The 288,358-nt window shown below is 40.3% G+C and overlaps 12 protein-coding genes and 1 long non-coding RNA gene across 17 annotated transcripts; 5 read left to right on the forward strand and 8 right to left on the reverse strand.

The window, feature by feature from the left end:
* The first annotated feature begins 1,923 nt into the window (after positions 1-1,923).
* On the forward strand, positions 1,924-111,716 carry LOC145442210 (uncharacterized). 3 transcript variants are annotated; one of them, XM_080320111.1, is made up of 5 exons: positions 1,924-2,096; positions 96,518-96,688; positions 97,784-97,951; positions 102,566-102,761; positions 110,705-111,716. In XM_080320111.1, the coding sequence occupies exons 1-5, from the start codon at positions 1,939-1,941 to the stop codon at positions 111,086-111,088; spliced, it is 1,077 nt and encodes a 358-aa protein (XP_080176237.1). In that variant the 5' UTR covers positions 1,924-1,938; the 3' UTR covers positions 111,089-111,716. The 3 variants fall into 3 exon arrangements, with proteins under 3 accessions (XP_080176237.1, XP_080176239.1, XP_080176238.1); XM_080320112.1 differs by lacking the exon at positions 1,924-2,096 and adding an exon at positions 87,816-88,118; XM_080320113.1 differs by lacking the exon at positions 97,784-97,951.
* On the forward strand, positions 32,598-37,642 carry LOC145443408 (uncharacterized). Its single transcript, XM_080321377.1, has 2 exons — positions 32,598-32,769; positions 37,360-37,642. Exons 1-2 carry the CDS (start codon positions 32,606-32,608, stop codon positions 37,640-37,642), a joined length of 447 nt encoding a protein of 148 aa, XP_080177503.1. The 5' UTR covers positions 32,598-32,605.
* LOC145443591 (uncharacterized) lies at positions 72,838-76,716 on the reverse strand. The gene is made up of 3 exons (XR_013916480.1): positions 76,473-76,716; positions 75,865-76,020; positions 72,838-73,898 (listed from the first exon to the last, which is right to left on the reverse strand). It is a non-coding gene; the product is annotated as an uncharacterized LOC145443591 (long non-coding RNA).
* A 1,852-nt stretch (positions 111,717-113,568) lies between the features above and the next one.
* Positions 113,569-123,399, forward strand: LOC145442209 (uncharacterized). Its single transcript, XM_080320110.1, has 6 exons — positions 113,569-115,207; positions 117,732-117,917; positions 120,635-120,805; positions 121,502-121,672; positions 122,188-122,386; positions 122,449-123,399. The coding sequence occupies exons 2-6, from the start codon at positions 117,790-117,792 to the stop codon at positions 122,857-122,859; spliced, it is 1,080 nt and encodes a 359-aa protein (XP_080176236.1). The 5' UTR covers positions 113,569-115,207; positions 117,732-117,789; the 3' UTR covers positions 122,860-123,399.
* A 2,236-nt stretch (positions 123,400-125,635) lies between these two features.
* LOC145442201 (uncharacterized) lies at positions 125,636-155,770 on the reverse strand. 2 transcript variants are annotated; one of them, XM_080320100.1, is made up of 17 exons: positions 155,493-155,770; positions 150,773-151,037; positions 148,662-149,545; positions 146,826-146,902; positions 144,297-144,425; positions 143,734-143,970; positions 139,344-140,747; positions 137,856-138,046; positions 137,021-137,204; positions 135,301-135,459; positions 134,830-134,997; positions 133,789-133,956; positions 133,120-133,194; positions 132,139-132,213; positions 129,249-129,377; positions 129,100-129,180; positions 125,636-126,262 (listed from the first exon to the last, which is right to left on the reverse strand). In XM_080320100.1, exons 1-17 carry the CDS (start codon positions 155,668-155,670, stop codon positions 126,062-126,064), a joined length of 4,605 nt encoding a protein of 1,534 aa, XP_080176226.1. In that variant the 5' UTR covers positions 155,671-155,770; the 3' UTR covers positions 125,636-126,061. The 2 variants fall into 2 exon arrangements, with proteins under 2 accessions (XP_080176226.1, XP_080176227.1); XM_080320101.1 differs by lacking the exon at positions 133,120-133,194 and having other exon boundaries at positions 155,493-155,769.
* A 5,201-nt stretch (positions 155,771-160,971) lies between these two features.
* LOC145443192 (alpha-tocopherol transfer protein-like) lies at positions 160,972-171,233 on the reverse strand. Its single transcript, XM_080321181.1, has 7 exons — positions 170,423-171,233; positions 165,250-165,346; positions 165,077-165,182; positions 164,889-164,980; positions 163,797-163,895; positions 163,494-163,604; positions 160,972-161,597 (listed from the first exon to the last, which is right to left on the reverse strand). The coding sequence occupies exons 1-7, from the start codon at positions 170,599-170,601 to the stop codon at positions 161,439-161,441; spliced, it is 843 nt and encodes a 280-aa protein (XP_080177307.1). The 5' UTR covers positions 170,602-171,233; the 3' UTR covers positions 160,972-161,438.
* A 3,681-nt stretch (positions 171,234-174,914) lies between these two features.
* Positions 174,915-180,301, reverse strand: LOC145442306 (alpha-tocopherol transfer protein-like). Its single transcript, XM_080320199.1, has 7 exons — positions 180,051-180,301; positions 179,683-179,779; positions 179,508-179,613; positions 177,444-177,535; positions 176,510-176,608; positions 176,235-176,345; positions 174,915-175,608 (listed from the first exon to the last, which is right to left on the reverse strand). Exons 1-7 carry the CDS (start codon positions 180,227-180,229, stop codon positions 175,450-175,452), a joined length of 843 nt encoding a protein of 280 aa, XP_080176325.1. The 5' UTR covers positions 180,230-180,301; the 3' UTR covers positions 174,915-175,449.
* Positions 180,302-184,776: 4,475 nt separating this feature from the next.
* On the forward strand, positions 184,777-186,377 carry LOC145443488 (uncharacterized). Its single transcript, XM_080321448.1, has 5 exons — positions 184,777-185,284; positions 185,339-185,410; positions 185,446-185,551; positions 185,608-185,786; positions 185,841-186,377. Exons 1-5 carry the CDS (start codon positions 185,111-185,113, stop codon positions 186,375-186,377), a joined length of 1,068 nt encoding a protein of 355 aa, XP_080177574.1. The 5' UTR covers positions 184,777-185,110.
* A 3,415-nt stretch (positions 186,378-189,792) lies between these two features.
* On the reverse strand, positions 189,793-197,365 carry LOC145442303 (retinaldehyde-binding protein 1-like). Its single transcript, XM_080320196.1, has 8 exons — positions 197,072-197,365; positions 194,335-194,513; positions 193,923-194,019; positions 193,750-193,855; positions 193,553-193,644; positions 192,862-192,960; positions 192,580-192,690; positions 189,793-190,072 (listed from the first exon to the last, which is right to left on the reverse strand). The coding sequence occupies exons 1-8, from the start codon at positions 197,117-197,119 to the stop codon at positions 189,914-189,916; spliced, it is 891 nt and encodes a 296-aa protein (XP_080176322.1). The 5' UTR covers positions 197,120-197,365; the 3' UTR covers positions 189,793-189,913.
* A 4,542-nt stretch (positions 197,366-201,907) lies between these two features.
* LOC145442305 (alpha-tocopherol transfer protein-like) lies at positions 201,908-206,509 on the reverse strand. 2 transcript variants are annotated; one of them, XM_080320198.1, is made up of 8 exons: positions 206,382-206,509; positions 206,142-206,320; positions 204,850-204,946; positions 204,677-204,782; positions 204,478-204,569; positions 203,135-203,233; positions 202,860-202,970; positions 201,908-202,163 (listed from the first exon to the last, which is right to left on the reverse strand). In XM_080320198.1, exons 2-8 carry the CDS (start codon positions 206,318-206,320, stop codon positions 202,005-202,007), a joined length of 843 nt encoding a protein of 280 aa, XP_080176324.1. In that variant the 5' UTR covers positions 206,382-206,509; the 3' UTR covers positions 201,908-202,004. The 2 variants fall into 2 exon arrangements, with proteins under 2 accessions (XP_080176324.1, XP_080176323.1); XM_080320197.1 differs by having other exon boundaries at positions 206,142-206,405.
* Positions 206,510-231,173: 24,664 nt separating this feature from the next.
* LOC145443033 (alpha-tocopherol transfer protein-like) lies at positions 231,174-234,764 on the reverse strand. Its single transcript, XM_080321014.1, has 7 exons — positions 234,580-234,764; positions 233,591-233,690; positions 233,420-233,525; positions 233,272-233,363; positions 233,065-233,163; positions 232,881-232,991; positions 231,174-231,523 (listed from the first exon to the last, which is right to left on the reverse strand). Exons 1-7 carry the CDS (start codon positions 234,756-234,758, stop codon positions 231,371-231,373), a joined length of 840 nt encoding a protein of 279 aa, XP_080177140.1. The 5' UTR covers positions 234,759-234,764; the 3' UTR covers positions 231,174-231,370.
* A 54-nt stretch (positions 234,765-234,818) lies between these two features.
* On the reverse strand, positions 234,819-239,556 carry LOC145443032 (alpha-tocopherol transfer protein-like). Its single transcript, XM_080321013.1, has 7 exons — positions 239,280-239,556; positions 239,102-239,198; positions 237,788-237,893; positions 236,960-237,051; positions 236,609-236,707; positions 236,192-236,302; positions 234,819-235,532 (listed from the first exon to the last, which is right to left on the reverse strand). Exons 1-7 carry the CDS (start codon positions 239,456-239,458, stop codon positions 235,374-235,376), a joined length of 843 nt encoding a protein of 280 aa, XP_080177139.1. The 5' UTR covers positions 239,459-239,556; the 3' UTR covers positions 234,819-235,373.
* Positions 239,557-254,560: 15,004 nt separating this feature from the next.
* On the forward strand, positions 254,561-279,674 carry LOC145442214 (carbohydrate sulfotransferase 9-like). Its single transcript, XM_080320118.1, has 6 exons — positions 254,561-256,033; positions 257,096-257,311; positions 266,503-266,630; positions 268,991-269,184; positions 270,464-270,685; positions 278,281-279,674. Exons 1-6 carry the CDS (start codon positions 255,944-255,946, stop codon positions 278,454-278,456), a joined length of 1,026 nt encoding a protein of 341 aa, XP_080176244.1. The 5' UTR covers positions 254,561-255,943; the 3' UTR covers positions 278,457-279,674.
* Positions 279,675-288,358: the final 8,684 nt, after the last annotated feature.

Consider the following 288,358-nt stretch of genomic DNA (forward strand, 5'->3'; position numbering starts at 1 on the left):
CCAGTCAACAGCAAACGATCAATAATCTAAATCTGGCTCGATGTGACGTTTGTATATTCGTGATATCAAAATTGCTGTCATTTCCGCAATCAATATCCCCCGCGAATTCGGACATATCGCGTGCCTCGATGACTGAATTAACTTTTGCACACTACGTTGATTGATCGCAAAGAGCAGGCATGGTTTGTTAAATCTATAATTGAACTGTGGGAGGCTGTCAGTAGAACTATTAAGGTAATGCTATCCTCGCGCGTGCTTTACACGATTTGCGTGGAAATGCGTTTGACATCCATGTTTATCGTCAAACAAACCTCATGAAATAGTATCGAAGCGCAGCCCGAAATTTCAACGAAATCGCAGCAGGTCAATTATGTGGTAACAGAGGTAGTAGCTAAGATTTCAAAATCTCACTCGGCAGCGGAGAAAGTTATTCTTCCGGCTTGCACTAGAATTGTAATGTAAATGTTTGGGACCAAAGCCAAATTTAAAACGATTCCCATGTCAAATGATACCATTCGTGGACGTATTTGTGAAATGTCCGCAGGTATAGAAGATGCAGTAATTGTAAATTGTAATGGTAAAACTAGAATTATCTGGTTGCTCAAGTCTGCTCTGTACCTTCCTTGTTGTTGTTGGTTTTATTAACGCATATAATTGGCGCTTGCAACTCGTGGTTATTTGCGCCCACACAGTAAATTTCATAATCGCATAATGGCATGTCTTCATGAACTTCAGTCTTTTTTCGGCTCATTTGCTGCCTCCTTTCACGAGTTCGGCTCTCTCTTCGTCTGGGCTTTTCAATGCGCTGTATTACAGCGGGATCGGCGATGAGGAGCCCAGATAAACCTCCGACACATAGAAACATGGCAGAGCCGAGACTCGGACCATCAACCATCGATGTCGTGACTACAGTGTTTAACCAACTGCGCCAACCGATGCTTTCGTGAACCATATTTGTGAGCTAATCTTTGCATTTCGCACGAACCACGACAGAAATTCTGGACGTTACTCGACTAATGTGAAAATTTACTTCTTGAAAACAGCCCTTCATTTCTTCTTCTCATCTCTCTCACTCTCATTAGCAGAACGTACTACTTCTACTTGACAAACTGCAAATGGCGAAAAGTAAGTAAGTTGATCACAAAATATTCTGAAGTAGAAGTAGCGCGAGATTGGATTTACTTGAGTAAGCACTGAAAGTAGAAGTAGAGTAGAAGTAGAAGTAATTCGTTACTGACCACCTCTGCCAAGCAGTGAAAATATCAATCGTGTAATTTCAAACTAAAATGTAATATGAAAGCATCCTTCATTTTCCGGAGAAAATAAGGAATGTGTACCTGATTGTTTTGTTTTATTCACAACATTGGCGCTTATCACATATAAGGTCATTTGCGCCCAACACGGTAATTTCATTAACGTCAGTGTCTTTTGCGATCTTTTTGTCATATTACGGACGACTTACATGCTCGCGCTCTCCCACCCTTGGTCACTCTCGTTTTTCGTGCGTCAGTATCTTGAGTCGTCTTGCTGCAGAATTTTCTGGCTCGAATTTTCGCCGTACTCTGGGCTTTTTCACATACTGCAATCGCAGCGAGGTAAGCGATGAGGAGCCCAGACAATCTTCTGACACATAGAAGTTGGTTGGCATGTTCCTTGGGGTCGAATGACCCGTGTTAGACTGCCATTCACATCGAACTGTTCTCCCCTTCGATCTTTAAAACTATAATTTGAATATTTGCTTCTGCCACCATGGGTGACACGTTTTGTCCGTACGGGCGACCTGTCGACCGTGAGCACCACGTTAGTGACCCCTGATCTACATGTTGGGAAAGTGGTGTTACTTAAGATCTGCTTCAACCCCCTTGATTAAAAGTATAGGAGAAGCTATTTCCGTCGCCTTCTAGTTTTGCATCTCATCGGTGAACATCTTTAGGAGATATGAATCTAGATACAGTCATCGCCATGGATAACGACAAAGTAGCAGATAACCACTGTGCGGTATGTTATGAACCAATGAAGGACCCGAGAATGCTGCCGTGTTGGCATCGGGCCTGTTACATGTGTATTCTTGGAATGACACAAACTGGCCAGGGCAGGTGAGAGTGCGTTCTTTTGATTCCACGTTTTAGTCGGGCACTGTATTCATGTATTGGGTTGCCACATGTCGGCTGGGCACGGAGTACCCCTAGTTAATGTCGGATTTGGTGCGAGGAAAGAAACGTTGATGTCCCAATTAAGGATATTACATGACGTGCATTGAGAATTCAGCGTGTCCAAATTTACGATGAACGCAGTCAAAATCTTAAATATCATTTGTCTCGATGGACCAGGTCGAACGATTTTAAACTCATACAAGACTTTGCTTTATTTTTCCGGGCGGGCCAAATGTAAAGGAGAAAATACTTTGGCGGGCCGAGATAAAAGTTCAGTTTAGTGCTTTTCACCCGCACAAACAAACAGAAATATTTTTGAGAAAAAGAAAATGAGAATATCCCTAACAATATTTTGTTGTGCGAAAAGCAGGCTACCGGTTTAAGCTATACAATGTCACAATAAAATGACAATAATCCTTTCTCTCGTTTTGATTTCAATTATAGTGTTGGGTTTTGTACAAGATCTTCTAGTGCAGAGGTCTCAAACACGCGGCCCGCGGGCCGCATGCGGCCCGCTAGAGCATTTTGTGCGGCCCGCGACGACATTTTGGAATTTCAAGTACTCAACAATATATTCAAGTGGGATATATTTTTTATAGGTATAAGAACTTACATTTCACCCTAAAACTACTATGAAAATCACTGACATCTCAACAAACTTCAGTATCACATCACTTTTAGAAGCTATACTATGTGTTAGAATATCAGCTTACGTCACATATCTAGTTCATGACGATAAAACATGACCCGTTGATGATTCGTGACTGAAAATTGTGATTTGGTTTGGTGTGACCTTCTAGTATATAGAATTACTCGATTTGAATTGATTGGGTATAATTGACTCGAGTTGAGTCGGGCGAAAATCAGAAAAGGACTTCCGACTCGGAACGGCGACTTGTTGATCCGGCGGACGCAACAATCTATGAAACTGTCATGGGAATAGTAATATATCAGAAGGTCGTAGCTTGCGTTGCGTAGGGTATATAGCTATCTAATCAGGTCAGTATGGCAACCTGTGGCATTCTATGACCCCCGTAACGTATAGTTGGTTACATGCTGGGTGTTGTTTGTTCTCTTTATCGATGTTATTATCGGTGGCGAGCAGGGTAGTAATACGCTCTACAGCTGAAACACCAATGAATTATTCGCCGATCGGACATTTCTATTCCAGGGGTTCTTAACCAGGGTCCGTAGACCCCATCCGGGTACGAAGCACCACATCAGGGTGTGCGAGATGAATTGTGGAATGAGGCCTATATACTGTGGAATATGTTCTTGGTCAATTTAATTCAACTGGAAAATAGTGTTCGCGCTACGCGCGATTTTATGTTAATACGCTTTTTGATTTTAATATTGGTACCATCAGAAATTGTGCTGAAAATGGACCGTGGCTACGAGCAATCTCATTGGAAGTACAAGGGGTTCGATTGCTAAAAAGATTAATATGGCTCAATAATGATTATATTGAAGTTGTTATTGATGTGTTCCAATAATAATCGAAGGCAAAATCTAACGCTGATTTAATTTGAAGTTGGCAATGACAATAACAATAGCCTATACTTATGACAACTTTATCAAAACCAGGATTAGGCTACACCGCTCAAATGTCTGATATCAGATCAATCTTCAGTAGATTTTAAAATATTCTACATAAAATTGTGGCACGTCAAAGGTTCACTAGTTACAATATTATAACCCGAAAGTTTTACGATGTCATGATGCAAACTCATTAATTAAAAAAATATGCCCGGCACATAAACAATTTTATTCAAATATTTGAAACTGTGATTTTTTTCGTGTCAAGCGTGAATAATGCAATCCTAAATTAAATTTCCACGATATTTGTGGAATGCATGTCTGCGAGGTCCCGTCAAATAAGGCCTACTTGGAAATTATACATTGAATATCCCTATTATTGATGCTGCGGCCCGCGGCTTCATTAAAAACTAGAAAATGGCCCGCGAGCACATTTGAGTTTGAGACCTCTGTTCTAGTGCTTGGATGGCGAGATCTTTATAATAACCACCCAGCACTCCTATCCAAAATATATCGAATGCTCCGTTACTAAAAAATGCTTGCTGACATAAATCGTTTCTAAAGTATGACAAAAGGTCGCAGAGTCTCCAGTTCGTCGAATTGGTGCAAAACTCGCATGTTCGTTTTAATGCTTCTGCCTGATGGCTAGGGGAAAAGCTCCAAAACTATAAGGAGAGCAGGTAAATTAAAGCTCTCTACCTTATGATACACTGATTCAACTTTTCTGTTTCAATTTCTGGTTTTCTGTCTCGCGAGTAAATGGGAAGAGCAAAGATGGTCACGATACCGTGTGTTTGGCTCAAAACCTCGGTCGATAACTTTAAATTTCATAGTGGCTCGATAGTCGAAAGCTCGATAGCAGTAAATCCGAAACTAAAACTAAACTAAAATACAAGGTTTAGTGTAGGCCCGTTGCCCGTGGCCACATAAGGATCACGAGAAGATTTTGAGTGGCCAGCGAAGTAATTTGCGAAATTGGTTGTATTATAAAATAATTACACAGGTAATATACTATGAAGTTGCAAGGCCATTAAAAAAAATTGATTAGGCTGGGTGCAAAAGTTGAGATGTGGAGGACTAAAATATCAGCTCCAACGCATTTGCGTAGCCGGGGGGCAGCCACATTTTCGTAGATCTTCGTATATGACCATAAAGTAAGATTTAGGACTGTTGACTTGAAAATTTTATTAGCACTGCTTGCAACTTATTGTCAATCAATTTCTTGCTTTCAGTATTGGTATACCCCTCCTGAAAATTGAAAATAAAAAATACGCCTAATTTACAGAAATGAGTCAATCTATATTCGCAATTATGAGAAAAAGTGTCATCCAACATGCAACTTTGGGTCAGCAATCTCGGAAATATCGTCGGCGATGAAAACTTTGCACAAAACGATAGAGGCATGTTCGCCGAAGTCAGGGATATCTAGAACTTCTGGATATCCCGGGCCGAAGTCTTAAATATTGATATGTCCAAGCGACGAATTGGCCTATCCTTTCTAAGGGAACACAGCCATATACAGAAGCGAGCCGCAATATATGCAAGTAGCAACATTATGGAGCAAACTCATTCATTGCCTTTGAATTTTCACGCTTATCGCGGCTAGGAGTTTTCATGACATCATTGTTAATGATTTTGATGCGTAGGCTACTAAGATACAGAGTTGTATCCAAGTCACAAGGCTCCGAGTCACAAGTCAATCTTACTTTTATAGTTTTGACTGGAGTCAAGTCGAGTCATTTTTAGTTCACTACCGAGTTAAGTCCGAGTCCAAGTCATCGAGCAGAGGGTCGAGACCGAGTCATGATAATATAAATCGAGTTCGAGTCCAAGTCATTGCGTTGACTGCTCAGTTTCGAGTTGAAGTCTTGTTAAAACCACTTTTTTTTAACACTATCTTTGGTGATATCGAATTGTTCGCATTTAAAATATACTAATTCTTCTCACTTTTAACAGTTTCTAATCGCATTTTCAATTATCACTACCAATAGGATTAACTATTCTTCGAAATTACAATGAAATGTCGGTCTTGGCCTTCTGGGACTTGAGTCATATGACTTGGTCCGAGTCATGCGTAATGACTCGAGTCCAAGTCGAGTCAATACACAGATTGAGTCGAGTCGAGTCGACTCATTTCTGTATTTTGAGAAAATGACTCGAGTCAAGTCGAGGCATCGAAAAATCGCGACTCGAGTCGAGTCATGACTCGAGTCATTACAACCCTGCTAAGATAAGTCTTGTTTTCACAGTTACCTAATACAGTTCACTCCTATCTGACGACTAAAGAAAGGTCATCAACATTCAAGTGACCGCGCAATGGTTTGTAAATCTCATGTGGCTCTTGGGCAGAAAAGGTTGACCATTCCTGATTTAATGGCATCTCGCTACGCTTACACATCAAAAAGAATGCATTTTTAATATTATAATAGTGTGCCACAATTTTACGGGCATGTATGACATACAGAACGTGCAGACAAAAATTGTACGCAACACGTACGAAACATGTCTGAGGCACACGATTTGAAATCGGCGTGAATCATTTTCCTCTGCGCGTCGCTTTGTACTATTATAGGGTTACTATACGTCCTCCAATTCCAGGTTTTTGAAAATGTCCTACGAGGACGCATTAATGTCCTCCTTTGGGGAAATTCGCTCTCCTTTGCAGCTGTCACAGCTAAGGCAACGGACAGATTCGACTGAAAATAGACATAAATGACGCTAAATAGCACATACTGATGTTTGAGCGGGTAATTCGGGAGTCGATCGACAGTGATTAACTTTTTTTAGTCAACACCACTGAATTCAAGTAACAAGTGTGTAAAAGGGGATTCGAACGAAAGTGATGGCTTTGATTTTAGTCAACTTCACAACTTTTCTAGCAAAAATAGAAAATAGTCTTGATCAACTAACTTTTCTGATTGGGTTAAAGTGTCTTCCTTTCCCGATTCCAAAATATGGTAACCCTTACTACTGTCTAAGCAGATTGCAAGGACGGGACCATTCGGTGCTGACTTCCGACCATTTCGACGATCGAGCATATCAATATCGAAATTTTTGGCAAAGGTTTTGTTGCCGCCGATCTTTTTGGCACCGCACGTTGCCAAGCGGTATGTTGCCCAAAACTTCACGTCTTCACGTGTGCCGACGCAGAGGGGTTGTTCTCGAAGCTAAAGTGTCTCATAAGCTCGCCCTTGCTCGTTACACACCGCATACACAAAAGCATCCTAACAGTCCACGACGTGTTGTTCAGAGAAACCAGTCGGACAAATCTTATCATGAATTCAAACCCAAATTTGTAATACAAGGGTCGGAATATTCTCATAATCAAGCCATATTTTCCGCTTGTCCTGCTCACTGACTATAGGACCCACCACAGTGACTTTGGATAACTAAAAACTATTCAAAGAAAATCGTACGAAGACTTTTTATGCCAGAAATTAAACAAATATTGAAAACATATTAGCTGAGCGCTCTGGTTCCGTGGAGACCCAAAATTATACCATTTGCGACCCATACTTGAAAATGCCTTAAACGAAAAAATTTCCTTACAGTAACTTGCAAATTTGAATCTATAATGATGGTATTTACTAGAGATGGTGCAAACCCTTGAAAGGTTCTGGTTCGCGTTAACGCGAACGATGAATCTATATAGCTATGGCGTCACCTCACGTCATATTGCTAATTCTAATCCTAAATCTCCGCAAATTGTAATATTATTGTACACAATAACTAGCGACTACTCAGGCAATATGCTACATTGCTGAGGTACATGCTAACTTTTTAAACGTCGCCAAATGTATTGACTGAAACAATCAAACGCTATAGTCAACCAATAAAATCAATGTCTTACGTTACTTCGCCAACAATTTCGACAGAGACTTGTAAGGGAATGTAAGCTTACGCATTGTCGGTCTAGGCTAGACCTGACAATGTATTATGCGTCTAACTATTGCTACATTGATAATGATCATAGTGTGAAACGGGTTTCTATACTTGCTACCGATATCACCTCATAAACAAGTCATACAGTAGTCAACATCGCAATCGCACGGATTTGGTTTTTATGATGCAATGAACATAGCAAATCAAGATGGATCCCGTACGCTTGCTAGATATTTTACATTACACAGCGATGAATTCATTATATCAATTTCGTTTAAAAACAGAATTTCAACCAAAGATGTTTTTATGACGTGCAAAATTGTAATAAAGTAAAAAGATTAACATTGCTAATCGAACTGGTATTACAAAAATATGATGATTGTTCACATAAAGAAAGCAGAAAGTCAATTTTACATCATTTTTTCCGCGTGTCGCAGTCTCAGACGGGCTGATTCGCTGTATGACTACCACGACATCGGGGATGGTAACATGTGTCCCGCGGGCCGGACCCGGCCTGTGAAGATATTTTTTTCTAACTTTGTATATATTTGTGTGACGTCATAATTAGCGATATATAATATTGTTGAACATGGTTATTCGAATTCTCGCCATATTGCTGACGATATCCCCCTGATGAGCGTCAGCCGAAAAGCTTCGGGAATAAATGGAATATTTTATTCAAATGTGTCATGATGTTCTGTACTCCTAAGTAGTAGTATAGATCGGTCGTGATGTGGCAGGGGTTCTTATGGGCCCGCTGGTGAGGTGCCGCGAAACTCGTGTTGGTGATGGCACCCTTGTGACCCCCCTTCCGCTGGTGAGGTGCCATGTGTTCTTATGGGATCTCTGGTCATGGTACTCTTTCCGGTATAGGCTTCGTCGGTGATGTGCCGTGAAAACTCGTGTTGGTGATGGTACCCTTTCAGACCCCCTATCGCTCGTGATGTGCCATTGCTTCTTACGGGATCTCTGGTGATGTGCCATTGGTTCTTATGGGCACCCTTTCAGGTATATTTTGTGTCGATGACCTGTCTGTTATCGTTGTGGGTATAGGCATCTCTCGCACGGTGTTGAAAATGTATCAGGTATGGTAAATAGTCTCGTGATTGGTTCTTAGTTAATGTATATGTCGCAAATTGTTATATATGACCGGTTCGAGTTGATCCTAACGTTTACGGTGAGTGCGACGTCAATATTTCGTTATTCTTATGGGCGCGGCGGTGATTCGTACTTTCGGTTATAGACTGCGGGCGACATGTCGTACTTTCAGCAAAAAAGGTGTGAAATAGTTTGCTAAATCTAGGAATCACTCGCTTGGTAATTAGTTTACCACAGACCCGGCGTAGACGGAGATTCGAATACCAAAAATACCCGCGTTCACATGCTAACACTTCAAAAAGGTGGAAATATTTGTAAAATCCTACGACCGCTCACAAGATAACTCATCAGAATAGCCATCTCTCGTGGTTTGATGTTACAAAGGTAGGAATTGCGCACAAGTAATATTTTGGTAATTAGTTTGTCACGGAGCCGGCGTAGACGGCGCTTCGAATATCAACAATAGCCGCATTCACAACTAACACTTCAAAAAGGTGTGAAATAGGTTGCAAATCCCACGATCGCTCACGAGATAACACCTAAGACATAGCCATCTCTCGTAACTTGTTGTTGCATACATTCCAATCGCCACAATGTAATATTTTGATAATCAGTATGTCACAGAACTGGATTTCACTGGTAAAATTTATTAAGTAACGAATAACAGAACCGTCGCAGCCGGTGATTCGAATACCGACAAATTCTCACTTATTTCTGATCCAACCCTAATCCTCTGTGAAGTTGACGCTTATTCAAAAAGGTGTGAAATAATTGTAAAAATCCTACGTCGCTGACAGGATAATGCGTCAGTCATAGCGATCTAGTTATAGTGCGGTGTCGGAATCCATTCGCGGGATGTACTAAAGGTAAATTTAGATAATCCAAAATGAAATATCTCGACTTTGACATAGACTGAATTGAAATAGATTGCCAAACATAACTACCAACTTTCACCCAGTCACATTTCGAAATTATACGCACATTGATTTGAAACTAGTAATGAAACATTACAACTCTATTCACGATCCGTCTTTCTGTTTGTCAAAGATACATTTTAACATCTTACCATACTCAAAAGAATTATTCATAACATTAACCGGTGTTAAAAATATAGTTTTCACTTACTTGATTATATCACTACAACTCGCAAACTTGTATTAATTCGTCCTGGTTAAATTCATATGACCGATAATTTTTATTCAACTGTAAAGGTCGTTACTATTCTGTAAGACAACGTATTTACTAATTGGTACATATACGACTTGACATAAACCAATTACATTTTGAGTATACGAGATTTGAATGTCTGAACAATAACTGAGAATTAAATTATCACAAGTGAATCCGTATAGTACAGCGTAAAAGATATTGGAATGTCATAGTTACAACCACATTAACTAATTTACCCGACCAACACGTCATGATCATTCCTGAAATCAACACAAACGCGACCACTGACTTGAGTTAACCACAAAACGGCATCAAGTTTTTAATCCGCTTGTAGCTGACAGATTATTCGAATGCATCGATGGAGAATATTATTGAACTCGTCGATATTGTTACTTCAACAAATTATCGCTTACGCCGACTGCGAAAGTTAATATCGATTGGTAAGACTTGATCGCACATTTGTTGAACACAGACATGACAAAGAACATTACCGAGATTTTATAAACTAGTCATATTACTTTTACCATCTATCAATATCAGAATACAAGTCATAAAACATTTTGTTTAAAGTAACATTTCAGTTTTGGAATCGGATTCGTTATAGTCATACAAATTGTATTCAACCCAACACAAAAACAAAAGGACTTTCTAGTTCATTAAAACCAAATCATTCGTATTCGACTTGTGCTTTATTAGATTGCACACGACAATTCGTTACGAATGAGCTGTAACCAAAGTTAAGAAATCTTTGTGTCCACAGATATAGAGCATGCATATAGCTAACACAATCACGAATCGACGTTTCAGAGTATTTCACGGATGTAATAAAATTGTTAGTGTCGCCTATCTAAAAGTATGCATGCGTTCGATTTCCATACCGACTGTTGCGATGTTTAGGATTCGCTTACAATGACCAAGAGTGAGGATTTAACATCAATGTCGTTATTGGCGGTATTCGTAACAGAGAATTGAAACATTACACAGTGTGAAAATATCTCTTTGATATCGAAGCACTATCCCAAGTACACGATTAATACTCAACTCCGTTCACACTTTCTATAGAACGTGCTAAATGTAAAATATCGCGAGGTTGCACTCTAACACTTTGATCATTACAAAAGTAAATTGGAATATGTTTGCTAGATGCATTCAATTCAGCTAGAAATGTCTGGTGCACAACAATCGTAATATCAAGGAAGTACTTGCTACACTGTAATTCACTAAACGTGTTTTGCATTGTTGTTCATTTGTAGTATTGATTGAAATTGTTTTTGAACCCTCAAATAATAATTCCCGTCATGAAACCAAGCCGCTGGAAGTCGTTACCATCACAAAGAAACAATTTGCACGACGTTTGCCAAATGTGTCCTATAGTTAGGTGTAATTATTTGTGTAACACACCGACAAAGAAATCGGGAATTTTTCCGTTGTCATTCGCTAAAGTAAATGCCATCACAATACTCTGTCACTAAAAGACGTCACTTGTATGTGATTGAATCCCTAGCAATTAACTCACTAAACCGAACTCCAAACAAATTTTACTCACTCGACGGATATGAAACAGCGTCGCTTAATCGGTCTTTATCGTTTTTCTAAATGCAAATCATATCCACCAGCAGAAAACAATTTTCACTCGCTTGGTAATGAAACCGAGGTGCGGGTCTTCATTCAATATTTTGTTTGTGTCAAATACTTTGCAATAAACACACTGGAGTGGTTGAGCTTTACATCATCAGGCTGTCATCTGTAAATCAAGCTTACATCCGATTTGTAACTGTATCGTTTACCTAACCGAGTTGTATGCACAGTTTGATATTTTTGTCATTTAGTGATTGCTGAACATACCACTTCGAAATACTCCGTTGATCGTAATTTCCATCATCGATAATCGAAGTACATTTGTTTCGAATTCGTAACAACCGACTTTTCTATGACATGATAAATTTTTGACAAGTTATGCTTAGAAGATTGGTGCATATCGCGAAAAATAATATACCACTCATATTCATACTGTCACTCCATTGATCGGTATTTTCAAACGGGTCGATTTTCAAACGAGTAAAATTTATTACTTGAGTTGTTCTGCTTACTATATTTAAATATAAACTCACCCGTCTTTCAAAACCACAACAAACAATGATAAAAAAGTATGCATTCAAACACAACAAGTTTTACTGTAGGACACTAATTATTATCCCACATAACCAGGCCTGTTTATTTTTGGATATTGGATTTTATTTTTGGAGATTCTCTAAAAATAAGATTTGAAAACATCCAAAAATAAGATTTTTTTGGATGATGTTTTTCAGTGAAATAAACAAGTCAGAGCGATGTAAACGACCAGAAAACTCATAAAAACACATAAAACAGCATCTATGTGAGGGAAGGGGTCACCGAAACGCTAAAACCACTTCCACTCAATCCACTTCACGTTTCTGCTGACCTTGCGTGCCCGCCCCATCCGCCTTTGTACTCCTATAAGTTTCACAGTGCGACATGTAGAGAAGACGGGAAGGCAGCTTGAGTGAGGCAAAGGGAACGGCGAAATGATATACAGCCACCTCTGTCACAATCACGTCGTCCACGCGATGACGGGACTCATCTGCTGATGCTTCAGACGGCAACACAACTTAATCCAGAGTAGATGGAAAGCGTGCGCCCCAAGTTTGTTGACGCTCGTTTATTGTCAATGAAGAGGGTGGCCTCTTGGTTGACTGGAAACCGTACCAAACTCCTTGATGTTATGGACGAAAACAGTCGGGCGTGTGCAACTTCGCTGCTGTGGTCCATCTGATCGTTCTCGATCGCATGGTCACGCTCGCACATAGCTGAGCACCACCGTCACGAAGCTTGATGGTCTTGACGTTCTGATCATGGAGCAGCAGGAGCTCATGCGCCTGGTCGAACGCCTGTGTCCAGGTGAGGACTGGGACGAGGACCACCACAAGGAAGGTCAGAGGGTGTTGGGCTGTCAAGTTCAATGAGGCACGCATGGGATGAGGTTTCAAGCGCATTACTGACGAGCGCTTTTCAGGAGCAAAGGCTTGGAAGATTGGAAAGTTTGAAGAGTTAGACATTCCTCCATTTTTGGACCCCTAACCTCGATGTTTCCCACAATTACGACGTTCGAGGCCGATATCTCGAAAATCAAGGGGAGGAAGGCGTCTCGCAGTGATTAATATTCTTTAGAAGGCATCCTCCAGGCCAAATACTAAATTTGTGAAGAATGTATTGGAAAGTTAGATCAAGATCACTGATGATATCTATGTGTTGGAGGACTTGAATACATGATAATAACATACTTTTGGTGGATTTTTTCAGTAGTAATAGGGCTCAAAACACCTTCAATTCTTATTTTTGGAGATCCTCCAAAAATAAAATTTGAAAACATCCAAAAATAAGCTATTTTTGTTATTTTTGGAGAAATCCAAAAATAAACAGGCCTGCACATAACTCATTTCTTACCGAAGGCATATGAAATATATTCATGTTACACGAAAATACTCGATATCCCCCTGCTACAAACCTGTACAATGATTGGTGGTGCTTTCAAACTGTTTCGATACCTCAAGAACTTTATTGTCTGAATGGTTGTTCATGTATCTTAATAATCAAATAGTTCAACACAGAACTAGTACGAACAGAAACACCAGAGTTGTTTACACAATGTTTGTATGTGTACAGTATTCGAATACCATGTGTAAGTCCAGCACAATTGCGGTATCTATCCGAGTGGTGTTAACACGAATCTATTACAACGAACCACGTAAACTTTCGTGAAAGAAAAGCATAATCACTTCCCGAGGGTTCTGTCAATGTCATAGCAATAAATCAGCTACTCCAACAACAGAGTACATATGTTTTCTAGTCACGGCCCATACATCTTTCACACAGATCAATCTACTTTGCTAACGAAAAGTGCTGAGTCATCACATGATTGTCCTCACAACAAAACAACCAGTAGATGGAGCTGGATTAAAATTTTCCTAACCCTTTGCACACCAGTGACAAATTGTTTAGTGAATCGAGTTGTTGTTCAGCGTCAAGTCTCCATGTTGAAGCGTACATTAAAACAGCGCAATCACAATCCAATTAAAACCACGGATCTATTTTCATTTCCTCACAAACTGTCACATACAGAAAAATAAATTTTATTTTCCCAAAACATACTTCTAACCAATCGCTTTCATTAAACACACAACATCATAAAAGTATTTACTTTCTACAACATAGACATTCCGATGTACAAGAGAAATATTTTTATTAATCAAAATCATCGACTTCTGTTTACGGTGTTAGTGTGTGCATGTCATACATGTAGGACCCGTATTAAAATGGACACGACACGACTGAATGTAAGGAGATAGAAGTCTATCGCATAGATTTACATGTGGTCTTCGCTACGGTTTCAAAAAACGAATCATCTCTTTTGCATTGATCGAGACCGAACAAGTTAGTTACATGTATTCTCGGTCATGATTGTGTTTGTCATATGCGAATGATAGGGTTAATGTCAAATCTACATACAACAACCTTCGGACACTCATAATAGCAGTTTCATTCTCTCCCTTCGTAATTGTATATTCACGACAAGTATATTGTACAACTCGACAGCTACGTTTAACAAGACCAACGACACCGAACCCACGACGTTTACATATGTAAAATTACCACTTTCACTTGGCAGTCCGTCGTTTACCTGAGTAAACATATCATTTTTCTTTGGAGATCTGACGTTTACCCAGAGTGACAATACATTGTCACTTGGAAATATATTTTTCCCCCCGAGCAACAAACCATTTTCACTTGGAAATATATTTTTCCCTGAGTAAGAAACCATTTTCACTTGGAAATATATTTTTTTCCCTCAGCAACAAACCATTTTCACTTGGGGGTCTGGCGTTTCCTAGAGTAACAAAACTATTTTCGTTTGGAAATATATTTTTCTTCGAGTATAACAAACCATTTTCACTTGGAAATCTATATTTTCCCTGACCAACAACACATTTTCACTTGGCAGTCCGTCTTTTACCTGAGTAAACATATCATTTTCCTTTGGAGATCCGACGTTTACCCGGAGTATAAATACATTTTCACTTGGCGATCTATCTTTTCCTAGAGTAGCAATACCGTTTTCACTTGGGAATATATTCTTTCCCTGAGTAACATCACCATTTTTGCTTGGAGATGTGATGTTTACCTGAGTAATAATACCATTTTCGTTTCGAAATCGGACAACCACACGCATCAATTTGGTATGTGTTGTATTGGCGACAGTTTGAAATTGATTACAACGAACAGTGACGGAAATATACCCGGACTACCTACCGGTTTCAGAGTATACCCGCGTCAGTCGCATCACATCAATATCATCGGTTCGCCACATGAAATAACAATATGCTCTTGTACATCGAAATGCATGTTTTGGAAATCGGACAATAGGTTTCGATAGGTCTGTGATGTCCGGGTTCGCGCTTTGGATTGTCCAGAGTCAAAATGTCTGAATTAAACACCCCCTCGACTTCACATGGTTGGTACGTGGATAACGGTGTTCGGAAAACGGTTGAATTTATGTTCCCCATCGCGCTAACGATTCCTGGTTTGAGTTTTCTCCCACATGTTTACTATATTGTGTCTTTATTGGTCAATGTATGTCGCTACATTCAGTTTGAAATCGGAAACCGTGAGGAAGTACGTAACCGGATCCGGATATTCACTCATGACCCAACGACCAATATTCAAGTAAACATGTTACACCCTGTGTTTCCACGAAAAAATACCAATCCACCATCCACACATACGTCGCGATTTATCGCGTAAATAGAGGGGGCTGTAAGACATTGCATGCGATGTGTTGGTATACAAACATCGGGGAGTAAGCCTTCGATCTACAGACATTATCATTGCCGGTAATTTTGATGCAGATCGAATGTCATCAACACCCCCGATAATAATGTCATACCAATAAGACACATTGCAATGACTCTGAGTCAATCTGAAGCATGACATACAGACACACAAACATGGAACCGTAACATTGTTATTCTGTACAACATATGCCAATAGAGCGTTCACAGTCGAATATGCGAATCATGCACAATCATATACCCAGATTTTGTTGGATATGTACGAAACCAATAAATCGATACATTTCTTTCCCTTCGATGTCAATAATACAAGCGTCATTCCAATTCATCGCTCGAATGTGAGGTTCGTCGGGTGTAAAATCCATGTCAAATAACACCAAAGTGTGCCTTCCGTGTTTTATTATTTCCACCATCGCATCTTGTCTGTGTCGTAACACTATGGTGTGGGGACTTGAAAAACGGTGGATTGTGAAACGGATTGACATGACCAACTGAACCAACGTCAATAGCCTTGTGACGATGCCGTTTCAAAATGCTACCGATATGAGAGCAACCCCGATCTCTTGTGGCGATGACCGTTTCGAAATGTCGCCGGACGAACTGGGCCCTTACGAAAGTGTGTAATATGATTGCGTGTGAAATCACGAGGGAGTGTTCTATTGTGGAGTACGATTGCAGTCTTCATTCCACGGAAACACACCTTATTGGATCACAATATCAGTCCGAGATTTGTAGAATCACTGTTCACGATATTTATCTGGAGTCGTTATGTAGGAGTAGCGACATCCATTCATCGTGACTGAATGACTGATCGCAATCATTTCGAGCACCCGCATTTCGAAAGTACACCTTGGTCAAACGCTGTAGTCTCAGCAGAGAACTTCGGTGTCGACAACACGGCGGATATTGACCGATGTATCCAATTGGTCTGGGTGGTCTATCCAGAGATAGGGTCATGACTATCTTGTGATGTTACAACGCGATAAAATCATCGAGTAAATCAGTGAACGGTGTCGAAATATCGACGAAACAGCGCGGACTCAGAGTCATTGCAATGTGTCTTATTGGTATGACATTGTTATCGGGGGTGTTGATGACATTCGATCTGCATCAAAATTACCGACTATGATAATGTCTGTAGATCGACGGCTTACTCCCCGATGTTTGTATACCAACACATTGCATGCAATGTCTTACAGCCCCCTCTATTTACGCGATAAATCGCGACGTATGTGTGGATGGTGCATTGGTATTTTTTCGTGGAAACACAGGGTGTAACATGTTTACTTGAATATTGGTCGTTGGGTCATGAGTGAATATCCGGATCCGGTTACGTACTTCCTCACGGTTTCCGATTTCAAACTGAATGCCGAGACATACATTGACCAATAAAGACACAATATAGTAAACATGTGGGAGAAAACTCAAACCCGGAATCGTTAGCGCGACGGGGAACATAAATTCAACCGTTTTCCGAACACCGTTTTCCACGTACAAACCATGTGAAGTCGAGGGGGTGTTTAATTCAGACATTTTGACTCTGGACAATCCAAAGCGCGAACCCGGACATCACAGACCTATCGAAACCTATTGTCCGATTTCCAAAACATGCATTTCGATGTACAAGAGCATATTGTTATTTCATGTGGCGAACCGATGATATTGATGTGATGCGACTGACGCGGGTATACTCTGAAACCGGTAGTCCGGGTATATTTCCGTCACTGTTCGTTGTAATCAATTTCAAACTGTCGCCAATACAACACATACCAAATTGATGCGTGTGGTTGTCCGATTTCGAAACGAAAATGGTATTATTACTCAGGTAAACATCACATCTCCAAGCAAAAATGGTGATGTTACTCAGGGAAAGAATATATTTCCAAGTGAAAACGGTATTGCTACTCTAGGAAAAGATAGATCGTCAAGTGAAAATGTATTGTTACTCCGGGTAAACGTCAGATCTCCAAAGGAAAATGATATGTTTACTCAGGTAAAAGACGGACTGCCAAGTGAAAATGTGTTGTTGGTCAGGGAAAATATAGATTTCCAAGTGAAAATGGTTTGTTAAACTCGAAGAAAAATATATTTCCAAACGAAAATAGTTTTGTTACTCTAGGAAACGCTAGACCCCCAAGTGAAAATGGTTTGTTGCTGAGGGAAAAAAATATATTTCCAAGTGAAAATGGTTTCTTACTCAGGGAAAAATATATTTCCAAGTGAAAATGGTTTGTTGCTCGGGGGAAAAAATATATTTCCAAGTGACAATGTATTGTCACTCTGGGTAAACGTCAGATCTCCAAAGGAAAATGATATGTTTACTCAGGTAAACGACGGACTGCCAAGTGAAAGTGGTAATTTTACATAGGTAAACGTCGTGGGTTCGGTGTCGTTGGTCTTGTTAAACGTAGCTGTCGAGTTGTACAATATACTTGTCGTGAACATACAATTACGAAGGGAGAGAATGAAACTGCTATTATGAGTGTCCGAAGGTTGTTGTATGTAGATTTGACAGTAACTCTATCATTCGCATATGACAAACACAATCATGACCGTGAATACATGTAACTAACTTGTTCGGTCTCGATCAATGCAAAAGAGATGATTCGTTTTTTGAAACCGTAGCGAAGACCACATGTAAATCTATGCGATAGACTTCTATCTCCTTACATTCAGTCGTGTCGTGTCCATTTTAATACGGGTCCTACATGTATGACATGCACACACTAACACCGTAAACAGAAGTCGATGATTTTGATTAATAAAAATATTTCTCTTGTACATCGGAATGTCTATGTTGTAGAAAGTAAATACTTTTATGGTGTTGTGTGTTTAATGAAAGCGATTGGTTAGAAGTATGTTTTGGGAAAATAAAATTTATTTTTCTGTATGTGACAGTTTGTGAGGAAATGAAAATAGATCCGTGGTTTTAATTGGATTGTGATTGCGCTGTTTTAATGTACGCTTCAACATGGAGACTTGACGCTGAACAACAACTCGATTCACTAAACAATTTGTCACTGGTGTGCAAAGGGTTAGGAAAATTTTAATCCAGCTCCATCTACTGGTTGTTTTGTTGTGAGGACAATCATGTGATGACTCAGCACTTTTCGTTAGCAAAGTAGATTGATCTGTGTGAAAGATGTATGGGCCGTGACTAGAAAACATATGTACTCTGTTGTTGGAGTAGCTGATTTATTGCTATGACATTGACAGAACCCTCGGGAAGTGATTATGCTTTTCTTTCACGAAAGTTTACGTGGTTCGTTGTAATAGATTCGTGTTAACACCACTCGGATAGATACCGCAATTGTGCAGGACTTACACATGGTATTCGAATACTGTACACATACAAACATTGTGTAAACAACTCTGGTGTTTCTGTTCGTACTAGTTCTGTGTTGAACTATTTGATTATTAAGATACATGAACAACCATTCAGACAATAAAGTTCTTGAGGTATCGAAACAGTTTGAAAGCACCACCAATCATTGTACAGGTTTGTAGCAGGGGGATATCGAGTATTTTCGTGTAACATGAATATATTTCATATGCCTTCGGTAAGAAATGAGTTATGTGGGATAATAATTAGTGTCCTACAGTAAAACTTGTTGTGTTTGAATGCATACTTTTTTATCATTGTTTGTTGTGGTTTTGAAAGACGGGTGAGTTTACATTTAAATATAGTAAGCAGAACAACTCAAGTAATAAATTTTACTCGTTTGAAAATCGACCCGATTGAAAATACCGATCAATGGAGTGACAGTATGAATATGAGTGGTATATTGTTTTTCGCGATATGCACCAATCTTCTAAGCATAACTTGCCAAAAATTTATCATGTCATAGAAAAGTCGGTTGTTACGAATTCGAAACAAATGTACTTCGATTATCACGATGATGGAAATTACGATCAACGGAGTATTTCGAAGTGGTATGTTCAGCAATCACTAAATGACAAAAATATCAAACTGTGCATACAACTCGGTTAGGTAAACGATACAGTTACAAATCGGATGTAAGCTTGATTTACAGATGACAGCCTGATGATGTAAAGCTCAACTACTCCAGTGTGTTTATTGCAAAGTATTTGACACAAACAAAATATTGAATGAAGACCCGCACCTCGGTTTCATCACCAAGCGAGTGAAAATTGTTTTCTGCTGGTGGATATGATTTGCATTTAGAAAAACGATAAAGACCGATTAAGCGACGCTGTTTCATATCCGTCGAGTGAGTAAAATTAGTTTGGAGTTCGGTTTAGTGAGTTAATTGCTAGGGATTCAATCACATACAAGTGACGTCTTTTAGTGACAGAGTATTGTGATGGCATTTACTTTAGCGAATGACAACGGAAAAATTCCCGATTTCTTTGTCGGTGTGTTACACAAATAATTACACCTAACTATAGGACACATTTGGCAAACGTCGTGCAAATTGTTTCTTTGTGATGGTAACGACTTCCAGCGGCTTGGTTTCATGACGGGAATTATTATTTGAGGGTTCAAAAACAATTTCAATCAATACTACAAATGAACAACAATGCAAAACACGTTTAGTGAATTACAGTGTAGCAAGTACTTCCTTGATATTACGATTGTTGTGCACCAGACATTTCTAGCTGAATTGAATGCATCTAGCAAACATATTCCAATTCACTTTTGTAATGATCAAAGTCTTAGAGTGCAACCTCGCGATATTTTACATTTAGCACGTTCTATAGAAAGCGTGAACGGCAGTGGCGGCTCGTGACAATATCGGGTGGTGGGGCAAGGGCCGCAAGCGACTTGTTATCAATATGACGTCACAGTAGCGTTTTTCAACGTTCATGATGGCCACATGAATTTCCCGTAAACAATGATTTTTAACGTAGGTGCCGCGAGAGGTTTGCCGGTGGCGTGACTTGAAGTGCGGTAACAAATGTTTTATTCATTGTTTTTTATTCAAATGATTATTTTACAAAATGTACGCGAACTAAGAATCGTTCCCATGCCACGAATCAATCATCAGGTTATCCTTAGTAGCATGCGTTATGATTTCGTGGTAGAGATTACGCAAGCGCCGAGTAAGACTATACCAAAAATACACAGACCAACTACCTACAAAGAGCATTCGCATGACACCTTGTGGTGTTTTAATCGTTCCATGCTCAGCAATTCTGTAAAGTGCTGCAGCGCCTCCGACCCGATTTGTATATGGATTCTCGTCCCGAAAGCGAGTCAAATCGATTTGCCCTCGTCCGAAAGTGTTTGGTACACGATCCTGATGCGTTACGACCAGGGGATAGGCAATCAAAGCGGTGGCACCCATAAACGTAAAACATTATAAAAAGCCAGCTGTTATCCATGGAAGATTGAGCTGATGCGCGTAGCAATGCAAAAAATGCGCATGCGGGTAAACTTCTTTCATTAAAACTTGTACGTTATGTCGCGATCCGCTCATGACTGCTGCGCCGTCGTAGGTTTGCGCAATAAGTTTCGACTCAACTGAATAGGGCTGTAATGTTTTTTTTAATACGTAAGAAATTCCGACAGCAGTGCGATCGTCAACAGCCACAAAGCTGTGGAATCGTTCGACTGGCATACCAAATTTCGTGAACCGAAAAATCACGACTAGTTGTGACAAACACGTATTGTCAGTTGTTTCGTCAGACTGAATAGATAGAAATTCAGCGTCAACAATCTCGGTAAACAAATGCTGTAGATAGATGTGATATATCGAATTTAAGCACATCATTTTGAATAGTCTTTGAGGTACCCTTAGCTACTGTCGCGGTGTCGAGATGTTCGCGCAAAATGCTATCAATGGAAGCCGTGTATTTAATTAGATCCAAAAATACCCCTCTATTGAGAGAGCATTCCTTCTCATCGTGGCCTCGAAGGGGCAATTCATGAACTCCAATAAATTTAATGGCATCAATCACCCGAGAGAGAACATGCCTATTCTTATCTACAAGCTCATTGTGCTTGCAGACTGATACGCGATAACTTTCATTGAGCTGCGACATTACATTTACTCTGCCAAACAATTTATATTTAACTGCACTAGCCATGTGCACTTGGGATTTTTGGTGCGTTTTCAGACGCTCTGACAAATGCTTCAGATCGCGATAACCAATTTTGTTCCAACAAGAGCCACTGCTTCCGGTACCGGCACTGTCGAATAAAAGACAGTAAAAGCAAAACAAGGCGTTTTTATCCTCGCCATAAGTAAGCCATTCATTTTTATCGAAATGCGCCGAAGAAAAGGCACGAGTGCGCTTTCCTCCGGCGTACGATTGGATCAATGGGCAATTTCTAGGCTGATACGGACCTAGTCGCTTTACCTCTAATTTTTGCTCTAAAGGCAGCTGGCTAAACGGCGTACGGAGCAAAGATTCAACACGATTCATGTTCGCACTTGACCTGACTACTTATCTGCAGAAATGGAAATGACTATAAATCGAGAGATTGCGTATGCCTAACTGGAAAGGTCAACGAGTTCGGACACATACGCAATTGTTATCTCATAGATTGGACAAGGAAATGTCATATTGAATCCAAAACATCATTCTGAAGAACTACGGATAGCAGCCTCGGAAATTCGGTCCCGGTACAGCTTGGGAGATTCTGGCCTTGAGGCTGGAGACTGTCACACGACACATACGGCTTACGGTCTATAGTGTCTATATGTCTGCTGCAAAATCGCCTTCGGAAAATATATTACCGAATAAATACGTGGATGAAAGCCGAAAACTTGGTACACTGTTACATGAAATCATCGAGAAGTATAGCCTCATGACCGTTTTCGGTATGGTACACTGTAACAATTAATACGAACAGATCAACGCCGAATTTTGCGTAATATTTACTGAGGAATCGGCTGATCAAGCGATCAGCTGTTAGCCGCCATCGAAAACGAAACAGCTATCGCGCTTGACAGGGGTTGTAATTGTGAGCAAATGGCCCACCATTCCACGGTGAAATTGGCATTGGAGAATATAAAATAAAACTAAATATTTGAATGCAAACCGAGGATGTTAGTAAACTGTTTCATGATATCATCATCTCATCACCTATCTCAGTATAGAACACAGATACACCGGCTTTTGCGTGAAATCCGCAATGCGTTAGGTAGGCTAAGTGTCAGATCAGCGCACATCTCTACCATACTCGAACTTAATAACGAAATTGCTGCCCTAATCATTGAGTGTCAACCTTGAGACTTGGCACAGCGTTCGATACTAAAATCAAGACATACCATGTAAAAGTTCATGACGGATCTAGCTAAGGAGCATCGTTAAAATCAATGGAGACCAATACCGGCTTTGCGTGAAATATGTTTGCGATACATGACCGATCAGCACACACTCGACTTTGGAAACGGAATTACTACCCTAAACTTTGAGTAGAAACCCTGAAACTTAGGACAGTGTTAAATACCACCATCACGACATGACATACCAAGTTTCAAGAATTATCATGGTGTGAAACACCATCAAAATCGACCTGTACCAGCAACGGTCGACTCAACGCATATCACGGTATCCGAGTTCAGATATAGATACGATTGTTACATCACACCTTAGGGGCGAGCAAGCATATTTGCCCCGGTTGCTCGGCCATTTTACGAATAGGAGAGAGTAAAGCAACGTTTCTTAATTGTGCGCAGCTTTGAGAGAATAGATAGTGAAAGCTTGTTATGAGCGCTACCGGGGCAAGCCCCGGCTAGGCATTCACAAAGCGAAAACACAGAAGAGAATTCGATTTTCGCGGAGACTTCGCTATGTATGGTCATTTGCAAGCGAAAGCACAAGAAGAACGCGGGTTTCGCTGTGATCTCGATATATATTGAGCGCTGTGCGTCTATAAATGGTTAAATTGTTATTGAACAGAATTTTAGGTGGGGCAATGCCCCAGTTGCCCTATAGGACGAGCCGCCACTGGTGAACAGAGTTGAGTTTTAATCGTGTACTTGGGATAGTGCTTCGATATGAAAGAGATATTTTCACACTGTGTAATGTTTCAATTCTCTGTTACGAATACCGACAATAACGACATTGATGTTAAATCCTCACTCTTGGTCATTGTAAGCGAATCCTAAACATCGCAACAGTCGGTATGGAAATCGAACGCATGCATACGTTTAGATAGGCGACACTAACAATTTTATTACATCCGTGAAATACTCTGAAACGTCGATTCGTGATTGTGTTAGCTATATGCATGCTCTATATCTGTGGACACAAAGATTTCTTAACTTTGGTTACAGCTCATTCGTAACGAATTGTCGTGTGCAATCTAATAAAGCACAAGTCGAATACGAATGATTTGATTTTAATGAACTAAAAAGTCCTTTTGTTTTTGTGTTGGGTTGAATACAATTTGTACGACTATAACGAATCCGATTCCAAAACTGAAATGTTACATTAAACAAAAAGTTTTATGACTTGTATTCTGATATTGATAGATGGTAAAAGTAATATGACTAGTTTATAAAATCTCGGTAATGTTCTTTGTCATGTCTGTGTTCAACAAATATGCGATCAAGTCTTACCATTCGATATTAACTTTCGCAGTCGGCGTAAGCGATAATTTGTTGAAGTAACAATATCGACGAGTTCAATAATATTCTCCATCGATGCATTCGAATAATCTGTCAGCTACAATTGGATTAAAAACTTGATGCCGTTTTGTGGTTAACTCAGGTCAGTGGTCGCGTTTGTGTTGATTTCAGGAATGATCATGACGTGTTGGTCGGGTAAATTAGTTAATGTGGTTGTAACTATGACCGTAAAGAGTTGCTGACATTCCAATATCTTTTACGCTGTACTATACGGATTCAATTGTGATAATTTAATTCTCAGTTATTGTTCAGACATTGAAATCTCGTATACCCAAAATGTAATTGGTTTATGTCAAGTCGTATATGTACCAATTAGTAAATACGTTGTCTTACAGAATAGTAACGACCTTTACAGTTGAATAAAAATTATCGGTCATATGAATTTAACCAGGACGAATTAATACAAGTTTGCGAGTTGTAGTGATATAATCAAGTAAGTGCTTCGTGGAGGTACAGAACTTCAATATACTATATAATCAAGTAAGTAAAAACTATATTTTTAACACCGGTTAATGTTATGAATAATTCTTTTGAGTATGGTAAGATGTTAAAATGTATCTTTGACAAACGGAAAGCCGGATCGTGAATAGAGTTGTAATGTTTCATTACTAGTTTCAAATCAATGTGCGTATAATTTCGAAATGTGACTGGGTGAAAGTTGGTAGTTATGTTTGGCAATCTATTTCAATTCAGTCTATGTCAAAGTCGAGATATTTCATTTTGGATTATCTGAATTTACCTTTTGTACATCCCGCGAATGGATTCCGACACCGCACTATAACTAGATCGCTATGACTGACGCATTATCCTGTCAGCGACGTAGGATTTTTACAATTATTTCATACATTTTTGAATAAGCGTCAACTTCACAAAGGATTAGGGTTGGATCAGAAATAAGTGAGAATTTGTCGGTATTCGAATCACCGGCTGCGACGGTTCTGTTATTCGTTACTTATTAAATTTTACCAGTGAAATCCAGTTCTGTGACATACTGATTATCAAAATATTACATTGTGGCGATTGGAATGTATGCAACAACAAGTTACGAGAGATGGCTATGTCTTAGGTGTTATCTCGTGAGCGATCGTGGGATTTGCAACCTATTTCACACCTTTTTGAAGTGTTAGTTGTGAATGCGGCTATTGTTGATATTCGAAGCGCCGTCTACGCCGGCTCCGTGACAAACTAATTACCAAAATATTACTTGTGCGCAATTCCTACCTTTGTAACATCAAACCACGAGAGATGGCTATTCTGATGAGTTATCTTGTGAGCGGTCGTAGGATTTTACAAATATTTCCACCTTTTTGAAGTGTTAGCATGTGAACGCGGGTATTTTTGGTATTCGAATCTCCGTCTACGCCGTGTCTGTGGTAAACTAATTACCAAGCGAGTGATTCCTAGATTTAGCAAACTATTTCACACCTTTTTTGCTGAAAGTACGACATGTCGCCCGCAGTCTATAACCGAAAGTACGAATCACCACCGCGCCCATAAGAATAACGATATATTGATGTCGCACTCACCGTAAACGTTAGGATCAACTCGAACCGGTCATATATAATAATTTGCGACATATACATTAACTAAGAACCAATCACGAGGCTATTTACCATACCTGATACATTTTCAACACCGTGCGAGAGATGCCTATACCCACAACGATAACAGACAGTTCATCGACACAAAATATACCTGAAAGGGTGCCGTCACCAGAGATCCCATAAGAACCAATGGCACATCACCAGAGATCCCGTAAGAAACAATGGCACATCACGAGCGATAGGGGGTCTGAAAGGGTACCATCACCAACACGAGTTTTCACGGCACATCACCGACGAAGCCTATACCGGAAAGGGTACCATCACCAGAGATCCCATAAGAACACATGGCACCTCACCAGCGGAAGGGGGGGTCAAAAGGGTGCCATCACCAACACGAGTTTCGCGGCACCTCACCAGCGGGCCCATAAGAACCCCTGCCACATCACGACCGATCTATACTACTACTCTCCTAAGCGTCTCTTTGAAGATATTTCGATCGGCCCGGAGCCACAGTTTGGCCCAATCCCCCAATGCCTGGTCGACAGCAACATTAACAAGACAAAGCTGCATTCCAACATAGCGGATGTTCACGTGCAGTATATTTACTACGGCTAGTGCGAGACAAAGTTATTGTAGAAGCTACGATTAGTGGTTCGTCAAGTCAAATAAGTTTTTACAATCGTACCGCAACGACAAAAAGTTAGGGAGCCACTGCACTTAAATGTGCTATTAGTTTTATTTGAATTATTCCACGTCAAAAAAGTAACAATCATACCGGTACCATCCTACAGGTTGAAAAGCACTGGTTTAGACTATTTCCGCAGAGTGCAGTTTTATTCACAAATTGAAAGAAGTGAATTACACCGTTAACATATTTTGCTAAGTTAGGGTTACCATATTTAGGAATTGTGAAAAGAGGACACCTTTTCAGACTTGCAAAACCGGAGGAGAATTCTCAAGAAATGGTAAATTTCTCCCACTTGGTGGTCGGTTGACTGCAAAAAGGTCAACTTTCTCGCTCGGCGCCCAAAATACAGTTTTTCCCTTCACATTGTCAGGTGGTTGACAAAAAAAAGGTTCACTTTCCGCTCAGCTACTGAAATACCCGTCGGAGCGTCACTTGGTGCTGATTTACGGCATCTCAGTCGAATTTGGCTATCAATAATACCAAAATTCTCTAAAAAGAGGACGAAAGGGCGTCCTCCGCGGACACTTTCGGAAAAGTAAAAAAAGAGGCAAAATCCTCTTAAAAGAGGACGTATGGCAACCCTATGCTAAGTGGATGCGTTAACATTAGGTTGTGTCCCTGGCTTTGTGTGGCTTGGCAAAATAGCCTTTCTGTTTTGCTAGCTTCGATAGCCTGCCTGTATTAGCTGAGTGTATGCATTCGCTGCATTATTTTTCTCATGATGCGAACTCAAATTAAGTTTCCTAAACACGGAGACCTAGTCGGTTCCCACCATAAACGAAAAAGCGGCTGGCTTCACTAAACAAACGTTTAGCGCCGGCCTATCGCGGAAGAGGTGGTCAATAATATAATCGTTGTTGGTACTAAAGCACAAGTAATGCAGAAGCAAAGTAAAAATAATGCTATACATTTCTATCTAATTTAAGATAGAAGTAGTCTTTTTCGAGACATGTGAAAATAACATCAAACAGACGTAGAAAACGGAAAATCTGGAATGATTCAAGTGAGGGGGTTGAAGAAGTAGATTCGAACCAGTCGTCATGTAGACTTTGTAAGTACTTGGTATCTCAACAGTCGTATCGCGTATTTTGAAATTCTAATATTACGGGTTTATGCCAACTGAACAGAACAAGTTCGTGGAGACTATAATGTAAAAATACATGTAATCCATTTATACTAATTCATCTGTTTGCATGGATTTATTCGAATTTTCATGTCCGTAACGTCATAATTGGTGACACGACTGTTGATATATATAGTTCACTTGAGTTCTCTAGTTATGTTGACGATTGCCACTAATGTGTGTCAGTCTATAATATTTGGGTTTATTACAATTATGAGTATATTATGCAATGGTATATCGATGTTCTGTACTTCCAAGAGTCTCTTCAAAAATTTTCTTCACCAAATCCAAAACGTCGTGAGTATGAAGTAGGCTAAATAGGTTGAGTTCGAAAACTGCTGAAGTAAAAGTTAAAGTATAATATAAAAACAGAACCAATTTGGTAACGATCAGAAATAGACCACTTCGTTACTGACCACCTCTTAACGAACGAACATTAGATTTTCCTCGATTGAAAGTTTTCAAGTTCAAAACTTTTTCACGACATCCGACAAATATCCTACTTATATATAGGCAGGACCGTAACAGCACCTCGTCAGCTCCCCCCAAACAATGGTCTTGGGTCCCCGACAGGGTTATAAACCGAACAAGCTTTTGAGGGAATTCGCCCTCCATACCCCCCTCACGTTAGTCGTGCTTGCCGCGACTTATCACCGACTGTTTGGTGTGTCGAATTACTTCGCCTAAACGCCGCAAGCGCGAAAAATTTCATTTATGCATGTATGTTGCTATCAATTTTTTTATTCTCCCTTCTCACGTAATTAGATTTCCCGGTAGAGCTAGCTGACGAATGAGGTGTTTTTGGAACTTTAGGGCCCGCAAATAACAATTAAACATATTTGGGCGGTATATTAACTTCGTTACATGATGTTTTTTCGTGACCTCCTGTCTGCTATGTCAAAAGTTATTGAAATCGCCCAAATGTACTAAACTAAAAGACGCACACGATGTCAAATTGGTATTTCTTCACTGGTAATTAAATTTTCCTTGCGGGTAGGCAACTAGGCATTTGTCTTTTCGGGTTCAGAAACACCCAGGAACACTCGGCGCCAGCCATTTAGGTGCCTATGGACAATTAAACATATAGGCATATGTATATATATCGAAGTTTTCGGTCAGCATAAGGGCAGTCCTTTTTGGACCAGGTTTTCTCGCCACCGATCGTTCTGGACACTTCTTGGAGTTGCATGTTATATGGCCTAAAACTATATTTGTTATGTGCGTCGTGGCGCGGTAACGATCACGAAAAGCCCATTTGTACAAATCATACATTTTTTTTCTTTCTTTTTTGTTTGTGGGAGGGGGTATCCAATAACCCAGATATGTGGCCACATTAATTCAAAAGTTTCATCAATTTCAAAAACAAAACTCCATAATTTACGAAATAATTGTGGGCCCCCTTCGAGCTCAGCCTCCCCCCAATGAGGGAGGGTTGGGGTGCGGCAATTACGGTCCTTCATGTAGGTCAGAGGTCTCAAACTCAAATGCGCTCGCGGGCCAGTTTTGACGACGCCGCGGGCCGCAGCATTTATATGGGTATTCTGTGTATTTCCAAGTAGGCCTTATTTGGCGGGAATGAATTGTCCTATTGACAGTGAGCCGATCCAGCAGACTGACAGTAAACACACATCGCCAAAATGTGATTTACTCTTGTATCATTTTAGGCCTGGCACGAAACAATCATCACATTTATAACTATTTGAATAAAATTGTTGTTGTACTTGATATATACTAATTATAAGATATAGGGATGGTGTGAACCTCTGAAAGGTTCAGGTTCGTATGAACGCGAACCTTTTTGAAAGGTTCTGTGTGAACGCGAACGTGAACCTCGTGACATCACGTGACGTCATATTGCTAATTCCAACCCTATCTTTCAATGAAGTGATAGCCTATATTAATATACATTGTACATGTACAGTACACGATACCTAGAGACGACTCGGGCCACATAATGCCATAATGCTGAAGTACACTTTGGCGATTTAAACGTCGCTAAATGTGTCAGCTGGGGCAATCATATGATATAATATTCCCATAAAATCAATATCATCCGTCGCTTTGCCAATCATTTCGAAGAGGTGTTGCCAGCTTACGCCTTAACGGCCTGGACCAGACCGGGTAATGTATTCGGTGTATGAGTCTGAGTATTGCTAAATTGGTATTGGGCAGACTGTAATGCAGGCTTTTATATACTTGCTACCGATATTAGGCTACCCCAAAAGTTATAGAGCTGTAGCCAACACCTCAATCGCACGGATTTGGTTTTAATGATACAGTAAAGATATGAAGTGAAGATAGAACCCGTACGCTAGCTAGATTTGTGACATCAAAAAACGATATCAATCTCATTGATTGGTTGAATTGCTCTTTACATGTTTTGTAGGTCGCTCGTGATGTTATGTGATTGCGGGTCAGCTCACAGCAGAGAGTCACTATATATTCACAAACGGAAAGTTGGATATTTAGAGCAAAATTTTTGTAACAAAGCAAGTAAAATCTTTGAGATTGTCAAAGTGCATGCTCGTTTTGAGTTTTTTTTTTATGCTGCCGGCGTCATTCATAGAGTGGCCTGCAGTTGAAATGCAATAAATTCGAACCAAAGATGTCATTATGAAGTGAAAATTGTAATATATGAAAAAGGTTCACAGTGCAGAACCTACCAAGGTTCTGTTGTGAACGCGAACCTCCAAATTCCCGAGGTTCACACACAGAACGCGAACGTGAACCTCGCGTTCACACCATCCCTAATAAGATATAGACACCATATGGGCGGACAAATGTATACATCATATATGATGCCATCATAAAAGCTATCGAGTTTGATAACAGAACAGTTTGATAATAGAGACTGATCTGATATCAAAACATTTTCAAGTTGAGCATTGTAATTCCAATCCAGAATTCGGATATACTTCTGATAAGCATAAGCAGGCTATTATTCTCATGGCCAAATATCTTCAAATATAGGAGCAGAAAAAATATAAATATAATATAAATATATTAATGAATGTGTCCTACTGATTGAAATGTCGGAACGTCGAACGGCCCATTGTTGTTACATCATCGGAGCGTACCACTAGCCTACGCACCACATGGTTTAGCGACCAAAGATGTAACTAACAGATTGCCAATGGTTGCCATAACTACTTGCTTAGTTGTCCAAATACCAAGCTGCGACCTTCTGATCTATTACTATTCCCCTGATACGCGATTAGTTTGTTGCGTCCATGATTCTATCAAATTCACGGCATCCCGAGTCACTCCACTCGAATCATCAATTTTGTCATCATTTGTCATCACCGTTTGCAATTGATGTGATAGTGAAGTTTGATGAATAGTTCCAGGTTTTTGGAGCAAATTAAGAGGTAATTTTAACTTTATAACCTAAAAAGATATATGTGACACGTATATATTGTCAAATAAATAAAAATCGAAAATGTCGTCGCGGGCCGCACAAAATGCTCTGGCGGGCCGCGTGTTTGAGACCTCTGATGTAGGTCATAGCATATCTATGACATGCGCATCGTTTAAAACTCTCAATTTTACAGGGCCGTTTCGTGCAGTACTTGCCGAAAGACCTTCCTCTTTGAAAATATCCGCTCCCTACCGAAGCCGATCATTTGCGGGATGTGCCGCAAATCTGTGATGAAACCAAAACGATTTCACTGCTGCGTTCGATTATTCTGCCGCGAATGCATTAAAAGAATCGAAGGTCTTGGGTAGGCCTGGAATGCTTCCATAATCCATTCCCTTGCGGTAATAGGTTGCTAAGTATCAATAAATTTATTCAATACAGTCCTGGTATTTCGAATGAAACTAGTGACGATATGGACGAAATTACAATGTGTGCTGCTGATTTAACACGCCGCAATTAACTTTTCTCTCCATGACAATATCACAGTGCAGCCGAATTTGGTGATATCTGTTAATGCGGGGGTTCCCAAACTTTTTTGGTCGCAGCCCCAAATTTCGATTTGAAAATGTTTCGCGACCCCACCTCTCAATTTGTTGTGCTGATTACTAAAAAACGGGTAAGCACCTTCGCCCCAACCTACCCACGGCATATGCAGGAAAGTTGGTGACAATGTGCGCAGTATTCAGATCTTTTGGAACGATTTTTATGTATATCCAATCGAAATAGTCACGTGAAATACAGATAACGATCTGTAACTAAATAGACGCGTGTGTCCTGTGTATGTAATATACTGCATATACTGTATATGTAATCTAGTGCTAACGATCACTTGTCATTTTCCTGGAAGGAAAAATTGGCGTCCCATTCTTTTCTATGCTCCCGACACTTTGATGTCAATGTCCATACTAATGGGCAGACATGAACCTTATGTTATAGCAGGAGGCGCATGAAAATGAGGCTCCGACTGATCTGATACCTTGTTTGCCGGGTTCGCATTCCTCAGAGATCGTTTTTTCTTCTAATTTGAAAAATGAACTAAAACAGTCAGAAATGAGCCGCCTTCATCGGCTTAATTGACATTATTTTTTAGTCATTGGTATTTAATTTTGTCTCCGCCATTCCAGAGAATAGGCAAACGACCCTGTTGAGGTCGCGGCCCCTAGTTTGGGAACCCAAGGTGTTGATGGTATTAAACATTATAACCACTTTAATTACAACAATCATCGAACCCTAGAAGTCTGCGAATATCCGTCGTCATAACTTGTTATTTCATAGGTTAATACTACAATAACCCCCAGCCCTTTGAGGTTTGAGGAAAATCCATAGACAATAGTCATTTCGGTATCTTCGCCAGTTTTGAAAACGATTGAAGTTTGCTTTCAAATTCTTTCAATTCTCTGTCAGTCTCTGTGTTCCGTGATTCAAACGATACAGCTTTACATTCTCACATATTCCATACAGTTTCATATGACGCCGTTCAAGCTGTCAATCAGGTAATCCTTTCGCAAACCAATTACAGACGGATGTATTGTGTCGCATGCAACTCATCAGATCGTATTTACGTCGCAGACGACATGCCTGACGCGAAACTGTGTCCTATTTGTTTCCTGATTCACTCCGAAGATGTCAAAAACTGTCATCACAGTTTATGTGGCGATTGCGAAAAGCGTTCGCACGAAAACGGCAGGTAGGCTATCGTTATCAGTGACTTCAAATCAGAGGTGCTAATTCCTTCGACGCGATCTATCGGTAGAAGCCATTCCCGATAGTTGGCTGAGCCATTTCAATAAATCACTAGAATGACTAGATAGGTGGAGCAGGCGATATCGCACTCTAATCGTATATTTTACAGTTTTCACCCGTAGTGCAGGGGGAAAATCATGCAGTGATACTTAGTGGTAGGCCTACAAACTCTTGCTTCTACTTATCGATGTGTGCAAACGAGTTAAGTACAGCAATTCGATTTGATATATATCTCCGGGGGTGACGTGAATCGTGTACCACATGAGAATAAAGGGGTAAAAAGTTGGAACACGTTGGCAGAATCCACTATACCCTGGCCTATACCCCTGGCATATATTTCGATAAAAATTGATGTATTTGACTCGTTTTTACCCATTCGATTCGGTTTGAGAACAGTATTGTACCAGAAAGAGACGATTTCTTGCACATTACGGAGTAGTGAAATTCTAGTGAATACGCCTGTTTTTCAGCCATACATTTACAGTGTGGGGTATTACGTAACACGTAATATATAGCAGACATGGGGTGATTACTTCATGAATGTAATCGATTGCGATTACGATTACTTCAGAATCCCGCGATTACGATTACGATTACAGCAAAATCAGGAAGTAGTCGATTACGATTACGATTACATTGGAAAAGTAATCACGATTACTCACGATTACATTTGTTTTACTTGTATTAGGACTATAATCTTAAAGGATATATTGGAAGACAATACAAGGATTGCGATGAAAGGGCTTAGTGAGATATCAACACTCTTCATACATCATGCGTCATTTGCTTATTACGTCATAGTATACCAATTTCCCAACTTTATTGAGATGATTTATCGCACCCAACGATTTGCATTATCGCCAGGTCTTTACCTGCCACACCCCAAATTCCTTAATAGGGCGGGGAGCGTGCTCGAAGGGGACTCAAAAGTATTTCGTAAACCAACAGAAATTATAGAGCATTTTCGAGAATTTAATTAATTCTTGAAAATGTTCTCCGAGCTTCGCGATTCAAATGTCTGTAGTACAGGGGTCACCAACGCGGACCAAATGAGTCGCCCGCGGTCGCTGCAGCAAATATTCAAATGAAAGATTTGAAAGTAGAAGCTGGTTTCATATGAGCATGAGCAGCAGTTGAACATGGGTCGGCCGACCCCAAGGAACATACGAACGCAGTCGTTCAGGGCATTGCTCGTCTTCGCCCACGCGGCGGCTCAACGGGAATCTATAGTTAATATTTCCGAGTTCCGACGCGGAGATTAGTGCTTTGGCGCGCACTGCAGCAACGCAACTGAGCTCGGAGGAGCTGGTGTGAGTCCCGGCGAGTGAGTGTTTTTTGTTCTTGGTAAGGGGCGGAAACCCGGACCAGTGCTTTGATTGTCTTACTCTAAGTGATGAAATCCAACTAGCACGGATGAACGGCGGGATTAAGTGGTAACCCTTCGGTCGTCGCAATAATCAGTACACACTACACAAGAAGTAGTCTTTTGTTTCAATACGGTTGGTGACCCATGCTCCAGTAGATAACTGGGCTTGAAATGCATACCTCTCCCCCTCAAGAAAAAACATGCATAGGCTATTTTATGGGAACAGACATTTCGGAGCCGGTCATTACCGCGTCACGATCCCACAACACACCAAAAGACATATGCAGTTTCAGCCAACACGCAACTTCACGGGATGTGATACCAAAGAAATACCTTGGCCCAAACTTAGGGTATTCGTCCATTGTCAATAGCCGCGCTGGGTGGGCGTGACTAATAATAGTGCTGTCTTTCTAATCTGAGCCCACAATGCAAATGCCACCCGGCGCATCCACATAGGAATAAAGCAATGACAATTTACGTGTGCGTCTCACGAAAGATATTCTTTTAGTCTGCTACGTTTGGGCGAGTACAATATCTTTTGATTAATCAACAGACTGGAGGTCACGAATTAACAACATACAATAAAGTAATTATAACAACATACCAGATGCTATAAATATGAATTACGTGCCCCAGCTCTACTGGTAAATCTGACACTCGAGGCTGAGAGAGGTTAAAAATGAATAGTAATCTAATGCAATGACCAATATTATTGACGAAATTCAGTTTTGAAAATTGACCAACGGTTGGACTGGGGAACGAATTGCTGTTGGTTCTGATTCTAGCTACAACCCACGCTAACATGTCAGGCTATATAAGGGGATGGTTATGGCGGCAGGTCCAAATGCTGAGCAACGAACTGTGAAATAACGATTGGTGCCCGTTTCAAGTAGTCATATGAGAATAAGATATAGTGAACATAATAATTCTGCCTTCAACTTAATACTAGGGCTGGGCACAATGATTCGAGTACTCGAATCTGAATCGAGTATTAATTTTGATGATTCGAGTCGAGTAGTAAAAGATGATTTTTTTCGAGTACTGAAATTTCGCGCTTCTAGCCGCTGGAAGTTAATTTGCCCCTGAGAATTATACTTCCGATACTAATTTTCATTGTTGAAGCAGTGGAACCTTGATTGAGGGTATCGCAGCATACGAAACATATAGTACAAACACACGAAGGTTACTGGACGTAGCACATTTCCGAAATCATGAAAATCTCACAACATTGTCACCAAGTGGAATGAAATCGATATGGTCCGAAAAATACCAAAGTATCATTTATGAGATGGATAACAGGCATTATACTCTTTGTGGTGGCATAAACGGTACATGTCTGAACTTAGACGTATTACACTATGTTATGACGTCATAATTGTTGGTACTCGATTACTCGACTCGACTCGAAGCATCTTTCGTGATTCAGAATCGAATCACTCAGGTACTCGATTTTGCCCAGCCCTACTTAATACAGATACTGCGAGCTGCTGTTACGAGAAACGGCTAAGCACGGCCCGGTTATGATATATATCAGCAGCTGTTTATTTGTAATGCTTCGTTGTGGTAACTGCAATGTGTTATTCGACGAGTACAAAATTCCGAAATTTTGTCAGCGTACGTGCCTACGTAGGCCTACTGCTCGCCGAGCAGCAACGTTGAAACTGCGTTTAACTAAGCACGATCAAACATCAATACATAAGTTACTATTTGAAACTATAGGCAGAGTGGTGATCAATATCCTGCTGCGAGGTAGGGGCTTCTGTAGTGTATTGATAACCTGATATACACCACGGGGGGTGTTCATACAATCACAATACAATGTCCATCGCATGTCTGTTTACTATGTGTGGATACTTCTTACGCAATGACGAGCGGAGCTAATACTTCTGACGTAATAATGAGTATAGTTGCGTTTGAAAATCAGACGTTTGTGCTATCGCTAACGTGATATATTATCTCATTCTTGTTCACGAATATTCAGTTTATGTCATAGTCCTTGTACAAACAAAAAGTAATCGTTCTTTAACAAAGAAATCGATTAAATATGGGAAGTAGTCGATTACGATTACGATTACTTCGGATTTTTTTCGAATGTAATCGATTGCGATTACGATTACTTCAAAACGCTGTAATCGTCGTAATCGATTACGATTACTAATCGCGATTACCCCATGTCTGATATATAGGTAGCGACCAATCCACCAATCACCAATCTATAATACTCGGTGGAATGCAAACCTGACATTGATATCAAAAAAGCCAACATTAGCGCAGCGCAGAGCGAAATCGATGACCTTTTTATGATCAGCAAGTTGACACCTGGGACAAATGGACAAAATTTGCAGTAGCGAAGCAGGCTAACTCACGGCATCTCCGGCATCCGAAAAGTAGATAGATAGCATAGCCTGCTTCAAATGTGTGAGCAGCCCTGGGTTGATATAGCCAAGATAAGGTGTGGGCGAAAGGGGTTTAAGATCGAAACTTGGTAAAGTGTTATATGCCGTCATTAAGATATATAATACGAAATTTTGTTACCAATCGCGGAATAAACCACATTCAAAACCAACATAAACCAATTATGGCTTTTGCGGAAGATCTATCATGCGGTAGGCTGGATGCCAGATCAGCGCGCAACCTTGATGTACCTGACTTTGATAATGAAATTACTATCTTAATCATCGAATCACACCATTAAAAATTGGTTCAGTGTAACATGCAATCATCTGACCTTCAACCTACCGCAAAACCGATTTTTTGCGAAAGACAGTATTGGTATGTCTAGATTTTGATTGTGTTCTATGCGGCGATAGATATCAAAATTCCGTATTATATATCTTCATGATGGCATCTAACACTTTACCAAGTTTCAACCTTAAACACAAATGGGCTCTACGTTCGAGTCCGACAGAGGTCGACTCTAGAATTCCTACCCAAGTGTTGGAGGTTGATCTGGGCTCCTCCTCGCCAGCTTATCCGCTAAAGCGGCGTCTTACAAAAAGCCTAAAAGTGGGCCGTGCTACAAGTCGGCAGATACGGAATCAAAATAATAAATATCAGCCTGGTTTAAATGACCGTAGTAGTCGACAAAAACCATGAATACCACAAACAACAACATACAGCGTAACTTCTAACTTGCTAATTTCATTCATAGCTTACGTCTGTGTTCAGGGGCTGCGAAGTTTGCGATGCCATGACTAGTCCTTCACCTGCACCCGTAAATACATTGGGCAATGGCGATAACTTATCAGGAATAGGGATCAGCCGAGTGTCATTGCGACGACTGAGTTCGGCTCCGCTACAAAATACATTCCCGGGGCTTGCTCGGAAGCAGCAGCACCAGCAGCATCAGCAGCAACAACAGCAGCAGCACCACCAGCAGCAACAGCAGCAACAACAGCAGCAGCACCAGCAGCAGCAGTGGCAGCGCCACCGGATGGTGAGAATTTTATGAGCGAGCTGATATATAGCCCTGACCTTGGTAGTGCGGGGGTTGCAGCAATTATCCCGAAACACTCTCGGATGCTTTGCAATAGATACTTGAAATGATTTCTTACTTGAAAACCGTCAAATATATTTATCCTCGCCATTGGGCTTGAACCCGACAATGACATCATAGTGTCCTACATGGTGTCAACACAGGCAAATCTCACGGTTCAATGAAATTGTATCACGTCACAATTTCCGTTTGGCTGCAGGCAATTTGACGGTTATTTTTGACTGGCTTGCCGAGCAATAAATTTGATGAATCGGGTATCAATCGAAAGCTAACTTTGCACTGATTACGAAAATATAAATTTTATTCCACTCATGGCCCTGGAATCCTCACAATCAGCCCCAAATTATTCATTGTTGAGTAGATTGGCCGTGTGACGCAACAATGCTGTCTGGCGAAACGAGAGAGAAACTCAAGAGGAAGGATGCGGCCGAGCGGCGAGAGTGGGATCAGCTGACGTCGCGGCAATAGCTATGTGTATTGTGCAATTATAGATAACTAACCTAGCTATACTTAGACGAAAGGATCTCTATAAGTTGAAGGATATTGCAGGAAAATTCGTAGGTCCCAAATACATTCTGTGGACCCAGTTCTACCTTTAGAAATCAAAGAAAGGCTGGTAATGTGTGCTCGCTTTCAGCGAAGCGCCTATAGAAAGTATCAACATCGCCACGCATCTCTGGAGCCCTACGCAACAAGCGGGCTAAGGTAATCTATATCATAATAATCTGACATATCCAATGTAGACTACTTAGACGTAGCCTACATATCTCTATCAGCTGAAGGATATTGCGCGAAAATTGGTAGGGACCAAATACTTTCTGTGGACCCAGTTCTACCTTTACAAATCAAGGAAAGGCTGGTAATGTGTGCTCGCTTTTAGCGAAGCGCCTATAGAAAGTATCAACAGCGCCACGCATCTCTGGAGCCCTACGCAACAAGCGGGCTAAGGTAATCGATATCATAATAATCTGACATATCCAATGTAGACTACTTAGACGTAGCCTACATATCTCTATCAGCTGAAGGATATTGCGCGAAAATTGGTAGGGACCAAATACATTCTATCGACCCAGTTCTACCTTTACAAATCAAGGAAAGGCTGGTAATGTGTGCTCGCTTTTAGCGAAGCGCCTATAGAAAGTATCAACAGCGCCACGCATCTCTGGAGCCCTACGCAACAAGCGGGCTAAGGTAATCGATATCATAATAATCTGACATATCCAATGTAGACTACTTAGACGTAGCCTACATATCTCTATCAGCTGAAGGATATTGCGCGAAAATTGGTAGGGACCAAATACATTTTATGGACCCAGTTCTACCTTTACAAATCAAGGAAAGGCTGGTAATGTGTGCTCGCTTTTAGCGAAGCGTCTATAGAAAGTATCAACAGCGCCACGCATCTCTGGAGCCCTACGCAACAAGCGGGCTAAGGTAATCGATATCATAATAATCTGACATATCCAATGTCGACTACTTAGACGTAGCCTACATATCTCTATCAGCTGAAGGATATTGCGCGAAAATTGGTAGGGACTAAATACATTCTGTGGACCCAGTTCTACCCTTAAAAGTCAAGGAAAGGCTGATAAGGCGTGCTCGCTTGTACCGAAGCAAATAGAAAAAGTATCAGTCAGCTGATCCCACTCTCGCCGCTCGGCCGCACCCTTGCTCTTGAGTTTCTCTCTCGTTTCGCCAGACAGCATTGTTGCGTCACACGGCCAATCTACTCAACAATGAATAATTTGGGGCTGATTTTGGGGGTTCCAGGGCCATGAGTGGAATAAAATTTATATTTTTGTAATCAGTGCAGAGTCAGCTTTCGATTGATACCCGATTCATCAAATGTATTGCCCGGCAAGCCGGTCAAAGATAACCGTCAAATTGCCTGTAGCCAAATGGAAATTGTGACGTGATACAATTTCATTGAACCGTGAGATTTGCTTGTGTCGACACCATATAGGACACTATGATGACATCATAGCCATACATTCGAAACCAATTTTTGTTTGGGCAGTTAGCATTCGATACGTAAATATCATGAAGCTGCCCTGTGTACATATAAATTGAATCGCACGTCATAAATGTGAATCCAATATCTTAAAAAAAACCGCACATTCCTATCATTAGAGTTACGACCATGGCTTTTGAGCAGGCAGCTTCAATGTTAAATTGCCCCATCTCCAGTTCTGTAGCACATTGATCGTGACTGGTCAATACCGAGAACGCTATTACCGAGAATGGACAATACCGAGATTGTATATTACCGAGAATGGCTATTACCGAGAATACGGTTACCAAGCATGTCTATTACCTGGAATGACCATTACCAAGAATGGACAATACCGAGAATAGTATTACCGAGAATGGCTATTACCGAGAATGGCTATTACCCAGAATGGCTATTACCGAGAATGTCTACTACCGAGAATGCTTTTACCGAGAATGACGAATACCGAGAATGGACAATACCGAGAATGCAGTTATCGAGATTGGACACCACCGAGAATGGATTCCTGGAGCCTCGAAATCTTATACTCGCCATGGTAAAACGCTCAAGAGATTTTTCCCGTAAGTATTGCAAGAGGGTGGCTTTTCGAACCTACCGGTTCGATGGAGCTGAATCTGGTATCTCCACGTTCGTCTCGGTGCGCCGCGGTGCGCCGCTTAGCCCGACATCAGAATCGACGCGATACGATCGGAGGGGTACCGTAATCGACAATTCAACATCACGTAAATCTCCATACTACGCATGGGGGTAGACGGGTTCGATACACGCAAACGCGATCGGCGATATCTCTTCGGCCAGACGTCGGATCGAGCCGATCGAGGTATCGCCGCGTTTGTCTCGGCGAGTCGCGCGCCGATACGATACAATCATAGGGGGATCGGTATCGGCGTCCGAAAACCGCTACTTTTCGGCCTATAATCGACCGTTGCCAGGCGATGGCTTGTCGGATCCGGATGATTTTGGGTTTGCTGAACGCGTCTTGCTGCATCGCGTACTATGATATCAAACTCGAATGGGTGGGCCCTTTACGAACGTTTCGACTGCCCGATAACCCGTGTCTTTGTTATTTCGACCGTTGCCCAGTTACCCGTGGCCGTATCCAAATATTTGCTGCGCCGAGCACGTCGATACTTCACTTGTTGAAATGGGCCCTATACAGACGATTCTATGCCCAGAAAACCCTTATCTCCGTAACTAAGGCCAGGACAGCTTTGCGGATAGCATTTCTGAGATGTATGCATTTGGCACACAACGAATCCGGCTATGGATCGTCGATCGGCGGGTCAAAAACAAAATATTTTGGCGCGCTTGTTCTCAGCGACCTCAAGTCCCAGAGACCCCCCGCGCTTGTCGATGCGTTAAGCGAGCTCCCATCTTTTCTGTACAGGCCGGCCGGCTCGGAATAGCCGTTTGAAAAATCGCAATTTTCGACTTTTTACATATGTTTTTACTTATCTTTGCAATGTCCAATCTCGGTAATAGCATTCTCGGCATTGTCCGTTCTCGGTAATGTCCGTTCCCGGTAATGTCCGTTCTCGGTACTGTCCATTCTCGGTATTGCCCTTTCTCGGTATTGTCCTTTCTCGGTAATATCCATTCTGGGTAATGTCCGTTGTTCGTTATGTCCATTCTTGGTAATAGCTTTGTCGGTAATATCCAGTCTATCTGATAGCATTCTCGGTAATGTCATCCTCGGTAATGTCATTTTCGGTTATTTCAATTCTCGGTAATGTTCGTTCTCGGTATCGGTCATCCTCGGTAATGTCCGTTATCGGTAATGTCCATTCTCGGTAATGTCAGTTCTCGGTAATGTCCATTCTCGGTAATAGCATTTTCGGTAATGTCCATCTCGATGATAGCATTCTTGGTATTAGTATGTAACCCTCACTGGTAACTATAGGCTAACTCCTGCTCCAGTTCCGCTTCTATTAGGTCACGAGGTTTATGGGTGAGCGCGTCTCGAAATAATCACAATCTCATCAACAGATTCAATGAAAGCAAAAGAGCAATTCATAATTTTGTTAATTTGTACGGTTAGATTATCTGGATGCAGCCAATAGTAGTAGCAAAGCATCTTATGAAATACATTGGAGTCAGAGCTACATGTTCCAAGCAGCTTGCTCCAATCCATGCACCGGCCCTGCTGAAAATGCACGAATTTGGGGCTCCAGCTCCTTGCTCCGAACCCAAAGCCCTTACTTATCAGTAGTGCAAGTTTTTGTTGCACTTAAACCGTAGGAAAGTTGCACTTGATTTTAATAAAAGTTGCAGTAAAAAGTTGCATTTAAAATATTTTAGATATATTAGGGTAGGCTATACTCGAAAAGTTCAAGATTTGCATTGTATCTGCTTATTTTGTTCCTTTCCTCGCTATTCAATCGATCATGAATGCATTTAATGTTCTTTAAGTTTCAAACTTCCAGGGCTGTATTTCGCTGTCAGCTCCTACAGAGCTGTCAAATTTGGTACTTTTCAGTGTTGGGATGACTCGAGTCACCTTTTTCGTATGACTTGACTTGACTCGAGTCACTTTGCTAAAATGACTTGACTTGACTTGACTCGGCGTTTCAGAAATGTGGATTGACTCGTGACTCGGAGCAAAATTCACGAGTCAATTTCAAGTCATCAAGTAATCGGCTCCAATAAAAATCACTGTATCTTGCATATGGTCGGATTGTTAGCGAAATGCTGGTGTAACCCGTGAGAGCGACCAATCATTCAAAGATCGTGCGTTTTACTGAGCCTCCATTGTTCTCTCACAAATAAATTGACCGCAAACGAAATGATAGAAACGTACATACGTTGTTGTAAACTACTATAGTAAAGTATTTTAATAGCAAAATGTTTCAGTTTCAGTTCTCTGTTGTTACCTTAACCAAACATATTGCTTGATGGAAATTAAATTCAAATATAGTTTCTATAGTCCTCAACCACTGGCGCAGGCTCGAATTGTATCATATCAATTTGTAAATGGGCAATGTACAGCATATTATCAATTCTTTTCTCTATTCTCCAATTCCGCTGGTAACTATAAACTGAGGATGTGCTGTACGTATATGTGAGCGATACAGCGTCTTTTTGCCTGTATACTTAACTCTATATTTGTTCATTGGTTCAGACTCAATGATCACTCAATCTGTATATCAGACAGCTAGTAAAATGCATTGACCTAATCATTCCTAATACTTCAAATAGGCAACTTGACTTGAATTGTGACTTAACTCGTGACTTGATTTGACTTGACTCGACTTGACTCGAGTCACCCCAAAAAATCGAGTGACTTGACTTGACTCGACTCACCTTTGAAAATCGATTGACTTGGCTTGACTGTAGTCAAAATGTGCAATGACTCGAAATGACTCGTGACTCGAAGGTAGTGACTTGATCCTAACACTGGTAATTTCCCATTTCACGGACGGTCTGGCGAAACCGCCAAATATTAGCATACATGATTTGCCAGTACGCAGCAAGAAAATAACGGGATGAGGAAATAATCGCAAAAACACAAATAGCAAAGCGATAGTCCATAAAACAGGTCGAATACCATCCCTCGCTCCCAAACCCCCTAGGTCTGCACATTTGGCGCAAGGCATTGCAGCAAACTCAGTGTTGGCAACTTTATCGAAATCAATTGCCTGAAAAGGGGACCGAGTAAAAATGTAGTTATCAGCGGTCTCGCCAGGGTGTCCGTCAACGGGTAAAGGACCTCAAATTTAAGCGACAGTGAACCAATTACCTGATCTATTTATATATAGTTCAGGCACTGTCGCGCTTTGCTGTGGTTTCTGAACTTCTAGCTTGCAAGCCCTCACGCCATATAAATAACATTGAGATGCACGATTAGAAGGCGGCTCTCCGGTCAATCGGAATGATGTAAATTTCCGAAATCAGGAGATTATTGGGGGTTGCAAGACCTCGACCTACTATAATTCACAGTTTCGAAATCTGTGCGGCAATATAGCTTTCGTTTAAGACCGGTTTTAATGAATTTAGCAGTCGGGTCGCCAGCTGTAAGTTTGGCATTTACGAAGCGAAGATAAATTGATTGAATATCCCATTGCCCAACTCGGCAGTCATGTGTTCCCGTGTATCTATACTTGCGCCGTTCGTGTAGTTGTCTTCGTTATTGCTTCATTGCCAATGGATATTTTACGCCAGACCTATATTCTTTTATGTGATTCTAAAGCTATGCCGACTATTTGCACGGTCCACTTTCTTTCGAGGCACTAAATCATGGATGAAAATGAAAGAGTTGGTCAATGTGCCGACGGCCGAGTGATGTTGTTTTAAAGGAAATCCTATAGTATCACAGAGAAAATATACATAACAACACGTTTACTTTGCAGATAATCGCGGCGAAAATAATTTCCGTACTCCTCGTGATGATTTGGACTACGTGGGTCCATGGCCTCTGCGTAACTACTTGGACAATCGCCGTTCTCGCGCTACTGGCTGCGCGAATCACCTTCCCACTTTACATTGGCATTTTCTATGCCATATATCTTATCATGTCAATCGCTAGCATGTATTATTTCTATCACGCATTAGCATTCTTCTTATTTCTAACTGCCTATAGTAAAACGGTCCCTCATCTCCACAGGTTAATCTTGCTCTGTATTCAAATAGGAAGGTGCTATTTTGTGGTCGTATATTTAGAATCGATATTTATGCACATACTGTTGCTTGAGTATGCCCATGCAGTAATAATAGTCAATTATCCAAAAAAGGCACAGATGAGCCACAACCTTGTTATAAAATATATGCAACACATTGCAGGTCGATGATGAAAATATTCAATGTTCATGTATATCATGTTAATTCGCATGAATTTAGTTACAAAATTATTCCGGGATATAGCCTACGTGACACAAACGTTTGAGGAGTGCTCCACAATTTTGAGATCACAACTTCGTACCTGTTATGGCTTGATATTATGGATAAGTTGATCTCAGAATATTATGCTCTCATGTATCATCATCATCATCATCATATCTCATAAATTTAATCCATTATTTTTTTACATCGCACATAGCCTATCATCGGCACCATGCTGCCAGACGTTTAAGTAAAATATGTAGATATTTTGCCATTATCGTACATACAAACCGCGCTTGGCCAAATACAAGTGTGAGTACCATTATACAAGTATAGATTCAATGTATTTTACTACTTCGTGTTTCATTGACTACTACCGGATGGTAACGTTATGGTATAATACATGTAAAAATATGACTGTACGAAGAAAACAAAATTATTCCGATGTTGATGTCGTTGACTCGTCGAGGTATCATCCTAGACCAGAGTACAGTGGCAGAGGAGTCGGTCATGATATCTTTACCAGGAAGGGACAATCCTTACCATGTGCGGAATCTATTTCACAGTTTGCACACCTTCGCAGTTAGATCTGCTGCAATCTGTATAATCAGTGTAAATATCCTGTTTCATTCTATTTGTGAAAGATTTAACCCAATTCATCAACCCAGCGCCACTGCTTTCGTTGACGCTGAAACAGTTAGCTGATAATTTCCTGTAGTTTTCCTCTATAATCCTCGTATGAACAATCTCTCCACAAGTAGATATATTACGAGTATCACCTCGTCAATTTCGAGGATAGGAAAAGTTTGAAAGTGTAACCAAACACCTTACTTGTTGACCACTAACCACCACCAGACTATCACCAATACCTTTTGTAAGAAGTAACAGCGAAACCCGGTCGCTCAGCTTTGCGAAGGATCATGTAAACAGGGCACTTTTGCGAGTCACCTCAAAGATGTCGCATGACGTCACCGGAGACGGCTTAAACTTAAGTTCGAGTCAAATTTGTAACTAGGCCTGATAAAACCAGGAAAGCTGAAACAGACTTGGCGTGCAAATATGCGTATTTCATGAAAACAGATTGGTTTTCTGACATCAATAAGAGAGGCAGGTGTTTATTTTCATAGACAAAGGGTAGTTGGCACGCACTTATGGTTCTCACACTGATATCCGACGATATTTCATAAGGCGATCCGATATCGATAAATAGCATTAAATGTGCGAACAATGCAACTGTTATTAACCATATCGATTCACAAACAATATTTTGCTACCACGCCAACTTTGCAAGTGACTCAACGTTGTTCAGTTCACTCTTAGCAGGTATTTGAATAAGTTTGTATGCGTGGCATTCGATTCTACCGTCATATGTCTTAGTTCAACTACTTGGATACGAATTATAGCTACACAAACGTCTTACAGTCGAGAATCTACTGTTTGGGGTAGTCACATAAGATCAGAACTATAACGAATCGCCCCATTTGCATTTTCACGAACGTCAGCGTTGACATCGGAATATTCTGTAATCCATCATAGATTACAAGCTTCTTTTCACGAGTTTCATTCTCACACCGGGAGATTAGTAATAGTCGACTATGTCGTCACTCTCGGGGATATACAAGGAAACACTCCGAAATTTAATATTCATAATAGATAGGTAGACAATCATATTTGACCATCTTCTCACATGGTTATTCGATCAACTGCCATGGACGCTCTCGATACAGCAGCCTCTGAATTACAAGTCATCGGTGCTTTATTCCAAGTCATATATAGGAGTCTCGTACAATAATGTACCCCGGTTTCCGCTGAATATTTGAGGCATACATTTGTTGACCGTCACGCTCTGCGAGACACCATATTTTAATACTCGACGAAAATGATCCCTAGAACAATAATAGTTGCTGAAGATTTCCACAAACGGGGCAGATATCAAGACGAATAAGACATCTCATCTAGAGAAGTAATATTGCTGGTGGAACAACAACGTTTTACGTGCCACTTCCAAGATACATCTCGTGCAGAATTTGCATGATATCTGCAGTGGTAGCTAGTAGATACATGCCAACGCGCAAGCGTGTGTGTGTACGCTAACATGCATGACTAGTTTCATGGGACCTCGTGTTCCATTCGTACTCTGATACTTGTGAAGAATACAGCTTTGATTAACGTAAGAGTGAACTTCGTATATAGATAGAAACAGCGAGACGCGCAGGACCTTTACCGCTCGAAGTCCCGACTACTGCATGGTGGCAGCGCTGGCTAGCATTCTATTATCGAGCAAGAATCCGCTGAGATCTAAGTAAAATGGCGAAATGTACAGCGCCTGGTCCGTTAACGCTCACGGCCGGAGCAAACCACTTCGAAGAATGGCGCCGATGGAGGAGGGAATTTGAATTTCACCTCAAGGGCACCGAATCTTTCGAGAAACCAGGACGCGTTAAAGGCAACATTTTACTTTCCAACATCGGCAGTAAGGCTCTTGCAATATATGACAGATTCACCTTCGCGCCTGCCGTCGCCGAAGCAGATGGCGTTGAAGCTAGAGAAGCTGAGGATGACGAGCACTATGATGTAATAATGCGGAAGTTCGACGAACACTTCCAACTTCGTAAGCGTGACGATAGAGTCAGGAATAGAGTACGCTTCATCACTCGCCTACATCGAGGGAAAAACCAGCCACTTGTCTCTTGGGTCGAAGAAGTGACCAAAATGGCATGCGAATGCGATTATCGCGACGACGAACGGGAAAACTTAATTAGAGACAAACTCTTAGCATCGACCAACGATTCCGTCATACTTGACAGAACGTATGCCGTGAAGCATGACGAACTCTCGTTGCAAATGGTCATTGATATAATGACGGAGAGAGAAGACAGACTGGCGGACGCTGACCAGCAAGCGAGTTTGTTAACAGTTGGCGCAGTATCAAAACGGAATCCCAAACCTCAAGCTCATGACGCACCGAAGAAGCTTTATAAATGCAAATGGTGTGGCGAAAAGCATCAGTTTGGGAAGAAGTACTGCCCAGCAGCTAAAAGCAAGTGCCCGAAATGCAAGAAAGTTGGACACTATCCGACTCAATGCTTCACGAAATCAGTTCGTGCTGTTGAAGCTGACCCGGATTCCGTTCACTCAGTACAATCCGTACAAATCTCCCGTGAGAACAACGCAGACGTAGTCTTCTGTGGTGCTGTAAATTCAGTTCCAGATGTTGACAACTTCAGATTCATGAAAGACATGCGAGTCGGACGTGAAACGTTCTCATGGATGCTAGACACTGGAGCAGAAGTCTCAGTGATGCCGGAACGCATGTACAAAGAAGAGTATGGCACCTTACAGCCTACTAGAACAATACTTCGTAGCGCTGATGGACGTGACATGACAACTCTAGGGGTGGTGGAAATGACAATTTCCGCACAAGAGAAAACCTTTTCTGAGAAAGTCTACATTGTACGCGACGCTACAAATTTACTTCTTGGATGCCCGGGGGTTTACAAACTTGGAGTTATCAATACAAGCAAGGTTCGGATCGAACATCTGAACGCAACGGCAAAAGCTGACTGTAATACAATATCATTGCGTGACAAGGATGACGTTATGTTGGCATATCCAGATCTATTCACAGGTGTTGGTCGACTCAAAGATTACCAATACACTATCAAACTGAAGAAAGATGCCAAACCATTTTGCCTGAATACGCCGAGAAGAGTTGCAATACCGTTAATAGGCAAATTGACTGAAGAGATTGCAAAGCTGAAAGACTTGGGAATTATAGAACCGGTCGACGAACCGACGGATTGGTGTGCTCCCATAGTGGTTGCAGCCAAGAAAGATGGAAACATACGACTTTGTGTGGATTTATCAAAGCTCAACGAAGCAGTTAAAAGAGAACTATATCCCATGCCCACTGTCGAAAATTCTTTGGGCCAGATATCGAAAGGATCTCTATTCGCTAAGTTGGATGCAAATTGTGGATTCCACCAAATCGAACTGACTCCAGAATGCCGTAAGTTGACAACCTTTATTACTCCCATTGGTCGTTTTATGTACAAGAGACTCCCATATGGCATTAGTTCTGCGCCAGAAATATTTCAAAAATGTATGGGAAAAGTACTAGCTGGAATCCCACATGTGACATGTCACGTCGATGACATCGTCATATCATGTCAGCCGGAAACTTACAATCAGACTCTGACAACAGTCCTTGACAAGCTGAAAGCATCAGGCGTGACCCTGAATGCTAATAAATGTGTATTTCATGCAACTAAGATTGATTACTTGGGCCAAGTCGTTAGCCAAGATGGTATCACTAAAGACCAGAAAAAGGTCACGGCCATCACCGGTTTTCCACCTCCCCAAGATATAGCCCAACTGAGAAGATTCCTCGGCATGGCAAATCAGTTAATGAAATTCACTCCCCATTTGGCTGAAACTACTCAACCTTTGAGAGAACTGCTGTCTAAGAAAAATGCATGGCTCTGGGGACCCAAACAGAAAGAGGCGTTTGAAAAAGTGAAAACTGATCTCACCTCTACGGTAATCCTGGCCTTGTATGACCCGAATAGAGAAACCTTAGTTTCCGCAGACGCAAGCAGCTATGGCTTAGGAGCCGTGTTAATGCAAAAGCAAGATGATGATATTTTTCGACCCGTTGCATATGCCAGTAGGTCAATGAATGATACAGAACGACGCTATGCTCAAATCGAAAAGGAGGCATTGGCAACTACATGGGCTATTGAACGTTGGAGAGATCTGTTACTAGGTATGAAAGGGTTTCGAGTAGAAACTGACCATAAGCCTCTGGTTCCGCTCCTCTCCACAAAATCATTGGACGAGCTTCCGCTTCGGATCCAAAGATTCCGTATGCGACTAATGAAATATGACTTCAAAATCAGTCATACTCCTGGGAAACTAATGTATTCCGCAGATGCTCTTAGTCGTAGTCCGCTGCCAGACTTCGCTGATGCTGACGACCTGCGCGAACAGACTGAATATCACATCAATAGACTGTTCACAGACTTGGCTCCGACCAATGACAGACTAGATCAAATTCGAGACGAGACTCGAAAAGACGCGACCTTGTCAACTGTTATGGGCTACATCCGCAATGGTTGGCCCAAAACGAAAAAGACATTGTATGGTCCAGTACGCCCATACTGGAACGAACGCGGTGTACTGACAGTACACGATGACGTATTACTCAATGGGGATAGACTCGTAATTCCCCAAACTTTGAGAGAAGATGCATTGACGCACCTTCATGACGGTCACTTAGGCGTGACCAAAACGAGACAGCTTGCCTCGCAAACTTGTTGGTGGCCCGGATCCTCAACTGACATTGAGAGAATCGTGAGAAACTGCGATCGCTGCTTAGAACAACGACGTGATCGCGTAGAACCAATGATCTCGACTGACTTTCCGGAAAGACCATGGTCTCGCATAGCATCTGACTTTTTCAAATTTGGAAACAATTACTATATGCTTGTTGTGGATTACTATTCAAGGGATATTGAAGTCTCCCGTGTTAACCACAACATCAATTCTGCACAGACTATAACAGAATTCAAGAAAGTTTTCAGCCGTAGAGGTATTTGTGATGTGCTGATGACCGACAACGCTCCGCTGTACGTTTCGAAAGAGTTCCAGCAATTCTGTAAAGCCTGGAACTTCAGCCACATTACCTCGTCGCCTCGATTTCCTCAAAGTAACGGGTTAGCTGAAAAAACGGTATCCTCCCTTCAGGGGCTGATGGCAAAGAGCGACGACTTCCTCCTCGCTCTGATGAATTACCGAAATACTCCGCTGCATAATGGATTTTCTCCAGCGCAGCTGAGCATGGGACGCCGCCTAAAAACACTTGTTCCGTGCCACCCAGATCGTTTGCTTCCTGAGACGATCGACAAATCTACTCTTCAAAGGAAGGAGAGAGAATATAGGAAGAAGATGTCCAAAGACTACAACAAACGACATCGCGTGGTCGAAAGCGACAGCTTTGAAGTTGGCGATAATGTATACATTCCCGACTGCCGAAAGCGAGCAACAGTGAAAGAAATGCATGACGCTCCAAGATCAATCGTCGTAGAAACCGACCAAGGAAAAATGAGACGCAATAGAAGACACCTTCGAAATTATCATTCACCTGGAAACCCTGAAGACCACATGCCAGATGACATCGATAACTCATTAGATCCGATTGAAGACACCGAAACACCTCTTCGGGTGACTCTACCGAAACCTCTTCAACAACCTCAATCTTCAACTAACGTTCCTGATGCAAACCCGCGCAGATCTTCGAGACTTCGCAGACGACCTCAGAGACTCATTGAAGAATGCTAACTTAACTGTTTCTTAGGAGACAGGATCCATTCAAGGGGCAGAATAATCCCCGGACCTGTTGAATACATGGGGCAGTCTACCCCCACTGTATTAGTTAGGCCAAGTTCGCCCTTTCTGCATGTTGTAGGAAGTGATTTGTTTTGTTGAAATTTAATATGCTCTCCACACGCTTTGGGGGAGATGCAGTGGTAGCTAGTAGATACATGCCAACGCGCAAGCGTGTGTGTGTACGCTAACATGCATGACTAGTTTCATGGGACCTCGTGTTCCATTCGTACTCTGATACTTGTGAAGAATACAGCTTTGATTAACGTAAGAGTGAACTTCGTATATAGATAGAAACAGCGAGACGCGCAGGACCTTTACCGCTCGAAGTCCCGACTACTGCAATATCATTATCTATGATACGAAAAAGTATATCGTGTGATACGCCTACTTCTTCCGACCGACGGAGTTACTTACTTGTGTATAGGCTACTTACTATCCAGATGATTGGATCCGGGTTGAAAACACCCGCCATATAGAGTCATAAAAATCCGGTGATGCTGTAGAGTCATAAAACTAGCTGGCAAACCAGCGATCTGTTATTTTCAGTAACGTTCGTAGCATTGTACTGTAGGTTTCGTATGCTGCGATACGACCAATCAAAGTTTTACAGCTTCCACACTTGAAACTAGTATCGAACCTATGACTTTCGTTGATAAATAGCCTTTTAGTGGCAATAGAAGCGTATATTTTCAGTACTCGAAAAAAAATCGTCTTTTACTACTCGACTAGAATCGTTAAATTTATTACTCGTTTCAGATTCGGGTACACGAATCATTGTGCCTAGCCCTACTCGTGACTCGAAGATGGTGACTTGATCCCAACACTCGGTAGGACTCGAGTCAAGTCAAATCATTTTCCATTCACCACCGAGTCCAACTCAGGATTCGAATATTCAACTCCGAATCACGATGTTGAGACTCGAGTCCGATCATTGTGCTCACTGCGCATTGTTCATTTTCGGATCCAATCTAGTTCAACTCAACGTTTTTCAGAACTCTGTTTGGGTGCTATTGAATGCCTCGCATTCATATTATAGTAATTTTCCTCGTTTCACACAGATTCTAGTCCTGCCTTACAAACACCAATACTGATGGACGAAATATCGATTATGTGCTAGAGCTTGCTCCTCCAGTCTTCTCCTACCTATTCTACTAGTCGTTTTTAAATCTTCACACGCAATAAAAAATCGCAAATATATAGACCTCAAACGTTACTGTATTGTAGCTGTTCTTGGGATAATTTAGTGTATCAGTGTCAGTTTATTAATATTTTCATCGTTGCAAAATACTACAAAACTGCAATACAATGAAAGATAGGAAGGTGTCGAAACGAGTTGGAGCTTGGTGTAGTCTTTGAAATCGGACACCCACCTTGGCATAGGTAAAGTAGAGAAGAGGAATGCACACCGAATGAAAACTAAAGCAGGGAATATGAAAGGCAAGCGACAAAATGAGGGGGCATGGGACGGAAAGCTAGATCGATATGTTAGGTCGTGGTCCGACAATCTGACTAGTATTCTAGTGTGTGTGTGTGTGTGTGTGTGTGTGTGTGTGTGTGTGTGTGACTATTGTTATGTCTTTGTATGATACATGTCGATCGCCGCTTTATCACAATTTTTCCAATAACGCTTTGTGCTTGGTATTGTAGCAGGGTATACGAATGTTCAACTATATTTTCAGACTGCGCATGATTGTTTCCTGATATGAAGGATTGTTTACCGTGGCAAAACGTCCAAGATCGCACCGTCGTAATCAATATTCACATTTCCATACACCAAATCGCCCTTGAGAGCGTTAGCCGATAACGACAAATCTTAAAATCCCTAAAAGATGGTTCACTTGCAAGATTGAAAATATTAAGAATGAAATTCACATATCTAAATATATTGAAAATATGTCCTGCTGGAGTTGATATCATGGCGGGTAGAGTTTATTTCTTTGTTTGTGATATTCATGGTGCTTGTAGACTACTAATACGGTCATTTACACCAGGATAATTTTCGTTATTTGTGTTCCGTAGCTACCGACTGGTAACACTGCCTACACTTCTGAGCTTCGAGAAGACACCGCTTACACAGATTATATGAAAAATAGGAGCCTAGATAAACCTCCAGCACTTGGGTAAGAATTCTGCAGTCGAACTCAGTCGGACTCGAACCCGCAACCCATTGGTGTTGCAGCTACGGAATCGACCACTACGTTATTTCGACACACAGCGGGTAAAGTCATTATTGACGCTGCGTCATGGATAATATTTTCTTTAACATCAAACTGTTGATATACTTCACTTCTGTGTTCTTAAAACAGACAACATAGGCTACATATTTAACAAACGGGTCACGTATTTTCTTCATTGACTGCCCAAATATAAGTTTATACGCACAATTGATTTGCAGCCATACCAAAATGAAACATCGTTTGTAGATGACAGATGATTTTGCCTGACCAGGTGTTATCGCGTTTCAGCTCAGTACCAGGAGAATGAAACTGCTCGATTTCTTGCTAATCTGAACTGGATCCCGATTTATATGACCGTGAAATAGAAAACACGGTACTAACTGAGATGTATTTCTTACATATTGCTCATTATGCTCAAGTATTAATCCGTCAACTTGACATACAACGATGACAAGATTGTATATCAGCCAATATGTTGAACACATCTGAGCGGAGGTGATTACGATCGGGTCCAGGAGCAGGAGCAATCCCGGATTGGGTTCGGATCACCGATTCATTACACCATTTCACAAGCGATTGTGGACAGAGACAATGGGGATTTGGGTCGCAGGCTAGAATTACTCAACAAGTATGTCTACTTGCATAGAGATAAGTCTTTAACTACTCAGTTATAACGCCAAATATTTCGAAACTCGTGTTTCACCGAAATTAAGTCAGTCCACCAGTATCCTGCGAAACGGGGTGAACTTTCCCGATACGTCAGCGTACAATGGAATCGAGTATCGTAGTTCTCGATACAGGAACCACATCGATGCAAGAGTCACGAGTCAGAAGAAAAATGACTATTTGATGTAATTAATCCAAACGAGTATTTTGAACCCCGACTGACATCATCGCATCACCCCCGATCGATCACGGCTGATTCATGGGAATCACTTGCCAGCGATATTATTCCGCGAATAGCATGTAAAATCCAAAAATCCGGGTCCGGATAAACGTAAATCCAAAAGTAATCCAGTAAAGATCCCCCAATGCCTTGTTTTCCCATCCAAATCCACGCTCGTTTGTACCGTATACGGGGCTCGCTCCTGGCACACTCGCCATCTGCTGTCGTAAGCTGCGGGAAGTAACTTTAGACGTCGTCAAAAGCCACTTGAAAATGGCGGCTAGCAAGTAGCAACAGCGATGGACTTATCTCTGCTTCTTTGTAATAAAGCTGATTTCAATAGAATCCCACATAGTTACTCAAAACTGTCTGCTTACAATGATATCAATGTGATATACCATGGACTCAATGACACAAACGAGTTTGATTTGATAACGTGTGCACCACACAGACAGCTTGCATTCACACTCGATTGAACCGGAAATGACTGATTGAGAGATTCAAGAGAAATCATATGCCAGTTGAGTTTTAAAATATGAGCCGGAGCAAAGATGGTTTCAGAATACCAAATTTTTACATCCGCTCGTCTCTGCGCCTGACTGACATTGGGTTACTGAAGTAGTTTTGGATGTGTAGCCCCTTAGTCAGCCGCCTCCCACCCCATCCAAGCACGACAATCCAACCAAGCGAGACGTTACATCGATTCGTATGACCTTGACCTTGAAACATAACATAAGTTGTCATCATATACCTATCAATCAATCAACCCGCCATTACGCGCTGTCACGTCGAGTCACGCCAAGCGAACTTTTCCGTTTCGTCGGGTTACACCCTACAGAGATCCAGAAAGATTCGATCGTCATACGCGGAAAATTACAGCAAAGAATACATTAACCTTGGGTATATTCGCCGGATAATAAATTCAAACGAGTTTAATTTAACACAAACGAGTTTTGATTATACGCAGATAGCAGCCGTACTCAATTGAACCGGAAATCATTGATCGACATGATAGGTCAGCCGAGTTTTAAATCGCCAGGCAGGACCGTTTCTAGTCTAGAAATCCGTTCATCGCCCGATAATGAGTTACGTTATTTTGTAAGCAGCCTCGAAAATGATACCAAGAATACACATACATCACTCTAATACGGAGCTGAAAGGGGTATCGTTCCGGACCAGAGTATGGCAGCTCAAACGCCAAGCATGAATTTACATCGTTTCGTTTGGCCCAACGCCTTGACCGTACACTTGAGATATAGCATAGACTCTCATATACGAATCAAGAGGAGCGTTCACTTCACAGATGTAATGTTCGATGGGCAAATTTTTCCTCATCCCATCACATTCAAGAGAAATTGGATCAACTAACCCACGATTACACGTCGAGTCATGCCGGAAGAACTTTTCCGTTTCGTCGGAGTACACACCATAGAGATCCAGGAAGATTTGATGATCATACGTGGAAAATTTAAGCAAATACAATAACCTTGATATTATTCGCCTGATAATAAAACTATATTCACCGCAAACGAGCTTTGACACGCAGATAGCAACCTGACTCAATTGAACCGGAAATCGCGACACGATAGGTCAGCCGCGTTTTGAAATCAACAGACGGAACAAGTTACCAATCCACTCATCGCTCAATAGCGAGTCACGCAATTTTACAGCCTCGAAAATGACGCCAGAAACGTCATTACACCAAACTCATTTAAATCGGAAATCAGCCAGCCACATATCGATCAGATCGCTTGCAGCAATCCGTCACGCGGGGAACTACCCTCTGCATTTCTGCAAAATGCGTAAGTCCGTTATCCCTTGTTTCTTTATTATATTAGAGAATTTAGTTTCTTTAAGAAAAATGATGGATGCGGAGATTCCGCTCATCTCTATACTACTTGAAAAAAGGTAGCCGTAAATTTCGATCAAAGTAGAGTGCAGTCGCTGTAAGTAGTGTAGTAGATCGGTCAACCGGTGGCAGGGGCTCTTATGGGCGCGGTCGCACATCGTATGGAAAAATCGTGGTGGCATATCGTACTTTTTGACCCCCTCTCGGTCGCACATCGCAATGCGTTCTTATGGGTGCGCTCGCATGTCGTACTTTCAGGTATAGGCATCTCTCGCATATCGCATTGAAAACTCGTGTTGGCACATCGTACTTTTAGGTATAGGCATCTCTCACATGTCGTACTTTCGCGTATAGGCTGCGGCGATGATGTGCCTGTCATGTATTCTTACGCGATCTCTGGTGATTCACCATGTGTTCTTATGGATGCGTCGGCATATCGTACTTTCGGGTATAGGAATCTCTCACACGGTGTTGAATATGTATCAAGTAAATAGTCATGTGAATGAACGTTTGTTAATGTGTATATCGTAAATTTTTGTTAGTATGATCGGTCGTGATTTGCATGGGGTAGTATAGGGCCCGCTCGCATGCGGCTGGGAGACTCGTGTTGGCATGCGGCTCTTATGTCTTATGGGCCCGCTCGCATGCGGCTATTGCGTATTATGGCCCCTCTCGCATGGTAACTCTTTTCAGTATAGGGATCACTCGCACGCGGCTGCGAAACTCGTGTTGGCATGCGACTCTTATGTCTTATGGGTGCGTCGGCATGCGACTATTGCGTCTTGTGGTCGCGCGGTAACCCTTTTCAGTATAGGGATCGGTCGCGAACTAACGTTTTTTGCATGGGCTCTTATGGGCGCGGTCGCACATCGTATGGAAAACTCGTGGTGGCATATCGTACTTTTTGACCCCCCTCTCGGTCGCACATCGTAATGGGTTCTTATGGGTGCGCTCGCATGTCGTACTTTCGGGTATAGGCATCTCTCGCATATCGTATTGAAAACTCGTGTTGGCACATCGTACTTTTAGGTATAGGCATCTGTCGCACGTCGTACTTTCGCGTATAAGCTGTGGCGGTGATTCGTCTGTCATGTATTCTTACGGGGTCTCTGGTGATTCGCCATGTGTTCTTATGGGTGCGGTCGTGAATCGCCCTTTCGGGTATAGGCATCTCTGGCACGGTGTTGAGAGAGAGAGAGAGAGATATGATATTCTTTCTCGCCTGCACCATCGAGATGCTTTGGCGACGGAGTTGCGATACGGCCCCATGAGGTCATCTAGTCTGCGCCCCCCGTTTTTTTTCTCCTCCATGCTATCCGTGATTGCTGAGCGCCTAGCAGGGTAGCTGCGGATACCATTTTTCGAGTCTTTGGTATGACCCGGCCGGGGATCGAACCCACGACCTAACGCTCGAGAAGCCGGACGCATAACCATTACACTAACTCGCTCGGTTGAATATGTATCAGGTATGATAAATAGTCACGTGATTGGTACTTAGTTATTGTGTCTATCCCAAATTATTATATATGACCAATTTGAAGTAATCCCAACGTTTACGGTGAGCGCGACAATGATATATCGTTATTCTTATGGACGTGGCGGTGATTCGTACTTTCGGGTATAGACCGCGGTCGTGATTCGCCGTGAAAACTCGTGGTCGTGACTCGTCTTTTTTTGCTATAGGCGGTGGCGGTGATTCACCTGTCATGTATTCTTACGGGATCTGTGGTGACTCGCCATGTGTTCTTATGGGTGCGGTCGTGAATCGTACTTTTAGGTAGAGACATCTCTCGCATATCGTACTTTCGGGTATAGGCATCACTAAACAGGAAATTCACTAATCCGCAGTGCATTGTGCGATTTTGAAAACCAGATGTTGGCGGTTGTATTTTGACCTGTGTGACCCACTAAATACGTCCGTTTTGGAAATTCGGAGCGCGCACTATCGTATCGATTATTCCACTAATCCAGTCGGTGCTATTACATTCAGCAGTATTCAGTATTCAGCAGCGACACGAAAAGCGACCAACAAATAACCGCGCTCGTAAATTAACACTTCAAAAAGTGTAAAATAGATTGCAAATCCAGCAATTGCTGACAAGATAATGTCTCGGGCATAACCATGTTTAGTGACTTGGTGTTACAAACATACCGATCGCTCACGCGGTGAAATTTGAGTAATCAGTTTGTCACAGAACTTGATTTCGCTGGTAAGATTTGATAAATACCGACTAACAGAACCATCAGTGTGGGTAACTTGAATAGCAACAAATTGTCACTTATTTCCGCCCTAACCCTAATCCTTTGTGAGATTACCACATACTCAAATAGATGCGAAATAATTGTAAAATCATACAATCTTTTTAGGAATATTACTTGACTTGACCAACTTTCGGCTCTGTTTCGATTTCCACACAGTCGCTATAAGTTTCCGCGCTTCTAGAATAGGATTGACTTTAGACACGTCATGAGAATCATGGTAATATTCAATCAATGTGTCAATTTACCGACTCGAAATCTCACTCGCGCTACAAGTGAAGCTGAATTGTATCCGAATATGATAATTTACCACCGCTCAGCGCCAAACTGACTCTGTATAACAATATTACGCATGCGCGGTATTTCAGAATGGTATAATGTCATTATCAGCAAACATTTCACAAACTTAATCGTTTACACGAATCAAAGCTAAAGTTGAAACGACAATATCAAGGTTTGAAACCTTACAACTCGATCAGTGATTTTTTATTCAACTGTAAAATAAGTTAATATTCTGTAAGACACAACAATTACTGCTCGGGTAATGTGACATTGAGATTACCAAATTGTATATTGAGTATACGAGATTTGAATGTTTGACTAGTGCTAGACTGAAAAATATCTCACAAGAGAATCCATGTGTTATAATGCAGGCTATCGTGATACAAACAAATTCAATACGGAATACCTATTAACCAATTGGCCCCCAACCCGAGATTCGAGTGTTCGATCAGTGCTCGATAAAAATTATTTTCATGTATACCAACTCTTGCGTTGTGGTGAAGGGTGTTACGATATGAGCAAAGTTTTAATAAACACCATTATCAGCACCCCGATTGAGAAAAACTTGATTCGTATGTATGAAAAGTCTTTGATTGGGAATTTATCTATTTCTCACAATCCCGCCACTGTTTTGAGGACTGGTATTATATGATTATTAAATAATATTTCACAAACTCAAGCCACTGTTTTGAGGACTGGTGTCATATGATTATTAAATAATATTTCACAAACTCAAGCCACTGTTTTTGAGGAATGGTATTATATGATTAATATATAATATTTCACAAACTCAACCCAAATCGTAAGACTTGAGAGAAATCACGTACTCGCTTGATGATAACACGCATGCGACAAAAAACATCACCGCGATTTTGTAAACTGATCATACTAATCAGGGTATTTACCATCATGCTTCTAGAATAGGATTGACTACTAAAGGTAAATTCAGATAATCCAAAATGAAATATCTCAACTTTGACATAGTCTGAATTGAAATAGATTGACAAGCATACCTACCAACTTTCACCCACTCACATTTCGAAATTATGCACACATTGATTTGAAACAAGTAATGTAACATTACAACTCTATTCCCGATCCAGCTTTCCGTTTGTCAAAGAGACATTTTAACATCTTACCATACTCAAAAGAATTATTCACAACATTAACAAGTGTTTAAAATCTAGTTTTCACTTACTTGGCTATATCACTACAACTCGCAAACTTGAATTAATTCATCCTTGTGGTATTCGTATGACCGATAATTTTTATTCAACTGTAAAAGTCGTTACTAATCTATAACACAAAGTAATCACTACTCGGAAAATCTAGTTTCCACTTACTTGACTATATCACTACAACTCACAAACTTGAATTAATTCATCCCGATGGTATTCGTATGACCGATAATTTTTATTCAACTGTAAAAGTCGTTACTAATCTATAACACAAAGTAATCACTACTCGGTGCATACGACGAGATTTGAATACTCGGTCTATGATAGCAATTCGCACAAGTGAATCCAAGACATCGGGCTGTGAGAAAATCTTCACGATGTAGTTATTACCACATTGACCTACTGCCTTATCCAACGTACTCAAAGTAAGTAGACACGATTTCAGTAATATACACAATCATTACAAGTGTAAACTATACTAATCAATCTCGGTCGTATTCACATATCACAGACCTGTGTTTTTTTTTATTCCTTCAGTAAAATGTAGTCGTATTAATCTGATGATAACGTGCACAGACAAGAAACATCACCGCGATTTTATAATTGATCACCCGACTTAGGATACCAAAAAACATTACCGGGATTTTTATAAACCGGCCATATTACTCAATACATCTATCAATATCAGAACGCAAGGTCCAATACCGAAAGAAAAGTACTTTTTTAAAGCCGCTGAAAGTCGTTTCCATCACAACGACACAATTTGTACGATGTTTGCCAAATGTATCCTATAGTTAGGTGTACTAGAATTATTTGTCTAACACATACACCGACAATGCAATAGAAAATTTTTCCGTTGTCATTCGCTAAAGTAAACGCCATCACAATACTTAGTCACTAAAATACCTTACTTGTATGTGATTGAATCCCTAGCAATTAACCCACTAAACCGAACTCCAAAGAAATTTTACTCACTCGACTTTACTCACACGTCGCTTAATCGGTCTACATCGTTTTCTAAAGGTAAATCATATCCATCCAATAGAAAACAATTTTCACTAGCTTGGTAATGAAACCGAAGTCTTCATTCAATATTTTGTTTGTGTCAAATACTTTGCAATAAACACGCTGGAGTGGTCGAGCTTTACATCATCAGACTGCAATTTGTAAATCAAGCTTACATCCGATTTGTAACTGTATTGTTTACCTAATCGAGTTGTATGCACAGTTTGATATTTTTGTCATTTAGTGATTGTTGAACATACCACTTCGAAATACTGCGTTGATCATAATTTCCATCATCGTGATAAGCGAAGTACATTTGTTTTGAATTCATAACAACCGACTTTTCTATGACATGATAAATTATTGACAAGTTCTGCTTAGAAGATTGGTTGCATAACACGAAAAATAATATACCACTCATATTAATACTGTTACCCCATTCATCGGTATTTTTTCCGTTGTCGATTTTCAAACGAGTAAAATTCATTACTGGAGTTGTTCCGCTTACTATATTTAAATGTAAACTCACTCGTCTTTCAAAACCACAACGAACAACGATAAAAAAGTATGCAATCAAACACAACAAGTTTTACTGTAGGAATTATTATCCCAGATAACTCATTTCTTACCGAAGGCATATGAAATATATTCACGTTACACGAAAATACTTGATATTCCCATGCTACAAACCTGTACAATGATTGGTGGTGCTTTCAAACTGTTTCGATACCTCAAGAACTTTATTGTCTGAATGGTGTTCATGTATCTTAATAATCAAGTAGTTCAACACAGAACTAGTACTAACAGAAACACCAGAGTTGTTTACACAAAAGTTTGTATGTGTACAGTATGCGAATACTATGTGTAAGTCCAGCACAATTGTGGTATCCATCCTAGTTTAGTTAACACAATTTACGACACCGAGGTCGCCTCATCTTTCGTAAGACAACAAACCAACCAAGGCTTCAGGATATGTCCATGTCATAGCAATAAATCAGCTACTCCAACAACAGAGTACATATGTTTTCTAGTTACGGTGCTTACATCTTACACACAAATCAATCTACTTTGCTAATGAAAAGTGCTGAGTCATCACGTGGTTGTCCTCACAACAATACAACTAAAACCTACTATCATACAAAATGGTCGTTATAGTTTGCCCACCAACGGTACATCGTACAAGTAGCAAGTCTCGAGAATCCAGTTATTAAAAAGAAAAACGTGAAAGTGTTTCTACACCAAGTCGGTATGTCGACGAAAGCATATATTGTAATATCATGATCGATTTGCATTCGTTGGTCACAAAATGTCACTCCTCTAAATAATTATTTTTCACTCAAACACAAAAGCATACTTGTCACCATTCGTTATCATCAAGCACGAGTTCAAGAAACTTACTTACTACGACATGAATTGTTATTTTTATGTTGTGTAAATAGGTAATAATTAATTTTAGTAACACTATATCAACATCATCGAGTTGTGCGAATAGATTTACATGCGGTCTTGTGGTTTTAATCGAATTACACAGCGCGGTCTAATGTAGAGTCATCTCTATTGTACAGCAACTCGGTAATCGAAATGCATGCATTAATATTTAAACATCGATCTTAATTCGTCACGCGAAAAATATGTTCACTATCGCGATACCCTGCACAGGGCGTGCAAATCCTTTTCACACTCATAATAGTATACCAACGGCTACCGGTGACAACGTTTAACAATACCAACGACACTAAACATACGATACCTACCCAAGTGAAATTATCATTTTCACCTGGAGGTCAGCCGTTACCTGAGTAAAAATACCATTGGCCTTTGAAGATTTATCGTTTACTCAGAGTAGTAATACATTTTCACTTGGGGGTCTTTCGTTTCCTAGAGTAACAAACCCCTTTTCCTTTGGAAATCTATTTTTTCCCTGGGTAACAAACCTTTTTCACTTGGAAATATATTTTTTCCCCGAGTAACAAACCTTTTTCGCTTGGAAATATATTTTTCCCCGGGTAACAAACCTTTTTCACTTGGGAATATATTTTTTCCCCGAGAAACAAACCATTTTCACTTGGCGGTCCGTCGTTTACCTGAGTAAAAATATCATTTTCCTTTGGAGATCCGGCGTTTACCCATTGTAACAAACCATTTTCACTTGGAAATATATTTTTTCCCTGAGCAACAAACCATTTTCACTTGGCGGTCCGTCGTTTACCTGAGTAAAAATATCATTTTCTTTTGGGGATCCGGGGTTTACCCATTGTAACAAACCATTTTCACTTGGAAATATATTTATTCCCTGAGCAACAAACCATTTTCACTTGGAAATACATTTTTTCCCTGGGTAACAATACCATTTTCGTTTTGAAAACTGACCACCACACCGGCCAATTTGATATTTTTGTATATTGTTACAACGGACAGTGACAAAATATACACCAACAACGACTCCGATACATTTGTGTAATTCAGTGGTTCCCAACCTTTTTCCACCCACGTACCATTTGAGGTTTTATGCAGTGCTCGCGTACCACCTATATAAGTTACGCACGTTTCCACCATTTATGACGTCATACTCACGTATTTGACCTATGCGAGGTGCATTATCAAATTCTATTAAACTAGGCCAGGGATGCCAAACGGCCCGCTGACGATTTTATCCGGCCCGCATAGCAATTCTGAGTACATTGAAAAATATTATATTATCCATCACACCCACAGTAATAAACTAAATTACAACGGCCGCGTTGACAGTTAAATATCTTGTATTCATCACAACGCATAGGCAGGGCTAACGCCAGATTATGACTAACGCAGGGGTATGGCCAACCTTTTTGCCATTCACGGCCGCATTTGGACTACTCGTGTAGCCTACGGCCGCATACCAGGGCATAGTCGTAATGAACGAGCTGGACGCCAAATACCCAGGTTAAAGTGCCTATGTCTATTTCTGGTGAACTCCAGACTAATCTATTTAATGATAGGCTTACTATGCGCACCAAAATCGCGAGATGGTCAATGGCAATGTTAAGGAAGGAAGTGCTCATAGTTACGCGAAGCGCGAAAAAAAATCAGATTCACCAATGAATTTCGTCATTGATATTAGTAGTTTTACATATTACCATCAAACATTTATCCTTTTTCATACCGTGTGATCAGATTCACTGGTATAGAGTTGATGTGGGGAAAATTTAAAGCAAGTTATAAATTATGATGCATCTCCAGGGGGGCAACTGGTATTAGTCACTTTATGGCATGCTATTATTTCTTGACCTCCCATCAGGATTGTTAGTATAGTGATGAGCACACGATTCCGAGCTGATATTTCCATGTGATGCGCATCATATTCACTGATGTTCGCATCTGTATTGTGGCGCTCTGATTGCAAAGATTGCTACTATATTAAAATCGAAAAATGTAGTTGCATTGAATCGCGTCCAGCGCGAAGAAAATCTCAAGATTATTTAAAATCTTTCAAGAAATCGGAGTCAATTCGCAAATTCGAATTGCATGTCGACGGTCGCCAACACATACTAATTGAAATGCGTGTCTATAAGACCGCACACATCCCCTCTGATGGCCGCAGGTTGACCACCCCTGGACTAAAGCAAAGAGAACACTGAAATATGTCTACTTGTATCGCCGGCAATGCCATTGTTTTAGCAGTTCTTAACTGTAGTCAACCGGACAAACATCGTATTTTCGCCAATTTCATTGCTCGCAAATAATGGTGTTGCGACTCGCTAGAATGAAACCCCTACGATCCGTGTATTATCTGTATATGCTTGATAATAAACTATTCCAACGAGAAGCAATGGCAAGAAGCAACATTTTGGATTCCGTTGACTGGTCCAGGCCGCGAGCGATTTCATGACTTCAATCCGGCCCTCGATGCAATTTGAGTTTGACACCCCTGAACTAGGCATTATCAGCCAGGGTTGATGGGATGTATGGAATTATTTTTTTCACCACCAGTCACAAGAAGAACAACATAATGAAATAAAAACACACAACAAAAGTCAATTTATCTAATGCGATGGCTGCATTTGTTTATTTTCCACTAGTTTATCGATGCGTGACATACGTTTGCTTACAGCGCATCGAAAGTCATGTATGGGCGCAACATTTCGGTACACGTACCACAGGTTGGGAACCACTGGTGTAATTACATACTCACTTGTTCTGGTGCATCCCATCAAAATCGACGGTTAGCCACACACACACACACACACACACACACACACAATAACAATGCGCTATTTCGATATGACTGCGATGTCCGGGTTCGTGCTTTAGATTTTCCAGAATCAATCCGTCCAAAGTTGTAATCCCCCGCCTTTGTTAACTGCTTGATACACGGATAACAATCTTCGGAAAATGTAGGAACGCATACTACCCATCGTGCTAACGATTCCAGGTTACTTGTGATTAATTTCCTTGCTCACCCTATACAGATTGTACGTACAGCGATATGTAGCGGTAATCGGTTTGGTCAATACATATCGCCCCATTCAGTATGGAATTACAAACCCAATACAGGTCAGTTCATAACCGGATCCGGATATTCAATGCAAAGCGATAAAGCAGAACCAATGACCAAATGTAATTGAACATGTAGATTCACAACCCTTGATTTTTTTCGTGAAAAATGACAATACATATCGAATATATATTTTACGATGGTTCAACCCTACCAAGTATTCACGTAAATGTGGTTTATGACATTACATACAATGTATCAGTGTATAAATGTTGGGTGTTTATGCACACATCGGTATGACCCATAGACAACATCATCATACCCTCCAGGACTTCGTTATTGCATCGCGAGGTCAATAAAATCAATTTTGTATATTCAATCGGTGGCATAGACGACGGAAGGCTTGGAGATCCAATGTAAAATTCAGACAAACAAACGGGTATATTTGTCCATCTTGGTTATTCACTCAACTACCATTGGTGCTCTCGATACAGCGAACGGTACAGTATGCAACGCATATCATTAAAGTGATATATCCACAGGTAAATATGGGGCCTGGCCACAATAATTGTACGACGCCGACAAATCGATGCACGCAAGGTGTGGTTGATAATAATTGTTTCATGTGTCAAAGAGACAGCACTCTCTCGTAAAGGTTAGCAGATCCCACAGAAACACACCTTGGATTACATTATCAAATCGATTTTAAACTTAAACCGAATCACTGGTGTTGAGAGTAGTGATATCCGATTTTTCGAATATTCATATCGATTTAGTGAACGATCGGTAACGACACTTATCATAAACATTATGAATATTAGTAATTCCAGTCGTGTCTAGCTTGTGTTGTTACAAGTTGCTAAAACCATCGAGTGAATCAGTGAACGGATACTAATCTGGGTTAAATCTCGATACAATTATTGTGGCCAGGCCCCATATTTACCTGTGGATATATCACTTTAATGATATGCGTTGCATACTGTACCGTTCGCTGTTTCGAGAGCACCAATGGTAGTTGAGTGAATAACCAAGATGGACAAATATACCCGTTTGTTTGTCTGTATTTTACATTGGATCTCCAAGCCTTCCGTCGTCTATGCCACCGATTGAATATACAAAATTGATTTTATTGACCTCGCGATGCAATAACGAAGTCCTGGAGGGTATGATGATGTTGTCTATGGGTCATACCGATGTCCGCATAAACACCCAACATTTATACACCGATACATTTTATGTAATGTCATAAACCACATTTACGTGAATACTTGGTAGGGTTGAACCAATGTGAAATATATATTCGATATGTATTGTCATTTTTCACGAAAAAAATCAAGGGTTGTGAATCTACATGTTTAATTACATTTGGTCATTGGTTCTGCTTTATCGCTTTGCATTGAATATACGGATCCGGTTATGAACTGACCTGTATTGGGTTTGTAATTCCATACTGAATGGGGTGATATGTATTGACCAAACCGATTACCGCTACATATCGCTGTACGTATAATCTGTATAGGGTGAGCAAGGAAATTAATCACAAGTAACCTGGAATCGTTAGCACGATCGGTAGTATGCGTTCCTACATTTTCCGAAGATTGTTATCCGTGTATCAACCAGTTAACAAAGGCGGGGGATTACAACTTTAGACGGATTGATTCTGGAAAATCTAAAGCACGAACCTGGACATCGCAGTCATATCGAAATAGCGCATTGTTATTGTGTGTGTGTGTGTGTGGCTAACCGTCGATTTTGATGGGATGCACCAGAACAAGTAAGTATGCGATTACACAAATGTATCGGAGTCGTTGTTGGTGTATATTTTGTCACTGTCCGTTGTAACAATATACAAAAATATCAAATTGGCCGGCGTGGTGGTCAATTTTCAAAACGAAAATGGTATTGTTACCCAGGGAAAAAATGTATTTCCAAGTGAAAATGGTTTGTTGCTCAGGGAATAAATATATTTCCAAGTGAAAATGGTTTGTTACAATGGGTAAACGCCGGATCCCCAAAGGAAAATGATATTTTTACTCAGGTAAACGACGGACCGCCAAGTGAAAATGGTTTGTTGCTCAGGGAAAAAATATATTTCCAAGTGAAAATGGTTTGTTACAATGGGTAAACGCCGGATCTCCAAAGGAAAATGATATTTTTACTCAGGTAAACGACGGACCGCCATGTGAAAATGGTTTGTTGCTCGGGAAAAAAATATATTCCCAAGTGAAAAAGGTTTGTTACCCGGGGAAAAATATATTTCCAAGCGAAAAAGGTTTGTTACTCGGGGAAAAAATATATTTCCAAGTGAAAAAGGTTTGTTACCCAGGGAAAAAATACATTTCCAAAGGAAAAGGGGTTTGTTACTCTAGGAAACGAAAGACCCCCAAGTGAAAATGTATTGCTACTCTGAGTAAACGATAAATCTTCAAAGGCCAATGGTATTTTTACTCAGGTAACGGCTGACCTCCAGGTGAAAATGATAATTTTACTTGGGTAGGTATCGTATGTTTAGTGTCGTTGGTATTGTTAAACTCTGTCACCGGTAGCCGTTGGTATACTATTATGAGTGTGAAAAGGATTTGCACGCCCTGTGCAGGGTATCGCGATAGTGAACATATTTTTCGCGTGACGAAACAAGATCGATGTTTAAATGTTATTGCATGCATTTCGATTACCGAGTTGCTGTACAATAGAGATGACTCCACATTAGACCGCGCTGTGTAATTCGATTAAAACCACAAGACCGCATGTAAATCTATTCGCACAACTCGATGATGTTGATATAGTGTTACTAAAATTAATTATTACCTATTTACACAACATAAAAATAACAATTCATGTCGTAGTAAGTAAGTTTTTTGAACTCGTGCTTGATGAAAACGAATGGTGACAAGTATGCTTTTGTGTTTGAGTGAAAAATAATTATTTAGAGGAGTGACATTTTGTGACCAACGAATGCAAATCGATCATGATATTACAATATATGCTTTCGTCAACATACCGACTTGGTGTAGAAACACTTTCACGTTTTTTTTTTGAATAACTGGATTCTCGAGACTTGCTACTTGTACGATGTACCGTTGGTGCGCAAACTATAACGACCGTTTTGTATGATAGTATCTTTTAGTTGTATTGTTGTGAGGACAACCACGTGATGACTCAGCACTTTTCATTAGCAAAGTAGATTGATTTGTGTGTAAGATGTAAGCAACGTAACTAGAAAACATATGTACTCTGTTGTTGGAGTAGCTGATTTATTGCTATGACATGGACATATTCTGAAGCCCTGGTTGGTTTGTTGTCTTACGATAGATGAGGCGACCTCGGTGTCGTAAATTGTGTTAACTAAACTCGGATGGATACCACAATTGTGCTGGACTTACACATAGTATTCGCATACTGTACACATACAAACTTTTGTGTAAACAACTCTGGTGTTTCTGTTAGTACTAGTTCTGTGTTGAACTACTTGATTATTAAGATACATGAACACCATTCAGACAATAAAGTTCTTGAGGTATCGAAACAGTTTGAAAGCACCACCAATCATTGTACAGGTTTGTAGCATGGGAATATCAAGTATTTTCGTGTAACGTGAATATATTTCATATGCCTTCGGTAAGAAATGAGTTATCTGGGATAATAATTCCTACAGTAAAACTTGTTGTGTTTGATTGCATACTTTTTTATCGTTGTTCGTTGTGGTTTTGAAAGACGAGTGAGTTTACATTTAAATATAGTAAGCGGAACAACTCCAGTAATAAATTTTACTCGTTTGAAAATCGACAACGGAAAAAATACCGATGAATGGGGTAACAGTATTAATATGAGTGGTATATTATCTTTCGTGTTATGCAACCAATCTTCTAAGCAGAACTTGTCAATAATTTATCATGTCATAGAAAAGTCGGTTGTTATGAATTCAAAACAAATGTACTTCGCTTATCACGATGATGGAAATTATGATCAACGCAGTATTTCGAAGTGGTATGTTCAACAATCACTAAATGACAAAAATATCAAATTGTGCATACAACTCGATTAGGTAAACAATACAGTTACAAATCGGATGTAAGCTTGATTTACAGATTACAGTCTGATGATGTAAAGCTCGACCACTCCAGTGTGTTTATTGCAAAGTATTTGACACAAACAAAATATTGAATAAAGACTTCGGTTTCATTACCAAGCTAGTGAAAATTGTTTTCTATTGGATGGATATGATTTACCTTTAGAAAAACGATGTAGACCGATTGAGCGACGTTGTTTCATATCCGTCGAGTGAGTAAAATTTCTTTGGAGTTCGGTTTAGTGGGTTAATTGCTAGGGATTCAATCACATACAAGTAAGGTATTTTAGTGACTAAGTATTGTGATGGCGTTTACTTTAGCGAATGACAACGGAAAAATTTTCTATTGCATTGTCGGTGTATGTGTTAGACAAATAATTCTAGTACACCTAACTATAGGATACATTTGGCAAACATCGTACAAATTGTTTCGTTGTGATGGTAACGACTTTCAGCGGCTTTAAAAAAGTACTTTTCTTTCGGTATTGGACCTTGCGTTCTGATATTGATAGATGTATTGAGTAATATGGCCGGTTTATAAAAATCCCGGTAATGTTTTTTGGTATCCTAAGTCGGGTGATCAATTATAAAATCGCGGTGATGTTTCTTGTGTGTGCACGTTATCATCAGATTAATACGACTACATTTTACTGAAGGAATAAAAAAAACAGGTCTGTGATATGTGAATACGACCGAGATTGATTAGTATAGTTTACACTTGTAATGATTGTGTATATTACTGAAATCGTGTCTACTTACTTTGAGTACGTTGGATAAGGCAGTAGGTCAATGTGGTAATAACAACATCGTGAAGATTTTCTCACAGCCCGATGTCTTGGATTCACTTGTGCGAATTGCTATCATAGACCGAGTATTCAAATCTCGTCGTATGCACCGAGTAGTGATCACTTTGTGTTATAGATTAGTAACGACTTTTACAGTTGAATAAAAATTATCGGTCATACGAATACCATCAGGATGAATTAATTCAAGTTTGTGAGTTGTAGTGATATAGTCAAGTAAGTGAAAACTAGATTTTCCGAGTAGTGATTACTTTGTGTTATAGATTAGTAACGACTTTTACAGTTGAATAAAAATTATCGGTCATACGAATACCACCAGGATGAATTAATTCAAGTTTGCGAGTTGTAGTGATATAGTCAAGTAAGTGAAAACTAGATTTTAAACACTTGTTAATGTTGTGAATAATTCTTTTGAGTATGGTAAGATGTTAAAATGTCTCTTTGACAAACGGAAAGCTGGATCGGGAATAGAGTTGTGATGTTACATTACTTGTTTCAAATCAATGTGCGTATAATTTCGAAATGTGGGTGGGTGAAAGTTGGTAGTTATGCTTGTCAATCTATTTCAATTCAGACTATGTCAAAGTCGAGATATTTCATTTTGGATTAGCTGAATTTACCTTTAGTAGTCAATCCTATTCTAGAAGCGTGATGGTAAATACCCTGATTAGTATGATCAGTTTACAAAAAATCGCGGTGATGTTTTTTGTCGCATGCGTGTTATCATCAAGCGAATACGCGATTTCTCTCAAGTCTTACGATTAGGGTTGAGTTTGTGAAATATTATTTCATAATCATATAATACCATTCCTCAAAAACAGTGGCTTGAGTTTGTGAAATATTATTTAATAATCATATAATACCAGTCCTCAAAACAGTGGCGGAATTGTGAGAAATAGATAAATTGCCAATCAAACACTTTTCATACATTCGAATCAAGTTTTTTCTCAATCGGGGTGCTGATAATGGTGTTTATTAAAACTTTGCTCATATCGTACCACCCTTCACCGCAACGCAAGAGTTGGTATACATGAAAATAATTTTTATCGAGCACTGATCGAACACTCGAATCTCGGGTTGCGGACCAATTGGTTAATAGGTATTCCGTATTGAATTTGTTTGTATCACGATAGCCTGCATTATAACACATGGGTTCTCTTGCGAGATATTTTTCAGTCTATCACTAGTCAAACATTCAAATCTCGTATACTCAATATACAATTTGGTAATCTCAATGTCACATTACCCGAGCAATAATTGTTGTGTCTTACAGAATATTAACTTATTTTACAGTTGAATTAAAAATCACTGATCGAGTTGTAAGGTTTCAAACCTTGATATTGTCGTTTCAACTTTAGCTTTTATTCGTGTAAACGATTAAGTTTGTGAAATATTTGCTGATAATGACATTATACCATTCTGAAATAGCGCACATGTGTAATATTGTTATACAGAGTCAGTTCGGCGCTGAGCGGTGGTAAATTAACATATTCGGATACAATTCAGCTTCACTTGTAGCGCGAGTGAGGTTTCGAGTTGGTAAATTGACACATTGATTGAATATTACCATGATTCTTATGACGTGTCTAAAGTCAATCCTATTCTAGAAGCGTGGAAACTTATAGCGACTGTGTGGAAATAGAAAACAGAGCCGAAAGTTGGTCAAGTCAAGTAATATTCCTAAAAAGATTGTATGATTTTACAATTATTTCGCATCTATTTGAGTATGTGGTAATCTCACAAAGGATTAGGGTTAGGGCGGAAATAAGTGACAATTTGTTGCTATTCAAGTTACCCACACTGATGGTTCTGTTAGTCGGTATTTATTAAATCTTACCAGCGAAATCAAGTTCTGTGACAAACTGATTACTAAAATTTCACCGCGTGAGCGATCGGTATGTTTGTAACACCAAGTCACTAAAAATGGTTATGCCCGATACATTATCTTGTCAGTGATCGCGGGATTTGCAATCTATTTTACACTTTTTGAAGTGTTAATTTGTGACCGCGTTCATTGTTGATATTCGAATCGCCGTCTACGCCGTCTCTGCGGTAAACTAATTACCAAAATATTACCTTGGAAGTGATTCCTAGATTTAGCAAACTATTTCGCACTGACTGGATTAGTGTAATAATCGATAGTAGCACACAGCTGCATGGGAAACAATTCAGCGCGCAGGTCATTCGAAATATAGGTCGCACGCGCTGCGTAATCCTCTTGCACAACAAGCCACGTTTCCGTCTGTGCGGTTATTGTTGGTGACTATTCAACACCACGCGAGAGATGGTTGAAAGTGCGAATCACGACCGCACCCATAAGAATACATAGCGAGTCACCACAGATCCCGTAAGAATACATGACAGGCGAATCACCGCCGCAGCCCATACCTGAAAGTACGAGTCACCAACATGAGTTTTCAATACGAATCACCGCCGCAGCCCATACCCGAAAAGGCGAATCACGACCGCACCCATAAGAACCCTATGGCGCGTCACCAGCGGAAGGGGGGTCTAAAAAGGCGCATCACCAACACGAGTTTCGCGGCGCGTCACCAGCGGGCCCTATACTACCCCATGCAAAAAAGCGCACATCACGACCGATCGACTACACTACTGGCGATTTGGCGACAAACTTTATTCAGATCAGTTATTAATGTACTTATGGTACACTACACTATGGTGCACTCCGTGCCAATGAACATGAGAGGTGCAGCCCTATATGCTAAGTTAGCTTGAATCAAGAGAATTGTTGGTCGCGAACGAAAAATTTCCAATACCTCCCTTGCATAAATTAGCTTCTTTTCTGAATTTCAAGTTAGAATCGGATTAGGATTGGACGCGGATCTGAATATAGAAAAGTTATGGATTAGGATTTGAAGCTTCGGATTTGGATTTGGAAATTCCGAATCCGCTCATCCCTGTCGCATAGTTTCACATATACGCTCAACATGTCGGACTGGTGTGATCAGATCAGCAGTCATCTTTGGAAACCAATACAATAGTTACGGGAGCTGACAGAAGCGTCCCTGCTTATACGGGCAATCGGCTATATTTATAGATATACATGTGCGATTGTGCCAAATTATTGGTAGGGTCTATCTAAAAAAACTGGGGGTTCGTGAGCTACATGATTTTTGAAAGGGGAACGTGATTATAATATGATTGTGAACCACCGCTTTGTAGTGCAACACCAATGGGTTGCGGGTTCAAGTCCGACCGAGGTCGACTGCAGAATTCCTACCTAAGTGTCGGAGGTTATCTAGGCTCCTCGCCATATCATGCGCGTAGGCGGTGTCTTGTAGAAGCCTAGAAGTAGGCCGTGCTACAAGTCGGCAGCTACGAAATAAAACTGAAGAAAATTGGCCACAGTAGCCGACAAACACCATGAATACCACAAACAATAACAACATATTCAGCGCGTATATTGCCAACTCTTATTTCGACGCCTAGTAGTAAAAATGTCCCAAGAAAGACACTCCACATTTCTATGCGTCAGCCTGCCAGCTCTTCAGTGAGACTTTGAAGCGTCATCATATTATGAAATCATCGGCAAATTCCCAAGCATGATATTTTTTCTTCTTCTGATAACGGACTCCAAGCATTTCGACGGAGGCACCAAACCTTAATCTGAAGAATTTATCATCATTTCAACACTGGAATTGCGAAGGAAATTGCCTAATTGCGGAAGGCAATCAATCTCTTCTCGATTTTCGAAATCCGGCAAGACATGTAACCTGTATTATATGAAATATTATATTTTTTCATCTGCACAAGTGTGAATATCATCCCACAAGTTCAAAAGCACTGCCATAGTTGATAAGCCTTGCTCAGTATCTCACCATGTTAGGATGCAAACATCCAAAAACTCTTCAGGATTGAGCCTGAATGCTATCAAGCCGATCCCTCCGACTATCAAATCAGTTGTGCTCACACCATACAATGACCAGATTGCAATCAATACACCCCAAAAACGCAGTTGCTTTCGCAAAACGAGTAACAATTTCTCCCCACGGTTTCTACACGCAAAAGAAAGTAGGATTAAATCCATTCCATGCTTTATTAATGGTATGGTATACATTGCGAAGTCTTATAGGCATTACCTGATTGATAGAGATGTAGACTACCTCGAGACGATAACATTAACGAGTGCGTTAGCGAACAGACTTGGACAACTAGAAAATTCTAGTTGTCTATTTTAATCTAATTTTTGAAATGTTTCTATGATCTAATTCTAATTCTAATTTAATTTGTGAAATGTCCCTATGCTCTAATTTTGATTCTAATCTAATTTATCGTTTTCCTGAAAATGCCTCATCGTCCGAGGCATTTTGCAGCGAGTTAACAAGAATTTCCCTCTTGCGAAGGGAAATCCAGTGCCAAAGCGCCTTCGCCTTATACTTACTCTTGGCAAATTCGAGTACCTGAGTGATTCGATTCTGAATCACGTAATTTGCTTCGAGTCGAGTCGAGTAATCGAGTATCACTCATTATGATGTCATAAAGGAATGTCATATATCGAAGTTCAAATATGTACCTTTTATGCGACCACAAATAATATTATGCCTGTTAATCTGTTATCCATCGCACTAAAGATACTTTGGTATTATTTCGACCATACTGATTTCATTACACTTGGTGGCAATGTTGTGGGGTGATCACGACTTCGGAAATGTGCTATTTCCGGTAACGTTCGTAGTTTTGCACTATATGTTTCGAATGCTACGATACGGCCAATCAAGGTTTCAAGGCTTCAACAGTGAAAATTAGTATCGAAACTATAATTCTCGTTGATAAATAACTTTCAGTGGCGAGGAGCGTATCATTTCGGTACTCGAAACAATCGTCTTTTACTACTCGACTCGAATCATTAAAATTAATACTCGATTCAGATTCGAGTACTCGAATCATTGTGCCCAGCCCTAATACTTATACCGCACAGTATAATAAAGTAGTTATTGTGACGAATAATAGCTTGCTAGCATAGTAGCTTCTAGTCTGCGAACAGAGTTCTAGTTTTTAAAACTTTACGTTAGTACAATGCCGTGCTGACTAACCTGGGCGATGCTCATGGTTACCACAACAGAAGTAATATCTTATTAAAGTTGTACAAATACAACAAGAAATATCATGATCATAAACTTCATTTTATTTTGAACTATGGGTTGCGTACGATACCCGAAAACGCTTTCCAGCGATTAATGAATCGCTATTGGGGATAGCTAGACATACTACTGGGAAGGACTATCTCATCCTACAGATTGATCTTGTGGTGTAGGGACGTCCTATATTGTTTTCTAAGCGTCTCGGTATTGGCAATGTCTGGGCCATTGCACGTCAAGGCAATATGCTTATTGATATCAGCTGATTCTACATCGATGGAATGCTGTTGCCATCGCCGAAGCCGTTTCAGCTAGTGTGGAATATAGTGCTGTTGCGCACAGGCGAATAGCTTATTTTGAAACAAAAACAATAATTTGAAAGTGAAATCAATTTATAGCATTACAAAATGCTCTATTTCACGTTCTTCTGAAATCACAAATCAGATCGGCGGCTGCGATTGCGGTGAACCGTGGAATATATAGTACAAAACGAGCCAAGCTTGGTATAGGTCCGCAGACGTTAACCATTCTCATGGTTATGGGAATGCACTGTGATTTCATATTGACTGGTTTTTGCTGCTTTTATTTCCCATTCACAAATTCAATCAATTTCACAGTTTTTGAGAATTCAGTGATTCTAATTCTAATTTAATTTGGAATAAACTGTGTAGCTCTAATTCTAATCTAATTTGGAAAAAACTTCGTAGCTCTAACTCTAATTCGAATCAAATTCAGAAAAACTTGTGTTGCTCTATTTCTAATTTTAATTTAATTCGGAAAAGCTGAAAATTTTCTAGTTGTCCAAGTCTGTAAGCGAATCTCAAGTATATGAGGTAATTAATGTTCGATATAAGAATCGGAATGGATTGTAAGATTTCCTTACGTTTCATGTCCACAGTCCTTGCAATAAAAGTGATCCCCGCATTTTTGACTCGATTCGGTATGCCACTGGAAACACGCCGGACATATTTTTAATACCGGAAGGTTCTTTATGGAGTATCTTGTGCTAGGGTTGCACTGTCCTAGACATGACGTGAACCTGCCAAGGACATATAAAATATATAGTATTAAAGGATATCTGCTGTTTGTGATGTCATATCGTGCCACTTATGTTTGAGTTCGTGCGACGTGAAAACATATCAAAGCGTACGATCATTATTTTCGTGACAGACGGCTTTGCATGGGAAACTCTCTTGCAGCTCTTTTTTTATGCAAGCACGAGAAACACGTTGCTGCATTTATAACCTGGTGAACACGTGTTCATTGTTCAACAAGAATAGGTCATGGGTTGTGACTTTATCCTGACATCAACATTTTAATATTGTGATGTTGCGTAACACATGTAAACCTTGCTCACCGCCACTTTAAATACAAATAGTCACGCGGTATAGATGAACACCCTGTAATTTAAATTACCAGATATATCTTGCCCATCGATCCATCTAAGCCTCTCTACACGGAATTCACAATTCAAAAGGAAAAGTAGCATACCCTCGATGTCCAACTTTTTCGATGCAATCGAAACAAAACAAATGATCACAGCACGGAAATTTTTTCGGGTTCAATAGATACTTGTGGCATGACGACGACGCGCATGAAACTGGTCCCGGTGCGAAGAAGATATTGCCAAGCGGTGACGTCTGTCGACACATAAAACAGGAAGCAGCCCTAAAAGACAAGAGTTATATTGTATGGTGAAAACACCGAGTTGTATGATAGTGCGTGTGTTATAGATATTTTGTTCGCTTCGCACAAGGGTGGCTAAGTTCCGCACGTCAGTTTACGGTATATTTTTTGACTCGACCTGAACTGCATGTGATGTATAGACTAGGGTTACCATATTTTGGAAATCTAAAAAGAGGACACTTTTTCAGAATTTTCAGACTTGTAAAACCGGAGGAGAATTCTCAAAAAATGGGGATAAAAAATTGGCAACTTTCCGCTCAGCTCCCGAAATACCCGCCGGAGCGTCACTTCGAGGTCGATTTAAGACATCTCAGTCGGAGTTTGCTATAAATATGACCAAAATTCTCAAAAAAGAAATCACAATCTCAGAAAAGAGGACAAAAGGGCGTCCTCCGAGTTTGAGCGACTAACAGCGAATAGGCTACATGACAGTCAATGAAATGTAATGAAACGATTAGGCCACTCAGAGCTGAGTAAAGATAATGAAATGTAATTGGTAAGGTGTCAGCGATAAGTATGATACCGATAAGGTGTGTAAAATTAAAATAAATGCAAAAGAAAACAACCCCCTGATAACTACAAATTACAACATTTTGGTTCGCATTTACATTTTCACTTGCTCGGAAACTGTTAGATTGAATTTGATGAACATTAGGGTGCGCAAATTTCTTGTCCCAGCAAATTGGGCCAAGATTGGAGGTAAGCTTGAGATAACATCTCAACAAATGCGTGATCAAGTTTGATGAAGCCTTGGTTGGAGACTTGAATTTCATTTTGCAATTGTTGCAGCAATCCTCGGTACTGGCCAGAGATCTACAAATAAAACTCTGACCGTGGTGTAGGAAATGGTTCAGAACAGGTTTCAGAAGAGTTTATTTGCTGTTCATTCATTTTTGAAGTATTAAGATTCAGTTTACCCCACTGATTCTCTAACTTTTTTAGACACGCCCCCTTTATGACAGTGCAATATTTCGTGCCCCACTCATCGTCACATCACACAATGAAACCAGAATGTTAGCAATTCTTACAGATAGTTTGATGGTATGGAAGGTTATGACTGTTGATGAGAGAATTCTCCAATATGAAATTCGAACTATACACATAGCAATAGCTTTAAAATAGAGGTGAATCGCGCCAAGCGCGGAAAAAAAATCAGTTTACCGGAGCTTCGCCCCCCCTTCAGATGCTTTCACGCCACCCAAGGGGGGCACGTCCCCCAGTTCGATAACCACTGGTTTAGCCTATAATGTAATTCACAAAGTTTTCTGTTGCTACTGAAGTATGGGGAAACAGTTTAGCATGGCTGAATTATCTACTTATAACGCGGCACGCATAGAACACCGATGTAAAATGCAATATTATTACAGGTGGCGGCGACTGTGTACCAAGCCCCTAAGGCCTTGCGGCCCCCCGTCGTCATCCTGGTCCGTACCGGATTTTCACTGGTGTGACGAATAAATCATTGATTGTTTGATTATTTTATGTTGTGATTGTCAGGTCTCCATAACAATGCAATTGAAATTGTAATTGTGCAAAATTTTCATCAAATTACAATTACAATTACACGAAAAAATGTCATTCATTACATTCAGCTCATTTACAAATTACAATTGATCCAACTCTGCCGTCGACTATGAAACCTAGGCACAAAATGATTGACGCATGTTGGTCGAAGCTTTCGATAACGATATGTTCAGTAGGGCTCTTCAAAAATGACTTTTTTTCTCAAATCGTACTGGCTACTTGATAAAATTGTTAGGTTACTTAATTTAGGCCTACACACAAAATTTGGTTCAATTCCAACCAGTGGATGCGGAGTTATTGCCGTCGAAAAATTTGGATTCGAATAAAATAGTATTTACGGTGAGCACAACTATAATAAATAAACAGAGAATCGGTCACCGTAAATACTATTTTATTCAAATCCAAATTTTTCGACGGCAATATCTCCGCTTCCACTGGTTGGAATTGAACCAAATTTGGTGAGGATCGTTTCTATAGACAGTCTAACACTTTCATGGGGCGAACAGAAAAATTTCAAATTTTTTATTGTTTATTTTTATATAATAAATATAAACTTTCTTCTCCTGTAGCAAAGCGGTTACTGGCTGGAATTGAACCAAATTTTGTGTGTAGGCTTAAATCAGGTAACCTAACAATTTTATCAAGTAGCCAGTACGATTTGAGAAAAAAAGTCATTTTTGAAGAGCCCTAATGTTCAGGCGCCGAATAGTCCAGTCCTTGCAGGCTGAGCCCAGCGAGATACAGCAGGCCCGTCATATAGTCAAGTGACAATATTATTGACCTATGAACTTCGAAAAATTTTCGCGCTTGGCGCGGCTAGTGGCCCGCGCATTAGTTCGTCAATCGAATGTGGTCCTTTGGCTGACAAGGTTGGCCAACCCTGCACTACGTCATACGATATCGGGATCACTCAACAAATATGATATGTTCTCGTTGTTACGTAATAATGAGAGAGGGAGCCATAGACGGCTGATGCTTTTCCTCTGAGCATTGAGCAGAGCATGTGACACAATGCCGGGAATCGGGCACATACCATACTTGTAATGTGATCCCGCTATTGTATGACGTAGCATTGTGCATGGCATTATCCATATTTTTATCCGATACCAACAAATTCCTCTTGTCATTCACAAAGGTTTCACAGTACCCAGACGCATCTGATTGTAATAGTATATATGCAACTGTCTTTATGAACGCTTCGGACGTGTTCAACTGTATATTGCGCCATCACATCGTAAACAGGGCTATTGCATAGCATGACATGGGATAAGATGAATAGCCTACGCTCCACTCGCAGCAACAGTTCAACGTAAAACTCGGAGTCCATGAGATGTTATCTCAAGCTTACCTCCAATCTTGGCCCAATTTGCTGGGACAAGAAATTTGCGCACCCTAATGTTCATCAAATTCAATCTAACAGTTTCCGAGCAAGTGAAAATGTAAATGCGAACCAAAATGTTGTAATTTGTAGTTATCAGGGGGTTGTTTTCTTTTGCATTTATTTTAATTTTACACACCTTATCGGTATCATACTTATCGCTGACACCTTACCAATTACATTTCATTATCTTTACTCAGCTCTGAGTGGCCTAATCGTTTCATTACATTTCATTGACTGTCATGTAGCCTATTCGCTGTTAGTCGCTCAAACTTTTGGTTGTTAACAGTTGCTTGAAACATTTTTCTGTGTTTGTAGTGTTCAGTATCCATGATCAGGAATATCTCGAATACGTTCGAGTTTTTTTTAATTAAAGGGTATTCTACGTATCATGAATGAAACATGTATAGCTTGAGATTGTTGCTAATTACGTCGCTACGGTTGTCAAAGAACACCTCTCTACCGAATCAATTTCATGTTCAACAGTAATTGTAATTGTAATTGTAATTTGATATTTTTAGCATTGAGTAATTGTAATTGTGATGTAATTGAAGCATGTAAGGGAGTAATTCTAATTGTAATTGTGATTGAACTGAATTATTGTAATTGATCCAACTCTGGTGTGTACTGTACTGTACACTCTCTTTTTGCTAAGAGTGTATGCAATATACCTGATTACGATGTGATGGTGCAATATATAGTTCGACTCGTGAATAAAGGCCTCCACAGTTGCATATATACTATTTCAATTGCGTCTGGGTACATTGAATAATTTTGGGAACAACGAAGGGAATTCGTTGGTATCGGATATAAATAAGGACAATGCCATGCACAATGATACGTCATACGATAGCGGGATCACATTACAAGAATGGTATGTGACCAATTCGCGGAATTGTGTCGCATGCTCAATTGCTCGTATGTCGGGCAACCGTTTACGGCCCTATCGCATTATTGTGTAACAGAAAGAACATATCATACTTGGGGCAATGGTAAATAGGACACGAGATAACATATGACTGTCGTGCGAATTGTAGAGTGGATAGACGTTGCTTTTTCTATATTACATGAAAATATTGAAAGTTCAGCCCGAATATCGACATTAGGGCTCTTCAAAAATGACATTTTTTCTCAAATCGTACTGGCTACTTGATAAAATTGTTAGGTTACCTAATTTAAGCCTACACACAAAATTTGGATCAATTCCAGCCAGTAACCGCTTTGCTACGGGAGAAGAAAGTTTCTATTTATTATATAAAAATAAATAACGAAAAATTTGAAAATTTTCTGTTCACCCCATTAAAGTGTTAGGCTGTCTATAGAAATGATGCTCACCAAATTTGGTTCAATTCCAACCAGCGGAAGCGGAGTTATTGTCGTCGAAAAAATTTGGATTTGAATAAAATAGTATTTACGGTGACTGACTCTTTGTTTATTTATTATAGTTGTGCTCACCGTAAGTACTATTTTATTCAAATCCTAATTTTTCGACCCGCTTCCACTGATTGGAATTGAACCAAATTTGGTGAGCATCGTTTCTATAGAGAGCCTAACACTTTCATGGGGTGAACAGAAAATTTGCAAATTTTTTATGATTTATTTTTATATAATAAATAAATAGGAATAGTCAGTTACCGAATACGGGCGTAAGCGTATATTCCATAGCAAATCCTCGTCTAAGTTGTTGGCAAAGCGACGCAAGATATTGATTTTAACATAGCATTTTCTTGCTCCAGTTGATACATTTATTGATGTTTAAAAAGTCAGCATGTAGGCTACTTCAGCATTGTGTCATAATGTGGTCGTCACTAGGTATCGTGTACACTGAAAATGTAGGGTTGGGATTAGAGATATGACGTCATAGGTTCACGTTTGCGTTCACACAGAACCTTTCAAAAAGGTGCGCGTTCACACGAACCAGAACCTTTCAGATGTTCGCACCATCCCTAGTATGTAGTAATTAATTATCACAATCACCATGTGCCGAATTTACCAAATTCTCAATTAACCCAGTGGTGGAATTTATCAAGTGCCCAGTTCAGCATCCCGAATTTACTGCTGGTAACCAGTTTTGAGCCAAAAGGTGATCTATTTTCACAATAATGCGAAAAGTTACCTAACACGCACCGCTTCTGTTTACACATTACGTCGGTTTGAACGTTACCTTGCGCAATGTCTATCTTCCAACCTAGGTTTGGTTCGAGGGTATAGATACAATCCTTTCGATTGGAAAAACAATGACTACGAAAGACACAATAGTATAGTTGTGCTTTCGTGCGAAACGTTAGGAACTCGGGAATCCCTCATTACATTGGTCGGTGATTTACTGGGTATAAGCGACATTGCAATTCTGCTTTATTACCTACTGATTAATAGTGTAGGTTAAGCTACTACGTGGCACTCTATTTCTGCCACACACGACTAACATCTATTAAATTTGAGAATCATTGGGTGCACGGTCTCTGCGCAACTACTTGTGTAATTGGTGTTTTAACACTACTGGCTCTGCGACTCAGCTTACCGGTTTGCAGAAACATTGTCCACATCACATGTCTTATCATGGTTATCGCAAGTCTGTATTATTACTTTTGGCACGCATTGGCGTTCTACGCACTTCTCATTGTCAATAATATATCGTTCGCTCATCTTCACTGGATAATATCGATCACTACTGGAATAGGATTGTACTACTATGTGATTGCATATTTTGAATCGATATTTTTGTACAGACTGTTGCTTGAGTTTATCCTAGGAGTAATGGTCGCTATGTCTCGTAGGGTATAGACATGTTTAGCTCCTGATTTTCGTAATGAAATACTCACCATATATATTGTTTCACCATATTATACTACATGCTAGTGGTACAAAATCTGATAAATTTTGTTAATCAAGGCAACCAATCGAAATATGTTTGTTGCTTCCTTATACTGGGTACCCTTTAGTAACCTTACACCACAGTATATGTACATAGGCTGCAATAAAATTTAAACGTTGAACATTTGTGCTCATGAAGACGAGCACGCGAGTTCTTTATGAAACCGGTACGCAGAGCAAAACAGTTTGCCGACCCCTTTCGTACACAGTGGTTTTCGTCGAACCATTGTCACGATTCCCTATAAACACAACACAAACTAGTGTTACGACCCCGGGAAATCCCGATCCCGGGATTAATCTCAATAAAATTCCGGGATTTCTAGTAAATATTTTCCAAAGCATATAAATCTATATCTCTTATTTCGACCATAAAGCAGCGTCAAAACATTGGGTAATTGTCCAAAATAATTCATATGTGTGTGATATTTTAACCAATTATTGCATATCAATGAGCTCGCAATCACTTCCTTCGTAGCTTACGGCTCGTAGCAGACTAGCAGTGCAAATGCGTATAAGACGGTAATGCGGAGGGGAAATTCTGGTCGGAATAATGGCCTGGTCAATGATGCTCTTCAAAGATAGTTTCAAAGCTCAACTGTTGAATTATATCGAGGCTTTACTGAGCAGCATGGAGATCCCGCTACCGCTAGCCATAATACTGAAATGACTTTGGCACAAGAGCTGCATGCGTTCATGGCAGAGAAAAAAGTGTTGAATATCAAACTGCGATGTTGGCGTACGAAAAGAAATGCTGCTGCTGTATGAAGCCAGCAGGATCGGCCAGAAAACCTTAGCAATTTATATGAAGCACTGACAACCTGTAAGCCAACATCTGTTGAGTCTGAACATGCGTTTTCAGTTCTTGGATATCTCTCCACTAAATTAAGAAACCGTCTAAACCAGGGGTTGTCAACCTGCGGCCATGGAACAATCATTGTGCAGCCGTCTACACATAATTAAGATTAGCGTGTTTCGGCGGCCGGCCACATGCAATTTGAATTTACGAATTGGCTCTCAAATTAAAAAAAAATTAAAATTTTGTTCGCGCTTGGCACGATTCACAGTGACCTAATTAATCGATTTAAATATCGTACAGTCCTCGCAATCGGAGCCCCTATACGTACAAATGCGAATTGCATGGAAAAATAATGACACCATTAAAGAAATACCAATGTAAAATCTTATGCGAGAGAGAGAGAGACTTATTTTGATCCAATCAACAACAAACAAAAAAACAGACGACAATAATGGTGGTACAGAAAATATGCATGCACAGTTTTCGACTCACGAATGAAGATTTTTCTGGTACGTTCGGGCGATTCTAATATATTTTACTATACCGACAATCGTGATGGCACGTCAAGAAATGGCAACGCTCAACAAGTGATTATAATACCAACCCTAAGATACTACATCACTAAATAATTTTCGAGGGCACCCCGCCATTAGCACGAATTTAAAATCTGATCACGCGCACTGGAAAAGGATAAATATTTGATAGCTGCCGCAACCATTAATAGCGACGAAATTCACGCGGGAAGTTGACAACGCATACCAATAACTTTTCAAAACAAGATTACACTTGACTTCGGTTCGTATGGTAAGCGTGGGCGGACGTTCTGCTTCTACAATTAGAAACGTTATTGCGCAAGATATTTCCCAAGAAATCAGTGAAGGCACAAAACACCCGTCATGCTGTCCGCGATGCGAAGACTTCCTGTTGCCAATTTAACATAGGTTTTTCGCGTCAAGGTTGTCCATTAGCTCTGTCCAATGGAATGCGACCGTACGTTGCATCTGTAATCGAAATGCGGTCGTGCATAGCCAACAGAGATGAGCATGGATTAGGATTAGGTTTTGAAAAAACAGGATTTGTGAAATTTTGTCGGATTTGGATTGGATTTGGATTAGACATTTTTTTCAGAACGGATTAGGATCTGGATTGGATTTACCTATTTTCTGGGAGATTGAAATGTCGTGTGGCGAATGGCGACAAACTTTATTCAGATCAGTTATTATTGTACTTATGGTTACTAAGTTATCTTGAATCAAGTGAATCGTTGGTAGTGAAAGAAAATTTTCGAATCCCTCCATTGCATAAATTAGTATTTTTTCTGAATTTCCAGTTGGAATCGGATTAGGATTGGACATAGAGTTGAATAAGGAAAAGTTATGGATTAGGATTTGGATTTGGATTTGAAGGTTCGGATTTGGATTGGATTAGGACATAGAAATTTCAAATCCGCTCATCTCTGATAGCCAATAGGTTGAACACCACTGATCCAAACGGTGATACTCTCAAGTTTTTACATCCATATCACAAGGAATTTAATGTTGTTGTATTTCAAGCCAACTGTTGCGTTATAGATAATATTGAGATGCAGCTCTTTGTTATGCAAATCAAAGAGAATGGATGCATAGACTTCTAGACACAGCATGATTTTAAATCGCTTCTTTACATTTTTCGCAATACTTGAAAAAAGTTGCAGTAAAAGGTGGCCTAAAAATACAAACAAAGTATCAAAAAGTCCCAATATAAAATTTCTATACAAACAGCTTAAAAGATTATATACTACATTACTTCTGAGTATTCACGAAACTGCCGGAAGCTGTAAAAAAAGTTGCTGCAAAAACTTGCCCTACTAATTAGTAAAGTGAATGCGTGGTGTTAAGTGGCAAATAAATGGAAGAATGGCGTCGACCAATGTTCCCCCTAAATTTTTCACGAGTCTGCGCGCACTCATCAACTCACTCCGCGGTCTCTTGGACAATAGTGCGTAACGAACTAAGAAATAGGTCATCAGTTCGTTTTTTCGTGTGCAGCTTAGATTTTCTGTGCGCAGAGACCGTGTAAGCACGGCGTAATTGCGCATACGTGCGCAGCTTAGAGGGAACATAGACGTCGACCATTTTATCTTTCACTCTACGTTAAACAGATGCCTCACATCAAATGAATATTTACCAACTTTTAATATGAAGCGACTGTTATGCCTCACTCACATAGACGTACACGATAGCTTTTAGCTCAGTGCTTCTCGATCCGTGTAAAACTGTATATGGTGCACCCCATTTATAACATGTAATAGTACCTGGAAGCAGCCTGCAGCCAAAATCGAACTCGACAGTGTATAAACTCGGGCAGTTCCGCTTGGCTTCATTGCCATGATCATATGCACCATGATATTTCATATCAGTTTACTTTTCAAGGGTGCATGTGTTCGCCACAACTTTGGTTCACCAAACCATAAAAGGTTGAAGAGCCCTGGTCTAGCTTCTATACATGTACGTTAGGGTTGTCCAAAATTTGGAAAATCTTAAAAAGTCTCCGTGATTGTGTCTCATTCTATAGATTATCGATAAAAAACAACAATTAGCCTGAAAGAAGCTTACAGAAATGCCATTAAGATTTCGGTCAAAGCGTTTGAAAGTAGCTGCTCAAGAATGGGCGTGCCACCGACCATAGAACGGCGAGAAAACTAGCAATCAAATAACCACGGCTCTTGATTGGCTAATCGGCTATGCTCCAATGATCACTGCTGTAGCAGCTTGCTGATTAGGTGTTCATGTACGTACATTGTACATTGCAAGATGATCTAGCGACAGGATATTGAAAATCAGGGAATATTAATTGAAATGTTGAGATGAATGTTAAGTGTTAAATTCTGATAATTCACATAAAAAAATACGGGGTAGAAACAAGTTCTGTTGCGAACGTGAACATATGACTGATGCGGGTGCAGATACCGAATAACAACGAAATTGAATCCTCCCAGACGTCGCCCACACACGCGCCTCGGCACGCACCCGTCTAAATAGCTGTATTATTTCATCATCATACCATTTCGAATCGACTTTGCGTTGTAGATTCAGCTTTCATATTAAGGTCATCATACATTTTTGTGCAGTGCTGATTGTTGCCATTCATACGTGAAACGAAAGGAATTCCTCTATACTAATGGCATTTAGAACGGCTTTTTCGTACAATTAGAATGTTGACGCTCACACAGTGTTGGATATGCAATGTTGACTACTCGACACGTCTATTTGGACCACTTCTCGAATATAAAAGATCAAGTATTCATGGATCAAACTGATGAAAACAGCGATGAACACTCAATACAACATCGGCGTCAGCAGCGGAACCAGGCAGTAAGAATATATCGATCGTGTAATTTCGAATGAAATGTAACTTGAAAGCATCCTTCTATTTTCCAGGTAAGTTTATGCAAAATGTTTTGTTTCTGGACTCTATTCATAGTGACAGCTTGTGCGCAAGGTGTGGGCCTTACCAATGATCTTAGGACTGACCGGTCTGATAATTTTGAAACCTGATGGCAGACCTACAATGTACGTCTAAATCCTGTTGTGAAATCACAATGAAATTGCGCGTCAATATGCCCGTTACGAAATTAAATTAAAACTCCCGCGCGGTGTTGGAATAGAATAATAGATGAAATAATACAGCTCTTTACAGATATCTATAATTCAATATTATCGGGAATTGCATATATATGCGATAAATTTTTTATCCTCTCTTTGCCCACGTATTCAGATTTACCGGTACAACTGAGCGAGGTGTTGTCTTGGAAAATATAGACACCGTAAATAATAATTAAACATATTCGGGCGATGCCCGTTGGTATAGTGACTTCGTTACATGATGTTATTCCGTGACCTCCTGTCTGCTATGTCAAAAGATATTGAGGTGCCCAAACGTACTAAACTATAAAAGACGCACACGGGCACACGATATCAAATTGGTATTTTTTCACCGGCAAATAATTTTTCCCTCCGGGATGGCATCTGTCTTGTGGAGTTCAGATTGTCAGGACAGTAACATTTGGCGCCAGCCATTTAGGCGCCTATCAACAATTAGAAATATGTCTATATATGTCGAAGTTTTCGGTCAGCATTAGGGCAGTCCTTTTCAGCCACGATTTTCCCGCTGCCGATCGTTCTGGTACACTGGTCGGAGTCGCACGTTACGTGGCCTAAATCTTCATGTCTTGGTGAGTAGTGGCGCGTTAATGGCCGACGCCGAAATGCACCTTTCTGTAAGTCATGCTTATTTTTTTCTTGGGGGGAAGGGTACCCGATATATAAGATATTTGGCAACTTGAAATCGCGCGTAGCGCTAGTAAAATTTGAATGAAGTTGAATAAATATTTAAACAAATACTCTATAATTTATGTTCATTCACGAAATAATTTTGGGCTCCTGTTTTAGACAAAGTGTTTTATAACACTATTTCTTTTAGATACAACCATAGTCGAGGGTATAGTTGCAATCCTTTTGATTAGAAAAACAATGATGACGACAAACAAAATAGTGTACCGTTCTGCTCGCATTGCGAAACATAAAAAACGAGGGGTTTCCCTCGTTATATTGTTCGGTGATCTACAGGGTAGGAACGTGCTACTACTTAAGTTCTGCTTTTACTCCCATTGATTAAGAGTATAGGAGAAGCTATTCCCGAAGCATTCTAGTTTTGCTACTCACCGACGAACATCTATTCGATATATGAATCTTGAGGCAGGCACCATGGAAAACGATATAGTCGAAGAAAACCACTGTCCGATATGTTATCAACCACTGAACGACCCGAGAATGCTGCCGTGCTGGCATCGGGCCTGCTACACGTGTATTCTTGGAATGACGCAGACTGGCCAGGGCAGGTGAGAGCGCGTTATTTTAACTCGTCGTTATAGTCAGGCAGTACTTGTGCTCATGTATCGAGTTGCCACATTTTATCTGTCAAGGCAAGGAGTACCTGAACTTCAGTCGGATTGGTGCGAGAAGAGAAACATTATTGTCAAAATATGACGTCATATTGAAGGATATTACATGACGTACATCGTTGAGAAATCATGGTACCCAAATTCACCACGATCGCAGACATAAATAACATATATGTACTACATTGCCCCTTAAATTATAACGCAAGGGCTGCGACTGCCCTTCTCAGAGAAGAATTCTATACATCTTTAGTCAAGCCTGAAAAATGTCTTGGGCGACGGAATATATGAGTATTTTATTACGAAAAGGAACCCGATTGATCAGCCTGTCTTCCAGCATCCCCTCTCTGACTTACATATATCTTTACTCAAGCCTGAACAATGCCTTTCGGGGATAGAATGTAAGCTTATTTTATTATAATAAACATTCCATATTATAGATTATTGCATAATTATGATAAGTGTTTGTTTTTTAATGCTAAACGAAGAAGGTTGAGCAATTTTCTCAAAATCGGATCCTGGGTCTCATTTGTCTAGTTGGCAGGATCGAACGATTTAAAATTCTGAACATACATGACTTTCCTTTTATAAATTTGGAACTAAAATTCTGCAATGCACCACACTTTCGAACCAAATCCAATTGTTTCTTCCACATTGAGTATTGTTATATACACTACGGACTTGATAATATATTCGGTGTCTATAGTCTACACTTCTATAGAACTGCATGGAAGTCAATACGAACGAATCACATGACAGATTACTTCAATATTTAACAAAAGAATTTAGATTTATATAACAAAGCCAATCAAAACATGCTGATGGGAAATACCCATACACGACACGCAGTGGCGTAGCAGGCACTTGGCGGTTCTGGCTTTGCGCCAGGGGCGGCAGGCTCCAAGTAGGCGGCAAAATGAGGCTGCACACTTGCACAGTGTACACAGCCGGCTAAAAGCAGCGTGATTGGTAGTCCTATAGCTGGCGACCTGTGAGCTAAAATTTAATCAAACTGGTCTCAATCGAAAGCTAGTGTCGCGCTGATTCCGAAAACACGAATTAATATGTTAACATGGCAATGGAACCACTCCAAAATAGCCGTCAAGGCTATTGTTCCTAACAATTGGAGCGCCGCAATACACACTGACCAAGTGACCAGTTGACCATATGATAATGGAAATTATATCGAGCAATTATTCGGCACAATACCGATTTTCAGACCAGTATTTACATTGTATTTCCGGAATCACATCAACAATAGCTTTCGATTAAGATCAGTATTGTTAAATTTGAGCGCTCGGAGGGCCTGGCCAACTATATAGGATGGCCATTGACCATGACCAATTATGCTGCTTTTAGCTGGCTCAGCAGTAGGCCTGTAGGCCAGGGTTGTAATGACTCGAGTCATGACTCGACTCGAGTCAGACTCGAGTCACGAATTTTTGGTGACTCGACTTGACTCGAGTCATTTTCTTGAAAAGGGAAAATGACTCGACTCGACTCGAGTCAATATTTGGATTGACTCGACTTGTACTCGAGTCATTAAGCATGACTCGTCCTAAGTCATTGACTCGGCATATTTTATATGACTTGAAGATGAAGAAATTTGCGAATCGTACTGGCTAGATCAACGCATATGACGAATTCTGTCGATATCGCTATTTGTCGCCACTGCTTTCGTTGCACTGGTCTGATATCAGATATGCCGTCGTAAAAACAACAGAAAATGGCACATATAGTAGCAATGCATTATACAAAATCATCCTGTGATGAAGAGGTAATAGATCCTCCGCAATCAAAGTACTCGAGACTTTTCAATTATACAAGGAAACAATCGAAGCAAAGTTCAATTAGAGGCAATGAAATGACTCAGATGGTCAAGGACTTGGAAGAGACTGATGAGCTCATGTGTAGATTTCAAGGCGATGATTCTTAGCAATATTGGGCGACCAGAAACAGTGAGTATCCAATGCTCTTCAATGTGGTTCAAAAATGCTTGTCAATTCCTGTATCTAGTGCACCAGTGGAACGTGTTTCAGTAGAAGTGGATTTATTCTAAGGCCATGCCGCTATAACATATATGAGGATCTCCTTTCCACTTCAGTATTTTTGAATTGTCACTCATCATTGATTTGATCTGCTGTCAGTGAAAACACACAATACACTCCATCCATTTGACGTTTTGTTAGGTATGTGCATTGTGCACGTTCTGTGATGTTTGTACAATAGGGTTGTTAAAAAATAACCACTTATTTATTTTACTGGGTGCATGGCTACTTGGTAAAATTGTTATGTTGCATAAAAAGAACACTGAATCTGGATTAATTTTAAAAAGTAGAATCAATGATACGAGAGGAGAAAATTTTATATTTGAAAATAAAGAGAGTGTTTTTGGTGAGAAATTATTTCATATAATATAATATAATATAATTATATGCTAGTAGTAAGCCGACTATTTTTTCATATCCAAAATATTCCACTCCAATTAATTCGCTTTTTCGACTTGGAATTGAGCCAAATTTGCTATGAATCATATTTTTACACAATATAGCAATATCACGAGGTGGCCGGTAAAATTCGAAAATCTCTATTTGTAGTTAATCAAAAATTTCCTCTCATATTAGTAACGCTCCGGCTGCTATTTCGGGAGCTGAGCAGGAAAGCTGACCTTTTTTTTGTCAAACGCCTGATAATGTGAAAGAAAAACTGTACGTTTACATAAACATGCATCTTATGATTCTCTATCAGCTGGTATCCAGATGTGAATTCGTTGGTTCTATATCAGATAGCATGTAGAATGACTTCGTTGATTCTCTATAGGCTATAAGCTAATTCAGGATTGAAAACATGAGTTGAACATGACTTCAATACTGTGACTTGGACTCGACTCGAGTCATAACACTATGACTCGGACTTGAACCTTTAAACGGTGACTTGGACTCGGACTCGACTCGGTGATGAACTGAAAATGACTCGACTTGACTCGAGTCAAAACCACAAAAGTAAGATTGACTCGTGACTCGGAACAATGTGACTTGGTTACAACCCTGCTGTAGGCCTGGGTATTTAAGTGTGACAACTAAACTTGAAGCTCAAACTAGGTTTACCGGCATATAGCCTACACCACTTAATGATATGTTTGAATTTTTTAATCCCCACGCGCTGCTGCAAAGCGAAAGTCACAATTTATTCACCAGCGCTTTTAAAAGCACCGATGACGACGATGTGGACTTTTTGGAATTACTGTGGAAATTGACAGATTTAAAAGGCTGGTATGGGGCAGTGGTTATAGTTAATTCAAAGCTACTTGATTCGACACCATATTTATGCCCGTGTCTGAAACTTTATCTGACCATTGGTGTTTCAATTGCAAGCCGTGAGAGAAGCTTCTCAAAGCTCAAACTGATTAAGTCTTATTTACGTTCTACCATGAATGATGGTCGGCTATCAGCTATATCCATTCGGTCTATAGAAAGAGACCATAAGTTCAAGAACTTGAATTTGAGGTTATTACCGCTGATTTTGCTTCAGTGAAAGCCCGAAAAGTCAAGTTTTGAGGCGGCTATTGATTGCTATTTGCACAATACATTCGTTCGCTATTTCTTGTCTGTATTATTTTTGGCCTTATTACCGTTGAGACGGTAAGGCTGAGATGCGGCAAATTATTTGTATTGACAAGATTGCTTGAAAATCAATATATGTCGAAATTTGCTGCTGTCTACTTAGGGAGGGGGCGGCATTTTAAGCGAGAGCCAGGGGCGGCAGCACATGCTGCTACGCCAGTGACGACACGCTAACAGAGATAAGCATGGATTAGGATTAGGATTTGAAAAAACAGGATTTGTTAAATTTTGTCGGATTTGGATTGGATTAGGATTGGAGATTTTTTTCTGAACGGATTAGGATTTGGATTGGATTTATCTATTTTCTGGGAGATCGATATGTCGTGTGGCGAATGGCGACAAACTTAATTCAGACCGGCGGACCAGTATACTGGTCTAAGATAGCTCGACCTGCATTACTTTCTAAATTGTAACAATCGATTTATATGGATAGCTATTATGAATACGCATACATAAGACCATGTACATTTGTACAATAGGGTTGTCCAAAATTTGGAAAATCTTAAAAAGTCTCCGTGATTGTGTCTCATTCTATAGATTATTGATAAAAAACAACAATTGGCCTGAAAGAAGCTTACAGAAATGCCGTTAAGATTTCGGTCAAAGCGTTTGAAAGTAGCTGCTCAAGAATGGGCGTGCCACCACACAATTGTAGCCCGTATGCCTTGATTTCATTGATGGAAAGTACAAAAACAAGTGGAAAAATATTGCAAAGGCGCTTATGCAAGTGGCAAACGAATTTCTAGTTTCAGAGGGGATGAACCATCATTGAATACAAATATAAAGCTTGACATTGACACTACTTTGTCTGATCTTATTAGCCTGTTGTCGTGGTATATAATTGAAGTCTTGAATGCTGTAAGGGCTGGATGAATCTGTCATTTATGCTTGGCACTTGTCAGATTCTTGCAGAATAATGAATCATACCCGCAAGTGCTGTCAAAGTCCTCAATGATGCCGCGAAAAGAGGTCTAAAGATAAGCACAGGCTATGCTGGTAGGACCAGCAAAAATACAGTTTGCTTGCATTGCTTAGCATGTCCGTAATGAATCTTAGATCATTACCGACTGCATCACTACTAATACTTGAATCAAACCAGACATGGACACAAATATGATGTATTGAAGCGGTGTGGTAGTTACACTCTTCTTCAGAAATCCAATGTAAGCTACCTGGTCGGCCCACATATCTTCTGAGCATACAGGATTGTGTCCCGAATCCATATCACATGGTATGCCGCACCAGTTCGGCGATGTCTAATATGCCTTACCTGCACCCAGAAAACAGGACCACATGGTGTAATCTCAAGCATATCAGATATGTAGGCTATTTCTGGTATCTATACTTACTTCTATACACACTGTAAAAAATAAAAACCTCGATTTACCGCGAAATGCTTGGAAGCACGGTAGCCAGACATTTCGTGGTAATATAACATTACCGTTAGTCAACGTAAATTTAACTTACATTCGTCTGGTAATCTGACTTTACACACCAGACTGTAATGTTACAGTCTCCCGCGGTATATCCAATCTACATGTTCTCCTGTACATTTACGACCGAGACTGTAATTTTACCGCCTACCTATCTACATGCTGTCCGTGTAAATCAGGACTACATACCAGCTTGTAAATTCGCGTACATCCATACCTATCGCAAAGCAATGCGATGCTAAAATATCGGAAAACTTTCTTCACACTCCCAAAACGACATTGGTACAAACTGTATATTCAATTATTCATTCATGATTCACGATGAAATGGTTATCGATGGAAAAGTATCGCTGCTGGAGGTCTAATTCTTCTTTAGGAGACGTGCAGTAACACGAGTGGTCTCAAGAAAAGGTGAATTAATTCCACCACCGGCCAAACTTCCAGTTGTTTCTTTTTCTCGTCCTCATTCCTTCTGTGTAACATGCAGTTCCACTGAAAATAATTCATGCATAAGTCGCTATATTAAGCAAAGTTGCTAACCTAGACATGACATTAAAAAGACAAAGACAAATGGGCTAACAAAAATATAACATGTTTCGATTCGAAGTACCGGTACTGGTACATTGTGTGATGACGGCTCCGCATTTTACATGATATAGCAGAGATTCAAGACATACTTTATCCAATGTATTGAAGCAAAAGGTTCCTCATTTGAGGTGGCGTGTGTACCAAACAAATCCAGCAGTGAATGAAAACATCGTTATGGTATGGCCCGAAAATGACAGTAAGAAACCAACAGTTTCAACTCCTCCGCGGCGGAGTATGTGGTGGCACAGGTCACTATATAAGTCGACTAATATCCCAAAATAGAACAGAAAATGCGGCGAATGAAATATTTCAATCATGAAATCAAAGTCATCCCGGTGGTGTGCACAGTCGTAGATATTCACGGTAACAAATGCTATGTAGTACTGTACCTTTTGCGATGCGTACCCCATTCAGCATTCCTAGCAATCTTCAACGATCGTGTCCACTTTCTTCGAGCACAACAAGCTTCGCTCCACCCTTTGCTCAAATCTCAATAACGGCCACAGGCCAGACGACACTCGGGCGATTTCGAAATAAGTGATAGATTCATCCGCTCACATATGCCACCAATAATATTTACTGGCCACGTTATAATGTTTGATCTAGGTCTTGTTTTCCATACAGAAACATTTATTATTACATATAGTCCCTTTCTTTTTCATCTAATCTCGTATAAATTGATATTTATTCCAAGTGTTGTTCACTACTTACTGTACTTACTTAACCAGACGCTGCTTGTGATGTCACAGTTGTGCGTTGGTTGTTTACAACGAATCTCAGAAAGCCAGTAACGCGTAACGGTAACCTAATGTAACCCATTACTGGTCGCCTTGTCCGCCATTAACAAATGATCAACTGAGCATGCGGTGCTGATATTTCTAGTTTCCCAAACAATATTATACATCCTAAACTGATTTTGTAACTTATCAGTTCTATCCGTGACAACGAATGTAACCAGCGAGACCGGCCGTATAGCCATAGCCTTATAATATAATATAATGGCCATGGTGTAAAACCACATTAGCTACGATTGCCAGTTGTTTCTTGTACCCTACTATATACTATACCGAAATTGGTACTAGGGCCACCAATTTCCGTATGACAGACCCCAGTTTCGCGAACGAGGTTGACTCAGGTCAAATCACCACGAGAATGATATATTAGTAACATTCAGTTCCCCATATACATTGGCTGCAGCGATTTTGAAGCTAATCAATTTTGCCAATAGCCTGGTAAACTGCAGTAACGAGTAACTGTCAGTAATTTTGCGAAGAAATTCTAGTAACTTGACTCCACAGCTAAATTAAGGTAATATTACATATCAAAATGTAAAATTACAAGCTACGTTCAGCTATTGGCTGCGACCGGTAATTCGTTGTAAAATTTACAGAAATTTCCCAGTAAATCTACCAGATTTTTTACAGTGCATGAATATCCGTCTTTTCGAAAAATATTTATGGACGTTTAAAATTTGTTGCTCGAACGTGTCACCGGTCCCCACCCGGTGGGTCCAATGGCACACGACGCGGGGACCTATGACACATATACCCTAAAAAACTCAGATGTGACAACTTTTCTTGCTCAGTATTATAATCTAAGCTGCAGCAAGCCAAAGAAGAATTTTCGGTCGCAACCGTCAAAAAATAGATTAAATATTAACTCAAATGTTGTCATAAAATCACGTTTCGATTTAGGCTCGGACTTATAAATTTGAGGGTACATACATATTGCCCGAAAATCGACAGTGTGACTTCCAAATATACCTCGTTATAGCGATAAAACATCATATGCAATTATTACATAAAGATTTTCTGTACGTAGTCATGTTTCATTTGTTTCATGATTAGTATGCTTGATTATTTTGCTTGATTTGACTATTGTATCATCGGTCCCCACCCTACTAATTTTGTACATGAATCGAAAAAAATTCCACTCAAGGAAAGTACTGAAAAAATCATAGGTTCCATTATATAGCCTGATACAAGCTCTAGACTTCACAATAAAAATGATTGCTGGTTTGTTCGTGTTGAAGGTTACAAAGAAAATGTATACGTCGATCTAAATTTAGTTTACACCCCCCAAAACAAAAAACATCTATGAGAGACCCTATAGTTCGCGCACGTCGAATTTTTTTGTATGTGAGGAAAGATGTTGCCAGCATGCAATTGTAGACAAGTTCACGGAGTATAATCATGGATTTATCATAGAGAATTTTCAAAGTATTTTCGGCCCCAGTGATCCATCGGTACCACATCTCCCCTACTTAGTTCTTTTGAATTCCGTAGTTGCCGACGAACGCTCCTGGCGTATGCCCATCAAAATATTCGGGGTTATTACAAATAAGAATAATTATTCAATGGTGTAATGAAGATTTGTGCCTGCAAGAATGTCTTCAAATGATATTCGTCTTGACCATATCTAAATCGTTATACGAGTAAATAGATTGGCTTCAAAACTTCTGAAGCAAAAGTTCAAGTATAAAAACAAAACCGCTTCTGTAAGAAGCCGGAGTACTTCGTTACTGAACACCTCTACCTCGTAGGCACAACGTTACGAACGATAAGTTTTCTTCGACTGAGAATTTTAAAGTTCCAAACTTTTTATCAAGTCATATAAGGCCTATACTTCAATATATGTTATAGCTATCCATGACATACGCCTGTAATCTAAATGTTTGAAAACTTCCACGTTACAGAGCCGTCTCATGCTGTACTTGCCGGAAGACCTTGCTTTTCGAGAATATCCGCTCCCTGCCGAAGCCGATCATTTGCGGACTGTGCAGCAAATCTGTGATGAATCCAAAACGATTTCAATGTTGTGGACGCTTATTTTGTCGCGAATGCGTCAGAGAAGTCGGAAACCTTGGGTAGGACTATACAATACTTCCACACTCATTCCATTGCGATATTCCGTTGCTTAGTAACACTGTACCTATACAATTAATGATAGTTAAACGAAACTAGTAGGGTATAGACAATACTATTGCATGCAGGGTTGCATTTAAAGCAAATGGTTATTTAAAACACTTTGTTTAAAACATGTTTTAGGCAGTGTTTTAAACAAAGCCCTTTTTAAAAAATGTGTTTTTTTAAGTTGTATAATTATGCAAGAATTGTGTAAATACTTTCCAAAAAACATGTTGTTTGAGCCTATTACGGACGATAACCATAGCTGACATATATGATTTAGTGGAGGGTTGGAACCCTCGAAATAGTCGGTTCAACAGCTATAGTACGTAGATATTTATAGATCATTGTTACGGAATGAATGTTCTGATGATGATTATTGCCGACCGTTGAAATGCAGCATGACGATGGAGTCCTGGTTATAGATATTTTTGGTCCGTAGATATGACAGGGGTTGGGAACCTATTTCGTCAAAGGAGCTGTATTTACCCTCTATTTTCAATTGTCAAGTCAATCCATGATGACGGCACAATTGAATATTCGTGACGTCATGGATTGAAAAAATAAAAAACATGTTTAAACCAAGAGCCTTGTGTCAAACATGTTTGTTTTAAATGCAACCCTAATTGTATGTGCTTCTGGCCAATGCGTGCAGCAAATAGCAGCTCTTCCCTTAGCAATCTAATAGCCCAGCCGAATTTGGTGGTTTTTATTAATGGTCTTATAAGTTATCCTAAATATTATAACCGCACTAACCACAGAAATCAGCGAATGCTAACAGACTGCTAATATCCTTCGTCATGATTTGGCATTTTATAGGTACAAAATGACCCGCTAAGACCCGTCACAAACTTTGATGAAAATCCATCGACGATTGAAGTTTGATTTAAAATTCGTTCGATGATTTCTCTGCCAGTCTCTGTGTTCCGAAATTCAAACTATACAACATCCTCATTATGTTGGATTTTGTCGTATATTTTTACATTTTCACACATGACATATAATTTCATATGACATCGTCCAAGTTGTCTAATCCTTTCGTAAACCAATTACAGACAGGTTCAATGTCCAGCATGCAACTCACCAGATCGCCTTTACGTCGCGGAGGAGATGCCGGATGCGAAACTCTGCCCTATTTGTTTCCTACTTCACATCGAAGATGTTAAAAACTGTGATCACAATTTATGTCGTGATTGTGAACGGTGTGCACTGGGAAACGGCAGGTATTGCGCTCAGTGACTTCAAATCATAGGCGCCGATTCCGGCGATCGTGATATACCGATAGAAACCATTCCAGATAGTTGGCTAGGCCATTTCCATAAATGGCGAGATCCTTTCGGCAGATCGCCAGTAACGATCGATAGGTGATGAGGTGGATATCGCACTAGTATCGTATATTTCAATGATTTCTACGATAGCGTATAGGGTGAAACCAGGTCATCGACACTCTCTGGTACAAACTCTTGCTTTACTGACCAATGGGTGCAAACGAATCAAGTGCACCAATTCTATTGGATATAAGTCCAAGGGGTGAAGTACGGTGCCAAGGTGCCAAGGTGCCAAAGGGTGTGGTGGTAGGTGCCAAAGGGTGGAATACTAGAGATGGTATGAACGTGCGAGGTTCACGTTCGCGTTCTGTGTGTGAACTGTGAATCTCAGAAATTTAGAGGTTCACGTTCACAAATGAACCTTGGAAGGTTCTGCACTGTGAACCTTTTCCATATATTACAATTTGCACTTCATCATAACATCTTTGATTGAAATTTATTGCATTTCAACTGCGGGTCACTCTATGCACAGCGCTGGCAGCATGAAAGATTAACACTACGAACATAGGTCTACGCCTTGACAATATCAAAAATCTTACTTGCTCCGTTACAGAAGCTTGCTCGAAATATCCAGCTGTCGGTTTGTGAATATTTAGTGACTCTCTGCTGTGACCTTGACCCGCAATGACACAACATCAAGAGCGAAATACACTGCATGTAGTCAACGAATGATGCTTATTCACCCAACCAAAGGAATTGCTGTCGTTGTCTGATGTCAAAAATCTATTAGGTGTACGGGGTCAATCTTGACTCCCTATGTTTATTGTATCATAAAAACAAGATCCGTGCGATTGGGGTGTTGGCTAACGCTGTATAACTTGGTAATAGGGTAATATCGGTAGCAAGTGTAGAAACCCGTTTTTCACTCCGCTCAATAGCAATATCGCGATACTTAGACGGCAAATACATTGTCCGGTATGGCATCGACCAGGGGTGGGCAATTATTTTCCTCCGTGGGCCAAATGAGAAAAATATATACGTTGGCGGGCCAAGTGAAAATGTTTAGCAATATTCTTCAGCGTATGTTAATTTTATTTCTAAATTACATTGGTAATAAATGCTGCTTCTTGAATGTGTTGATATTAGAGAATGAGAAAGTGACAGTTAATAAAAAATATCTATTTGCTATCATGATTCGAAACAATGTTAAACATGATACATTTTAGCTCTTTTTAAACCCATATTCACGTTCTATTATCAGAGGTGGTCAGTAACGAAGTACTTCTACTTTTTAGAAGTACTCAAGTAGTTTTCCTCTACTTCTAGTACTTACTTGAGTAGAACTGATTTTTGCTACTTCTACTTCTACTTCATAATATTTTGTGATCTACTTACTTACTTTCCGCTATTTTCAGTTTGTCAAGTAGAAGTAGTTTAATCCTCCAATCAGGAAGATAGCCTGAGGAATTTCGGGGCTGTTTCCACGGAATAACTACATTCAATTTTCAGAAAAGTAGAATAATACCGAGAATTTTCGTCGCGCTTCGCGCACAGTGGATATGGAGTGACCAGTATGATTTCACGAAAGTACCGGTGAATATAATTAGGTAGCGGGTTGCGTGGGTCCGTTCACACTGCATTGTCGACCATATGAAATATTTTATCACAGAATATATGGCCCATCATAGCGTTTGAAACTGATGTTTCGTAATCTAGCATTTACTTAACATATCGTATTATACAAGTCCATGGCATGCCCTAATCTGGAACAGCGGGCTCTGACTTTTTTTTAGCTTTAGACGACCTGTTTTAGCATACAACCTTCAAAACTTTCTGAACTAAAGACATGAAATACATTGTCCGCTTTTAGAAGTAGTATTTATATTTCACTTTAAATTCCCAGTATCATACTTTCAGTTCTAATTAGTATCAGTTCTTTTGCCTGGAGAACATACATGTTTAAGTATAAAAGCAAGTGTAACAATGCCTTTGATTTCTGGAAATAAAGCTACACAATATGGCATTTTTACGATCCACCATATTGTTTATTAATGTGTACTAATCGCCAGGGATATCAATAACTTCTAGTTTCTAGATATCCCTGCTAATCGCGCAGAGTGTTTACACCGTATCCGATAAAACTTCTCCGTATTGCTGTTCGACTAAACTACGGGCCTTATAATATGGGGGAGGGTGCCATACCATGATCTTTTCTGAAACGTGCTGTTCGATTTACAGAGGATTAGTATCGCATTTCCATATCAATACCATAATTTTCATCCCATCATTCGGACCAACGCTTATGCTGTCGAAAATTGGATATTTCCTGATATGCATCAATATGAATCAAGCCCTGCACCTTTCGCATGGCTCAATTTGCATCTTTTGACAATCAATGCGAAAGAATTACGATCGTTTTCACAACTACTTACTTACTTGAGTAGATTTAAAGTCAGCCAATTCTACTTCTACTTCAAGTAATTTTAGTTCGCTTATGGAAGAAGTACTTCTACTTGTACCTGAGTAGATTTTTCCGTCGCTACTTCTACTTCTACTTGAGTAGCTTTGTTGACTACTTTGACCACCTCTGTCTATTATTAAGACTCTATAGCAGTGGTTCTCAAACTTTTTTAGGCATGACTTCTCCCTTTATGATAGTGAACATAGTGAACAATTTTGCGCCCCCTTATCAGGATATCACAAAATTCAACCGGAATGCCAGCAATCCCAACGGATAGTTTGATGGCATTGAAGATTATTGCTGTTGATGAGCGAATAATGAAATATCCAAGTCGGACAATACACAGAGCAACAGCTATAAGCTCTAGTATATCGCGCGGGGCGCGAAATTTTTTTAAATAAAATTCGGCATCGCGACACCCTTCTGATGCTTTTACGTCTCCCAGCTCGAGAACCACTGCACTGAAATGTATATGGAATAGTACAATGCTCTTATATTTTTTTGTTCGCTGCCATCCGAGCAGTGTGCAGCTTAAATGGCCTTTATGTTGAGCGAAGCTTGCAGTTTTTCTGAACTTCGCCCTCTCTTGGTTCCTGTTTTTCTCATAGGAACAACGTTAATTAAAATTCTTCATTTAGGCGACATGCTCGGCAAAAACGGAAAGGATGGGTGTACCCCTGACTCCAGTATGCGAATATTTAGTGCTCTAAATTCTAAATCTTGTTCGAATTTCAGTTTTCGGCTTTCTTTTTTTGGCATGCCGGTTAATCTTTTATCCGGTGATATTTATGAGTCATAGTAATCGCGAGCACTGATCGACTTGTCTTACGAATTGATGATTTGTATACATATCACGTTAGAAATTTAAACACATACCGTATAACACATAATATGACAATGGAAACAAGGAAGGTTTGAACTAAAATATATGAAAAGAGTGATTTTTTGTGACTTCAATTGCTACTCACACTTTGCCACATTGCCCTTATTTTGATGACGCATGCCAGGTACGTAGGCAGCGTAATCGTGGCATATCAATGCACATTGCACAGGCTTCAAATTAAACGAATTTCCTGTTCATTTGATACAGCCTATGGTTTTCGTCATTCAAGATGCAAGTTTTATGTTTTGAATTCGAAGAAAGCTTTCGCGGGCCGCACAGAATAGCTTCGCGGGCCGCATTTGGCCCGCGGGCCGCACTTTGCCCAGGTCTGGCATAGACCGTTAAGGCGTAAGCTTACATTCCCCCGCAAGTCCTTGTTGAAATTATAGGCAAAGCGGAGGAAGATATATTGACTCTGTGGGATTATAATATCATTTAATTGCCCTAAACATTTGGCTACGTTGAAAACGTCAATATGTAGTTCAGCACAGTGGCATTATGTGGCCCGAGTCGTCGCTAGGTATGGTGTACATAAATAGGCCTATAAGCTATCACTTCACTGAAATGTTGGGTTGGAATTAGCAATATATGACGTCACATGACGTCATGAGGTTCACGTTCGCGGTCACACAGAGCCTTTCAAAAAGGTTAGCGTTCACAGGAACCCGAACCTTTCAGAGGTTCACACCATCCCTATTGGAATACATAAACAGAAGGTACTACACCCCTGGTATATATTTACCTCATATTTGGCGTATTTGACTCGTTTATACGTTTTGGAATCTGCATCTGGACAGCATTTTGTATCAGAAAGAGCCGATTTCCAGATCTCGAGCCTACACGATGGTGAAAATATTGTGAATACACCTATTTGCCACACATGAATATGGGACATTACGTAACAAGTAACATGTAGCCCCGACAACACCAAAACCAATTTATCATGCTCTGTTCAGACTGAACTTCCATTGATATGAAAGAAGCCAACATTATGGCAGAGCGAAATCGGTGATTTTTTTTTCTAGTCAACGGAATTACGACTGAGACAAATTGACAGATTTCGCAGTAGCGAAAGATCGCGCTGTATAGGCCTACCTCCAATATCCGAAAAGTAGTAGATCGCGTCCTGCAAATGTGTGAGAAGCCCTGCTTCTAACCAATGTGTCCATTGTCATGTGCATCGTAATTTCCTACCTGCTGATTTCATTCGTGCGTCTGTGTTCAGGGGTTGTGAAGTTTGCGAGGCCGTTTCGAGTCCTTCACCTGCACCCGTAAATCCGATGGGCAACGGACAGAACCTATTAGGAATGGGGGTCATTCCAATGCCATTGCAACAAATAAATCTAGCTCCGCTACAAAATGCATTCCCCGGATTTGCTCGGCGGCAGCAGCAGCAGCAGCCTAGGCAGGATTCCCCGACGGTAAGAATTTTATGAGCGACCTCAAATATAGCCGCGACCTCTTTGGTGGGTGGCTTCGGCACTCACGAAACACTGGCGGACACTTTGTAATAAATCCGTGAAATGATTTATATTTGGAAAATCACCAGATATATTTTATGCTATAGCATCACCATTGATTTAATCAAGTAGGCCGCTCATGGACAGCAGTGGCGAAATCGGGGCGCGCACATCGGGCTTGAACCCGACGTTGATATCGTAGCCGCACATTCGAAACATTCGAACCCAATTTTTGTCCAATAAGTTAGTATTCGGTATGGGGCACCCGTAATTGTCATAAAGCTTAGCCTGTGTGCTGTACATGTCAATTGAATCGCCACGTCATAAATTTTAACCTAATGTCTTAACGAAACTGTTTATTCCTATCATTCGATTCGCAACCATGGTGGTCAGTAATGAAGTACTTCTACTTTTTCGAAGTACTCAAGTAGTAGTATTCTACTTGTAGTACTTACTCAATTAGATATAATATTCCGCTACTTTTGCTGCTACTCGGTAATATCTTGTGGCATACTTACTTTTCGCTATTTGCAGTTTGTCAAGTAGAAGTATTAGATTCTTCCCACGAGAGAGGGGATGGAGGACGAAGAAATTTAGGGGCTGCTTTCACAATGTACCAACAAGCAATTTAAATTTCCCGAAAGTTAAGCAAAGTGCAGAATTTTCGTCGTTGTTCGCGTGAGATAGATATGGAGTGACAATGGCAAGTATATTTTCACGAAAGTACCTGCCAATATATTTTAAGTATCGGGTTGTGTAGTTCCTTTCACACCACATTGTCGCTCATGTGACATTTTTCATCGCGTTAAATATTACTCAGTAAAACCCTTGACGCTATCGTATCGTAATTTAGCAGTGCACGGTCTTAGTCTCGAAAAGGTGGTCCTCGACTTTTGAGTGTTCGTCCCAGACATGGGGTGATTACTTCATGAATGTAATCGATTGCGATTACGATTACTTCCGAATGACGCGATTACGATTACGATTACGATTACAGCAAAATCAGGAAATAGTCGATTACGATTACGATTACATTGGAAAAGTAATCACGATTACTCACGATTACATTTATTTTGCATTTTAGAAGTTATATTGGAAGACAATATATGGATTGCGCTGAAAAGGCCTAATGAGATAACAAACTTCTTTTTAAAAAAGATGGGTTATTTGCTTGTTACGTCATAATGTACCCATTGCCGATTTTTATAGAGGACGATTTATTGCACCAACGATTTGCATTCTTGCCAGGTCCATGACTGCCGCACCCCAAATTTTCCAATAGGGTGGGGAGCGAGCTCGAAGGGGACTCAAAAGTATTTCGTAAACCAACATAAATTATAGAGTATTCTCGAGAGATTTGATTAACTTGAAAATTCTCTCTAGATAAGCTTGATTTTGGAATACATACGTCTTCCCCTCAACAAAAAAGCATACATAATTTAGGATTGCATTTAAAACAAATGGTTGTGTAAAACACACTGTTTAAAACATGTTTTAAACAAAGGCTTTAAAAAAATTGTGTTTTTCAAGTTGTAAAATTATACCATAATTGTGTAAAAAAATGCTTTCCACAATTACCATCCGATTTAGCCGACGTACATAGATATCGGATGGTTGGAACCCCTCAAAATGGTCCGTTCAACAGTTACAGTACGGATATTTCGTCAAGGAGCCATATTTACCCTATATTTCCAATTGTCAATGTCAATCCACATTCGTCACGTCATGGCTTAAAAAATAAAAAATAAAATAAAAAACCTGTTTTAAACAAGGGCCTCGTTGTAAACATGCTCTCTTTAAATTCATTTTTGTTTTAAATGCAACCCTATTTTATAGCAATAGGTATTTAGGTTCCAGTCAATACCATGCCACAACACACCAAAAGACATATGCAATTTCGACCAACACGCGACTTCACGAAGCGTGCTACTAAAGAAAGACTTAGGTCGAAACTAAGGGCATGTGTCCATCGTCAATAGCCACGCTGGGCGGGCGTGACTACTGGTCGGGTCCTTTCAATCCGAGCCCACGACGCAAATGCCCCCCGTACACCCACAGAGCATTAAAGACATGACAATTTGTGTGTGCGTCTCACGAAAGTTTTTCTTTTAGTCTGCTACGTTTGGGATACAACATTATCTTTTGATTATATAACAGACCGGAAGTCACGAATGAACAACATACGCTAAAGTAATTATAACAAGATAACATGCGTTATAATTATGAATTACGTGCCCCCAGCTCTACAGGTAAATCTGACCATCGGGGGGCAGAGAAAAAGAGAAGAATAAAAATTAATAATAATATAATGCAATAACCGATATTATTGACGAAATTCAGCCTTCAACTTAAAAATATCACCCTATGGCGGCCAAAGACCAATGTTTGGACTGGGGGACGAATTGCTGTTTTGGTCCTGGTTCTATAGCTACAACCCACGCTAACATGATATATAAGCTCATGGCTATTGCGGCAGGTCCCAATGTTGAGTAAAGAATTATGAAATAACGATTGCCGCCTGTTTCGAGTAGAGTCATATGAGAAGAAGATGAAGAAAACATAAAATTCTGCCTTCAATTTAATACATATAATGTAGCCTACTTCAAGCTGCCGCTATGTGAAACGGCAAAACGGGTCGGTTATGATATATATAAGCATCTGTTGATTTTTATTGCTTCGTTGTGGAAACCGTAATGTTTTATTTGGCGAGTACAAAATTTCAAATCTCTATCCGGTGTACGTACGTATACGTACTACATATATGCCTACTGCTCGCTGAGCAGCAACGGTCAAACTGCGTTTACATGACCAAACATTATTAAACAAGTTACTCAGTAGAGTGGTGATTAATTATCCTGCTGCGGGGTACTGACGCGTGGAACGTGTTGATAACCTGATATACAGCACGGAGGGTGTTCTTACAATCACATCGAATATCTATTTACTGTGGATACTTCTTACTTACGCAATGACTAGCAAAGCTAATAGGCTACTTCTGACGTAATAATGAGCAATGGAATTTAAAAATCGGACGTTTGTGCTATCATGAACCTGGTATAATACATCTTCCTTGTTCACGAATGTTCAGTTTATGTCATAGTACTTGTACAAATAAAAAGTAATCGTTCTTTCACAAAGAAATCGATTAGATATGGGAAGTAGTCGATTACGATTACTTCGGAATTTTTTCGAATGTAATCGATTGCGATTACGATTACTTGAAAATGCTGTAATCGTCGTAATCGATTACGATTACTAATCGCGATTACCCCATGTCTGGTTCGTCCCTGTTTTAGCGAACCAGCGTTGAAGCTTACTGGACAAAAGACATGATAAATATTTTCCGCTTTTTTGAACACAGTACATATATTTACTTTTTAGAGCAAATAATTACTTTGATTTCAACTAATTTATCCGAGTTCTTTTGCCCCGATCACATGAGGCTGTAAGTTAAATACTAAGTACGGCATTGTATTGCATGTATTGAATGTATGCCTATATGGCATTTTGCGGTCCACCATATTTTAGGTAACGTACTAATCGCACAAAGCGTTAGTGCAGTATCCCACAAAACTTCTCCGTTGTGTTCTGCGTCTTAACTATGGGTCTTGAAATACTGGGGAGGGCGCCACTCCATGACATTTTCTGAAACGAGGTGCTGGGGAAAAAATATAGTTTAAAAACACTGTTACGTAACGAAACTATCAGTTGTCAACATCGAGTTCATATGCTGTGGATAATTTATACCTCCTGGCATAGGCGCCGACTTTCATTTTTGCATGGGGTGGCGGCAGGCGCGTAGCCAGGGATGTCGAAACCCCCTTCTTTTGAAACGCAAAACCCCGTCTTTTTGAAATGACCATTCTGACGCTAATATTCAGTTGCAATTAAACGAGTCGTATTATCAGTGTTACGCAGCCACCAATAAGCGAGATTCGTCTGTGCACGCATATCGTATCGCACAATGTAACTGAGATGAAATGATTGCGAAAGTAGGTCATTGATTGCCGCGCACTCAGCATTCGTCGCTGGACTGAGCACTGAGCAGTAACACTGCGCGACAATTCTGAACACGAAAGACACAAGAATTATGATTACAAACGCGTGCGGCCAATCAGTAATTATCCCTTACCGCCAACACAATGGGTTTTTACTTGGTATTGAGTAGCTCGCATCGTGACAATTGATTGCTGATTAAAACATCGATTTTGATTGCATTGCTGCATTTCCCAATTTACGTTCGCAGAGAATAATTGGATTAATATTATGGGCACTGGAATAAATTCCAACTAGCAGGCACACACAATAAAACACTGTTCAACTTTGCGCTCCGAGAATATTGATCACAAAATGGTTCACAAAGTATTTTAAACACGGCTTCCGGCCCTCGCCGATGCAAATAATGCACTTTAATTTGTAGAAGGTGAACGTGCATTTGGAAGTCAAATCGCGATAGGAGATGGTGTTTCTCAGAGCGCGCGATGAAATCTACGTTTCTAACGATGAGGTCGAATTTGTACATCTAATAAGGATCGTCAGTTTGCTGAAATCAGCGTCAGTACGCTGTGCGAAATACATAGTAGCTAGTGATCAATTTTATCGGACTGTACAATCGGCCGGCAAGGTTGCGCTGATAACGAAATTGCAGACATGCCGCAAACCTGCAATAATTACAATTACAGGGTGCGCTAGTCATACCTAAATACCCAGATTCGGCAATGGCAACGAGCACAGTTTGTTCAGACGCTGGCATATGTTTTAATCAAAACGATACATAAAAGACAAACAATATTACACTCAGAGATTGTCACTGTTCGGCGAAAGTGTTTCTGCGAACGGTAGCAGGCCTGCATGCGGACGCGCTAAATCAAACTACCGTCGATAGTGCACATGAGATATCGATGACCTATTTCGCATTCAAATGATTCTCGCTAATTTGCAATACGCAGCGTCGATGTTACGAATTAGTGAATTGGCTTCAAAAGGACGGGATTTCTAGTTATAAATGAGACGCTCCCTGGCTACGCACCTGGGTTGTCAATGTCGACAACGCGCTGGTTAATATCAGCCCGGGGCCTACAGCCTACGTAGGCCCCGATCAGCCAGTAGAATTTGATCGTAAAATGGTACGCTTTAAATTATCCATGTCTTATTGCAGCAAGGGCAATATGGGCGCATGCCGCGACCTTATCAATAGAAATACACATCCCAAAGGTTTGAAATCCGACCCGCCATAGGATTGCGCTCGATAGAGTCCGTCCAGCAATAAAGTTTATTGTAACATTCAAACTAATCGAATAAATTCAGAATTTTCGCCACCGAAAATCTCGTCTTGCTTCAATATTTGAAAACGTAATTCAACGTCTTGCACTGCACAATACGCAATATTAATAAAAAAATCCAACACTGACAAGTGACACCCAGGGAATACGAGTATATAAAGCAGACAATAATTAGTAGCCTACAGATGATCGCAAACGAGAAATCGAGCGTCTAATCAGTAATTCCTCTACTTGTGTACAGCACGAAGGGGTTCCAAGTCTGATATCGCGACAATTGTTTGCTCATTATAGCGACGTATGAGCTGCATTGTTGCATTTCCCGATAAAACTCTGCAAAACCTTGTAGAGTAATGAATATGTGCACTTTGCACAGGAATGACTTTCAATTCGCGGGCATACACAAACAACTGTCCTATTTCGCGCTCCATGCCTCCAATGCGGAACTCAGGAATTTTTTTATAAATGAATGGGGCGCAAAAACAAAACAAATTACGAGAAAGAAAACGTGAATTCGCTCGTCTCGTCGAAAGAGAAGATGGTGTCTCTCCATAATATTTCTCAGCGCAAGCGTGTCGTAAACGAGGTTGCTTCGATTGTCTGATTACTGATCACGGATTATTGGGGCGTTTTAAGCACTAGTTCGTGGTCGCCGACGAAGCTGCGTATTCTATTATTCGCGCGCGTATCGGTTAATGGTAAATAATTGGCATTTACGCACTATCACGGACTCGCTAATTGACAGCGCTGGTGATTTGAAATGGCAGACGGACGGCGTTTAATCTTATTGTATGGGGTGGCCGCCACCCCATAAATGTGTCATGGGGTGGCTGCGCCACCCCGCCACCCCGTAACTCGGCGCCTATGCCTCCTGGGATGTAACCGCTTTTGACAGTCCTTGAGTGCGTAGTTATGGCAACTTTGCAAAACTACTTACTAACTAAGGTAGATTTAAAGATGGCAAAATCTACTTCTACTTGTAGTAGGTTTGGGTTGCTTTTGAGAGCAGTACTTCTACTCGTACTTAAGTAGATTTTCGCGTCTACTTCTACTTCTACTTGAGTAGCTTTATTGACTACTTTGACCCCCTCGACTCAGATATATCGAAAACACTGGTCAACAAAATGAATTTTTTTTATGCAGAACATCCGAGAGCCGTTTCTGGCGTTTTTGAGGTTGCTGATTACGAATATTGCATTAGTTTTGTCAGATTGGCTCTTTGTCAGAAGATATTCATACCCATAAAAAATCCCAAAATTACTGAATTTACCGTTAAATATTTCACTTGGTAGGAAGAAAATCGTGTTTTTTCTAATTTTATACTGCGCATAAATAACTAATTGACTATGAAGAACACTCATGTCATTCTCAGTCATTCTATCAATATTAGCATGACATGATGCGAAATATCTGTTTGTCAAAGAACCAGTTTGTCAAGTCTGAAAATTGTTCTTTTGCACAATGGAAATACATATTCTCCTGGTCATTCTACCAAGATTAAAGAGCAGTATAAAACTATAAAATTTGTCCTTGGAAGGCTTGAATACAATACTCATACGTGTCTCCTTTCTTTTTACTGGTAAATGGATAATTTTCCGCTGAGCCAAGAATGTGGGTATACCTAGTAACCCTATCAATCAAGAAGCTTAAATCTGGTATCTGGTATATTCGAATACCGATGAAAGATTCCAATTTCACTTTAGGAAGGAGTTCACTGCATGTTATTTCTCGTAAGATGAAGTAAATAAAACTTTTTAGATGATCATAAAGCACCCAACTACAAACAGTTGGTCCGAAAATTCGTATCTGCATATCGAACACTTGAGCACAAACATGAGCATAGAAGTTCACGTCCTGTTCAGAAATCTCGATATATTTCCTGATCACCTTGTTGATTAGCAAGGGGAGAGGCTCTACCAAGACATTGGAACAACAAAAGAAAGATATCAGGGAAGATGATATGAAAAATTGAACATAATATCAGACTATTGCCGGAACCTTTCAAGAAACTGCACTAAATAGCTTACAGGCGAAAATCTTACAAAAAAAAAACCAATTTTGATTTGAAATATATCAATAATATTATATTCCAACTGATTATTTCAAATTTAGAATCGGTGGTTGACGTAAAACCGATTGAAATAATGCCACGTTAGTTGAGTACCTGGGTAAATACTTATGTACATGACTGGAGTTTATTTATGTACATGATATTCGTGAAAATCTGTAACTATTATAAATCTATTACCCCTATATATATAGCAGCTTTCGTTTAAGACCCGTGTTAATAAATTTTGTGCTTGTGCGCCAGGTATAAGATCGCCATATCTGTTTACGAAGGGAACAGGAATTGCTTGCCCAACCATGCAGTCACGTGTTCCTCAGCTATCCAATATCCATAGGGTGTATAGTTATCTATGTACTTACACTGTCTCTGTACTTGCCCCCGCTATTTTTTCGGCATTAATGAATATGACCAATCTTACACCAGACCTATATTGGTTTCTGCGATTCTTTGCCACCGACGTTTAGCTCGACACACTTTCGTTCTAGTATAGTATTTAAATCAATGATGCCAATGGAAGAGTTGGTCAATGTGGCGACTGGTATTTATCTACCTTGCAGATTGACGGGGCGAAAACAATTTTCGTCCTTTTCATGATGATCTGTACTGTGTGGATGCACGGCCTCTGCGTAACTACTTGGACAATCGGCATTCTCACGCTACTGGCTGTGCGACTGAGCTTCCTAAATTGCTTAGGCATTCTATATATCACATGTCTTATCATGTTAATCGCTAGTCTGTATTACTTTTACCATGCATTGCCATACTTTGCAATTTTCTTTGCCTATAATAAAAGGCCCATCAATCTTCACTGGAATATCTCGCTCAGTGTTGGAATAGGATTGTGCTATTTTGTGGTTGCATATTTAGAATCGATATTTATACACAGAATGTTACTTGAGTTTACCGTAGGAGCATTAGCTGTTATTTTCAGAAGGGTATAGACTTGTTTCGTCCCTATATTTTAACAATTAAATCATGTCAAAACTATTGTTTTTCCATTTTTTTACTCCAAGTCGTAAAACTGTTGTCAATGATAAACCACAACATTAGTCTACTTTACACAGCACGTATGCCTGCTATAGTTGGTCATTGATGAACAATGTTCAATGTTCATAATTTTCATGTATCACCTAATTTCACATAAATTTAGTTACAAAGTGATACCTGCGAAATTATACCGGGATATAGGCCTACGTGCCACAAACGTGTTTGAGTGCTCGGCGATTTTTGAGATCACGATTTCGTACCTGTTATACCTTCGTATTATGGTCTATGGATAAGTTGACCACATAATATTATGCTATCATATATTATCATCATTTTCGTTATTGTGTTTAGATCGTTCATTATATATCGAATCACATATCATCGGCACCATGCTCCCGACCGTATAGATAAAACGTGTATACATATATTGCGACTGTCATACTGCCACTCTTGTCCAAATACAAGTGTAAGTAGCAGTATAAGTATAGATGTGTTTTATTGGTATTTTATGTTTCATTGATTACCTTATGACAACGTTTTTAGTATGCATGTAAATATGAATATACGATGACAACACAATTATTCACATGTTAATATCGTAGGAATTATCCCGCACCGGGGTATACAGTGGCAGGTGAGTTGGCGCTAACTTTACTGGGAAAGGAAAATCTCTTACCATGTGTTGCCGCAGAATATCACCCTTTAATGAGTTCGGCATCAATCAATCGTAAAAATATTTTTTAATCTGTCCAAGACGCACACACACAATGTACAATGCGATATGAAAGACACAATGCGATGTAATTAATGAGCAGATAGGGGGATGCCGAACGACCAACCAGTTGGGGTCTCCTGAGCTGGCTCTTCGTCGGTCCTTTTTGGAAGCTATATCTTGCTCTTTTTGTTTCTTCGTCGGGTCCCTTTTTGTCGCCGTAAGAAAATCGACGCGGGAAATGAGGAGCCAATAATAACCTCCGACGGCGGGAATCGAACCCGGGCCACCCGCGTGGATGGCGCCGACGCTCATCACTACGCTATAACCCCCACATGCGCCACCTAGGAGTCGTTTCGGGGGTTTTGAAGGTTACTGATTACAAATATCACATTAGTTTTGCCAGATCGACTCTATTTTAGAAGATAAGAATACCACTAAAAATATCAAATTACTGTTTTTAAACCCTAAATATTACACTTTGTGGGGAATAAATCGTAGATTTACTTACTTTTCTGCTTCGCATAAATATATAATTGACTGTGAAGAGACCTCATGTCGTCCTTGTGGCAGCCTACTCATTAGGGCGGTGTTTGGATCAAGTTACTACCTTCGAGTCACGAGTCATCTCGAGTCATTGCACATTTTGACTCGAGTCAAGTCAAGTCAATCGATTTGTGGAGGTGACTCGAATAAGTCAAGTCAAGTCAAGTAACAAGTCAAGTCATGATTCAAGTCAAATTGAATTTTCGAAGTATGAGTGACGATGAAAAGTCATTACACTTTGCTAACTGTGTGTAAGACAGAAAAATTTACCATTTATCTTGAATCAAATAACCAATATAAAATTACCTATGCATGTAAAGAGGCGTTGTATCACTCACTCACTTCAGGTCGAGTCGAATATGTAACCAGACTCAATGAAACCAGGAAAGCTGAAACATTATTTCCACTCGAAGCACAATACGCATGAAAATATAGATACAATACTTTTTTTTCAACGAAAGTTAAATGAGTTATATAACAGCTTGATAAGACAGAAAAGTATAATGATAGCTTGGTTTGCAGCCTTGATGCATCTTTCGAAGATTCACACGTGATATAGCTCAAAACAACACACAACATTGCCGACAAGATAATTAGGGTTACCCTGTTTTTGGGATCCGGAGGGAAGGACACTTGTACATGCCACAGAAAGCTGAACAACGAACGAGAAAACTGAAATGAAAAAGAATTATTTCTTGATTGTGCATATTCATTGAGATTTGGGATAACCCAAAAAGCAAAACGTGATACAGAATTGGAGATCGGTCCATTAGAACTAGATTGTAATGCAGGAAGCATAGTTTTTCTGCATGCTCACTCAGTTACACTCGTTCTGCACGGGTAATCTGTCACGTATCGGTATCGCTCTTTGCGTCGTCGATTTCTTGAGATTGAGAACACGGAGCATTGAATTTCCAATGTTTTTGGATTTTTTTATATATAGAATACCAGCCCCGATATCGGCCTATCGGCCTATGATAATCGGGAAAGCTACAAATATCGGCCTCGATAATCGACCTGGTCGATAATCGGTCTACCTCTAATAATAATCCCACAAAATCTATATATTCCGTCGCTTTGCAAAACATTTCGACGAGGACTTGCAATGGAATGTAAGCTTATATACGTCTTAACGGTCTAGGCCAGACCGGACAATGTATTCGGCGTATTCAGCGTATTGCTATACGTTGATATTTAGCAGACATCGATGAATTCTTTAGATCAATATCATTGATTGGTTGAATAAGCATCATTCGCTGACTACCTACGTGTAGTGTATTTCACTCTTGATGCTGTGTGATTGAGGGTCAAGCTTATAGCTTAGAGTCACTAAATATTCGAGCAAACTTTTGTAATAAAGCAAGTAAAAGTTTTGAGATTCAGGTGCATGCTCGTTCAGTGTTGATTTTTATGCTTCCAGCGCCATGCACATAGTGGCCGGCAGTTGAAATGCAATATATTTCAATCAAAGATGTTATAATGAAGTGAAAATTGTAATGTATGAAATAGGGTCACAGTGCAGAACCTACTAAGTTTCGTTTGTAAACTTGAACCTCTAAATATCCGAGGTTCACACACAGAACGCGAACGTGAACCTCACGTTCACACCATCCCTAGCAATAAGGCTCTTATAAATACTAGGTATACATGTCCAATAAAAGTTATTTTGATGCATATTTACCTTGACTTACTTATATTTCGGTTGTCCTATTTTTCTGGCCCATAAAGTATAATTTGCGGTTGCATCGAAAACGAACCAAGGTATTAATTAGTACCGGAATAGCGCGATATTTCAAGCAAGATTCTCGAAAATCAATATTATTTTTGGCGATAAAAACTATATCTCAGTTGTAGCTGCTCGTTTTCCTAATGTGCTCGCTTAATGTACCGACAAATCGTGATGTTCCTCCAGAATATTACTATCAAGGTTCGAATACCGAACAAGAACGTGAGCGGAGCGTTTGCAACATCCCTATCGCTACAATATAACCAACATTGAAAAAAGGTAGCTGTAAATGTCGATCAAAGTAGAGTGCAGTCGCTGTATACTTTATTAGTGCGGAGCGGATCGGCAAATTCTCTGGTCCGATTCCGGCCGTATCAGGAAAAATTACTGATCCGGCCAAAAATGAAAAAGTCCTGCCGGAAATCCGGCCCAACACGGTACGATGCATCCGTGAATTTAAAAATATGACTCGTTTCTTTTTGCACTGGCTTGGCGGTTACTTGTGTGTGGTTGGTTGGTTGGTAGTTATTTAGTTACAAACGTCTAGTCTAGGCGATGTAGAGAGGAGGCATGCACTGCACGCTTTCTAGTTTATCATACCCTAATAATAAAAAAAAACCTTTAGTATGAATACACTTTTTTATTGCAATTTTTATTAAAATTAAGTACAGCTTTCTCACGATTGTTTCCTTAATACAATCTTGCCTTAATCATTAGTGTTGAAGATATTGATTTCCCATAACACAGATCTAGTTAGATTCTCGCGTACACTACAGTGTACAAACGAACGTGGTTTCCGTTTTGTGTATAAGCTTTCATGTTATTGGGATACTTTGCAAATTGGGTAGTTAACCGTACTGAGAATAAGAATAGCTCATTGAAGTAACCCAGTTCTCAGCAAATCCACTCGATAATAGAATGAATGTGGTTTGTTATGATGTTTCGCGATTCGGCCTGACGCTGATTTAGGTCACTCCCTGCTGTTACGGCGATACTTCGCGTGAACAGTGAACAGGTTCGTTGAAAACTGAAATTGTGAGTTAACTGATGTTATCAAAGACAAACGGATCTCAAGCATCAGAGAGGACGGTACTGATTTAGACGTTAGAGTCTAGCTCTAGACGTTAGATGTAATCGTTATCAATTAGGACTGGCAAATCGCTATTGTTCTGATCGCTAATGCGACGCTGGCATTCCCTTCCGTCGCCTTAGTTTTGATGATTACTTGAGTAGCCTGCTCAGCGCTCAGTGCTGATAGCGACATGTATGTAGAAAGTTTTGAGAGGAGGTAAATTTCGGATAGTTTTCCTATGCCATCAAGATGGTGTAGCCTGTAGGTTGTAACAGTGCATTGTTTTGTTTTTCAAAATATTGCTTTGATTTACTACCGATGGGATGGTGTTGGATTTAGTAGATTCAGTTTCGAATTACACATCGAATCACTGCGCTTGTGTCGTAAATGAAATCGTCAATTTTCACCTTGGCGTGAGGATAAATCGAATTTGCGACACTTTTTGATGGAGCATCCAACTTTCACATTCCTAGTAGCCTAATACGCATTATGCGGACATGTGATGCAGACATGGGGTAATCTCGATTTGTAATCGTAATCGATTTCGTGGATTGCAGCATTTTCAAGTAATTTTAAGAGTAAGCGATTAAAGTTGAAAAAATTCCAAAGTAGTCACAATTACGTTCTATTCATTTTATTGTTTTGCGTGTATAATCAAAGTAGAATACATGTAATCGTGAATAAATTGTGGTTATTTTTCCGTGTAATCATGGTTATTTTTCCGTGTAATCAGATTCTGGAAAGTGTAATAGATTACATTACATTGATATAGTAATCACCCCATGATTGATGCGCATAGCGCGAGGTGGATTTTGTTTGCGAGTAGGCTACAGTCTAAGAAGGGGTAAAATTGTGTTACTCGTATAGAGAGGGTCAGTCGACATTTGATATGCATCTGTATTCGCTATTAGAAATGTAATAACTATAGTCGTTATGAAAGAGATACACCAATATTGTATTGATCAATTTGAATATTTAATGTTTCACTAGATGTGACTGTGAATATGCGATATGCTGCGGCACTTGTTGAATTAGGCACCTGGCGAACTCGACATTCGACACTTGGCCATAGTATCCGTCTTTGTCATTACAAATGTAATACCTATTATTCTTTTGAAGACGATGCATCAATATTGCATTAATAAACTAGAAAATGAATATAATCGCGAATTGACGTATAATAAGTATTGAAATTCTATACTGCTTTACACTGTGAATTATGTTATCACGGGTAATGCTATTACCGGTTCTTTTTTCCCAACGTGGAAACCTTCATGCTTCAATTGGTCGTCCCATAGCATCCAAAGCATGTCTTATGAAGCTATTCTTATACAAAATTTATGTGTAGCCATGATCAAACCACAGCACTGCCAGCAGGGTTGCATTTAAAACAAAATGACTAAAACGTGACCGTTGTTTAAAACATGTTTTTTTTTGTGGGGTCACGACAGAATAACATTGACAATTTGAAATATAGCTTATATATGGATCGTTTGCCGAAAAAGGCTTCCAACCTCTGTCGGGGTTGCGAACGGACCAAAAATATCTTTGATAAGATGTTGTTGTTTATTGAACAAAAAGAATTGGCGCTTATCGCCTTGACCAGATGTAAATTGTAATGCAGCCTTTTACGGTCGGCGGTCATCATCATCATCAGAACATTCATTCCGTACCGATGGTCTAGAGATCTACGTGCAATAACTGTTGAACCGATTTCGGGAGTTCCAACCATTCCATATTGTGTACGTCGAATATATTGTGTGCAAATCGTCCCTAGGCTCATAATACATGTTTTTTGAAAGTATTTACACAATTAGGGCATAATTATACAACGTATGGAAAAACGTTAATAATGTTTTGAATGCAACCCTAATTATCACAGAGTCCAACGAAATAGGTACGGTCGAACTCGTGTGCTGTATATCTAGCATTATTTTCGTTGTCCCATAAAAGGTACATATTTGAACTCCCCATAAAACCTAATATTGTATTCGGAATCGAATCACTCATTCGCCCGATTTTGTGCAGCCCTTGTAATTATGCAGCAACAGCATTACCTACGATTGGGTAATGACAATCATGAGCCATCCTTCTCTTAAAAGGGTTGCCTAGGTAGTAATTAATTATCACAATCACCAAGTGCCGAATTCACCCAGTGCCAAATCAAACATACCGAATTAATCAAGTGTGAATCCACTGGTAACCACTTGACCTAAAGAGTATCCAACCCACTCCAGTTATATCATTTTGTATGGGCGTATTTGGTTCATTCTCTCCCACTACTATAAGGGTGTGTAGGTCGCATTGCGTACCAAAGAGAGGGGCTGATTTGATTCGCAACGCTACCCATGGCATCAATACGAAAATCCATCTATTCTATTTGCAGTTTGACTGGAATATTAGCTATCACGATTACGATACCAGGTTCACAAGTATCCGCCTCGAACGCTGATATTGATTGTAGTGTAGTAATAATAATAATTATTATCATTTTTTTTATCAGTGTCAAAATTTTGTGCTCACTTATTATTGTTGTTTGAGGAATTGAGGACGTGATCGTTTCGAAAGTTGCCCTCGCGAACCGCAAGGCGACCATACCATGGGGAAAATGCAAGATGATCGATGTCCGATATGTCTCGAAGATTTGAAAGATGCGAGAATGATGCCCTGTTGGCATCGAGCCTGTTTCATCTGTATTCTTGCGAACTGTCGTAACGGCGAAGGACAGTAAGTTTCTTACAAGTGTCTCCCAACCATTTACCCGTTACGGACAATATTAACGGGGATTAGATTACTAAGTTAACGCAGACGCCGTATCAAGCTTCAGCGACCGATAGATCTTCAAGAATGACCGTAACTACTACAGATAGCTATATAAATTTAATACTTGCTCACGCATTCGAACAGAGTTTCGTTCTCTAAGATTTGAAGGTGCATATATGGACTTGACAATGCAGGCAACGCACACTCGATGAAGTTGGCAAGTGTAGTTCTGAAATTTGTAAGAGACAAATCAGAGTGATTTACTTTCTCCACTGGACGATGAGATATTCAAACAAACAAAAACAACAACTGCAAATTGCAAACTTACGAACGCTGCCCAATGCTCATTGATGCTTTAGAACGCATGATGAAAATGTACTGATCGTCCGTATACGACTGGTAAATACTAAATACGGTGAATGAAATATTAGCCTAAAAATGCACGGTAGTAATGTTCTGCTACCTGCGGCATCTTTTTCTGTTAAAATGCTACCCGTTATACATGGGGGTTGAGAACCCCTGCTGTTCGTAATAGATATCCCACCAACACGCATCGATTCGGTCATTCAGTCTGTAAGCCATCAATCACCGTGCCGAAATTTATTTGCGATTCTATCACTTTGCAAGTAAGTTATTATTCACATGCCGGTACCGAATTTAAAATAAATGGACCCCAAGTCAGGCCGCTCTCAGATCTCACATTTGTTTAAAACTGACGACAGAAAACGGAACTAATCCAAATATTAGAACGGGACAATCAGTGGATGTGCTATGCTCGAAAAAAAAACAAGATTAAAACGTCGGGCAGACACTATATTTGTCCAAGCGATGTGAGTCATATCAAAATTTATCGCGCTACAACAGATTCCGCTTGGGATGGATTTGTTCGTGAAATTTGTTTTTGATATGATTATGAAATCAAACCGAGGTCGACTGCTTATTGAATGTAAATGAGATTTGACGAGTTGTGACAGAATGAGCTCGCGCGTTTTGTAACCTGATTGCCGTGCAACCTGCAGACTTTGTAACTCGCTTTCTGTAATTAGGTTCACCAACCAAGTTACGTTTATTTAAGCGGCTGATAATCTTCCGGTTGTTATCGCAGCGTACCGAATACAGAAGTCATGCAGACGCATGACGCATATGTTTATTCGACCCCATTTTTTGACCTATCTCATTTTTGCTCGACTGGCTACGCGCCTATCAGTTTCGCAATTCGCACAAGCATCGATTTAACGCTCACGGCGGCGTAGACCAGTATCTAGATATGCCAGTTCTAGATATCCCTGGGCGTAGAATCGGAAAACACTCTGCCCTTATTGTTCTCTTATTGAGAGAGTAATCTGCTTATACCTTATTCTGAACACATTCCCATAGTGTTCATATTGTTTCTTCACGCCTTTGCTGTTCACTGTCTTAACGACCTAAATCTGTATAATTAACCACTCGTCATACTAGATTACGTCCTCACATTTAGTCATCAATAGTGCACGAACATTTGTTTATGATTCGGTTCCCCTGCTGTGTAAGTCATTATTCACATGTCCGTACTAACTTGAATAAAATCTATCGAAATCTATCTTTTTGTATACCGTAACTGGCAGAGACGTAGGCCTACACAAGAGCAATATTATCAGATCGTTGTTGCATTGGTATTTGCGCATAGATTTAACCCGATTAATCTGTTCTGAGTAAGGACAAAGTTATTAACGAGTACTCGAATACGAATCGAGTAATAATTTTAGTGATTCGAATTGAGCTATGAGAGGCGTTTATTATGAAATTATATGATTCATGCCAGGAGAGTTGATTTATCAACGACAATCATAGAATACTTCTGGAGATCTCCGCGATACAAGGTTCGAACCATAATATCGAGGTTTGTGGTACGGGATCAGTAGCCATGGCATTGGTTACAAATTACCGCGTCACATCCACGTGAAATAAAGCAAAAATTGTTCAGCGTCTCCTTTAGGCGCCCTCACGGACCCGCGAACCATCACCACCAGAGGTGGTCAAAGTGGTCATCGATGGTACTCAAGTGAAGGTAGAAGTTGCGTCATAAATTTTAGTATAGCAGTAGGGATCTCGAAGTAAGTAAAAAGTAATTATTGCAAGCCTAGGTTTGCATAAGAGACTGAAAATCGCATAAGTAAAAATAGTCTAAACCCAAACCACTAGAGTCAGTAGTTCGAGTACGAAAAACCTACTTCAGAACTTCGAAAAAGTAACTGTACTTCGTTACTGACCCCACCCGGTAATAACATATAGCAGGTAAGTAATGTCTTAAGCGATTAACATTGCGAATATATTATTGTAATGGAAAGCTCCCGAACTCAAAAATATATACGAAACGTTTCTGTTCTTGATAGGCTGACTTCGCATTGTTTTTCTGCAGCAAAACAGAGAAATCACTTGAACCGACCACGTGTGTGCTCCGCGTTTGCTGGCAAGCCTTCGCGGAACCCCAAATTTTCGCTTAGTCATGATAACAAAAATCCACCATCATACACATCTAATTAGAACTACACATCTAATGAATTACCTTACAGATTGTTGGCACGTAAAATGAACTGTGCATCAACAGAGTGTTAATATCTTCCAAGATACACTTGACCCACACAAATCAGTCTGCTCGCACTTTCACTATATATTCTCCAGGTATGACATTGTTTCTTTAGGGCAGTATCTTGCAGTGCCTGTCGACAAGCTACGCTTTTCGAGAACGTCCGTTTCTTGCCGGAGCCAATCACCTGCAACTCTTGTGGGGGCTTCGATCCGAGCCCGAGAGCATTTCCCTGCTGCGATCGCGTGCTATGCTCCGAATGCATCAAACGCACTGCGTATGGAGGGTATGCTGCGCTTTCGTTTTACTAACAAGTTCGATTTTGAATCGGATATAGTTACAGGGGAATGCTGCCATACGAATTAATATAAGGGCATCTGATGTATATTGTATACATGAAAATGAACATGATTCATGAATCACAAGATATATGACCAACACTCACGCCACCCATTTTATATTCGAACAGACATGTAGTTTCTCTCCAGTATCGCAGTAGGTCCAATTCTACTCAAAAGGTTTATGTACGTACTCGTACATGTCCAATGTCCATGCTTTTGACTACGTCCATTCGTACAGTTGACATCACAATATACTCGACTGTAGAATTGAAATTGCATGGGAAGTGGGGAGTAGACCCAGTAATGTACATGTGAAATGGATAATGTTCATTGTGCGTGCATGAATACTGGTTAGGGTAACTTCATTTTTTACCATCATGGCCTACTAAAACAGGCCATGATCCCATACATATCGTAAGGTAACGATATATACTTTCGAAATATTTGAGGAGACATTTCATTGCATAACATTGTGATCGCATGCAATTACCTGCGAAAGACCAAAACCATGAAAGACGAAGATTTTTTCTTCGACTTGACGTGTCTCGAAAAAATCGCTCATTATATGTTATTACGTACATGTCGAATTACGATTATAAACATTGGATACTTTCAGTACCTCTGCTTCACATATCTGGCAGGGTGATGCGGTGCCAAAGTGGATGTTTGCCTGACTTCAAGCATGCGATCGTGGATCTTCCGACGGGCAAAATTTGTCCTGTCTGCTACGCGCTCCACACCGAACCGCCAAGACTCTGCGGTCATTCAACCTGTACTTATTGCTATCTCCGTACTTCACAAACATGCATCGAGTAAGTGATACGCTACAGCTAATCCGGTTCCAGGGCGGGGGAGTTATCTTATGCGTATAGCTAATTGGAAAAGTGTGACATTGGTTAACAACGTCCCAATGAAAAATTCCAGTGTGTTTGAGGAGTATATAAATTGGGTGTTCAAATTTGGCCCAATAGGCGATTTCGAGTGCCTGAGTTATTCGATTCTGTATCGAGTCCAGCCTATGAATATTACTCATTATGACGTCAGAACAGTTTGAAATAAGTGTAAAGTTCAAATATATACCATTATACCTGTTACGTAACGACTAATAATATAATACATCCAACCACAGCATTGTCACCAAGTGCAATGACAGGAATCGCTGAAAAACTTCCCAATTAGTCTGAATGTTCTGTAGCACTGACAATCTATTCTTTGTGGTAGTATAAAAGGTTAGGCATGTTTGAACCTCAGTTACCTCGATTCTGCTCATCCCTACTAATTATCCGCTCTATTGGTGTGAAAGCCATTCGGTGTTGACGTTGTTCAGAGATTGCCTCGTTTGCGACGCGATGATGAGCATGCCACCGCTACCGGCGAACGCCTCCGGGTATCGATTGGCCCCATTCGCACGCCGTTTTCCACCGATTCAGCCTGAGGCATCACCTTTGTGTCAATTGACATGGCCAATGGCGTGGCTCACGGCAATCTGCATGCAGGAAGACCACCATCACCGACAAGTTTGGACGGTACATTTTTAAATTTATGCTCGGATGCAAATACCAACCAGTAACCATTATTATTGTTTCAGCCACTCGAACAGAAGATGTTGTGTTCTCTTGTGGCTTTCATCGCGATATTATTCGTGTATGGCTTTGATACCACCACGGTGCTTGTTTCAGCATTGGCTCTCAACGTGTTGAATATCGGAGAAGGACACGTAGTTCTCACAATAGCGGGATCTATCATAGCCTTCATCCAGATTATATATTACTTTACTGACTCGATCCGTTTCGCAGTGCTCAGCTGCGTGCTTTATGTCGCTGTTAGCTTCCGCACTCACTGGTTCGTTGACATTGTCATTTTGATAGCGTTTGTGCCAATTGTCAGCGTGTATTTCGACCCAATGTTTTTGCAGTGGATATGTGTTCAGGCTTTAGCTGTTGCGATCGGTCTTATGCCAGACACTCGCTATCGGTTGTCGGCAGGCGTAGCGACTTAATGAGTTTGGGGTCCCGGCACAGGGTCTAGATTTGCGTGAAACGTGGGTATGTCACTTTTTGTCCCTCACTTTTCAGTGATGTGATTTGACTACTTGCTACCAAACTTTCGAATAAACTTCGTCCTTCGTCGGAGCGATTGAAGATGCTGTCATTCGTGTGAAGTATTATTCAAGTGAATACCATACTACAGTGGTTTTTAACCAATGTGCTGTGAGATAATGAGGTAGTTCAAGACCTGTAATTATAATATGGTAATTCCTATTACTTTGATTATTGTGAAACCGTTAGGCCAGTAACATATTTTATCCCGGTTACGTTGCTGTTCGGGATTGGAAAGGCTTTGCGTTACGACATTAAATTTGTCAAGAGGTACGAGAACACGACGCGAGACAAACTGACTGCATTGTTGTGACAAAATAAATATCGCACTCTTTCCCTGCTCTGTGATTATCCGGAGACATCACGATTTCGAAGAAGATGCTGGCATTTTCAGAATGCAAGTGACAGTTGTTTTCAACTAATATAACCATATTTATATATTTGGTGGTAGTTTCGAAAGGTTGTGTTTGTCCAGTCTGAAATCGTCGAATAGCAATATTTTGTGAACTTGATGAAACTTCGAGAAGTTAGGCTTGGTGACACTGTAGATCTCGTGCCTGCTGTCTTCAATGATTTGTTGGAAAAATGTGTTTCCCGAGTCAACAGCGGCCCATATATCGCCTACTAAGGTTATGCTACGCCACGGCAATGACATCAGTAATATTCTGTGTCTTCGACATGAAAATCGTTGTATAAGTGTCGTGTTCAGTAGGTATAATAGTCACGTTACGACATGAACAGTAGACAAGGTTATAGTGGTAGAAAGAAATTTAACGCAAAGACCAAGTTTGTTTTGAGGTTTTTTAAGACTTTTTTTTAAAAGATAGTCGTAAAAATAGCATAAAAATTGAACATACTGTTATTGCTCCGTTCAGCATCAAGTCGAGTAAAATTCCTGCAAGTCTTCCTTAAGGAAATTGAAGTAACTATACGATGCTTTTCGCGTGTTATACTTGGACGTATTCGGCGTTTTTGTATACCGTTATTGGAATTTGGAAATGGTTAAATCTCATTAATCTCGATCAGTGCCGGGGTGCACCCCCCTCCCTTAAGTGGACGATGTGGATTTAGAAAGGACATAAACAGTTGATAGGGAAATATGAGGGGCGAAGGGGGTGCCAAAAAAATTGCGTGGTGGTATAAACGATGCAGTAGGTCTCATAGCAGTGGCTCTCAATACCTCTCAGTTCTCGTTTCAAATTGACTTTTGAAAAATTGATCAAATTTCCTAATTTCCTAGTTCCCCTGAATCGCGACATGCGCGAACATAGTTTCAAGTTCAAATAAAATATCTCAGAAATGTGGGAGTCAATCCCTAAATTCGATTTTCGTGTTGATGGCCGCCAACACACGCCAATTTAATGATGTAGACCGCCGCAGAGTTTCGATCTACGGTCGCAGGTTGGACGCCCCTTATAAAGCCTTATTGTAGTAGGCCTAACGAATTTTCTGCGTGTCTCGATTATTGGCTAGGCCTACCTATCAACACAGTGAGCTCGGACGTGTACTGCACAATGTGCATTGTACATTGAACAAACTATCCACAGGAAATCGCGATAAGCGCGAATAAATATTTTGTTACCAGAAATTCAACACACATTACGTACATATTAACACTTTGACTGCCAACAATCCTAAATATAGGATTTTACTCAGTCCCATAAAGTGCCAGCGATCCTATATTTAGGATATTTTTGAAATGAGTACAGTAAAGTCCGGAATTGGTTCTATCCCCGGATTACGGCTGTATCCGAGGCTACTGAATAGGCTTGTCATAAAACACCATTTTCGGTGCCGGAAGTATTTTTTTTAAATCACATTTGCATACAATAGGTCAACCTTTTTTGGTTTGGCCACTAGGTGACTTTTCATAAAATGAGCAGCAAAAAAATGAATTATTTTTATAATTCCTTAATGTTGAAAATTTTTTTTTTCTTCATAAGTTGCGCAAGGTTTTCACTTATCAGCATGCCCGATTCCAGCCAAATATCCAGCTATGCGAAAATTCATTGTTTGCTGGCGGTTACCGGCAATTTCCATAATAGGCCTTGGCAGCTTAAGTGTTAAGAGATCGCTCTGGTGCTGCCTGTATCCACCATTATAGCATTTGTCAAACACTCTTGGACCATGATGGCCCATACTTTCAGAACCCCTGCCTTAAAAGAAAGAAAAATGGCATTACAGCAGCTTATTGCAAATGCGAATCTGTAATGATAGTGGGCCTATGTACTCGTCGACTACCTACATGTAGCGTATTTCGCTCTTGATGCTGTGTGATTGCGGGTCAAGCTCACAGCAAAGAGTCACTAAATATTATCGAACAGAAAACTGGATGTTTAGAGCAAACTTTTGTAACAAAGCGGGTAAAATATTTGAGATTGTCAAGGTGCATGCTTGATTAGTGTCGATTTGTTTATGCTGCCGGCGCCATGCCTAGAGTGGCCCGCAGTTAAAATGCACTAAATTTCAACTAAAGATGCTACATTAACGTGAAAATTCCCAGTATATGAAAAAGGTTCAGTGCAGAACATACCAAGATTGTTTGTGAACGTGAACCTCTTTAATTTCCGACGTTCACACACAGAACGCGAACGTGAACCTCGCGTTCACATCTTACCTATAGTTGCAACGCTGAAGCAATGGCAAGCAGCTTTCTCGCTACACAAGACAGATCGGTCAAATTGATCATCGTATTTATTCAAACATGCAATGGAACAATAACCGAGCAACGCTTAAAACAAAGTTATGTACATAGTTGATAAAATATGTACAAATGGCTTTAGTAGCAACACTGGTCGAAAGATATCTGGCTGGTGGGACTTCCAAAATCCAGTCCATATAGCGTATAATATATACAAGAACTTGACACACCCGCTGTACAATGAAAAGGATAGTCGTACGTAAAATTGGTCCCGTACGCAAATACCAGCAGCTTCACTATCATACAAAACAGTCACAGCGACGAAGCCTTGCTTCCACTCTATATAGGCAAGAATACAGCAGATGATACATAAAATATACTATACTACATTGAGAATAAAATTAATAAAACAGCCCACGTCCATCGGTTTTCTGTCCGCGTGAAACCGACTATGTTCGGGACTAATGTTGTGGCGTTATTGGACCCCGATATAGCTCTCTAGTGTTGATGATCGTGACATTAACTTCGCGCATGGCATCTCTGGCTGCCCGTATCTTTCTTCTCATTTCCAATTCCAATTGCCGACCGCTCTCGTTCAAGCGACGGGCGTCTCTCTGAGCTTGCGAAGAATACCAGTCGAAGGCTCGCATTCTGGTGTAGGACTGAAATGGGAATTTAACGTGGAATAGTAGGAAGTTAACATAGTCCAATTCAAAGTTTACAACAAAGCACGGGTCACAGAAAGGAGATTGTGGTGTCTGGAGTCGTAACTGATGATACCCATATACACGGAATGTCGTTACAGGCGCAGATGTGACCACCGGACAGGAACGAAGTACTTATGCTTTCTCAAGAGTAGGAGTGGGCAATTAGTTTTATCCGCGGGCCAAATGAGAAGTAAAATATACGTTGGCTGGCCGAGTGAAAATCTTAGCTGTAATCTCCAGCGTATTTTACTTTCATTTCTAAATTACATTGTTACTAAATGCTGCTCAGTGAATGTGTTGATGTCAGGTAATGAGAAAGTGACGGTTAATTAAAAAAATATCTATTTGCCGTCATGATTCGAAACAATGTTAAACGTTATACATTTTGAACTCTAAAAACCCTATCCACGTTCTTCTATTAAGACACTAAATTCGTGGTTCTCAAACTTTTTTAGCTCCGCTCCCCTTTATGATAGTGAAATATGTAGCGCCCCTTATCATGATAACACAAAATATTAAAAAGAGCAACCAAAGTGCTAGCAATCCCAACGGATAGTTTGATGGTATGGAAGGCTATGACTGTTGATGAGAGAATTATGAAATATCAAAGTCGGACAATAACAGACAGAGCTACAACTATGGGCAGGGGTAAAATGCGCATAGCGCGAAAAAAAATCATTTAACGCCGACTTCGCGCCCCCTTCAGTTGTTAAATAGCCTTGATGTTGAGCGAAGCTTGTAGTTTTTCTGAAATTCGCCGTCCCTTGACCGAGTTCCGACTTCGTGTTTTTGTCAAGACCGACTTTAATTAAAATCCTTAATCTCGCCGAAATGCTTGGCACAAACTAAAAGGACAGGTTTAATCCCGACTCCAGTACACAAATATTTAGTGCTCCAAACCTTCTTTGAATTTTAGCTTTTGCCTTTCTTTTTTTGACATGTCCGTTCAGCATTTATGGGTGATAGATATGGTGAATCATATAGTAATTGCGAGCACTGATTGATTTGTTTTACGAATTAAGGATTCAGAAACGTATCACGTAACAATTTGAAACACACATCGCATAATGCGTAACGTGTCAATGACAACAAAGAGGGTTTGAAGTAATAAACCATACGGAAGAGCGACTTTAATTGCTGCTCTTACTTTGCTACTTTTGACTTTATTTTGAATCTGGATTACGCATACGAGGTACGTAGGCAGCATAATCCTGGTATATTAATGAACAGGCTTCGAAGTAAACGAATTTCCTTTTCAGTTGGTACCACCAAAAGCAGGTTTTACGTTTTCAATTTCAAGCAACCTCTCGCGGGCCGCACAGAATAAGCTTCGCGGGCCGCACTTTGCCCATGTCTGCTCAAGAGTATTCAATTAGGTTGGCTTACTTGCACTGCTAACTCAATTGGTTATGTTTTTTCGACTATTACTTTCATTTTTAATCAACAGTTTTAGGCAAAATTAGTAGCTTTTGCTGTGAAAATCTACTCAGTAATTACGAGAGTATCCGCCTTTGATCGGCGACAAAGAGTACGCCGCCTCTCGGGCGAATCTACTTCTTAAAACAACTTACTTCAGTACTTTTCAAACCTTCATGTTTTAATTCCACTTGAACAAGTTTGACATGTCTGGGAAATCGCCGCTTCCACTTCGGTACCAACGATGACTACATTGGTCACCTTTTGCTGATAACACTCAAGTTATAAGTAACTTTCTTCTTAGTTGCAGATATAAGTAGAGATTTTAATAACGCGACAACTCTAACTGAAGTTAAACTAGAAAACTTAACTTATGAGACATAGTAGAATGAGCAAGTACTTTGAGGAAGTAGATAGACACGAGGGATCGCAGATGGTCTCTTTGTTTGGCCTCGACATTTTCAAATTCATCATAGCGACAACCGGAGTGCGAGCATTGGTCGCAAAATGGATGTAGTAATTTCAGAGCTTATGTTGCCTCCGTAGCAATAGTGGGGCCTCATTAGAGTGATATAAATCTACCAAAATAACACTTTTACAAAGATTAGGTTGTTTGTACCAAAGTAATTTGGGCAAATAGATGAAAGATTCGAGTAACTTTCGTAATTGAGCGAATATGGGGCAAAGATATGAGTAACTTACGTAAATGAGCGAACATGGGGAAGATTTAACTTGCGCTATTCGATGAACATTAATTTGATGTAACCAAGCTATTGAAGATTAGACTCGCGTAGAAGATGCTATACCCAGTGTGGAACACTACTTGCAACATTGTCACAATGCCCTTATACTAAATATTCGTCCTTATTTTGAAGGACAATATCTGAAAGTATTTTGTCCTTGCCTTGCTTTCAAGATTTGTCCTTATTTTTGATCTGAGCCCTTATTTTGTTATGTTCAGCAATTCAAAAACTTCTACTCTTCCCCTCTGATATGATTTTCGCGGCTCTTCTCTAACATTATAACTCGACATGATGCCACATTACATAACACATTTTAGACACGGTGTCTCACTTGCATTGAGATTGTGGGCGAATTCATTGACGTCGGGAGAAATGCAAGAACACCTGGAACCAAGAAGCCATACAAAATTAGCCCAGGGTAGCCTACTTCAAATAACACACCCAAAAGCACAAGTGCAGGATTACGAAACTTGAATATTTCGACTGCTATCGACTTTGGATCCATGCCGATGCCACTCGTAACCTGACTATGCATGTGACATAGTATAAGTCGCGCCAATCAACTTAATACTTCGTTTCTAGGCACATTGGGTCAGGATGATCAACGGCGATAGCGTTATGTCCGAGACTCACCATGTCTTCAGCTTGAACCGACTTATCTTCGGTACCCACGCCGGTACTCGATGTTTCGGACGCGCTTTCGCCTCGCGTTTCCTACAAGCGAAAGGCAGGTTCGTTCAAGAGCTGTCACATGGGAAAAACCAGTCCCTCAAGCCACATACCTTCCGGCGAAGCTCCTCATTTTCCATCTCCAGCTTGTCGGCTCTGGCTCTCTCGTGTTCCGCTTCTTCCTTCGCCTTTGCTAGTTCGTCGCCTTGCCGTTCTCTTTTCTCCGCTAACAATCTCTGGATCTGTGCGAAGAAGAAAGACTTATCCACTTTGCTTTGTTCCGCGATTACTGCCGCCAATATCTCAGCGATTTTGTGAAGGAAAATTACGGATTGGTAATAATTGAAATTTCTTTATTCGGGTTGGATCACGACGAGCTTGAAAATCGATATATGTATTGGTAGCTGCTGCACTAACTGCTGCACTAAATAGAGTTGATAAACATAATTTCCTATCGTAAATTCACCATAGCCACAGTGTCGCAACCATGCGCATTTGGAAACTGCTGGCACACGTATAGCACAACCAGTGGCGGCTCGTGACAATATCGGGTGGTGGGGCAAGGGCTGCAAGCGACTTTTTATCAAGATGACGTCACAATGGCGTTTTCCAACGTAAACAAGTAACTTAATGATGGTACGGTAACATGAATTTCCCGGCAACAGTGATTTTAACGTATGTGCCACGAGAGGTCCGCAGGTGAGCTGTGACTTGAAGTGTGGTAACTGCGTAAACGGCGTACGGAACAAAGATTCAACACGGTTCATGTTCGCATTAGACCTGACTAATTATCTGCAGAAATGGAAATGACTATAACTCGAGAGATAGCGTAAGCCTAATTGGAAAGGTCAACGAATTCGGACAGATACGCAATTGTTATCTCATAGATTGGGCCTGTCCTATTGAATCCAAAACATCATTGTAAAGGACTAAGAATAGCAGCCTCGGAAATTTGGTCTCGGTACAGCATAAGAGATTTTGGCCTTGAAACTGGAGACTGTAACACGACACATACGTTTTTATTACTGTCTTATAGGTCTGCTGCGAAATCGCCTTTGAAAAATATATTACCGAATAAATACGTGGATGAAAGCCTTAAACTTGGTACACTGTTACATGACATTATCGAGAAGTGGCCTCATGGCCCTTTTCGGTATGGTACACTGTCGAAATTAATGCGAACAGACCAACACCGAATTTTGCGTAAAATTTACTGAGGAATAGGCTGATCAAGTGACGAGGGGTTGTACGCAAATGGCTTGAAGGCCACAATTTCACGGTGAAATTGACATTGGAGAATATACGATCAAAGTAAATATTTGAATGCAAACTGAGAATGATATCATCATCTCACTTAACGTTACCGCAGATACACCGGCTTTTGCGTGAAATCCGCAATGTGTTGTAGGCTAAAGTGTCAGATCGGAGCACATCTTTACCATACTCGACCTTGATAACGAAATTACTGCCCTAATCATTGAGTGTCAACCTTGAGACTTGGCACAGCGTTCGATACTAAAATCAAGACATACCGTGCAAAAGCTTATGACGGATCTAGGTAAGGAGCATCGTTAAAATCAATAGAGACCAATACCGGCTTTGCGTATAATCTGTTAGCGATAAATGACGAGTCAGCTCTCACTCGAATTAGGAAACGAAATTACCACTAACACAGTTCAGTGACAAACTTAAAACTTGGTACAGCGTTCGATACTAACATTAAGACTTACCGTGCCAAATGTCATAACCGATCTCAGTATTGAACACCGTCAAAACCAATGGATACCAATACCGGCTTTTGAGTAAAATCTGTTTGCGATACATGACGGATCAGCACACACTCAACTTCGGAAACGGAATTACTACCCTAAACTTTAAGTAGAAACCCTGAAACTTGGGGCAGTGTTAAATACCACCATCACGCCATGACATAACAAGTTTCAAGAGTTTTCATGGTGTGAAACCCCATTAAAATCGACCTATACCAACAAAGGTCGACTAAACGCATATGACGGTAACAGAGTTCAGCTATAGATACGATTGTTACATCACACCTTAAGGGCACAGAGCTATCGTGCCCCGGTTGCTCGGTAATTTTATGAATAGGAGAGAGTAAATCACCGTTTCTTTATTATGTGCGGTTTTGAGAGAATAGACAGTGAAAGCTTGTTATGAGCGCTACCGGGGCAAGCCCCGGCTAGGCATTCGCAAAGCGAAAACACAGAAGAGAATTTGATTTTCGCAGACTTCGCTATATATGGGCATTTACAAGCGAAAGGACAAGAAGTATACGATTTTCGCTGTGATTTCGGTTTATATAGATAGGTGTGCGTCTATAAATGGTAAAGAATTGTTATTGAACAGAATTTTAGGTGGGGCAATGCCCCAGTTGCCCTATAGGACGAGCCGCCACTGAGCACAACTAGCCTTTCAGCGCCGGTTAGGGATATGAAAATATGAATTTAGAAAAATATCCGTAGATCGGCTTGGGATGTGTCGTTCTAAACTACTCTTGTATCTACTTCTGTACTTATTGCGTACGTTCTTGACCTGAATTCGGTCCGCTGCCGAGACATACACTTCTACTAATTTGACCAAAGTCTGAACCTGCTGCGGCGGCGACCGCTGCATACCGGTCGTAATTGGCAAACTACGTAATTGGAGCCGTTTGATGCTACGACTGACGCAGTTCAGTATGCTCAGAAATTATTTTGAATATTAGATGTACACTGTTTCGAAAAAACGCTTGCGACAATAACACTGAATAGGCTTACAGGAAATTTTACACATTACTGACACGGAGCTGTACCTCGATCAAGCGTTTGCACGAGACAATGAGGTCACTAGAAACTTTTCAGTACTATTGTGTTTATGGAAACAACCAAGTCTGCTGAAATCATACCAACCATTAAATCAAATAAGTATTTTCCCGCTCATATCAATCGTTGTAAAAATACCATACTATTGTGGGGTGCTTATGCTATGATGCCAGCAATTTCTCACCTCCTTGTCATATTGCTCCTGTTGAGCCTTCTTCATTTCTTCATTCAACTTCAGCTCTTTAGTCAAATAGTCAACCTGAAAAGCAATGATGCGATACAAGATTCAATACTTCAAATTACACATAAAGAATGGAGTTTGCTTCCCGAAAAGAAGACGTTGTAATCTAAATTGCGAGGTTGCGACGAAAACTGCAGCGTCGACGATGGCGTTTAGAAACAAGTTTTTATTCTGCTGCATCAATCACAGTTGACAAAGTCAAAATTGGTGCATGGATGTTGACTAATATTAGCAGGTAAAAGACATTTTTTACGATAGACGTCACGTCAACGTCACGTTAAAAGACATTGCCGGCGTGCTGATGTCGGCGTGCTGATATCCAATCATGAAATTTACGAGAAAAATTGCCAAAAAACGCATGCCATACCTTTTGCATCACAGTATAGTCACTGAATATATATTTTGAAGATTGCCACTATTTTAATGCCATCAGTCTTTTGGCGATTGCCGCGAAGATGTATTTTGTAATATCGATTGCGCAGACGTCTGCGATAAACTGCAAAAGTCACGTGGACTCTTGACAAAATGACTTTTTTGACTTAACTCAGTATTTCTCTTACTTTGCTATCCTACTACCATTCAAAGTACTTTTTACATGTACTACAACTGGCTATTTCTACTTCTCGTTGAGTAAAAAGCTTTCGGCAATATTATTCTTTTATTCATTTTGTCCCCCTCTCGATAGAAAGCATGTCACTCATGCCTGACTTGATATTCTGTCTCATTTTCATCGATAACATTATCATCGGCTTACTTGGCCCTATGATACGTCAATATGCAGGTCGCCGGAGAACACCCATTAAAAGTTGCATTGTACTAGCGGACAGCGTGCGACACGAGAGGTTAGTAAAAAGCGACTTCGTACATAGCGACATGCAAAGGGAGCGGCTATTCGTTGGCAACAGTAGCGCACGCGATTCCTACCTGCTCCATGTAGCACTCTGCCAAGTCTTTGGACATCGCTTGTTCAAGGGCGAGAGCGTCCGCTAACTCTTGGATCTGAGCAGACGGAACGGAACATGCGAGAGAAGATAAATCGCGTGAAATGAAGGACTTGAGCCACCGTACAGCAAGCATCATGCAATCAGATAAGTGCAGTGTTGGATCTGTGTTTCGCCATGGACTTCAAGCGACAAAGAGTGCGGAATAGCATTCGGCGTTTGAATATATCATTCACGTATAACATAACACTAGCACAACTTGGAAATTTCTCACGCGTAACTACGTACTTTTTAGACTTTGTAATTTGTAGTAGAAAATAGAAAAGTATGTATCGAAACCAACATAACCTACCAACACCAGAGAACGGGATACATTGGAAGAGAATAATAAATAGCTACTGCTGTTAGGGATGCAGCGAGCTGACCATAATTCGCGCAATGTGAAAGAGTCAGTTCCGCAATCCTTGTTACAACACGTGTGATTCGTTCCTGGTTACATCACACGCTGAGTCGCCTCCTTGAGTATAGTTAGATCATATTTAAAGCAAAATCCTCCTTCAGAAAGAGTCATGCCACATAACACAAGCACGAACGATCCCGCTGTGCAAAGCATGCAATGGACCACCACCACCATGCGTTACAGCTAACGTACCTTCGCCTCAAGGTCTTTCTTGTCCTTTTCCAAAGTGCCGATTATCGCATTCATATTTTTCATTTTGCTTTCTACTTCTTCCAAGGAGTCTTGTAATCTGCACTTCTCCTTCGCCAAAGCGTCTGCGTCGTGACGAGCATCAAGTAAACGCTGGTCCAAGACAGCGTTCTGAAGCGTAAAAGGGGATCATTATCGAAAGACAAATGGACAGAGACGCGTAACTGGAAGGTTACCAGAAATTTTAGCATGTGACACAACGAGAGACGACAGGTGATAATGTGACTTATTCATCCCAAAGCTGACCCTGATCCCCCAAATCAACCCTTACCCTAATACCAAACCAGTTAAAACACTAAATGTAACCCTAACTTTAACGCACATACTGTTTTGACACTTTCTCATTGCTCATATGCCCACGAACCATTAGAAATCGTATCCAATAAAATGGAGGCTATATGTGCCAGGATGTAAGATACAGAGAAATGTACCGTAGATTACATGACCACTGATTTGAATTTAGAATTGGGAAAAATAATTGGATTTCGAGGATTCTCATATAGGCCTGGAATTTGCAATGTTCCCAGTTTTGAGTAATTTGTAGGAAATACCGAACTTTATCATCATCAAATCCAAATCCTGACCCAGATGTGAGTTTCTATTTCTTCCAATCCACGAGTTCAAATACGCAAATGACCCGAATTTTGAAAAGTCGCATCGGAACTCGTGGATTGGAAGAAATTGAAACTCGCATCCAGGTCTGGCTTTGGATTTCATGATGATGAACTTCGGTATTTCCCGCAAATTACTTAGCCAAGTTGACATATTTTAGGGCACGTGAAACCCTTTGATTACAATGATTCTTTAATTTCATTGACAAAGAAAACACAGAATTTCGAAAACGATGCTGCCAGAACAAATCATGCGAGCAAGTTGGAAAAACTGGTTCCATGGTCCACGTCTCTACTCTCTTTACACAATCTTTCACAAGAAGCCAATGGCGAATCGGTTCCGAAATTTCACAGAACAACTAAAGCTGCCTACCTCGCCTCCAAGATTTCTTTTCCGAGATTCCAAGTCCGATATTTTGCAATCCGCCTTATCAAGCCGATTCTCCAGTTCATCCATCTTTTCCTTCATCCTGACTTTCTCGTCGGTGAGCGAATTCGCCAGATCTTGGGCTCTTTCCAGCTCTTTTTTCAACTCATCATTCTAAAAGGCACCGACATTGATGTATTTGGTTATAAAGAGTATCGCATATCCCTCCCCGGCAAATTTATATACGTTTCTGACTGTGGCGGGATTAATGGTAATAATCGTTACATTTTCATCCGCTTGATAAACAGACTGGACGATGCCACGCATAAGACACTATGATACGATGTAAATGCGGTCGGCGGATTGTCTGGTTGTAAGACGGAGCATCCTACGCCGTAGCACAATAGCTTTATTGATTAACGACAAGATGAACGGTTTTATGACAGATACGCAGTTGCATTCATTAGTTCAAATCACCTGTTGACGCAGTTCGACCCCAGTTTTATCTTTTCGGCTACGTTCTGCAGCCAACTCCTCTTCTTTAGATTCCAGTTCCGATTCGAGCTTCGCGTTTTCTTGTTGAAGATGAGCGCCACTTTTGCGTTCTCGCACCAGTGCTACAGTAAGTTCCTCAATCTGGAAGCGAAATATAAAATAAGATTACGAGACTCCTAGATATACTAAATATCTCTGAGTGTAGCTTATATGTGCAGATGTGTAGAGCGAATGGTCCGTGGTTCTCAATACAGAGGGTGATGAGTCGCTTGCCACCATCATCTGTTTCCTAATGGCGATATAGGGTGAGACTAAAACTACAAAACTCAGATATATGAAGACATACGATAACAACGTACGACCAGTGCCCATATTTCTACCGATATATTAAAATTGGCAGTGGTCACCGATCTACGGAGTTCAAGCATTACGTCCCTATCACGTTTAGCGGGATTTTCATGACCGCTGTGCGTGAACTAGAGGTCGACCGATATTGATTTTTGCCGGCCGATACCGATTATTTATCGACATACTCACAAGGCCGATAACCGGTATTATAGGCCGATATTAATATGGAAGGAGCAGAGAACCATTTCACCGAAAACATATTAGGCATTAGGCGATATCAGGCAAGATCGCACTTGCACATGCCACAGAAATCTGAGCAACAAACGGAAAAACTGAAATCAAAAAGAATTATCGCTTAATTGTGCACACCCATTAAAATTTTGGATAACCCTAAAAGCAAAACGTGATACAGAATTGCAGATCAGTCCAGTAGAAGTACATTGTATTGCAGGAAACATAGTTTCTCTGCATGTTCATCCAGGTAAACTCGTCCTTCAAGGGTAAACTGTCACGTATCGCCCTTTGCGTCGGATATTTTCGAGATTGATTGCACGGAGCATTGAATTTCCAATATTTTTGAATTTTTTATGTATAAAATATCGGCCGCGATATCGGCCTTCGCCTTTACCGCTATCGATAATCGGGAAAGTTCCAAATATCGGTCTCGATAATCAGTCGACGTCTACCTTGAACCCGAAGGCCTGTCCTATAATTTGCATTGGTCAGAAGTATAACGACATAAAGACCGCCACAACCCGCTTGCAATTAACATCACACGCATTTCGATATCATATTGCGCTTCTTCCCATGCAATTGCTATATCCTCAGTGTCCAATTATACGTAGGATTGAATATGTCTTACATTTTCGTGGGGTGTGACGTTGCACGCGGTCCACAGGAATCGGATTTTGGGTAAAACCAACTTCCCCTATGCCTGGCCGCTTAGGCGTACCGACATTATCATACAGAGGTGACGAAAGTGATCATCGATACAAACGCAGAAGTATCGTCTTAGAATTCTACTTAAGTACAAGTAGGCTACAGCAGAGATTTCCAAGTAAGTATGGAAAAGTGAGTTGTTGTTTTTGTTGTTTATTAAAAGAAAAACTTGGCGCTTATCACCTGTTGGTCCTTTGCACCACGAGAGAAGTAAGTATTCTATGCCTAGTTTTGCCACAAAAAAACTGAAAACTGTTGAGTAGACGAGGAAGTATTCTATAAATAACCACTCTGGTGGTCCAAGAAGGCAAAACCGACAGGGTTACTCCGAAAAACATTATGTACTTCATTACTGGTCACACCTGCTATAAAAAGACTCAACGTCGATAAATGCACTTTCGCGCTCAATCCCAACCTGCTGCTCCAAGTCCTTCTTGTTCCGCTTCATTTTTTCGTACCTCCTCTCAGCGGAAATCAATTGATTCTGAAGATCTTCAATAGTATCATTCATCCTTGTCTGACGCTGTTTCTCCTTCTCCAGCTTCTTCTCGAGTTCCTGCAATCGCCGTTTCAACGAGGACATCTCCTCTTCAGATTCCCTAAACACGCAGCGCATAACTACGATCGGCTTGGCGGAAGAGACTACAGGCAAAATCGTATGTACGCCATCGTTTCATTGTAAGTATCAAGTGTTCGATCCGGGTACGTGTATACTTTGTGCAGCATGAAGTAACAGTTTTAGCCGCCGAACTTGGAATTATTCTAATCGATACAAGCGCATAAACGCTCTGAGATGATTCGAGATTTACGGTGCTCCAGGAAGCCACGGAATACGAATTCGATAGCTGATGCTAAAGAATAAGTAATTTTTGAATTCGCAGGAGAGGTGAATTGTTCCAACGAACCGGTGTTGTCGATATTTGAGTGATAACCAGATGTGGTCAAAGTAACCCGCGTTGGTGTTAAGTAGAATTGTGGTTAGCTTCGTAAATTGCTACAAGTAAAGAAGCGATTTCCAATGGCGTAAAAACGTATGGTTTCTAGTTCAAGTATCGTCTACAAAACTGAAACTTGTTAAGTTGGTCAAAAATCATAACCACTCGAGATGGTAGTGCACAGGTACGCAGAAACTACATGAGCACTCCGAAAAATTAGAAATACTTTGTTACTGACCACTGAGCACGTCTGGTGATAACCAGTTTTTTAGATTCCGTCAAAAATAGCGCTGTGGAAGTCGCAGGTAAACATACTCGGTCTTTTCTTTTAGTAGTTTATTGAGTCGGTCCATTTCCTCCTCGACCGCGCCTTTTTCCGATTCTCCCATTACCAGGTTCTTCTTGGTTCTTTCCAATCTCGCCTGCAAGACCGCGATCTTGCGATCTTTCTCGTCGCGCTCTCGTCTGGCTTCGTCCAGTCCGGATTTCAGAAGGTCTGCTTTCCTCTGGAAGAAGTCAATGGCCATAATGTAAGATGTACGGACGAAATAGCAATCGCCCCAACTAAAAGTTAATCTTGCATACAATTCATTTTCGAAGGAGGGTGGGTTCGGAGAATCTACGAGACCACCAATAAATGTTGAGATATCGATAGGCGGTCCGTACTTATCGTTGGTAGTTAAGTAGAAGTAGATATTGCGTCGTAAAATTCTGCTCAAATACAAGTACCGATTTCCAAGTAAGTTGAAACGAAGTGTTCTAGCCTAGTTTTGACAAGATCACTGAACGTAGAAGTAGTAGTATAAAGTTATACCACTTAAGTAGTGCAGGTATGCAACACCTACTTTAGTACTTTGCACAAGTTCAAGTATCTGTTTCCGACCGCCTCTGAAGATATCACTTTTTTGGATGAATCTTGTGAAATATTCAATACTAGTCTGCCCTCAAGATTACCGGACCACAATCTGACATATCGACCCCGATCCTATACCGACACCATGCAGTATTTTATGTTATCCTTTCTTTTATCCAGTGCGCATGCCTCTTATTTGCATGCTTTGCATGCTTTGCATTAAAAGATTACTCCAAGTCGTTTCGGCACCCCTCCTGTCTTTTCAGTATATCGCAATCGTGTGTTGTATTGATTTGACAGAAACGTTGTTAAATAATGACATTCAGGAAATGAATATTTGAAATATATACGTTCTTCGGATGTATCATTGGTTTTCTGATATTATGTCTTCCCATCGAGGAGCGTGACGAGTCTTTATCGTCCGAAAATGTGCGTCCATCTCAGTATATAATGTTAAATACCTTCACTACCTCCTCAAGTGGTCATGTTTTCAGATTAGTTTCGCTTCCACTTGAACAGTTTTTGACCCAAAATTACCAACTTCGCTTTTGTGAAGTTGAAAGGAATATTTGGATTGGTTCGTTTCCATGAGTGAAATTAAGAAAGCACAGCCGGGCGAAATCGCTTATGTATCGTGATAACGGTTTATCTTTTACAGAATTACTGTATTGTTAATGCTTTTTGTCTTTCAATTCCGAAACCAGCCCACCTCCCATATACTATACTAAAAGTATGTGAAACATCTACCATTTATAACTACATACTCGAGTACACTTCGAGTCTTTCATTTCCGACTTTTACTTGTAGTTTCGACATGTCTTGGAAATAGCTCCTACTTGCAATCGATGGCGTAACTTCTACGTGAATAGCAATGCCAAATGTTTTGCCCAGCTCTGTATAGCTACCGGTGAACAGGTATGCACTATGCAGTGAAGTATCTATCGATTTACCTTCATCTGTTTCAGCGTTTCCTCATTGCCTTTCTCCCGCTGTCGCAGACTTTGATCGAAATCGCACTGCGTCGAAGAGCTCGACGTGGCCGTGGGTGCCGAACGAGAACTGCGCCGTATCGAATCGGAGGCATCGCTTCTTCTCCTCACCGGCTGAACCGTAGCGGACGATCTCACTTTGGGACGCGCGCCTGGCCCCGTAGTTCTATCGCGCGGCACCGGTAATTTCACCGTGCTTGGAGCGCTTTCCGAAACGGATCTGCGCATTGCCCTGTCGGTACTGTCCGTCTCACCGTCGCCAACGCACATTTTGAATTCGGATTTTTGCCGCTGTGCCGCCCGTCGCTTTTCCGAATCGTTCTCCACGCTAAGCGACCGCCTACGTTTCTCGTCCGGGAATTTGCAGTAGGCTGAAACGACTGCGTTAGCTGCCAGCGGGCTTGCAGCTCCGTCTGCGGCCGTTCTGCTCCCGCCGGTATCGACGGTGTCTACGGATTTGTCGCCAGCAACCCATGATTTGCAAGACAGCGGCGTTTTGGACCTTCCGAAACTTGTCTTCTCATCGCTCGACAGAAGCATGTTGTCGTCGTCGAAAATAGACATAGACCGATTGGGTGGATAGCGTTCGAATCCACCTTTACTCGTCACGGTAACGGTCGGGCCGTTGGAAACCGTCTCCCTTTCGAAAGCCTTCTTCAGATTCTCCACCGATTTGGACCTGCAAGATTGGTCGTTGTTTCGCCGCCAATTAGGCGATCCCGCGCTCGCATTGTTTTTGTCACGCGTAGGCTGGAAGCCTGTGGTGTTATCGGGCATGTCTGGTACGTTCTTGGGGTATTTCTGGGATGTACTGTTGACGGAACGGTTATTTTTGTCGCGCTTTGGCCAGAAGCCATTGCTGTTATCGGAAACGTCTGGGACAATCTTGGGGTCTTGCTGGGAGTTGTTTTTGAAGGAACGCGTGGGACTCGTTTTTTGTGACGATAGATTAGGCGTGCAGCTTTTGCTTTGTCTCAAATCCAACACGGGAAGGGTGCTTACGGGTTGCGCCGACAGAATGATAGGTGAGCGGTTGTTGTTGTTGTTGTTATTATTATCGTTATGATTGTAGCCGTTTTGAAGGACTCCGAACTTTCGTTCGTTGTCCTGGTCGTCTCCTTTAAATGAAAATTGTCCCTTCGCGCTCGAATGTTTAGGTTCGAACCTGCTGCCGGAACTGTCAGACGATGTCGGCGATACGACTGATTTCGGGCCATTGGTTACGACACCCGGGCTGACGTAACCCCTCGGGGAACTGTTGAAGTTTCTACTCGATGGAGGTGGAGTCTGATGCGGTTTCTCCTTTTGTAATACTGTGATGTACTTGTCCAGGGTGCCGGCGAGGTTCATCAGTTGGCGTTGCCACTGTAATAAAGGTTTTTTGTCGTAAATTATTATTTGAAAAGTAAGTTGTTTTGCGTAAAAAACCGTTGAGTAGGGGTAGAAGAAGAGGGAAATACATAATCTAATTCACTTCGATAGCCAAAGCGAGATGAAATTGACTACAAGTCGAGCGGTACGTAAATTATGGAGTGTCATGCTGCGTGAAGCGAAATTGGATCAATAAATCAACCCTCCCAATCATTCCTATTCAATTATTCAAAGACGGACGCAATAGCCGGAGAGTCACGATTACGTAAGTAACAATCTGATTAAATTTAGCAAAAGTGAAGGCAAGGCAATATTACGGATTTCAAAAGATAAGACAATTTGTTTTGATGTAGAATGCGAATTGTTTTGATGTAGAATGCGATAAGGTTTTATCAGTTGACGATATGCTTGAGACAAGGCATCGACTAAGAATTCTTCGAAGACTACCTCGAACTACATTGTGACCAGTTCATTCGCGACAGACTAGAATAATGCTGAATACAATACAATGCATCGGTAGAATCGCTAGTGACTGGATTCGGATCGAGGATGAAGTGGAGTGACCTGTAGATCGTTCGTGCCTGACCTTACGTCAGATAAGAGTGGGTTCAAGATTTTACAAATCCTGTTCATAATTAGAGATTAAAAATCAAAGACTAAATCACCAACAGCTTTCACATCATGCCCGAATCCAATTCCGAATCGAGTAAAAATAGCTTCAAGTTTGTTCGGAAGTAGCACAAAAATTACTGGGAATTTTCTGATCTAGTGCCCTGATCCAAACGAGTCGGAAGTCGACAAATCTGTTATTTCAATTTCCAATCCTAATACATACTCGTATTTGTTATACTTCTCCATGAATAGCTTCTTGGAGGTACAGAACTTCGATATACAATTGAATAGTATATTCATATTGAAAATAGCCCGAATGTTTTCGGCTGTAGTTTGTGTCTTTCCAATTCTCTACTAGTGGCTGACGATTATTCGGGTTCATTTAAATATGAATGTATCCTTCTCCATGAGCTCCCACCTGAACACATATCTTGTGCCGATATCAACATAGGTGGTCAAAGTGGACACAGTTTTTACTAAATTTAAAAAGAAATAGCACCGTATCTTTCTATACTCAATCATAAACAGAAGTAGAGACTGTAAAGACATTAAAACTACTTTGAGCAGAAGTACAAAATGAAGATCGGACAAGTATACTCTAAGTCAGTAGTTCTGAACCTTTTTCACCTCGCGGACCGGCAAAATTTCAAAAAATATCTGGCGGACCGGTAGACTTTCAAAAATTGAAATTAAGTCAAAATGTAAAGTATATGCAACCGTTTTTTGCAAGTATATGGGGCTTGCGAGTGACATTTGAAGGGTTTTGTTCGTGAATAATGATGTTCAATATTGCATACATGTGAATTTACGGTAATGAGGCTGCTAAATCGCGGTAAAATTGCCTTGTCCAGATAATCGTGCTATCAACGAGAGTCGTTTCCAGTCTTTCGCGCCGAAAACGGCGGGTTTAACCGACCACGCCATCTCGTATAATATTCTTCTCGTTGACAGTATCGAGAGAAGAAGCGTTTCAGAGTCGAACCAAGCACATGGTCGTGCTACCTTGCTCATTGCCAACTACCACCAGACGAATACTACTACGAATACAACGCGCCGCACGAAAACACCTGACAACAGCTATACCGGCCATTCACAAAATCCGTGGCGAAAAAACACCTTTTCAAGTTCATTTCGTTGCATGTCATTATTTCGTGACCTACTGTCTGTTATATATTGAACAGATATAGAAATAGCCCATGCTTACAAAACTAAAAGCCGCGCACGATTCCAAATTGGTATTTCTTCCCTGGCAAATTGCCAGGACAGCGAGATTCGGCGTCAGCCATTTAGGCGCCTCTGGACAATTAGACATATAAATATCGAAGTTTTCGGTCAACAAAGCGCAGTCCTTTTCGGCCCTGTTTTTTTCGCTGCCAATTTTTTTGGCAGACCTTTTGGGGTCCCATGTTAGCCTAAACTTGCTGGTGCGTCGTGACGCGCTAATGGCTGAAGTCGAAATGCCTATTTCTCTAAATCATGGGTATTTCCTGGAGAAGGGCACCCAATAAGCAAGACATTGAGTGGCAATAAATCACGCAAGGCGCGAAAATAAATTGGAAAATGTTGGTAAAAAAAGAAAAAAACAGAATGATTTATGATCATCTGCGAAATAATTTTGGACCCCTTCAAGCTCGACCCCTCTCCAATTTGGGGGTTTCGGGTGCCCCAGTTACGGTCTTGCGCAAAATGAATGAATAGAAAACGAACTGCGCGGTTTAGCGAGTCGGCTCATATTTTTCGCTTGCAAGTCGTCAAATGATACGTCTTGAACTTCATGTCAAATCAAACATGTTTCCAGCCCTAATGTTACCTCACGAAGTTTTGAATCTGGAAAATTTGGTGTTTTATTTATTCTATCAATGGACAAGCGTTCAACATATTGCATCTAGAAATTAGGGTATAAAATTGTAATATATCTGGCGGACCGGCAGGAAAGTCGTCGAGGACCGGCGGTTGAGAACCACTGCTCCAAGTAGCTTCAAAGATTAGATTTAATTTCATGGAATACTTTTAGCAGTTGATCGCAGGCGGCTACTTCAGAAATGGGCACGGTGCATCTATATTCCATATGAACCACGCAAAATGAGTGATAACACTACAAATAGCTTTAATATTCGAAATAATATTCAATTGCCGTGGTACAGAGGTATATTATCACAGTTGTCCTGATAATTGAACTCACATAAGTGATTTAAGCATATGCCAAAATTACTTTCTACTTCACAACATCCAAAGTTCCTAATACTGTTTAGTAGAATTTTGGGTAGTCTAAAAAAATAACCATTTGAGTAATTAGTACAAGTAGGCAAGCCTGACTGAGTACTACAAAAATAGTACGTCGTTACTGACCACCAGTTACTATACATACCTTCTGCATATCGTAGGGATTCTGTGGGGCCGTGTCGGCGATTTTTCTCATCCGTCTGATGGTGGCCGAGCCGTCTTCGGTGTCGTCCGAATTTTCACGAGCGAACATATCGCCATTGCGATTCGAGCTACGCCTGTGATCGCGGTAGGCCGACCTCTCCTTCAAGAAGGATATCAAATCCAGAGCGACGTCCAAAATTGTGGCCTTCTCCCGCAGGTTCGCCTCCTGATCGTCGGCCTAAACGTGACAGCGTGCCTAGTCATTTCGAAGTGCCTGTAAATTTACCTTGATACAGGGGATATTTCGCTAAGTCGCCAACACAATCTATCCCATAACAGCGATGCACTCTTATCGGACAATTGCTTACATATTAGATGTTTGTAAGTAAGTTAGCTTAAAACACAACAGTTGAGAAGAAGTGAAGCAATCTTGACTCATAACCAGTAACCACAAGAGTTAGTAAGCACATCTACTTGAGTACTCCAAAAAATACAAATACTTCATTACAGATCACCCCTGGCTACCAATTAATATAATTGTGAAATGAGTAGCAGGACGTTTACCTCTTCGCCTTCCTCTTCGAGTTTCATTAAATACCGGAGCCGGTGATCCAGTTCTCCGATGAAAACGAGCAGCCATTCTTCGTCGTCTACTTCGTCGATAATCCGGGCTACTTCGGCGATGTCTTTTAGCTAAAAGTGGAAGATCGCATGTCTGATTATGATCATTTTCCTGTCGAGTTAACCGCCGCTCTGGGAATGTGAACTGGATGCTTGGTAACTATGCAATGTGATAATATCATCATTCTGACATAGGCAAAGGTTGTCAGTGGTTGCTGGTCAGTGGTCATCAACGAAGTACTTCTTTTTCTTCGGAGTACTCAAGAAGGTTTCATGCCTATTTGCACTATAATTACTAAACTAGTAATGTTTTTACTTCCACTTCTACTGAAGGTTTACATTGGTATAGGTCATCAGACGCTAATACTTAGTTCTTGACTTACTTAGAGGCAATTACTTTTGCTTGTATTTCCGCAGAAAGCTGTGACCTTACTTCCAGTTTACTCGAGTACCAATGATGACTACTTCTGAATATAGGCACAGGCACGATGTATAATCGAACTCTTGACAATCACTAATTATGCGATGCCATATGGCGCCCGCGACATTACAAATATTCTTCATCACCAGAATATTAATTTCACACTCAATTCACAGGGTTCTTGTGATTTTAAGGGCTGGTGATCTGATAGCACCCGGTGGTTGCTATTAGTATTTTGCACGCCACTGGACATGAACCGAATATATAGCGAAGTTTTGACTTTTGCATCAACCGGAAATTTTTTACACCCAATCAGCATCCGCACAATGCAAATACGCAGATCACTATTGAGCGACCTACGCCTATATAGAGGATTCGTTCCAAATCTTAAGTCTTGACGCAAAATCATTAAACCATATAACCATTCAATGAATTCGAACTCTCTTACATAAATTTTCATTCTCCTTTCATCAATCGTTAATTCGTCATGCTAACATTAAGATTGCGGTAAATGCAAAAGGTTTGAAAATAGAATTTTTCGGTCTCTAGTGGAATTTTGATTGTGTTGATTTCATTTGTATGCGGTGCGTCATCATAATCATGATGCATCCGACAATTTGAGTTGGTCTGCAGCAGAGGAAATTGGTCATGACGAGGTAGAAAACATCACGTTGATTACTGGTTGCATCGCTATTGGGATGCGCAACAGTTTTGATCACGTCTGGCATCACAAATCACATACAAACACGAATTTAAAACCCTGGAGCTATTTTTTCGGCCTTGAGCAAAGTGAACTAAAAGCGAAAACATGGTTTCAGACATACAGCGACACGATGTTAAATCATGGTGCCTCGAAAGAAACTTCACTCATACACTTGGTCGTATGTAGCCATCAGGAATGTCACAGGCGAACGCATAACTCGTAAATGGGCAGCCTCAAGGCAAATACAGCACACAGTCAACGAACTCCAATGCTACGGGAAATGAACGGAATTTAGGCTTTACGATGTACTGTAAATATTACAGCGCGCATGCTGCGACAGCAACGCCACTGATGTCGCAGATTATTTACAATCAGCTTACGTTACGAAACAAGCTATAGAATTACACAGCAGTACATCCCTATGACGACATCTAGCCCTGCAGCGTAAATCTATATTCGGGTAATGACAATTTTGGGAATACGCATGTTACGATAGGCTATTACGTTACATCAACACCGTGAGCTGACAGATACAAATGCCACGAAGGTCTGGGTATGCCATAACTAGATGATGATTAATTACAGATACGGACAGGAATTCGAGTCGCGTCATAGAGTTTGCTAGGTGTGACCTACAGTACGATTAACTCGCCTTAACAGACGAGATGCCAATAATAATAGGATACTTGATTATACCATGACCCGTTAATTTGACGAACAATTATCACACGCACGACTGTGGACATATTTTCGAGGATGCAAACCTATTTTTCAGTATACACAAAAGATTCGATTGAAATTCGCAGTGCTTGATGAAGGATGAACAACAACGAGCCACTATTTCACAACGTTAGGGGTCAGGGCAACTTACTAACACTTCTAAGTCTAACCGACGCAAAAACATATGGTAACTGAATTATATTCATATTGAAATAACCCGAATATTTTCCGCTCACATTCATTAGCGATCATCGTCAGCAACTAGTAGAGAATTGGTAACAAACAACATGGCATGTATAGCAGTGTTCACTTGTGTACATTTGTGACGTCATATTTTGTGATACGATTGTTGATATACAACGTTCTTTCTAATTCTCTACTAGTTGCTGACGATTATTCCTGTTGAGTGTCAGTCGAAAATATTCGGGTTCATTTCAATTTGAAAATACTATTTAAATGTATATTGAAGTTATGTACCTCCAAGAAGCATTTCATGGTAAGTAACAGAAATATGTCCCAGGGAATACAAACAGGAGGGTCTAAATAAGTAGCAATCGATCTTTAAATCCATCATAAACCATGCATACCTAGGGCTACAACATATAAAATAAATATATTTCGCACTTACCTCTCTCATTGCCGATATCAATTTCGTTGTAAAATCGTCTTCTCGCATTTTGATGAGCCTCATGATGGAGTCGTGATCTAAAATCACAGTACAACTACAGTTGCAGCGGAATGACCTTCCTGTTACAACAACTATACTACATTTACCGTTTACGCCTTCAAACACATTCAATCATACCACCGCAACAAATCCTATACTACTAGATATTCTTGATTACGTACGAAACGAAAACCCAGGCACACAACGCGCAATCATTCGGAGAACCATCAATTCCGCCTTAGGATGATATCTATGTTATTGAGGCTAGCTATAATTCGTCTTCAAAATAGCATGCCGAGAATGCCTTTGAAACAGGTACCAATTTACCAAGCCTCAATTGGTATGAATGTCTGGACTGTCAATTACCGACGCACGCGCACAATGAAAGACTTGCAAGGGAAAGAAAAATTTGCGGGAAGCGAGTAATAGTTGATCGTACCGGTATAGCCAGGCCGTTTTATTTTTGGCATTTCAGGAGCCAGATGCCAAAACTGCCAAAAATAAAAATTTGAAAATGCAAAAAATAAGCAATTTTTGGCATATGCCAAAAATAACACGGCCTGCCAAATAGTGTATTTCGTTCATGGTGTTGTGTTAACAGGACCGCGTTACAAGCGAGAAGAGCGTTTGTGAAAGGCAGGTTTCTTCAGCTGGGTCCAGCCCACCCATTAGGGGTGAAAGCATGGTGTCCTAAATGGTGTGGGCACAGCGAGATTGAACGGCTGACTGCATTTGGTTTACGTCATACTTTCCATTGTCCGAAGGCAATTTTACGACCATTTTTGACCGGCTTGTCGAGCGCTAAATTTGATAAAACGGGTATCAATGAGAAGCTGCCGCAGTACTGATTATCAAAATATAAATTATATTCTGTTCATGGAACTGGAACCCCCACGATCAACCACGATTTTTGCATTGTGATCGAGTTAAACATTGTGACGCAACAAACTGTCTGGCTATTTCTGAGCTGCATGGTCTCGTTTTGTCAGACAGTTGTTGTGTCAATGTTCTTGAACAAGCTAACCTTCCCAGGACTCTTCCATGTGAGTTGGTAATATTGAAGCCACCTGAAGTGACAAAAGTCCTCCGAAAATACATCGGTAGACTGAAGGAGAAATGATAGTCAGGCTACTAAATAGAATGTGTTGAGAGACAACGCAGGAAACTCCTGGAAAAGGATCGGGAAGAAAATTCTTTCCGCGATGAGATCGATGGCACTGGCGAAGTGATCTCTTTTCATGATGCATGGAAGCCGGTTCGGCCCTCCAAAGATTTTGAAGCTCTGAAAACCTTTTGTGGATGACTAGCAACATTCTTTCCCTCAACGGCTACTGTTGAAGCCGATATTTCCCAGATTCGCTGGGCGAGAAATGAATTTAGGAGAAACTTAGCTGACCTGAGTTTGGAAGCACTGTTACAGTGCAAACGATTCAAGTCTATTCAACAGCTGTAACAATCAGCTGTTGAGCGTGTTTGTTAGGCTTTTCTTTCTTTTTTTTGCTTATTGGCACCGATTCCGATGGATACTGCACATTTTGTGGTTTCGTTTGATATTATTAACCTATGGGTTTTTTCTTGTTATTGTTTGTTGGCACTTTTTGTGGTGTCTTTTGACAAACTAGCCCAAATAGAGCGTTTTTGTGACTAATTCGAGGCTGGAACTATCTATTTAGAGGACGATGCCAAAACTGCCAAAAATAAAAATCGAAAAATGCCAAAAATAAGTTATTTTTGGCAGTTTTGGCATATGCCAAAAATAACACGGCCTGGGTATAGCTAATAGACGTGTAATTTTACCTTCATTCAAAGCTACATCTAGTGCCGAATTTGACCTTGCGTGTATCTCGTGTCCGTACGAATCCTTCACTTGCAGACTGGATACAGCCCGTGGTGCGTCCGATAATCGTGACGCTGATCTGGAAGAACCGTCTGTGGAATTTGATATTAAATCCGTATGATCGCTGTGTAAATTTGGCGAGACAGGGCTCCTAGTTTCTCGAGCGTACATGCTTCCTAAGGTATGCGCCTTGTTGTGCGCTACATTGCCATTCCATACACGTTCCTCGTCGCGGGAGTAGTGTCCTATTGTACTTCGAGATCGTGCTGGCAAGCTGCGCGTACTTCCACTCAGTTGACTGACGCTTTCGATTGTATCGTTGAACTTATTGCTGGCTGTGCGTTTCAATCTACCTCTGCTTATGGAGTCAGCTGTCACTTGATCCAGACTGTTTCTGCTACTGGCCGGACTCAGCAAGTTATTGATGTAATAATTCGGACTGTTCACATCGTCCCGGCGGTATTGGCCGGCGACTTCAGGCGTCATTGACCGCCTGACCGACCTCAGCATGTCCAGAGTTGATGTGTCTTTGCGCGGATTGATGTTGAGAAATAGAAGAGACGCAGACCGATTGCTTGATATCGAAACGCTGTCGTCTGTGGTTGAACTCGAGGATTTGCGTGTCTTAAACGTCTTGCCAGAGCTGATTTCGCAATATACCGCTTGTAAGCTGCCAGCGCTATGCCGTCCGCTTTCGGATGAACTCCAAGTTTGAGTCCGAGAGAATAAAATATCCGACGCTGTCCGGGTTTCGAGACTGCTGGCGTTGGAGTCTGGAGTTGACGTTTGTCTTCGGGGAGGTATTGACGTGCGATTTGACGAATGCCAAGATCTTCTTCCCTGCCTAAACCGAAAACATGTTTGACTAATTCGAAAAATTCTATTCCGAAGAGGAGAGGTAGGATACAGCTACAATGTCAGCAACAAGAACAGTGTAAACAAGACCAGACAACCTGCAGCAATTCTAGATCAAGCTACGACATCAGACATACGATTGATAAAATATACGTTCCTCGAGGTTTGAATTATTGGCTACCACATCAGACATACGATTGATAAAATATAAGTTCCTCAAGGTTTGAAGTATTGTTTGATATATCTAATCTAGTAACACACTACACTTTAAACTTGCGTATTGCACGAGCTACCACCGCAACACGTCGAAGCGAAATATGCCGAACGTTCTTAAATATTGCTCCTACGCTTCATATACGTAGCATAGGTAGAATAGTAGGACTGTGAACACTTAAATTCATGAAATAACTACATAGCCTCTTATAGCGTTCTCAATATTATGAAAATTATTCCGACCGGATTAAACAACTTCTACTCCAGGTATAAGCGATTGGGCATTTGTAACGATGCCACGCGTTGCGCCCGCAATTTATGATCGTGTTTAATCTTGGATATTGAACCATGACTATTAGGTGTTCACTGTTCAGTAACGCTGTTCTAACAAAACTTGATAACTCTATAGCTAGATAGTTGATTTCGTCCTGGTGATCGCCGATATAAGCGTGGAAAATGCTTTATTTTACGAGTTACATTTTAACGAGGCTATCTCAATGAATTTCAACTAATTTCAAGTTACGCAGCGTCGTAATTACTAAATTAGACATGCCCTTATCCACACGATACCACAGGCCCATCTCAAGATGATAACGCGCGAAATAAGCATCACTTCATCTCAGGCATGCCTGGAACACGTTTTCACATGGCGAAGTGACGAATTTTGCCACCATAAATACCATAATTTTAAAAAACCGTTGAGATTTCAACCTGTTATAACTTCGTTTCAAGTTTACACTGATTGAAATTCAGTCGAGTTTGACGTGCCGCGTCTTTTTATGCTACCTACAAATATCGTCAGTCGGCGAAATTGGGGAAAAAAGTGTTTTATGAACTGTTCAGCCGGACCCAAACAAACTATACAGTTCCGCTTTCTCAAGTCATTACGTTATATCGACAGCGAGTACCACAACAATGTTACGTATCGATCTGAAATATATCCTTGTAGAACGTCAATATTGACATAAAATCTAGAAGCAAATATCTTAAAAATTTGACTTACTGAGAGGGAGCTTTCCGCGAATGACGTGACGATGGCACAGTACGTCGCCTACGAGAACGATGATGGCTTGCAGATTTCTTCAGCAGTTTCGGTTCTTTCGAATATTGCGGTATCGTAGCTTTCTTTTCGAAATGTTCCACTAATTGGTCAAAGATATCGGGGCTGGGACTTGTGATTGATAACGTCGGCGAAGGGCACAGGGCTGTAGGGCTAGTGTTGTCCGGTAGGGAGTCGGAGTCACGGTGATATGAAGGTTGATCACGGTCTGAAATGCGGTGGTCCCTTGTTATGCATTTTTCTATGGTAGCATCGCGTTTATCCTAAGATGCTACAAATAAGAGAACGAATTGGTTATCAAAATTGAGAAGCCACAACGATCATGCTAGCATTAGTCGGATAAATGTGTGAGGATGGTGTGCTGTGCGCGATACAGTGACATCACTAGCCTCGCTATGCCCGGTCGCATCGTGACGCAATGCGTCTACGTCACTCACAGACTAAATCCTAAATCTGGGAACCAAACAGCATACCGACATCCTTTTTCTGATTCGACAAATTCTGCAGATGTAAAATAGATACAACCGCAGTCAATGCTTCGAATTAACGGGCATTGCATCACGATAAGAACATGATACTTACAGGATTATTATTGGTTTATACCAGCAGACCAGCAAAATTATTGACCGAACGCATCTATCCATATGCACTACTGATTACTTTTCTTATTGAAATAAATTCTACAGATACATCAATTTTAATCGTCCATCCAGTACAACAGAGATTGCAACACAAGTACAACCGATTCGTCTCACTTCGGCTGCGGAAACGCTAATAGCTCAATATTCATCCAATAAATCTACAGTTTGAGACAGAATGATGGAAACATAACCGCCGTGGGGCAGATATAAAATAATCCGTTCGGGAGAAAATTACCAAAAACTATGTAACTGTGGAACGGAATGTTTGCTGGAATGTGATCGGAGTTGAAACTGTTATGATCTCAAATTTCTGAAATTGTGGTCAGCACTTCAGGATTAACGAAACCGGAAAATATCAAGATGCGAGTGCCATCATGTTTGGCCGCTTATAGACATGCGTAAAGTGACTATATGTCACGTGAATGTATTTTACCAGCGGTGCACTTGATCAGGAAGGGGATGATCTTCTCGGTCCGGCCACCAATAGTTTCACCACATCCCGCTTAAGTTTTAGCTCTGAAGCCTGTTATTTCTCTTGCTTGACCAGACCAAATTTGTAAAACACCCTCGTACAAGTAGACAGCTCTTGAGAGTAGCAATATGTTCAATTCTTCCTAAATCTACACATTTTCTATCATATTTCTGTGCCTTCTTGATGCGGTAAATGAAAACCGAGCCCACTTCGCTCAAGGCAAATATTTCCGAGGAATTGTGGGACTTTACTCTCGTTTTCACGCCTTGGAATGGGTGGGAAACAGAATTCTGCTCCAGAAAGTACCGTTAAACATATTTACACCGTACTCCATGGTGGAAATCTGCGAATTTAACTATTTGCGTTTACAGAGTTCGCGGCGGACAAGCGACAGAACACCCCTGAGTATTGATTATGTTACATAATCATTTCGCACCTTGCCAGTAACCCAACTCTTCGCTCTCTAATCGCTATGGAATATCCAGGCGAGCTCTTCGCTTGGCTATTTGATGGAGGAGAATACTAGCCTGACCATCTCAATTAACTTAAACCCAGCTTACTTCAACGCAGAAGAGGCTTCTAGGAGTTGCATTCGGATGTGAATATATGCATTTGCCGAACTTGAATAGAGTGAGCTAGTCTCTACATATCATGTTAAATGACATAGTACTCGAGCATATGAACGTCTGGGAATCTTACGCCTTTGTAGTCCCATTAAAATATACCTCGCGTTCGGCGATAAAACGCCATTCAAAGATTTAGTGGGGCGGCGACTTATATTCGGTACACAGGGAAAGCAAATACTCGTAAAGTGCCGACGCGTTTATTTGCAAAACGCTCTTTAAGCCAACAATATATAACGTTGCTGATCCTATACGCAAACTTTCCAAATGAGGCGCCGCTTGTTGTGAAGCCACATCGCTCCAATAACATACGTCAGTAGCTCGATTACGCCTGTATTTGCAAATCACATCTCGCGTCTAAAACTACCTTGGAACGAACTAACAATGACTAAGGTCGCTCTCGCGCCGTAGATTGCGGCCCGCATATGCCACCGTTGCATTCGCAAATTTTGTTGGAGAGGTGAAGCTTATTTCTGACTCTGTTATTACTTGTGGCGTGTTGTTCGCTGTCGATAATTACTAGATTTGCGGTTAGTATTCGTTAGTCCTTATATTTGATGGAGGACCATGTACAAATCGGCATAATAGTGACCACACAGGTAGAGATTGATGGCAATTGCGCGATTTATCTTTTGCACCCCTGATTGCAACGCTATATTCAGACCAGCTTTACAAGAACCAAGTTATTTGGAATACCACAACTTAGGATAACTCAGGTAACGAAATCCGGTGCATTCAGCCTGATCACTTCATCAAGTGTGCTACAGCTACAGAGAATGTGACGCATTTCTAATCAAGAAACATGCATTCCTACACCCCGCTTACGTTGTTTTATCCCTGTATCGCTGCCTATAAGGTATTGTAGGGTAAAACAATTACACCACGCCAACTTCTTATGTGAAATACGTGATCGAAATCTGTAGAGACCTTGACATTTCCAAGGAAAAACGGAATTTTCTCTACGCTGCTATAGCTAGGGTTGCATTTAAAACAAACATCAATTTAAAACAAACATGTTTAAAACAAGGCCCTTGTTTAAAACACGTTTTTCTAAGAGATGACGTCACGAATATTTAATTGTGACGTCATGTTGAACTGACATTCACAATTGAAAACGTAGGGTAAAGATAGCTCCTTTGACCAAATATATATGTACTATTGCTGTGGAACCGACTATTTCGAGGGTTCCAACTAGGGATGGTGTGAACGTGAGGTTCACGTTCGCGTTCTGTGTGTGAACCTCGGAAATTTAGAGGTTCACGTTCACAAACGAACCTTGGTAGGTTCTGCACTGTGAACCTTTTTCATATATTACAATTTTCACTTCATTATTACATCTTTGTAGGAGATTTATTGCATTTTAACCTCGGGCCATTCTACGCATGGCGTTAACAGCATCAAAAAAATCAACACCAAGCGAGCATGCACCTTGACAATCTCAAAATTTCATTTGCTCTGTTACAAAAGTTTGCTCTAAATATCCCGCTTTACGTCTGTGAATATTTGATGACTCTCTGCTGTAAGCTTGCCTCACACTCACACAACATCCAGAGCGAAATATACTATACATGTATAGTCAGCGAATGATGCTAATTCAACCAATCAATGAAATTGATATGGTTGTCTGGTGTAAAAATCTAGCAGGCGTAGGGGGTCAATCTTGACATTGTTTATGGTATCATAAAAACCAAGTCCGTGCGGTCGGGGTGTTGGCTACTGCTGAATAACTTTTTAATGGGATAATATCGGTAGCAAGTATAAAAACCCGTTTTACACTCTGCTGAATATCAACGTAACCATACTCAGACGCCGAATACATTGTCCAGTCTGGCCTGAACCGTTATGGCGTAACCTTATATTACCTTGCAAGTCCCCGTCGAAATTATTGGCGAAGCAGCGGAAGATATCGACTTTATGGGAATATTATATCATTTGATTACCCCAGTTGATACATTTGGCGACGTTCAAAACGTCACTATGTACTTCAGCATTGTGGCATTGTGTGGCCCGAGTCGTCGCTAGGTATCGTGTACATTTAAATAGGCTATCACATCACTGAAATGTAGGGTTGGAATTAGCAATATGACGTCACGTGACGTCATGAGGTTCACGTTCGTGTTCACACAGAACCTTTCAAAAAGGTTCGCGTTCACACGAACCTGAACCTTTTGGAGGTTCACACCATCCCTAGTTCCAACCATCCCATGTCTATATATGTCGGCTGCATCGGGTGGTAATTGTCCGTAGGCTCATACAACTTGTTTTTAGAAAGTATTTACACAATTATGGCATAATTTTACGAATTGAATCCCGATTTTTTAGAGATTTTAATTGCTCTTGAAATTCTCTTCGCGCTGTGCGCACGACTTGACGCGACTTCATTTTTAAAGATTTTAATATAGTAGCCCCACACAGATGCGAGCAGCAAAGAAAATGATGCACCCCATATAGAAATACCAAGTTGGAATCGTGTGCAGCTCACGAATGGAATTTGTTTCTGGTGCATTTTCGAAAACACTCCATCCGTCAACTCTACCGGTGAATCTGATCATATGGGCCGAGGAAGGAAAAATAGTTGATAGTAATATCTTAAATTACTAATATTAATGACGAACTCCATTCGTGAAACTGCGAAAATTCATAACATGACCACGACCACTCGCGATGTGGGTGCGTATAGTAAGCCAATATGAAAAAAGTAAATTAGTCTGGAGTTCACCGGAAATGGGCATAGACACTGGACAACATGGGTATTTGACGTCCAGTGAGTTCATTACGGCTATACCCTGGAATGCGCCAGTAAGCTACCTAGATAATCGAAATGCTGCCGTGAATTGCAAAACAAAGGTTGGCCCACCCTGGTGTAACTGAAGGATCCTAGTTCGGGAATTCATCCAAAGCAACTATCTTGATATTCCACTACTCACCTCTTTCCATATTGAACTCCGGCCGTCTTGTTGGTGGAGACCAACATATATGTCCTTTTCCCGGATGCAACCTTACACTGATACCGTAGGTTGCCGTGGAATCGATGTTGCTTTCACACGATGAAGTGAATCCGTTTTGAACACAGTCTCCACGTAATGTACGTACTTCCACTTCCATGTTAGTGCGCTATCGACTTAGCAGTCGGATGCGGATGCGAGAGAATATTTAGGAATTGATGAACATACCATTAATATTTCATGACGCTGAGAAACACACCCGATGCAAGTTGCTCAGAATATATAGCAGTGAAACAAATAAGATTCACAATGGCAATTAAATTTGGCTACACCAAAGCAAACACAGGATTTCAAACTCAACACTACGTAGCAAATCGACTCAACTGAACGCAGCAATGACGGTAACACATTCACTCCTGTGACCGCATTGTACCGTAGGCTTGGCAGTGTAATCACTCGGTTAATTATTCAGGGTGTTACTGTAATTAAGTACATGCATTGTAAAAGCGACATTATTCACTGCTTGAGTGTAAATGTTGATGATTTTACGAGGCTTATAAACAAAATGACATCTCGGATCCGTTTCTGCATGGTGCCATCTACTGGAATTGCTACAAAGACAATTTGACAGCCCGTGTCGTTCACTTTGATCCCACAAATCCAAAGTATACAGCGGGATTGTATACGTTGACATTTCAACTAGCCATGCTTTCGATGTTTGTTTCTAATATCTCTGGCCACATACTCTATGTCTATGGACTGTGCGGTTCACGGCAATAGTTGCAATTGCAGCACTAAGCACCCTCCAATCAATCAATGCACGAATGAGCGCCACAACGTGCTCCGGATCATCCGCAAACTTATTACATTGCGCTCATCACAGAGTCAACGAACCATTGTATACAATGACAGTGGTCGCTATTACTATTCCAGCATTTGAGTTTCGATTTCAAAGGTATTATTTTTCGGTAACCGCGTCCCAATATCAAACCCTGCTTGAATGACAAGCCGAATGCGAATATGCGGAGTATTCCTGTCATTTACTATGCGGGAAAGCTGCGACGAGGCCAGCCTAATACTCTTAGCGGAATCGGAGTGCACTTCATCGAACCTCGATCAATGATTAAATTCGATTGATCTGTCCACCAGCATCACTTCTAATTAATTCGGAAATCCATCTTATTAATTTTTCGTCTCGCTCGTTTCAGCAGCGCTAGCACCCGATTGAACCCTGGCAGAATTCTGACGTCAGAACGTTCGCCGGCGTTGATTTACAAATACAACAGTGTTCATGTGAAGCAGTATTAAACCAAGATTCGGTAATGCAATGCTCCCAAATACTGAATTATAACGAGGTAATGTGGTCATGATATCAAGACCCTAGCCCTAATCCCGAAAGCCATAACTGCTAGACTGTATCTCACTTCTATTCCTTATTACATCCACTTTTGCCAAGCTAGTCACCGAATATGGCGACAAAGTTTGTATTGCTGCTTGGAATATGAGCATGAAGAGCTTTCGAAGACCTTCGTACATCCACCCACGTTACCAGACCGTTCCTCCCTCTGTTATTTCGTAGTTCTTACATGAAGCATCACGAATTACGCTGAGCTAATATGCCAAGTACGCATTCGTTCTCACTTGCGTGAACTCAACGCTTGCGCTAGTTCTGCAGTATCTACAACATTTTATCGGAGATAAGAACAGATATTGCTTATGGCGTATAAGTAGTTGTTATGCTCCTTGACGAGCTTATCGTGCTCATACAGGCAACGTTGCTAGATCTCAAACAGCCTCGTATGATACTTATCTCAACACTTGACAACTTCAGGTAACATTCAACGCAATTGAACGTGTGAACCAGTGTTCATAGGGACAAGAGACGATCTAATAGTTTAGCACTGCACTGTGAGATGAAAAGTCGCTAGTTTTTTTCATCGTGACGCCTAAATATATTCCGGGTACGAGGAGAAATAATTGCAGTAACGTGACAAATACAAAAGGTAGTTTATAGGAGATATACCATAAAATACCCCATGGCTGGCTACATCCCAAGAACACACCGTGTTACAGGCTTAATGACCATCAACAGGTCCATTAGGCATTCGAATTTGACACGCCAGACATATCCTTTACGCATATTTAATGGACGAAAACTGTTCAAACGCCTACTGCGTGTGCCTCCTCTTTACATCGCCTATGCCAAGGTGGGTGTCTGATACCATATACTACGCCACGTCGCTTCGACACGTTCCCATCTTTTTATTGTATCGCATTTTTGTGGTGTATTGAACTGGTAAAAATCGCTAATAAACCAATGGTGATGTTGCTGATTTACTGTTTCAAGCCCTGTCTAGAATAGAGATGGCCACAGTCAGGTGTCTGAGCAGGATTTTGATGAATTTCACTGAGGTCGGATCGGATCTGGATTCTGAAACTATAGATAACCAACGTGACTGCATGGCTAAGACGTCACGTCACGTGATGTCATATTGCTAATTCCAACCTTATATTTGAGTGAAGTGATATACAAGATACCTAGTGACGACTCGAGCCCCATTATGCCATAATGCTGAAGTACATACTGACTTTTTAAACGCAACCAAATGTATCGACTGGAGCAATCAAATGATATGATAATCACATAAAATCAATATCTTCCGTCGCTTTGCCAACAATTTCGACGAGGACCTGCAAGGGAGTATTAGCTAAGGCTTCAACGGTCTAGGCCAGACCGGACAATGTATTCGGCGTCTGACTATACTGCTAACATTGATATTGAGCAGAGTTTAAAACGGGTTTCTATACATGGATATTACCCCATTAAAAAGTTATACAGTACCCAACAACCCAACCGCATGGATTTGGCTTCTATGATACAATAAACATATCGATTCAAGATGGAACCCGTACGCATGCGAGATGTTCTACATTAGACGCGATGTAGGCTATTCTTTTTATCAAATGCATAGACTGGTTGAATATTAGGGCCGCTTAAAAAGTAGCTTTTTATGCCGGATTCCTGCCATTCACTGATAAAAATGTCAGGTTATCCTTTAAAATGCTGCACACCAAATTTGCTCCAATTCTAATCGGTATAAACCACCGCGGAGATAATTTAACTTTTTAATTTATTATGAAAGATTTTAAAAAATTAAAATTTTTCTGTAACCCCATGAAATTGTTGAGTTGTCTTCAAAAACGATGCAAAACAAATTTGACTCAATTCCAACCCGTATAAGCGGAGTTGATGCAGTTCAAAGTTCTTGATTTGCAAGAATAGCAATCACTGTGGATAATCCCAGAATTATGAATGAAAAACTCATATAACTTCTCTCCGTGTGAGTGGTGTCTCATAAAAGCTTAGAAGTGGGCCGTGATACAAGTCAGCATAGCTACTAAGGTTGTTCAGATTTGAAAAATTGTCAGGAAACTTCGATGCTTGTGACGCAAATGATGGCTTAGTACATAAAAGCACTTTCATGAGCAATTTTGGTCATATTCATCGTGATCTTCTATCCCCGAAAAGCCCCCAAAGATCCACGGGGCAATTCTCCTTACTGCTTGATCTGTAGTGTTGACCAAAGGTGGACAGTAACGAAATACTTCTACTTTTTGAAGTACTTGAAGTAGATTTTGACTACTTGTGTACTTACTCAAGTAGATCTAATTTCTGCTACTTCTACTTCGTAATATTTCGTGATCTCCTTACTTACTTTTCGCTATTTTGAGTTTGTCAAGTAGAAGTAGTTTAATCCTCCAATCAAGAAGATAGCCTGAGGAATTTTGTGACTATTTTCACGAAGTATCAATATTTTATTTTCTTAAATATTGATTAAAGCCCAGAATTTTCATCACCAATAGGATTTCACGAAAGTATCGGTGAATATAATTTAGATAGCGGGTTGCGTGGTTCCGTTCACACCGCATTGTCGCCCATATGAAGTATTTCATCACAGTATATATGGCCCATCATAATGTTTGAAACTGATGTTTCGCAATCTAGCATTTACTTATCATATCGTAATCTAGCAGTCCATGGCGTGTCCTAATCTGCAAAGGTGCATTCGAACTTTTTGAAAGCTTTAGACCTGTTTTAGCATGCCACCTTGACGTTTTCTGGACTAAAGACATGAAATACATTTTCAGCTTTTAGAAGTAGTATGTATATTTCATTTTCAATTCCCAATATCATACTTTGAGTTTTAATTAGTTTCAGTTCTCTTTTCTGGAGAACATACATGTTGAAGTTTAAAAGCAAGTGTAGTAATGCCTTTAATTCCTAGAAATAAAGCTACACAATATGGCACTTTTACGACCCTCCATATTTTTATCAACATTTACTAATCGCGCAAAGTGTTTCCACCGTATCCGATACAACTTCTCCGTATTGCTCTTCGATCAAACTACGGGCCTTATAGTATGGGAGCGGGCGCCATACCATGCTATTTTCTAAAACGGACTGTTCGAGTGAACATATCAATACTATCATTTTCATCCCATGATGGGACGAATGCTTATTGCTTATGCTGTCGAAAATTGGATACCTCCTGGTATGCATCAATATGAATCAAGCTCTGCACCTTTCGCATAGCACAATTAGCAGCGTTTGACAGTCCATGCGAACGAATTACGATCGTTTTCACAACTACTTACTTACTTGAGTAAATTAAAAGTCAGTCAATTCTACTTCCACTTACGTAGTTTTAGGTTACTTATGAAGGAAGTACTTCTACTCGTACTTAAGCAGATTTTTTCGCCGTTACTTCTACTTCTACTTGAGTAGCTTTCTTGACTACTTTGACCTCCTCTGGGGTTGGCCATGCCACCGGTTTATAGCTTTTGTGAGCAAAACCGAGATGCATGTGACTTTTATAGGACTGCATTTAAGTACAATTTTGAAAACATGTATATTTTACTGCAATATATCATCTCTACATGGCCGTTTTCAACTGATAACGTCACAAAAGTTATAAACCGGTGGCATGGTCAACATTACAGATCCAGTAGTATGGAGAATTGCACCGTGGATCTTTGGAGGCTTCTCGGGGATAGAAGATCACAATGAAGATGACCAAATTTGCTCATAAAATTGATTTATGTACTGAACCGTCATCTCGGTCACAAGCATCGAGGTTTCCTGACAAGTTTTCAAATCTGAACAGCCATAATAGCTACGAAATAAAAATGTAGAAAATTGGCCTGGCGTAAGTAACCACAGTAGTCGACAAACACAACGAATGCCACAAACAACAACAACATTAGAAATTGTTTGCAACTGACCAGAATTATTTCGCTATCACAATTATGCCTATCTCCAACCATGATGGAGCTAAAATCCCTTTCACCCGAAATTTTCTGTAGATGCATTGATTAGATTAGTGTGGTTCGGGACTGGCGTGAACCGCAGATGGCTATAATGTACGCGATCAATATACGGACTAGACTTCACGCATTCATATAACTGGCACACACGGGAATGCTATATATTTCAATGCATGCATAAAGAGGGAACAGTCCACCGTAAAGTAGAAATGAATAGTCGGTTACAAAATGTCCAGATTACTGGTAATAAATCTCTCGCGTAGCAAACTACACATTGCAATCATTGATTGCCAAGTATAACAAACCCAGGTAACCACAGCCAGGTCGATAAGAAAACTGTCTGTACAAATTTACCCTCGTCCTACAGTGTACTGACAATCTTCAGATACATGGTAGCATGCAACTATTACAGTACAGTTAATGAATTCCGGCACTGTTTTGAGTGGGACCGAGACCTCAAGAAGTGGGCAACAGGACATGCCCAATCCGGAAAATGGGCGACGGCCAACAGACGTTTGAAATCAACTGCGCTAAACTGTTCTTAAACGAAATACGAATGGACTACGATCACCGAAGTTAAACCAACACGATCGATTTAATCGCTCAGAGCGCCGTGTCCTCTCCCGCTCCGACCGTCGTGATTAGCTGCTGAGCCCACCAATCTCCGTTCACGTCCGGTCCGGATCCACCCAGGGAAAATGGTAAATATTTCGGATCCACGGTGTCGTACAATTTCTTGAACTCAGTTCCGTACATCGCAAGCTGTATGTCAGCGTGAATACGTCAAAGAATATACACTTTCGTGCGCCACGAATCCTTGATTGTGACTTCACAGTGGATTGGCATTTTTATATGGCTCCTTAGGAATTACAATTGCACATACTAATATGACTCCTTTGCTGAAAAGGGTTCTCGACCACTGTTATACACGGACCAAAGAATAACTATGACCAATACTACCTCAATATGCATTGTTTTACGAACTGCGACTATCATCATAACATCCATTCGATTCGAGTGATGTATAAACCGGGTGTTATAAATGCTAAACCACCGACGATGTCGAGGTTCAAGCTCATTTTACAATGTACGTCGAATGCATCGAGGATTTATATTGGAAGCAATGTTCCCTCTAAGCTGCGCACGTGCGCAAATGCGCAGTGCTCAAACGGCCTCTGCGCACAGAGAATCTAAGCTGCGCACAAAAATCCGAAGTGACGTTTTTTTAGTCGTTGCGCACTATGTTGTCCGAATTTTTCGATAATTTTATTCGCGCTATGCGCGATTTAATATTGTCAGATATCTTGGTTATTGGGTACCCTTTCGCAACAAAAAATACGCATGATTTATAGAAATAGGCACTTGGGCGTCGGCCATTACCGCACCACGACGCGCCAAGACATATGAAGTTATAGGATATGTAACATGCGACTCCGAGAAGTGCGCCAGAACGATCAGCAGCGAGAAAACCCTGGCCGAAAAGGACTGCCTTGTGCTGACCGAAAACTTCGATATATATACATATATGTTTAATTGTGCATAGGCACCTAAATGGCTGGCGCCGAATCTTCCTGTCCTGGCGATCGAAGTCCCACAGCAAGACAAATGCCATATCGAGGGAATATTATTTTCCATTGAAGAAATACCAATTTGAAATCGTGTGTGCTTTTTTTTTGTTTTTAGTGATTTCCATATCTTTTGACATAGCAGATATAGGAGGTTACGAAATAGCATAATGTAACGAAGTCAATATACCAACGGGTTTGTTTTGTACGTTTGGGCGATTTCAATATCGTTTGACATAGCAGATAGGAGGTCACGAAATAGCATCATCTAACGAAGTCATTACACCAACGGGTACGCCTGAAGATGTTTTATTATTATTTAGAGGGCCTATCTATTCCAACACACCTCACTCTATCAGCTCTAACGGTAAATCTGATTATGTGAGCAGAGAGAGGATAAAAATTGATAGCAATATATATGCAATTCCCGATCATATTGACTGATTTAATCTTGAATTATATAATTTTTTCGCGCTTCGCGCGTATAGGCTTCACAATCACTCAGCGAGTACCTGAGGTAGATGATAGGTACCTGAAAAAAGCGCAGAGCACGCGGGGGGTCTGGGGGGCGAAGCCCCCCAGAAGTTCGTTTTATCACCGTATGGGGGAGCTGGTTGCGCACTGTTGTGCAAGGGCCTGCGCAGTGAGTTGACCTGTTTGCGCAGACTCGTGAAAAATTAGAGGGAACATTGATTGGAAGTCGTCCGAATGTTTTTTAAAGTAGACAATTATGACATAAGTGGAATTTCTTTAAAATACTTACTAAAAGATATTTAGAACAAATTGTTTTATAACATACCTCTTGTTTTAAATGGAACCTTCCATCAAGTCAAAGTCCACGACGGAAGGATTAATTACTAACCCGCGTGGTAACTTTCAACGTGGCTCATATTATCAGCCTAATTGCCTGCGCTTGCAAAAGTGAAATTCAGATGAGAATTTTGGTGCAAGGATTTTGAATAGAATTTATATCAGAAACTTCTGCAATCGAATAGAAAATCGCTATAGTGAGTCTTCCGCAAAACAAAATTGAGTACCCTTGAATGCAGAGCATGCAATGAACACGAATACACAATTTCTGCCCGTTGCTTACCCTTTTTTTAATCTTTTCGCTCATGGCCATGGTCAATATGGAGTATAGAAGATCGAGTACTCCCGATTCGTTAACCACCTTAAATGCCTTCAACCTTATTGGCATCGCGTCCTATTTAGAATGTGAATTAAGATTTTAAAAAATGTATCAACGTATACATGGCATATTCGCCATGATCATATTCATGAATTAATTAAGAGGTAATAATTCGCATGACAAATCTAACATTTCAAGTGACACACAATCATAGCGACTCTGCCCACGAGACGGGAAACTGTTATCATTTATGCTAATTAACGCTACCTGTATCAAATTTGATACTGTCCGTGAGTAAGTAGCCATAAACGGAAAGTAAGAGACTCGAAATTCGGAGACGTCATTGATAAATGTTATTCCGTAGACCTGTAAATAATATAGTATTACATTTTGGCATAGATTTACATTCTACACTTTAGACCAGGGGTTGTTAACCGGTTCTCCCCGAGCCGGCCTCAGGGGTTCCGCAGGAGTAACAAGATTTCGGAATCAATCCAATACATAAGATTCGTAGTAATAAGACTGTCTCGGGCAATATTGAATGCAGGCAATTAGTCGCGATCATTATTCGAATTGTGACTGCTGTGTGGGTACTGCATGCAAAGTGGCGTGCCTCGGGGAAGTTAGTGTTTGTAATAATTCTGAAATGCCGTTTCTATCTCCAATACCCAATAACTCGTTAGCAATTAAGCAACTGGAATCTGTGAGACAAGGGATGAGTATTGTGTTTAGATAGATTAGCGCAACTATTATTGGAGCAATTTCTTAAATTTCAAGTCATTTCTTTTGGTATAATGAAATGAATTTAGAAGTGACATTTTTTGTAATAAGTTTTCATGACGCTCCTAATTAAAAGGCTCATCGCCCAAGGTTGGGAACCTCTGGTTTGTAGCCAACGTTTACATTACTCGCGAACAATTAAAGCCGGATTCAATCTTATCTCAAAGATTTGTAATTAGGTATAGTATTGCATTATATCAATTTGTTTCAACTTTCTAAAGTTCGCATTCGTTATTTTGGCTGTTCAACAGATTTTAGAAAAAGTTGTTTGCTTCTGATCAGAAAATAGTGGATTCTTATAAATTTGCGGATGCTGAATTCTGGAATATTTACATCCAGCTCATAATTATTCCCCTGTGTATAGTCAGAATTTCATATTTGAAAGGTCTCTCAACAGCTAACAGTCATAATAAGCTTCCATGCCATCAAACTATGCCTTGGTATTGCACGCATTCCCGTTGCTCTTTTTAATCTTATTTTGATATGACGATAAAAAAGGGGTACGAAATTTTCCACTTTAATCAAGGGGGGCTTGTCCAAAAAAGTTTGAGAACCGCTGGTCTAGCTGAACTTCCCCACCTGAGCTTCTTCATTTTCAAGCAATTTTTCCATTGTGAGTGCGATTAAAGCAGAAAACTTCAAGAAGTCACCACTGTCCTGGAAACCATGACCTAAATTGATTGAATGGTTATTAACCAATATATATCAAACAAACGGGATCTCACACGTGCACCATTAAACCAAGCACCAAACTTTGAAACACTCACCCATCTTTGCCAAGATTACAAATGTTCCGTCTTTCGCCCTTCCTTCGCGAAGTGGTGTTACTGCGCCAGAACGGATGAAAAGTTCCATAGACTTTGGATCATCGATCTACGGAAATAAATCCAAAAATTATTAGTATTTGTAACTTACAGAAGTTCTAGCTAGTAAATCTTACTAAATCGAATATCTCCCGGGATTGCGCTCTTCGCATATGATAATATTTCAAAGTCTCGAAAGCCCTGTCTTCGTCGTATTTGCGAACACGGAGAAATCTTGGCAACGCATGAGTAACATCAGTTGGCATTTGCGAAAAGTTCATTGAAATTTAGACTATAAAATCTATCTGTTAATGTTAATATGCGAAAAAAAACCACTACTACTACTACTAAAACTGATACGGATTTGCGTTTAATTTCGAAGTCTAATTTATTTATGTACCTTGATTACGTCGTGTAAGTGAGCCAGGTTCAAAATAAAGCCAATGTTGCAAAGTATGCCTTAACAATTAAAGTTACAAGTCACTGGTTCTACATTCAAGTTCAAATTTTGTTTGTTGCCTGTCTGTGCTTGAAACTGTTACATCATATGTTTCTAAATCCTAGTTCGTAAAATAGTGCAATCAGTGCAAGTGATAAGCAATCCTTCTCACTCATAAACGATGTTATCTCAGGCAATGAAAAGTGCAACTGACGGCCGACGTTAAAAACAAGATTTCGAGGACTAAGTATTTGTTTACTGAAGTCAGCCACGAGCCGGTCTTTTTTTTGTTTACGGCGAGTATAGGCTACCGAGCACGTCCCCGTGTTTAAGGAATATTATTTGAGTTGGCATTATGACAAAAATCATGCATTGAATACATACACTGGTGCTGTACTGTAAACGAAGCTAGTAAAATAGCGAGGCTATTTTACGAAGCCACACACAGTGTGGGACGCAGCCTAATATCAACGCAGCCACTTAGCAGCATGTGTTAACAATGTATAGTTCACTGCGTTCAATTTAGAAATAAAACTGCACGCCGCAGAATATAGTGTTAATTTTTACCTCGGCCCGCCAACGTATTTTCTGCTTCGCATTTGGCCTACCGCGCAAAATAATTGCCCACCCAGCATTTCCAAACTGTAAGCCTTTTTCATAAATTACAAATTGTTAAATCTTTTGTTGAAATTATTTCCATTTCAACTTCGCACCACGCTCTGCATGGCACTGGATGCGTGGAAAGGAACCCAGCACTAATTTTACAGGCGTGTGGAGAAATAACGTATAGTGTTACACGTCTCGAATTTACAGCACCAATGATTAGGCCAGTTCTTGAACGGTGTTCAACGGATCACTAAAGGTTCCATGAGCCAGTCTCAGGGCTTTCGTGGAGGTTAAGACACACACTCAACGCATACATAGGATTTGTGATGCTACTCCTGTCTTTGCCATCGTTGGTTGCAGATGACTAGGCCCGATCAGTACTCCAAATGCGACTGTTGTGGATGTACTTCGTGTGCTGCAGCGTGCACGGCACAGGGGAGATTGATTTCGAAACAGAAATCCCTCCCTTCATGAAATGCCAGTTCTGACTTCAACATTTATAAGTTCATTTGTAAGTAAGCGATTGGTATCACGCTGTTGCGTTTGGACGGAATGATATAATGACAGTTTCCGAGATGAAGGCTCCCATTTCTAAACTGGTATCTGAATGGGGACAGTAGAAGTCGCATTGATTTGTCATAAATATTCATTATCATGTTTTCGTTTTGTGTGAAAATTGTATTGCAAGGATTTTGTTCTTTTAACACTGTACACTTTTGTATTTATGTAGGGTCGTCATATGTCTGGAATTGCCCGGACGTGTACGGAAATTCACCGTTCAAACTGCATCCGGGAGGAAATTCTAGAACATGCTTAAATGTCCGGAATTTTGAAGGCTTGAAGTAGACTCATAATTTTTTCGTAAATCAACATAAACAACATTATTTTGCCTGATTTATGCTACATGAATTTTTTCTTCGCACTGGGCGCGATTTAGTACCACGCATATTCATTTCAATATGTGGACTACAGTCCTCGCAAAAACTGCAATCAAAAATTAATAAAATAACCTTCACTTACTGAAATAATTCCAATTTAATCACAATTATAGGAGATATACAATTAAATACTATATTCATTAGGGTTGTCCATACTTTGGAAAATCTCAAAATTTATGGGTATCCAACTATCCATGTCTCATTCTATATATAGATTATAGTTAAAAAACGTCATTGAACCTGCAATAAGCTCACAGGAAAGTCGTTAACATTTGTCTAAATGCGTTTGAAAGTAGCTGCCGTAGATTGGGCGTGTCAGCGACCATAGAACGGCAAGCAGACTATTAATCACGAAATCACGGCGTTTGATTGGCTAATCTGCTATGCTTCAATGATCACGACGTTGGCGGCTTGTTGATCAGCTGGTCAAGGAGTCGGCTGACGGCGGTGATTCTGTAAGTGCATTGTAGGTTGGTCCGCAACTAATGATTTAGGATTAATTCACAACATTTCAAGTTACGAAATACATGATGAACTATAAGAACAGCTGCATTCACAATCTTTAAATACATGACTGGATGACTTATTGTGAAGGTAACCGTTGTAGCCTGTATGCCTTGATTTCATTGATGGAAAGCACAAAAACACCCGGAAAAATACTGGAAAGGCGCTTATGCATTATGCAAGTGGCAAACGAATTTCTAGTTTCAGAGGGGATGTACCATCATTAGGGATGTTCAAAAATAACTTTTTTTCCTGGATTCCAGCCATCACTGATCAAATTGTCAGGTTACCCTAAAAAACGCTGCACACCAAATTTGGCTAAATTCTAACGAGTATAGGACTTCGCATATCCAATTAAAATTTTTAATTTATTATGGAAAATTAAAAAAAAAAAATTAAAATTTTTCTGCCAACCCCTTGAAATTGTTGAGCTGTCTTCGTTGCAAAACAAATTTGAGTCAATTCCGACCAGTAGAAGCGGAGTTATATGAGTTTTTCGGTGATAATCCTCGGATTATCCTTGATCGGGGGATTATCCGCGATTTATCAACGAAAATCTCACAGAACTCCGTTTCTTAAGGTATCCTGACAATTTAATCAGTGAATGGCTGGAATCCGAAAAAAAAAGTTATTTTTGAACAGCCCTAACCATCATTGAATACAAATATAAAGCTTGACATTGACACTACTTTGTCTGATCTTATTAGGCTGTTGTCGTGGTACATAATTGAAGTCTTGAATGCTGTAAGGGCTGGATGAATCAGTCATGTATGCTTAGCACTTGTCAGATTCTTGCAGCATAATGAATCATACCCGCAAGTGCGGTCAAAGTCCTCAATGATACGGGCAAAGAGGTCTAACATTAAGCACAGACCAGCAAAAAGACAGTTTGCTTGGATTGCTTAGCATGTCCTTAATGAATGTTAGATCAATACCCGCTGCATAACGACTAATGCTTGAATCAAACCAGACATGGACAAAAAAAGGATGGATTGAAGCGGTGTGGTAGTTACACTCTTCTTCAGAAATCCAATGTAAGCTACCTGGTCGGCCCACATACCTTCTGAGCATACAGGATTGTGTCCGTCATCCATCTCACATGTTATGCTGCACCAGTTTGGTGATGTCTAGTATGCCTCACCTGCGCCCAGAAAAGCAGGACCACTTGGCGTAATCTCAAGCATATCATATATGTATTTCTTGGATCTATACTTAGTTCTATAAGTTCACAATCATTTGCTGTTTCACCTCTGTCATGCCTGTAAGAGGCTATTGTTGCTCTAAACCTATCGTTACCTAGTTTTAACCCTAAAACATTCAATGACCAGATGTCTCATTCTATTATTAAATCACCAATGTACAATGCGCTTACATAATCATTGCCGTTAGCGATCTCCTTGGACTAAAGCGATCTCCTTGTACTAATAGAAGCACATAATCAGCAAGCCGCTGAGGTCGTGATCATTCAGGCATAGCTGAATAACCAATCAAGAGACGTGATTTCGTGAATACTAGTCTTCTCGCCGTTCTATGGTCGCTAACACGCCCGCTCTACGGCAGCTACTTTTAAAACGCATTTAGACAAATGTTAACGACTTTACTATGAGCTCATTGCAGGTTCATTGACGTTTTCTATCACTAATCTACAGAATGAAACATGGATAGTTGGATACGCATCTTTTTTGAGATTTTCCAAATTATGGACAACCCTAATATTCATATTGAAATGAAATCGAATATTTTCGGTTGACACTCGTCAGGGGTAATCGTCAGCAATACAGCAACTAGCAGAGAATTGGAAAGAACAGAACATGAATATACAACTGAATATACTATTCAATTGTATATTGAAGTTCGGTACCTCCAAGAAGCTCTTCAATTATAGGAGAACGGTATATTCCAAGAGTCGGTTATGGCCGTGTAAATTCTTTATTTAAAGATAGTGGTTCCAAACCTCGGGTTCGTTTGCCTTTATTCTGGGGTTCGCGAAGATTCTGAACACAATCAGTTTCCAAAATTGGCCACAAGTAATTTTGGGCAAAGGTGCTGACCTTTTTTTAAATAATGAGTTACCAAATTCTGAGATGTGTCTCGGTACATTTTCAAATCAGAAAATGGAGTCGCGACCATAAAAGGTTGGAAACCACCGGATGCATCGTGTTTATATAGTTCAGTGGTGGGCACCGACATTAGGCTGATAAGTGATATAATCTTAACGATGTACGACTACGCTTCCTGCATTTTCGAAGTCATCATCCGCCACCAGCTCTACCGCTAACTCTGATCACGTGGGCGGAGAGAGAAGATCAAAACTATGTAGTAATACAAGGAAGAATCTATATTATTGACAGAACTCATTCAAAAACTTCAACCACCAGATGCATATAGAAACCAGATGTCTATAGCAAGCCCCCCAAAGTTGCATCGATTACCCTGTGGTGAGCCCAAGACCAGTGTTTATTTGGGCGCGAAGGGGCTGAAAAATGTAGTTTCGGTCCCAGTTACAACCTAAAACACAAAACAACATACTCCGGAATCGGGTCGTGGCCACCCCGGGTGACCTTATTGACCGACAATGTACTCATACTCCATTTTGAAATCCGCTAGTGGGCACTAATGAGTGTTCGGTATTTGAGCCACAAAAATATGGTAACCCTAACTCAACGAAAGTTTGGTGATCCGCGAAGGCTTGCAGTTTTGCGTATGTGTTCCTTGGGCTAGCAAACGCTAAGAACCACTGGATGAGGTCCATGCCATCAACACATAATTATAAACTGCTTGAGATTTGTCGATCGATTTACACACGATAAGCAGGCTGGCTACCTGATAAGGAACGAGTCGTCCGATCTGATCAATTCGGGATTTTCTTCTTCGTCTTGGAACCTTTTGCGAAGTCTATCAATCGCTGCTAACCTACCAGCGTTGTCCTCGGGTTCATTCAATTCAGCAACTGCCTTCTTCAAAGCTTCCGCCGAAAGGGTGCACTTGTAGCGCTCAGCCATCTTACATAGAGAAAGTATGATGTATAGAATACCCGAGTTCTAATTAACAAATCGAAAAATCGCGACAACAATGTCGTAGTCAATATAACGCTTGCATAGTCTCATAAACACGTGGTTTCCATGAACCTACACTCTCCAGCCGTTTTGCTATTCTAGTCGCGAAAAGCGCAATTCCTTCAATGGTATTGAATGAAGTTTGTCCATAATATTGGCATACTTGCATGCTATGAATTTTAGATCCTACCCCATCAGTCCTCGTGATTAGATTCACCGTTAAGCTCCACTATTAGTCGGTGAACCGTTGAATCTAGTCATGTGCGCTGATGAGACAGAATCTAAAATTGCTAGTATTATGTACACCATTTTATGTACACATTTTTGACGCTCCTGGATACGTCTTGACCATAGTAGACCAGTCCCATCAACGGTAGCCTGCTTATAATCGCACAGAAGCTAGACGCGGAAGATTGCAATAGCGAGGCTACACGACTGCAAGCGGCCAAGAAGACAATCTACTGCTGTTTTCGGCAACCTTGTTACTATTACCCCTCCCATGGGTCACTTCCACAACCACAACCCCCTTCATCGAGAATGTTGAATGTTTTCGCAAAAGCCTATACATCCACTTACGCACGAAACAACATTCGACTCGCTTCCGATCCGCTGCGCCTTCGCTGCACTATAAAGAAATCATATATTATCAATCCACGTGATATAATGGTGAACATGACGATAGCGCCTTATTGACGCTAGATGACTAAGTCTGCTCAAATATCACGTCAACTTCACTGGCTAGACACTGTCCTAATTGCAGAATAACGCAAGGCAGTGGAGTTGCGATGGTATATATTTGGAATGGTCTCCTGCATGTGTTTGAACAATTTTCACAAATGCGAACGTGCGGAAGCAATTACAGATGAACTAATCTTATCAAATTGTCATGTGCATAAAGGTAATGCGTAGCCTATCTTTTACTAGCCTATACTCATCTGCGAGATCGCGTTTTTGCAGTAGCTGTATTACCACGCCGAACAATTAAGGTCCAGGTCCATACTAGACATGCGGTGATTACTTCATCAATGTAATTGCTTGCGACTTGCGATTACGATTGAGCAAAATCTCGAGTTGTCGATTACGATTACGATTACATGAAAAAGTAATGACGATTAGGCTACTTATGATTACGTCAATTTGCTTCTTAGAACTTGAGCTTTGAACACTTATCATTTATTGACAATATAGCGATCTGGCCGCATGATGTAACATTTTAGATGTCACTCCATTTGTTACGTCTCATTATATCCATTGGCCAAATTTTTATCTGCCAATTTCTTGCCCTGACGAATTTCATTCTAGATGCAACTATACGGATGGCTATACGGCGGCAGATTCAAATCTTGAGCAAATAATTGCGACGAAACGTTTGATGATCGTTTCAAGTAAAGGGTCATAAGATAATTACATATAAAGTGAACATAAAATTCGGCCGTGATCAATAATGCTGCTCGCAGTTGAACAATGCCCAGTGCCTATATTCAAATAGAAACATATATTGCGAGCAGTCGTTACTAAAATAAGGGCAAAGAACAGTTCGGTTATGATTTATATTAGAAGCGGTTGATTTTAAAGCTTCGATGCGGAAATCTTTATGTGTTCAAAATTTCAAATCTTTGTGGGGTGTACGTACGCCTCGCCAAGCGTAAAATAACTATATGCGTATCTAAACAAGGATAATCACGTTGCTGTTTGAAACTAGGCAGAGTGGTGATTATTATCCTCCTCATACAAGGTAGCGGTGTCTGATGAGCATTGATAAGGATAATAAATACCTGTTATAAGGAATGGCGGTTGTACTTTCAATCATACTGCTACAGTGAATAATTATTCTTGTTACGCAATGATGAACGAAGCTATTGCTAGGGATGTAATAATGAACGGTTGAGTTTGACAATCCGACGTTTCTGCTATCTGTAACCTGATATAACAACGCACTATACCTTGCTCACACCTGTTCATTTTATGTCATAGTCCTAGAAGTAAACAGGAATTGTTCTCTTGGAAATAAATCGACTAGATACGTGATATAATTGATTACTAGGGATGGTGTGAACGTGAGGTTCACGTTCGCGTTCTGTGTGTGAACCTCGGAAATTTAGAGGTTCACGTTCACAACAGAACCTTGGTAGGTTCTGCACTATGAACCTTTTTCATATACTACAATTTTCACTTCATTATAACATCTTTGGTTCATATTAATTGCATTTCAACTGCGGGCCACTCTATGCATGGCGCTGGCAGCATTAAAAATTAACACGATAAACGAGCATGCACCTTGACAATCTCAAAAGTTTTAGTTGCTTTGTAACAAATGTTTGCTCGAAATATTCAGCTTTCCGTTCGTGAATATTTAGTGTCTCTCTGCTGTGAGTTTGACCTGCGATCACACAACATCACGAGCGAAATACGTAGTCAGCGAATGATGCTTATATTCAACCAATCAATGGGATTGATATCGTTTTCTGATGCAAAAAAGCTAGCAGGGGTACGGGACAATCTTGACTCCATATCTTTACTGCATCACGAGAACCAAATCCCTGTGATTGAGGTGTTGTCTACTGCTGTAAAACTTGTTAATGGGGTAATATCGGTAGCAAGTATAGAAACCAGTTTTACACTCAGCTCAATATCAATGTAGCGATAGGCTACTCAGACGCCGAATACTTTGTCCGGTCTGGCCTAGACCGTTAAGGCGTAAGCTTATATTCCCTGGTAAGTCCTCGTCGAAATTGTTGGCAAAGCGAAGGAAGATATTGATTTTATAGGAGTATTACATCCTTTGATTGCCTCAGTTGAAACATTTAGTGACGTTTAAAACGCCAACATGTACTTCTGCATTGTGACATGATGTGGCCCGAGTCGTCGCTAGGTAGGCTATCGTGTACGCTAATATAGGCTATCACTTCATTGAAAGATAGGGTTGGAATTAGCAATATGACGTCATGTGACGTCATGAGGTTCACGTTCGTGTTCACACAGAACCTTTCAAAAAGGTTCGCGTTCACACGAACCTGAACCTTTCAGAGGTTCACACCATCCCTATTGATTACGATAACGATTAATTCAGATTTTTTGGAATGTAATCATTTGCGAGACTTCGTCGAAACTGTTGGGGAAAGGTGCGGAAGATTTAATGATTTTAGGGAATTCGGATAGCATTTGATTGTTCTGGTGGATACATGTGGTGACGCTTAAAATGTCTGTATGTACTTCAGCATAGTGGCATAATGCGATCTGAGTCATCACTAGGTATATCGTACACATTATTATCTTACTTTATAGAAATGAAGGTGTTTATATAGCTCAGTGGGTTGGAATTAGCTACTGATGTCACCTGGCGTCATAGACTCTTCTTCACGTTCGCCCCGTTCACATAGAATGCTTCAAAATGGTTCGCGTTCAGAACCAGAACTTTTCAGGGGTTCGCACCATCAGTACTGGACACGACGATTCGAAAATTCGATTGTAATGATTCGAGTGCAGTAGTGAAAGTTGATTTTTCGAGTAAAGAAAATATACCCCTTCACAAACCAAGAGTAAAATTTGATCATCGAATAATATAGTGTCAATATACCATCTTCAGTCTTCAGTCAGAGTCTCCAAACCTTGCTTAGCCGTATATCTTCATCGAAAAACCGAAAGAAATCTCTGTCAAGCAGTGATCAAGCGTCACGATGCTCAGAATGTAGACAGATTCCACGATGGGGGAAATTATTTTGAATGACGCGAAACGGGGAAAATTTTCTATCCAGTGGAAAAATATGCATATTTAAACTATAAATCTATAGAGATTGTTCTTCATTTTCACTTATGTCCTTATTTCGTCTTTTTCTCAGTTCTTCACACATGTCACAATAGCCACACCGACGATGCGAGCATAAATGAAGCCGCTAGTACTAGCGCAGGGCGAAAGTGATGACTCTTTTCTTCGTCATCAGATTCTAAAATTCGGTGTTGGGTTAACCGTACCAAACTTTTTATCCATGCCCACGTACAGCCTATAACCATAACCCGATACCTCTGGAAAATGCCCGGATCCCACCATGCTGTCTGATACGCGCCCGGATCTATCGCAGCTGTTCCTCGACGGCAGTGAGCACGAAACCTTGGGTTCGACAAGGTTTCTGCATCGGAAAGACCGATTTCTCACGTATAGTCTAGCTGCAACTTTCATATCTCTCGCAAATTCATTGCTTGCAAGATCAAGACACCGACAATGCCACTCAAACCACAATCCAAATCGCGTGCACAAAACATATTCCAAACAATCATTTATTCCGACACAGAAAACATTCATTTAGCGAAGGTTTTCAATGAGAGATAACAAATCCCTAGTTATTTTTATTGTGTGTCAAAATATGTTTCTGGTATACGAAGGCAAATCTATTTGAATGACAAAGTAACGTCACTAACACGAATGCAGTGCTGGTAGACCTCGTGACCGCATCCCAGGAAAGCACTACGGTGCAGACCGAGGGTCTCTCAGCTGGTCCAGTAGGCTTTCGAATTCCAAAATCCCAGACATTTTGTTGAAAACAGGTATTTACTTGAATATCTCTCTCGGCATATTCACTATTACTAAGAAACTGCTCAAATGGTTGCTTAGGCATGCGCCGTGTGTTCTGCCTTGGAGCTGTTCCAATTTCAAACACCTATTTATTGCGTTTACGTACTTGCATTACCCCATGAATGTTGCTTAGTCTATTGTTCAATAATTCACTGCCCATAGGCTGTTCTTAAACGAAATACTAGAGATCGATGTAATTAAGTAACCACGATCGATCAAATCGTTTAGAGCGCCGTGTCCTCTCCTGCTCCGACTGCCGTGATAAGTTGGTGAGCCCACCAATCTCCGTTCACGTCGGGCCCAGAGCCGCCCAGGCAAAACGGCAAATATTTCGGGTCTACTTTGTCGTGCAATTTCTTGAATTCAGTTCCGTGCATCATAAGCTATAAAGTCAACATGAAGACGTCAATGATAAGGGACGGGCACGCTCAAGAAAATGATTTGAATCTCGTAATCAGTGTTTAGGACGGTGTTGATGTCGACTTCTGCAGAATGCAGAGAACATTCTCAATCCACAATACGAGTGACTACTGACTAGCGGCTAGCCAAAATTATGATTTGGAGGACGTCCGGCATTCATGCTACGAAGCTACCTTATGGATATATTGTGACGTCGCGTGAGATAATGAAGTAACAGTGTCTGAACATCAACTCGAGCGGAACTAGTCGAACCGGTGGACCCTTAAGAATTAAAGTCAATTTAAAATGGGAATAATATGATATAATTATGCAACCTTTTTGTAAGGTTATTTGCAAAACGGTGGTTCCGTCTTTCTATAGTGAGGTAACGCTTAATTCCCTGGGCCTCGAAAGGGGATGAGGCAGATATCAACGATAATAATTTTTGGTGGAGCGTTAAATTCGAAATCATTACACAGTCACTTCTGATATGAAAAATACTATTCACTGAAAACCGTAGCTGTCTCTGTAGCCATAGCCAGAATATCGAGGGCCATTCAATGAATAGAATGCAAGCAATGCGAATATACAGTTTATGTGCGCTACTTACTCGGTTTTTCAACTTTTCTTTCATAAACTTCGTAATGATGGAGTATATGAAATCGATTATGCCCGACTCGTTAACCAAATGGACGGCCTTCGTTCTTACTGGCATCGCTTCCTATTTCAAACATAACACAATACTGATGATGTCTCACTGAACGTAAACTGGGAATATATAATACCGTATCTACATGTTCAGTTCATATTAGATGTAATATATTTCACTTGTCATGCCTCCAGCTATATCCGACGAGAAATCGTAATAAATATTGCGAGATTTACCTGCACGATATGCATCAGTGTCCGCGAGTAAGTGGCCATGAACGGAACGTAAGAAATTCCAAGCTCGGAAACGTCGTTGATAACCGTTACTCCGTAGATCTGTAAATATTATAGTAATACTTTTGAGGCATGGGTTGACTTCTATCAAAATGAGAGAGAGAGAGAGAGAAGGGGGGTATTCGTTTTCGCCTGTACCATCGAGACGCTTTTGACGACGGAGATGCGATACGACCGTAAGGTCATCTAGTCAGCACCCACGCTTTTTTCTCCTCCATGCTATCCGTGGATGCTGAGCGTCTAGCAGGACAGTCGCGGGGATACCAGTTTTCGAGTCTTTGGTCTGACCCGGCCGGGGATCGAACCCACGACCTACCGATCAAGAAGCCGGACGCATCACCATTACACTATCTCGCTCGGTAGGGGACATGTTTGTTATTTTATATTACAACAAGCATGCTGTCTTCAAGCCCAGTGATGAGATAGCGGTCATTTGACCCTTTATGAAGATCAAATGGGGGGGGGGTTACCGTAGGCTAATCCATCTATTCAGCAAAATAGCCTCTAAAATGATAAGTTTCAGGATAAAAGTTACTATTACCTTATCAGTGCACTGCAGTGTATATGATATGAACTAATCTTAGGCCTGCCTAATTCACCTCCACAAGATCGAGATATAACCTATGTTACCCGAGATAGAACGTATGTTCCCCGCAAATATGCTTTAATTCACGGTAAATGTGCGAAGAAGCAATATCTCAAACACTAGAGTCATTTCAGCAAAAGTAATTTCATTTTTGGACTCAGCGCCCCTGATATACCCCTCAATCGATCAAACATGTTAGTCGTTTCGGTATATTTGAATCAGTTCGTTATTCCACATTCCGTCTTACGAATTCCATTGTACATTGATTCTGATTCAAATAGCGTTTCTCACCTGAAATTCTTCATTTTCAAGCAATTTTTCCATCGTAAGCACGAGTAAAGCAATGAGCTTCACGAAGTCACCACTGTCCTGGTAACCATGACCTATAAAGCCGAACGGCCACTGGTTACACATCGTATGTCACACGTCCAACGTGTGCAAAAAACCAGCCTGAGAGTAATAGCCTGTAGCCAAATAGCCAGTGTTGGGATGACTCGTGTCATGACTTGACTCGAGTCAGACTCGAGTCACCTTTTTCGTATGACTTGACTTGACTCGAGTCACTTTGCTAAAATGACTTGACTTGACTCGGCGTATCAGAAATGTGATTGACTCGTGACTCGGAGCAAAATTCACGAGTCAATTTCAAGTCATCAAGTAAAAATCACCTTATCTTGCATCTTGCATCGTGTTCGGATTGTTCGCCAAACTTTTGTGTAACCCATGAGAGCGACCGATCGCTAAATGATCGTGCGTTTTACTGAGCCCCCAATATTATCTCACAAAGATATTGACCACAACCGAAGTGATCGAAGCTACAGCTAACGTTGTCGTAAACTAGTAGTAAAGTAATTTAATTGCAAAATATATAGTTGTGTTCTCTGTTCTTACCTTAACCGAACCTCTTGTTTTATTGAAATTGTAATCGAATATAGTTTATATACTACTCAACCATTGGCGCAGACACGAATTGTATCATATCAATATGTATGAATGGGTACTGTATTGCATCTTCTCAATTCGTTTTTCGATTCTCTATCTTGGCTGATAACTAGGGCAATTTTTTTTTGACCTAAAAAACGGAACATTTTGACCTAAAAAATCTAAATTTTGACCTTTTTTGACCTAAAAAAAAATGAAATTTGACCAAATTTTGACCTCACGTATGCAAATTAGGTGTTTTCGCATATAATGTTAAAATTGTACTACTTATCTTCATTTCTGGTTGGAACTGTCTGTCCTTACAAAGTAGATTGGCCTGAAAAAACGTTTTTGGCTCAAAAACTGACAGATTTTTACATGAAAAACTAGTATTTTAACGAAATCTGGCCCTATGAAGAATTCCAGTAGTTACATTACGTATTCTGGTGGAAATAATTAAAATTTGTTGTAGTACAACGAAAGATCCTTTCCTACATTCTCGGGTAGAAAGTGTCTGTCCTTACTACGTAGCTTGCCAAGAACGGAGAAAGAACGTTCAACAGCAGCATTTGTTGGCTGACAACACTCAAGTTGTGTGCACACTGCTGGTGACAAACCGTGTTGCTTCATTCTGACAATGTTGTCTGTATCACAATTTTTCAGCTTGCGCTTCTTGATATAAGAACCATGCAATGTCCAAGCAGTCTTGCTTCAGCTAGGATATTGTGGTACGTTGACCATAAAACCATGTCACTATTTGTTTCATTTGACCATTTATGATTCACAATGAGCAGACGATGGTGCGTTTACAACGGTAGGCCTATAAAGTAGGCTACAAGCTGTAAAATATCAAATGATAAGTTCACCGACAGCGCAAAATCTACGATACAAACGAAATGCAGAGGTCAAAAAATGTTTGACTTTGTAAACAATTTTGACAAATTTTGACCTAACGCTACAATTTTGACCTAATTTTGACTTTTTTTGATATGTCAAAAAAAAATTGCCCTACTGATAACTATAGAATGAGGCTATGCAATTACTTACATAGTTCAACAGTTCTACGTTTATGTGAGCGATACAGCCCCTTATTGCATGTATATTCAACTCTATATTCGTTCATCGGTTCAGAATCAATGACCAATCAATCTGTTATTCAGAGACCTAGCGAAATGCAATGACGTAATCATGCTTCATACTTCTAAAAGGCAACTTGACTTGAACTTTGACTTGACTCATGACTTGACTTGACTTGACTCGACTTGCTCGAGTCACCTCCAAAAATCGGCTGACTTGACTTGACTCGAGTCACCTTCGAAAATCGATTGACTTGACTTGACTCGAGTCAAAATGTGCAATGACTAGAAATGACTCGTGACTCGAAGGTAGTGACTTGATCCCAACACTGCAGCCATCATCAGTTGGAACACTCACCCATCCTTGCCAACACCACAAATGTTCCGTCCTTCGCCCTTCCTTCTCGGAGTGCTGACGCCGCGCCAGAACGGATGAAATTTTCTATGGACTTTGGATTGTCAACCTATGGAAAGAGCCTCATTTGTTATTTGTATATATCGAAGTTGCAAAAATCCTAGGTGGAGATTCTTACCAAATCGAATATCTCCCGAGATTCCTCTCTCCGTGTATGATAATTTTTCAAAGTCTCGAAAGCCCTGTCCTCGTCGTATTTGCGTACACGGAGAAATCTTTGCAACGAATGAGTTTCAGTACTATTTACTCGTTTTTAATTCAAAAGGGTACTCGACTGCCATCGATGTGACAAGATTACAAAGAACGGGTAGACTTAGGACGCCTAAATTACATTTTTTTAAACAATCTCTTCCTTCATTCACAGGTCGCTCCAGAAACAACAATGAATTATAGTGTACTGCTGACTCGTGATTACGCCTACATTCGATGAACATCACATCGTTGAGATTTGGCAATTGACTTACACCAGTTGAGTAGGTTAAATACCTGATAAGGAACGAGTCGTCCGATCGGATCAATTTCATATTTTTCGTTTCGTCCTGGAATCGTTTGCGTAACCTATCAATCGCTGCTAGCCTTAATGCGTTGTCCTCTGGTTCGTTCAATTCAATAACTGCCTTCTTTAAGGTATCCGCCGAAAGCGTCCACTTATATCGCTCTGCCATCTTATATTGAGGAAGTAGGACTTTACCACTCTAAAATCTTAATTAACAAACCTGAAGATCGCGGAAAATATATTTACTGTCTTATTGACACTATAGATGACTATGAGTCTGCTCAAATATCACGCCGGCTTCACTGGCTAGACACTGTCCAAACTACAGAATATCGCAAGGCAGTGAAGTTGCGACGGGGGTCTTCTTGAAACGGTTTCCAGCAGTTGTTTGAACAATATGCACAAATGCGAACGTGCGTAAGCAATTGCAGATTAACTATTTAATCCAAATACAAACCCAAATCAAAATGAAAATGGGGCACCGGGCAATTGTAACACTTGAAGGGCAATTTACAAATTCAATATTTCCATTGTAAATTTATCATAGTGAGTTCTATTTCTGATTTACTTCAAGCATGAGGTTACTAGATTGATTCTGTTAAACTTAAAAAGGAAATTTCCGTGATTAACTGATTGATCGAAACATGAGAATTGTTAAAATTGTCCCCAGTTTCCCTTAATCCTAGTTCTAGTTTCAAGTAGTGAGTAGTTCTAGTTCTATAGTTCTAATTTGTAATTTGGAAAATCCAGTTGTTTGTACAAGTCTGTCTAGTCTGTCTGCTTGAGATCCAGTTTCAGACCGACTCGAATCGGAATTCGGACTCGCTTTTCTGGGAATAAGACAAATTCATGTGTTCAAATTTATTCGTAGAAACTCGACGTATGGTAAATCTCGTGACCACTGTCCGTGAACTCCCGGCATGATCGTGGTCGACAATTCTCGAGTGGTCGAAAGTATCGGAGCCAGCTTCGAGTATCGGCTGGATATCGGATCGGATGGATACGATACCAGTAGTTTCCTCCTCGCAGTATCGGCTATTTTGAAGACAAGAGATAGCTCTACGCCCTTCTCCAGTGCGACTTAGTTGTGGAACGCCGCGTGCAGTTCGTATTGACTGGAAACTGGTTCGCTCTCGACGATTGCAACATCGAGTCGATGATAGAACTCGATGTTCGGACTTCGAAAAGTGAGAGATCCGAGTTCGTGGGTCGAATCCGCGCGAGTTTCCGCTGGAACGAGCGCGTTTCGATAATCCAACACATGAGAAAGCGTATAGTTCACACCCAGATTTTGGAGCAGGAAAAGATTGCAAACCCTGTTATAGTATACTGTATATCAGGGGCCGACAAGATTTTGTCAGGAGTTGAGGAGTTGCAACGGACGACAACGGTTTGATTTATGTGTCCAACTTCAGCAATCACTGAGTTCAAGCTTTCCCGGAGGACGGAAAGTTCGTTCGGAAGTTTGGTTCGAATCAACCGTATTTTTCCGTGACTTCAAACGGAAGAGTACGTGGGTGGTCACTTACATTTGAACTCTCATGACCTTTGACCTTTTCTCAAGTCGTTGACAGTGACGAGGGCAATCACAGAGTCCATGTTTCCGACTCCTCAGTTCCATTTGAACTCTCGCGACCTTTCACCTTTTCTCAGGTCGTCGTCAGTGACCGCGACAAGTACAGAATCCAAGTTTTCTACTCGCAGTCAGCGACTGGGCCAACCACAGAGTTGTTGTTTTCGACTAGTACGGCCGTCATCTTTTCCAGTTTGGAACGGATGGAGCGAACGAGTCTGAGTTCAGTATTCTGCGAGGAATCGCCACAGATGATCACGGCAACAACGTAGAATTGAACGATGAAAGCATACGGCAGAGGCGGCGTTGGTCCAAATTGTTGATCATCTGGTGACATATCCCGTCTGGACCAGGAGAGACACTTTTTTTCGCCTTCAGCACTATCTTAAATTCCATCATTGTGAAGGGATTATTCATGTCCGAAGATTGATCGGTTTGTATCAATATCGGTTGAAGCGTATCTCTTTCTAATGCTTCCCGTCTGGCCACGGATTCAGAATCGAAGTTATCATTGCTACTGAATGAGGCGAATTTACATGCTGATGCCTTTGCCTTGTCCTTATTGCTTGTAAGTATGTGATTTCCAGATGTCAGGCTACTTATCGTATTCCATGATCTGGATCAAGACATCGATTGGACGACTCTCCAAACCTTGGATAACTTTGTTGTATTGTTCATAGAAAAGCAAAATGATTCCCAACAGGACTTTTTGATGGTATCACTTTTCGGATGGTATGACGTAAAATCGTTCGCACATATGAATTGGAATGAGGAAGATTATGACTGGATAATGTACAATGGAGTTGGTTATTCTGTTTGAGACCCTGCCTCTAGAGTCTAGAATATGGTCCACGATAACAGATGGCTATTTATCTCAAACATAGCAGCATCAGTAACATAGCTTCTGAGCCCGAATGTTTAGAGTCGAGGTGCTACAATTCGAGTACTGCAATAAAAGTCGAGTATTGAATAAAATGATCGCAATTAGGCCCTGAACTTTACACCAAAAATCTTTTTGTTCAAGACCTTAATCTACCGTCAGCCAGCCGCGTATATATTATGTAGCATTGACCGTAGCTGCATGGAACGAACAATTCTCAAAATTACCTTTTCTCATGATGTATAGTCTCATCTTAGTCGTTATTATGGTTATATGATCTTGTAATGTCAGAGGAAGGAAACAATAAGTGTGTTCACTAATAAGCGTGGTTACTTTTTCCATGATTACGAATACATGGACGCATTATAATCGCTCCGTGTCTGATCAGTGATATACGCATCTCAGATCTCCGGACAGCCAAATGTCCTTATGTAGCTCTGGACGTAGTACTGGATGAATAGGCCGACTGGCGCGAACATTTAGTTTTAGATTGCCGCATGGATTTTGATACTATTATTATTCGCTTCCTTACGATTGTACTCAATCCTAACATCTATATATTCGTCCATGTCGTTTGATTGAAATTACGATACTCTTTTGATCAGCGTTATTCTGATTGCAATGTGGGTGGCGGGTAGCGCAGTGGTAGATGGTCAACTGCTTTAGCTTGCGTGCGACTGCTGGTGACCTCACATTCTCTATCTCAGCGTCGGAATTTTATCTATATTCAATAGGCTTCTCATCGTCATCCGATCCGGGTAAGCATTGTGGTACCAAAGTCTGAAACAATCGTGGGTCATGCCATGCTATACGTCACGAATCATATAAAAATGACTCTTGATCTCGAAACACCATGGATAGAAAAACGACACCTGAGTACAATTGTAACGGCTTTCCGTAGTCAAACGAAACGCGGTACTGGCGAGCAAGAATAACAACAAAATGAACAAAAAAATCTCGGTATAATATAAGGCCGCAATCCCGGGACACCGCAAGGCACCGCAATCCCGGATAATGATTGTTGAAAGTTAATCATGATTTTCATATGACTTGAGACGTTGCGTCATCTCTGAGAGCTGCGTCATCAACCATGTCGCTCGTTTGGATATAGTTTCGTTTTAATCTTGACGATTGCTGTTCATTCGACAACAGTGTGTCTCCCTGTTGGTGGTGTTGGGATCAAGTCACTACCTTCGAGTCACGAGTCATTTCGAGTCATTGCACATTTTGACTCGAGTCAATTCAAGTCAATCGATTGTTGGAGGTGACTCGAGTCAAGTCAAGTCACTCGATTTTGTGAGGTGACTCGAGTCAAGTCAAGTCAAGTCACGAGTCAAGTCACATTTCAAGTCAAGTTGCCTTTTCGAAGAATGTATGAGGCATGATTACGTCATTGCAATTTGCTAGCTGTCTGGAATACAGTTTGAGTGGTCATTGATTCCGAACCGATGAACGAATATAGAGTTAAATATATATACAAGAAGGCGCTGTATCACTCACATATACGTAAAACTGTTAAACTACGTAATTTCATAGTCACAGTTTATAGTTACCAGCCAAAATAGAGAATAGAGAAACGAATTGATAAGATGCAATACATTACCCATTTACAAACAAATAGATATCAAACAATTCGAGCTTGCGCCGATGGTCAATGGCCAAGGACTATATAAACTATATTCGAATTCAATTTCAATAAAACAATAGGTTTAATGGTTAAGGTAAGAACAGAGAACGGAAATATACATTTTGCTATTTTATTACTTTACTACTAGAGTTACGACAACGTAAGCTGTAAGCTTCGATCACTTCGTTTGCGGTCAATTTATTTGTGAGAGAACAATCGAGGCTTAGTGAAACGCACGATCATTGAATGATCGGTGGCTCTCACGGGTTACACCAGCGTTTCGCGAACAATCCGAGCAAATGCAAGATACAGGGATTTTTATCGACACCGATTACTTGATGACTTGAAATTGACTCGTGAATTTTGCTCCTAGTCACGAGTCAATCCACATTTTTGATACGCCGAGTCAAGTCAAGTCAAGTCATTTTAGCAAAGTGACTCGAGTCAAGTCAAGTCATGCGAAAAAGGTGACTCGAGTCTGACTCGAGTCAAGTCATGACTCGAGTCATCCCAACACTGCCTGTTGGACACCAACTGTATGGTTATGGCTCATACCGTTTCGCTCATACCGTCTCGTTGAACGGACGTGATGGACACGGAAGAAGTCTCGCGTCGGTATGGAATGGATACAACGGACTGGTGAAAAGGTTTGGTTTTGTGTCGTTATAAGGAAAGAACGCACTTTATTTTTGTCCTCGATGTTATTGCGGCATATACACCGACTCATGATATACAGTACACATGATCTGTGCATATGCATACCATGACTGCATGATGTGCATATGCCGCTGGACAAGGAAGGTGCAGATATACAACCTTGTACGGCTTTCTAAGTCTTGTATCACCCCTCCGTGCTATAGCAGATATATAACAGTAAAGCATGAGCACCAAGCGGGGAAGTCATGGATACCCGTGTTACTAATCAGGTCTTTGGTCAGTCCCGGCCAGGGATCGAACCTACGACCTGCCGATGAAGAATCCGAACGCTTCACCAATCAGCTATCTTGTCGAGTCGTTGAAATCCATTCGCAGATATTTCGGGACTGAAGGCAATGACGTAGGACAGATGAATTGTGTAGGTGGCATTTGCTCAACGGCCTCTGACGATATCGTGGTCGCAGATACCGACAACCATCGGATTCAGGTTCGTTGTTTTGTTTCAACAATCTTCCTATGGCTGCAGCATTCGTGCTTCAAGATCTTCGACGTCAACGGAAACGTGAAGGGAGTCTTTTGGAGCGAGGGAAAAGCAGAAGGTCAATTATATTGCGTGTGTGACATGTGTGTGTGTGTGTGTGTGTGTGTGTGACGTCGCGGGGACGGATTGTCACCTCGGACGCGGGGAATCGCCGAATTCAAATATTCGACAAACAAGAAAAGTTCGTTCGGGAGTTCGGTAGCAAAGGATCAGGTGAGGTGTGCGTGACGTGACAGTGGTCGGTGATAGTGACGTCGGGTTTGTTCCAGGATATGGAGAACTCAACAATCATATTGGAGTAGCAACGGACGACAGGGGTCTGATTTACGTTTGTGACAGAGACAATGACCGAGTTCAAGTCTTCTCAGAGGAGGGAAAGTTCGTTCGGGAGATCGGTTCGGAGAGTTTGAAACTTCCGGCCTATGTTTCCGTGACTTCAAACGGCAGAGTAGGCGACATGTCAGGTCTGTTTGAGCTCTCGTGACCTTTCACCTTTTCCCAGGTCGTCGTCAGTGACGTCGGCAACCACAGAGTCCAAGTTTTCGACTGGTACGGCCGCCATCTTTTCCACTTTGAAATGGAAGGAGAGAACAAGGGTCAGTTCTATACTCCGACTGGAATCGCCACAGATGAACATGGCAACATTATCGTCGGTGACGAAGCTGCCAAACGAGTTCAGGTTTTCATGAGCGACGGAGAGTTCGTGTCTTGCTTCGGTAGCGAGGGTTCTTCTGAGCCGGGACAGATGTTGGTCGCTACAGGAGTTTGCGTTTTGTCGGACGGGGGAATCGCGGCCAGTGACAGTTGCAACAACAAAGTACAGATCTTTTGCGTAACCACATTCGAACGGGAGAGGTTTCGAGCTTTATTATTTCATTCTTTTAATTCGCCGCTATCGATGATGACTGTGCATGTGCATGCAGTTTTGCAACTAATGTGTAAGAACGCATCTGGATCCTGCATTGCTCAACAGCTGGAACAGCTGCATTGTGTCCACACTATATTAGTCAGAGACGGGTGTGAGGGTCAACCCATGTAACATACGTAAGGCTTGCTGATTCTTATTTTTAAAGTAGAAGTAGAGACGAAAAAATCTATTCAAGTACGAGTAGAAGTACTTCTTCCATAAGCAACCTAAAACTACTTGAAGTAGAAGTAGAATTGACTGACTTTAAATCTACTCAAGTAAGTACGTAGTTGGGAAAACGATCTCAATTCGTTCTCATGCAGAGGTCTCAAACACGCGGCCCGCGGAGCCATTTTGGAATTTCAAGTATTCGACAATATCTAGGAGTGTCACATATCTTGTTTAGATTCAAGATCTTAAAGTTCACTCTTAATCTACTATACAAAAACCTGAAATCTAAACAAACGTCACTATCACATCACTTTTAAAATCTACCATGCGGTGGAAGATCGCAGTTACGTCACATTTCAGGTTCATGATGATAAAACATGACCCGTTGATGATTCGTGACTGAAAATTGTGATTTTGTTTGGCGCGACCATTCGTAAAATTACTCGATTTTGGATTGACTGGGTAAATTAAAATGACTCGAGTTGAGTCGGGTTAAACGTTAAAATCAAAGAAGGACTTGCGTTTCGAAATAGTGACTTGGTAATCCTACGGACGTAGCAATCTATGAAACTGTGGTGGGGCATTGCAATATATCGAAAGCTCGTAGCTTGGGTTGCGTAGGGTATACAGATATCTAATCGGGTCTGTATGAAAACCATTAGCATTCTGCGGCCCCCGTGACGTATATTTGGTTACATCCTGGGTGTTGTTTGTTCTCTTTATCCATGTAATTATTGGTAGCGAGTAACGAAGTGGTACGCTCCACAGCTGTAACACCAATGAATTCTTCGGCGATTGATGATTTCTATTCCAGGGGATCTTAGCCAGGGGTCCGTATAGCCCATTCGTTGTCCGAAGCACCACATCAGGGTGTACGAGATGCATTGCAAGCCTATATGCAGTGGAATATTTTCTGGGCCAATTTATTCAACTGCAAAACATTGTTCGCGGAACGCGCGATTTTAGGTGAATGGGCTTTCTAATTTTTATATAGCTATACGATCAGAAATTGTGTTAAAAATGGACAGGGGGTATGATAAATCTTATTGAAAGCACAACGGGTGCGATCGCTAAAACGGTTTAAAAAAACAATGCTATTAATATGGAACGATAAGATCATACTTAAGTTGTTATTGATCTGTTCCAATATGAATCGAAGAAAATATACCGCTGGTTTAATTTGACTATGGCAATGACAGTAACAATAGCCTACTTATCACACGACTTTATCAGAAACCCCAATTAGACTTCACCGCTCACATGCTCTGATATCAGATCAATCTTTCTTTGGCAAATTCTAAAATATTCTACATAAAATTGTGGCACGACAAAGGCTCACTATAGCTGCAATATTTTAACACGACAGCTTTTACGATGTCATCACTCATCATGCGTCCTCTCGCATGATGTCTATAACTAATTATTTTAACAACTTATGCCCGGAACAAAAACTAGTTTATTCAAATATTTGAAAATGTGATTTTTTCGTGCCAAGCGAGAATGGTATAACAGTAAATTACATTTTCACGATGTTTGTGGGATGCCTGTCTGCAAGGTACCGTCAAATAAGACCTACTTGGATATTATAGGCTACATTGAATACTCCTATTATTGAAGCGGCGGCCCGCAGCGTCATCAAAAATTAGGAAATTGGCCCGCGAACACATTTGAGTTTAAGACCTCTGTTCTCATGGATGGTCAAAAGGTGAAAATTGAGCTATGCAAAAGGTGCCGAGCTTGATTCATATTGATGCATACCAGGAGCTGGGTATTAAATTTTCGACAGCATAAGCATTCGTCCGCATCATGGAATGAAAAGGAATGTATTGGTATGGAAATGCGATATTAATCATCTGTTTAATCGAACAGCACGTTTTAGAAAATATCATGGTATGGCGCACTCCCCGATATTATAAGGCCCGTAGTTTATCCGAAGAGCAATACGGAGAAGTTGTACAGGATACGGTACAAACACTTTGCGCGATTAGTAAGCGTTAATAAAAAAAAATATGGTGGATCGTAAAAATGCCATATTGTGTAGCTTTCTTTCCGGTAATTAAAGACACTACTACACTTGCTTTGATACTTCAACATGTATGTTATCCAGACAAAAGAACTGCTAGTACTTAGAACTCAAAGTATATGATACGGGAAATAGGAAGTGCAATATAAATACTACTTTTGAAAGCGGAAAATCTATTTCATGTCTTTAGTCCAGAAAGTTTCAAAGGTGGTGTGCTACAACAGCTCTAAAACTAAAAAAAAGATTTCCAGATTAGGACACGTCATGCTAGCTTACGATATGATAAGTAAATGCTAGATTGCGAAACATCGGTTTCAAACGTTATGATGAGCCATATATATTGTGATGAAATGTTGTATTTTATATAGGCGAAAGGCGACAATCCGGTGTGAACAGAACCATGTCAACCCGCTACCTAAATCATATTCACCGATACTTTCGTGAAATCACAATGGTTACTCCGTATCCACTAAGCGCAAAGCGCAACGAAAATTCTGGGCTTTACTCAACTTTCATGAAATTAAATGTTGATACTCCGTGAAAACAGCCCTGAAATTTGTCAGGCTATCTTCCTGATTGGTGGATTAAACTACTTCTACTTGACAAACTGAAAATAGCGAAAAGTAAGTAAGTAGATCACAAAATATCACAAATTAGAAGTGGAAGTAGCGAAAATCATATCTACTTGAGTAAGTACCAGAAGTAGAGGAAACTACTTGAGTACTTCAAAAAGTATAAGTACTTCGTTATTGACCCCCTCTGGTTATAGGTAGCTGCAATACTTCTTGACGGGCTTATGGTGCTCATAATGGCAACGTTGTAGATCCCAAACGGCCTTGTGCGATACTAATCCCAATAATTAAAAATATTCATTCAACAACATTCAGCGTAAATGAACGTTTGAACCAGCGTTCCGACTGACAAGAGACGATCGCATCAGTCAAGATTTCCAATCGGAGATAACAAATCCCAAGTCTTATTGAGTCTGTGTCAAAAAAAGCTTCTGGTACGAGGGTAAATCAATTTGAATGATAAAGTAAAGTCACCAATATAAAATGCAATGCTGGTACACTATAGAATCCCCCGTGACCACAGCCCAGGAAAGCACTATGGTGCAGACCGAGGGCCTCTCAGCTGGCCCATTAGGCTTTAGAATTTGACCTGTCGCAGATATAGCTTTACGAAAACGGAATTTACCTGAATATCTCTATCTCTCTCTGCATATTCACTAAACGAAAACCGATTGGTTGGTAGCTTGGGCATACGCCGTAAGTTCTGCCTCGGAGCTGTTCCTATCTCAAACACATCTATTGCGTTTACCGGTGTCATGGCATGCATTTTCACACGAATGTCTATTGTTCAATCATTTCATATTATATTTAATAGATTGCATATTGGCTCGAGGCTGTTCTTAAACGAAATATTAATGAACTAAAGATATATGCAATTAAACCATCACGATCGATTTAATCGTTTAGAGCGCCGTGTCCTCTCCTGCTCCCACTGTCGTGATAAGCTGCTCAGCCCACCAATCTCCATTCACATCGGGCCCGGAACCGCCCAGGGAAAACGGCAAATATTTTGGATCCACTTTGTCGTGCAATTTCTTGAATTCAGTTCCGTGCATCACAAGCTTCAAATTCAACATCAATACGTCAAAAATAAGGGACGGACACTCTTTGAGAAAAATAAAATGAATTGAATGGTGTAATCACAGTTTACAATGGTGTTGATGTCGACGTCCGTAGGATACAGAAAAAAAAGAGTTCTCAACCGCCAACAAATTAGGATTTGGAGAACGTCCGGCATTCATGCCAGGAAGCTACCTTATGGATATATAGTCTCAACAATAACTCGAGCGGAGCTGGAGCAGGGGTTCTCAGCCATTTTTGGCTGTGGCCCATTTTCCGGTTTGAAAATGCTCTGGGGCCCACGTCTTATCCTAGACTAGAGTCATAGTATTGTTCAATGAGTGGTAATCGCCACCGCGGATATGGCTATTTCTCTGAAGTATGCGCATTTTTCTCTTACTAATCATATTTAAGTTTAAGCCTGTATGAGCATGAAATCGCGCAAAGCGCGACGATTAAATAAATCTCCAACAAACAACCAACGAAATAATTTTGGGCAACTTCGAGCTCAACCAATTGGGGGTTAGGGGTGCGAAAGTTACGGCCCAGGAAGATCGTATAACGCTTGTGTACGCTGTACATCCGCTGTTCCACTCACGTCGCGAAACCCAATGATCCAATCCCCGCGTTCACTGTGTGATTGGGGTTTTAGTTCCACAATGATGCTTCAATGATGCTTCAAGCACTTTTTTAATGAATGGAATACTATACAGAGAAGTGAAGAAAGAATTCGTCTTGTACCTATTGAAGTGGCGATGTCAGAAGGTTAAATCAATTGATACAATCAATTCATGAGACTCTTACATTATGTACAATGAATTCTAGACCGGGCATTTTTAGACTGACTCCAAAGATTAATGTACTGCGCTAACTCCTCAAACTATTACGATTCATTGCGGTGGTGCTGTGCGCTTACCCAGGAAGTTGAAAATTGATAATAAATTGCAATTGTGGCTATTTTATGGTATGCTATATTACGATCTGCTGAAGCACCGTAAATCTACATCAAATGCACTTCAGTCAGAGGTTATTGCACACCCTTTTAAAGGGCATACGACGAATGACACTGCCAGAATACTTGGTTACTTCGGCATTAACTTCCAGTTATTATATAATGGAAAATATTTTCCTTACTGTTGGCTGATAGGTTGTCATAGTGGCGGGGACAAAAGCCGCCGTTTTCCCTTCCAATTTCGACTTGTACATTGCGACTCCATACGTACCACTAATTCTCATCAGAGTCGAATGAAAAGCTTTATGTAGCATACGTATAATTCGATAATATGAACATATTTTTGGACATATCAATATAAAAAAATATAACTAAACTTTCACCAATTCTACAATTATCCAAATCGCTCTGCGGCCCACTCAAATTACTGCTGTGGCCCACCCTTTGAGATCCCCTGAGCTAGAGTAACCAGTGGACCGTCAAACGTTAAAATCAATTCAAAATGTGAATATGATATATATAAATACGCAACCATTTTAAAAGGTCATGCCCCTAAAATTTGACCAACAATTTTCAAATTTAAAATTCTACACCTTGCGAGACTCGGACTCGGCCGTTCCGTCTTTGTATATAGCGAGGTATGACGCTTTATTCAGTGATGTTGAAAAGTGGATGAGGTTAGTATCAATGATAATAATTTTGATTGGAGGGTTCAAATGCGGAATCATAACGCAGTCACTTCTGATAATAAATAATATCCGAAGAAAACTGCTGGTGTCTTCGTGACCAGAATATTTACAACCATTCGATCTATAAAATGCAATAAAATGCGAATACACACTACATCAGTGGTTCCCAACCTTTTTTTAGACACGCGCGCCCCCCTTTATGATAGTGAAAAATTTCGCGCCCCCTTTATCGTCATATCACGAAATCCAACCGGGATTCTAGCAACCCCCACCGATTTTTTGATGGCATGGAAGGTTATAACTGTTGATGAGAGAATTAAAAAACATGAAATTCGGTCTATATATAGAGAAACGAGAGAACTGTAGCGTTGGCATGGAGAGCATGGAGATAGCGAAGTAAAACAAGTTAATACGCGATTTTCAAATGATACACAAATTCCTTTTGTTGGAATAGACTAGGTTTACTCATAGTGATGATGGTTGACTCAAGAACAGACAAATGAAATAAATTGCGGCCCTTGGAGAACATGTCCTTGTGATAGTTAGCAGCACATGTATGATTTTCTAGTAATGTTTGCCGATAGAATACTTTTGACCCATGGCCTGATTATGTTCGAGAACAAGCGGATTGTTATGCTGTGATTTCTAAATATAAGATTTGACAGACGGTGGGATGTGTTCTTTGATACGGTCCTGCAACACGCGTGAATTGGAGGTAAATCGCGCAATGCGCGAAACTTTTTTCAGTTGACCGCCTTCGTGCCCCTTCCGAGCTTTCAAGCGCCCCACCCCCCCCCCCCCCACCCCCACGGGGGCACGCCCCCAGGTTGGGAACCACTGCACTACACAGTTTTTGTGCGCTACTTACCCGGTTTTTCATCTTTTCTTTCATAAACTTCGTAATGATGGAGTATACGACATCGATTATGCCCGACTCGTTTACCAAATTCATGGCTTTAAATCTTACTGGCATCGCTTCCTATTTCAAACATAACACAACACCGATGATGTCTCAACGTAAGCTGGGAATATTTACAATACCGTTTTTATATGTTCAGTTCATATTCGTGAATTAATATATAATATATTTCACTTGTCATGCATAAAGCTATATGCCACGAAAACTTGCAAATAATATTGGGAGTTTTACCTGCATAATATGCGACATTGTCCGCGAGTAGGTGGCCATAAACGGAACGTAAGAAATTCCAAATTCGGAAACGTCGTTGATAGCTGTTACTCCGTAGACCTGTAAATAATAATATGAAGGGACACAGTTTTGTTTGAGATCTTGACCCGAGATTGATTTAGGCAAGACAAACATCTGTACAATATTGACGTCAAGCGGCCTTACGGGAGCATTTTAATTCTCGTTTTAGAGTAAATTATTCTATACACTACAGGTCTACAGCAATGCCGATCGGCGTCAACTCTCCAGCCAGTTCGCCGATTATATTGCTTTCAAAATCGAAACATGCCCAATCGTGGCTAATGGACAACGATTATAATGCCGTCACAAATTAGTGAGATGTCTTTTAACTACATTCGGTGTCGCCTTGACATGTATGCTACATTGCACAATCGCTTTGTTAATTTCACTCATAAAAGTTTGATCAAACTATTCAACGCTACGTCCCACTTTCACAAAATTCAAAATGTTCAAAATTTTGTTTCTACGACTCTTGAAGACGTTCCTGTAGCCAACTAGCCATACCTCGTTTCGATATATTCGTGTCTGTTCGCTATTCCGCATTGTGTCTTACGAATTGCATTGTACATTATACGCTTCTTGAGTGGGCGAAGTAAAACGCTGATTAATTGATTGATATAACGTTTCTCACCTGAACTTCTTCATTTTCAAGCAATTTTTCCAGCGTGAGCACAAGTAATGCAGCGAACTTTACGAAGTCACCACTGTCCTGGTAACCATGGCCTATAACGGCAAATAGTTAGTCGTATGTAACGTTGTCACACGTCAAACTCGTGCACATTTAGACCAGGCTGAGAGTAATAGCCCACCAACAGTGGAAACACACACCTAATCTTGCCAACACCACAAATGTTCCGTCTTTCGCCCTCCCTTCTCGGAGTGCTGATGCCGCGCCGGAACGGATGAAATTTTCTATGGACTTTGGATTGTCAACCTGGAAAGAGGCTCATTTGTTATTTGTATATATCCAACATACAGAAATTCTAGGTAGGGATTCTTACTAAATCGAATATCTCCCGAGATTCCTCTCTCCGGGTATGATAATTTTTCAAAGTCTCGAAAGCCCTGTCCTCGTCGTATTTGCGGACACGAAGAAATCTTTGCAACGAATGAATTTCAGTATTATTATTAATATTAATATTAATTCGAAAGGGTATTCGGTTGTCGCCGATGCGACAAAATCACAATAGAACCGGCAGATTTAGAACGCCTGAAATACTAGTTTTTCACAATTCGTTCCCTTCCTTCTTCCATAGGTCGTTGATTCCGAGTTTCAGAAGCAAAAATTCATGTATCGTGGATTCGTGAATAAGCCTACATTCGATGATCATCACAGCGTTATATTTGGAACTTATATTTGGGAATTATATTTACCAATTGACTCACACCAGTCGAGTAGCCTAGGTCTATTACCTGAGAAGGAACGAGTCGTCCGATCGGATTAATTCCATATTTTTCGCTTCGTCCTGGAATCGTTTGCGTAATCTATCAATCGCTGCTAGCCTTATTGCGTTGTCCTCGGGTTCGTTCAATTCAGTAACTGCCTTCTTCAAAGTTTCCGCCGAAAGGGTGCACTTATAGCGTTCTGCCATCTTATATCGAGAAATTAGGATATGTACAACTCTTAAATCCTAATTAACAAACCACTTGAATATCATTTGGATCAAAATGTTGTGCTTGATTTATAACGTGGTGTAAGTCTGAGGTGAAGGTTCTCACTTGTTTTCCACGGGTGTATAGTATATTCACACCCGTATATCACAGGTAATACAAGGGTGTGAATACACAATATTTTCGCTAAGAGTGCAGCATAGTTATTAACCAATAACTAAAGTCCAGACTTGTGTCCACTTCTGTCATTGCACCTCTAAATATCAGTTACACCAGACACACAAATTCCCGTATTAGCAGCATTCTCTGAGGAAGTGTAGCAACGTGACTGAAGGTATGTCTATATATATGAGACTTGTAAGTCCTCAAATAACCATTTATTTAGTGGCGACCTAGCACAAGCACATGGAACCCGCGTAAGCTTATCTATAGATAACTAACCTACGGATAGATACGCGACACCCGTCGTCACGCTTGCATACTCAGAGGAAATGAATGCTCTGCAATCAGAACGCAACATAAATGCTATTCCCATAGCTGACGACCCGAACGCTCAAATTAAATTAAGTTGATCTTATTTGAAAGCTACTGTCCTGCTGATTCTGAAAATAGACTTAAAATTTTATTAGGGTAATGTAACCACCCCGAAATAGCCTTTAAAGTCTGAAAATTGGCATTGTTGTAAACAATCGCAGCGACGCCGCACAATGATCATAACAATGGACCTTGCGTGGTTGCGATTGTTCAGAGCAATTCCTATTTTCCGACTTTGAGCTGTATTTCGATGGGTTCCATTGCCATGATAAGATTTTAATGTATATTTTCGGAATCAGTGCGACAGTAGCTTTCAACTGAGATCAACTTTATTTGATTTTAACGCTCAGGTCGTCAGATATGGGATTAGCAATTACGCTGCGTTCTGATTGCTGAGCATTCATTTCCTCTGGGCAAGTAAGCGTGACGACGGGTGTTGCGTATCTATCCGTAGGTTAGTTATCCATAGCTTATCGTAAGTCGTAACGCCATTTACTTACGCTTCAATGCGTTAACATCATATGGTTCCAAACTCTTTTTACATCGCCTAAGTAGTAATATATGTTCGTATATCGCTAAGTAATCACCTATCTTATAATGTCATTACGGGCTCACTGGGGTGGTCTATACAAGGGACGGACATAGGCTATACAAACCAGAGTTGGATCAATTACATTATTTCAGTTTAATTACAATTACAATTACAATTACTTTCATGCATGTTTCAATTACATTACAATTACAATTACTCCATGCTAGAAATATCAAATTACAATTACAATTACAATTACTCCTTGCATGCTTCAATTACATTACAATTACAATTACAATTGCTGCTGTTGAACATGTAATTGAATAATGATAAATTCAACCGTGCTCCTTGACAACCGTAGCGTCGTAATTAACAACAATTCAAGTATTCATGTTTCATTCATGATACGCAAATACCCGGTAATTAATAAAATAAAAACGTTTTCGAACTATTCCAGTATGCAGTATGTCGTTGAAAAAAGTATTATAATCATGCACGGGTTGGATTCGCGTATATAGTATATAATTAAAGAAATAATATTATTTTTATCGAGGGACGTAGGAATTAGGATGAGAGGTGAAAACAAAACCGTGCTTTGTCAGATAAGACGTTATATAATATTCAGTGGTCTGGTTAGTTAGACAGACGAAGTAACGATGCAGCATCGTGATCTGAAATCGTATTGTAGATTGCCAACCCACGGATAGATGCGCAAGATGTGAGTAACGGATGAATGCACCGACAAACGTACTGCAGAGCCGGCTAAAAGCAGCAAACTTTATAGTCCTAGAGCTGGCGATTCAGGCGTCCAAATCTGATGCATCTGGTCTTTATCGTAAGCTATTGATGCACTAATTCCGAAAATACAAATTAAAATCTCGTCAGGGCAATGTAACTGCTCCAAAATAGCCGTTTAAGGCCGACTGTTCTGAAAAGTGAGAGCGCCGCAGCAGCATGACCACAACAATGACCAATTACTCCCAGCGATTGTTCAGAACAATGCCGATTCCCAGACTTTCACGACTATTTTGGGATGGTACCATTGCCTGGAAATATACTTTTATTGCGGAATCAGTGCGACACTAGCTTTCGATTAGGACGTATTCAATCGTGAGTCACGTGTTGCGAATCCATCCGTTGGTTAGTAATCTAATAATTGTATACAATGGCAGCCGAGGCCAGCATAGCGGCAAAAAAATTATTTTATGTTGTGCTTGTCAGGTCTCAATAGCAATTTATTGTAATTGAAATTGTAATTGAGCAAAATTTTTGTCAAATTACAATTACAATTCCCTTTACACAAAATAAAAATGCTTCAATTACAATTACATTACTATTAAATTGAAATATGTAATTAATTACATTCAATTACATTACAAATTACAATTGATCCAACTCTGATACAAACAACAGAATGCACGTAAAGTTAGCGAATAAAAGAAAAGAAAATGACGAATTTTGTACTGAACTCACACATCGCGCGACAATGAATGCGTATACTTTGGCTACCCCCGTTTTCATTATGGCTGTGCGTTTGCCTGCAGTACAGTACAATCCATATCGTCCCCAGTGAAGTATTCCGATTTCTTGTACCTGTGTCCACTGATTTGCAGGATACAATCTATTTTTCAAATATTCAAGCTATCTGCAGATCAAGGTTCATCGTAGGAGTGTGGTTGATAAACTTTACCAAGTTGTTTGCACATGTTTCATTTCATCGTGTCACAATCCTCTGTTGCTTATAATTTGTAAGGATATCAGCTACGTCGCATCAACTTACTCGTCCAGTACTGCTAGTTTTGACCTCTCGAAGAATCTTGACGGATAGGTATATTTTGCCCTACACTACACAGCTACATAGGATCGGACAGTATGTTCACTCAGCTGCCTCTTTGCCATTACCATCATACGGGTCACTACTCTTATACGACTTCATCGAGAAGACGCAAGGTTCTCGCATAAAATTACATTCACTGACAAACAAAATAAGGATAGAGATAAAAGATTTTTAGTCGAATACTCGTCTCGTTACAATCAGCTGCGCCTTCACCAGTACATTATAGAGAATATGCTATTATCCCGCTTGATATCATAGTCAACGTGATCATAGCGCCATATTTACACAAGTGAAAGTTCAAATATCACACCAGCTTAGCTAGCTAAACACTCCGCAACTAGAACAAGAACATAAGACTGAGGAACTGCAAGGTTGTACTTCCGACGTTCTCAAGCAGTTTTTGCACAATGTACAGATGAGAACGTACAGAAGCAATTACAGAACTAATTATGGTACCGCAAATGATTTGTGTATTGTTTGTTTACTCGCCTAACCACAAGCGAAATTGACGTGATGTAGCAGAAGTAATTACAGTACCAAGCAGAGCGCAACCAATACCTTTCCCTTCTAAAGACGGTCGCCCGCGATATCACAATAAGTAGATGTGGAGGACCCCCAAAGTTAACTACCATGGAACTGTCCCCGTTGGGAATGAGATAGAAACAAATACATTTTACATGACCATTCGAATTGCAGTTTGAAAGATACGCGGCATTAGATCTACCCGTTTTTTCATTTTATCCGTAAGAAACCAGCCCACCGCAGCGTAGATGATATTTAACACTAACGCTCGTTAACCATATTCACGCTTTTTAGACGAATAGGCATTGCCTCCTGTAAGATACCGCCCGACCATCAGTAGCAAATGCAGGAACTCATTGCCATACGAAGACATTTGCAGCGCGCTGCCAAGTCCAGAGTTTGCTAGCCCCCTTCCACTACTGTCAATTCAAATCTTGAAAACGATACGAAACTGGGTTTAATGCATCAGACGCGAGCGGTGGAATATTTACAACAAAGCATACGAGTGGTATTCTTTTAAAAGGAGGGCGCTTCATTTGACATCTAATCTTTACCTAACGGACATCTACTATAACTAAATTGTATACCATTCCAATTTATTTCCTGGTCTTTGAGTTTGGAGAAATGGCGGTACCAGCAAATCGAAGTTTGCCAATTCTTCTACTAATAGCTTTCATTGTTTGTATGGCTGAAAATGTGGAGTGAACGAAGATTTTGAATCACATGCCTATTTTGCTACAACTGTCGGTGTACCATATACCAATCGCTGATACGAAATCGACTCAAATCCCGTTGATATGCTCCGTTTTTCGGATCCGTAAATATGGGGGGTGTCGAAAATTTGTGCCGAGCTTGATAAGGGAGCGATGAGTCGAAAAAGTTGGGAACCACTGGTATGGACTCTTGATGACCTGAATCCTAAACTGGATATTTGAAAGGAGCTGCATGATCTGAGATACTAACAAGGCTCTTGGTCATACCATCTTCTCTGACAATATGTCCTGATTGATCTGAATGATTAATCTTATGCTCTGTTTATTGGCGGGCTGTTTGCAGTCCAACTGTAGGGCAGGGGTGACCAACCTTTTTGCCATTGACGGCCGCATTTCGACTACTCATGTAGCCTACGGCCGCATTCCAGAGCATAGTCGTAATGAACGAGCTGGACGCCCAATATCCTACCTATGTTAAAGTGTACATGTCCAATTGTCCATATCCGGTGAACTCCGGACTAATCTATTTATGATATAGGCTTACTATACGCACCGAAATCTCGAGTGGTCACTGGTAATGTCACGGGACTGTTATGGTTGAGCGAAGCGCGAATTTTTTTTCAGATTTCCTTTTGAATTTCGTCAGTAATATTAGTAGTTTTACGTATTACTATCAAACATTTACCCTTTCTCAGCCCATGTGATCAGATTCACCGGTATAGAGTTGATGCAGGGGGTGTTTTCGAAAATTTAGGCCAAGTTATAAATTATGAAGCATCTTCGGGTGGGCAATTGTTAGAAGTCACTTTGTTACATGCTGTTATTTCTTGGCCTCCAATCAGGATTATCGGTATAGTGAGGAGCACACGATTCCGAGTTGGTATTTCCATATGAGGCGCATCATTTTCCTCTGCTGTTCGCATCTGTATTATGGGGCTCTGAATTGCAACGGGCGCTACTACATTAAAATCGAAAAATGAAGTCACATTGAATCTTTCCAGAAATCGGGAGTCAATTCGTTAATTTCAAATTGCATTGTCGAGGGCCGCCAACACATACTAATTAAATTACGTGTCCACGGCCGCAGGCTGGCCACCCCTGCTGTAAAGAGTATTGCATTTTCAAAGGATACTGACATTAGAATGTGCCGCAGTTGTATATTTTGTTGCTGCCTTCATTGTTAAGGATCTACAAAGTTTTATAGACTGCACTAGCTGTAACTTTATCCTTCGCGGCTGATTCAATTGAAGATGGATAGGATGAATATTTCAGTTACGGGTGACTATTCCTGCATTGCAAGTGGGTCTTTTTTGCAACAATAAGCAGAAATTAGTAAATTCCTTCCTCAGAGAAAACTCTTGTCTTTGCCTCTGGACAGAGGCAGAGACAAAAGAAATAATTGTAAAATAATTTCTCGACAAATTTTTTTCCTGAATCTCAAATTAGAGAGCTTTGCAAACATGCAAATTTTGTTGCTATTAATTTGCATTGGTTATGTAAATCTCGTTGCTAATATTTTCAATTATATGCACTATGCCATTTGCAGTCCAATGTGTGTACTTGCAAATTTCTACATAACAGATTTTGTTGATATCATTTTTCAGTTATTTGCACCATACTTATGAAGTTCAATGTGCATCTCGTCATGCAATATATATAATTTTTCCTTTTTTCCTGAAAAAGACTATTTTTACAAGCATTCTGCCTCGGTCTGTTAGCAGAGTGTCAGTGACAGGAAGGATTATTGCAATATGGCATTTTCTGAACAGTCAAGTACACAGCTGGGAAGGGACGGAAAATACACTGTTTAGGCCTCCTAATTTTCACGTCAAAAATTTGTGGTGAGGCCGTGTTTTTTGTAGGCCATGATCCCAACAATTGATAATAGCAGGTAACATTCAGCGCAATTGAACGTTTGAACCAGCATTCCGCCTGACAAGAGATGATCGCATTAGCGAAGGTTTTCAATGGGAGATCACAAATCCAAGGTCTTTTTCAGTTTGTGTCAACTGTCAAGACATGTTTCTTGTACCTGGGCAAATCCACTTGAATGAGAAAGTAACATCACTAACACAAAATGTAGTGCTAGTAGACCATAAAATCCATGGAGGTCACAGCCAGAGAAAGCACTATGGAGCAGACCGAAAGCTTTCGAGTTTGATGTATCGCAGACATGTTGGTGAAAACGGTATATACCTGGATATCGCACTCTGTATATTCACTAAACGCAAACCGTTTCAATCAGTGGTTCTTAACCTTGTCTCCAACTACCGTCACGCTAGTTATACTCCAAGTCGTTTCGACACTTTTCATTGTATCGCAGTTTCGTGGCGTTTTGAAATGATGAAAACATTATTAAACTGATACTTATACTTATAGCTCGGGTTATTTTCCACAAATTGTTTTGAACTAGGTATTATATCCTGCCGCACACGGCGTGTCGAAATCGAAAAGGCACTGTAGGCTCCTGTACAACTTTCGAGAGCGATGCCCTTTGTACAATAAATATGTTTTGAAGCTTTTTGGTCAAATTGGTTACCTAAATATACTTGTATTTGGGAGCTACAAATTGAATCGTCAGACTATTTCTTCATCGTATCATAAAGGATGATACGGTTTAGTGTTTTTACCCATTCATGTTAAAGTTAATAGTTTGGTGCTGTACTAAATTTAATGTGAACAAATCTCTACCACATTCCCAGTTGATTTACTATAGTCACACAAAGCAACAAAACAAAACCCAATACAATACAATTATCTTTCCCGTATTGCCTATCGCAGAGAAGAATTCGGGATGTGTACATCGATCTCGAACCAAATGCTTTGAGCGTTTGAGCCCGTAGGCGTTACACGATGATCGTTAAACAGCCTGGATTTGATCCCAAAAATAGCACATCCAATTATATCCCTAATTAGTCCAGTGATCTAATAGCGAAGTCCTAAGGTCCTAACCCGAAACCGGACTTCGACCATTTGCTCATTGTTTTTTACTACAGTCCTTAAAATAGGAGGTACCAGACCCAGGCAATTTTTAAAAGGGGCGCTGGAGGAAAAAAAGGGTTAAGAACCACTGTTTCAAATGGTCTGTTATAGGCATACGCCGTAGGTTCTGCTGTTTCAATTTCTGACACATATCTATTGTGTTTACTGGTGTCATGACTTGCATTATCACATGAATGTCCCTTTATCTATCTATTGTTCATTGTTCAACATTCACTATATTTAATAGATTGCATATTGGCTTGAGGATGTTATTAGTACGAAGCTGTTAATAAACGAAATACTAATGAACCAAAGATCGATGTTATTAAACCAACACGATCGATTTAATCGTTTAGAGCGCCGTGTCCTCTCCTGCTCCGACTGTCGTGATAAGCTGCTGAGCCCACCAATCTCCGTTTACGTCGGGCCCGGAGCCGCCCAGGTAAAACGGCAAATATTTCAGTTGCACTTTGTCGTGCAATTTCTTGCATTCCGTTCCGTGCATCACAAGCTGTAAAGTCAACATGAATACGTCAAAGATAACGGCGCGACACGCTTATAAAAATAAAATCAAATGAGTCGCATAATCATAGTTTACGACGGTAATGATGTCGACGTTCGTAGAATTAAGGAAACGAGGCTTACGTTCTCAACCCACATCACGAGTGACTAGCCAATATTCTGATTTGCAAGAGGTCCAGCATTCATGCTATACGATGCTACCTAACGGATATATTGTGAGGTGATGTGAGATGATGAAGTAACAACGTCTCAACCGAAACTTGAGAGACGCTACCTCAGTGGTTCTCAACACTTTTACTTGCGGACCTGTAAAATGTGAAATATATCTGACGAACCAGTGGAACTTCAAACATTAAAATCAATTCAAAATGCAAACATGATATAATCATGTTGCCACTTTGAAATTGCCAATCTTCCTCAAATTTGACAAACAATTTTCCTATTAAAAATTCTGCACCTTCCGATACTCGGACCCGGCCGTTCCGTCTTTCTATATCGCTAATTCCCCGAGCTTGAAAAGTGGATTAGGCAGATATCAACGATAATAACTATAGTTGGATGGTTTAAATGCGAAACCATTACACGGTCACTTCTGATATGAATGATAATATTCACTGAAAACCGCTGGTGTCTATGTAGATCGCAATAAATGCGAATACACATGCAGTTTATTTGCGCTGCTTACCCGGTTTTTCATCTTTTCGTTCATAAACTTGGTCAAGATGGAGTATATGAAATCGATTATGCCCGACTCGTTAACCAAATGCAGGGCCTTCAGTCTTACTGGCATCGCTTCCTATTCAAACATAACACAATACCGATGATGTCTCAGCGTAAACTGGGAATATTTGCAATACCGTATCTATCAGATTCGTGAATTAATTCGGATGTCATGCATTTCACTTGTCATGCACTCAGCGATATGGGACAAAAAATTGTAATTTATATTGCGAGTTTTACCTGCATAATATGCGACATTGTCCGCGAGTAAGTGGCCATAAACGGAACGTAAGAAATTGCAAGTTCGGAAACGTCGTTGATACCCGTTACTCCGTAGACCTGTACATAACATTGTGTTACTTCTCAGGCACGGGTTCAGGTCTAATAATATGAAGAGGCACAGTTTTGTTTCAGATCTTTATGCGAGCTCTTAATTCAGGCAAGATAACACGTTTGTAAAATTTTGATGTCGAGCGTCCTTAGATATAAATAAATACTATTAGAAGTAAAGAAGTAGTAAACTTGAAAAATGGTTGAGAAAGTAGTTTGAAGAAGTAGATTCGGACAGGGCAGCGCAGAGTTTCGTCCGTCATACTCCAGCGACATTTTCAAAATCGAAATATTCCTGATATATACGAAATCCAAAAATAAATATAGAAAATGTACAATTTTTGCTTCTACAACTCTTAAAGAAGATTGAGTAGCAAAATTCAGTGGTTCTCGAACGGGGGGTCCGCGAAGCATTTTCATGGGTCCTCGAAACCTCCAAATTTTCAAAATAGCTGATAACTTAATTTGTACTTTTCTTAAATTGGAGAAATCACGAGACAGTGTCTCTTTGTAAATACTCAAACTTCACTACTCGCATGAACAGAATGGTCTCGTCTGAGATGAAATATTCCACTGTGCAATCTCATTATAATTGCCAAATTGTCAATAGCCTATTGATGCAAACATTCTGCTGTATAGGGATGTTTTAGTGTGGTTTCGGAAAAAAATTGTTCACGAAAATCCATTTTTTCCTGTGATATGCATAACCACTATTCCAGAATAACTTCAAGATGAGCTGGAAGATAGATATGACTATGTTGGATGTTTTATGTTCACCAAAAAAACTCTATTTCTCAATTTTGATGTCATATATGTTTCGATCATACCCAATGGTGTCGCCGGTGCGTTGCGCGTAATTATTATTCGACAACGCCTTCTCAGTGTAAATGTATTTTTGGCACTCGTTCATATCAAATAGACGGCGTGGATTTTCAAGACGCGACCGCCTATTTCATGAAACTTAGCCACAGAATTCGAAAAACTGGTGATCGCAAATCATCTCTTGACGCAGCATATTCGTCATTGCAACAATGAACCTCAGTCTAGTTAGATCCCGTTGTTTTACGACAACACAAGCGTCCACGCATACTTGTCCGGTAATAATTTCAAACTGCAATTGGACAACTTCTATCTACGGGTAACTGCACCGCACAAAATTTGTTGAGGGTATTCTGAATCTGTTCAAGAGATAAGCGATAGGCATATATCGTCGGGAAGAGTCTAGCTATAGGAAGTAGAATAGCGTTTCTCACCTGAGCTTCTTCATTTTCAAGCAACTTTTCCATCGTGAGCACGAGTAGAGCAGCGAACTTCACGAAGTCACCACTGTCCTGGTAACCATGGCCTAAAACGTCGAATAGTTACTGGTGACACATGGTATCTCATGCGCCTAACTTGTTCATAATTAAACCAGAATGAGAGTAATAGTCAAGCCACAGTTGGAACACTCACCCATCCTTGCCAACACCACAAATGTTCCGTCTTTCGCCCTTCCTTCGCGGAGTGCTGATACCGCGCCGGAACGGATGAAATTTTCTATGGACTTTGGATTGTCAACCTGGAAAGAGGCTCATTCGTTATTTGTATATATCAAACATACAAAAATTCTAGGTAGGGATTCTTACTAAATCGAATATCTCCCGAGATTCCTCTCTCCGAGTATGATAATTTTTCAAAGTCTTGAAAGCCCTGTCCTTGTCGTATTTGCGGACACGGAGAAATCTTTGCAAAGAATGAGTTTCAGTATTATTTATTCGTCAAGTATGAGATACACTACATATAGTTAGTCAGCGAATGATACTTTTTCAGCCAATCAATCAATTGATATAAAGACTGCATGCCAATGTAAAAAATCAAGCAGGTGTACGAGATCCATCTTGATTTGATATGTTTGTGGTGTCATAAAAACCAAATCCCTGCGTTTGGATTTTGAGGTGTTGGCTACTGTATAACCTGTTCATGGTATAATATCAGAAGCAGGCATAGAAACCAGTTTTACAATCTGCTCAATATCAAGGTAGCAATAGTCAGGCGAATATATTGTCCGGCCTAGCCTAAACCTTGCAAGTTCTCGTCGAAATTGTTGGCGAAGCGACGGAAGATATTGACTTAATGGGATTGCTCCAGTTGATACATTCGGTGATGTTTAATAAGTTAGCATGTACTTAAGTCGTCGCTATTGGCATCGTGTACTATGCACATTAATATATCACTTCACTGAAATGTAGGATTGGAATTAGCAACATGATATCACGTGACGTCATAGGTTCACGTTCGCGTTTACACTTCACACTAAACCTTTCAAACAGATTCGCGTTCCCACGAACCTGAACCTTTCAGATGTTCACACCATACCTACTATCAAGTATGCCGGACCTGTAGTGTGGAACAGCATCTAGCCGGCCAGTACTGAATCAACACTAGTCATCCCTCAAGATTACCGGACCACGACCTGACATATCGACCTCGCCTACCGAAACGTCCAGCATTCATTTTGTCGCTTACTTTTATGTTATCCTTTCTTTTATCCATCTTATTTATATGCTGCAGGTCAAGGTGCATGGCGGTCTGATTAAAAGGCTACTCCAAGTCGCTTCGGCACCCTCCTATCTTTTCATCATATCGCATTCTTGTGATGTATTGATTTTATGATAATTTTATACAATAATGATGATGACGATGTCATCTATGTGATACAATCAAGAGAGAACGGGTCGACTTAGGACACCTGAAGTACTATTTTTTCACAATTTATTCCCTTCTTGATCCACAGGTCCTTGATCGCGAGTTTCGGAAGCAAGATCTGTTGTAGCCTATTGTTGATTTTTTACAAAGCCTACTCTCGATAATCATCACAGCGTTGGAATACCGATTGAGATTTGGCAATGGGCTCACACATGATGAGTAAGTTAATTACCTGATAAGGAACGAGTCGTCCGATCGGATCAATTTCATACTTTTCGCTTCATCCTGGAATCGTTTGCGCAATCTATCAATCGCTGCTAGCCTTACTGCGTTATCCTCGGGTTCGTTCAATTCAGTAACGGCCTTCTTCAAAGCTTCCGCAGAAAGGGTGCACTTATAACGCTCTGACATCTTATATCGAGACAGTAGGATATATATTATACCTACAACTTTCAATTCCCAATTAACAAACCTGAAGATCGCGGCATATATATTACTGTCGATGTCGATATAAGACTAGCATAGCCTACTCATGATCAATAACTATGGTCCACATTAGAGTATACTTCTGCTATTGCACCTGTAAATATAACAAGCATACTAATTTCCGTATTCGAGAAATTCTTTGAGGGAGTGTAGCAACGTGACTGACGGTGTGTTGAAATATATGAAACGTGGAAGTCCTCAGATCACCAATTATTCAGTTTCGACCCAGCACAAAGCACATGCGACCCTCGTAAGCTTATCATATCGCTATTTGCCATCTCTTCGATGCGTTAGCATTAAATGGTTTCAATAAACTCTATCTACATCTACTAAGTAGGCTAGCCCTCGTAATATATGTTCACATATTCCTAATCACTTATCTTAATAATAATGTCATTACAGGTGTTCTGGGGGTAGTCTATGTAAGGGACGGATAAAGGCTATAGAACCAACAGGATGCGCACCGTTCACGATCGCGTTCAGTGGTCGGGAACCTTTTCCGTCCGAAGAGCCATTTTTGCCCAATTTTTTCCATTTCAACTCCCAAAGAGCCATACATGTCAATCAACTGTTACGTCACAATTGAAAAGTTGTGACGTCATCGTAGCACTTATACAAGCTCACTACAGGTGATTGATCGTGTTGCGCCTCACTTTCTCTGAAAAAACTCGTACTAATCAGTAATCATGCTGGTATAACCTTATTCGAGCGTGCGAACCTTGCGTTACGAGAACGTAGCTTCGCAGTGATGCTCCTTTTAAATGCGAGAACCCATGATCACATGCGTAAGTGGAGCCAAACATGGTCACTACAGCAGTGTATACCTAATGTAAGGTGCGTTACATCAGTGACGTGGGGTCAGGGGAGCCAAGCAGTGACGTGCGGTCCAATGAGGCAGGTGAGGCAGTGCCTCGCCTGATGTCGGGGTGAGCAAGTGAATATTGTGAAAACCCTTGATGAGTCGATGATTATTGGTGTTTTACATTGATGTTCATAAATATTTAAATTTGAAAATATTTTTCACCCAACATCATCAATTTACATAATTATTATTCAAAAATACAGCGCGAACGGATAGGTGAGGCACAGGTGAGGCACGGGCGGGTCGTGCCTCACCTGCGACAATGCAATTCATCATAAATAACTCGGAATTCATAATAACTGGTATCAATCAATTGCTATCGTCACACCGATTCCGAAAATTCAAATATTAACAGTGTCAGAGCACCAGAACCCCCTCAAAATCACCGATGAAGGTGATATTCGGCTTTATTACAGACAATGCCATCGCAGAGAAACAATGGCCAGGTGAGGCACAAACGAATTTGCCTCATGCACTATTCGCTAACAATTGGACAATCGAAGCGCAGTGAAACGCGCTATCGATTTCGGAATACAACATTCTTGTAGGAATTGCATAGTAGCGACGACCAATACGCAGTGCAGAGCCAATACATTCCCTTACTTATGTAGCTGTTATGTATTTTCCATCCATAGCTACGTTAAATTGTGGTATGTGATAGCTACTTCCATAGGCTGCATTGTCGTTGTTTGTGTCCTTTATGCTGTGTTCGGCTGCAATACCTAGAACCCCTAATTGTGGTATGTGATAAGGACGTAGTTTATTTTTGTCCTTATTGTTTTTGCGGCATATACACCGACTCATGATACACATACACACGATCTGTGCATATGCATGCCATGAGTGCATGATGTGCATATGCCGCAGGACAAGGAAGTGCAGATATAGCCTTTACGGCTTTATAAGTCATGCACCAGCTCTCCATGCTATCCCAGTAATGCATGAGCGCTAAGCAGGGAAGTCATGGATACCAGTGTTACTAATCAGGTCTTTGGTCTGACCCGACCGGGGATCGGACCCACGAGTAGTATAGTAGATCGCTCGTGACCTGCAATGGTGGCTTATGGGCGGGGTGGTGACCTGCCTCAAAACCCGGGGTGATGACCCCACCCTTTTAGACCCCCCTTGTGGTGGTGACCTGCCATTGTTTCTTATGGGTGCGGTGATGACACCACCCTTTCAGGTATAGGCTGCGGCGATGATATACCTTGAAAACTCGTGTTGGTGACCCCACCCTTTCGGTATAGACTGCGGCGATGACCTGCCATGAAATGTTTGGTAGTGAACTAACGTTGTGGGTATAGGCTGCGGCGATGACCTGCCATGGAATGTTTGGTAGTGAACTAACGTTGTGGGTATAGGCTGCGGCGATGACCTGCCATGGCTTGTTTGGTAGTGAACTAACGTTGTGGATATAGACCGCGGCGATGACCTGTCTGTCATGTATTCTTACGCGATCTCTGGTGACTCGCCATGTGTTCTTATGGGTGCGGCCGTGATTCGCCCTTTCGGGTATAGTCAACTCTCGCGCTGTGTTGAAGAAGTATCAGGAATAGTAAATAGTCACGTGATTGATTCTTAGTTATTGTGTATATTACAAATTATTAAATATGACCGATTCGAGTTAATCCCAACGTTTGCGGTGAATGCGACTTCGATATATCGTTATTCTTATGGGCGCGGCGATGATTCGTACTTTCGTTGATAGAATGCTAGCGGTATGTCGTACTTTCACCAAAAAGGGTGTGAAATAGTTTGCTAAATCTAGGAATCAGTCGCTTGGTAATTAGTTTACCACGGAGCCGGCGTAGACGGCGATTCCAATACCAACAATAACCGCGTTCACATATTAACACTCCAAATAGGTGTGAAATAGTTTGCAAACCCTGCGATCGCTGACAAGATAATGTCTCAGACATACGCGACTTGATGTTACAGGCATATCGATCACTCACGCGGTGAAATTTTCGTAAGCAGTTTGGGACAGAGCTTGATTTCACTCGTAAGATTTAATAAGTAACGAATAACAGAGCCGTCACAGACGATGATTCGAATACCGACAAATTCTCACTTATTTCTGATCCCACCCTAATCCTTTGCGAAGTTGACGCTTATTCGAAAAGGTGTGAAATAATTGTAAACCCTACGTCGCTGACGGGATAATGCATCAGACATAGCGATCTAGTTATAGCATGGGTCGGAATCCATTCGCGGGATGTACTAGGTAAATTGAGATAATCCAAAACCGAATATTTTGACTTTGGCGTAGTGTGAATTGAAATAGGATTGACAAACATGGCTATCAACTTTCCCACAGTCCCATATTGATATTATACGCACATTGATTCGAAACAAGTAATGGAACATTGCAACTCTATTCGCGATCCGACTTTTCGTTTGTCAAAGCGACATTTTTAACATCTTACCATACTCAAAAGAATTATTTACAACATTAACAAGTGTTCAAAATCTAGTTTTCACTTACTTGATTATACCACTGCAACTCACAAATTTGAATTAATTCATTCTGGTTGTATTCATATGATCGGTCTTTTTTATTCAATTGTAAAGGTCGTTACTATTCTGAAGACAAAGTAAGCTATTTACTAATCGACACATAAATGACTTGACACAAACATATTATATTTTGAGTATACGAGATTTGAATGTCTGAACAATAACTGAGAAATAATTTATCACAATAAAATACGTATATTACAGCGTAAAAGATGTTTGAATGTCAGCAACTCTGTACGGTCATAGTTACTACCACTAATTTACCCGACCAACTCGTCATGATCATTCCTGAAATCAACACAAATATGACCACTGACTTGAGTTAACCACAAAACAGCATCAAGTTTTAAATCCACTTGTAGCTTACGGATTATTTGAATGCTGGTTATGTTTTGTTGTAATTGAGTTCACGGAAATAGTATTACGTCTCGACATCTGACCATCTTACCATATTCAAAGAATCAACCACGAAAACATTGTCAAGTAAATCCGTTAACCGACCAACTCAACAGTATCAATATGAAAAACAGCCAAACATACACGAATCCATACAAGCACTAAAACCTAAAATCCATAACAAGCCTGGTTGTATTCATATCCCTACACGTCTTTTTTATTCAACTTGAAAAGTCGTTACTATTCTGTAAGACAAAGAAATTACTATGCGGTATATTTTGTAAGATAAAAGTAATTACTTCTCGGTGCCCGCGACTTGAGATTAACATAATATGTTTGAGTATGCGAGATTTGAAAGTCTGCCCAACATGTTGAGAATTCATTTCTTACAATCGAACGCAGGTGTTATATTGAAAATTATCATGATATAAACATAAGGATTGACACATTGATTTGACATATGTAATAGTTGATCATGACTTGACTATTAAATTATTTGCGTTAATTAGACCCGGCGTTGTGGTAAAGATTATTGTGACAGCAACAAACTTTTCAGTACCATTGTTATTAACATATTGAGCTGTAAACTATGTGTGTCTAAAATGTTCTCGATTGGAAAATTATTCAGCCTTGGTACAAACCACGCAGAGTATTGTGGATATCAGGAAATATTTTACAAATGTCTGCATTAAACAAGACTAAAGATGAAACAACAATTTCCTTTGTTGAACAATAACCGGGGCAATACTTTATTGTCGGTGAGAATTGAAACACTTTCGCGCATTACCTGGTGTCAAGATATCACACTAGGTGAATTGACATACCACCATTTGATTAATGCTTAATCCGTTCGCATCATTTCACACTCACTTTGATCATTACAAAAGTAAATTGGAATATGTTTGCTAGGCACCACCTATTCAACTATACTTGAGTAATACAGAAACCTCTCAGCATTAATAAAATCGAAATGTGCGCTACACTGAAATCTACAAAAATGTGTTTGTATTGCTGTTCGTAGTAGCGATATCGATTTGAACCTCCATCATCTAACCAAACTACTGAGAGTCGTTGTCAATTTACATGACGTTCACTGATTACATACTAGAACTATTTGTGCAGCGCACACGATCAGAGAAATTGGACATTTTTCCATTGCCATTCGTCAAAGTAAATGTCGTCACAATAATCGGTCACTAAAAGACCATATACTTGTATGTGATTGAATCGCCGACAATTAACTCGGTAAATCAAACCCCTGAGAAATTTCACTCAGTCATTGGATAGGAAACAGCGTCGCTTAATTGGTGTGAGTCGTTTTTTCTAAATACTAATCATATCTGTCCAGCCAAGAACAATTTTCACTCACTTGGGTAACGAAACCAGTGTCCAATATCAATACAAGATATTTTCGTCACACAAAAATAATCAACTTCACTCGATATTCCCGTACTACGAAACTGTACAAAGGTTACATGCTTTTGTATGACATGGAATCAATACCGATCGAAGTAACCGTATTGGAGATAACTTTTAAACAAACACACTCTACGTGGTTAACATTCTCGTCGATTCTATTGTGATTAATGTATACTTCATGTGATCTGGATTCATTTCGATATGGCTAAACATTCAACCTCGACGGATACGAATTGTCACACACTCAAGTAATATCATACCAAATAGTTATTTACAAGACACAGAAATTTGTTTTGGTCGTTTCGACTTTATTACTGGAGATACTCATCACTTCGCTTAATACAATCTAGATTTAAACTCCATCGAACCTTTGGTGTCTATCGTTTTGCTGGATACGAATTATGTTAGTCTAAGAGTACACAATTTTCACTATCTTGGGTTATGAACTCAGTGTGTTAGCGATCATTCAATATTTTGTAGTATCAACTAGCTACTTCGTAGGATACGAATGATCATCCTCACAACTCTTACAAAAGTACGAAGGATATTTACATCACACAAAGTAATCGACTTTACTCGATATCCTCACACTACGAAACTGAATGGTTATGGTTTGACTCTACAAACTGTTCTGATGTCACAAGAACTTTTTCATACGAATGGTTACGTATCTAAATATTCAAATAATCCAACAAACGACTATAGCACTTACAGAAATATCATAGTTCTTGTAACAAAGTTGTATAAGTATAATGTTTATCGTAAGTCCTACATAGCCATGATATCCGTCAGAGTTTGACTTTTAGAAAACATTATACCGACATCGCGACATCTTTCAAAATTAAAACCACGGTGACTGCTTCAGAGACCTACCAATGAAATTGCAGTATTACAGTTACTTCGACAAAAGAGTATGTATTCGACTTACTTACCACAAATCTAACGCACAAAACAATTTACTTTACTAACGAGAAGCACCGAGCCTCACATCAAAACAACTAGAAAGTGGAACTATATTAAAAAAACGTCGCTAACCTTTGTGCACCAGCTGTAAATCACACAAGCAACATGTTTCAAGATTCTGGTTATTGAAAAACGTTAAAGTGTTTCTCCTGCACCAAGTCGTTATGTTGACGAAAGCGTATATTGTAATACCATGATCGATTTGCATTCGTTGGTCACAAACTGTCACTACTCCAAAAAATTATTTTTCACTCAAACACAAAAGCATACTTGTCGCCAATCGTTTTCATCAAGCACGAGTTCAAGAAACCTGCTACGACATGAATTGTTATTTTGATGTTGTGTAAATAGGTAATAATTTATTTTAGTAACACTACATCAACATCATCGAGTTGTGCGAATAGATTTACATGTGGTTTTAATCGAAGTACACAGCACGGTCTAATGTAGCTTCATCTCTATTGTACAGCAACTCGGTAATCGAAATGCATTAACATTTAAACAACGATCTTGGTTCGTCACGCGAAAAATATCTTTACTGTCGCAACACTCTGATACTCTGCACAAGATGTGTAAATCCTTTTCACACTCATAATAATACACTAACGGGATACCGACGTCAAGCAACAACGTTTAACAACATCACTGACACTGAACATACGATACCTACCCAAGTAAAAATATCATTTTCACCAGGAGGTCAGTCGTTACTTGTGTACAATTACCATTTTCCCTTGGGAGTTTAGCGTTACCCGAGTAACAAAACCATTTTCACTTGGAAATATATGTTTTCCCTCAACAACAAACCCCTTTTCACTTGGAAATATATTTTTGCCCTGGATAACAAACCTTTTTCACTTGGAAATATATTTTTTCTCTTGGTAACAAACCTTTTTTCACTTGGAAATATATTTTTTCTCTGGGTAACAAACCTTTTTCACTTGGGAATATATTTTTTCCCCGATCAACAAACCTTTTTCACTTGGAAATATATTTTTTCCCCGAGCAACAAACCATTTTCACTGAGCAACAAACCCTTTTCTCCCCAGGCAACAAACCCTTTTCGTTTGGAAAACTATCATTTACCTGAGTACCAATACCATTTTCGTTTTGAAAACTGACAACTACACCGGTCAATTTGATATTTTTTGTATATTGTTACAACAGACAGTGACAAAATATACACCAACAACGACTCCGATACATTTGTGTAATCAAATATTCACTTGCTCTGATGCATCCCATCAAAATCATTGGTTACTCACATACAATAACAATGTGCTGTTGTACATCGACATGTATGTTTTCGGAATTGGCGAATAAAGGGGTTTCTGATATGTCCGTGATGTCCGGGTTCGTACTTTGGATTTTCCAGAGTCAAAATGTCTGAATAAAACACCTCCTTGACGACGGTTGGTATGTGGATAACGGTGTTCGGAAAACGGTTGGATTTATGTCACCCATCGCGATAACAACTCCAGGTCGAGTTTTCCTCCCACATGTTTACTATATTGTGTCTTTATTGGTCAATGTATGTCTCGACATTCAGTTTGAAATCGGAAACCCTGATAAAGTACGTAACCGGATCCGGATATCAACTGTGAATCGATAAACCAATGAACAATATTCAAAGTAAACATGTTACACCCTGTGTTTCCACGAAAAAATACCATCCAGACATACGTCGCGCTTGTTTGCCCACACCAGTATACGCGCAAATGGAGGTGTGTGACATTGCATGCAATGTGTTGGTATACAAACATCGATCCACAGACATTATCACAGCCGGTAGTTTTGATGTAGATCGAATGTCACCTGATAACAATACCAATAAGCCACATTGCAATGACTCTGAGTCAATCTGAAGCATGACATACAGACGCACAAACATGGAACCGTAACATGGGTTATTCGCACGACGGCGAAAGTGAACTGTACAGCATATATCAATAGAGCGTTCGCAGTCGAATATGCGAGCCATGCACAATCATATACCCATATTTTTGTTGGATATGTACGAAACCAATAAATCGATACATTTCTTTTCCTTCAACATCAATAATACAAGAGTCATTCCAATGCATCGCTCGAATGTAAGGTTCGTCAGGTGTAAAATCCATGTCAAATAACACCAAAGTGTGCCCTCCGTGTTTTATTATTTCCACCATCGCATCTTGTCTGTGTCGTAACACTATGGTGTGGGGACTTGAAAAACGGTACATTGTAAAACGGATTGACATATTCTTCGATATGACCAACTGAATCGGTGTCAATAGCCTTGTGACGATGTCGTTTCAAAATGTTGCCGATATGATGGGTGCAACCTCGATCTCTTGTGGCGATGACCGTTTTGAAATGTCACCGGACGAACAGGACAAACCCTTACGATGGGGTGTATTATGATTGCGTGTGAAATCACTAGAGGTAGTGTTCTATTGTGGTGTACGATTGCAGTCTTCATTCCGCAGAAACACACCTTATTGGATCACAGTATCAGTCCGAGATTTGCAGAATCACTATTCACGATATTTGTCTGAAGTCGTTATGTGGGAGTAGCGACATGCATGCATCGTGACTGAAAGACTGATCGCAATCATTTCGAGCACCACTTCGATAGTTCACCTAGATCAAACGCTGCAGCAGAAAACTTCGGTGTCGACAACACATTGACCGATGTATCCAATTGGTCTGGGTGATCTGTCCGGAGATAGGGCCATGACTATCTTGTAATGTTACAACACGATAACACCATCGAGTAAATCAGTGAACGGTGCCGAAATATCGATGTAATAGCGCGGACTCATTGCAATGTGGCTTATTGGTATGACATTGTTATCAGGTGACATTCGATCTACATCAAAACTACCGGCTATGATAATGTCTGTGGATCGATGTTTGTATACCAACACATTGCATGCAATGTCACACACCTCCATTTGCGCGTATACTGGTGTGGGCAAACAAGCGCGACGTATGTCTGGATGGTATTTTTTCGTGGAAACACAGGGTGTAACATGTTTACTTTGAATATTGTTCATTGGTTTATCGATTCACAGTTGATATCCGGATCCGGTTACGTACTTTATCAGGGTTTCCGATTTCAAACTGAATGTCGAGACATACATTGACCAATAAAGACACAATATAGTAAACATGTGGGAGGAAAACTCGACCTGGAGTTGTTATCGCGATGGGTGACATAAATCCAACCGTTTTCCGAACACCGTTATCCACATACCAACCGTCGTCAAGGAGGTGTTTTATTCAGACATTTTGACTCTGGAAAATCCAAAGCACGAACCCGGACATCACGGACATATCAGAAACCCCTTTATTCGCCAATTCCGAAAACATACATGTCGATGTACAACAGCACATTGTTATTGTATGTGAGTAACCAATGATTTTGATGGTATGCATCAGAGCAAGTGAATATTTGATTACACAAATGTATCGGAGTCGTTGTTGGAGTATATTTTGTCACTGTCTGTTGTAACAATATACAAAAAATATCAAATTGACCGGTGTAAATGTCAGTTTTCAAAACGAAAATGGTATTGGTACTCAGGTAAATGATAGTTTTCCAAACGAAAAGGGTTTGTTGCCTGGGGAGAAAAGGGTTTGTTGCTCAGTGAAAATGGTTTGTTGCTCGGGGAAAAAATATATTTCCAAGTGAAAAAGGTTTGTTGATCGGGGAAAAAATATATTCCCAAGTGAAAAAGGTTTGTTACCCAGAGAAAAAATATATTTCCAAGTGAAAAAAGGTTTGTTACCAAGAGAAAAAATATATTTCCAAGTGAAAAAGGTTTGTTATCCAGGGCAAAAATATATTTCCAAGTGAAAAGGGGTTTGTTGTTGAGGGAAAACATATATTTCCAAGTGAAAATGGTTTTGTTACTCGGGTAACGCTAAACTCCCAAGGGAAAATGGTAATTGTACACAAGTAACGACTGACCTCCTGGTGAAAATGATATTTTTACTTGGGTAGGTATCGTATGTTCAGTGTCAGTGATGTTGTTAAACGTTGTTGCTTGACGTCGGTATCCCGTTAGTGTATTATTATGAGTGTGAAAAGGATTTACACATCTTGTGCAGAGTATCAGAGTGTTGCGACAGTAAAGATATTTTTCACGTGACGAACCAAGATCGTTGTTTAAATGTTAATGCATTTCGATTACCGAGTTGCTGTACAATAGAGATGAAGCTACATTAGACCGTGCTGTGTACTTCGATTAAAACCACATGTAAATCTATTCGCACAACTCGATGATGTTGATGTAGTGTTACTAAAATAAATTATTACCTATTTACACAACATCAAAATAACAATTCATGTCGTAGCAGGTTTCTTGAACTCGTGCTTGATGAAAACGATTGGCGACAAGTATGCTTTTGTGTTTGAGTGAAAAATAATTTTTTGGAGTAGTGACAGTTTGTGACCAACGAATGCAAATCGATCATGGTATTACAATATACGCTTTCGTCAACATAACGACTTGGTGCAGGAGAAACACTTTAACGTTTTTCAATAACCAGAATCTTGAAACATGTTGCTTGTGTGATTTACAGCTGGTGCACAAAGGTTAGCGACGTTTTTTTAATATAGTTCCACTTTCTAGTTGTTTTGATGTGAGGCTCGGTGCTTCTCGTTAGTAAAGTAAATTGTTTTGTGCGTTAGATTTGTGGTAAGTAAGTCGAATACATACTCTTTTGTCGAAGTAACTGTAATACTGCAATTTCATTGGTAGGTCTCTGAAGCAGTCACCGTGGTTTTAATTTTGAAAGATGTCGCGATGTCGGTATAATGTTTTCTAAAAGTCAAACTCGGACGGATATCATGGCTATGTAGGACTTACGATAAACATTATACTTATACAACTTTGTTACAAGAACTATGATATTTCTGTAAGTGCTATAGTCGTGTGTTGGATTATTTGAATATTTAGATACGTAACCATTCGTATGAAAAAGTTCTTGTGACATCAGAACAGTTTGTAGAGTCAAACCATAACCATTCAGTTTCGTAGTGTGAGGATATCGAGTAAAGTCGATTACTTTGTGTGATGTAAATATCCTTCGTACTTTTGTAAGAGTTGTGAGGATGATCATTCGTATCCTACGAAGTACCTAGTTGATACTACAAAATATTGAATGATCGCTAACACACTGAGTTCATAACCCAAGATAGTGAAAATTGTGTACTCTTAGACTAACATAATTCGTATCCAGCAAAACGATAGACACCAAAGGTTCGATGGAGTTTAAATCTAGATTGTATTAAGCGAAGTGATGAGTATCTCCAGTAATAAAGTCGAAACGACCAAAACAAATTTCTGTGTCTTGTAAATAACTATTTGGTATGATATTACTTGAGTGTGTGACAATTCGTATCCGTCGAGGTTGAATGTTTAGCCATATCGAAATGAATCCAGATCACATGAAGTATACATTAATCACAATAGAATCGACGAGAATGTTAACCACGTAGAGTGTGTTTGTTTAAAAGTTATCTCCAATACGGTTACTTCGATCGGTATTGATTCCATGTCATACAAAAGCATGTAACCTTTGTACAGTTTCGTAGTACGGGAATATCGAGTGAAGTTGATTATTTTTGTGTGACGAAAATATCTTGTATTGATATTGGACACTGGTTTCGTTACCCAAGTGAGTGAAAATTGTTCTTGGCTGGACAGATATGATTAGTATTTAGAAAAAACGACTCACACCAATTAAGCGACGCTGTTTCCTATCCAATGACTGAGTGAAATTTCTCAGGGGTTTGATTTACCGAGTTAATTGTCGGCGATTCAATCACATACAAGTATATGGTCTTTTAGTGACCGATTATTGTGACGACATTTACTTTGACGAATGGCAATGGAAAAATGTCCAATTTCTCTGATCGTGTGCGCTGCACAAATAGTTCTAGTATGTAATCAGTGAACGTCATGTAAATTGACAACGACTCTCAGTAGTTTGGTTAGATGATGGAGGTTCAAATCGATATCGCTACTACGAACAGCAATACAAACACATTTTTGTAGATTTCAGTGTAGCGCACATTTCGATTTTATTAATGCTGAGAGGTTTCTGTATTACTCAAGTATAGTTGAATAGGTGGTGCCTAGCAAACATATTCCAATTTACTTTTGTAATGATCAAAGTGAGTGTGAAATGATGCGAACGGATTAAGCATTAATCAAATGGTGGTATGTCAATTCACCTAGTGTGATATCTTGACACCAGGTAATGCGCGAAAGTGTTTCAATTCTCACCGACAATAAAGTATTGCCCCGGTTATTGTTCAACAAAGGAAATTGTTGTTTCATCTTTAGTCTTGTTTAATGCAGACATTTGTAAAATATTTCCTGATATCCACAATACTCTGCGTGGTTTGTACCAAGGCTGAATAATTTTCCAATCGAGAACATTTTAGACACACATAGTTTACAGCTCAATATGTTAATAACAATGGTACTGAAAAGTTTGTTGCTGTCACAATAATCTTTACCACAACGCCGGGTCTAATTAACGCAAATAATTTAATAGTCAAGTCATGATCAACTATTACATATGTCAAATCAATGTGTCAATCCTTATGTTTACATCATGATAATTTTCAATATAACACCTGCGTTCGATTGTAAGAAATGAATTCTCAACATGTTGGGCAGACTTTCAAATCTCGCATACTCAAACATATTATGTTAATCTCAAGTCGCGGGCACCGAGAAGTAATTACTTTTATCTTACAAAATATACCGCATAGTAATTTCTTTGTCTTACAGAATAGTAACGACTTTTCAAGTTGAATAAAAAAGACGTGTAGGGATATGAATACAACCAGGCTTGTTATGGATTTTAGGTTTTAGTGCTTGTATGGATTCGTGTATGTTTGGCTGTTTTTCATATTGATACTGTTGAGTTGGTCGGTTAACGGATTTACTTGACAATGTTTTCGTGGTTGATTCTTTGAATATGGTAAGATGGTCAGATGTCGAGACGTAATACTATTTCCGTGAACTCAATTACAACAAAACATAACCAGCATTCAAATAATCCGTAAGCTACAAGTGGATTTAAAACTTGATGCTGTTTTGTGGTTAACTCAAGTCAGTGGTCATATTTGTGTTGATTTCAGGAATGATCATGACGAGTTGGTCGGGTAAATTAGTGGTAGTAACTATGACCGTACAGAGTTGCTGACATTCAAACATCTTTTACGCTGTAATATACGTATTTTATTGTGATAAATTATTTCTCAGTTATTGTTCAGACATTCAAATCTCGTATACTCAAAATATAATATGTTTGTGTCAAGTCATTTATGTGTCGATTAGTAAATAGCTTACTTTGTCTTCAGAATAGTAACGACCTTTACAATTGAATAAAAAAGACCGATCATATGAATACAACCAGAATGAATTAATTCAAATTTGTGAGTTGCAGTGGTATAATCAAGTAAGTGAAAACTAGATTTTGAACACTTGTTAATGTTGTAAATAATTCTTTTGAGTATGGTAAGATGTTAAAAATGTCGCTTTGACAAACGAAAAGTCGGATCGCGAATAGAGTTGCAATGTTCCATTACTTGTTTCGAATCAATGTGCGTATAATATCAATATGGGACTGTGGGAAAGTTGATAGCCATGTTTGTCAATCCTATTTCAATTCACACTACGCCAAAGTCAAAATATTCGGTTTTGGATTATCTCAATTTACCTAGTACATCCCGCGAATGGATTCCGACCCATGCTATAACTAGATCGCTATGTCTGATGCATTATCCCGTCAGCGACGTAGGGTTTACAATTATTTCACACCTTTTCGAATAAGCGTCAACTTCGCAAAGGATTAGGGTGGGATCAGAAATAAGTGAGAATTTGTCGGTATTCGAATCATCGTCTGTGACGGCTCTGTTATTCGTTACTTATTAAATCTTACGAGTGAAATCAAGCTCTGTCCCAAACTGCTTACGAAAATTTCACCGCGTGAGTGATCGATATGCCTGTAACATCAAGTCGCGTATGTCTGAGACATTATCTTGTCAGCGATCGCAGGGTTTGCAAACTATTTCACACCTATTTGGAGTGTTAATATGTGAACGCGGTTATTGTTGGTATTGGAATCGCCGTCTACGCCGGCTCCGTGGTAAACTAATTACCAAGCGACTGATTCCTAGATTTAGCAAACTATTTCACACCCTTTTTGGTGAAAGTACGACATACCGCTAGCATTCTATCAACGAAAGTACGAATCATCGCCGCGCCCATAAGAATAACGATATATCGAAGTCGCATTCACCGCAAACGTTGGGATTAACTCGAATCGGTCATATTTAATAATTTGTAATATACACAATAACTAAGAATCAATCACGTGACTATTTACTATTCCTGATACTTCTTCAACACAGCGCGAGAGTTGACTATACCCGAAAGGGCGAATCACGGCCGCACCCATAAGAACACATGGCGAGTCACCAGAGATCGCGTAAGAATACATGACAGACAGGTCATCGCCGCGGTCTATATCCACAACGTTAGTTCACTACCAAACAAGCCATGGCAGGTCATCGCCGCAGCCTATACCCACAACGTTAGTTCACTACCAAACATTCCATGGCAGGTCATCGCCGCAGCCTATACCCACAACGTTAGTTCACTACCAAACATTTCATGGCAGGTCATCGCCGCAGTCTATACCGAAAGGGTGGGGTCACCAACACGAGTTTTCAAGGTATATCATCGCCGCAGCCTATACCTGAAAGGGTGGTGTCATCACCGCACCCATAAGAAACAATGGCAGGTCACCACCACAAGGGGGGTCTAAAAGGGTGGGGTCATCACCCCGGGTTTTGAGGCAGGTCACCACCCCGCCCATAAGCCACCATTGCAGGTCACGAGCGATCTACTATACTACTCCCACGACCTACCGATCAAGAAGCTGGACGCTTCACCATTACGCTATCTTGTCGATACCTATACCTACATAGGCTGCGTTGTCGTTGTTTGTGGTCACTAGTGTATTTTGACTTGACCTGGTGTCCTTAGTGAATTTTCTTTCGAAAATCGGCAAATATAGTGTTTTTTACTAAAAAAATTGTAACAGGATGCTATTTTCGTGTACTTCGAGTAATTTTACTAATTTATACCGGTACTTGAAGAGATAGTAATTACTATCCGTCTAAACTTGTCCATTTAGCACAGGGCCGGACAACCCGTGGCCTGCGAGAAGGTTTTGAGTGGCCCGCGAGGTAATTTCCGAAATTAGTAATATTATCAAAAACGGATTGTGCACAGATTCTGAACTTGCGAGGCCAACCAAAAATTTGATTAGTCTGGCCGCCACACTTGAGATGTGATGACTAAAATATCAGTTCCGACGCATTGGCAGGTCCATGAGCCAGTCACATTTTGGTAGATCTTCGTACACCACAATATAGCAGAATAATTTGTGATCAGGAGCAAAAAAAACTTCTACACGCTCCGCGTAACATGTTGTCAGTGTTGTCACTCGATTTCTTGCTTTTAATATTGTTACCCCTTTGTAAAAATGAAAGAACGCCTGATGCATCAGATTGAGTCTAACTATATTCGCGATTACGACGCAAAGTGTCGTTCAACATATGCGACCTTGCGTTTGCGCTCGCAGAAAAACCGTCGACTATGAAACCTAGGCACAAAATGATTGACGCATGTTTGGTCGAAGCTTTCGATATCGATATATCCGGGCGCCGAATAGCCCATTCCTTGCAAACTGAGCCCAGCGATATAGCCTACAGCAGGCCCGCAATATAGTCAAGTGACAATATTATTGAGCTATGAGCTTCGAAAAATTTTCGCGCTTGGCGCGGCTAGTGGCCCGCACAATAGCTCGTCAATCGAATGTGGCCCTTTGGCTGAAAAGGTTGGCCAGCCGTGATTTAGCACAATAGCGACCAATCCTACATGTATTGTAGAATATGGAATTGCAACGGCTATCAGCGTGCAAAGAAAATGCTCTCTATACCCGCTGCTATTGTTACGTGCGCGCGTGCGTGTTTATGTGTGGATGGGGGGGGGGAGGGGCGTGCCTCACCAGCCATGAACCTCACCGCACGTCACTGGATCCAAGTGAGGCAGTCACCTGTCGCCAGGATGATTGAACGAAAATTGTGAAACCGTCAATTACTATTGGTATTTTCTATCGATGTTCATGAACGACTAAATTTTAAATTTTCCCCCCTATATTAGGAAATTTGCATATTTCCTATTCGAAAATAAAGCCTGAAACGATAGGCTCTGCACAGACGGGCCAAGCTTCACCATTGATACCGCAATTCATCGTAAATAGCTTAAAATTTATAATAACAGATTTTAATTGAATGTAAGATGGTCGCACTGGTTCCGAATATCTGAATACTGCCGACTTCTCAATTCTCAAAGTATAAGGCGGGAACATATAATGTTGCGCCACACGCCTACATTTTATCGTCGGTACTACAAAGCGACTTACCAATCAAGAACGTGGATAGCTATGGCGTTGTTTCTAATTCGAGATTGTAATTGTGAATGTCACTTCCAAGGCATTTCATTTCGCGCCGTGCATCAGGAAGACAGTGCGAATTTTTTGATAACTGCATTCTCATATGGGCATCGCCATTTCTGCTATTCTCTTTCGTCAATCAACTTATCGCGCAATCCAAGATTTCGAGTCGGGTACATCGAATTCGCGAGTGATATTGGCCGCCGCGCGACAGTAACTTAAATTTGGGGATTTAGGAAAAGCGAGCTCCGAGCCTCTAACCTGGAAGATGAATTGTCTTTACCTCTCAAAAGACATGTGTATACGGTCACAAGAATAATTATTATGGTCGTAATGAAAACTTACTTACAAGTAGCTGCAATATTGATCAATTCAGTTACAAATGAAATATTTAGCAAAGAGCCATACCTTCTAACCAAAAAAGCCATATATGGCTCGGGAGCCATAGGTTCCCGACCGCTGATATAGAACATTTTAAAAAGGTACGCGTTCACACGAACCAGAACCTTTCAGGGGTTCGCACTGCCCCGATAGTGTCCACTGAGTTGCGGAATGTGATCTATTTTTCACTTATTCAAGCTATCTGCACGTGTTTAGAATTTGTGAAGATATAAAGAAACGAACCGGGACCGAAGTCTGAATGACATACCTTCACGGAATTATAGCCTACCTGATTTAATATTATATTTAAAATTTATCAAGTTCGTGCTCATGTTCGTGTTCGACGTGGAACGCAGTCAAAATCAACGAAGACCAATAGCGACTTTTCATTCAATTACTGCTGCAACCTGATCGACAATAGTGAAGTCACCAACGTCATCTGGGCGTGACGGTCACGTGATTTTTCAAGTGTCACTGTCCAGTGTCCACTAGGGCTATTCAAAAATTTTTTTTTCCGGATCCCAGCCATTCATTGACTAAATTGCCAGGTTACCCTAAACAACGCTGCACACCAAATTTTGTTCAATTCTAACAAGTATATAGGTCTCCGAAGATCCAATTAAAATTTTTGATTTAATAAAGAAAATTTTAAAAAAAATCAAATTTTTCTGCCAACCCCATGAAATTGTTGAGCTGTCTTCAGAGACGATGCAAAACAAATTTTAGTCAATTCCGACCAGTAAAAGCGGAGTTATGTGAGTTTTTCGATGATAAGCCTCGGGTTATCCTTGATCGGCGGATAATCCAATATTTATCAACGAAAAACTCATATAACCCTGCTTCTACTGGTCGGAATAGAGTCAAATTTGTTTTGCATCGTCTTTGAAGACAGCTCAACAATTTCATGAGCTTGGTAGAAAATTGATTTTTTTTTAAATTTACCCTAATAAATTAAAAATTTTGATTGGATCTGCGGAGTCCTGTACTTGTTACAATTGCACCAAATTTGGTGTGCAGCGTTTTTTAGGGTAACCTGACAATTTAATAAGTGAATGGCTGGAATCCGCAAAAAAAGTTATTTTTGAACTGTCCACGCCACCTTTTAGCACACGCTGGTTTCATTTGACCGTTTATGATTCACAAGGAGCAGACAATGGACCGTCTACAACGGTAGGCAGTACAGTACAAGCTGTAAAATGTCAAATGACAAGTTCACCGAAAGTGCAAACATCTACGATACAATCGAAACGCAGGTTGTAAAATAATTTTGACTTTGTAAGCAATTTTGACCATTTTTTGACCTAACGCTAAAATTTTGACAAAATTTTGACTCATTTTGACATGGCAAAAACAATCGCCCTATCATTGTGAATACAGGTCAGTAAATACGGCATGCGCCGCTGCAAGATTACAATGCGTTATTCTAACATTTCAAGCGATGTCGCATCAACCTACTCGTCCAGTCCATACTGCTAGTTCTGACCTTCCGGAGACACTTGCGATGACGGACAGTGATATTTTTCATCTGCACAGCTACGCAAGATTGAAATTTGTTTTCAGCTGCCTAAGTGGCACTGGCATTACCATCCTACTATGGTCACTAGCTACTCTTTACCGAATGTTCGTCGAGAAGGCTCAAGGTTCTCGCATTAATATACATTCACTGACCAACAAAACACCGAAAGAGGCAAAACATTTTCAGTCTAATATTCGACTCGGGACAATCCGCTGCGCCTTCACTACACCACTGATAATATACTATTATCCCGCTTGATATCATAGTGAACGTGACCATAGCGCCTTATTGACACAAGCACAGTTCAAATATCACACCAGCTTCACGAGCTAAACACTATGTGACTAGCCATAGAACGCAAGACTGTGGATTTGCCGGGGCAAGCTTCAGACGCTATCAAGCAATTGTTTGCACAACGCACAAATGCGAACGTACAGAAGCAATTAATGAACTAATTATGGGACCGCAAAAGGAATTGCGTTATTTTACGCGCCTAACCACACGTGCGATTGACGTGATTTAGCATGTAGTATAGTTGTAGCACCAACCAATGCTTATAGGCCTACATTTGAAACAATCGCGCGCGATATGATAATGAGTAAATTTAGAGAACCGCACAGGTAACTAGCATGGAACTGCGCCAGTTGCGTATATGAAATAGAAAAAAATAACTGTGTGCCACTCGAATTAGAGTTTGAAGGGTACGCGATTGATAACGTCTGTCGAGCAAATCCATATAAAGATCCATACGTTGTAGGCAGGGCCGTAACAGCACTTCGTCAGCCCCCCCAAAAAACTTTGGTCTTGGGCCCCCCATAGGGTTATAGACCGAACGTCTGGGGGGCTGTTTACCGCTATTCATCATATTCATTGGAAGTTTCTTTACTTAATCAGCTTTTGTCGCCTAACGCGCCAAGCGCGCAAAATTTCTAGAATTCATGATTTCATCGGTCAGTATGATCGGGAATTGCATACATTGTTATCAATTTCTATCTTCTCTCTGCTCACGTAATCAGATTTGCCGGTAGAGCTGAGTGAGGTGTGTTTGAAAAGGTAGGACCACTCAATAATAATTAAACATCTTCGGGCGTATACCCGTTGGCAGCAACGAAACAGCACCTCGTCAGGCCCCCAAAAACGTGGGTCTTGGGCTCCCATAGGATGATAAAACGACCCCCCCCCCATCACGTTGTTCGCGTTTGTCACGAAATTACCTGTACTGTACTGTGAGCCAGTGCGAAGCGCGAAAATTTTCAATAATTTATGATAAAATCGGACAATCAGATCGGCGATTGCATAGAATATGCTATCAATTTATTGTCCTCTCTACTCACGTAATTAGATTTACCGGTAAAGCTGAGTGCAGAGTCTTGAAAACGGGAGGCCCGTAAATCATGATTAAACATCTTCGGGCGGGCGGAACCGTTGATATGACTTCGTTACATGATGTTATTTCGTGACTTCCAGTCTGCTATATAAAAAAATATGGAACCGTCCAAACGTAGGCTTCTAAACTAAGAGACGGACACGATTTCAAACTGGTATTTCTTCACTGGCATAAAATTTCTCCCAGCGGGATGGTATTTGTCTTGTGAGGTTCAGATTGCAAAGACAGGAACATTCGGCGCCAGTCATTTAGGCGCCTATGGACAATTAAACCTATATGTATTTTGTATATATAGCGAAGTCTTTGGTCTGCATAAGGGCATAGAGCTTTTCGGCCAAGCTTTTTTCGCTGCCAATCGTTCTGGCACACTTCTTGGAGTCGCATGTTATATGGCCCAAAACTTGATTGTATGTCTTGGTGGGTCGTGGCGCGGTAATGGCCCAATACCCAATAATAAAGATAAATGCCTACTTGAATTCGCGAAAAATTTTTGAAAAAATTGTACAAATTTTCAAAAAATACTCTATGATTTATGCTAATTCACGAAATAATTTTGGGCCCCCCATCGAGCTCGCCCCCCCAATTGGGGGGTTTGGGGTGCGGTAGTTACGGTGCTGGTTGTAGGTGATGCATGACGTAGGCTATACATGACGATTTATCATCATAAGTCTGAAAATTTTAGTTTCACTTGACTTTTTATGCAATTTTACGTTTTAGAGGAAACAAAGTTCGAAAATCTAAATATATTTTATCGTGGTATAGATATTTCAATTTATCAATCCCTTGATATTTTTCTAAAAAATATGTCGTTCCAAAAGTGTTTCTGTAAAGCAATTTAGACCAGCTATATAGAATACAAATATTATTAGCTAAGACATTGTCAGCCGTAGTTTGCTGTCGTATGATATGTTACTTTTCAATTTTTGTGAAACTAAAACTGCGCTAGGATTATTTGAAATTAATGTAACGCATGACTGATTTTGAAAAGTGGTAGGTGCTAAACCTGGTTTTGACCTAAGACCCTAGATACCAGATCTACCCCTAAAATTACATGTAAATCTGAGGCCCAATAGACGACCATCTGGACCGTTTGACTTGGAATCACCAGTAAGCAAACCGATCACATTTTTGCAATAGCGAAGGACATTAAGGAGATAAATCCGCCTCGACCTGTATGCAGTTGGTTTTCAACCACCAATCAACAAAATCGGCTGTGATTGTGATTTTGCGGATATTTTTGTTGTAAATCACGCATTAAATCATTCAATTCCTTTTAAAATGGAAATGGAATTCAAAGTTTCCAATTTGTGTGCATCCGCCGTCCATCTGTGAGGTATTAATTATTGTGGAGTATTTATTTCCAGCATCAAGTTTCATATGCAATGGTAGGGAAATATATGACGTAGAAGTTGGATCAAAATGTTCGAGTAATATTATTTACCATCATTATAACCCTACGTTTTCTGATGGATTCGCACTGGCAAGACTAGCTGTTACGAACAAGAGCAGCGAATGATGGTGACTTGAATAATTCGGCGATTTTCTTGCCTTATTCTCTTTTCGATACTGGGCTATTTTTATCATACAGAAGTAATAACACTGGTCATAATGGTTTTTTGTCCTTCCTCGAACTATCTAATGAGAAATGACATTACCCTCTGCCGACATATTGACATAGCCTAAGCCTCTCAGCCGACCTCAAGATAACATGGACAATGGACATCTGCCACATGTTACGTCTGGAGTACAGTCCCATTTTGGTAGTCCCTAGGCATCCCACCATACAGTCTATAGCAGGGGTGGGCAAACTACGGCCCGCGGGCCGCATGCGGCCCTCAACACCGTTCTGTGCGGCCCGCGAGAGTCTAAAGAAACTTATTAAAAATATTGATAAAATGCGTACTAAAAATCGAATTAATGCTGGGACTTGATTGAACTTTTTCTTAATATATTTCACCATGATAATACTAAGGCAGTGGTTCTCAAACTGGGGGTTCACCCTCTTGGAGGCGTGAAAGTATCTGAAGGGGTCGCAAAGCTGAGCTCAACTGAAAAATTTTTTCGCTCTCCGCGCGATCGACATCCGATTCGTAATTATTGCTCTGCATTTAGTCTGAATTTCATATTTAAAAATCTCTCTTCCACACTCTTAACCTTCCATGCATTTTACTATCCGTTAGGTTTGCTAGCATCCTGTTTGTGTTTTGTGATATGATGATAAGGGGGCGCGTACTCTTTCACCATCAGAGGGGGGGGGGTACATGTCTTGAAAAGTTTGAGAACCACTGTTCTAAAGTTAATACTTCCTATGTCATTTTTTATGTTTAATTTCTGGCGCTACTGCCCGATCTCAAGGCCCACGCAGTTTGAAAGGTTTCAACTAGTAAACAGCACAGAAATCCTAAACGAGATTGACATAATTCGGATCACTAGTGTGATTTCAGATTGGCCACTCCAGTTTTATTACTTCTGTGATGTGCTTATAAAAACGATTCGCGCCAGTATGAGGTAGATTCGTTCTCTGTATGTGTAGAATTAGGGTATTTATATTTTATATACACATAGTAGAAGCGTGTTTAAAGCTAGTATCATCATCATCATCATCATCATTTGTTTATTAGCAATTTTATCAGTTCAATACACCACAAAAAATGCGATACAATGAAAAGACAGGAAGATGTCGAAGCGACAAGGAGCAGTCTATGGAATCTGACACCCACCTTGGCCTAGGCGATCTAAAGAGGAAGCATGCACACTGAATGAAAGTAAAGAAGATAGTATAGAAAAAAGAAAGCGACAATAAATAGGGCGGCATGTCATGGGAAGCGAGATCGATAGGTCAGTAGTATGGTATAGTATGGTTGTGATGCTGTCAGCATTGTGTGTCTTGGAACTGATTCAAAAGTGGAATTAGTGAATCTATGAACAGATCGATGCTCACAGATTTAAACTTCATTCCGACTTTAATCTCAATAGTTTTAACAAATTGGTTATTGAGGTCGACCAGCCTACGAAATCTCGCCACTGTTTCCGACGCGTGTACGATAGGCCTATCATCAAAGCAATGTTTGGATTGTTTTGAATAATCATATATATATTATCTTCATGTCCATACTAATCAAATACCAATATTGCGTTTTGGTTTATAATCCCAATTTTACATAGTGCGGCCCGCGAATGGATTCAAATGTTGAATGCGGCCCGCGAGCTCAAAAGTTTGCCCACCCCTGGTCTATAGGGTTGCCCTGTTTTTGTGACTTAAATTCCGGACACCCTTTAGCACCTACAAGCGGATTTTACAATGATGTATGAAAACATTGTCTGACAATATGCCGCGTGACGCTACACTAGCAAAGCATTGCTTATCGACATATATACAGGAGTTGAGTGGAGCATGTATCTTGAATTGGGCCATCTCTTATGTGAGCTCTGGTGATTGCTAGCGTCTGCAACAGATTTCTTCAAGAGCCGGATGAAATCGTCAAGCGCAGAGGTCATCAAAGTAGTCACGGAAGCTACTCAAACTCTAGTAGAAGTAGAAGTAGCGATGCTAAAATGTACTCAAGTACGAGAAGAAATAGTCCTTCTAAAACCATCCTAAAACTACTTCAAGTTTATGAACAGCGACGCTAAAATTTACTAAAGTAAATATAAGTAAGTATAAGTAGTTGTGAGAAGCAGTCGTAAATATGCTCTCATGGTCTTCGAAAGCCAGAAACTTTGGATGGTACAAATAACTGGGTTCGTGCTGCTCAGTTCAAAGTTTCCGCATATAAGAATTAGACCGCATCGCTGGAAGCTATGGAGAAGCGGCTTGTAAATTTTGGTTAGCCCAGAGCCCAGCAATTTCAGATAGATATAATGTCATGGAATTGCTGTGCCCTCCTCCGTGTTATAAAGGCCCGTACTTGAAGCGAAAAGCAATACGGATTTGTATCAGAAACGGCATTGCCGATTTGCGCGATGATTGTTACGTGAAACAACAAAATGGTAGCTCGTATGATATTTATATTGAATTTGACTTCGTAGTTGTAAACTTCTACGTGCATATGCTTCGAACAAAAAAACTCAGATTAATCAAAAGACCGCTCTGTAACGATACCGTGTATAAAGAGAAATACAACTACAATATCTAAAGGGGGGGGGGGGTATATTTTGTGCATACAGTTTCGACGGTGCGTGACGCTCATCGGTCTAACCGCAGTGTCCTATATGGTGTGGACACAAGCAAATCTCACGATTCAGTGAATTTGGTTTACGTAAATATAAGTTTTATTCTGCTCGTGGTCCTGGAACCCCCAAAATCAGCCTCGAATGTTGCATTGTAATGGAGTTTGGTATTATGACGGAACCATGCCGTCTGAGCAGCTCAACAGCAAGCGCGCACGAGAGTGTGAGTGTGAATGCTCAATCGGTTGCGCAACAATGGCCAATACGCGAGGTTTGCGCTGCTCCTCACCTGTTCTCAAAAAGCATGGTTGCGTCACAGTTGAGTGACTTTGGTTTCCACACCATAGGACACTGGCACTGTCGTCTAACGCAGTGTCTCCCAAAATTTTTTGAGCTACCGCCCTCCTGGACAACGAATGAAGTGCCCGCGCCCCCGACACCCCACTCACCTAAATGCTCTGTCAATCGCATCCGTATGGAGTATACGAATATATAACCAATCAACTTCATATTTAAATGATCTGGCCCAATCAAGATGATTTGCCCTCCAATTAAAAATCATTACTCACTCACTAAAAAACCGAATCTAGAGTGGTTAAGCGCTGTCTCCATCTCGACACCAATGAGCACGCTAACCTTCGACTAGACAAGATCTCTGTATTGAAGGGATCGAGTTCTATTAAAGTCATAGAGCCATTCGCAGACGCTCAGTTTGAAGGCCAAACTACGCGATTGACACGCTCGATTCGAAAACAATCCAAATCGTGGATACCGAACAGATCGGAACATTTCAAATATTGCACAAAGTCCGTCAAGGCAACCGCACAGTTCCCTCTAGATCTCAGTGTCGCATTCCTTCAGCCCAAGGATTTCAGATATCAACCATTCGCCGTCCGGGTCGGGTCCTGTGCCGTTTAAAAACTGAGGCAGATGAGCGGGGTCGATCATTTCGTGTATTTTGTCGCAACTCGAACCATGCAGCTGTAACTGTAACAAACGCTGAATGCTTGCGTGTGGTATAAAAACAAATCAAGGGAGCAGGCATGCATATACAAGTCTAGGTGACAGTGGGCTAGGATTTGAATATTGTAGCAGACGAGGTCAGAACAGTACTCAAATGGAATTACAGATGCGACGTACCTGTGAAGTCCAGTACAAGTAGCAAGTAGCAGTTTCCAATTAGGTTTATAACGAATATCCCTTACGAATGCGAGCCGAAAGCATTTTGGGTTTATTTTAACGTGAACAGATTATTCGATTGTATATTGAAGTTGTTGTACCTCCCAGAGTCTCTTCGAACATTGCATTAAAGTAGTAGTACTTCTTTACTGACCACCACTGAATTTTGGCCGTGTCTGGATATACAACTATTTTAGGGCTGCCATATTTTTGTTACCCAAATTCTGGACAGTCTTTAGCATCCCCTAGCGGCTTTGAAAATGACGTCTTACTGACAATGCTTTACATATCGATTGTATGCAGTCGTGAATTAACTAGACTGCTAGACATTGGGCTATCGCGAATTTGAGCTCTGGTGATTGCTAGGGTCGGTATTCTCATTTGGTCTGCAACAGACTTCGTCAAGGATCGGATGGCCGTGTGATTGACAGCTCTGCTATACTATTAGGTCGATGCTGTGCAGATATGTGACATTATGACTGCGTGTTGTACCCAGGACCCAAAACACTTTCGAGCCAAACCCCGCCCTCAAAAACACTGGTTGGGTGCCCACCATTGGGTGATCGATGCCACTTCTGGCGGGTTTACTCTATGAATCTGGTTTCTATGTGCATCTGGTTGCTAAATTTAATGATGAATTCTATCAATAATGTTGATTCTTGGCGATCGACCATAAACTTGAGAACCACTATCTTTGACTAAATCATCCTAACGCCCTTACCGACACTAGGAATATACGGTTCTCTTAAATTTGCGATTATAATTAGTCATATTACAGTAAATAATGGTTATTTTAATTCAATTTCAATTGAAATTTTCACAATGACTGGGGTATCCACACTTATATCAATATTAGTGACAGTATAAATCACGCACAGCGTGAAGAAAAATTTCAAGTAGCATAAATCTTTTCCAAAATAAGAAATTGTTTACGCTTTTTACGTTAAAAGTATTCAGCTATCTTCATAATTCTTTACATTTAGGCATATTTCATCATTTCGTCCCGCACACAATTTAAACAGTGAAATTCCGGACGTATGGCAACCCTAAACTATTTTGAAACTGGACTAGGACTCGTGGATGAAAGTTCTATTGTTTTCCAATGTTCCCACAATATTTAAACAAATGTCAGCCATACAGAATACTTTGGCCACATTGCGCTTACCCGTTTCTTCATTTTATCCTTGAGAAACCGACTCACCACAGCGTATATGATATCAAACACTAACGCTTCGTTAACCATATTCACGCTTTTCACACGGATAGGCATCGCTTCCTGTAAGATATCAGGCGATTGTCACTCGGCACGACGGAGTTTCCAATGGACATTGTCCATAAAAACATTGCACCTGTAGCATATGAATGAACTTTTTGCCATATGAAGACATTTGCAGCGCGCTGCCTAGTCCAAAATTGGCCAAGTCTTCCACAACTGTCAACCCGTAAATCTGAAAAAAATGATAATAAACTAGGTTTATTGCATCTATCGCAAGTGCCGTATAGCTTTGACAGCCGGTGCCGCATCTTCATATTGGCAGTTACAAGTGCTGTCTTACTTGAAATTCTTCATTCTCCAGCAGATATTCCAGTGTTCGGACTAGAATGGCGAAAAGTCTCAGCATGTCTTTCTTATCCGTGAATCCATGACCTTGAACCAACCCTCAATTACTCATCAGGCCGACACTACCGCAATAGGGAACGTACCCGGCCTTACTAAGATAACGAACGTCCCGTCTCTGGCCCGAGCATTCTGTAACGGCAACAGTGGACCGGTGGCGGCTAGCGTTTTCAAACTTCTGGGATCATCGACCTGATGAAACGAAACCGAATTCAAGTCGAGCCGTTCGTTATTGCGGCAACGCGGGATATTCGAACCAAGTCGTACAGGTCTTTCCAGCCTTTGATTCTTTGATTGTGGTAGTTGCACAGTGACTTGTACGCAGCGTCTTCATTGAATTTACGGACTCTGAGAAACCTGAAGCAGAGGAGGTTCAAGTAGTGGTTGTCAGCTGTCACGACTCCAGTGCAATGCAATAAATATCTAGTAATTCTAGCTATCACTTGTCAAGGTAGCTATTTCCAGGCCTGCAAAAACTACTTCCCTTAGAAGTAGCAAACAAATGGTGCCAAAAGTACTCAAGTAGTGTACATAGTTTAAAGAAGTAGATCGACATGAGGCGTCACAATACTTTTTGTTAGTAGTGTCAGTTATCAAAATTCAGATAGACAAACTAGCTCTAACACAGGTTTAGCAGTAGGCTTCGGCACAATGATTTATTACTCTATTCTGAATCGAGTAGTAATTCTAATGTTTTGAGTCAGTAGCGTGAGTTTATTTTTTCGAGTTACTGAAACTATGCGATACTAGTTTTCACTGTGGAAGCCTTGTCCGTGTCGCAGCACACGGAACATGCAGTATAGAGCTACACATGTTACCAGAAATAACGCATGTGTGAAGGCGTGATAAACCTACCGCGTTGTCACAAAGTGCAATGAGATAGGTATGTTCGAAATATACCAAATTATCTTCAACGTGAAGTAGAACCGGAATTATATCCTTTGTTATCGCATGAATATATTTGAACTTATTTCATACTGCTACGACGTCATAACGAGTGATAGGCTAGCCTACTCGAATACTTTTCTCAAAGTCTAATACTTAATATCGGCTAACCCTATTTCGCAGTGAGATGGAATCGTTTGCTATTGACCGCCGCGCAACAAGAAATGTCATGTAGATCCGTTGTTAACACAACTTAGCACATCTCTTCGTTCTATGCCTTGTCAAATAAAGCAGCGAAGCTAGATGACACACAAATACTGTTGCAGCAAAAATGTCAACAAAACTACTCCTGCGCATTTACCTCAACAAAAAAGCATCATCAGTCCTGGTTTTTTCCACGTCACCCACGCTCTCCTTAAATCTGACCCGTAGTCTGTCGATGGCTGCCAATCGAACTTCATTATCCTCCGGCTCATTCAAGTCACGAACTGCTTTCTTGAAAAGTTCGGCAGACAGCTTGCACTCGTACCGGTCCACCATGCCATTAACTCTACAAGTTCTATATTAAAGTACCAGAAAGTAATGGATAGGACGAAACTATCTGGAAATGATAATCACCGGTTTAGGCATTCACACAGAATTGATTCATATCTATTATCTATATACGTATCTATACCGTACAGAATTGTAATTCTTTGCTTGCAGCGATACACAAGGACAGAGAATGACATAATTAGATATCTTCAATATCGCGCATTAAATAAGAAAACCGACTAGCAATTGCATACAACACTGTTACATCTCATGCAAAGTCAGGATTGGCGGCAATATCTCAGGATGAAAAACGCAATAGTACTATGCTCGGCAAGTGCATATCATCGATAGGCAAACGTAGAAACAAGAGATCAAAAAAGTGCATGTTAAATATGTCGACAGACACCACGGACGTCAATTCGCAATTTGAAAAATCATATCTCAACTGACAAATTGATCAAAGCTTAGAGAAAAATTCAATTAAACACGAGTTTTCTCAGAAGCAGAAGCCACAATATGAATCAAGGCTTTAAAAAGCCACAAACTGTACACAAACCAAGTTCCCGGCGTACACCAAAAATATCAATCCAAATTCAAAACTTCAAGAGTAACATTTTGCCATCACAAAGCGGTGTCCTCTCCGTCGCCTTCAGAGGACATGATCTCGCCCGCCCACCAGTCGGGGCTGAGGTCCGGTCCGGATCCGGCAAGAAAGAAAGGCAAGTGCGTGCCGTCGATCTTTTCATGCAGAGTCTTGCAGTTTGAGCCGTGCAAGGTCAGCTGTAAATAACAGAATTGACAGCATCTCAAATCAACCTCGAATTCTGTTTTACTGAACTTGCCAAAAGCGATAGGACGGGCAATTTCCGACACCTACCTCAAGGGACGTAAATAATAATATTGCTTCCAGCACTACATTTATTGCATTTATTTAATTCATAGACTTTTTGTGTGGGCTACAGATGAAATGATGCTGTGAGCTTTCCACCTATGACCTCGTGGCATCCTCCGAACAGAGACTCTAAATTTACCGCACTACGTTCTACGACAGTACATAGCATCAGGGGTGTTCGGAAACTTCAGTAACGAAGTACGCAAGTTTTGACAATTGCGCTACTGACTCAACAATAAATTATTCATGATTTGACACTGCTTCAACTTGTACTTCACAGCTTTGTTTTCAGGCAAAACTAGGCTTAGACTACCTTCGTTTTTTTATGAACTTGGAATCGCTCTTCTACTTATACTTGAGTAAAAATTTACGTTACTTCTATACCTACTAGTCCTTCAGTAAAATTTATGACGATACTTCTACTTGGGTACCAAAGACCAACTACTTGGACCAGCTCTGCGAAGCACGCTGGTAAAGGAAAATCGTTACTACGCTACACAATAACACACAGCACGCAAGAAGCGGCAATATAACGTCAAAAAGTTACCCTTTTCTTCATCTTCTCCTTCATGAACTGGCTGATGATAGCGTGTATGATATCAAAAACCAGCGCTTCGTTCACCATGTTGACACTTTTTACTCTTGCGGGAAGGCAGTCCTGCAATGTACGCATATGAGCTTGTCAAAAGCGTGCCTTAGGATATTACGATTAAGCGGTTTAGTGTCCCTCAAATGATATTTTTCATAATGAACGCTGCTTACAAATTCCCACAAATATCGATAGGATGTAATCGGTTAAAGTCAACAGTCACACAGGTACAGCAAATGTGCCATTATAAAAGAATTGGCCGATATTTTCTATCGTACAGAAATGTAAGTAACTACAATATCAAGTTGCTGATGCAATTGGCTTTTTAGCAGTTTACTGACCCTTGCCTGCATTTTCCACATTGATCGTAAATACCTGAATAACGTGGAGGAATTTCTTTCCCTGCGAGGCCATTTGCATGGCGAGACTCAGTCCGAAGTTTGACATGTCCTCGATGATCGTGAACCCATAAATCTAAAATCAAGATATTCATTTGCCGTCTCACTGTGGGGCCACATTGTCAGGTTGATAGAAAAAAATTCACTCATGAAAGTGAGTGAAATATACTGAAGTACACAAAATTCAGCTCGACTCAATCTGAATGGTAGAAAGTAAGTGGTTTCGAAAACTGATCAAGCCCAACTGGAAGTAGTGAAAATAAAATCGGTTGACATTAGAGCTCTTTGGAAATGCAGCACCGTGAAATCTTTCGACTTGGGCACCTACCTGAGACTCTTCTTGTTCAAGAAGCTTTTCGACGGTCAGGACCAAGCATGTGATGAACTGAACCATGGAATTACTTTCATTGAATCCCAAGCCTGCCAGAAGAAACTACATTTAATGGCTGGTGCATGGTTACTTCAATTAAAAAAATGCCACATTGCAATCCTACTATAACAGTATATATCTTGTTAATAATCTTGGTAATTATAAACAACACATAGAATAAAGTCAACATGGCACAGGAAATGACTACCCGACAAGACAAGTGATATGACATAATTTGTGTATGATGTGAAATATCGATACGGAATAATGTAACACAACATAAAATATTCATTCATTCATATGCATTCGACATTACATTTTGCAAGATTTCAATAAATTTACAAGTCTTGGAGACAGAAACAAGGAACGTTGTCTGATGTCTGTGTGATCAAATTACATGTGCATACAGACTCTGTGGACGCCGTCCGTCGAAAGGGAGATAAACGCAGTGAATCGTACAAGTAACCTTCGGAGTCAGATTACACAAGTATAACATCACAAAAACATTCGCCCTGTGTTATACCTACGTATCTAGGATGCAATCGGTGACTTGATTTTACAGTCGATCACTTGAAATATTCCCATTACCATATGCTCAGAAGTCTGTTTAAGATTAAGTCTTAAAGTGAGTCAAGGAATATTTTCATGACCATAAAGGGTTACGAATTCCCATGTCAGTACGACCATCCAACTTCTAAGTGTGCGGATTGCAAGAGAAAATATTTCACAGCAATCCTCCACTTCAGATATGATAATCTCAGATTAGAATACCAATTCTTAGCCCACCTGGCCGTCCAATCACTACAAACGATCCATCCTTCGCCCTTCCACTTCTCAAAGGCACGATAGCCCCGGCCTGAAGTAGCTGCTCCACTAGTTTGGGATCGTCGACCTGGTACATACATGCACTTAGCATCAAAAATACGAAATTACACAAATCGGGAGCAGGCTACATAATATGAGATCATAATCAATGTTGTAACCAATGTTAACGTAAAGCAGTGATTCTTGGTCACTCGCAAATCCCTAAATTTTCAAGACTGATCCACCACTGTCTTCGTATAACACAAGTCAACGAAGACACAACTTAACTTTAAAATAGAATATCAGCAATTGTGGAGGCTACGTAGGCCAATGCGAGCCGAAATCAATTTATTCCATAAAATGCAAGTATCGGAATGATGAAACTGGCTGAGAACCCTGATGTCGGCACAAATCTACAGCAATGCACAAATCTTTATCAATTATCAAGTCTGATAAGACTAGGGCCTATACAGTATACACGCTGCATGCCTGTATGGTAGGTAGGTCTATCCTTGAAGGTTCAATCGATTGACAACAACAGCATAATATGCAATGCAGCTTTGTAAAGGTAAATAGTTTGAATAGAATCCTAGATTGCAAAAAATTACAACCCTAGAACATTGAAAGGGGCAGTTAATGCCCCGGCAATATTTCCGTCCCTACAAACTCTGACCGTACGCCCACTAGAAATTAATTGATTATTGTCACCGTAGTCATACTTATTCTGTCAATTTCCAGAACCAGTACCACAAATGAAGTGTGTAGGCTAAAGTGCATTATGTGGTTGCTCAAATCTACATGCAACGGGAAACTAACCAGGCACCATTCCAGGCACATTTATCGCTAAATTCTGCAAAATACATAGGCTTATATGTAAACGCAGGGACTACGGTAGTCAAAGGATGAGCTTCAAGGCCAATATCCCTTCTTGAGATGCTGCAATCATAACCCATTGTCTGTTGAGAAAAATAAAAATTCTGATTTTGTACACGATTTGCTACCTTCTACTTGAAAATGTACCGCACTGGCGCACTCCGCCGCACTGAAGTATGAAAATACGATGATCCAACATCCAACATCACCAAAGGTACTGCAATTTAAGTATCTAATTCTAATTTTGAGTTGAGGTGAATGATCCAAGCACAATCTTACGATAGTAACTGATAATAATAACTTTAACAAGCTTTTCTAGGGGTGTTTTTTCAACTTATTTGTACAGCTTCCAATGAAAGTTAGCAGACGTTAAATTCCCAAATTCAAACCACAGATATAGAGAGAGTACACGCATTTACTCACCCCGTCAAAAACTTCCCTCCATTCTTTTCGTTGCTTGTGATAGTTCACCAGGGTATTGAATGCCTTATCAGCATTGAACTTCCGGACTCTAAGGAATCTGTGTATTGATTGATCTTAATTTTTGCAAGAGTTCCGTCAACCAATAACAATGAGTAAACTTCATGAAAACGCGACTCACCTCAGGATAAACGCATCGTCATTCCGAATTAGCTCCAGGTCCGCCGCTTCTTCTGCGAACCTCGCACGTAGCCGGTCGATGGCCGCCAGCCGCGCGTCGTTATCCTGCGGCTCGTTCAACTCCTCGACAGCTTTTTTCAAAGCTTCTGGCGATAACGTACATTCGTATCTGTCACACATACTTTCAGATGAGGTGAAGAATATGGAACATAAACACCCTGGATTGAACAGAATCCGCGTCCGCAAAGATGACAGCAAACGCTCTTATTTTCAGGAAGCCAGAAACCAAAACAATTGACGGGTAAGATACCTGTTACCGGCGATTGCGATGTAACAATACTAGTCGTTAGATAGCAGTATAGACAACTCATCATCATCATCAATGGTTTATTAGCAATTTTTATCAGTTCAATACACCACAAAATGCGATACAATGAAAATATAGGAAGGTGTCGAGGCGACTTGGAGTAGTCAATTAAATCAGACACCCACCTTGGCCTAGGCGATGTAAAGAGGAGACGTGCACACTGAATGAAAAGTAAAGAAGATAGTATAGGGAAAAGCAAGCAACATGAAATGGGTGGCATGTCATGGAAGGCGAGATCGATAGGTCAGACGCGGTTCGGGAATCTTGAGGATGGACTAGTATTCATTTAGTAGTAATTGCTTGTATTTCGACTTGAATGTGGACATGCTCGTCGACTGTCCACATTTCCATATCGCATTTCCATATCAATACTATCATTTTCATCCCATAATGCGGACGAATGCTTATTCTGTGGAATATTGGATACCCGCTACCTAAAATATATTCATCGATACTTTCGTGAGATCATATTGGTCCCTACATATCCACTGTGCGCGAAGCGCAACGAAAATTTTGGGCTTTACTCAACTTTTATGAATATTAAATGTTTATACTGCGTGAAAACAGCCGCGAAATTCCTCAGGCTATCTTCCTGATTGGACAATTAAACTACTTCTACTTGACAAACTGAAAATAGCGAAAAGTAAGTAAGTAGATCACGAAATATTACCAAGTAAAAGTAGAGTTAGCGGGAAATTAGATCTACTTGAGTAAGTACCAAAGTAGCGGGAAACTACTTGAGTACTTCAAAAAAGTAGAAGTACTTCGTTTCTGATCACCTCTGCCTGCCTGTTACAAACAATTATACGCAACGCTGCGACAGTCAGTATGTGGGTCGTAGCCTATACATCACTTCGTTTGCAGCAAAGAATTGACCAACATGTGCCCGAACAGATTAGAAAACCGCACGCCAATGCTATTTCAGATAGTCAATCGTAATCGCAGACAAGCAACCCTTTCTTGTGAGACCAAGACCAGACCATGGTATGGAACTCTGCAATAGGTTAGCACCTTTCTTACTCATCCCGAGTGTGCAAAATCGTATAACGATAACAGCTTTTCAAATATTGCTCGAGGACGTTCTCTGTTCCATTTAAAGCAGTGGTTCTCAAACCAGGGGGCGTGAAAGCATATGAAGGGGGCGCAAAGGTCAAACTGAAAATTCTTTCGCGCTGCGTTGTGACTTACCTCCAATTCATAATCATTTCTTTGTGTGTAGTCCTAATTTCATATTTGAGAATTCTCCCATCAACATTCATAACCTTCCATGCCATCAAATTATCCGTTAGGATTGATAGCATTCTGGTTGCATTTTTGGATACGACGATATGGGGTGGCGCGAAATTTTTGACTATGATAAAGGGGGAGGGGCGTTTCTAAAAAGTTTGAGAACCACTGCTCTATAGGTCTACGCCATTGGTTCTTAACCTTTTTTCTTCCAGCGCCCCCTTTCAAAAATTATCGTGCTCCAGCGCCCCCCACCTCATATTGTAAGGACTGTAATTAAGACAATGGGTGAGAGGGAGGGCCGTTACAGCACTTCGTCGGACCCCCTAAAAACGATTGTCTTGGGCACCCATAGCGTGATAAACCAAACTTATGAGGGCTTCGCCCCCAAGAATCCCGTCGCGTGATTTCGATGGTCAGCAAATTTTATGTGGCCTGGTCGCCCTAGCAGCTAATATATTCTATAATGCATGAATGAAATAGGTTGTAATCGCATATATATGTCACTATAAAAATTTTATCCTCTCAGCTCACGTAATCAGATTTACCAGTAGCGCTGAGTGAGCTGTTGGATTGGAAAATGAAGGCCACGTAATCAATAATTGAACGTATTCGGGCGTGCCCGTTGGTACAGCTAAATCGTTACATGGTATTTTCTGACCTCTTGTCCGCTATATAGTCAAAACATATTGAAACGCATAAACGTATTAAAGTAAATCAAGCACACGATTCAAAATTGGTATTTTTTCACTGGCAAATAATGTACTCAGATGGATTTTATTTGCAGATTGCGACGACACGATAATTCGGCACGAGCGATTTAAGTACAATTAGACTTATATACATGGAAGTTTACGATCAACATAGGGTAATCCTCTTCGGCAAAGGTTTTCTCGCAGACGATCTTTTTGACATACTTCTCGAAGTCCCATATTCACCGGAACTTCATATGTCTTCATGCATCATGGCGTGGTAATGGCCGCCGCCCAAATGCCTATTTCTATACTCTATAATTTTGCGTATTCGTCCGTGAGAGAGTCGTCAAACATGATGTGTAATTTATGTTCATTCACCGAAATAATTTGGGGCACCCTTCGAGCTAACCGACTGGGGGTTTGGGTTGCAGCAGTATCGGTCTTGGTAAGAGGTCAAAGTTCAGTCGGTCATTTTGGAACTTTGGCATTGGAAATATTTCGCGCTTTAATCGCGTTCGAGGACCATTCGACTATAATACACCATATAATAATTGTGTGTGGTATATTCAGGGCCAAATTAAGGTTGTTATAATAACTTTCGGGTACGGTCTCACACCCTGTGGTTCGAACCCTCCCGAATTCACATCGGCGATTGACAATACGGGGAAATTAATGGTATTGGATTTTGTCTTAGTGCTTTGTGTAACTATAAGTAAGTCAACTGAGAATGGGATGCATATATCTGTTCACATTGAATTTAGTACTGTGCCCGGTTATTTATTTTAACATGAAGGTATTCCAAACAAAGCAACTCATATAATATAACGTTCATGTGAAATTGTGAACCACAGTACGAGATCATCCTTTATGATACGATGAAGAAATATTCTGACGATTTAATTTTGTAGCTCTCAAAGTTATTCATTTCGTGCACAAATCTTCAAAACTTATTTTATGTAGGCTACAAGGGGCTCTCACTCTCATGTACAAGGGGCTCTCACTCTCAATCAAACGTGATATACAGTGCCTCATTCTTCGATTTTCACACTCTGTGCGCTGCGGGATATATTACCTAATTCGAAACATTTGTTGAAAATAACCCTAGCAAGCGTGACGGCAGTGTTTCAAATAACAGGAAATTGGCGATCTAAAAGTACGCGCTATTCGTTTTATATGAATTATAATAACCCACTACATTTATGAAAACATATGTAGCAAACATAATCGCGTATCGCGACCAAAAATGTCGGGATTTGACATGTTTTGTGGAATGTTAATTTGTTCTGAATACTCATCAACGATATGTCCTACTACCACATCATCTACGGCGAAGCCATTTTTCTTCAGCGCCCCCCTATCGCCCCCCTGTGCCCAGCACCCCCCATATCGCCCCCTGAGCGTTTCCGCCCCCTTCAAAATGGCCACCGCCCCTAGGGGGCGCTGGAGGCAAGGTTAGGAACCACTGGTCTACGCAGTCCACAGATGCAGATCATTCCCATTGTCAATTTCACTGCCCGTGCAGGCGTGCAGTCGCACCCAAGGTGCGCCATTCCATTCAATCCAGTTCGGACGTTTTGTACAAGGATGATTCCACGTCACGACTTGACGACGGTATATAATTGGTATTTTGAGAATAATTTTGGTGTAGCCACAAGAGCTTATCCAAATCGAATTTTAAGCTTGAGGACTATCGCAGACCACAACCGCGAAAGACTCGTGAAAATTCAGTAACGGGGTGTCAAAGGGTAGCAGTACCAGTTCAGTTCAAGTTGTTATCTTGCTATCTATATTCACGGTCAATCCGTTGAGAAAATGCCAAAGGAAAATGAGAATATTGAAGTACCTATTAAAATTTCAGTAAAGTAAAATTGTTATTACTATGCAACGCATGGAGAGGTTGGAGCAGTGATCTTCAACCGCGGCGTCCAAAATATGTATGGCGTGCACCAGTACAAGAAGGTTTACACGGGTGCAACACAATCTCGTCGAGCCCAAAAAGCCAAGTACTGAAAAATCTGGATATACGAACAATTCTTGGATTGATTGATCAATCCAGCCATTAGGAATAATATGGTACTTGCGGTAAAACTCTGGATATAGTTTCGGCACATTTGTGAGTCCGTGAATGAGATCCCTTATCTGTGGATTTTCCATAATGCTTAGGCATCACACTATTTTCATCGACAGGATACAGCAAAATTCAGCCACTCTCCGACGTTTCATTGTCGGTGGATAATTTTTCATAAATAGTGGCAAGTGTAGCCAGTCTTGGTTTAAGGTAGTGAACGCCGTGAGGTGAAAGTGTTGGTAACTATTTTCAATTATGATAGTTAGCATTGCGAGTGTATGCATGTATAATATGTATATGCTTAGATATTGCAGCTATACTGTCGGTCATTTTGTTTCGGGCGAATTCGCGCGTTCACGCTACGAATGAACATTTTTCTCTTATGGCAACGTTAGCATATCCTGCTAGCTTCCGAAACATAAGCCATAATGTATCGGTACATAAATAATTAATGGTCTTTATTATTGACTTACTTGATATCAATGGTCGTACCAATATTAGTAGATATACAATGGCTCATATCATTACTGGTGAAGCTTCTACTACTAAAATTATATTATTCTTGGTGGATTTGGTCTTTGCTGTAAGAGCGGCGTAGAAAAGTCATGGTAGGTTTCAATGAATGATAGGAACACTGCAAATACTACTTCAAAACGGTCACTATATGATCGTCATGTCCACAATGCACTGATCAATCCTCTAATCCTGGTAATTGGCATGCTGTTTCGGTTTATCTTATAAGTAAAGAGAGAACCGGAGTTCATCGCCACAAACTATATCAAAAATGGTACAAGGCTACTGCGTTAGAGTAAAGATAGTGGTGAACGAAGAATTGGCAAAACAGGTTTTAGGAAAATTGAAAATATAGAGCCAAAAAAGAAGCTACGCAATAGTTTTTGAGATTATAAGTGAAAAATAGTCTAATGACTATATTGATATTTTATTGTCTTTATTCTCAGTGAAACTGATACAAACCAAATTGGGGAGCAACCTGATCATTAATGAAAATGGCGACCTGAAAGTAACCTTTGGAAATTTCAGTGAAGACAAATCAATTTTCCTATGCAATGCATTAGGTTAGGAAGGTTAGAACAGAATCACGGCTGCTGAAGAATTACCAGTGGTTCTAGATGTTTAAAAATCAAGAATCTAAATTACACAATTCATGCTACGATTTTTGAGTCCGAGTGTAAATTATTCCAATAGTAAGGTCAAGGCCTTCCGCAGAATGTGCAGTGTGCACAGTCCCGATAAAGTCATATTTCAGATCATTGCGAATCGTACGTTTCCCGGAATCTTTTAGATATTGGTTATGACTAGGGCAATTATTTTTGACAAATCAAAAAAAGTCTAAATTAGATCAAAATTGTAGCGTTAGGTAAAAAAACGTCAAAATTGTAAACAAAGTTCATGGCAGAATTAATGGCCTTTGATCGATCAGCATCAAGCGGATGAGTTAAGGGTGATGCGATTGTTGATATACAATGTTCTTTCCAATTCTCTACTAGTTACTGACGATTACCCCTGACGAGTGTCAGCCGAAAATATTCGGGTATATTTTAATATGAATATACTATTCAATGATATATTGAAGTTCTGTACCTCCAAGAAGCTCTTCAATTATATCAAGAAGTTCATTATGAAAAATTGTGACGTAGACTCCATTGTCAGAATGAAGCAACACGTTGTGTCACCAGCAGTGTACGTACTCACAACTTCAGTGTTGTCAGCCAACAACTGCTACTGTTGACCGTTATTTCTACCATAATACGTGACGTAAGTACTGGAATTCTTCATAGGGCCAGATTTCGTTAAAATCAAGTCTTTTCATGAAAAAATGGTCAGTTTTTGAGTCACAAATTTTTTGCCAGGCCGAACTACTTCGTAAGGACAGACAGTTCAAAGCAGAAATGAAGATAAAGGCCCTATAAGTACAATTGTAACATTATGTGGAAAAACACCTAATTTGTATACGTTAGGTCACAATCTGGTCAAAATTAAGGTTTTTAAGGTCAAAAATGTCAAATTTCGATTTTTCAGGTCAAAATCTTCCATCTTTAGATAAGAAATTGCTCTAGTTATGACGCATTTTGCTTACGACCGCTGTAGCGCCATTGACTGCTAGCGCTAGATTAATATTATTTTCTTTATTCACAGTAAAACTGGTAAATACACACATAATCCGGGGAGCAACCTGCCCCCAAAGCAAAATGGCGAGATTGGAGTAAATTTTTAAAATTTCAGTAATACATTCAAATTGTTATTCCTATGCAATACATGGAGAAGTCAGATTACAGAATTGCAGTAGATGAAGAATTGGCAAGGGTTACAGAGCAGAGGTAGAGATGATTGAAGTTGAAGAATCGAAATTACAGAAATCATGCTGTGATTCACAAGTGTAATTTTAGTCCAGTGGTGCATTCAAGGCCTTCCGAAGAATGTGCACAGTGCCCAGTAATGTGATCTTTTGGATCATGTCAAATCGAACGTTACCCGGAATTTGTTGGATATGTCTCATGAGTTTTTTGCTCACGACCCCTGTAGCGCCAATGACTATCGGTACAATGTTTATTTTGCATCGCCACATTTTCTCACATTCCATTTTGAGTTCTGCGTATTTGGAGTGTTTTTCTGATTCTTTTTGCAATAGGTTGTGATCAGCTGGGACAGCCAGTTCAATGAATAAGCATTCTCTTTTCTTTTTTAGTTTGACGATTATATCCGGGCGGTTGCTCCTGATTTCGCGGTCAGTTATAACTGGTACATCCCACAGAATTTTTACTTGTTCGTTTTCTGTCACTGGTGCTGGGCTGTAATCGTACCAATTTTTTGTCGAAGTGGTGATGTTAAAATGTTTGCATAATTCAAGATGAATGTAGTGACCAATCCTATTGTGTCTCCATGTGTATTCGGTAGCTGCAAGTGCACCACAGCCGGACATGAGATGTGCTACAGTTTCATTTTGGTTGTGGCACATTCTGCATTTGCCGTCCGTGTTTTGCTTCAGAATTCTTTTGCGATAGTATTTTGTAGGAAGCGATTGGTCTTGTGCTGCGAAAATGAATCCTTCGCTTGCCGGTTTCAGGCCAGAGCTGGATTATTATGAATAATCCGCCACGCCGTACGGGATTTGGCCGGCAAGACGCTTTAAAATACTATTAAATATTTTTAATTTCCACAACTAATTTTAGGAATAATGGTTTAATGGTATACATACATGTCATATTTGATTGACATTCCCTGAAATTAATTTTCTAAGTGCGTCACGGTGGAATGACATTCAATAGGAAACTAAACTTTGCGTCCTCAACCAACGTATACTTTTATCGGAAATTCTGCTTCGAATATCACGCTGTAGCCGACCACTGTTGCACGAATTGGCCCACCTTCTTCATTGCCAAGCACACTTTACCCGGAAGTGGGCTAAAGCGGGAATATGAGCAAATATTCCATTGCTTTACATGGGTTGAATATGCCTGAAGTCACCGAAAATAATATTTGGGTTCAGTGGTGCAAATTATGGATGGGCTCTAAGCGAATATACTGGGACACCCCACGGTACGCTTGTGTCCCGAAAACTAAAACATAAGGTCATATGATCATGGTTAGGGTTGCATTTAAAACAAATGGTTGATTAAAACACTTTGCTTAAAACATGTTTTAAACCAGTGGTTCCCAACGTGGGCGATATCGCCCCCCCCCAGTGGGCGATTTTGAGAAACAAGGGGGCGTAAATGCATGGGGGGCGATGGGGAGAGAAAATGTTGAAACGTCCTATGAGGTATACTTAATTAACGCGGTCAAAACATAAACGTGAAGACGGCTTATTCTGCATATGACACGAAAGTCATGACCAGGGCGGTTTTTTGACATGTCAAAATAAGTCACAATTTTGCCAAAATTGTTTACAAAGTCAAAAAAATTTTGCCACCTGCATTTCGTTTGTATCGTAAATGTTTGCATCGTAGACAAGCTTATCATACGACATTTTACAGCTTTTAGCCTATATACTTTATAGGCCTACCATTGTAGACGGCACATTATCATTGAGAGTCATACATAAACCGCACATGAAACAAATGGGTTAGCATGATGTTATGCTGAACGTATATCAATATCCTAACTGAAGCAAAACTGTGTAGTAGGCTAGGGTTGTCCAAAATTTGGAAAATCTCAAAATATATGCGTATCCATGTCTCATTCTGTAGATTATTGATAAAAAACGTCAATGAACCTGCAATAAGCTTACAGGAAAGTCGTTAACATTTGTCTAAATGCGTTTGAAAGTAGCTGCCATAGAGTGGGCGGGTTAGCGACCATAGAACGGCGAGAAGACTAGTAATCACGAAATCACGTCTCTTGATTGGTTAATCAGCTATGCTTCAATGATCACGACCACGGCGGCTTGCTGATTATGTGCTTCTAGTAGTTCAAGAAGTACGCTAACGGCAATGATGATTCTGTAAGCGCATTGTACGTTGGTGATTAAATAATAAAATGAGACACTTGGTCATTGAATTTTTAGTGTTAAAACTAGATAACGATAGGTTCAGAACAACAATACCCTCTTGCAGGCATGACAGAGGTGAAACAGCGAATGCTTGTGAACTTATAGATCCCAGAAATACCTATCTGATATGATTGAGATTACGCCAAGTGGTCCTGCTTTACTGGGTGCAGTGCAGGTAAAGTATATTAATTATCGCCAAACTGGTGCAGCACACCATGCGAGATGGATTCTGGACACAATCCTGTATGCTCAGAAGATATGTGGGCCGACCAGGTAGCTTGCATTGGGAATCTGAAGAAATGTAACTACCGCTACGCTTCAATACATTCTTTTTTATGTCCATGTCTGGTTTGATTCAAGCATTAGTCGTGATGCAGCCGGTAATGATCTAAGATTCATTATGAACATGCTAAACAATGCAAGCAAACAGTCTTTTTACTGGTCCTACCAGCATAGTCTACGCTTGCCTTTAGACCTTCTTCCGGGGCATCATTGAGGACTTAGACAGCACTCGCGGGTATGATTCATTATGCTGCAAGAACGTGACAAGTGCCAAGCATAAATGGCTGATTCATCCAGCCCGCACAGCTTTTAAGACTTCAATTAGATAGGCTACCGCGACAAGATAAGATCAGACACAGTAGTGTCAATGTCAAGTGTTATATTTGTATTCAATCATGGAACATCCCCTCTGAAACTAGAAGTTCGTTCACCACTTGCATAAGCGCCTTTGCAATATTTCTTCTCGTGTTTTTGTGCTTTCCCTCGATGACAACAAGGCATACAGGCTACAACGGTTGCCTTCACAATAAGTCATCAAGTCATGTATTTGAAGTTTTTGTGAAGCAGCTGTTCTTTGTTCATCATGTATTTCGTCACTCATCATGTTTTGAATTAATCTTGAATCATTATCTGCGGACCAACCTACAATGCGCTTACAGAATCACCGCCGTTAGCCAACTCCTTGACCAGCTGATCAGCAAGCCGCCACCGTCGTGATCATTGAAGCATAGCAGATTAGCCAATCAAGCGCCGTGATTTCGTGATTACTAGTCTGCTTGCCGTTCTATGGTCGCTGACACGCCCACTCTATGGCAGCTACTTTCAAACGCATTTAGACAAATGTTAACGACTTTCCTGTGAGCTTATTGCAGGTTCATTGACGTTTTTTATCTATAATCTATAAAATGAGACATGGATACGCATAAATTTTGAGATTTTCCAATTTATGGACAACCCTACTGTGTAGGCATTATTTCCTATATCAAGAAGCGCATGATGAAAAATGGTGATGTAGACAACATTGTCAGGATGAATCAACGCAGTGTCACCGGCAGTGTACGCACAACTTTAGTGTTGCCAGCCAACAACTGCTGCTGTTGAACGTTCTTTCTCCATTCTTGGCAACAAATTTTAATTATTTCTACCATAATGAGTGATGTAACTACTGGAATTCTTCATATATGTCCAGATTTCGTTAAAATATAGTTTTGTCATGTAAAAATTTGTCAGTTTCCAGGTCAAGTAAGTTTTTTCAGGCCAAACTAATTCGTAAGGACAGACAATTCCAATCAGAAATGGATATAAGTAGTACAATTCAAACATTACGTGAGAAAACACCTAATTTACATACATGAGTTCACAATTTGGTCAAAATTAAGTTTTTTTTTTAAATACAAAAATGTCAAAATTGTGAATTATTAGGTCAAAACTTTCCTCTTTTTTGGGAAAACATCGCCCCATAGTCATAACAAGAGTTGGATCAATTACATTATTTCAGTTCAATTACCATTACAATTACTTTCATGCATGTTTCAATTACATTACAATTACTCCATGCTAAAAATATCAAATTACAATTACAATTACAATTACTCCTTGCATGCTTCAATTACATTACAATTACAATTACAATTGCTGCTGTTGAACATGTAATTGAATAATCATAAATTCAACCGTGCTCCTTGACAACCGTAGCGTCGTAATTAACAACATTTCAAGTCTAGTTCAGATTGTGTAGTAATAAATGCGTTTATGTGCGTACATAGTATGCTATGTAAGATGTCATAGTGACGTAATATAAGCGTGTTTTGTATGCTCGGTAACTATGGCTCACGTAATTGGAAATGTAAAATGTTATTTACCTAAGTTCCTATGGGTTAGGATTAAGGATAGGGTGCAGTACGTCGTTGAAAAAAGTATTATAATATATGCACGACTTGTACGTGTTGGACTTGCGTATATAGTATATAATTAAAGAAATAATACTATTTTTATCGAGGGACGTAGGAATTAGGATGAGGAGTAAAAACAAAACCGTGCTTTGTCAGATAAGACGTTATATAATATCCAGTGGTCTGGTCAGTTAGCCAGACGAAGTAACGATGCAGCATCATGATCTGAAATCGTATTGTAGATTGCCAACCCACAGATAGATGCGCAAGATGTGAGTCACGGATGAATGCACCGACAAACGTACTGCAGAGCCGGCTAAAAGCAGCAAACTTTGTAGTCCTAGAGCTGGTGATCCAAGCGTCCAAATCCGATGCATCTGGTCTTTATCGTAAGCTATTGATGCACTAATTCCGAAAATACAAATTAAAATCTCGTCAGGGCAATGTAACTGAGCACTCCAAAATAGCCGTTTAAAGCCGACTGTTCTGAAAAGTGAGAGCGCCGCAGCAGCATGACCACAACAATGACCAATAACTCCCAGCGATTGTTCAGAACAATGCTGATTCCCAGACTTTCACGACTATTTTGGGATGGTACCATTGCCTGGAAATATACTTTTATTGCGGAATCAGTGCGACACTAGCTTTCGATTAGGACCATACATATCAAATTTCGACGCTTGGATCGCCAGCTATGGGACTATCAATTCTGCTGCTTTTAGCCGGCTCAGCAGTTCGCTTCTCGGCGTATTCAATCGTGAGTCACGTGTTGCGAATCCATCCGTTGGTTAGTAATCTAATAATTGTATACAATGGCAGCCGAGGCCTGCATAGCGGTAAAAATAAAAAAACTCTTCCCGCAAGGGCGCAGTCAAGGGCTTCCGCGAATGGATCCACCAAATTCCTTGTCGACATTTAAAGAGAATGCATTATAAGTCAATTATTTTATGTTGTGCTTGTCAGGTCTCAATAGCAATTTAATGTAATTAAAATTGTAATTGAGCAAATTTTTTGTCAAATTACAATTACAATTACAATTACACAAAATAAAAATGCTTCAATTACAATTACATTACAATTACATTGAAAAATGTAATAAATTACATTCAGCTCAATTACAAATTACAATTGATCCAACTCTGGTCATAACTAAACGGAATATGGACGCGGAAACCGGTTTTCAGAGCACCTACTCGGAAAAATATCCTTATTTTTATTCAATTCACCAGTGATCAGAGTTAGATGTAGGCTATATGTGTCCTCTTTTTTGGTTCCGTACATATTGGGAGGCGAAAATTTGTGTCGAGCTTGAGAAGGGAGCGATTACAAAGGGCAACAATTTTGAACGGAAAATTTGTTGACTTCGATTTTGCACTTGATTTCGGCTAATTTTGGCGCGCTGATTCCAAAAATGCCATTGGTTTTCTTCTGTCACATCAAGTTTTTGCTCTTCGACATATGCCCAAAATACGCATATTTTCACGAATTAAGCCATATTACTTTTCCATACCATATAAAAATCCACACTTTTACCATATAATAAATTATCTAGCCCAGGGCTCAATTGAATTATTAAGAAAAATGGTACTGGTATCGATCGAGGCCGATGCTTTCTCCCATTTTTGGTTAGAGGATGCAACCATCTGATGATAGCCTATTTCACACACATATTTGATGCAAACTGCAGGATATGGCAAGAAAAATGAACATTACATTTACTATCAGCTATAGGTCCAATGCCCCATTCAGCTTATCCAGTGTAACTTTAAACTGCTATATGCTCGATAATTTGGATCAAGATGAAGATCTTAAAGATAGCAGGCCTAATGATGTAGATTTTGAAATCGAAGCAGGGTTTTAATGACTCGAGTCACGATTTTCGGATGACTCGAGTCGAGTTTTTTTCTCAAAATACGGAAATGACTCGACTCGACACGAGTCGATCTGTGTATTGACTCGACTTGGACTCGAGTCATTGCGCTTGACTCGAAGCAAGTCATTGACTCGAGATTCAGACGGCGAAGACCGACATTTCATTATAATTTCGAAGCCAACACACTATTGGGATTTCGTTTGTTGGTACTGGTGCTTGAAAATGCGACCAGAAACTACTAAAAGTGAGAAAAATTGATATATTATAAATGCGAACCATTCAATATCATCAAACAGAGTTAGAAAAGTGGGTTTAGGAAGACTTTAACTGGAAACTGAGCAGTCAACACAATGACTTGGACTCGGACTCGAGTCATAATACCATTACTCGGACTCGAACCTCTGTTCGATGACTTGGACTCGGTCATGACTCGGTGGGAATTGAAAATGACTCGACTTGACTCGTGTCAAAAATATAAAAGTGAGATTGACTTGTGACTCGGAGACTTGTGACTTGGTTACAACCCTGAATCGAAAATGATTAAGATTCGGAACATTTAACATCATTACGAAGTGAGAAAAGATTACTTGACAAGGTATAGAGAAGGTATCTCACTTTCGATCAGGAGAATCAGCCTTTTCTTCGTCGGCCTACTTTCGGTAGCTTTTTGTATTGTCGTGATACTAGTATTGGCATGATACTGTCACCATGGATTACTGGTGGAGTTAGGAATTCCGATTTAGAACTCAAGTGAATGGCAAATGGCTATAGGTAGCTCAAAAAGGATCCTGAAGTGTGGCATTCTCCAAAATGCCAACGTCTGGGTGCAGTAACAATTGCACACTCAGTTAGTCTTTGTGAATAATACAGAAACATTGAGAACAATACAGAAACATAGAGTTGTTGCAATATTACTAGCACGATTGGATCATATGTGTCAGCTGTGAAATATTGTGCTTTCTTTGTTTTTCAGACGATAAGGATGCACAGCACATGCAACCCTGATGGACATGTGACAGTGCCATATGTTTATGTCGGACAGCAGACATTTAAAAAAAAAATAAAATATTTTAATAATTTCCCTGAAAACCTAGACATAGTCAGAGATGGTCAAAGACAAAATGTCCCCCAACATCTGAAGATGATGGGGATAAGATACCAGTGTAGTTTGGAGCTTATATATGTTAGCTGACTATTGCTCGAGTATCAAACTAGACAACCTACAGAGTTATGGGTTATTAGCGTGAATTTGGACCCTGAAACTCGCACTTTAATAGTCCTGTACAAGCAATATCAGTTTAAATCAACCAAATAAAGCAGTGCAAATGTTTATTTGAAGTCTAATGATTTACTTTCGACTGGTTGTATAGTTTTTGAAACGTTTTATACAATAAACACAAAATATTAAAAGAAGTGCTATTCTGTGGGTTTTGAGGCAATGTGGGCCGTGGGGGCGCCTAACCCAAAAACTTGACGTGATAGAGAAAAACGGAAGTAATTTTTGAATACAACGCCCAAAAGTTTGTCGAAATCAATTGTCTGATCAAAGTCAACAAAAATTGTGTTGACCAGTGTTATTGGGAAAAGGTTGGCAACCACGTGGTATTTTAAACAAAAGCCTTTAAAAATTGTATTTTGAAAGTTTTATAATTATTTAAACAGTTGGTTCATGGTACAGAACTTGAAGATAGCTTTTAATACAACATCCATTGCAATAAAATATTTATTCAACTCGAAGACTATAATGACTATAACGACTATAATGACCAAATGTTTACTGCCATTGCGCGAGGCAGATCCTTGTTTCATTTGAAAGCGTTAGAATCAACAATCATCCAATTGACCAAGCCTATTTTATGTAGACAAAAAGATTTTCTGTATAACTTAGAAATTTCTCATTAGTGCGTTCTAATTCGTGTTTGTTATTGTTTAGTTTCAAATTGCTATGTTACTATTTGGTATGATTTGGATGTCAGGGCATGCGTAGATCGCCTAATCGCGGGAGATAGCGCGGATATTCACAGGGACCGAATTTACCGAGGGCCGAATTTACTCGGTAAATTCGGCCCTCGGAGAATTTTGTATCAAAATTTATTACAAACTATTAATGTGAATTAATTATATAATTATATTATAATCGAGTGATTTGGAGGTCAGGGTATGCGTATATCATACAGTCACGTGAGATAACGCGGATATTTTCGGGGCCGAATTTACCGAGGGCCGAATTCAGTCGATAAATTCGGCCCTCGTTGGATTTTGTGTAAAATTGTACTACCCTCTAATAATGTGAATTATATTACATAATTATATATACTATTCAATATACTATTCAATTATTACATAATTATATTATTATCAAGTGATTTGGAGGTTAGGGGTTAGGGTTATGATTAGGGTTAGGGTTAAGGTTAGGTAATGTTATTATAACTGTTATTGTTACCTTGACCGTGGCCGAATTTACCGAGGGCCGAATTTACCGACGGCCGAATTTACCGACGGCCGAAGTGACCGCGGGCCGAATTTACCGGGCCGAATTTACCGCGGGCCGAGTTTACTGGAAATCGCACCGTACAGTTTAAAGTTTGTTATTGTTGCCATTGTTACATTGCGGACTTCATGGTATTTAATTTCTGATTGCTGCGTCATACTTTGGCTTTCTGGTTTTGCTTTTCATTCTGTTTAAATCCCTTCAGTGTGCCGTTAACTCTTGAAAAGAGGCACCCGAAAAGTCTTCGAGTTGAATAAATATTTTACTGCAATTGTATAATTATGCAATAATTATGTAATACTTTCCAAAAAACATGCTGTATCAGCCTACGGACGGTTACCACCCGACTATAGTCATCGATGCCTTCGTGAAACCATATTAGTCTACTGTGCGCGAAGCGCGACGAAAATTCTGGGATTTACTCTACTGTTATGAAAATTAAATGTTGATACTCCATGGAAACAGCGCGGAATCTCCCCGGCTATCTTTGTCATTGGAGGATTAAGCTACTTCTACTTGACAAACTGAAAATAGAGAAAAGTAAATAAGTAGATCTCAAAATATTACGAAGTAGAAGTAGCGGGGAATTAGATCTACTTGAGTAAGTATCCAAGTAGCGGAAGACTACTTTGAGTACTTCAAAAAAGTCGTACTTCGTTACTGACTGTCTCTGAGACAAACCTTCAAATCTTAGGTAGGAACGGTCCTTTCTCATTGAGTCATGCCGTAATCATGACATCCCATTCACGACTTATAACCTCTTAGTCCAGCCCGAGCTATTAACCCCTGTGGCTGAATTCGTGCTATCATGTCGTAGAATCCTTTAAGATTTGATTCGTATATAGACGAGGTTGAATTACATTGCAAGGGTACTTATACCAGGAGGTAATTTCAGACCGTGGTGCACCAGACCCTTAAGGGAGATAAGCGCCACTACAACTTTTTACCATATAAATAATAATAATAATTAGGTAGGAATTCTGTAGTCGACCTTGGTCGGACTCGAACCCACAGCTCATTGGTGTTGTAAATGTGGATCATACCACTACGCTCTCTCGCCAAAGAAATCTCAGTGTAGACCAGCACAACAAGTGCTTGCAGCATACCGTAGCTGTTAAACTCGTCAATACAGGCTGGCATTCGAGTATCAGGCCCAGATAAATTAAGGTATAATGTATTGTCATACGCAAAATCCATACGGTATTCCTTTACAGCATCACGTCTTGTAGATTATAGCTGTAAAACGCATATCTATAACATATGATGAAACATAGAAGTATCCTGTTTCTTCTTGGGACTACAATACTTATAGGAGCCCTGATGTGTATAGAGAGGTACTTCGTCACACAGGTATATACTGTTATTTGATTTTGGGGTCATGTATCATGTTATTGTATTCTACAATGAAGCCGCCGTTGAACACATAGCCTCATCATTATGGCTCCATGGTGTGACATTGGGGATAATATGGGTACAGGTATAAACCATGGGGTTGGTGTATCGCTATTTTATCTTAGAAACATTGTATGTGCCCGTAATTTACTATTAATGAGCCTGCATATTATCTGATCAAGTCTAAGCTTTATTGGCCTGATTTGCCTACGATCACACCCAGAAACACTTAAAACGGACGGGGATGAGAGAGTGTGTCAGTGCGGTAAAAGCGACACCGTCACGACACCAATGGCTGCTTGTTTGAGTCTCGGCTCTGCCAAGTTCCTATGTGTAGCAGGTTTATCTGGGCTTCTCATCGCCCATTCAGCTGTTAAGACAGCCCCTAAAAGGGCCAGAAGAAGAGTGATTGGACGCAATATGTGAATGAAATGTGTGAGTGCGCGAGCATGAAATGTCGTCCTCGAGACCGAAAGGAAATAAGATACTGAACTTTCCAAGATGCACCGCCGTGGCGTACAAGGCCTGAACGGGCGATAAGCGCCACTGTCGCTGTTGTGTATTAATAATATTAATAACCGAAAACTGAGATAGATCAATTTTGGACGAACAGCCGCACGTACGATCGTCAGTATTCCAAATGTTTTATGCTTATACCAATAAAATTGAGTGAAATACCAATCAAAATCAGCCCGCCGAATCATAATATACAGAACTGTGCAACATTTATAAATGCCTCGCGACCCACCTAAAATGGCTTCGCGGCCCAACAAAGCACTGACTTATCAAAATCGATGTCAGAATCCCATAAATTATCATCACACTTTGGATTAGAAGTTAACAACATATCCATAATAGGTAAATTTGAAAAATCTTACCACACTGTAATTTCATATTTACGGGGTGAAATACCCGTTTCCCGAACAGACCCCCATAAAACATTTCAAGCGGCGGCCTCACGTGTTATTTAGGTTAATTTGTTATAACGCGAATATAACCATTTCCCTTTGTTTGCAACAGGAACTAACCGTAAACCAGAAGACGCAACATTCCTCCCTTCGTGACCGTATAGTATCGACAGCTCAACCGGCAGAAGAAGCCAATGCAAAACGAAAAAGGAAGATTGAGAAATTTTGCAAGCTCAAAAGATTTTCCGCTCTGGAGATGACAGTCGACTCCTGGTCGGCGAATGGAGTACATTCTCGACCCCGTCTATATTTCACGGACTCCATGAAGGTTTGCGACAATAAATTTGTAGCTCTTTTTCAACTGGCGAAAGTGTGTCAATTTCGAGATAGATTACATTGCATCATATCTATGTTTATTGCGTGGATTTATTCTTACTCACGCGCGTCTCACAGCAGCGATGCGGCTGACTGATTCAGTGTCAATAGCGCTGACGACTTAGTTGCAGGGGCTGATGCTGCATTCAAATAGAGCAGGGGTTCTTAACCTTTACTAGCCTGTGGACAACAACAACAACAACAACTTACTGGTTTACAAAATGAACTCTACATCAACAAAGGGTTACGAGAACAAAATAAATAAATATAATTTTCACACAAAACGAAAACATTATAATGAATATGAATGGCAGATAAGTGCAACTTCTGCATTTCCCTTTCAGACAGGGTTGTGAGATAGCTTTTGAGAAAAAGGGCCAAACACTGTCGAAAAAGGGTTGAAAAGAGTCGAATTGCTCAATAACGTTAATGACGTTGCTAATAATACATAATAATGTTAACAGCGTCAATAACGTTGCAACATTACCCATAGAACTTTTGTCAATCACCGGGAATTTCAGATATATATTGCTGATACTGTTGCAGGACACCAATTCGACTACAACTGTTGCTAGTATTGTAGGACATCGAAATCAGCTACAATACCCGGTAATATTTCAAGCCTTTTCCAGCTGAATTTAAAATCTTGACGTAAAACTTTTTGTGTCATAATATCAGAGTTAATGAAAATTTCAATAATTCAATTTTATGATTTTTTTATTAAAGAGTAAGAGAACAGTTTCTTTAGAAAATAAACTCCATCCACTCCCTAAATCCACTCCCTCTACACCCTTGCGCATGACGTACTGCACCATAACAGTCACAATCCCGCAACTGATTGGGCCGAATTGCCTGTCATCACCAGACATGGGGTGATTACTTCATGAATGTAATCGATTGCGATTACGATTACTTATGAATCACGCGATTACGATTACGATTACGATTACAGCAAAATCCGCGAGTAGTCGATTACGATTACGATTACTTTGGAAAAGTAATCACGATTACTCACGATTACATTCATCTTGCTTCTGAGAAGTTATCTTTGGAAGACAACAACGCGATGAAAAGGCCTCTTTATTTTTAAATGAGACATAATGACGTCATTTCCGGTGTATGACATAATATACCATTGCATGATTCACACAGAAATAGGCATTTCAGTACCAGCCAATACCACGCCGCAACATACCAAGACATGTTACATTGGCCGAAACATTGTGTATTTGTCCATTGTCCATAGCCGCGCTGGATGGTCGCGAAGAATAGTCTTCTCAATCACAGCCCCTCAATACAAATGCCACCGGGGGCACTCACTGAGGAAAATGATGAACCTTGTGCATAAATGACAATTTTAGGGTGCGTGTCACGAAAGTTTTTCGTTTAGTTTCCTTTTCGTCTGCTACGTTTGGGCGACTCCATTATCTGTAGACTATATAGCAGACAGGAGGTCACGAGTTAACAACATACAATAAAGTTATAGTTGTAAACTATGTGCCTAAATATTAGCGCTTGGCGCGACTTGACAGCAAATGCACAGCAGATCCATCGCATCAAATCGTGTTTTCCAGTTCTTGTGAAAAGCCCGGTTGTTAAGGGGGTCTGAGGGACTTCGCCCGCCACAAGTTTTATTGATCGCTTTATGGGGAGCACAAGATCACCATTTGTGAGAATGGCCGTGGCGAAGTGCTGTTTCGGTACTGATTCTAGCTGCAATCCACGCTAATATGATGTGTAAGCGGATGGCTAGTGGCATATACGAATGATGAGTATAAAATTGCGGAAGGACAATTGTTGCCCGTTTTAAGTAGGGCCGTATGAGAATATGGTAAGGTAAACATTAACTTCTGACTGCAATCCACTTAATGCAGAGGTTTCGATCTGCCGTTATACGAGTAACGGAAATTAACGGCGTGATTTTTTAATCAGCAGCCTGATTTTTATTGCTTCGATGTAGAAATGGTCATGTTTAATTTGACGGGTACAAAATTTCAAATCTTTGGCCATTGTATACGTAAATAGGCCTACCGCTCGCCAATCAGCTACGGTCACATTGCGTTTACCTAAGCATAACAAATCATCATTACATTGTACAATGTACAATTTGTACAATACGTTAGGCTACTATTCGAAACTAGGCCGATCGGTTATTGTTATCCTGCTGCCAGGTAGTGGCGTGTGCAGTGGGTGCTCTTACAATCACAGTACTACATGTACATCGAATATCTATTTACTACGTGCGGATAATTCGTTAAGCAATCTTGAACCAAGCTAATACTTGTGACGCAATAATGGGTATAGAGGCCCGACATTTCTGCTATCCAAAACCTGTTTTAAATCACACTCTTCGTTGCTCATGAATGTTCAGTTTTTGTCATGGGCATTGTACAAATGAAAAGTAATCGTTCTTTCACAAAGAAATCGATTAGATATGTGAAGTAGTCGATTACGATTACGATTACTTGGAAATGCTGTAATCGTCGTAATCGATTACGATTACTAATCACGATTACCCCATGTCTGGTCATCACTGGTGCTCAAGACGAGGTGTCATCACAAATCATATGCATGAGTTGAGTGTGTGTCTTGACCAATGTTCCCTCTGAGCTGCGCACGTGCGCAAATACGCAGTGCTGAAAATCTAAGTTGCGCACAAAAAATCCGAAGTGATGACTTTTTTTAGTCGTTACGCACATTTGACCAAGGGTCTGCGCAGGGAGTTGGTAAGTGTGCGCAGACTCGTCAAAAATTAGAGGGAACATTGGTCTTGACCACCACTGAATCACTGAGACTGGCGCACGAAACACCTAGTTTTTCATGGATACCTATACCCGTTAAGAACCAATGACCTATAGAGCAGGGATCTCTAATTCAAATGTGCTCGCGGGCAAATTTTCTAGTTTTTGACGACGGCGCGGGCCGCAGAGCATCAGTGATAGGAGTAGCCTATTCAATGAATAACTCCCAATTAGACCTTATTTGACGGAACCTTGCAGACTGGAATTCCACGAACATCGTGAAAATGTAATTGATTATTGTACTAATCATGCTTGTCACGAAAAAATCACATTTCAAATATTTGAATAAAATTGCTTTTTGCGGTACATAATTTGTCAAAATAATGAGTTATAGACACCACGCGAGAGGACAAATGCGTCATGAAATCGTAAATGCTGCCGCGTTATAATATTACAGTTATTGGACATTTGACGTACCACAATTATCGTTAGAATATTTTAGAATTTACAAAAGATTAATCTGATATCAGAGCACCTGAGCAGTATAGCCTAATCTGGGTTTCTGGTATATTGTCCGGATTACTAGGTTATTGTTCATGCCATTGCCAAAGTCAAATTAAATCGGCGTTAGATTTGCATTCGGTTATTAGAGCCGATCAATAATAACTTAAATATAATAATTATTGTGCCGTAGTAATAGCAGTGTTTCGTAACATTTCTAACGATCGTACTCCTTGTGCTTTCGATAAGATTTCTCGTATACCCACTATCCTCCAAAATAATTGTAAGATCTATATATCATATGGGCCTGTTTCCACAATGCATCTTGTACCCCTTGATGTAGTGCTTCGTAACCAGAAAGTGTCCACGAACCCCCGGTTGAGAACCCCTGAAATAGAAATGTCCAGCCGTCGAAGAATATAATAATGTTGCAGCTGTGGAGCATGACACTTACTTACTCGCCCGTCACCGTTGATAATAACACGGCTAAAGTGATCAAAGATCACCCAGGATGTAATCATTAATACATCATGGTGGGTGGCAACAGAATGTCAATTGTTTCCATACTGACATGAATAAATAGTTATATACGCTACGTAACGCAAACTAAGACTTTCTGATATATTACTATTCCCCATGACTGTTTGATAGTTTGTTGCGTCTGTGGTCGTACCAAGTCACGGCGTTCCAAGTCATAAGTCCTTCTCTGATTTAACGCGTGACCCGACTGAGCTCGAGGCATTTTTATTTTATCACCAAGTCAGTGGGAACTCGAGTAATTTTACGAACGATCGCTCCCAAGTACAAATCACAATGTTCAGTCACGAATCATCAACGGATCATGTCTTATCATAATGAACTAGAAATGAGACATATTTCCTGATCTTCCACAACATTGCCGCCTTTGAAAATGATATGAGGGTGAAGTTGTTGGAGATTTCATGTCTTTAGAGTAGGTTTAGAGTGAACATAAAGTTCTCAAATCTATAAAAGATATGTGGCAGTTGAATATATTGTCGAATACTTAAAAATCCAAAGTGCCGTCGTGGGCCGCATGCGGCCCGCTGGCCGCGTGTTTGTTACCTCTAACCTAGAGCCAAGCGACCAGTTAGTTGCAATGATTCGAGTACTCAAGTCCGAACCAAGTATTGATTTTCAGGATTGGTGTCCGGCAGTGATAGAATTGGGACAGTGACTACACAAGAATCTGCTTCCGGTTAGAAACTCCATTATCCACGCTTCTGACGTTCTCAAAAGTATGCGATGATGAAATTGAAGTAATGATGCAAAACACAAGCAAAAGAAAAATATCACCATCATCAAGGATCATTATTTCCAGCCCATAGACTGACTTGAGATCTCGGGAAAATACACTCGACCATCTGATAATGCTTCATGGAATGCTCAAATTAAGTAATAATTTCTTAACCCCAATTAAATTCCATCATCCATGGGTATAAAATTATTTAAATCTGCGTTAACAACTGCGCTCTGTCAAATGATAACATGCTAATGAGTGTGAATGGAAAGCGCCTTGATCTACCTATCATGCCTATGAGAATGAATAGACCGCGCCGCGCCATAACATAAACACAACGATGACGAAGACTCCAACAATAACTCACGCCTATCTTTGTTATTCTAAAACATATATACCGGTTATTCAGTTTCAATTCAATGCGGTCCTCTATTATAAGGTCTGGAAACTGAACTCGGACATAAACAGGGTATTGCAGGAAATATTGAAACAAAAAAAAACTACTTTCACCTGTTCGTAACTGTTTCTATTAGAAGGTGATATAGTAGTCTATATGGTGTTCGGCCTACTGACAAGTTATGATACAAGGTGTAATTAAAACATGCATTGGTAAAAAGGTTAACCAATGGTGTCTCAAGCAAATATTCCATCGGAACGCTAATAATATCGAGTCGATACCATACTTTCAAAGAAATATCTTTATCGGTCATTAGAAGTAAAATTATCGGCAATGTTCGTGGCATCACAGCATGATAGTAGGACAGCGGTTCTCAAACTTGTGTCTTCGCGGACACCCTTCGTACAGTCATGGAACACTGCATACCCCGCAAGTTTTTGTTCAAATTTAGCTCAACTATCATTCGACCGTCATCGGTCTTGTGCAAATATTACCTGTAGGTTAGTGATAAACAACAACAAAATAACTTTTCTTGATAATAGAATAATACTTTTTATGTAGAAATTGGGGAAGACATAAAAGTTGCAAACCAATTCTCTCCAGAACCCCAAGAAGACATTGCTAAACAGCAATATGTTAGTAGCAGTAGGCTGTTGGCAATTTAGCAATTAATATGAGTTTGCACAGTATAATATTTTATGGCAGACGGTTTATGAGAGAGATATATATGATATTCTCTTTCGCTGCACCATCGAGATGCCTTTGACGACGGAGATGCGATACGTCCTTTATAGTCTAGTCTGCCTCCCCCCCCCCCGGTATTTTCTCCTCCATGCTATCCTTGATTGCTGAGCGCCTAGCAGGATAACCGCGTATACCAGTTTTCGAGTCGTTGGTCTGACCCGGCCGGGGATCGAACCCACGACCTACCTATCCCCTACCTACCTAACCATTACACTATCCCGCTCCTGAAGACTAAGCAGTTCTCAAGCAAAACTGTCTCGTGATTTCTCTTGAATTAAAATAATGCAAAATTGGTTTGTATGCGGATCCCCAGTTGAGAACCACTGTAGTAGGGATTCATAGAACTAAAATCTGTGACTTTTAGACTGTGAAGTTGATAGATTTCTTATACCTTACAGGAAGATGTGTTCAATGTTCATTTTAGTCATCGTTGGTACAGGTTGAGTACAGGTAGAAGTGACGTAGTATATTTTACTCAAGTACGAGTAGAACTAGCAGTTACTGTAAGTGAGAATGTAAGTATTCATGGCCTAGTTTTTTCGATTGAAATGTATGCAAAAATTCTTAAATACGTGTTTGTTGCATTTTATTTATACGTATTCGCTTGTTCTATAAATGCCGTATTGACGATGCACCTTCCTATATAGCTTTACATAATTCAAGATATCCCTGTCACCTTTAAACAGCATTCGCCAACGTGTAGCTTTGTGTGTTCAGAATTCAGATCAGCGGTTCTTCACACCTTCAATAACGTGAATGGGGTGCCCTTGCGCTAATATGCAAGCCTTTTTCGGTCACAGAAATAAAAATCTACAACATTGCACATCCAACTACACGCTAATACATTACTATAGCATACTCGTGCACAAAATGTGCATCAGCAGAGTGTTGAAAGAACAAAACCATTGAAGTATGACTTTCGCTCACAATGAATACTGCTGTTCCTTCAGCGTCAGTTCATAGATGCGAGGTTACGTTACGCCTTGAAAAGTGCCATCGTATTGTTCAGTCGAAACGTAACAGCGTGATACTGATTGCTTGATTGCCAATGCGTAAATAAAGATTGAATATATATGAATGAGTTGAGTGTGTGTCTTAACCCCCAGCGGACACCCTGAGACTAGTTTAGTGACGCCTGAGGTTCCCATGAACCCGGCTAAGATCCACTGGTTTAAATACTGTAACCTTGCGGCTTCTGACGCTTCTGATACTCGGAAAGTGTCCCTTTAACAACCGATTCCAAGTTTGAGATCCTTGTTCGTGAGTGGTAGCCATAACCAGCAGACACAAGACATTACTTTTGAACAATACGCTGATTAGCACGATTATGTGTGTATTTCAACCAGACATGGGGTGATTACTTCATGAATGTAATCGATTGCGATTACGATTACTTCTGAATCACGTAATTACGATTACGATTACGATTACAGCAAAATCAGGAGGTAGTCGATTACGATTACGATTACATTGGGAAAGTAATCACGATTACTCACGATTACATTTATTTTGCATCGTAGTAGTTATATTGGAAGACAATACATGGATTGCGCGGAATAGGCCTAATGATATAACTACTGTCTTTACAAAAGATGGGACATTTCCTTGTTACGTCAAAATGTACCCATTGCCCATTTTATAGAGGACGGTTTATCGTACACAACGTTTTGCATTCTTGCCAGGTCCATAACTGCCGCACCCCAAATTCCCCAATAGGGTGGGGAACGTGGTTGGAGGGTAGGCTACTCAAAAGTTTTTCGTAAACTAACATAAATTATAGAGTAATTTCGAGAGATTTCATTAACTTGGAAGTTATCTTTGAGCTTTGCGATTTAAATGTCTCTAGATAGATAGATTTCGAAATGCATACGTCTCCTCCTAAAGAAATAAAGCATGTATCATTCATAGTAATAGGCATTTAGGTGCCATTCAATACCGCTCCTCGACACATCAAAAGACATATGCCGTTTCGGCCAACATGAGAATCCACGAAGTGTGGTACTAAAGAAAGACATTGGCGGAAAGTTGGGGTATGTGTCCATTGTCAATAGCCGCACTGGGTGGGCGTGACTAACAGTCGATTCCTTTCAATCTGAGCCCACGATGCAAATGCCACCCGGGCACCCACAGAGCATTAGATATGACAATTCGTGAGTGTGTCTCATGCAAGTTTTTCTTTTAGTCTGCTATATTTGGGCCACTACAATCAATATCTTTTGGCTATATAACAGACCGGAGGTCACGAATTAACAGCATACAATAAAGTAATTATTGCAAGATACCATATGCTATAATTATGAATTACGCGCCCCCTGCTCTTCAGGTTAATCTGGCCATCGGGCGCTGAGATAGGAATAAAAATGCAATATAATGCAATTACCAATATTATTGAATAAATTAAATCTTCAACTTCAAAATTGACTAGTCTATGGGGGCACAAGACCAATATTTGGGTGGGGGAAACTTTTGCGGTTTTGATCCTGATTCTAGTTACAACCCACGCTAACATGGTATATAAGCCGATGGCTATGGCGGCAGGTCCAAATGTTCAGTAAAGAATTGTGAAATAGTGATTGGCGCCCGTTTTGAGTAGAATAATATGAGAATAAGAGAAAGTGAACATAAAATTCTGCCTTCAACTTAATGCAGATAATGTAATGTAGGCTGCCATTACGTAAACGGCAAACCAACGGCTCAGTTATGATATATATCAGCATCTGTTGATTTTAATGCGTCGTTGTGGAAACCGTAATGTTTTACTTGACGAGTACAAAATTTCAAGCCTTTGTCTGGTGTAGGTTCGTACCATATAGGCCTACTTCTCGCCAAGCAGCAAAACTGAAATTGCATTTAACTATAGGATTAGACCTATTACATTCTATAGTTTAACTAAGCAGAACCAAACTTCAATACAAAAGTTGCTTAGGCAGAGAGGTGATTAATTATCCTGTTGCGAGGTAGTGGTGTCTGAAATGTATTGATAAACCGATATATAGCACGATGGGTTTTCTTATAATCACACTAATGTACACCGAATATCTATTTACTATGTGTGGACACTTCTCACGCAAAGACGAGCAAAGTTAATAGGCAACCTCTGACGTAATAATGAGCAGTGGCATTAGAAAATCCGACGCTTGTGCTCTCAATAACTGATATAATACGTATTCCTTGTTCACGCGTGTTCAGTTTATGTCACAGTCCTTGTACCAAAAAGTAATCGTTCTTTCACAAAAAAATCGATTAAATATGGGAAGTAGTCGATTACGATTACGATTACGTCGGGATTTTTTCGAATGTAATCGATTGCGATTACGATTACTTGAAAATGCTGTAATCGTCGTAATCGATTACGATTACAAAAATCACGATTACTCCATGTCTGATTTCAACCTACATTTTCAATACCATGCGTAATCGCATCTAGACTGTCGTACGATATCATTTCGATATCCTTAGATAGTGGAGGGACTAATTTTACGTCAAATACATTTGATTGTCAGTTGATATTCTGCGAAACTCCCAAGTGCGGAACGACTCAATGGAGGAACTTAATGTTGATTATGGATGGACACTTGAATGGATTTGAAGCCGGACCAGAGGATAACTTTGAGATGTCCATGAAGCATAAGTAAGTATTGTAGTATATATATATGTATTAGGGCTCTTCAAAAATGACTTTTTTTCTTAAATCGTACTGGCTACTTGATAAAATTGTTAGGTTACCTAATTTAAGCCTACACACAAAATTTGGTTCAATTCCAGCCAGTAACCGCTTTGCTACAGGAGAATAAAGTTTCTATTTATTATATAAAAATTTGAAAATTTTCTGTTCACCCCATGAAAGTGTTAGGCTGTCTATAGAAACGATGCTCATTTTTTTTAGGGGTAATCGGAGGAACCGCAGTAAACCACTAAACCTCCCCCCGTAACGCTTGTGACAGACTGTGGTATTTCACACAGTACAAAGTCACAAGCGCCGTAATAGGGCCCTTTTGAGTCGTAGGACACAAAAGCACCCATCTCGGTTGCTTCCTGTTTCTTCCTTTTTCTCTTAATAAAAGGTTCAAACAGTTGGCACAAGCAGGCTTTGGCTGGGGGCGACTGCGGCCACTTGTCCCGCCGCCACCGTACTTGTGCCTGGGGAGAGAGCCACCAATCTGACCGCATCCCCGGGGTCAGACCAGGGTTGTAACCAAGTCACAAGGTTCCGAGTCACAAGTCAATCTCACTTTTATATTTTGACTTGAGTCGAGTCGAGTCATTTCCGTATTTTGAGAAAATGACTCGAGTCGAGTCGAGTCATCCGAAAATCGTGACTCGAGTCTGACTCGAGTCGAGTCGAGTCATGACTCGAGTCATTACAACCCTGGGTCAGACTATGAAGGCCTGGTGGCCATACTCGTCCTGCGTAGTGAGAGTGATTGGAAAGGATTGGTTGTACCGCTAGGGTAGGGTTTCCATATTTTTGTAACACAGATTCAGGACGATTTTTAGCGCCCACTAGCGGATTTTAAAATGAGGTATCACAACATTATCGATCAATATGACGTCACATTAACAAAGCTTTGTCTATCGACTAGAGGTGGTCACGATCCAGTTCAGTAGTATGTGGTTGTGTGTTGTAAGTTGTAACCAGGGCCTAAGCCACATTTTTTCCGCCCCCGCCCGCCAAAAGAAACACTGATCTGGGGCCCACTGTAGGGTAACCGATACAACTTCTGGTGGCTGACTATGTGGATCTGGTCTCTATATGCATCTGGTCGTTACGTGATTTGTATGAATTATATGCATAATATCGGTTCTTCCATATATTACTATATAATTTGATCCTCTCTCCGCCCATGAGATCAGAGTTACCGGCAGTGCTGGTTGAGGATTATGACTTCGAAAATGCAAGGAGCGTAATTGTACATCATTAAGTCATGTTCATGTCACACCGATAAGATTATTTATCAGTCTAATGCCTGTGCGCACAGCATCACTGAGCTATATAAACATCGCACATCCGGTGGTTTCCGTTTCCAACGTCCTATTTTCGAAGCTGATTTGATTATGCTCAACATCTTCGCGAACCCTGGAATAAAGGCAAACTATCCCCAGGTTTAGAACCACTATCTTTGAATAAAGCATCCAAACGACCTTAACCGACTTTATGAATATACCGTTATCTTATAATTGCGATTACAATTAGACTTATTTCTGTAAATGAATGTTATATTTTTATTTATTTTTGATCGCAGTTTTTGCGAGGGTGGTAGTCCCCATATTAAGATCAACGTATGGGATACCAAATCGCGACTAGCGCGAAGAAAAATTTCTTGTAGCATAAATCTGCTCATAAATAATATTGTTTAAGTTGACTTAGAAAAAATTATGAACTTACTTCAAAATTCCGGACATTTAGGCATATTTTAGAAATTCCTCCCGGACGCAGTTTTAACAGTGAAATTCCGGATATGTCCGGGAAATTCCGGACGTATGGCAACCCTACGCTAGGGCTTCGCATCCCCCAGCGTCCAACAAAGGGATGCTTGCCTTAATACAACCAAACACTCCAATCGAAAAATTTGGATTTGAATAAAATAGTATTTACGGTGAGCACAACCATAATAAATAAACAAAGAATCGGCCACCGTAAATACTATTTTATTCAAATCCAAATTTTTCGACGGCAATAACTCTGCTTCCACTGGTTGGAATTGAACCAAATTTGGTGAGCATCGTTTCTATAGACAGCCTAACACTTCCATGGGGTGAACAGACAAACTTTTTATTATTTATTTTTATGTAATAAATAGAAACTTTATTCTCCTGTAGCAAAGCGGTTACTGGCTGGAATTGAACCAAATTTTGTGCGTAGGCTTAAATTAGGTAACCTAACAATTTTATCAAGTAGCTATGACGATTTGAGAAAAAAGGCCATTTTTGAAGAGCCCTAATATATATTTATATATATCAGGTCTGGGAATTCGGTTCTTTTAAATGCAGCTTCATGTGGACTAAATTCAATCTGAAAAATCAGACGCATGCAAGTAATGTCAACGAACGGCTTCGCCAGTATTACAAGATAATGACAACGAGGGAACCCTTGGAACGATTGGTTTCGGCGTATCGTGACAAGCTCGAGACGAACAAGAATCATTTCTATTACGCTGTATCTAAACAGATTCACAAAGTCGCAAGTAAGTGTACTATACATATACCGTACAGCGGAGCTTTTTTCTGGTGTATCGTACAGCTTGGGACGTACCAATGGTACCATACTTTTTAAAGGCTGAATTATATTTTGTGTACTGCATGTCAAGTATGAACATCGCACGTGTCACGCATTTGTTGATGGCGTTGTGGGGTATATTCAGATTTAGATGTAAGTAATGAGGTCGAGATAAGGGAATGAAATCGAAATTTATTTGTTCCCGTTTTGAAGTGGATACTATTTGAAAAGGTCAAGGATATAGTGTGCTTGGTAAATCATTCGATGTAGCCTACATTGAAAAATGATCAATTGTCATACGTGTCAGGCTCTGCCGACCCCTGAAGCATGCTTCAGTATAATTGTCGAGTCACATTCGGCCTGTGGTAATTGGTGATTGATAGGTATCACAAATAAAGGGATCGTGAGACTGGTTTGCTTCAAATCTGATTAACTGATGGCTAATCAAATGCGAAAACTTGTATTGCTTTTCGGATACAGCTACACAAAATGGCAACGAGGACGTGGCCTGCGTGAAACTGATGATAGATTTTTGTCGTTGGCAGCCCAAATTCCGCGGTCAGGATACTAATTGAATGTCCTTGGTAGTGTTATATACAAACAGAGCAAACAATAGGTATCAATTTATCGAAATGCAATCTCGCCATAAATTAGGCAGGCTGTTTCAAAATAATATAGCCTAAATGAATTCGAAAATTACAGCGTGGGCCACTCAGGATCTTCTCGCGGGGCATGAGTTGGCACCTCTGGTGTGAAAGAAAAGTTGTTGGACGTGATCACAGTAAAAAAACATGTAGTGACGGAACAACACTTCAACGGACTACTCCACATGCTCTGTCGCTATATTAACTTAATTTCAAACACCTTGCATCCCACGGCAGGTGAACACTGACAGTATCACCATACAACAATAACCGTTGTGTGTCTGCTCTACATTGTGACTTGTGAGTGAATAAATTCGTACATTTGAATTTTTTGTGTTGCGGCTTTTTTAAGTGTTTTGTTATGCGGCCCGAGCATGAAACAGGTCTGGTTACCCCTGATAGGCTATATTCGAGAAATCAGGGTCAAATAGATGTTCCGTATAGGAATAAGTTGGCATGTAGGCCTACAGTACAAGCGTAGGACATCACAGATAAGAACCACATTTGTGGTTTGATTGATTATATAGTATTCAATCGGAGAATTTCAATTTCATGCTCCACCCACTGATTAAACTCTCTCTCTCTCTCTCTCTCTCTTTGCAGATCCCCAGTCTCCCCCAGGACCGGCATCATTTGAAGAGTTCATCGATTCCATATTATCCACTAAAAGTCGCATGGGGCTGGATCCCCATTGGAAACCGTACTCGGAATTGTGCTCTCCCTGTAAAATCAATTACGATTACGTAGCTAAAATGGAAATGGTGTACGATGATACGACAGTTATCACGCGAAATATCGGCATTGCGAGGGACAGGATATACAATGGTAAAATAACACTTCAGCCGCCATTATTAGCGTCACTATAACTAAATGCTTGCCATGCCTTGCGTGCTACCAAAATTTAGCGACATGACAATCTGAGCCAACAGCACCAGATAACTGTCAGAATATCTGAATGCACCCTTCACGTATGCTACTGGTGATTAACCAGTTATTACCATGCCCTGGTTAATCATCACATTCCAATTCAGGCCCTCGCGTGGGCGCATAGTGGACGTGTCAGTCAGAAACAATCGCACTGTGGAAAAAGAGGTTTTGACTGACGACTTCCAATAACCGTGAAGGCTCTTATATGAACTGCGCGAGGTGTTCTCGCCTCACAGTTGATCAGCAACCCTGCGGAAAGATATGATGTAAATCCGAAAAGGATTCCTTGAGTTACCAATCAGACGAATTAATGTTTTAATATGCCGCTACCTATACGCCCAACTATCGTAATCGCTTTGAATTTCTGTTAGAGTGAATATTATCCCTTTGTTATTGAAATAGTGAGATTCGAATAAAACTTTCAATGTCTGATTTGAATCAGTTATGATTCGATATTGCCCATCCCTACTCACGACCTCAACATCACCGTGTGGAACTGTTGATTGTCGCGGCATATGAAGCTTCAAGAGTCAGCTTCCATCGTAAACATTCTACCCTGCACCTTGGTGCTGGAAATATCCATGTATCTGTGTGCCTTATCAACAGTCCATATATAATTCATGGGCAACATGTTGTACGCTTTGCCAACAATTCGCTGGCACAAGTACATTTGGGTTGCCATACGTCCCGAATCCCAGACATATCCGGAATTTCACTGTTTAAACTCCACCCGGGAGAAAATACTGAGATGCCAGGAATTTTGAATGTATCAGGGTTGCTTAAAATTTTTCGGTAATCAATATAAACAATATCTTATCTCGGGGAAGATTAATGCCAGGGGTGGGCAAACTTTTGATTTTATTTGATTATATAGTGAGGACATGGAGATAATATATATCTCTATTTAAAACAAACTAAACATTGCTATGATGATATCGTACACGCGCCAGAAACAATGGCTAGATTTAATAGGCTGGTCGACCTCAATAACCAATTTCTCAAAACTATATAGATGAAAGTCTGTTGTCCCGATTCTTAGAACAGGATTGAAATATAAATTTGTGAGTAGTGATCTAGTCATACTCATAGATTTACTAATTCCACTTTTGGCTCAGTTCTAAGGACACACAATGCTGACAGCATCATAACCATGTTAGCTCCAAACGCGTTTCTACTATATGTGTAGATAAAATATAAATACCCTAATTCTACGCGTACATAGAACGAATCTATTTAAGACACGCGCAAACCGTTTTTATAAGCTCATCACTGAAATAATTGAAACTGGAGTGGCCAATCTGAAATCACACTCGTGATCCGAATTACGTCTATCTCGTTTAGGATTTCTGTGATGTTTAGCAGTTGAAACCTTTCAAACTGCGTGGGACTTGACATCGGGCTGTCGCGCCAGAAATTAAACATGAAAAAAATGTAGGAAGTATTTACCTTAGAAAAGTTCTCGAACTTTTTAAGACATGCCCCCACCCCCCACCCCTTATGATGGTGAAAGATTTCGCGCCCCCTTATCGTCATATCACAAAACGCAACCAGGATGATATAGCAAACCTAACGGATAATTGGGTGGCATGGGAGGTTACGACTATTGATGAGAGATTTTTAAATATGAAATTCATACTAAATACAGAGCAACAATTGTGAATTCGATGTAAATCGCGCGAAGTGCAAAAAAAATTTCAGTCGTCCAGCGCTTATGGCCCTGCCCCATGAACGGCAGGCAGCCAGGGGGCTGCAAAATATGAGGGGATGGCCTTTTTTGGACAACACTACAGAAGTACTGAAAATGGTGGGTAATGTGGGAGTCGAGGCGAGGTGATAACCATTTTTTGGTCAACACAACAACATTTCCACTAAATATAAACCAACGGATATGCAACCTGCTAGTGCCATTAACAGCGGTATCCATCTGACATGAGCATAACTTGGCGATGCATAATTAGCCTACGCTCCCTGCATTTTCAAAATCATCATATCCCCCACCTCTACCTCTAACTGCTCTCACGTTGGCTGACAGAAGATAAATGGTCTATAGCAGAGGTCTCAAACACGCGACCCGCGAGCCGCATGCGGCCCTCGAGAGCATTTTGTGCGGCCCGTGACGGCATTTTGGAATTTCAAGTACTCAACAATATATTCAAGTGCCATATATCTTTTTAAGATATAAGAACTTGAAGTTCACGATGAAACTACTATAAAATCACTGAAATCTCAACAAACTTCACTATCACATCAGTTTTGAAAGCTACCATGCGGTAGAAGATCAGCTATTGCGTCACATTTCTAGTTCATCATGATAAAACATGACCCGTTAATGATTCGTGACTGAAAATTGTGATTTGGTTTGGTGCGACCTTCTCGTAAAATTACTCGATTTCGGATTGACTGGGTGATTAAATAAAAATGACTCGAGTTGAGTCGGGTCAAACGTTAAAATCAGAGAAGGACTTCGGAACGGTGACATGGTAACCCTACGACCGCAACAATCTATGAAACTGTTATGGGGAATAGTCATACATCAAAAGGTCGAAGCCTGAGTTGCGTAGGGTATATAGCTATCTAATCAGGCCAGTATGGCAACCATTGGTATTCTGTGATACCTGGGACGTATAGTTGGATACATGCAGGGTGTTGCTCGATCTCTTTATCCACGTTATTATCAGTGACGAGTAAGGTAATAGTACGCTCTACAGCTGTAGCACCTATGAATTCTTCGCCGATTGGAAATTTCTATTCCAGGGGTCCGTAACCGTCCGCGCGAAAAAAAAACAATTTTATTAAAATATTTTAAAATGTGATTTTTCCGTGTCAAGCGTGAATATTAAAATAGTAAATTACATTTCCACGATGTTTGCGGAATGCCTGTCTGCAAGGTCCCGTCAAATAAGTCCTATAACTTGTAAATTATACATTGAATATCCCTATTATTGATGCTGCGGCCCGCGGCGTCATCAAAAACTAGGAAATTGGCCCGCGAGCACATTTGAGTTTGAGACCTTTGGTCTATAGTTATGTATGGAAGAATACAGTCACAAGATTTTACAACCAGATGCATAGGCCTATAGAAACCCAAGAGTAGTGTTTTTGGTGCGTGAGTAGGCTTAAAAGTGTTGTTTCGGTCCTAGCTACAACACACAGTTACATATATCTGCACCGACCTAACAGTATAGCAAGACTGTCAAACATAGCCGGCGGGCCAGACAGTTTCATCCGGCCCGTTAAGAAGTCTATTACAGACCAAATGAGAATACCGAGCCTAGCCTGAGCTCAAATTAGAGATGGCCCAATAGTCTAGGTAAGTGCTTTTTGAGCTCCATTCGCACTTTTTTTTGGAAAATAAATTTCATTCACACAAACCAACCGAAAATTTTTATATACAAAAAGAAGATACTTGAGGATACACACCACAATTCTACAAACACGAAACATGCCTGACGCATGCGATTTCAAATAGGGTTTATTTCAATTCCTCTGCGCGTCGCATTTGTACTACTGTCTACTCAGATTGCAAGTACGGGACCATTCGGCGCCGACTACGGAGCATATCCATATCGAAAGGTTTGGCCATCCAGCGACGGTCATTTTTAGCCAAGGTTTTGTCTCATCGGATGCTTTTGACACCGCATTTTATCAGCGGTATGTTGACCAAAACTTCTTCATGTTCCTCGACGCAGAAGGGATTGGCCTCGAAATGACTGAGTCTCATAGGCTAGGGTTAGCTTATTTTTGCGAATCAATTTTTGGACACTCTTTAGCGCCCACTAGCGGGTTTTGCAATGACATATGAACACTTTGAACACATTGTCAATCAATATGATGTCACATACCAAAGCTTCGCCTATCGACTGTATACAGGAGTGGAGTGAAACATAGGTTGTGAATTAGACAATCTCTAATGTGAGCTCTGGTGATTGTTTGGGTTTGCAACAGATTTCTTGGATGAAATCGTCTGCTGGACCGTGTTTGGGTGTTTGACAGTCCTGCTATGCTGTTAGGTCGGGGCGATTGTCTTGTTATATGTTGTAACCGGGTCCGAAACAACGTTTTTTCCATAACCAACGGTAGGAATATACCGTAATAGTATAATTCCGACTGCAATTATGGCGTATGTCCGTAAATTATGGTTATTTTTATTTATTGTGAGGGTGGCGCATGGTCCCATTATTACTATTAATATAAGCTGGCCTAAATCGCGCGCAGCACGAAGAAACATTTCAAATAGCATAAATTTGCCTAAATATAATATTGTTTATGTTGATTTACGAACAAATTTTGAGCCTATTTCAAGCCTTCAAAATTCCGGATATTTAGGCATATTTTACAATTTCCTCCCAGACGGAGACGGTGAAATTCCCGACGCATGGCAAAACATAGGCCTGAACTCGTTTGTTGCACGCCCCTACACTAGTTTATCCCAACGGTCTTCGGCGATGTTTTCCAGAAAAACCAGTCGGACCAATTCATCATAAATTCAAATCAAAGGTAGGCAGATTCTTATGATCAAGCCATATTTTCTGCGTATATTGGCTATAGTATCCAAGACAGTGACATTGGTTATCTAAAAATTATCGCAGGATTTTTTTGCAAGAAATTCAACAAATGTTACAAACATATTAACAGATAGCTCTTACGACTTGAAAAAAAATTGAAAAGGACCTTTGTTTAAAACATGTTTTAATGAAAGTGTTTTAAACAACCATTGGTTTTTAATGGAACCCTAGTCTGGCGTGCCATATCTCTGATATTACTATCATACACCATATAGAGACGTAGCGTTAACATAGTACTATTACGGTTACTTAATCTCACTTGTTACAGACATTGTGCTTTTTCGTATGATTGCAATGTAATTACGAAATGAGAAACGCCTGGGTGTTCTGCCCATGAGTCGTTTCCCATCAAGTGTTGTGTTTCATAACGGTAGTATTGGCTAGATCACAATTACATACGAAATACGGGAAGCGAGTGGCGCAGTTGGTTAAGCACCAGTTTTACGGCACCAAGAGCAGTGGTTCTAATCCAGGTTCAAACCGACTTTCGTGACTCATCGATCAAATTTTCATTTTTAAACCCCTTCTTGACTAGTTTTCAGTTCATTTCAACTTGACGCAGTTTTCAAACATCTTGGAGATCGCTAATTTTACTATATTGTACAAGACAGACTACTCAAACCACGTCTCATTTTAATAGTTTGCCATGACTACTCGCTTCGCAGTTCCACTTGTTCCACGGATTAGCCGCATCCAGTTGTTTAAAATAATATTTGCGTTGCTGAATGTAACCTTATTTAGGTTACCGGTATTGTTCGTGCATAGATTTGTTGACGGCACTATAAATTTCATGCCCCAATGATTCGCAATATTTTTAAATGAGATTGCGAATCTACAGGTTTGTTGCTAAAATATTTTACAGCATTGCGAAACACGGAGGCAAAATTCGAATCCCATAATCTGGTCATGTCGAATGGTAGAAACCAGTGCTTTTGAACCTGTGTGACGGCTAGCACTTGTGCGAATGACAAAGAATCGCAGTGCGAATGACGAAGGTGCGAATGAAAATCCGGTTCAAGTGCGAATGAAAATCGTGAATAATTGTTAATTTTTCTGACGTGGAATAATTCAAATAAACCTAATAGGAAATTTAAGGTCGGTTTAACTTTTGCGGTTGCGACGCAATCGTAAAAACTTGTTTGACTTACGACGTACCACTAATCGTAGCTCTCACAAGCCGTAGTGAATTAATATTTTCCCATGATAATTATTACGTAACCAAAAGCCTGGTTTGGAAGCTGGTGTAGTGGCAGACATACAGCATATCAGCCCGCGACAGGTTGCGACTGGCTGTAGAAATGACCTCAAATTGACTTTCTGCTTTCTTTCGCTAAACAATCATCACATTTTCGTAATAACTGTTCGATTAGCGCGAGGGATGAGGATAGTAGTAAATACCATCATTGCAGACTCACATTTGCAAGTTACGATAACGCCAATTTTTACCTCTTCAAGGCTATTAAAGTATGAACCGCAAAGGGTATAATTTTGGGTCAACGCGGTGTCAGAGCTATCTGTTAATATCTGTGTAATATGTGTTGAATTTATTCCAAAAAATACTGCGATAGTTCTTACATATCCAAGGTCACTGTGTTGGGTACTGTAGCCAATAACCGAGACACGCAGGGAATATGGCTTTATCATGAGAATTCATGATAAGATTTGTCCGGCTGGTTTTTCTGGAAAACATGGTTGAAGACGGTTGGGATGAACTAGAGTAGGGGTGTGCAATGAGCGAGTTCGGGCCTATGAGATTTTTTTCATTTCGAGGCCAACCCCTTCTGCGTCGGGGCATATGAAGACGTAAAGTTTTGGCCAATAAACCGCCGATAAAATGCAGTGTCCAAAATATAAGAGGCGACTGAACCTTAGTCTAAAATTGACTGATTCTAGATGGCCAAACTTTTCGATATGGATATGCTAGGTGGTCGGCATGGAATATAGTCCCGTTCTTGCAGTCATGAGTAGACATTGGTACAACTGCGACACACAGAGGAATTTGCCCTAATTTGAAATACCGTGCGTCAGACATGTTTTGTAGAGCTGTGTTGGGTAGAGTTATGGTGAGCGCGTTCTGTATGTCATACATGTCCGTAGAATCGTAGCATACAAGTGTAATATCAAAAATGAACTCCTTTGCATGTGTGAAGCTCGGTTCGCGAGACGCCACAAAATCTCAAAATTTGGTGGTAGTCTAAAAGTTGCTTTACCGTTATTAAGTAGCTGTTATGAATTCTCAAGTTAGATTGAGCTAAAGAGCAGAACACACAGTATCATGAGTTTATTTGCTCTTCTCATATACTCGCGAGACAGAAGTTGGAGCAACGTATCATAAGGTAGAGAGCTTTAATTTGCCTACTCTCCTTGATCGTTTTGCACCTTATGTTCCAAGACATACGGCAAAAGCCTCAGCACAAACATGTGGGTTTTTCACCCTTTCGACAAACTGGAGCCTTCGGTACCTTTGTGTCCGCCCTCAAAAACGATTTTGACCAGCAAGCATTTTTCACTCGCGAAAAATACACTGTATTTTGGATAGGAGTGCAGAACAGATTTTAAGCCCTGACCATCCAAGCACTAGTTCTTGTACAAAACCCAACAACTCGTTTGGCCGAGATGGGTTTTAGTGAAATAGTTGAAATCAAAACGAGAGAAAAAATTGCCTTTTTAATGAGACACATGATTGATAGCTTAAGCTACATAGTAGCCAATTTGCTGCACACCTGAACAAAACGTTGTTAAGTATCTTCATCTTCATTCTGTATAACAATTTTCGATTAGTTTGTGCGAATGAAATTTATTTTACAAAAAAAGTGCGAATGGGGCTCAGAAAGGTTGAAAAGCACTGGTAGAAACGTCTCCGCTCTAAAGACCCGACTTCAGTTATATAGAAACACCTAAACATTCATAGTGTGTTCATCTTGACAGCTACCGGACGCGAGAGAGTGCAAGAAAGGAGGAACGAACTTTTTCACGAGTATTATCTCAGGTTGCCCATCGCCAAACGAGACGCCATTTTCCGATACTACAAGGATCAATATGATATGTTTGATTATGATTATCCTGACTTTATATCGGATTCGAAATTCAATAAAAATGAATAAATCGTCCGTCATCCCATTTACAGCTGGCTTGAATTACTAGTCCGATGCCATTTGTCCATTTCATATCCTATTCATGTAGATCAGTGTTTCTTAACCTTTTTTCCTCCAGCGCCCCCTTTCAAAAATTATCGTGCTCCAGCGCCCCCCCCCAAACTTCATAATGTAAGGAATGTAATAAAGACAATGAGTAAGAGGGAGGGCCGTAACAGCACTTCGTCAACCCCCTAAAAACGATTGCCTTGCGCACCCATAGCGTGATAAACCGAACTTCTGAGGGCTTCGCCCCCACGAACCCCCTATCGTGATTTCGATGGTCAGCAAAGTTTGTGTGGCCTGGTCACCCTAGGTACCAAAATTTTCTATAATGCATGAATGAATAGGTGGCAATTACATATCTACGTCGCGATAAACTGAGTGAGCTGTTGTATGGGAAGATAAAGGGCACGTAATTAATAATTAAACATATTCGGGCGTGCCCGCAGTGACAATTATTCGTCACCAGGGCCGTAACATCACTTCGCCAGCCCCCCCCCCCCCAAACAAAAAACGTTGGTCCTGGGCGCCCATCGGGTGATAAACCGAGCTTCCGGGGGACTTCACTCCCAGACCCCCATTAGGCTGTCCTCTATTTGCTGAAAGCCTGTTACGTATCTACATTGGGTGTTCATTTACTGAGGCAGCTATTGTCGCCTAGTCGCGCGAAGCGCGAAAAATTTCACTAATTAATGATTGAATTGGTCAATATCATCGGAAATTGCATGTAAATTGAGATTAATTTTTATCCTCTCTCTGCGCACGTAAACACATTTACCGGTAGAGCTGAGGGAGGTGCAATGTTCCCTCTAAGCTGCGCACGTGCGCAGTGCTGACACGGTCTCTGCGCACAGAAAATCTACGTTGCGCACAACAAATCCGAAGTTATTACCTTTTTTTAGTCGATACGCACTGTTGTCCAGGGGTCAGCGCAGTGAGTTGTTGAGTGTGCGCAGACTCATCAAAACTTGAAGCGAACATTGTGAGGTTTCTTGGAAACTGTAGGGCCCGTTACTAATAATTAAACATATTCGGGCGGGCGAACCCGTTGGTATGACTTCGTTGCATGATGTTATTTCGTGACCCCCTGTCTGCAATATCAAAAAATATAGAATCACTCAATGGGGATATCGCCCAACAGGAATATCCCTGTCGCCCAATCGTACTAAACTAAAAGACGCACACGATTTCAGATTGGTATTTCTTCACTGACATATAATTTTTCCCTGCCAGATGGAATTCGTCTTCTGGGGTTCAGATTGCCAAGACATGAACATTCGGTGTCAGTTTTTTAGGCACCCACGGACAATTAACCATATATGTATTTTGAAGGCTATATGTAACGAAGTTTTCGGTGATAATTTGCTCTGAATACTCATTAAGGATATGTCCTATCACCACATCATCTACTGCGAAGCCTTTTTCTCCAGCGCCCCCCATACCGCCCCCCTGAGCCCAGCGCCCCCCATATCGCCCCCTGAGCGTTTCCGCCCCCCTTCAACATCGCCAGCGCCCCCTGGGGGGCGCTGGGGGCAAGGTTAAGAACCACTGATGTAGATATATTGTCATGTTTAGATCAAGATGCACGCTATTGTCTACTGATGACTTCGACAATCCATTCTGTCAGTAGAGTAGACTGTTAATCGTTGTAACTGACATTAATAAGGTTAATATATTTGGTATTTTTTTAGGATAAACTACTAATATATGGGAGATATGGAATTCCACTAATATGCAGTGGCTTTCCCTCCCATAGGCCAACCGGGTTCTAACTGAGTTGTATGTTAGTATTTTCCTAATCAGATCATCATGTATCAGTCAATCATTGCTTTCATTAGTCTCAATTCCTCTGTTCTTTAAAAATATAATGTTGTCGTTCTTTTATTTTCCATTCTCAATATATGTTGATATTTCAGAAGCCTATGAAACCGCAGTTTTGTGTATACGTTGCGACACTGCCCACCTATAATTGTAGAGACTGCTCACTGTAAATTTATTATGTGTGGAAAGCAGCTGTGTTTATCAGATTTCCAACGTGTCGTGGGGTCTAAATCAGGTAAACAGAACTTTCAGGTACCAAATTGTGATTTCCCACCCAATCCAATATCAGTTACACCAGTCATTATTGAAATATGTCCCAGGGGTGTAGGGAGTTCAGTTTACAGGTATACCACATTTTGTCACTTCTTATGGTGGTATACACGTACACTAGGGCTGTTTAAAAATAACTTTTTTTTTAAATTCCAGCCATTCAGTGATTAAATTGTCAGGTTACCCTAAAAAGCGCTGCACTCCAAATTTGGCTTAATTCTAACAAGTATAAGGCTCTGCAGATCCAATTAAAAATTTTAATTTATTAGGGAAAATTGAAGAAAAAAATTTCAAATTTTTCGGTCAACCCTATGAAATTGTTGAGCTGTCTTTAAAGACGATGTAAAACAAATTTGACTCAATTCTCGGATTATCCACCAATCTTATACTTGTTAGAATTGAACCAAATTTGGTGTGCAGCGTTTTTTAGGGTAACCTGACAATTTAATCACTGAATGGCTGGAATCCAGGAATAAAGGCTATTTTTGTACAGCCCTAACGTACACGAAATCCACTGCACCACTGGGATATATATCCACAAAAATTGGTGACGTTGACTCATTTTCACCTAATCGAAGGGTGTGTTGCTCAATTAGGTACTGTACCTCATTTATACCATACCCAAGGGTAGAAATCGGAGGCATATGCTAATTTCGTGCCTGGTATTGGGGGTACAGACCTTCAATAACTATTGGATATTATATTCATATTGACATAAGAGTAGTGTAGTTGGAATCGTTTGTTGCCGGCCAATCAGAGAGCGCCACGTCATCCTAATTGCCACGCCCATTTTCATGCCCTAAGGGTACATTCATCTGCTACGTCATCTGTGCCACATCATCAAGCGTCACGCCTATAGTGCCACATCATCCATCCATTGCTATATCATCGCTGCATTGATTGCCGCATCTTGATACTTTTCTCAGATATTGTATTATGTGTATTTAGGACTAATATCATCCGTCCATATTTTTTAAACTTGATTTTATGTGTACAAGTTACGGTTTCTGCAGTTTCCACATTTTACGACTTATGATTGCTGCGTCAAAACTTACCTTGGCTAGAATCGACAGATTTTCTATTATGTGTATTTAGGACTATGTATTTAAATTCCTATTCAGATTATACATAAATGCGAAAACTATGATGTCTATGTAAGGTTATATTCTCCGGATAATATTATTAATATCAAAATTCTACACATCATCACTAATTACTTAATATAAAATGCGATTTTGAGCGCTGCGACTTGATAATATGAACCCCTACGCTTCTGATGCATGATTTTTTGTGATAAGGACCTAGGTAACATTCAGAGTCTGCAACGATTGTTTGGATATACATTATAGCAATACCCCACTAAACTATAGGCGGTTATATTACTCTATTGGTCAGAGATAACTCATCCGTCCATATTTTAAACTTGATTTTATGTATACAAGTTACTGTCTCTGCAGCCTCCACATTTTACGACTTATTTTCATTAGACGCAGGCAAGCGATTCTCCAGTTCGGAGCTACGGAAACAAATCACTCGCATGTGCGCGTTCCGAATAGTCTTGTAGAATTTTCTAAAGTCGTAACAGCTTAGTAGCATATACGCGAATACCAAGGTGAAAATAATCGAACGAACTATAGCCGTAGGCGTGCGATTCGCAGGGCTTTATTTATACAAACTCTATCGATGCCTGTACGCGAACCCCAGCGTTAAAACGATTAGGTCTAATTAACACGTTCTGAAGCCGAAAATTTAGTCAACATCATTGAGATAGCCATGATTTGAAGATGGTGATCGAGTGTGACAATAGCACTCGCCAAGGTTAGACAAACATAACCTTAAACTACTCTCTACTTCACAAAATATAAAGTTATAAAAGTAAGCAGATTTCTATGAAAACCCGTGAAATAGAAGTAAAAGTAGCCTAGAAACATAACTACTTAATGAAAAATCGTGATTCTTGAAGTGACCACATTTCATACGATTCAGTCCTTTTCATGTCACTAGAATAAGGTGATTAAACTGACAGTGAAACGGCGCCGACGTCTTATAACGTAATAATGTAAGCTGCGTCGGCTGCTGCTATAATGTTAGGAGCGAATATAGTAGAAAGTTCACGTCTGGACAGATCGAGTGTGACAATAGCACTCGCCAAGGTTAGACAAACATAACCTTAAACTACTCTCTACTTCACAAAATATAAAGTTATAAAAGTAAGCAGATTTTGTCGATATTGCTTTGTGATGATTTTGATGTTGTTCCATACCGATTGGGAAGATAGGACTCCTAATTCCTTAACTAACTACATAATCCCTAGTAACGTAGTCAGACGCATAACGGAATTTACGCAAATCGACATTGCTCTGCGATAATTTTGACCACTATGTTTTGATAATAACTTGCTTCCGAGAAATAGATAACATTCATTATACGTTAGATGATACTTTTCCTTTATATTCTATTATGTGTATTTAGGGCTAATGCGACATCACTATGTTGGCGACAGGCCTGATTTGAACACGCTAATTCTGCAAATTAAACTTATCACCCAACACGAACACTCAATGAAGAGCACCCTGGAGCACCCACATAAATGCTCCACAATTTGTGACGTATAATATACTGAGCATATAATAAGCTGACAAAACTGATACTTTGAGTACTCCGAAATGTACAAGTACTTTACCTTTACACGACGTTTTTGTAAAATGAATACTAATGGTACGCGAATGATCATAGACTAAGCTTGCTTTCAGAGTTGGAAACTAAATGCATATGAAAATTTAACTATGTTTTCCCCTCACGCATCAGATGTAGGCCTACTCAAGTGTTTATGAGGCGGCGAATAGTTCGAAGGTTGTTGGTATGCAAGGACGTCACATAGAATTGTGGAGTTTTCTGTAAACTATATTCCAGTGATCTATTTTCAATCACTATACTTTTATTATTCTAAACTAAGTACTGTTAGTAGGCAAATCCTAGAAAAGTATCCTCTGATAAAAGCAGGAGTAATTCGTTATCTGTGAAATAAATAGATAGCGCGCAATATGAGCGGTGTTACGATGACTGACAAATACTTTGAATTAATGCATAGAAGTAGCGATTTCGAACTACGTAAAAAGTTAGTCGAGCTCACGCATTTTCCATTTTCAAAAGTCGACGTTTTTTGTAAAATGAATACTTATTTTAATAAAAATTAAAAAATAAAGAAAAGAGCGAAAAATTACATTTTATCCTGGAACGCAACAAGAAAAATCGTATGAATTTTAACTACTTATTCATGACATACTAATAACTACTTGTACACTTTTTCACATTTTATAACACTTTAGTAGTACTTAACAGTTTCAGTTTTAAATAAAATTCGGAATCTAAACTAATCAAAAAAATTCGGTAACCAATTTCGCGTAGGCTATGCATACAAATGAGGAAAGTTACATCAGCGCGTGTTAACTAGTTGTATTATGTAGCTTGCAATTCATGTAAGTTTCGAAACTTCCACACTGAGTCTTTTAAAGTAGATAGAAACGAAAAAAACTAATCAAAAAAATTTACGAAGTTTGGATGCGGCATATTTAGGTTTTCTAAAAATTAATCATACCCATGACTCGAAATATTGTTAACTAACTTATGTTTTCGACATAAGATAAGCGTGAAGTGTACAAATTTCGATGTTGCGCAAACACCACAAACTTTGCTTGCTTTCAGAGCTGGTAACTAAATGCAAGACAGACTTATGTATTGCGAAAAAAATAAAACATTTGGACGTCCCCGAATGACATTTTACTTAAACTACTTATTCATGACATAATAATAATTCTATTTGTACACTTTTTCACATTTTATAACACTTTAAGTAGTACTTAACAGTTTCATTTTTAAATAAAATACGGAATATAAATATAATCGAAAAATTCGGTAACCAATTTCGCGTAGGCTATGCATACAAATGAGGAAAGTCACATCAACGCGTGTTAACTAGCTGTATCGAGTTATCGAATGATTTTTTCCTTACATCAAAACAACTAGAATGTGTAACTACATTAAAAAACGTATCTAAATGAGCTCCAGGGCATTGTAATTATGCAGCATACCAAATTTCATCGCACATTTCATGATGGAACAACTTTAAAACTAACGCAGTTCTATAGCAACTTTTACCTAAATCTGTTTTCGGTAGCGTGTACATATACATAGTCAGCTTTAATAACAGAATTACCATGCTAATATGTGACTCCTCACCTTGAAACTTGGTACGTAGTTGTAGGACATTGTGATCATGCGGCATACCAAATTTCCTCGCGCATTTCATAATGGAACAACTTTAAAACTAACGCGACTCCACATCGACTTTTTGCGTGCATCTGTTTTGCGGGAGCGTATAGCACGTACCTATACATAGTCAACTTTAATAACGGAATTACCAATCATACATGCACCGACTCTGTACATTCAATGTGGGGGTAGCTGACTTGGAGACAGAAAAACACACATATTTGACCGTAACATGGTCTTAGTATGAACCGACATGCATTCGACTTGTGGAAAAATGTGTCGCACACTATTTCACCGAGATTACAACCCTTTCACGGATATTCGTTGGTGCTATCGATACGGTGAACAGCACGTTATGTATAGCGATATTTCCACAGTCAAATACGCGAACCATGCACAACCATATACCCCGACATTCGTTGAATATTCACGACACCAACAAATCTGTACATCTCCTTTCCCTCGACATCAATGATAGAATCCTCATCCCAATGCGCAGTACGAATGGTGGGTTCATCGGGTGTAAAATCCAAATCAAATGACACCAAGGTCTGCTTTCTCATTTTCAATATTTCCACCACCGCATCTTGTCTGTGTCTTAGCACTACCGTGTGAGGATGGCGAAATCTGTGGGTGGTAACACGGATGGACATGATATTCTTCGATATGATCAACTGAAACCACGGATGTGGTGGGTTAGAGTCTTGTCGTGATGGTCCGTTTCGAAATGCAAGCGGATGAACTAGACCAAAAGTTTCGAAGATGCGTTTTATAATTGCTCTAGGTGTGAAATAGACATCGCACTCTTGCGAGGAAACAACACGAATTCAGTCTTCACACCGCAGAAACACAGCCGCTTGGTTAACATCACAAAACCGCAATTGAACTCAAGATTGCCATACACGGAATCGCTGTTAACGATGTCTAACTGCGGCGTTTCGACGAGTAACGAATTCTCGTATTTAGTATTGATTGTGACACATAGTCAAAACAGCGACAGTTTTCACAACCCGCTACATACATTGAACCAACTGATGTAAGGTGAAACACTACGTTCATACCAAAAAAAAAGTTTGCAGGGTATGACCACCACCAACATATAGAGTAGTGAGTGAGTAATTAAACTACATATCCCGATTTTACTATATTCCGAGATCCGGATCACGATTCAAGTCTACCTGAGAATCCGAACTACCCTGTGAAGTTGATATATCAAGTTGTGAACCGTGAAAGGGTTGTAATCTCGGTGAAATAGTGTGCGACACATTTTTCCACAAGTCGAATGCATGTCGGTTCATACTAAGACCATGTTACGGTCAAATATGTGTGTTTTTCTGTCTCCAAGTCAGCTACCCCCCACATTGAATGTACAGAGTCGGTGCATGTATGAGACTTCAGAACATGAATTTGTAATCCATGATGCTTGTAGTGCCGGCCATGATGTTATCCATGATGTATGTAATGTCACACACCTCCTTTACGCGAATACTTGGTATCTATGAACAATCGTGAAGTGTACTGGATGTGTACTGTCTTGTTATTTTCACGGAAACACGGAATTCGTTTTACCATACTGTAAAATACTTTTACATGCCCAAGTTGGGGATTCTCGTTACATTGTCTTCTTGTGTGTTGGTGATTAAATACATTGCGACGCTGTCACTTGGCTCTTAATTGGGTTGTTTCATCTGAAAGAACTAATTTTGTCTGTTATAATACTTTATTAGACTTGTATGGCGAGGCGTCTGGTATCGAGAAGTGAGATCGCAAGCAATCATTGAGTCAGTCGTGATGTCTGATTGGGAGTGTCGGCCTCTTATATCCAGCAAGTGTAATGTGCCATATTAGGCCATAAGTATCGTAGGCCCCGCGTGAAGTGTACAAATTTCGATGTTGCGCAAATACCACAAACTTTGCTTGCTTTCAGAGCCGGCAACTAAATGCAAGACAGACTTTACGCAAAAGTTGCTATTCTGAAAATTTTGTCAAGGTAATGGTTTGAAAACTTATACTTGAGCACTCGTACTTCTTGAGAATACCCAAGTAGGTTTTTTGCCTAGATGCACCACATAGTCTCAAGTCCTTATGATATTGGAGTACATCAACTTCATGATAGCTAGAGTATTAAACAGTAATATACCTAGAGTACTAACGTTTTACTTACTCGGAAATGACTAATTCTACCTTATTTTAAAGCAGTGGTTCTTAACCTTGCCCCCAGCGCCCCCCAGGGGGCGCTGGCGATTTTGAAGGGGGGCGGTAACGCTCAGGGGGCGATATGGGGGGCGCTGGGCTCAGGGGGGCGGTATGGGGGGCGCTGGAGAAAAATGGCTTCGCAGTAGATAATGTGGTGATAGGACATATCCTTAATGAGTATTCAGAGCAAATTAACACCGAAAACTTCGTTACATATAGCCTTCAAAATACATGTAGGTTTAATTGTCCATGGGCGCCTAAATGACTGACACCGATGTTCCTGTCTTGGCAATCTGAACCCCAAAAGACGAATTCCATCTGGCAGGGAAAAATTATATGTCAGTGAAGAAATACCAATCTGAAATCGTGTGCGTCTTTTAGTTTAGTACGATTGGGCGACATGGATATTCTTGTTGGGCGATATCCCCGTTGAGCGATTCTATATTTTTTGATATTGCAGACAGGGGGTCACGAAATAACATCATGCAACGAAGTCATACCAACGGGTTCGCCCGCCTGAATATGTTTAATTATTAGTAACGGGCCCTACAGTTTCCAAGAAACCTCACAATGTTCGCTTTAAGTTTTGATGAGTCTGCGCACACTCAACAACTCACTGCGCTGACCCCTGGACAACAGGGCGTATCGACTAAAAAAAGGTAATAACTTCGGATTTGTTGTGCGCAACGTAGATTTTCTGTGCGCAGAGACCGTGTCAGCACTGCGCACGTGCGCAGCTTAGAGGGAAGATTGCGCCTCACTCAGCTCTACCGGTAAATGTGTTTACGTGAGCAGAGAGAGGATAAAAATTAATCTCAATTTACATGCAATTCCCGATGATATTGACCAATTCAATCATTAATTAGTGAAATTTTGCGCGCTTCGCGCGACTAGGCGAGAATAGCTGCCTCAGTAAATGGACAGTGGACACCCAATGTATAGATACCTAACAGGCTTTCAGCAAATAGAGGACAGCCTAATGGGGGTCTGGGAGTGAAGTCCCCCAGAAGCTTGGTTTATCACCCGATGGGGGCCCAGGACCAACGTCGTTTGTTTGGGGGGGGGGCTGACGAAGTGCTGTTACGGCCCTGGTAACGAATAATTGTACCTGCGGGAACGCCCGAATATGTTTAATTATTAATTACGTGCCCTTTATCTTCCTATAAAACAGCTCACTCAGTTTATCGCGACTTATATATGTAATTACTACCTATTCATTCATGCATTATAGAAAATTTTGGTATCTAGGGCGACCAGGTGTAGTATTATCACTTATCGCTGCTCAATCAAGCATATAATAACACCACACC

Source organism: Botryllus schlosseri, chromosome 7 (genome assembly GCF_051294905.1).
Source record: "Botryllus schlosseri isolate E-star chromosome 7, Bs_hap1, whole genome shotgun sequence".
NCBI classification, from domain to species: Eukaryota; Metazoa; Chordata; class Ascidiacea; order Stolidobranchia; family Styelidae; genus Botryllus; species Botryllus schlosseri.

What these genes read in the sequence shown, in the direction of transcription:
- LOC145442210 (XM_080320111.1), top strand. Translation starts at nt 1,939, where the DNA reads ATGAATCTAGATACAGTCATCGCCATGGATAACGACAAAGTAGCAGAT. An exon ending in ACACAAACTGGCCAGGGCAG is followed by an intron (nt 2,097 to 96,517) that starts GTGAGAGTGCGT and finishes TCCACGTTACAG; the next exon opens with AGCCGTCTCATGCTGTACTT. An exon ending in AGAGAAGTCGGAAACCTTGG is followed by an intron (nt 96,689 to 97,783) that starts GTAGGACTATAC and finishes AACCAATTACAG; the next exon opens with ACAGGTTCAATGTCCAGCAT.
- LOC145443408 (XM_080321377.1), top strand. Translation starts at nt 32,606, where the DNA reads ATGTATTGTGTCGCATGCAACTCATCAGATCGTATTTACGTCGCAGAC. An exon ending in CGTTCGCACGAAAACGGCAG is followed by an intron (nt 32,770 to 37,359) that starts GTAGGCTATCGT and finishes GTCTGTGTTCAG; the next exon opens with GGGCTGCGAAGTTTGCGATG.
- LOC145442209 (XM_080320110.1), top strand. Translation starts at nt 117,790, where the DNA reads ATGGGGAAAATGCAAGATGATCGATGTCCGATATGTCTCGAAGATTTG. An exon ending in AAACGCACTGCGTATGGAGG is followed by an intron (nt 120,806 to 121,501) that starts GTATGCTGCGCT and finishes CATATCTGGCAG; the next exon opens with GGTGATGCGGTGCCAAAGTG. An exon ending in ACTTCACAAACATGCATCGA is followed by an intron (nt 121,673 to 122,187) that starts GTAAGTGATACG and finishes GACGTTGTTCAG; the next exon opens with AGATTGCCTCGTTTGCGACG.
- LOC145442201 (XM_080320100.1), bottom strand. Translation starts at nt 155,670, where the DNA reads ATGGAAGTGGAAGTACGTACATTACGTGGAGACTGTGTTCAAAACGGA. An exon ending in TGATATCGGCAATGAGAGAG is followed by an intron (nt 144,426 to 146,825) that starts GTAAGTGCGAAA and finishes TTCCACTTTTAG; the next exon opens with CTAAAAGACATCGCCGAAGT. An exon ending in AGAAAGACCTTGAGGCGAAG is followed by an intron (nt 133,195 to 133,788) that starts GTACGTTAGCTG and finishes CCGTCTGCTCAG; the next exon opens with ATCCAAGAGTTAGCGGACGC.
- LOC145443192 (XM_080321181.1), bottom strand. Translation starts at nt 170,601, where the DNA reads ATGGCTGAGCGCTACAAGTGCACCCTTTCGGCGGAAGCTTTGAAGAAG. An exon ending in TGTAATCTTGGCAAAGATGG is followed by an intron (nt 164,981 to 165,076) that starts GTGAGTGTTTCA and finishes CAATCAATTTAG; the next exon opens with GTCATGGTTTCCAGGACAGT. An exon ending in CAGTATCAAATTTGATACAG is followed by an intron (nt 163,605 to 163,796) that starts GTAGCGTTAATT and finishes CATTCTAAATAG; the next exon opens with GACGCGATGCCAATAAGGTT.
- LOC145442306 (XM_080320199.1), bottom strand. Translation starts at nt 180,229, where the DNA reads ATGGCAGAGCGATATAAGTGGACGCTTTCGGCGGATACCTTAAAGAAG. An exon ending in CTCGGGAGATATTCGATTTG is followed by an intron (nt 179,614 to 179,682) that starts GTAAGAATCTCC and finishes CTCTTTCCATAG; the next exon opens with GTTGACAATCCAAAGTCCAT. An exon ending in TTGAAAATGAAGAATTTCAG is followed by an intron (nt 176,609 to 177,443) that starts GTGAGAAACGCT and finishes TAATATTTACAG; the next exon opens with ATCTACGGAGTAACGGTTAT.
- LOC145443488 (XM_080321448.1), top strand. Translation starts at nt 185,111, where the DNA reads ATGAAGAATCCGAACGCTTCACCAATCAGCTATCTTGTCGAGTCGTTG. An exon ending in CCGACAACCATCGGATTCAG is followed by an intron (nt 185,285 to 185,338) that starts GTTCGTTGTTTT and finishes TCGTGCTTCAAG; the next exon opens with ATCTTCGACGTCAACGGAAA. An exon ending in CCGTGACTTCAAACGGCAGA is followed by an intron (nt 185,787 to 185,840) that starts GTAGGCGACATG and finishes ACCTTTTCCCAG; the next exon opens with GTCGTCGTCAGTGACGTCGG.
- LOC145442303 (XM_080320196.1), bottom strand. Translation starts at nt 197,119, where the DNA reads ATGAAAACGGGGGTAGCCAAAGTATACGCATTCATTGTCGCGCGATGT. An exon ending in TTGAAAATGAAGAAGTTCAG is followed by an intron (nt 192,961 to 193,552) that starts GTGAGAAACGTT and finishes TATTATTTACAG; the next exon opens with GTCTACGGAGTAACAGCTAT. An exon ending in CAATGTCGCATATTATGCAG is followed by an intron (nt 192,691 to 192,861) that starts GTAAAACTCCCA and finishes TGTTTGAAATAG; the next exon opens with GAAGCGATGCCAGTAAGATT.
- LOC145442305 (XM_080320198.1), bottom strand. Translation starts at nt 206,320, where the DNA reads ATGTCAGAGCGTTATAAGTGCACCCTTTCTGCGGAAGCTTTGAAGAAG. An exon ending in CAATGTCGCATATTATGCAG is followed by an intron (nt 202,971 to 203,134) that starts GTAAAACTCGCA and finishes ATGTTTGAATAG; the next exon opens with GAAGCGATGCCAGTAAGACT. An exon ending in ACGAAAAGATGAAAAACCGG is followed by an intron (nt 202,164 to 202,859) that starts GTAAGCAGCGCA and finishes TTGACTTTACAG; the next exon opens with CTTGTGATGCACGGAACGGA.
- LOC145443033 (XM_080321014.1), bottom strand. Translation starts at nt 234,758, where the DNA reads ATGGTGGACCGGTACGAGTGCAAGCTGTCTGCCGAACTTTTCAAGAAA. An exon ending in GGAAAGACCTGTACGACTTG is followed by an intron (nt 233,526 to 233,590) that starts GTTCGAATATCC and finishes TCGTTTCATCAG; the next exon opens with GTCGATGATCCCAGAAGTTT. An exon ending in CGTTATCTTAGTAAGGCCGG is followed by an intron (nt 233,364 to 233,419) that starts GTACGTTCCCTA and finishes GGTTGGTTCAAG; the next exon opens with GTCATGGATTCACGGATAAG.
- LOC145443032 (XM_080321013.1), bottom strand. Translation starts at nt 239,458, where the DNA reads ATGTGTGACAGATACGAATGTACGTTATCGCCAGAAGCTTTGAAAAAA. An exon ending in TGTAGTGATTGGACGGCCAG is followed by an intron (nt 237,052 to 237,787) that starts GTGGGCTAAGAA and finishes TTCTTCTGGCAG; the next exon opens with GCTTGGGATTCAATGAAAGT. An exon ending in TTGAACAAGAAGAGTCTCAG is followed by an intron (nt 236,708 to 236,959) that starts GTAGGTGCCCAA and finishes TCTTGATTTTAG; the next exon opens with ATTTATGGGTTCACGATCAT.
- LOC145442214 (XM_080320118.1), top strand. Translation starts at nt 255,944, where the DNA reads ATGATGAAACATAGAAGTATCCTGTTTCTTCTTGGGACTACAATACTT. An exon ending in GAGATGTCCATGAAGCATAA is followed by an intron (nt 266,631 to 268,990) that starts GTAAGTATTGTA and finishes TTTTAAATGCAG; the next exon opens with CTTCATGTGGACTAAATTCA. An exon ending in GAGGGACAGGATATACAATG is followed by an intron (nt 270,686 to 278,280) that starts GTAAAATAACAC and finishes TCATCTTGACAG; the next exon opens with CTACCGGACGCGAGAGAGTG.